General features: G+C 38.2%; 1 protein-coding gene across 2 annotated transcripts; it reads right to left on the bottom strand.

The window, feature by feature from the left end:
- Positions 1–89,172: 89,172 nt before the first annotated feature.
- On the bottom strand, positions 89,173–212,439 carry RERG (RAS like estrogen regulated growth inhibitor). Of its 2 annotated transcripts, XM_059185970.1 has the most exons (6): positions 212,304–212,439; positions 208,729–208,892; positions 109,873–109,929; positions 99,884–99,957; positions 97,972–98,160; positions 89,173–89,356 (listed from the first exon to the last, which is right to left on the bottom strand). In XM_059185970.1, exons 2-6 carry the CDS (start codon positions 208,787–208,789, stop codon positions 89,243–89,245), a joined length of 495 nt encoding a protein of 164 aa, XP_059041953.1. In that variant the 5' UTR covers positions 208,790–208,892; positions 212,304–212,439; the 3' UTR covers positions 89,173–89,242. The 2 variants fall into 2 exon arrangements, with proteins under 2 accessions (XP_059041953.1, XP_059041952.1); XM_059185969.1 differs by lacking the exon at positions 89,173–89,356 and having other exon boundaries at positions 96,423–98,160.
- Between the last annotated feature and the right edge of the window lie 1,093 nt (positions 212,440–213,532).

Here is a 213,532-nt window from a genome sequence, read left to right as displayed (position 1 = left end):
AATACTATGCTGACCTAGATATCTGTAGGATCAATGTTGTAAATTCAGCTGAAACTTCTACATACACTGTCTCTCTTCCTAAAAATCAAGAAACTTTTTGAGAAATTTCAATTAAAGGCATATCTACCAGCACCTTGCTTGCATATCCTTCACTGGCTTAGCAGAATTCTGTTGATCTATGCTTTTAAACACCTCCTTAGAGTAAATGAACATATTGTTTTCTATTAAAGACCATAATGTTTTGGAGCACATTAGCTTTTGGTTTTGGCTCTATTATTAGCTCTATTTTTAACTCTATTTAATATTCCATCTGTGGTAGAGGGAAGGGTATTGGGTATAATTAATTGTGGAGTTAACTCACCAAATTTCTGGTTTTGGCCTTTATGTATCTATTGCTCAACATTTTTACTAATATTCTCAAACATTCTTAAGAAAACATTGTGGTGGCCAATTTTGTCTCCCATTTAAGTGTCTGATATGGCCAATTGCCTTGATGCTCAATTATTCTCATTATCTGCCCTTTGAAGTGGGATGTCTCATCTTACATATGATGTCCAGAGACAGTGAATAACGTCCACTAGAATCACAGAAAATCTAAGAGTGGGTTTTGAGTGAAGACCTGGTTGCTGATAACTCCTGGTTTGATGTTAGTTCCTGTTATGGATTTTCCCATGTTCTTCATAGCAAACATGGACAGAGAAAATGTATATATTTATATACACACTATATAAGCACATGTACATATACTGTACCTATAATACCCGTGTGTGTGTGTGTTCAGATGAAGCAATAGAAAATTGTCATACACGTGAAAGAAGAAATGGATATTTATATAATACTTCCTATGTATCTGATGATTTAGATTACCTCCTTTTAGTCCTGAGAATAACAACACAATACATGTGTTGTTAGTAGCATATGACACTATAAGAGAGTAAATCTAGCATGCTTAAAATAGCAGAACTGTGATTGAGATGCTGGAGTTAACAAATTGAAAAGCTCTTTTCTTTACACCTACTATTAGCACAGGATGAAAAGGGACTTAAACTACATTGAACATTCAAGTATAAATGACCAGTTCCCTGGTAGTTTGGAGGTATTCTTGGAATAAGATATATATGGCCTCAGTTAGAACATACTCAGTTATGTGGGGAACCTGGGTGGCTCAGGTGGCTGAGCCTGAACTGCTGATTTCAGTTCAGGTATTGATCTCGGAGTTGCAGGATCGAGGCCCACATTGGGCTCTGGGCTCAGTGACTGGCATGAAGTCGGGGGAGTTGGCTTGAGGTTATCTCCCTCTGCCTCTCCTCCGCTTGTGCTCTTGCTCTCTCCAAAATAAATAAATAAATCTTAAAAAAAAAGAGAGAACATATTCAATGATGTGATGACATTTCTGCTTGAAATCTGGAGACATTTACATAAGTTTAATGAACATTTTCATTATCAACTATTTTTTAAAACTGTGTTTTATGGGTTGAATTTTACTCCCCCCAAAAGATAGGTGAGAGTCCTAATTCTCAGTACCTCTGAATGTGACCTTACTTGAAAATAGGGTCTTTGTAGATGTAATCGATATAAGATGAGATAATATTGAAGTAAGGTGGGTCCATAGCCCAACATGACCACTGTCCTTATAAGAGAAGGGAATTTTGGTCACAGACACTGACACACAGGGAGGATGGCCATGTATAGACGAATATGGAGATTGAAGGTAGGCTGCCATAAACCAAGAGACACCTGGTACTATCAGAAGCTGGATTAGACAAGGAAAGATCCTTCCCTGGAGGCTTTGCAGGGAGAATGGCCTAGCCAGCACCTTCATTTCAGATATGAGACTTCAGAATTGTGAAAGAAAAGATTCCCAATAAGTTATCCTGTTTGTGATACTTTGCTATGGCCGCCCTAATTGCCTTGTTATAGTTTTGTAGTAGGAAATTAATACACTCTGTTAGGTCTTAAAAAGGGATACAAAAGCTAATGATTTATTCATTAACCATTATTTTAAAGATTTATTTATTTATTTTAGAGAGAGACTGCATACCTGAGCGAGGGGAGGGGCAGAGAGAGGGAGAGAGAGAGAGGGAATCTCAAGCAGACTCCACATTGATCACAGAGCCCGATGCATGGCTTGGTCCCAAGACCCCGTGATCCTGACTTAAGCCAAAATCAAGAGTCAAACACCTAACCAACTGTGCCATGCAGGCACTCCATCATTTCTCAAATATTTTGAGCACTGATTTGTGCCAAGTACTCTTGCACAGGCATAATCTGTGCTGCAGACATAATAAAGAGCAAAACCAGACATGATCCTTGCCTTTGTGACACTTACACTCTAGTTGGGGAGAAATATAATAAACCAGATGACATACAGAAAAACACAATTTCAACTGTGGCTAGGTTTATGATCATCTGTGCTGCATAAAACTGTAAGTGTATTTAATGGAGAAATAGCCAGGTAAGGCAGCCAGAGTAGACATTCTCGATGAAATGACAACTGAAGTGAGTGAGATGTGAAGGAAAAAATCTCATCATCTAGATGATGGGGTATAAAGATGTGGGGAAAGATACCAGGCAGAGGGTAGAGCACATTTCAAGGCCCAGGGAGGAGTGAGCCTGGAAGTTCAAGGAATTGAGCAAAGACTGTGAAAAGAGGAGTATAGGGAGGATGCAGGAGAAACACATTACAGGACAAGACCGGAGAGACAGCGGGAGTCAGACCACGTGCCTTGTACGCCATTACAAGAATTAGACCTTTATTCACCCATCCTAAGAGAACGTTAGAGAAAGCCAAGGGGTTCAAGGTTACTCCAAAGAAAAGAGCTAGTGGCTGATGGTGTGCTTGTACCAGATTATGTCCTGGGTTCTTCCCCCCAGATTACCCAGTGTCCTGGAACCCAGGCAAGAGAGGCTATAGTCAGGGACTGTGTCCCTGAAATCTGGGAGAAGCACTGAGAACACAATGGAGCAGGAGGATATTCAAAGCCTTAGTAACTGTCTCTTCAGCGGTTCAGAGTGTTCTAGAAACACTATGCAAGAGCAACACCAGCAGCATCTGCATCTTTGGCAGCCAGCATTGCCCCCAAAAAGCCTGAGCAAGAAAAAGAGAAAATAGCGAAGAAATCATGATGGCCGATTTTACGTATCAACTGAGCAAGGCTATCGTGCCTACTTATTCAATCAAACATGAGCTAATAGGCTAGGCAGATAACTCTGTAATTGTGATTAAGGTCTACATTTGATCGATTAAAATAAAGGAGATTATCCACCAGGACCTGGGTGAGCCTGATGTAGTCAGTTGTAGGCCTTGAGAGCAGAACTGATGTTTCTCTGTAGGAGAGTTCGGCCTGTGGACGACAGAACCCATTTCTGCTTCAGAGTTCCCAGCCCGCCTTAAGATTTCAGGCTTGCCTAGCCAGCCCCCACAGCCACATACAACAATTTCTTTCTTTTTTTTTTTTTTTTTAAGATTTTTTATTTTATTCATTTGACAGACAGAAATCACAAGTAGGCAGAGAGGGGCAGGGGGAAGCACGCTCCCCGCTGAGCAGAGTGCCCGATGCGGGGCTTGATGCGGGGCTCTATCCCAGGACCCTGGGATCATGACCTGAGCCAAAGGCAGAGGCTTTAACCCCTGAGCCACCCAGGCGCCCCTACAACAATTTCTTAATTAGAATGTCTTGTGTTTCTAACCTACTCATTCTGTTTCTCTGGCAGAAAAGGCTGACCGGTGCAGAAGGGAAGGTGCTAAGAGGTTTGGCTGATGAAACTCCTGCCAGAGATCTCAGAAGTAACTGGAGAGGTCAGGGTAGTGAGCAGCAGATTGAATTTCCCGCAGTGGGAGTGGAAGTCCAAACCAGAGGTACACAGTTTGGGGATTGTTATTTCGAAAACTATGTTAACGTTCAGACCGTCAAAGACCTGCCCTAATGTAGCTCCTCAGTATGGGAGAGGTTTAGTGATGCTGGAAGTGATGCGGGGAGGGTGCCCGTCTCTGAATGGTATTTATGGCGTGATTGAGCCTTTCCTCAAAATCTTGCTCTTAGTTCTTTGTGCTTTGTAATTTTTACCAGCAAGAGAATTAAAAAAGAAAGCACACTCTTTGTAGAACTGGACTTATACTGCCATCTAGTGGATATTTAGCTTCATAGTCTAGTGTCCGCAAATGCATAAATGGGCACAAATATTCTTAGGAAATGTTAAACAGGCAACAGACTTTACATTATTCACTGCATTACCTCATCTTACAAAAGGACAACATGAGGCACAGAGCATGAAATGACGGGTCACCCTTATTTTTTGGTGAGCCATTTTGATACATAAGCGGCGTGCTCAGCCCAAGCTCAGGAGGAGGTAAGAGGCACAGGTTAAAGGCACAGGTTGGACAGAGATGAGATCTGGGGTGTAAATAAAGATAGGATGAGGTTCAGAAATGGCCGAGGCTGAGAGATGGTTCTTTGCACATTATCTTATTACAAAATTACTGTTATAAAATCAGTGTAAAAATACATACTCAATAAAATTAAAAACTTGTTATCAATAGCAAGATACCCATCATACCCTTTCTGTTCTCCCTGTCTTTTTAAAGAGAATTTATCCATTTATTTGACATTTGAGAGAGAGAGAGATCACAGAGGCAGAGAGGCAGGCAGAGGGCGAGGGGCAAGCAGGCTCCCTGCTGAGCAGAGAGCCCATGTGGATGTGGGGCTCAATCCCAGGACCCTGAGATCATGACCTGAGCTGAAGGCACTGAGCCACCCACACGCCCTGTTCTCCACTTTCTATGGGTAATTCTTCATCTGCTTCTCTTATTTTTATCTTCTCATGGTTAACAGTAAAACTTTAAGTTATAAGTTTATATCTTTATTTAAACAATATTTGCAGAGTCCTTGCTATAAAAGATGAGACACTAACTTATATCATTGGTTACTTCCCTATGCAGTCTCATTCCCTCAGTTCAGTACTTACATTTTTAGATCTTCAATTCATTATCACTATACTTTCATCGATACAGTTTGAGTGACATTTCTTCTATCAGCTTTCATCATTATCTTGAATCTTTACTTATTTAAGATGAGGCGATGAGTGCCTTCACCCCTTTCTCCAACTTTCTTTCCTCCTTTCCACATTCTGTCGGCCACAACTTTTCTTTTACATTCTCAGGACTTTCAGTATGAACATTCCGTTCACTAGCCTTACGAAACCTTCTATATTTTCCTGTTAATTGACCCTAAAAACAAGACTAATCCACAGCAGTCGCATTATTATGACTATATAGTTTTTTCTCCCCCAAAGTAAGGCCAAGTAGTATGCTTAATAAACATTTCTTCTCTATTCGTTCAGTATCTACGTTTCTGGACTGCTCAGTGGAACATCTTTCCAACAACAAAAAAGAAGTCTTGGGGCACCTGGGTGGCTTGGCTGGGTAGGTGTCTCTTTTTTTGTTTATTTGTGGTTTTTTTAAGATTTTATTTATTTATTTGACAGACAGAGATTACAAGTAGGCGGAGAGGCAGGCAGAGAGAGGAGGAAGCAGGTTCCCCGCTGAGCAGAGAGCCCGATTCGGGGCTCCATGAGGGGCTCCATGTGGGGCTCAATCCTAGGACCCTGGGATCATGACCCCAGCCGAAGGCAGAGGCTTAGGCCACTGAGCCACACAGGTGCCCCTGGTAGGTGTCTCTTGATCTCAGAGTTCTGAGTTCAAGCCCCACGCTGGGCTCAGCCCTCTGCGGGGAGCCCACAGGAAAAAAAAAAAAAAAAAAGGAAGAAAAAGAAAGGAAAAAAGAAAAAGGAAAAGAAAGAGGACTCTCTCCCTAAATGTCATGCATTACTCAAAGTCTGGTAAAGTCTTTGTTTATTTCTTTCTTGTTTTTCCAATTATCTTTTTTATTTGCTTGTTCTTTTTTTGACAAAAAACTGTATGTCTTTGTCATACTCTTACAGCTTAACTAGCTTAATGATTATTTTGTATAATGGACCAAGTCCTCTGACTACTTCCTCACCGGATGTCTGACCTACTGGGACTCATCTGGACTGGCCGTTTTCCAAGCTTGTAGCATAGCTGTGTTGTCCCAAACAACAGATTAAATTCCAGATCAGACTTGTGTTTTCCTTCCTGGAAACATTTGTGGTTTTTTTTTTTTTTTTTTTTTAAATCATTGGTGCTCTTAAATTTATAAGGATTTTTCATTTAGTCTACTCAACAATCAGGAACGGACTCTTTCTCTGTTGAAAACGTTTTTTTCTCAATTTGGGGGATTTTCTGCCCCCTGCTGTTTCTTTGATCATCTTCTTCCCCCCATTTTCTCAGCTCTCTTTCTCTCTGAGATTCAAAGTCCTCTTCTGTTTTCTCTCATGTTATATTTCTGCTTACATTTTTGCTTACATTTTTTGATATTTTTGTCCTTTATTTTTCCTATCATTTTATTGTGTTTTGTTGTTGTTGTTTTGCTTTTTGTTAGTTTGTTTTTCTCTCCTATTTTTAATCTCTTTACCGGTCTCTGCTGCTTCTTCCCATCCCGTTCACGGATGTCAAATCTTTTTGTACACCAGGGCTCTGTTTTATCCCCTTCGTGATTTTGTTGTTGTTGATCTTTTTTTTTTCTTTATGCTGCTGGGCTTTTTTCCCCCTCACATATCGGGTCACTTAAGATTTGTTTCTTCATATATAAGAACGAAGAATGGGAATTGGTAAAAGCATCTATTGCTATTTTGGTTTCCAATACTGGCTCTCAGACAGTGGCTCCACTGAGTGGAAATTCTGAGAGGGAGTTCTGTTTACAAAGGCGGACGCTGGGTTTTCCAGAAGCTGTGCAGGGGGCTCTCAGGTGCACTTTCTCCAAAAGTGAGAGCAAGGAGACTTTACTGTGGGTGCTGACTTCACACTAGAAGTCTTAGCTTCCCAGACAGCTTGCAGACGTCAGCAGGGAGGGAGATGGAGAGAAAAGAATTTAACCGGCAAACCTCTTCTATGTTCATATTTTCAGTAAACCTGTCTGTTTCCAGGTTCCTGACCAATCCCTCAACCTGAGCCCCACTGAGATTCTGGTTGGCAGAGGGTGGCAGAGGGTATCCCCCACCCCAGGTTCATTCCAGGGTATGACTTCTTTTTGCTCTAGTCCCTCAGCAAACTCCCACCCATGTTCTGTTTTCTAGGGATTTCTTGAACGCTCTCATCTATTGGTCATTCTTGCTTCTATCCCTGCTGCTTTCTTGACTTCGTGTGTCTGTGTGTGTGTATGTGTGTGTGTGTGTGTTTCTGAAATATTTCAGTCTGTTCTGGAGATATGGGAGATAAAGGCATGTGTTGTTGAACAGTTTGATTCCCTTTGATTTTTATTATCTATCTATCTATGAGAGAGAAAGAGAATACCCAGGGGGAGCACAGGCAGAGGGAGAAGCAGGCTCCCCATTGAGCAAAGAGCCTGATGCAGGACTCGATCCCAGGACCCTGAAATCAGGACCTGAGCTAGAGGCAGATGTTTAATTGCCTGAACCACCCAGGTGTCCCTGATTCCCTCTGGTGTTAAAATGTTCTATTTCACTAGTGCTAGTGTGTGCTTTTCTGATTTTTAATAAAATAAAAAAAAAATAAAATGCTCTTCCCTGCATTTGTTTATGATATTGGTTTCAGGACAGAGGAATTATTTCACCACTATTTTGTTGAGTAAGGATTTCCAAAGAAACTTGGGAAATAGTCTCTGTTCTTTCCAATTAATAAACCAAGGACAGGCTGAGGGCCTCTGTGTGTTCTGAAACACGAAATGCACTTTGGTACATAAAAATATAGCAGATTGTTGCTGCCTTCTAGGAATATAAATGGTAATGGCAGGGACAAAGCTTTCCAGGAAAACAAGAATCAAAAAAAAAAAAAAAAGAGATTATATAATTAAATCCCAAATTGTATGAAATAAGCCGATTGTCTTTTAAGCTCTTTCAGCCCGAGTGAGAGCTGTGAAGACTGGAGACAGTATGGACGTCTCCCTAGAGGAGCAGGGAGATGAGCCGGCATGAGTGGGACCACAGTCGGAGGAAAGGTGGGCGGATGGGAATGGTCAAGGCACAGTCGGGAGGACCCAGTGAAGGTAACTCTGTTCTGGTCTAATGAATGAGGCAAAACCCAATCGAATGTGTGGAATCACTTCTTTAGTCAATAAACATTAATTAAGCATCTCCTGTGCAAGCGAGGTATTGTGTTGGGCACTGGATGGGTCTAGCAGGGAAAGCAATCCTTTCCCCTTTCTGTTTATATAAATAGGTGCAGTTGATAGAAGCGTGAACACAGACATAAAGACAGCTCCCATTAGGTCGTTCAGTCTCCTCATTTGTAAAACAAAGATGTTAGACTCTCTATGCTTCCTTTCAAGGATTATAACTTGTTATTCAAGAATCATAGTGAGAAGTGCTTAGAGTGGTTGACTTATTCTATTTCAGATCTAGGAGCTCTCAGATTGCTGCGGCTGCATGGCAAGAATAGATTATTAATATTCATTAGTTTTTGAAAGACAGATATTAGTGGATAGGAATATAATGATTGAAGTTTTCACCACTGTAATTGGTTTTGTAACATTGTAACAAGGTATTAAAGCACTTCCTACTAAGACAGTCTTACCGTGAAAATACAGAGGGACTGTGGATTTTGGACAGGGTGAAACTTACTGTTTGCTGATCAAACAGATGCAAAGGTCCCTGGGAAACAGGAAAGGGAGGGAAATCCCCCCCCCCCCCAGTTTAATGACCATTCTCTACAGTGGGAAGGAGCTTAATAAGGGACTTCAGCATCTATTCCAGAAAAACAAAGAAGTACATGTCTAAATCTTTTTTTTTTTTTTTAAATTTTCCAGCAGGATAGGTTAATTCTTAGTGTGTGCCCAGGAGGGAAATCGTCTGAAGACTGTAGAGAACCCTGAAAAAATATACGTTGGTTTCTAACACTTCACTCTTTAAGATCCAAGTTACTCTGAATACATTTACAGTGCTCATCCTCACAACATGCTTATCAGAGAAACTATATTCTGGAATCGGGTAACTTTAACAACTGAGATTTATTGATTAGCTGCAAGTAAACAGGAAATCTGTTGGCTTAAACCTTTTTTTAAAAACCTTCGCTTTTTTTTTTTAATCATGAGAAAGGAGATCAAAAGTGTGTAGGTGCTAGAGACAATTCAATTGCTCAAAGATGTCAGGGTTGCTAAAACATGTCATAGGAGGTACCTCTGGGTTTCCAGGTCCTTTTTTTTTTTTTTTATTAACTACAAGATGTTTTAGCACCAGTCATCACATCCTTGTTCAAGAGAAGATGAAGGAGATAGGAGAAGAGGCTAAAATAGCCAGAGAGTACAACACCTATTCTGGCCTGCACTCCAGCACACCCCTGCTTTGAGATCAGAACTGTATGACATGGTTACCTCTAAGCAAAGGAGGCCAGAAAGAGTCCCAGGTTTGTACAAAGAAACCATAAGGATGAAGGGGGTGGGGAATGGCTTTTGGGGAGTCAGTCATCAAGATCTGCCCAATTATGTCATAAAATCAGCATCATACTCTGAACAAATAAATGCTTCCTATTACAGATTTTCCCCACAGCTGTTTGCCAAGATCACCTATTGATTGATATTCGTCTGTTTCTCTATTCAACAAATGTATTACTCTGAGTCAGGCGCTAGGCACAGTGTTCAGTAAATAACACACACAGTGTGTGTGTGTATGTGTGTGTGTGTGTGTGTGTGTGTGTGTCTTCCCTCGGGGATCTTCCAGATGAGACAGATAAACTAGAACTGAAGGGAGAACACTTAAATCAGCTTGAAGTTGGAAGGCACTGGGAGGAGGGGTTGTGTGCCAGCCACTGTCTTAAGTCTGGGAAACACAAACACACACACACAAAACCCTCTCAGTCCACTGGAAAGAAACAGATAAGTGGGAAAAGGGATCAGATAGAGGCTCCTGTCACCTTAGTTCTTCCATTATTTAGGCCTATGGGACAAAGGAATCATTGGCTTTCTTATCCATTTTATTTTGTTTTGTTTATTTTATTTTATTCCATTAATTTTACTTGTTCGAGAGAGTGAGAGAGAAAACGAGTTGGGTGGGGGAGCGGCAGGGGGCAGGGACAGAGAGAATCTCAAGCAGGCTGCATGCCCAGCATGGAGGGTGACACACGGCTCCATCCCACGACCCTGAGATCATGACCTGTGCAAAATCAAGAGTTGACGCTTAAATGACCGAGCTATCCAGACGCTTCTTCTTATCCATTTTAAAATAGGATCTCAGACGTTCTGTAGATCTAACATCTTGTACACCCGATGCTTAGGCCCTTAGAAACAATATTCTGTCTAAGCTCTACAGGCCTGCCGTAGGTTTTCTGGTAAACATACACCTACATGCACACATACACTTTTCTCTACCTTTCTCCCCATTCTATGACCTGAACAACTCTTAACCTCTTTCTTCACTCCATGTCTTCTTTCCCTTTTGTATCTTCCTTCTCTCAATAGTTGCCTTAAACTCATGAAGGAGTTTCATGAACCTTCAGCTAAAGAATGCACACCTCAATCTGATATTCAGTCAATATGACTGGATGGCTTCTCCAGATATTGATATTTCCATAACACAGGTACGTAACTCCTGTCCTGATCTCCTCACATGATCCCTCCACCCCTGCTCCTTAGCCTTTTCGCTACACAGTCAGAAAGCAATGGGTTAATACCTAACACTGCGTGAGGCCTTTAGGACCTCATTCTACTACCCATACCTTTTTGGTTCTGAAAGATGTTTAATATCTCTTCTGAGGTATTCAGTAGAGTATAGAGTCTGTAAAACTCAATGTCTTCAGAGGCCAGTAGGTGATGGAAGTGGGTGCAGCAGGTTGAGCGGGACTAGAGGTCATGAGGTTGTGCCCCAGGACAGCATGCTCACATTGGAGGTCATCTTCAAGGACGGCCACAGGAAATCGAGTGCTAGTGTTACCAGATTCTCAGAAGAGGAGTCAGAATATGGGTGTTAGTGTCAGCTGTGAGAAGGAATAGGGTGAGAAGAGTTTTTTAATCCCTCTGGAAATAAAATTTATGTTTATAGCATTTTAAATAGTTAGTATATGGGGCATCTGGGTGGCTCAATCAGTTAGATGTCTGCCTTCAGCTCAGGTCATGATCCCAGGTCCCTGGGATTGAGCCATGCATTGGGCTCCCTGCTCCATGGGGAGCCTGCTTCTCCCTCTCCCTCTTGTTTGTGCTCTCGCAAAAATAAACTTAAAAATTCTTAAAAATAAACAGTTAGAATATATAACCAGCAGATGTTTTATAGAGTTTAAATTAATTAAGGACCAGTAACTGTATACTGGAATCTTAGTTACTTTTCCTCACATAAGCTACCATAACACACACACACACACACACACACACACACGTACGTACACACAGATTTGATTAATATTCTCCGTATTTTCATAGTCATGGTGCCTAGAGGAAGCAAAACAAAACATCTGTAATATTTATTTTTCCCAGAGTAAAAATATAACTGAGCTAGAATAACCATCTTACATTACTTTTAGGGAGGCAACTCACTGTACACTAAGCTACCAACAGGTGATTTGCCACCGAAGCTTTAAAGAAAGTTCTTGAAACATCTCTGGGTGTTAATTTTCCTGCATAAGCTGTGCCCAGAGCTCTTCACTAAATCTCTTGGAGAGGATCATGTCAGGCACTGGGGGGTATTTGTGGGGCACTAAAACATCCTCCAACAGAGTGTCCCTGCGTCCACCCACCACACTGTGCGGGCTTGAGCTGGTGTGTGCGTCTTTGGCTTTTTCCAGGAGGCAGCAAAGCTTAGGTCTTGTTGTTTTATCAGAGATGTGTTGTCTGCCAGAATGCTTCATACGAGCTACCCAGAGCAGGAATGATCGCTTAGGAGTGAGAGAAAGTTAATGTAACATGCCAGTCCAGGGGCACTGGAGCGATGAGTTATTTTTATAAAATATTTCATGTGTTCATCACATAACAAAAAGGGAGTGGATTGAAGACCCCTTTCCCCCATGGTCCTAGCACTATGGCCATTGGTTATGTGTTTGCTGTCCGTCTACCCCATTAGAACTTGAGCTCCCCCGGGACAGGGAATCTGTCTGTCTTACTCACTGTTACAACCATCCCAGAACCTTGAAAAGTGCCCAGAAATGGACATCTAATAAATACTTCTTGTTGAATAAATACATGAAGAAGTGAATGGGATGATTATTTGTGTGCATGGATGGCCGGGAAGATCAACACGGCGTGAGCAACGGCTTCCCTACTCTAGACACAGCAATGTTTTTTGTTTTTTGGGGTTTTGTTTGTTTGTTTGTTTTTTACAGATTTGATTTATTTATTTGTTAGAGAGGGAGAGAGAGCACAAGCATGGGGAGCAGCAGCCAAAGGGTCCCCACTGAGCAAGGAGCCTGATGCGGTACCTGATCCCAGGATCATGACCTGAGCTGAAGGCAGATTCTTAACCACGTGAGACACCAGGCATCCCTCAATGCTGTTCTTTGTTTGCAAACTTCAGGCGCCCATGGAAGCCATTGGTGTGATTTGCGACTGCCTCAATTTACGTGAAAAGGTTGCTAAGAAGATACTGTGTTGATTCATGAAGCTAGGCTCTATCCCAGACCCAGCTTTCTATCCTCAGCTTTGTGATGCCGGCTTGAGAGGCTGGGAAACACAGTTTAGGCTGCCTGGAGAAGGAGGCCCTGGGGCAGATAGAAGGAGATAGAAAGAGAAAAGTTCCTGTTCCTGTGAACAGCACACCCAGCAGCCCCTGCTCTCTCGGCAGCAGTCACTGCGGCATTCCCTTCTCCAGCTCGCTCTACTCTCCCCCTACCTCTGCAAAGCTGTGAGGACCAGCCAAGCAGTGCCTTCTCTGCAGAGGCCTGGTGAGCTCCAAGGGCCCTTTCTCTATCCCTGTGTTCTTCCCTCTACTGCACTTTCCCTACGGTGGTTCTAACTTCTGGAAGTTTTCTCTGTATCCCCTACCTCAATATATCCTTTCTGCACTTTCCACCCTCTAACATTTATTTAGGAAATTCCTTAATTGATTATAATTAATTTATACTATTTCTGTCTGTCAAATAATTAGTATGTTTTCCGGTTTCCTACCCTTTAATGGACAAAGATTGATTATGTTATATATCCTAAAGCTACGTGTGTTTCTACAAACTCTATATTTTATTTATTTTTTAAAAGACTTTCTTTATTTGAGAGAGAGAGAGAGAGAGAGCACTCACATGGGGACAGTGGGCAGGGAGGGTGGTTGAGGCACAGAGAGGGGAGGAGAGTGACAAGCAGACTCTTCACTGAGTGCAGAGCCTGACACAACTGGTCCCAGAACCCTGAGATCGTAACCCAAGCCCAAATCAAGAGTCGACCACCAACCAAGCCACCCAGGTCCCCTGACGAACTCTGTATTTTAAAGCTCTAACAATTAACCACAAACTAGCTGAACTTTTAAAAATTCAATTTAATTATAATTGCAGGATTTGTTTTAATTAAAAAATATTTTTCTGATGATGGTTATTTAACTACATAAAATACATGGAAGCATGTACACAATATAAATGCCATCATTCTATTTATCCATTTTAACATATTTCAGTTGGATCAACATATATTTTACTCTTAAGAACAACTTTTTTTAAAAGTACACCATTAAAAAAATTATGAATGGTCCATAAATTCTGACATCATCATCATATCTTTCCACGATATAGGAGGGGAGAAGAACTTCCTATGGGTTCATAATCCTAACCCCAGACCGGAAGTTTTTCTTTTTTTCTTTTTTTTTTTCAGATTGAATAATTGGAGTGATTTTCAGAAGGGTCTAATCACCACAGACCTCTTGCTTGCTCCTGCTAGAGCCAGTTCATGGCTAGAAGGATGCAGGTACATAGAATTTGAGAAGCCAGTTCTAGGAAACCATTCTTTCCTGCCGGGTCAGAGTCACAGCAGCTCCCAAACAGCTCAATAGGACCCCTGGAAGGGGGCCAGCATAGGGACAGAAAATGCCTTCTACAGTGGCTGAAATTCTGTGTCATCTCACAGTTACACCCACAGTAGGCTTTGTGCCTTAGAATTGTCACCTAAGGTCCAGCAGCCCCTGGGCTTGGCTAATAACAGCATTTCCTTATATTCTGCAATGTTTACCTTTTTTTGCAGTGGGAAGGTTCCAGCCATCAGTAGAGAGAATGGCTTGACCTGTGGAGAGGGCATAAAGCATTCCTCTCTCTCTCTCTCCAATTTCTATGGCTTCCTTCTGCCGACCGAGTGCCTCTTAGATACAAAGCATAACTGTAGGCACTTTTCATACATTTTCTCTCTTGGTTCTCCACAAACCTGTGTTGTAAATGTTATGATGGCAGAATTTATCATAATTCTTGAGCCCAGAATTTAATTCCCAACAAGTAGAAAGTGGTGGAGCTAGTCCTCGGTCAAATCTAGGTCTGAAATCTGCCATTGTGCCTTTTTATTTTCCCTCCTTTCACCAGCACAGATAGTGTGCCTTTGCATGTCATCTAGTGGGGGCCTTTCCCCTAGGTTTTATTAATGAAGACCACAGAGGACTTACGTCTCTCATGACTTCTTTTTTTAGTTGCATTATTTTTCCATTTCAAAAGCAGATATTATGCCATTTCTTACATTTTTCAATAAATTATATGGCATCTGTATTGGTCTAAGGATGTCCCTCTGAGTTTCAGATATGAAGCTATTGATCACTCAAAAATTCCTTCTTTAATTTTAATATCACGTTGGTCCTTAGAACTTGAGGTTTCACATTTGCTCTGTGAATGGTTTTCCAGCAGAAGATGGCAGCCTCCTTTACTGTTCTTCTAAAATTATGTAATTTGGGGGTATTTTCTTTAGCAAACATTGAACGAATATTTAGTATATGTTTGATGCTACAGTGCGATTCTTACCGCAAAATGACCTAAAATGGGCAATGCTGAATAGCCCAATTTATAAATAAGAGACACCGAAGCTTAGAAGATAATTGTTCAGTGTCACCAACTAGACTACTAGATGGTGGGGCAGTTCCTCAAATGCAAATCTACCCAAAGCCCAAAGCCTGTTCCCTGAAGCACTAAAATCTATGAGCCTCCGTGTCCGCGGCATCATACCACTGCCCAAAACTTGAGTCAGAGCCGAGGCTGACAGAGTGCATGCGTGATGCCAGGTGGCCCTGCTAGTTCACTCCGGAGCCGAGGGTACCGTGGGATGCCCATAGAACAATGATCCAGCTCTGTTGTGCCTGATTATTTCTGTCACCCCAACTTGAGGCCTGAAGACGTCTTTTTCACTGTTTTCATTCCAGCATTTGGCATAGCAAGGAGCATGGAACTGGGGTTTAACAAATATTTATTAAATAAATGGATGGATGATGCTAGGCTTGCCAAACATACGCTCGACTTCACCTTCCCCGCCTGTATCCACCTGGGAGAATTTCCATCTGCTTCAGCCACCATCGCATCTTCATAAATAAACACGGAGTCTTTGTCAAGTTGCTAATGGATATTTGTTGGTGACAAAGCTGGGGAGGGATGGGGAGAAATTACTTCTCTGATTATCTACAGGAACAATGAGACATGTTTTCCAGTGGACATTTCTATGACAATGCATTTTACTGAGAGTATATTGGCTGTGTCTTTTTTTGTGGCAAGTGGCATAAACCCAAGTGACACTAGCTTAGCAAAGAGCAATATTCATAAATTTTAATGTATTGCTGGGAAATGGAGTGTCGAAGTTGGCTTCAGACTCCGATGGACCACAGAGCTATACAGTCTTGTTTAGATTTCTCCCTAATCGCCCTTCCTTTCTATTTATTTATTTATTTATAACCATGTTTTATTTATTTAATAAATTTTTATATATAATATTATTTAATAAGTTTATATATAATAATTTTTTAATAATCAGGGCATGTCTCTGATTCTGACTTCATTCTACAAAAAAAACACTCCACATTTGGCTGAAGAGGAAAACCAGGAGAGAAGGACCGAAGGACTGTAATTCAAAAGTTCTTAGGGGCACTTGGGTGGCTCAGTGGGTTGAGGTCTCTGCCCTCAGCTTGGGTCGTGATCTCAGGGTCCTGGGATCGAGCCCTGCATCAGGCTCTCTGCCCAGCGGGGAGCCTGCTTCCCCCTCTCTTTGCCTGCCTCTCTGCCTACTTGTGATCTCTGTCTGTCAAATTAAAAAAAAAAAAAAGTTCTTAGAGTTCTTCCAGAAGAATCAGTGTCATCTGGAAGCTGGTTGGAAATGCAACTTCTCGGGTCCTATCCCAAGTCCCATTGACTATGAAACTCTGAGAACAGGGATCAGTACTCTGGGCTTTAACAAGCCCTCCAAGCCATTGTGATACACACTAAAATTTGAGAACCACTGGAGTAAAAGATGGAAACAGACTCATGAAATAAATAAGCTCCACCCAGTGACTTTCCATGTACAGAAGTGGAGGAACATGGAGATAGCCCCAGAGGAGAAATGTATGCCTGGGGGTCATCTGCAGTATAAGTCACTCACTTGAGAAGAGCTTAGTTAATCCAACTTATTTACCTCTTTGTTCCTATTTGGAAGAGTTTTCAAGAAGAGAAGGATTTGGTGAAAGCTTATTAATGGATAATATTTCGGTAAATTCCAAAGACTTAGGAAAGACTTAGGAAAGAACTGGAGGACAGTGGGGTCTGTGCTCCACCCAAGAAAGGCATTCAGAGTCAAAATCCCCGACATCCCCCAAATCCCGACATCCCACAACTTTGGGAACTCTGTAGCTTCTGATTTTATCTTTTGTTAAAAAATTTTTTTAGCACCGTTCTTTAACTGTACGGTAATTAGTAATAAAATCATTGGATAAAAAAGCATTGTTTGTTAATTTGGGGAGGAAGCACAAAGAGGAAAAGGTCAGTGAGAATAATGATTCCCTCTGAAACCAGTCTTGAGGAAAAAGCATCCAACTAGATGAAAACAGAAGCCCCAGCTCAGAGGAGGAGAGGAAAACGACCTAAATTTATTCTGCTTCCAACAATAGAGGGCCCCCAAGGACTACAGAGGGTTCCCACGGGTTCCCTTCGAAGTAGTAAGAGGCCACTTTGAAATGCTGTGTTCTGTGCTCTTGGCCCCCCTTATCTGCAGGGAATTCATGCCAAGACCCCCACTGGGTGCCTAAAACTATGGAGAGTACGGAACCTTAGATACACGAGGTTTTTTCCTAGACATACACAACTGTGACAGAGCTTCATGTATAATTGAGGCACAGTAAGAGAGTAACAACAATAACAAATAAATAGGACAAGTATAACAATATACTGATAAAAATTATGTGAATGTGGATGCTGCCTCTTTCGAAATGTCTTCCTGTACTCACCATTCTTGTGATGCCGTGAGCTGACGCCAGGGCTGCTGTGATGAGATGGAGTGAGGTGAGTGACAGAGGCGGTGGGAGCAGCCTTGGGCTACTCTTGACCTTCAGAAGGAGGCTCATCTGCTTCCCGCACCATGACTGACCGCAGTTAACTGAAATTCTGGAAAGCAAAATCATGGATAAGGAGCAACGACTGTATGATCTTTCTGTTTGGACTATAATTGTTTTTACTCTCCTTTGCTCCTTTTATTTATTTATTTATTATTTTTAAGAGATTTTCCCTCTGACAGGGCTACTTAGAATCATCCTCTCTGGGGCTGTCGTAGAAAGAAGGTTGTCAGAATGCCTCTTCAGGTCAGTAAAATCGGTGGCGGCCGCTTGGCAGTTCCTGAGCTAAAATTAAGATAGCAAGAGCGAAGAGAGAGCTAAATAATAATTCTAAATAATGTAATAATTCAAAATTGAATCATCCTAATCATTAGTGTAAATAAAATAGTTCTAAATAGTAACAATAGTAATATGTGATGGCAAACACTTTTTGGTCTTTTGCAGCCTGCCAGGTCCTTGAGTTGTATTAACTCAGTTAATATTCCCAGCGACGATCCATTTTACAAATGGAAAACAAAAAACAAAAACCTGATACAGCTTGACCAACTTGGTTTTTTTTTTTTTTTTTAAGAATTTATTTATTTATTTGAGAGAGACGGAGAGAGAGAGCGCGGGTGCATGGGTGCCTGAGTAGGGGCAGGGACAGAGGGACAAGCCGACTCCTTGGTGTGCGTGGAGGCCTATGGGGGTGGAGGGTGGTGCTCTTGGGGTCCCGGGCTCACAAGGACTCTATCTCAGGACACTGAGATTATGACCTGAGCCCAAGGCAGATATTCAACTGACTGAGACACCCAGGGTCCCCTAGCTCAGTTTTTTATATAAACCCATCAAGTTCTGTTCTCAGATCTTATGCAAATTTATCATTACATAATGCTACCTCTCCAGAGAAAGTGAATTTTATCAAAGTATGCAGATGTCTGCTAACATTTAATAGTTCTTAGTGTCGAGAAGACCACTGCACAGTTTTCCTTAGGAGCCCCACTGTGTGAGGACGGGATCCTGCCACCATCCTGTCCTCACCATGACACTGTCCTGACAGCCAAGCACCAGAGTGGACATTAACCTCTTCTCCAGAAGGATTTCCATCTACTGACCCTATATAGAAGTCAGTAGTACTCCCTGTAATTGATATTCTTTTTGAACTCTTTGCTGTGAAGGTTAAAGGCTGTTTCCCACGCTGCATAACTTACTTGTAACCTGACTTCTTTACAAAGGAACTGACAATCACTTGTTTGGTTTTATTGTAATTTGTTAACAGTTCTCAGACTGCTGAGAACGTTCAGTTGCACTTTAATTTCACTGCTGGCTTAGCTGACGAATTCAGTTGTTCTTATCTGAGCTGTAGGGGAGTCCAGCAAGCTCTTACATCATTCTGAAGGAATCAATTTATAAGCTTTGTTTACTTCAAGATTCTGGTTGACACATAAATTTAACAGCTACAAAATTACAGATAGCATTACAAAAAAGCTATTAGCTCTTCTCTTAGAGATGATATTTACACATGAAATATAATTGCTGCCTGAATACACACAATTTCCAGAGCTAAAAGCAACAAGCCAAAGCAATAAAGAATTTACTATTAGTTCTCCTGGGAGTAGGAGGCCACCAGCAGAATGGGACAGAGGCTAGGTTGAGGCATGGGCTGGGAAGGGGAAAGTAGAAAGAAGAGAAGGGGATCTAGAGAAAAACTAGGCTCTTCCAGACAGTGAGTATGTTCCAGGCTGTTCTAAGAGAGCAGAGACTGGTGTCTAGAAGAGCTAAAGTCTTCTGCCATCACCAGGAGATTTGTTCAAGTATTTTTCCAACCTGATAGAAATTTTCTCACGGGAATGCTTTGCTCGCAGATGTTTTCCCAAAAGATGCTCTCTTTTCTTTTCCCAGACAACTGGGTTAAAAAAAGAATTAATGAATTCAACCCCAACAAGCTAGATAATATATAGTCTTTGTCCTTGAAGTTTAAGTAGCAAATATTTATTGAGCAGCTACTGTGTGCGAGATATATTCCTAGGTATTTGAGAGGTACCAAGATGAATAAGATAGGATTCCCAGTCTCAAGAAGCTTAGGGCTTAGAAGGGCGAGAAGCTGTGTAATACTGTGGTTGCTAATATTAGGTACTCAGTGCCAGGCATTGTTCTTAGTGCTTTACACATATGAACTCATTTTATCTTCACCGTAACTCCACCAGAATATGTCAGCCTTATTTAATAGATGAGAAAACCGAGGTGGAGCATTGTTAAAACTTATCCAATGTTACACAGCAAAAAAGTTAAGTTGGAACTTGGGATGTCAGGAGATGACATATTTGCCTTCAAGTCATACAGTAAATGAATGTCAGAGCCTGGGCTGCAGTTCAAATGAAGTTTCCTGACTCTCGGCACAAGGCTCCTTTTATTAAACTATGAAGTCTTTTTGTTTTTTCCTTAGTAATGAATGGGACTAGAAGGGATTTCCACACTCCATCCAAGACTTATTCTGAGAAAGCAATCAACTTTAACTCCAACTTTGTTTTTCTAAAGAGCCTCGAAAAGTATTCACTAAGGGTTTTATGAAACTTAAGCAAAGAACTGTTTGTACAAATACTGTTTTGAAAGAGTTTTCTGGCTAGAACTAATATAAACGTACATTGACTGTTGACTTAAAGAAGGCCTTCATGCGAATATCAGTTTTTTGAAGTTTATTTATTTTGAAAAATCACTCATTTATCTAAAAATGTATGTTTTGGCTGAGCATATCACAATCAAAGTTCATTCAATGTTTTTGTTGGGAAACTTGGCTTTATTTCCATAAAATAAGCAAGCTAATTTTCCTATATGATCTTTAGGACATGGGCAGAGCTGACTGTCATCAACCTGAACTCAGGCGAAAGTGAACAGCAGGTGGTCCCACTGCCATATCAGACTTCTGACCCGTCATCTCCATCTTGTCTGCTGTCTTTTCAGCTCCTAGATCGCCAAATTGGTCCTTGAGCCACTTGGATGTCTCACTCCTGTGCTTTTGACAGCCACTGAAATGTCCTTATCTTCTATTTCATTCTTTCAGATTTTATGCTTTTTTTCAAGTGTTCAAGGAGATAACTGCCTGATTAAACCAATTTGTGACCATGGGTGGATTTTTTTTCCTAAGGCTGTCATAGCAAAGTGCCACAAAATGGGAAATTTATTCTCTCTCATCCTGGAAACCAGAAGTCCAAAGTCAAGGTGTTGGCAGGGTTGCACTCCCTCTGTAGGATGTGAGGCAGCTGCCTCTCTCCAGTCTCTGTTCCTCATGTCTCCTCTACATCTCCGTGTCTGAATCTCCCTCTCCTTCTCCCTTCTTGCTCTCTCCCTCTCTCTCTCTCTCTCTCTCTCTCTCTTTTAGGGAGAGAGAGAGAGACGGAGAGCATGCATGCACAAGCATGTGTGAGCTGGTGGGGAAGGGCAGAGGGAGAGGGACAGAGAGAATCTTAAGCAGGCTTCACACTCAGAGTGGAGCCAGTGCAGGGCTCCAAGGGGCTCAAGCTCACAACCCTGAGACCTTGACCTGCTGGAATCAAGAGTGGGATGGATGCTTAACCAACTGAGCCACCTGGGTGCCTGTCCTTCTCCTTCTCTTACAGAGACGCCAGTCACTGGATCTAAGGGTCATTCTAATCCAGGATGACCTCCTCTTAACTAATTATGCCTCTTTATTGCCCTATTTCCAAATAAGGGCACATTCTGAGGCCCCTGATGGACGTGAATTGTGGGGAACACTATTCAATCCAGTACAATGGGTTCAATAAAAGAAGGAAGGAGGAATGGTCTACTTGTCCATATAAATATTGGTTTATTTTCAGAGGAGTTGTAAGGTTTTTATCTGCCCATAATTACTGCTTCTACTATTTTGTCATAGTTTCAGTTTCCCTTTATGGCCGGTTGGAAATGTCGAACGACCTCGTTGGGTCCATATGTCATCTCCAAAGCCATTGTAACAAGTGCCCACGTTACTCAGGAGAAGAGGAGGGTTAGTTTTGGTCAGATTAATTCATCCACTTTACTAATTATCTTCCAAAGAGCAACAGAATTAAGTATGTCTCAGAAGGAAATGATTGTTAGAAAGTAAGCAAGCAAGCAACTAGAGCATAGTGTCTTTAGTGTCAGACAAAACATTTAATTCTCAGTACTGCCATGTACCAGTTTCCTAATCATGGGCAACTCTCTTAGCAACAGTCTCTTGGACAGTTAAGTGTGCATCCAGGGTTAGTTATTATTCAGATCAAAAAAAGACACAGTAGGGGCGCCTGGCTGGCTCAGTTCGAAGAGCAAGAGACTCTTGATGATGGAGTCATGAGTTTGAGCCACATGTTGGGTGTTAGAGATTACTAAAAAAATAAATAAACTTTTAAAAAAGGCATAGTAGGTACTCAGAAATAATAGCTCATATGTTTTGAATAATAATAACAACAATAATGTCAAAGGGAATGGTGCTGATATATTAGAAGGTGCCTTCTAAAATGTACTTGACCTTTGTATATTCTTAAAGAAGTTAATCCTATATTTTACACTCAAGAAAGGGACTGTAGGCTACCATAGAATGCTGAAACAAAAGATTTCGTATTTATTGGGGTGGTCAAACCTCCATAGTCCTCATCCTTTGTAAGCTATGGTTCAGTTTACCCACACTCATGTTTGGCAGAATGCCAGTGTTGTCTGCTAACCGCCAGGACCCAAATCCAACCCTTCCCTCAACATGGCACAAATTCCTTCTTTACTGCAATAATTCTTTTGTGTAGGTGGGGTAAGTCTGAAGACTAGAAGTAGGTGAGAAGATTCCACTCACAAGGAGATGGTAAAGTGGGGCGGTTGGAGTATTTGAGTACCCAGGTAGCTCTTTCAGACAGGATTCTGACTGCGTATGTGAATCTCAGGGGAGTTGTAACTTCTTGCACTTTGCCTCTCAGTTTCTCCCATCAGTCCCTGGTTTGCACAAGAGAGTACCTACGTCATCACTGGACTCTCTCTAGCTGAGGCCTGGGCCTGGCTTAGTCTGCAAAATGTCAGTGCAGAGATGCCTCTGATGAGTAGTTATTGAACACCCAGTTTTGCTCCTTGGATTTCATGTTTCTGATCTTCTGTCTCAGGCCCCTTGGTGGATTTCTGTTGTCTCCTGATCTCTGCTGCACATGGTCACCACTTTGGCCACTGCCACCCCCTTGATCTGGCCCCTGACAGGGGTCTCCCTGCTTGTGCCCATGATAGGGTTCAGGCGGAGGTGTCTTTTTAACAAATGCTCACTAGGGGGCAGCACATCGAAAGGTTTAAAGCCACATGTACCCTTTCATGGAGTGGATTCATTTAACTTTCTGAACATTTATTATGAAGGGAAAAATACGTATTCTGACATGAAATTCTTATCAAAGTATTTAAAAAAATATTTTACTTATTTATTTGACAGAGATCACAAGTACACAGAGAGGCAGGCAGAGAGAGAGGGGGAAGCAGGCTCCCTACTGAGCAGAGAGCCTGATGTGGGGCTCCATCCCAGCACCCTGGGATCATGACCTGAGCCAAAGGCAGAGGCTTTACCCCACTGAGCCACCCAGGCGCCCCCAGAGTATTTTTATTAGACTTCTAGGACAAAAACAGCTAGATAATAATACTTTCCTGACACTCACTGGTTATAGAAATTTAACAAGGCTCTGTGGGAAGACAAAATAATATGGTGTTTACTTCAAAGAGGTAAAAACACATATTTTTCTCATCCTAAATGATCCCCCCATTCTTCTACTTGGAGGGGGAAAATGTTCTATCACATAGTTCTTTCCATTTCCTTCATGTCTTCCTTCTTTGAAATACCTACCACTACTGACAGCAAAGGATTTTCTAAGCAAAACAACAATTTGTCCTTGCCAGAGGAAAAATAAGGGTCAACCATTGGCAGAGACTCCTATAGAGAGCTGAAACTGATGCAGTCCTAAATCCCGCTTTTCTTAGCATGCTCCTGGTACTTTGAATCTTGAATGGAAGAATCAGGGGAAATCGTGTTATGTTCTATGCACTACACTAGCCAATGTCACAGACAGAATCTTATTTATTTTTATTTTTATTTTATTAATTTTGAAGATGGGGGGACAGGGGGAGAAAGAATCTCAAGCAGACTTTGCACTGAGTGTGGAACTGGATGTGGGGACTGATCTCAGGACCCTGAGGTCATGACATGAGCCGAAATTAAGAGTTGGACACTTACCCAGGTACCAGGTACCCCACAGACAGAATCTTATTTAAGAAAAAGAACTTCTATCACCTTTAAACGTCTAAAAATAATTTTCTACTTTCTCTTATAGTGACACACATACAAGCACACACCCTGCATGTAGTTTTTCTCAAAACTGATTGTGGAAAGTAGGAACGTTAATAGAGCTCAAGCCCATTTATCTCAGCAGACGAATTAGCCTGTAACTAGCGGGTTACCATTAATTAGGAGGAAAGGTTCAAAATAAATGCAGTTATCCACATGTAGTGGCAACTAGAACTTCCTTTATCATCTAGCTCCAATCCTATAGCACACATGGAAGGAAAAGAAATGAGGTATCTGTAATGTTACATACAGAAAGAAACAATAAGAAACAGAAGCAATTAGATACAAATCAAGGACATCAGCAGCTGAGGCTGCAAAGCGGTCAAGCAGAGAGCATAGAAAAGTGTCAAATTTCAGACTGGGGTCCTGAAAGTAGATAACAAACAGGGGCTCCATGGGAAGGGAGAAATTCTTGAGATAGAGAGAGTCGGACTTGGAAAGTAAAACGTTTCAATAAAATGTTCTTTCAAAACATGTGGTAGAGGGGGCGCCTGGGTGGCTCAGTGGGTTAAAGCCTCTGCCTTCGGCTCAAGTCATGATCCCAGGCTCCTGGGATAGAGCCCCGCATCAGGCTCTCTGCTCAGCAGGGAACCTGCTTCCCTTCCTCTCTCTCTGCCTGCCTCTCTGCCTACTTGTGATCTCTGTCAAATAAATAAATAAAAATCTTAAAAAAAATCATAAAAAAAGGGTGATAAATGATGATCACCCACTCAAATATTGTAAATGTATGTCATGAACATGAAAGTAGAGGGACAGTGGGGTCAAAGGACATCTCTGTCCTTTAAGCTAGTTCCACGTGAGGCCAGAGAGGAGGAACCAAGAATAAAGCTGACGTCGGAGAAGGACAAAAGGAAGCTGTAGCTGAGAGCAAATTGTTCTTTGTCCTTGAGATGAAATGGAATTTTGCACTGTTGGTTAGAAACATGCATGGCACCGGTCCCAGAATGAATGTATTTTTTTAATGTCTTATTCTACAGATGGAATGGAATTAGATGACCAATGGCTCTGATAGATCCAGTAAGGGCAGAATGTGGATCTCACACTCAAACTCTGTAATTGGTCTGTCATATGCTCCTCACCACATTAAAGATATTTTGTGTCTTTTAATCCTCAAGGCTCAAGGCATTGCCCATCACATACTTATCTCACATGGTTCCTAGGGACTCATTTGCCAAGAGCCCACCTTCAGAAGCAGGAGGCCCAGGGTGTGGCATACCCATAACAAACCTTCATTGTCTCGGAGACTGAGACCTCCGGGGTCATTGGCTTTTCTTCTTTCCCTTCACAGCAAGTTTCTGTTATGTTATCACAGAGCAAATCTGCAAACCTAATGTGGCCTTATGGTGTCAAGAGTTATCAGTAAACACAGTCCAAGTAGGTTATTGGTTCTGTGGCCTTACTGAAAACACCACCATCCCCTTCCACCACCCCCACCTCCTCTGCTGAAGCCTGTTATCTTCTCCCACCACCACGGTGATAAAAAGACTTGACATTGGCTAGTTCTTCTGGGTAAATGCTTGTAATAGACATGGTGGGATGGGAGGTGTTATCGCTCTAAGCGAAGGCGCTGCAACCTTGGTGTTTGGGGCACTAGTAACATTTGGCTAGGTAATTCCTTGTCTTGGGGGCTGGCCTGTGTATTGCAGGGTGTTGAGCAGCACTTGGTCTCTACCAGTTAGAAACCAGTGACACAAGAATATCTCCAGACACTGCTAAAGCCCCCCTGTGGGGCAACATCACCCTGATTGAGAACCACTGCACTGGACTCTCATCTCTTACTCATTCCATGGGACTTGACTCCAAGAGCCTAGCAGAGAACTGAGAGAATGAGATGTTCTGGAGCTCAGGAAACCAGCAGCTCAGGCAGCTGTAGGAAGTGGCTATACAGAGTAAAAGTGAACTGGCTATTATGAGGCAGAGGAAACTTCCAGAGAACCACAGCAGACTGGAGGAGGAGAAGACAAGGATGAGGGGCAGAAAGAAAGACAACTGAAAGGAAGACAGAATGTTGAGAGCAATGTGCCTTTTCCTGTGGGGCTTAAGCAGATAACCAGAAGGCAAAAACCACAATGGACAGTCAGAAAACCTAGAATCTGGTCTCCATTCTGCTCACCTGTTAGTCTTTAGATCACGGCTTTACGCTTAGTTTCCTCATCTTTGAAACGTGTCTCTGTTTCTGGATCTGATTATCTCACAGTGTTGTGTTAAGGTAATACATGAGAATATATCTTGTAACTGTGCTTCCTACGAAAGTGTCAAGAATTATTATTTTTGCATAGCTGTGCTTCACCTATAAGTTGAGAGGCTGAGAGCATGTAGCTCAAAACTGTGGAGGACCTGGGAGTAGAGGGAGTCAAATCCATCCGATGGGAGAATCATGTAGGTTCGTAAAAACCAAGGTCATGCTTCATAACCTAGCCCTAGACTCCTGGCTTGGGAGCAGTTTACGGAGGGCATCCAACAGTCAACAGTTAAATCTGAGTAGATTGGAGAGTAAAATTCAACTGTTAGCATCTACCATATAAAGGAATTTCTGTTAATCTCGATGTACATGTATAGGTCTTCCCAAAAAGGAAATCTTAAATCTTGTAATAAGATCATGCTACATCCATACTCTTTGTATTCCATGGTGGAAGGAATACTTGCTGGCAAAAAGTTAGATAGATATTTTCAGTAACTCTGTACACAGAACAAGCATGGATTTTTTTCCCTCACTTATATTTCATTTATACAGGGAGCAGATAAAATCTTTTTAAAAAAAATTTATATATACATACATACATATGTATTCATATATAATGTATGTATATATATATAGTATATATGTGTATATGTGTGTGTGTGTGTGTGTGTGTGTGTATATAATTTTTTTTTTTTTTTTTTTAAGACCAGGATTGGCTAGTAGACAGGAGAACAAGTGAAAACACCAGGTCAAAAAACAACACCTCTTGGAACTTCCTAAAAGGTTCTATTGAGGATCAGCTCAAGTTTTAAGCAAGACTTAGTGTTTATTTGCTCAACTCTAGTAAAAATAACTAAACATGTTTGCCCTTGGCAGTCTAGACTTTTGTACCAGGCCAAAAGGAAAAACAACATCAGCTGAGATTAACTCAGTTCTTATTGGAATATATCATGTGTGCCTAACTGAGAAGTATAGATACAAGCACAGTGATGGGATTATCCCCACCTTCTCTTTATGTAGAAAGTTAGACACCATTTCAAATTTTCAAACTTTCTGTCAACCAAGCTATAAATAAAAATATGTGGAAATGTGTTTTAGGCTTTCTATATCTGAAATGCCGCTGGAAACTACAGTCATACTGAGTTGGAAGCTGAGAGCTTAATTATAGTAAAATCTAGTAGTGTAGGAGGTAGCAGCTGAGATGCCAGACTGCTTTTCCTTTGTTTTTGGTCTGTGGGGATGGATTCTAACCCTCCCCTTTTATACTTCTCCCTCTTTTCAGTTTCCCAAACCAGGAAGCATAACCTATGTGAGCATTGTTACTGTAGCTATCTCCTGGAGGGTGGTTAATAAGAAACCATGGTTTAATGATACAAGGAATAGAATGGCTAGTTCCCAGAAAGGCAAAGGTGACTTGGAGAATGTTACGAGGTTTTAAGGGGGGGGAAAAAAAAAGAAAAGTGCTCTAAACTGGCATTAGATATTTCCTAGATGTCTGTCAAATTCTAGGATTTTAATAAATGTATCCCCAGATTAGTACCGAGAGGAGAGTATTGTAGCTTTTGATGGAGAGGTGTATAGAAAAGTGCTGTGGACACCCTCCGAATTAGTGGGTTTCCTATCACTGAATGATTCCTGATAAAAATAATGCTTTCTTCTGTGTTAAGGATATCCACAAAATGGATGGACAAACTTCCGTGATTCCTACTTCACTGGAAATTTTATGACTTACGTGTGTTGTTAGATTCTTAGGACTTTCTCGGGGTCTTTTGGGTTCTCTCCTGGTCCTCTTCTCAAGCACCTTCTCTTATTTATAGTATATTTGTTTCTATCCTTTAGCAAACTTGCTCTTTAATTTGAGATTCTATCATCCTTGCTTTCACTTCTGTGCCATTGCTTACTATTTCCTTTGGCTGGAATAAGCCCTTAAAAATTTTTTAATAAGAGAATGTACTTTTTAAAAAGAATAATAATCTTATAATAATACTATATATATATAATATATAATAATAATAATCTTTTTTCCTTTTTTCTTTTAAAGACTTTACTTATTTATTTGAGAGAGGGAGAGAGAGAACATGAGAGGGGAGAAGGTCAGAGAGAGAAGCAGACTCCCCGTGGAGCTGGGAGCCTGATGTGGGACTCCATCCAGAAACTCTGGGATCATGACCCGAGCCGAAGGCAGCTGCTTAACCAACTGAGCCACCCAGGTGCCCAAGAATGTACTTTTCTTAGCCATATGGAGTCTTAGTTGTAGGTAGCTCATAACTATTGTTTTATTATTTCATTGATTTTAATGGTACACAAGTATGTGGGAACTCTCTACTTTCTGCTCAATTTTTCCATTAACCTGAAACTACCTCTAATGAAAGAAATAAAGTCAGTTATAGATTTAAGAAGTAGTTGCTTGAAAACAGACAAGTAATGATCTTATTTACCATCTACATCTGCTTTTTCACACACCTGATGGTACTGAGCACAAAAACCTTAAGAAACTAAACTAAACATTGTATTAGTGCAACCCAGGCAGACAGGCAGACACCTTCCCTGATCATTCACTGTTCGTGCCAAGCATTACAGGGGAAGAACTGGTGATTCTCAGGATACCAGTGAAAATTTTTTCTTTCTATGGAGTGGGATAGAGTCTCAAGCAAGCCAGTACTTCTATGTCATTGGAAGCAAATGGGTAATCTGCCATTTAAAGAAAGAAAAAATATTAGTCACCAGCTACACATCTTCTGAGAAAAAAATCCTAAATGATCAAAGAACTACTATTGAAAAAATAGTATTAATATTACCGATGATGCTGATAATGATAACAGCAGTGACCATTTGCCGGAAGCCCACTATGATCTAGGAACTAAATATTTGGCCAAAGAGGTAGGCACATCATTACTGGCCCCATTTTTCAGAGGAAGGCTCGCAAGGTTAAATCTCTTGTTGAAGGCTTGCAGCTATAAAAGAAGAGTGTAATGTAAAAGCCTCTTTGGTATTATAGGTACTACTGATTCTAAGAGAATGTAGAAACAGAGGATTTGGAATTGGGAAAAAGCTCTGAAGGCCTCACTTCTTAGATCCGGACCCACCAAACGTATCTCATTTCTTGACCCTTAAGCTTTCCTTCATTTCAGGAGCTCTGCAGCACATTAGCCAAGGAGTGTGAGAGACTTCTGTCGCAGTTATTTAAAACCCAGATTATATGAGAGCTTTAGCTTCTTATGTCTACATTAAAGCCACAGCAGGAGGAAAGCTACATGGGTATCTGGTAAGTATTCTCTGCCTTGGGCAACCCCATCTCTCTGCATTTAAAAAAAGAGGGAAAATAACATATCCCTGTTATGACTGTGGGGAGGGGAAAAAAGCATAAAACTCAGATGGCTTTGTTAGAGATTCACACAAAACAACGAACTGAACAGACAAGTGCTTTTTACAGAACCGAAGCTCCTTTGCTGGCTCAGGCAGAGCCTGAAAGGACATTGGACCAGGATTTGTGCAAACGGAATTCGATATCTTGATGTTCCTAACAAGATAGAACTCAACCAGACTGACAATGCTAACAAAAGCCATTTGGTGTTGGTGGCAGGCAGAGAAAGCCTTGAAGGAGAAGGTTAAATGGATGACTCAGCGCCTCTCTCCTTCCGTAGCAGTCACACCAGGGCAGTGGGATTTCAAAGAGTAGTCTCCCTGTGAAAAGAAAGGTGCAAATGTTCTGACTTCGCATTTCATTATGCTCTATTCTTTCCCAGCTACTTTCACATTTTATCCTCATGACGAATTTGTGACAGCATTAAGGCAAATACTGTTATCCCTATTTATCCAAGAAAAAAAGAAAAACAAGACCCAGCGAAGTTCTTTGTCTTGGCTAAATTCAGGGAGCTAATAATCCAGGAGTGAGAACGGTACTGGAACCGGGAATGCTCGGACAGCTACTCTACTCATGGCTCATAATCCAAAGCAAGTAGAAGAAAAGAGTGGGACCTCAGATATCACACACGTTCAGGGTCCAGGTAAGTGCAGAAGTGAGAAGTGCAGAAACCGGAGGAGAAAGAAGACCATCTCAAGCCCACCAACATTCACTCCTAGAATTGTGAACTGAAGTGCCTGGTTTTGGGGTTTTTCCGAAACAGACCCAAACAAGGATTGAAGTGCAGAAGGATTTAAGTGCAAGAAGTCTGACTGGGAGGTGGTGTGTTCCAGAAGAAAACAGAGGGTGGGAAACTCAGAAAGGGAAGGGAAGCCAGCCAGTAAAGGATGCATGATCAAAGCCAGTTACCACTGTTTGCTACCGGATCTTAATTCTAGTGGGGAACTCCCTGGGAGTTGATGAGGAAAATGTCCTTCATAGTCAGCTCCTCCAAGGGGTGAGGGTTGGGGAGGCTGCAGAGATTGTGCAAAGGGGAAACTGATTCCTCAGCACTTCAGGCCAGATTCATGCAGGTTCTAGCCCGTAGAGAAAACCCACAGCCAGTTGGAAATTAGTTGGTTTTCACTCCAGTGATACAATCATACGGGGCGTGGGTGAGTGCTGACAGTCTGCCTCACAGTATCTCCAGCAAAGGTCAAGAGTGGGAGAGAAGTACTCAAAGAGTAGGCTTAGAAAATGCTTATTCTTGGATGGAGAAGCCTAGTGTGGTAATCGGTTGCGTTTTCTCAGCATCAGAGGTCATATCAGAAGACCTCTTTTTAAAAATTTAATTAACCTTTGTTGAAAGGTTTGTTGAAATTAACCTCCCTCCTCCCTCTTTCTTAACTCCTGGCAACTACTGATCTGTTTTCTATCTCTACAGTTTGGCCATTTTAAGAATGTTATACAAATGTAATCACATAGTATGAACCTTTTGGAATTGGATCTTTTTTAATCAGCATAATTCTCTGGAAATTTATTCAAATTGCATGTATCTATGGTTCATTCCTTTTCATTTCTAAGTAGTTTGGTATGAATGTAATGCAGTTTGTTTAACCATTCAGCTGTTGGAAGACACTAGAATTTTGCTTGTTTCTCCTATCATGCATAAAGCTGCTATGACCAATTTGTGCATAGGTTTATATGTGACATAAGTTTTAACTTCTCTGAAATAAATGCCCTGGAGACAACTGTTGAGCTTTTTGGCAGTTTCATGTTCAACTTTTCCCCCCTCAATTGCCAGATGGCTTTCTAGAGTGGCTTTATCACTGCCTAGCCACATCAGTAAAATTTAAGAGATCCAGTTTCTTCGCATCTTCACCAGCATTTGGTGTTGTCACCATTTTTCACTGTAGCCATTCCAATAGGTGTCTGGTGATAGTTCATTGTGGTTTTAATGTTTATTTCACTGCTTGCTAGTGATGTAGAGCATATTTTCATATGCTTCTGAATATAGGGCCTCTGTCAAATATGGGATTTAACAAATATATTTCCAGTCTCTAATTTTTTTTTTTTTTTTGTCTTCTAATTTCTAACAGGATATTTTGCAGGTCAAATTTCTTTCTTTTGATTAGATCCAATTTAACAATTTTTTTCCTCTTATGAATTGTGTTTTGGTGTCCAGTCTAAGAACACTTTGAGTAGTCCTAAGTCCCAAATGTATTATCCTATGTTCTTTTCTAAAAATTTGAAGCGGTGGGGGTTGGGAGGTTGGGGGAACCAGGTGGTGGGTATTAGAGAGGGCACAAATTGCATGGAGCACTGGATGTGGTGCAAAAATAATGAGTACAGTTAAGCTGAAAAAAAATTTATAATTTTACATTAAGTCCATAACCCATCCATGTATAAGTTAAATTTTATATAAGTTAATTTTTGTATAATATGTGAGATAGAGATCAAGGGTTTTTTTTGTTTGTTTGTTTACCAATGAATATTCAATTGTTCCAGCACTGTTTATTGAAAAAGCAATCTTTCCTGCATTGAATTGTTTTTGTTCATTTATCAAAATTTAATTGGACATATTTGTGTAGGTCAGTTTCTGGGCTCTTTACTCTATTCTAGTGATCTTTGTATCCTTCTGTTAGTACTGTACTCTCTTAATTATTTCAGCTATGTAGAAAGCCTGAACATTAGGAAAAATGATTCCTCTACTTTATTTCTAATTTTCAAAATTATTTTGAAAAACAAAGGCCTAGAACTTTTTCCTTTCCCATATAAATTTTAGAATAAAGTTGTCTATGTCTACATGAAATTAAAAGTTTTAGTAGCATGTTGATAAACAGATAAATTTGTGGAGAACTGATATACTTGCTATGTGGCATATTCCAACCCATGATCATGGTAGAGTCTCTCCAAGTTTTTTTTTTTTTTAAGATTTTATTTATTTATTTGTTAGAAAGAGAGAGAGAGAATGCATACAAGCAGGCAGAGAGGCAGGCAGAAGCCGAGAGAGAGGCAGGCTTCCTGCTGAGCAAGGAGCCCGATGCGGGACTTGATCCCAGGACCCTAGGATCATGACCTGATCCGAAGGCAGTGTCTCAACCCACTGAGCCACCCAGGTGTCCCTCTCCAAGTGTTTAAGCCTGATTTTTTTTAAATAGCGTTTTATAATTTTTACAGATTGACTATATTTTGTTACATTTTTATCTATTTCACTTTCTTTTGAGCAATTACAAATGGTACTACATGCTTTATTCCAGTTTCTACTTGTTCATTGTCCATATACAGAAAAAACAGTTGGGACTCCTGGGTGGCTCAGTTGGTTAAGCAGCTGCCTTCAGCTCAGGGACCAAGGGCCACATCCAGCTCCTTGCTCAGCAGGGAGCCTGCTTCTCCCTCTCCCTCTCCATCTGCCACTCTCCCTGCTTGTGCTCCCTAGACTATCTTAGGAAGTTTGTTTTGTAGATTCTTTGGAATTTTCATTTGCAAATAGACATCATTTTATTTCCTTCCTATTTGTACGTCTTCTGTTTCTTTTTCATGCCTAATTATGAGAGTGGCTAAAATTTCCAGGTCTGTGTTAAGTAAAAGTTGTGAGGAAGGATATCCCTGGCTTTTTTTCTGATCATATGGGGACACATTCTTTCACTATTAAATATGATGTTAGCTGTAAGTTATTTGTAGATGATCTTTATGAGATTAGAAAATTCTTCCTCTATTCCTGGTATACTGGGAATTTTTTTTATTACAAATGAAAGTTGAATTATGTTGAATATTTTTTCTGTGTTAATTGATATCTTACTATATTCTCTTCTTTAGCGGTTGTTGTGTGAACTAGGTTGGTTAAATTTTGAATATTGAACCAGCATATGTATGTGGAATAAATGTTATTTGGTGGTGATGTACTATTTCTTTTATATAATGTTTGAATTGATTGCTAAGATTTTGTTGAGTTCCCAGAATTCTGCTTCTCACTAGGATCAGAGAGTTTCAGATATTTGGAATCTATGACAAACAGATTTTATGATTTTCTCTCAGGCCCAGCCAGTCTTACTTCTTCTGTGAGGAAATGTGAGTTTTGGAATACTGGAAAGAGTCTTACCATACATTTTCTCTTGCTTGGTGATAATTAAAATATTTTATGAGGAAACAAATTATTTAATTCTACAATTAGAATAAACAGCTTAAGGGGCACCTGGGTGGCTCAGTGGTTAAGCCTCTGCCTTTGGCTCAGGTCATGATCTTAGGGTCCTGGGATTGGGCCTCACATCAGGCTCTCTGTTCAGCGGGGATCCTGCTTCCCTCTCTCTCTGCCTGCCTCTATGCCTACTTGTGATCTCTCTCTCTAATAAATAAAAATCTTAAAAAAAAAAGAAATAAAAGAAATAAACAGTTTAAAATGCAAAACACCCATGGGAAAAAATACATCTGCAGGTTTTAAATTGGGAAAAGTAGTGATATAGACAACCTCTAATTTTGGTTACTGTGAATGGCAACACATAGAAATATCTGGTATTTGACACTTCTCTTAGCCACCCATTATCCTGTATTTCTTCTTCTTCTTCTTCTTCTTTTTTTTTAAGATTTTATTTATTTATTTGACACAGAGATCACAAGTAGGCAGGCAGAGATGGGGGAGAAGCAGGCTCCCTGCTGAGCAGAGAGCCCAGTGCAGGACCTTGAGATCATGACTTGAGCCAAAGGCAGAGGCTTAATTCATTGAGCCACCCAGACTCCCGTATCCCTATATTTCTTATCTCTTACTCTTTACTAACACACACTACTTCAAACCCTCATTGTCAAACCAATTCTCCAAATGTTTAAAAATCACAGAAACCTGTTTATTAAATTTTAACATGGATGTGTAACACAAGTAAAACATATAGATCTGAATTGTTCTGGAAAAAGTGGGATGGCTGAATGGGGGAGACTCAAGACCAACACATTTTTCTCTGCCAACAGTTTAAAAACCACTTTCTGAACACATTTTCTCCTGAAAAATATTAGGTTGGTTGTTGAAGGGGTGAGGAAATATTCAAGTAAGACAAATTCTTGTTAAAATTACAGTTTTCAAAATCTGGACATGGAAGACGAATCAAAATCAATGCTAATATCACCTCTTTTGAATGACCTTTAAAACCAAAGTAAAACAGAATATTGGGCAGGACTGAAGAAGGAGAATGTCTATGCAGACATTATGTTGACGTCACTGTGATGAAAGACACGCCCCGCATCTGAGTTTTGCCTGAAGACTGGAAGTTCTCTCTGTGAGCTCCAGACTCCCTTTCCTCACCTTTGCTGCTATCCTCCTGCACCAGTGTGAATCCAGTGATTTTGGGGTCACCACAGTCTGCTTTGGAGTGGGGGAGATTTTGAGGCATTCTTGGAGCTCAAACTTTAGTACTTATCACTAAGTAAATACATATAATGTAATATGTATATTACATTACATATGTATGTATATAATATAATGTATTATATGTGTGTGTATATATATATATATATATACACAACACACATTATATGTCATATATAATGTATATAATACAAAACCTAGAAGGGACAATCTAACAATAGAAGTTGTGGTAGGGTGGTGACATTGACATTATTGGATTTTATTTCTCCATGAATTTTGAAAATAGTATTCAAATTTAGAGTGTGGAGCTTAGTAAATTGTATACTTTATAGCTTTAGTAGGAAACAGAGAAGACTCATTGTGGGGTCTTCTGCCCACCTCCTCACACTCCTGCCCCGCTGGAGGGCAGTCACAATTAGGGCTCCGCTAAATGTAAAAGAAAACATTTAATCTAGGCTCCATGATTGTAAAATATGTAGGGAAGAAGAGTTCTTGTATAGTGGAAAGATTCCTCTATTTTGAGGCAGGATGTTTATGTTTAATCCCTGGTCTGAGAATAACTAACAATGTGATTTTGAATAAATCACTTCATATCTCTAGCTACAAGTTTTCTGTCGAACAAAATATTTACCTCCAAAGGATACATTGTTAGGTGCCTCAGAGTTTCACTGGCATCTCTCATGTTAGAGGACAGCAATTTCCTGTGTGCAACCAAACAGCTATGTACACTTGGCGGAATTAATCTTTGAGCACTACTGATGAAAACATTTTCAACAGTGGTTCCTGAATTTGACCAAGCTTTGGAAGTTTTAAAAACAGATTTAGACCCACCCCAAACTAAGTGAATCAGAATTTCCACGGGCAAGATCCAAGACTAACTGTTTTCAAAGTGTTCTACTGTGACTTTGATGATTGCCCAGATTTGGGGAAACCAGGACTTTTCAAACTTTAAAGTGCATGTGATTCACTCAGGCTTTAGCTAAAATGGATATTCTAATTCAACAGACCTAGGGTGGGAACTGAGGTGCTGTATTTCCCAGGAGATACTCTTTAGATAACAAGGGTTGAACGTTCTTTGGTTCTACCTCTCTTTGAGAGGGCAAGTCACACATGGTCAAGGGGATTCTCTCTAGGAAAAGGGAAAGATGATTTCAAACTCAGCAACTCCTTAGTTTGTGAGTATTTCAAATGACAAAGAACCACATAAATTATTCTTGGCAGGACTAAAAAATAAATGGTCAAATGTGTAATTAAAATGTCAACTCTGAGAAGGTATTAAAAGGAAGAAGGCACTTGATTTTTAAATACCATGCCTTGTTTTTATGAGATATTTTGGAAGGTAAGGGTGGGAGCCATGTTTTGTTTTATATATCCATTCCTAGGGCAACTTCGTTATTATCTTATAACAATTTAGAATTACTTCAGACAATGATCCAGGTAATATAATTCTTTTTTTGGTTGTTGTTGTTGTTAATTTGAAGATTCCCTTAACAATGAAAACTTATTGGAAAATTCCATTTTCAATTATTCAAATTCAGATTCCTCATAAATATTGAAATGGGACTAGGAAACATTCTTAAAAATCCAAACAAACATCTTAATTTTTGAAATAAGGGAAGATAAAAGGAATCTCATCTTGATGAATTTATCATGATCTAGGTTCTCATCCTGAACTTTGTGTCTTTAGACATTATATTATAAAAAATTAACTAAAATCAACATTCTTCTTTTTTTAAAAGATTTTATTTATTTATTTGACAGAGAGAGACACAGGGAGAGAGGGAACACAAGCAGGGGGAGAGGGAGAGGGAGAAGCAGGGTCCCCACCCCCACCCCATGCCCGCCCAGCAGGGAGCCCGACATAAGGCTTGATCCCAGGACCCTGGGACCATGACCTGAGCCAAAGGCAGATGCTTAACGACTGAGCCACCCAGGTACCCTTAATACCAACATTCTTACATTATACTCAAGACCAAGGCAGTCTTGCCAAAATGGTGTATTCCTGCTGAGTACCAGTCTAGTCTGCATTTGAGTGGGACATTTGAGTCAGTCTTTCAGGATGTTCTCATCCCTGGAAAGTGAATAATAAAGTCAGTGTTTCTTACTTTTTGCTGTTATTGCTGACCACCACAGACTCTCTTCCTAAAAACCCACTGAATAGTATTTTTCTCTTCCTTTAGGAGAATAGAACTGATCACACTCCTCAGTTTCAGGATAATTATGGTCAGCATTCCAAGACTTCATGTTTATTTTGTGATGTTTATTATTTTTTCATTTGCCAGTCCCCAGGCTCAATTCCATTTCCTTATCCCCTCAGTAGGCACCCACTTTAACATTTGTTCTTCCAATCCACATTCCGTACATGTTTTAATCTTTGAAAAATAAGAGGTGTGATTTTTGTCAGTTTAATATACATATAAATTTAATGCTGTAAAATAAGAGTTATGGTTGCATTCTTTTTCTTATGTTTTTCATACAACATTATGTTCTTGATGACCAACAAGTTAGGAAGTCCAGTTATGGCTTCTGACTTCTACAATAACAGTTCCATCTGTGTATATATCAGATGTGACTTGGCCATTCCACTAGTGATGATCATGTTAGATTATTTCCAACTCTGCTACCACAAGCAGTCCTATGTGAACATTCTGGTGTCCTCAATCTTTTGATTGAGCTTTCTAGCTCATTAAAAATATATTTATTAAGTTTTATTTTGGGATTTTTGTATTTTTTCTTGGTCATTTTAGGAGTTTCTTATAGATTCTCAGTATTAACGCTTGTCAGTTTTAAAAATTACAAATACTTTCCCCCGTTTGTCTTCTAACCGTTTGATTTGTCTAAGATGTACTTAATTGAAGAGATATTTCAGTTTTGCTGTAGTCAAATGTATATATTTATTTCTTAACATCCTAAAAGTACAAACCATAGAGGAAAAATAAGTATGTATATCTGACTACACAATTATCAGTTATCTCTCAGATACATATAAAAGTTACATGTATACAAAAATCCATTTATGAATTCTCCACTTGTTTTACTGGTCTATTTCTCTATTCTTGTTCTAGCACCCCACAATTTTGAATATTTGTCTTTGTAATGTTGCTTAAGCACAAACACCTTTGCTCTTCTTTTTTTCAAAATGTATTAGCTATGCAGGGATCTTTTATTAACTAATATTAACTTTTGAATTAATTTATGAAGGTCCCTCCTTTCAGAAGTTTCTGAGATTTTGATTAGAATTTCATGGAGTGTATAATTTATCAATAATTTTAGAGGTGAACTGCTGTTAACCATACACATACAGACATCCATACTCTTTTATATCCTCAAACAGAATATTAAAAATTTTCTCTATAAACATCTTATGCTTTCTTTGTTAATTACTAGGAATGTTTGCAAATTTTGTAAAATATTTTATATATTTGCTTATTACTGGACTAGAGGATTAGTATTAATTCTTCTATATGGTTCTTCTATTAAGTAAGTTCTGTGAATAAGTTCTACTTAGGAAGTTCACACTCTGAACTTCTATTCAGAGTAATTTATAGTAATTCAGAGTAAATTATATAGTAATTTTCTTGGGATTCACTGTAAATGAAATCATTAATAAATAATATCTTCTTGTTATTAAGTTTTTCTTTTTTGTCTTTTTTCACTAGGAAGACCTATATTACTTTTTTGAGGAATCACTTGTAAAGGCAAAGACTCTTGTCCAGCTCCTAAATTTATATAAAGTTTGTCAAAAATTTTTATATATATTTAAATACATACTTAAATAAAAAATATATAAATATATTTAAAATATATATTTAGAAATGATTGGGAGAAAATAATAAGATTAAGGAAGTCCTCTTCTACCATAATTTTTATTATTAATAGATCTCGAACATTACAGCAGGCTTTATTTTAGAAAATCTTTTGATATTTTTCTCTTTTAAGTCTGTAATGTGGTGAATTACTTTGAGAGATTTTTTTTGATGTTTACCTCCTCATATTTCTGAGTTATAACCCTACATTACCATCATGTATTAAAAAGATAAAAAAACATTGAGGTAGAAGGAGACTGATCCTAGTATTACTTCTATTTTTCTAGAAGTTTGAAAATGTTCACAATAAAAATTTAATATTTAAACTTTAAAAATTTAAATAATAAACATGTTCAATTATAGGAACTTACTATTTTATTTAAGACTTTTATATCTATGTGATTTTTCTTAAATATGTTACTATCATTAGTTATTTCTTTTTCATGGCAGGGTGCTTCATTCTCAGAAAGATAAGTTTGTTTATTTACTTTCTAATATATTGTAAATTTACTTTATTTTTTAAGGGTCAGAGGGCAATCTTATTTCCCTGAAAGCAAGCCATTATCCTTTCACATGTGCTCTCAAAATCCTATGAAAATCACACTACATTAAGAATACCTACTTCTTTTTGCTTCTGCTTAACTCAGAGTCCGTGAGATTTAGGGAGGTATGATAAAGAAAACAGAATAGTTTTGTTTTGATTTTTAGTCTTCCCAATCTCTTTTCCATAAACTAGGCAGATATTCTAGCTTTTGGCATTGGCACAATAGTTTGGTCAAATGAACTCTTCTAAGATGACATTTATAAAATCTGTATATTAAATAAAATACAACTATTTGAAGGACCTGGAAAGTGACCAAATGTAGGTTGAAGGGAATCAACTCTTCAAAGATAGAAAAATACAACAGGTAAGATTTGCAAATTTACAGAAATTTCCTGAGCACATTTCTTGCAAGACTTGGGGTGGAAGACAGCCATAGCTCATTAAAAATATGTGAACCAGACCACTAACTCATAAGCTTAGAGGAAGAACATCAACATTAACTTTGCACAAGCAGAAGGATATGGTTGATAAAAACAACAAAAAAATGAGTTAAAAAACAAAAATGACAGAATAAAGAAAATATCATATTTATGAAATTATCAACAAAATGGAAAGTATTTTTTTAGTCCAGTTAAAAAAATAGGCACAGATACACAAAAACAATAATAAGTTGACAAAAGGGAACAAATAGCAAAGTTAAATAATTTTAAGTTATCATATAACTGACTCTGTGTACTTTTACAAATAAATGTTAATGAAATGAATAAGTCTCTAGGAAAATAGACTTTATTAAAAATGCAGTTGATATAGCAGATCCAAGCAGACAAATTTCTATTGAAATAATACAGAAAGTTGTGTAATAGCTTCCCCTACATAAAATCACTGACCCAGATGATTTCATAGGGAAAATCTACTCAACCTATGAAAATCTAGATAGCCCCAGTGTTTTTTAAGCTATTCTAGTACATGGGAAAAAAATTCCAAGTTCTTTTGTAATGTAAATATAACACTAAGACCAATATCAGATGAAAACTTCACCAAAGAATAATTAATTTTGCTTATAAATGTTGATGCAAAGTAATCACTTATAAAATTACAAAGCACACAGAATTAAATATACACTATCTTTGGATTCAGAGAGATTTATTTCAGCAATGCAAGGATGGTTTAATATTATGGGTTCCACTAATCTAAACTGTAGATTGATATTTCTAGGAGAAGAATTATATGGTAATCTCCATAGATTCTGAAAATGCATTTGACAAACATCAATGCCGATTCCTGATTAAAATAAAATCAATGATGAAAAAATAAAACAATATAACATTCACACTCTGATGCCAGCATTTTATTTGACAGGAAAGCTTTAAATACCCAACATGTTCCTCCTAAAGTCAGAAACAAAACAGAATTTCCTATATTCTTGCTACTATTTAAAATTGCACCAGAAGTATTACTAAAAGAATTCGACTGTTAAAAATTATTGAAGACATAAGATTTGTAAAAGGAAAGGTAAAACTGACTGTATCTATAGATGATATATATCTGAAAATCCCACATCAATACGAAAACTACTACAAAACTACTACTACTTACTAAAGTAGAATATAAAAACAACACATATCTACCTGTCCTTTGTATATACAGACAATAACCAGTTAGACAATATAATCCAGGAGAAGAATCCATCTATACTCATAATAAAGAAAGTAAACCATTTCTTCATGAAGAAAGTTTTAAAATATTACTGAAAAACATAAAAGTTGACTTAAAAAAATATATCAAGCTCCTGCTTAAAATTTAATATCACTTAGCTGTCAGCTCTAACTTATGTATTTAATGTAGTTCTAATAATATGCCAATGAGTTTTTGTTTTCTCAAATTTTTCAGAATACCTAAAAAATACTTTGAGGGAGACTAGTTCTGTTATATGCTAAAACATAATATAAAGCCTCTATAATTAAGGGGGTGTGATATTATTGAATACATAGAAAACTAATGCAATAGGATAAAGAAATTTTTAAAAAATAGACCACGAATATAGTAATTCTGTATATGATAAATATGGAAACTCAAATTCATGGATGGAAAGATAGACTTTTTAAAAAAGATCTTATTTATTTATTTGAGAGTAAGGGAGAAAATGAGCTCTGGCAAGGAACAGTGGGGAGGGGCAAAGGGAAAAGGAGAGGGAAAAGCAGACTCTTTGCTCAGCAGGGAGCCCAATGCAGGGCTCAATCCCAGGACCCTGAGATCATGACCTGAACCCAAGGCAGATGCTTAACCAACTGAGCCACCCAGGTGCCCCAGAAAGACAGGCTTTTTAATAAAATGTTTTGCAATAACTGGCTAGCCATTTGGAAAAAGACAAAATTCTATCCAGATTATAGATTACAAACTAAGAAAAATTCCAAAAAGAGTAGCACCATACAAATGGAACTGTACAATGTCTAGAAGAAATCACATGTGCATTCCTTTTTTTGACAAGGTACAGGGAAAAAATTCCTAATTATGACTTAAAATTTGGAAGCAATAAGTGTTGATACATTCGGTCATATTAAAACAAAAACAAAAACAAACTTCTTTGTAGCAAAACAAGCAAACAAAAAAAGACAAATGACACACTGGGGAGAAACTGTTGACTAAAAATGCTAATATGTAACAACATCCTAAGTTTCAATAAGAAAAAACAACTTGATTTTAAAGATGGACAAAAATGCAGACAATTTTCAGAAAAGAATGGCAATGACCCTGATGAATGATGAATATGAAAAAGTTGCTTCATCTTTCTCATCATAAGAGAAATGCAAATTAAAACCATAGTGACATACTGTTTCTCACCATCGGTTTCACAGAATATTCTGTTGGTGTGGATCCAGGAAGACAGACACTCTCACACTTTGTTAGTGAAAATGCAAAATGGGGCAGCTCTTATAGAGGAGAATTTGACCATAGTTAGTGGAATTCCCACTAAAGTTTCTCCTTTGACATAGGATTCTCACTTTTAGAAATTTATCACAAATGTAAATTTCAAAAATAAAAAGTGACGTATATACAAAATTATTCATTGTGGCATTATTTGTAATAATGAGAGACCAAAACAACTTGCATGGTTATTAATAGTCAACCGGTTGAATAACCATCACACAATCACACCATGGACGACTATGTAGTGGTAAAAAGGAATAAAGGTATTAGAGGGATCGCTATACATTATATTCATCTCCAAAATACATCGTTAAGTGAAAAAAACACGAAAGTACAGAAAAATACGTATAGAATGTTAGCTTTTTGTATAAGAAAGAGAAACAGAGGGAAAAGATATATATAATTTGTAAAATATACATGTTTGCAAAAGGAACAATGAAAGGAAATGTAGAGTTAAGGCAAGAATTCTTCGAGATCCCTTACTGAGTTCTGAAGTCAGAACTATGTAAATAGCTTACATAGTAATATAGTTAAATAATGAAAAAAAATAATCCTTTGGTATTGTTGAGAATTGAAAACAACAGGAACAAATGAGTATAACCATATATTAATTTGGTGGAAAAACCTTACAGAGAAGAGATTTTTTTTCTGCTTGATCTTAGAACCTAGAACTGTGATTATAAATCGTCAGCTATGTATAACTTAAGGACTAAAAACTGAAACAAATCTTTAACTTTATTGAACATTTTATTGTTAATTTCAAAAAACTACATTATTCTTTGGAGAATATTATATGTTTATTGTAGAATAAAGCACAGAATTGTATTAATATCCTTAGGAGATATTCAGATAACTAGCATTTTATATATGCAGGGAGAGCTTGAAGGAGACCAGCTGCCAAGAGGCAGCAGAACACGGGGGAATGCCAATGTTCCAGACAGAAGTTATCACCGGAAATGAGGCCAAACCTGGTCTCAACAGACCAGATAATTGGAGACAGAAAGACAATGTTGGCAAGCTTACCATGATGCTTGGTCCTTGTTTGTTTCAAGATAAAATGAAATCAACAAACAGTTATGTATTCAATCTACGATCGAAGCAAGTTACAGTTGTTTCTAGTATTCATTCAATGAAACAAAAACATTTTTGATGGCTATCCCCTTCTTTTTTTATTTTATTTTTTTAAAAGATTTCTAATTATTTGACAGAGCAAGAGGGAACACAGGCAAGGGAATGGGAGAGGAAGAAGCAGGCTTCCCGCTGAGCAGAGAGCCCAATGCAGGGCTTGATCCCAGGACCTGAGCCAAAGGCAGACACTTAATGACTGAGCCGCCCAGGTGCTTCATGCTATCACCTTCTAATAATTTCTTAAATGCTGAAATACATGACGAATTTACTTTTCAACCCTGCACTCAAATTCAAAAATTAGGATTCTGTTAGACTTTTCTTCTGTTTAATTTTTCCAGTCCTTTCTTTTTCTTCTTTTCAAGTCTCCTGATCTAAATTTCAATTCCAGGGCACAGCAAAATACCATATAAATATCAGTAAAGCTTCAAGGATAGATACAAGAATTCAATAAAGGGTAAGAATTGTGCACATTAAATGGAAGTCAGAGGTGTAATATGGACGGATGGGGTGTGGAATCAGCCTGCAGCTAAAGGCAGTAGCTTAGGGAACATGGGCATTTTCAACAAAGCAAAGTTGTGTGCGAAACAGGTGCAACGTTATGTCCTGTATCCAGAGGTGGAAATGGTCTTTTATTCCCCTCCCTTGTTTAATGTGGAACACAGAAGTTTGAAGAAGACATTTTTTGCTTTGAAAATCAGGCTCAGCATGATTTATCAGTTGGGTTGGCATATGGCATTTTGGCTCTTCTGAAGGTGGAGCCTCTGTCTCTACTCCAAACATGGCATGCTAGTTTTCCATTTGCTCAAATCCAGAAACATCTTCCACCATGGAGCATTCAACCACCCATCTTCATCTCTTTTTCTTGCCCCCTGCCCCAACACTTTCCAACTTCAAGGTACTATGAAGCCCAAGTGAGTAAAGTTTCCTCAAAGTGTATAGGGTTTTCAGGATAGCTTTTATTTCTTTGCTCCATGGAAGTGGAAAAGTGTATGTAGCTTCTTGTGCTTAAGAATTAGAAGAATTACACACAACAGAGAAGAAAAAATGAGGGAGAGATGGAAGCCAAGTAATCAATCTGTCCTTATTTTGTTTAGAATTAAGATGTACAGTGTATACATATTTGGGGGTGTGGTCTTAACTATCAAACCCTCCCCGCTCCACATCTTGTGTATTGAGGTGATGATGTGATATGGCTTGACAAAAACAAAAAGTCAGGTGTGCCTGGGTGGCTCAGTCAGTTAAGTGTCTGCCTTTGGCTCAGGTCATGATCCTGGGGCATGGGATCCTGGAATCCTGGAATCGAGCCCCACGTAGGGAGTCTGCTTCTCCCTCTCCCTCTAACCTTCCCCTCTACTCATTCTCTCTCTCTCTCTCAAATAAATAAATGAATAAAATCTTTTAAAAAATTAGAAAAACAGGGCCCCTCAATTTGGTATGTATAATATTGTACCCTAACTTTCAATTTTCATTTTAGTCCCTGTAGGTGGTTTAGAAATTCAAGTAGATCCAAGGGCTCAAATCATACACATACATACATACATATAGGCACAGAGCAGTCCCCTGATCCACCCTCTTGTCCGGAGCCCTACTTCCCAGGGAAAACTGTTTTTCAGCATTCTTAGCTACTGCTCCTAGTATTTACTTTCATATTTCTGAGTAGTACGCTTATTGGCTATTTCTTGATTTATTTCAAGTTAGGATATTTTGTGATGGCTTCCTGCTTGGGGAGGTGATTTTCTCCTCTGTGTTATATCTTGCTCTCATGACCTCTGCTTTGCCATCATTCCAATGTATTTATTGGACACATTTTGGTTAAATCAGTGTTAGGTTTAGATTATTAGAACTATGCACGTATCGTTCACTGAGGCACTTGGTGCGTTATGATTACATTTTTTTGTATAACTCTTAATTTCTCCTGGAGTTAACAATTGGCTCTTTTTTTCATTTGTTTAGTTTTTTAATGTATCTAGAAACTTCAGAAAGGGAGGGAGAGCACTGAACCTCAGTGCACCTCTGAGGTCATGGGCTTTGGAAGCATCACCAGCAACTTCATTTCTAGAATTGGCTGAGAGTATTTCTCCAGCTAGCATGCATGTGGGGTCCATGGGGAAACTGCTCCTAGAATACTGGATTCATAGGCAACATACAGCAGAGGGCTGGGATGCCTTGGGATCTTACAGGGAGGCAGAAATAGATTAAAAGCCTGCAAAGAAAGAAGGGCAGTCAGTGTTTGAGAAGCTGCAGGCTAAAGATGAGAGGAGATTTACTTATAAGAAGCACCAGTGGTTGCATGAGAAATAATTTATACAAATTCCATGCCTAGAGTGCTAAGTACATAGAGCTCAAAGGGAAAATGGAAATTAAGACTTTTTAAATATGTAGGATCAAAAGGCAAAAAGAAGGCTCGTGGAGACTGGAATGTCTAAATGCTCTGAGTGATAAAGCAGTGCATATGATAAATATATATATTTTTTTCCTTCAGATAGGGGAAGTGTATTTTGACGATTTACCTCTCACTGGGAGATTTCTTGGAAATGAGTTTCATCTCACAGATTGCAAGCTTCAGACTACTGTTCAGAGAATGAATGGCATCCTGATTCACTGAAGGCAAGATATATTTTTCCTTTTTTCTCTTATACTTCCTGTCTCCCCTTCTTTCCAAGATAGGATCAAGCTTTTGCCTTGGTACACTTTCATAGGTATGGGTAGTCTTGAGTTCTGGAATAATTTTGTTCCTAGAAATTTGGCCATGGGGGCCAAAATTGTGTGTTATAAATTTAATGGAGATGAGGGCAGTGATATAATAGCCTATGTCATTTTCAGTATGACTGGAAAGAGAGGTACACAACAATTTTCGAGTAGAAATAACAATTTGGGAGGCATCAGGAGGGGCCAGCACAGGACGCAACAGCTGATGAAGAAACCCAGATTAAATGAGTGTCCTCTGTGTTGAGCTAAAGAGAAAACAGAATTTGAACTTTGACTTTTTAGTGCATAAGAAAGATATTCTATCTAAAAATTTAATTCTCTCTGGCAACTTCATACGTGGAAGATCTATATGTTATTAATTTTCATCGCATTGTATCATTTAGAGATAATATTTATGCTGTGATTGGGTATCACCTATAATCTTGCATGAGTTATAATAGATTAAAATACTGAACATAATTTTGGAAATGAGACATAGAAAAAAGTTGACTTTTTGTATAGACAGCATAACTTCGAATTAGTTAATGTTTTGTTCTGACCCATATCAGATCATTCTTGGGGGAACGTCTGAGTGACCATTTCATGAATTTCAGGAGAATGTATCAGGACCTTGAACATGGTATGGCATGGCCCTGTGAAGGATAGCCAAGAGGGCCATTCACACTCTTGGTTGACAAGATGCTTGGCTATACAGTCTGCTGGCTATGACAAAACAAAAATTTGTGGAATCTTAATGACACTGCATGATACTACATTGCTATTTTGGCCCAGAAGGGAGGATATTTCAATTTTTCATCACACTTGGGTAATAGGAGAGCGTTAACCTCTACCTCACATCCTTGTTCTCCTGTTCAGATGGAGGATGAGTAACGAGATTCTGTGCATTTATTGGGTCATGGCTTTTTACTAGTTTATAGAGCACTTTGCTTTACAACTAGGAAAATGACACTGCTGGGTCAAAAAGGCAGTTGACTTATCTTGTTCTTCTAGGGCCCTTGAGAAAAAAAAAAAAAAAAAGATAAAGGCTTTACCTGGAAGAGCCAACGAAGTCTCTGCTTTCTCTATTCCAGTTTCTTAGCCTGGATCAGTAAGTCAAGCCAGCCCTGTGTATTTTTGATATCTTCAGTTTAAGATTAGGGGAAAAATGGCCTTTCATGTTGTTAAAGTCAGTCTTACCAAAGGACACTGCACTTTAGGAGAGAAATGATCACCTGACTAACCATAAATAAAGCTGACATGTTGAGTTCCACTAGCTATAATATCATTGTTCCTATTCTTTCTTATGGGGACGGTGAGTCTTACTACTCCTTTCTTGTCAAAGCTAGAAAAGTAACTTGAGCCACTGCACCTGTGGCTGCCATGCACATCTGCAGGAACGTCCCTGGGCATACCTGAAGGATCTGTGGTAAAGTGAGGCTTGATCCTCAATTACAGTCTCCTGGGGCATTTTTAAAAATTCCGATGCTCAGCCCTGCTCTCCAGAGATTTGAGTTAATTGGACTGACTTGGGGGTTCTAGCATCAGTGTTTCTACAAAGTTCTTGGAATTTGTAAAATGCAACAGGGTTCAGACCTAAATAAAATTAGAACCTGAACAACAAGTGCTCTTACTTCACCTGAAGCAGGCAAGGAACATGGCTTCTCAGTAATAAGAATGCTATTTTAATTAAGGCTTCTTTTTTCTTCTCCCATTCCCTCACCCTAGTGTCCTCATGGGAGAACTGGCACTACTAATTTATAGACTCTACATGTTCCAGGAGCTGTAAAGGGCATGGACTCAGGTGTTAAATTCTTACCATAATAGCTGTATTTTCATCTTATTGAAGAATCAAAAGCTAAAGGTAGAATCATTTCCTAAAAGCCCACACTGGTAAGACTGATAAGAAAAATAGGATTAGAACACTGGTCAGTTTGAATTATAGCATTATTTTATTTTCAGACTTACTTGCTACATAGTTTTTAAAGTTTATATGTCAGTGTTGTATCTTTATTGAAATTATTGTTATTTGCAGCTGTTCTAAGAAAGGGGAATGTCTAAAGCTGGCTTTACTACTATCTTTAGTTATAAGTCAAGGACGAAATTTTATCGTGATTATTACCTGCAGCCCTCCAAGTGCCAGAGGAGGGATAGGCTGGTAATTAAAAAAGCAAACATTTTGGAGTCAGATTGCACTGCTTCAAGCCTTAGCCCAGATATATGTGTAACCTTGAGAAGTTTACTTAATGCATTTATGCCTCAATTTCTCCATCCTGAGAGTGGGGATACTTTCTGCTTTGTTCTGAAAATTAAACATATTCATATAAATTAAAGGTTGAGAACACAGTCCTAATTGACAAAATGTCAGCTATTATCTTGGTGTTGATGAATATTTGATGAGTAATATCTGAACTGGTAACACCTGAAAGTTCCATGTTGATACATTGATGACCTTCATCAGAGTAGAAGACCCAATAAGATAGGTCAGTTCTAACCCCTATTAAAAGGATTTGCTCACTGAAAGACTTAAAAGGGGTTTTAACATTTTTTGAGCATTTGGTTGAATCCTGGCACTAATATTATTATTTCCATAACTCTAGATGTATTATTTCCCAACTGCAAAGTGAAGGAAATATTTTTCCACACAATATAATGCTTAAAATATTTAGAGAAAAGTCATTTATGATCTTTAAGTGTTTTTCACATGATGTTTAAGTATTAATGCTATTAAGTGTCACTGGGTTATTGGTTTTAGGTACTGATTTTAGATGTTGTGTACTAAGGTTTTCCACTGATCTACCTATGCTCCTGTCTTTGGCCTTACCCCCATTTCTCATTTTTAATACCTTCAGGCCATTGCTGTTGAAGTCTAGTAGCCTAAATAATGTTTTCTTGGCTAAAGGTATTGAAAGCTACCCAAATATTTTTACTTTATAGTAGAACACAAACCAAAACTAATTTGACTACAGGTGTGAAATCTCATGGGCCTTGGCAGGATTAACAAATTCTTGCTGCTTGTGGAATGAGCTGAATATTTGTGACTCTGCCCCTGAGGGAGGATTGTGGCTTAAGAAACTCAAAACTTGTAATGGCCACATGCCAGTGCTTTGAGGTAGAGTCTTTGAAAGTCTCCACAGAGCCTCTGTTGGCCAGCTTCATGACTCCAATCGCTGCCTGCAAAATCAGCGAGAAGTGGCTGATAGGTTGTATTAATTGCAAGTACTATAGCTTCCTTGTGCTGGTTTAAAAAGTAAATGTGAGGTCAAGAACTGTAATACGGAGTGATGTGAATTCCCCTTGAGAATATTTTAAATGTATTTTGGCAAGAGTACCAATGTGTCCCTGTGATTTGTAAAATTATTTAAATCTACTTTGTGGCACCAAAGGTCATTACCTGGGGCTCTAGCTATTAACTTATAATCAATCTTTCTAACTTTGGTCACCTTTTAAAATATTTCATAGTAATTATATAGATATAAATCACAGATGTGAGTATCTCTTTTTCATAAGCTTATAATATCAGTTTGAGTCAGTAAGAATATCGGGCCATTATAAATATATTCTTTAGGTAGCAAGGTAACACATAAACAGACAATATACATAGCAGTATAAATATTCGATGTCACAATTTTCAAAGATAAGACATATAGTCTGATAAGTCTTCAGGAGAAAGGAATGGCTTGAAGGAAAAGCCTTGAAGAAGATGTTTTGGCAAGATTATTGTCATATGGTAATGACAGGAGGAAAGGTATTAACACAGGAATGTTAGATATCATCACAAATAATAAGTTGATATGTCAATTGGAGGAAAGATTTGTGTTCAATTTCAGATCCCTTTTAAGAAAAATCCACTGATAAATGTACTTTGTAATCGTATTAAATGTACGATGTAATCTTATTCATTGACACAAGTCATTTTGAAGATGCTTCTTTAGTATACTTTAAGAGCATATCTTCTCTAATTTTTGTTGCTAAATGTTTATAGTATGAATTAATACTGTTTTCTGGAATTGTCCTTTTCTGGTAATGGTAGAAGGCTGAGGACCATATTTTCACTAGTCACTGTTTGCTTCCGTCAACCTACTTTTGTGTGTTTTTCTAATGATGCTGGAGAGCTCATTCTGTATTTCATATGGGGCTGCCTACTTCCCTTTGCTGATAAAATATAGTTCTTTTGTAATATATTACATGTGGCATCTTGTTCTTTAGATCTTTTAACTGCATGGAGGTAGACGGATAAAAGGATATAGAAAGAATTTAAAATAATCCTTAGATTTCTAAGGATGAAACTTGTTTCCTGCTCTCTCAAAGAAATAGTAGCAGGATTGATCAGTTCAGCCCTCTTCAGCCCAAAACATCAATATGATATGGCTAAGACTATGAATTCTAGAGCCACGTTGCCTTAGTTTGAATCCTAGCTCCACAATTTTCTGCAATACTGACTTGGTCAAAATATTTAGTTTCTCAGTGCGTCTGTATCTTTTCCTCTGAAATGGAGGTGATAATAAATAGCCACTTTCTTGTTATTCTGAGAGATTTAAATAATTAATACATGCCTTCTTAAAAAGTGTGAAGCACAAGTTGGAACACAAACTATTATGTAATTATAGTACAGGTGACATTTTTGGTTTTCTAATATTTTTTCTACTACCGAAAACTTGCTCCTACACAGGCTAAATATAACTGTAATACTTTAAATGAACCTGACACACTTTTAAATATTTGTTTATATATTTTTAAAATCCACCCCATTCTATTCTCCCATTCATGGAACTTGGGCAGTTTTACATTCTTCTGGATAAACTGTGCTCTTACCTTAAGCTATCATGGAAAACACATATTCTACTGGTCACAAAGACCTGTTTTACTGCAAGACTTTCAGTGTTCTGCCTTATTTTCCCATTTGCTGAGGAAGGAGGAAAAACAAAGAAGAATTGTCTCCCCTCCTAAATTTCCTTCATTTCTCCTGCCCCACCTCCACCCTGCCACACATAGGAACATGCTGCACTGATTTATCTTCAGGAAAATATAATAAGAAAACATCAATAAGGACTTTTAATCTTCCACATTTGAACTTTTGGACACAACTTTAAACAAATTTGGCATATGTTAGCCATATGTTTAAATGTCAGCCAAGTAGTTAGATGTCTAATATTCAAACATAAGCTGCAAAGTTTAGGATTATGGTAGAAATTTTCCTTTTTGTTCAGGACTGAGCTCACACTGTTATGTTTTTATGTTGTGTGATTTGAAGGGCACCAGCAACCTTTTCCCTCTGTCCAAAAAGTATCCCCCTTTGGCCTCCTGTTCTAAATGCCTCTTCCTTTACTAATTATTTTTGGGGAAAATGACAACTTGCAAACAAAAGCAAATTAGATTGCTTCCTGTGCAGGCAGGATTAAGAAACACGTAAATAGCCAGTATATTTGAACCTTTCAGTTGAGTAAGAGGAAAGATAGGAAAAGAAGGGACAGAGCCCTGAATTAATTTTTGCCCATATGATTCTTTTGCTTAAAGATTTTCTGTTTTCACTTATTTCTAAAATTCTTTGAAAGAGTATAGACCTCCCTATGTTATCGGACAAGTAATAGTTGGTCATCTTTTAGAAAATGGAACCACAAAGATTGCTGAGGATGAGTCAATATTAGCTGGAACCAAAAACTATTTTAATATAAGCAAGGACAGGACATGTCCCTCTGAGAAATAATCTAACTCTTAATGTCCATGATGTTGAAATGAAAAAAAAAAAAAAATCCACTTAATGGAAAACAAGGGTGGAGTAACTAACTACTCATTGTTTAAGTTTAAACTATCTCTTTGTTTCTTTAAAAGTGATGTGTTTGTTTCCATGTCTTGTTGTTGCCAAATAAAAGCCATATAGAAGGAAATTAGCAAAGTATCAGCAAACCCCTTGGAGCCCTATCTCATGTCTGGTTACCGGAGACTGACCCAACTAAGTACATTATTCAAAATATTTAATTTTCATTTATTCTCATTTGTACCAATTACTAAGAATGGCCACAGACTAAAATTTTTCTTATTTCAACTTAACATTTGGAAAGCATCTGTGTTTTGGTATACCTGATAGTCTACAATGTATTCACTAGTCTTATCTCAATAGTAACCAGCTTTTTTGGATTTCAGGACTCTTTTTCAACCTTAAGTTGAGGCTGCCTTGATTAGAAAGATAAGACAATATACATTTTGAATCATTATGTTGAAATGCAGGTAGAAGAGCATTTCAGTCACCTGCTACATGTGATCCATCAGTCACTTGGAAAAATACTGCCATGCATCGATGACCAAATCCATTAGAGCTGGTTAAGGTGTCATGGGGTACCTTTACTTTGTGATAATGAGTTGTTTATGAGGTGGAAAAGGGTAGACTATAAACATGATAGGTGAAAAAATTGAATTCAGTTCTGGATATGGTAAAAAACACAACAAACCATGAGTCTTGAAGTTTGGCTGACTTAGGTTCAAATCTTCCCTATGCCCTTAGTAGTTATCTCATTCTAGGAAAGTAACTTAAAGTTTGGATGCCTATTTCTTTTCTTTAAATGGAGATATAAAAATATTCCTTGAGAACTAGTGTAAGGAGGGAAGAAAATAAAGCATGTGAAATGTAGGCATGTTGTAGATCATCAGTAAAAAAATAGATATTACTATTAAGGGTATAGAGTTCTAACTTTTCTTTAATCTACTTACTATCACCATCATGATGATTCTATATACCCCCTACTTTTATCCATGCACCCAATGAAATAGATTTCAAAAATTCATAACAAAAGTAATAATGGTTGATTCCCTACGAATGGTTCTTAATTAGCCCCAAAGGTAAGGCAATACCTCTTATGAATTTCCATGGGTGTTATGAACCTCTTCTTGCCATTAGGATGGTTGCAGCTTTGTTTTGTTTTGTCTTGGAGGAAGAACATATGCCCGTATTTCCTTATTGACAGAACACATAGCTATGCCTTATCATCATTCTGAAAATGTATAAAAAGACTCAAACTATTTATGTCAGCCATTTTGCTTGTAAGCTGTGTTATATTGTCAATATAAGGATATTTAATATTCAAATGGAATTCTCCAGAACCCCTTTCTCTGTAAGACACTCATTGGAGGTATTGTTCCATTGACTTTGGGTACCTTCTAATAGTTTATCTTATTTTAACTTAATAAGTGGGCTGACATTTCTGTTGGATCTTTATTCAATGGTTCTTGGTTTCCTAAATTCATAGGATATATCATGCCTGGCATTGCCACCCTTTTGGAAAACAAGATTTAAACATCAGTTAAATGTATAGAAATACAAATAATGTACCTTCTTGTTGGGTTTATCACCTGCATTTACATTAGAAATATTTACTATAAGAAGAAAGCAAACAAAGTCCAGGGAGGGGAGCTACTACCTCCATAATTCCACTCTCCATTTTGAAATAAATTCTGTCTTCACCACTGCCTTATGTCTAATTGAAATTAGACATTCAAAATATTTGTCAGGATTGGAATGAAAAAGGAAAGGAGTCTTCATTAAAATAAAGTTCATTAAATTAACTTGAGAGAGGAAACTATTTTACAAACTTAGTTTAGGTCCCACAGAGCCAAATTTGGGAGAATTTGTTAAGACATTTTTGCACCGTCTGGGGCTTGTTTCTTGCATTTTACATACTTATTTGATATTCCAATTAAAGTTCAGAGCTGAACGGAAGTAGCTACTTACACTTCAAAGTAATGGACTATTTATCTTCTATGACCTGTAGGTCTAAATCATTCATTTTCTAACTTTAAACAATTTTTTAAAAATCTATGATTATTCCTGTTTAAAGAATTTCATATTTTAATTTGCTGTACATTTGGAATAAAGTTAAAATGAGAATAAAACTGATCTATTGTAATCCTAGGTTTACCTCTATTTTTTGTTTAGAACTTTTCCTTCTGGTTCATTTTGGGTCAACTGTTCTACTTCAGGGATTTAAATTCTTGATCTTTAAGCTTTTGATTACTATTACTATTACTATTTCCCTTGGGAACTGGCTTTAATTGCACAAATGAGTCCTTTCTGTGATCATAAACCAAAAAGGCTGTGTGTAGTTTGCTTTTTAAAATATTCTCTCTCATCTAAGATCTCTCGTGTTCTTTCATGTTAAAAATGCAGAAATTAGTGTCTGCTATATACAAGATGTGTCTCTAACTTGAAACCCTAAATACATATTTTTATTTCTTTCCTATGAGGTGGTTTCTCTGACTTAACCCAGTAACAAATCATAACATTTGTATACTGTCTTACCATTTGTAAATCACTTTCATATTCTCGTTTGAACTTTATAATAAGGCTATGAAAGAGTAGAATCACTTATTAAGCCCCTGGCATGCAGTAGGTTCTTAAAGATTGACTGAATAAAGTGTAGATATTGATGTCTTATTTTTAAAAATAGGTACTTGAAGCACTAAGAAGTTAAAATGATTTTCTAATGTCACTAGGTAGAATTTGGACTCACTCTCAGCTTTTCTAGATCACAGGGCAAGGTTCTTTCAACATATGATACCACATAGATTATACCTATGACTTTAGTTGCTGTTAAGGTAAATTTTATAGTAAGTGAAATGTTCAGATATTAAGTGTACAACTTGAATTTTGAAAAATGCATTCACCTGTATGACCAACACACCAAAGAAGATATTGAGTCTTTTCATTTCCCCAACATTCCCTGAATTTCCCATGTAACCAACAACTTAGGCAATCACTGTTGTGATTTTTTTTTTCTTTCCATAAGTTTCTTTCCACAGTTTTTGCCTAGACTTTCTTGTTTTTTTAATTACCTTTTTAAGTTATTAATATATAATATATTATTTGTTTCAAGGATACAGGTTTGTGATTCATCCTTCTTACACAGTACATATTGCCCTGTCTAACACATACTAACTATAAATATAACTCATACTTTCTTGTGTGCTAATTCTAACACAGAGCACACTGTCTGAAATTTATCCACTTTGTTGCATACATAAGTATTTTATTACTTTTAATCGCTGAGTACTATTCCATTGCTTGAGTACAGCACAATTTGTTCATCTGTTCTCTTATTGATGAGTATCTGGGTTATTTCTGAAATTTAGCTATTATAAGTTAAACTGATACAAGCACTTGTGTATAAATTTGTGGATAGCCATTTTCTTTCTTTCTTTTTCTTTTCCTTTTCCTTTTTCTTTCTTGTGAGAATTGGTAGGTAACAAGACAGATGATGGGGAATGAAAGAAACTGCCAAGGTTTTCCTCAATGCGTATCATTTTGTACTATTTTGTATTTCCAACAACACTTATGATTATTCTGTTTGTTTCATATCCTTACTATTGTCTGTCAGTCTTCTAAATTTTGGCCACTGTAGTGAGCATGTAGTGAATCTCATTGAGGTTTATTTTCCATTCCCTTGGTTAATGTGTGCAGCTTGCTTTCTTGTATTTATATGCCATTCTTGACTCTATCTTAGTGAAGTATCCCAGTTCCCTTCCCCCCCATTGAAAGTAGTATTGTCTTCTCATTGAGTTATAGGCATTCTTTATAAATTCTAGATATACACCTTTGTCAGATATATGTCTTGTGAATATGCTGAGTTGGCAACTTGCCAATTTATTTTTCTAAAGTTGTCTTAATGAACAGAAATGTAACACTTTTTCTTTTGTGGTTATTGCTTTCTGTATTGTCTAAGAAGTGTTTGCCTTATCCTGCATTGCAAATATATATTTTCTCCTAATTTTTTTTATACATTAAGATTTTATATTTTATTATGTAAGTTTAGCATTTTCATATGTCCATTTTGTGTTAATTTTTCAGATAAATATTGAGATGAATTATTTTCCATACAGATAGCCAGTTGTTTCAGAATCTTTCCTTGAAAAGGTGTTTATTGGGCTTACTGAATAGTTTTATCAATCTTTCAAGTCAGTTATGTAAGAATGTTTATTTTTGGGCCCATGTCTTCTGTTTGATCAATTTATTTGCCAATACATATGCCAGCACCACACATCTTATTTACTGTAGGTTAATAGGAAATTTTGAAATATGGTAGTGTCTTGTAATGATTTTGTCAAAATCATTTTGATGAATGTAGGCTCTTTGCATTTCCATTTAAATTTTAGAAATAGCGGGGGTGCCTGTGTGGCTCAGTGGGTTAAGCCTCTGCCTTCAGTTCAGATTATGATGTCAGGGTCCTGGGATCCAGCCCCACATGGAGCTCTTTGCTCAACAGGGAGCCTGCTTCCCCCTCTCACTCTGCCTCCCTCTCTGCCTACTTGTGATCTCTCTCTCTATCTGTCAAATAAATAAATAAAATCTTTTAAAATTTTTAAAAAATAAATTTTAGAAATAGTTTATTAATTTTAGTTAATCCTGCTACAATTATAATTAGATTGTTTTCTAATATACATGTTAATTTGGTGAGCATTAACAGTTTGCCAATATTGAGTGTTTAATCTATGAATTTAATATATCCTTCATTTACCAAGATCTTTAATTTCTCTGTGCAGTGCTTTGTAGTTTTCAGTATACAGGTCTTTAGCTATTTTGCTAAATTTATAGGTAAGCATTTTGTGTTGATGTTATTGTGAAGAGAATTTTAAATTTAAATTAAAATTTTTTTTTAATTGTATGGTACAAGTATACAGATAGAAATTGATTTTGCATATTGACTTTGTATGGAGAATTTAATAATTTCTCTTAGTTTCGTGAATGACCTCAAATATTCTTACATAAACAGTCATGTTATCTGCAAATAAAGACTTTGCTTTCCTAATTTTTAGGTAGTTTATATTTTTCTTGCTCTGTGGCACTGTGTAAGATCTTCTTTATATTGTTAAATAGAAATTGAAAACTGATATCCTTGCCTTTTTCCTGATGTTAAGGAAAAAGTGTTCAGTATTACATCATTAAGTAAACTCTAAGTTTTTCTTTTTCTTTTGTAATAAATAGCCTTATCAGAGTAAGGAAATGCCATTCTATTCCTATTTGTTGTGAACTTTTATCATGACTGGCACATAATTTTGTCAAATGTTTTCTTATCAGATGAGATAATCCTATGGCTTTTCCTTTAACCTGCCATTGGGCAGATTTACAGTGATTTTCAAATCTTAAGCCAACTTGCCTTCTTAGGATAAACACCATTTGGCCATTATGCTTTATTCTTTCTACATATTGCCCAATTCCATATGCTAAATTTGTTAAGGATTTCTGCCTGTATGTTCATGATGCACATTGGTCTGCAGTTTTCTCCTCTTTGTTATATCTTTGTCTGGCTTTTTGTATCAGAATTATGCTGGCCTCAACAATCTGGGCAGTATTCTACCCTCTTTCCTTCTGCTGAAGGGCATTTTATTTCTTTCCTAAATATTTAATGTAATTCGCTAGGGAAATCATCTGGGTGTGGTGTTTTCTTCATAGAATTTGTTTGTTCGTTATTATGGTTACCTTAGTAGGAATAAGTCTCTTCAGATTTTTTATTTCATAGTTTCTCAATTTTGATTAAGTTTTGTCTTTCAAGAAATCTCACCATTTCGTCTCAGTTGTTCAATTTATCAGCATAAACTTACCCATGGTGTGCCCTTATTCTCCTTTTAATATCTGTGGCATCTGCAGCTATTATGTCTTTCATTAATGGTTTTGGTAAATGGTGGTCTCTCCATCCGCCCCGTCTTCTGTTCTGCCCCTGCTGTTTCTCTTCTTCCTCCTCTTTCCTCTCTTTCTCTCTCTCTCTCGACCCCCCTTCCTCTTCCCTCCCATTCCTGTCTTCTCCCTCTCCCCTTCCCGTCATTCTTCTCCCCCATTCCTCCTCTCATCTTTCCTTCCCCTCCTGCTTTTCCTTTCCTTCTTCCCACCCCCTTCCTTACTCTCCTCCTCCCCCTTATTCCGCTCTCCCTCCCTTGATAATCCCTTGGTAGGGGCTTTCCAATCTTATTGTTTTTCCAAAGAAACAATTTGGCTTTCATTTTTGTATTGTATGTCTAGTTTTTATTTTACTGATTTCAGCTTTTTATTTCTTTTCTTCTACCTCCCAGGTGAGTAAATTAAGCCCCAAGGATATTGAGAGATCTTATCTTTTTTGAAACTAATTTAATTCTGTTGTGCTTAAAGAATGTATTCCATGAGATATCAGTCTTTAAATTTGATGGAAGGTTGTTCTATGGTACAACATAGGGTTCATCTTGGTCAATATTTCATATGAACTTAGAGAATATATACATATAGTGGTGGCTGGGTGGCTCAGTCAGTTAAGCCCTTAACTCTTGGTTTCCATCAGGTCGTGATCTTAGGGTTGCAGGACTGAGTCCTGCGTTAGGCTCCATGCTCAACATGGAGTCTGCTTTTCTCTCTCCCTCTGCCCCTCCCCCCTCACATGATCGCTCACTCGCTCTGTCTCCATCTCTTTTTCTTGCTCTAAAATAGATAAATAAATAAAATCTTAAAAAGAGAGTATATGCATGTATAAAATTCAGTTGTAATAGTGATAAGTATGAATTAGTTCAAGTTGGTTATGGTGTTTAAATCATTTTTCTTGTTACCACTTAGTTTTATATAATTACTTGTTCTATCAATTGCTGAGGGTGAGGTGTTGGTATCAAACTATTTTTGTAGATTTCTCTTTCTTTAATTCTATCAATGTATTGTCTCATGTATTTTGAAGCTGTTATACTGGGCACACATACATTTATAATTTATGATTTATTATGACTTCTATTGAATTGACCTTTTATTAATACTAAATAAATTTCTCTCTCTTGAAGCCAATCTGTTTCATCTGTTATTAATATAGCTTCTTCAGAAATAGTATGCTGACTCTTTTCAGTGTGCATTGTTCCATCATTTGTTTTCAATCTGTCAGTGTCTTTATATGTTAAGTGTGTTTCTTAGAGATAGCACTTAGTTGAGTCCTGCTTTTCGATTCAGTCTGACAATCTCTCCTTTTTTAGTTGGAGAGTTTAGACCACTACATATGACATAAATATTAATGTGGTGGGATTTTTTTAAAAAGATTTTATTTATTTATTTGACAGAGAGAGCAGCAAGAGAGGGAACACAAGCGGGGGAGTGGGAGAGGGAGAAGCAGCCTTCCCACTGAGCATGGAGCCCAATGCAGGGCTCGATCCCAGGACCCTAGGATCATTACCTGAGCCTAAGGCAGTTGTTTAACCGACTGAGCCACTCAGGTGCTCCCAGTGTGGTGGGATTTAATACCATTTTGCATTTTAAAAATTTTTGTCATTTGTTTTTGTGTTCTTTTCCCCTCAGTTCTTCCTTTCTTGTCTGGTTTAGATTAATCATTTTTTATCCCATCTTAACTCCTCCATTGGCTATTTAGCTATATCTCTTTGTTTATATCTACGTATTTTTATATTTGTATCATTATATTTTAGTGTTTGATTTAAGGTCTTCAGAATGCATCCCTTTGAAATGGTATTAAACCCTTTACATAAGATGTAAGAATTTTTTAACAATGAAATTCTATTTACCACCCCTACTTCACTATTGTATTTTTATAGACACACATTTTAAGCCCCACAATGGAAATTTATCTTTGCCTTAAATAGTTGTTTGTCTTTACAAAAAAATTAAAAGAAGTAAAATACAGTCTTTTATATTTATACTCCTATTTATCAATTTTGGTACTTAACATTTTTCTTCTAGATTCAAGTTTGCATTTAATGTTAATTCCATGCATTGAGAAGAATTTCCTTCAGAATTTATTGTTCTACTGTCAGCAAATTCTCTTAATTCTTTCTCCATTATTACTACCTTATTTAGAAGATGAAATGTTTTTTTGTTTTGTTCTTTTTTTAAAGATTTTATTTATTTATTTATTTGACAGACAGAGATCATAAGTAGACAGAGAGGCATACAGAGAGAGAGGAGGAAGCAGGCTCCCTGCTGAGCAGAGAGCCCGATGCGGGACTCGATCCCAGGACCCTGGGATCGTGACCTGAGCTGAAGGCAGAGGCTTTAACCCACTGAGCCACCCAGGTGCCCAGAAGATGAAATGTTTTCACTGGATTTACAATACAGGCTTGCCTCCTCCTACCATTTTTCTCATCTTTTAGCACTTTAAAAAATGTCACTCCATTGTCTTTTGGTTTCTGTTTTTTTTTGAAAAGAAATCTTCTGTAATTCATATAATTGTTTTTCTGTATGTATATTTTTCCCTGGTTGTTTTCAATATCTTCCATTTATTCTTTACTCTCAAAAGTTGTCAATATGTGCCTAACTGGGGTTTCCTTTGTTTTTATTCTGTTCAGAGTTTATTGAGTTTCTTGAATCCCCATGTTACTGTTCTTATCAAATTGGGAAATTGCAGACTTTGTGTTTTCAAATATATTTTCCTCCTCCATACCCTCCTTTTTTTCTAGGATTTGATTTCCATGTATATTAGACTATTTGCTGTTTACCCCCCAGGTCACTGAGACTCTATTATTTGATCCTTTCTGCATCGATTTTTTTGATTTCTATTGTTTTTTCCTCAGATTCAATAATCTGATTTTCTCTGGATTAACATTTTTTTTTTTAACTTTAAGTTCTAGACCATTTTTACAATAGATTTTTGAAAGTCACTTTCTGCTGTTTGCTCTATACTATCTCATTTGTTACATATGCCTTTATTACTCCTGATGTTTGGTCACATCGTTTTGCTCACTTACATGTCTAGTAATTTTTTATTGTATATTGTACATTCTGGATGCTCTGTAGTTGTATCTGGGTTTATCACCCTTCATATTATTTTGGTCAGCAATTAATTTGCTGGGAGATAAGCTTAATCTTTCTGAGGTTTGCTTTTAAGCTGCTTAAGGATGCTTCTTGAGTAGCCATCACTTTAGCCCTATATGTATTTGGTGAGGTTTCTCCATTCTGGTGGTCGGAATTACTATCTCTCACTGTATAGCTCTAGGATTTCCATTCATCTCTAAATTCCTAATATCTCTTTCCTGGAAGATCTCACTTATCATTGTTGTATGTATGTGCATATTACTATTTGGCTAAAATCTTAAGAGGAGTCATATGAAGATCGATCTTTCTTTCTTTCTTTCTTTCTTTCTTTCTTTCTTTCTTTCAGTTCTGCTCTCTTTGGTAGCCTGCCTTACAAATTTCAGGCAATGTGGCAACATCAAAGTCTGATTTCTGCCTTACCAGCTTATTGAGACCATTGGAGCCTTCTTGAAGTCTTCCTAGCATGTACCTCAGTCAGGAAAGTACCCCCAGTCAAAAAGTCATGGTCATTGCTGGGCTTTTCTCATTGATTTTATTCTCTGAGGAATCACATTTTTATGCATCCTGTGGTCCATCATCTGAAAATAGATTCCTCATATATTTGATCCTATCTTACAATTGCTTACCTTGGAAACATTAGTTAGGTACCAGTTACTTCCTTATGAGCAGAAGTGGATATCTTTAATGGGCAGAAGAGAAGTTTTAATCATTGATTGTTTTTGGAGGAGCTTTGTTCCTATTAACTATTAGTAGATTAAAATAAATGTTTAATCATACTTTGTAATTATCTTTCCCACATCACATAACTTAAATAAACTTAAACTTCTTATCATCCTTCTCCTATTCCTCCTCTTCCTTTAACTTCCTCCTCCTTCTTCTTATTTATTTATTTATGTATTTATTTATTTATCAGAGAGAGAGAGAGCGCGAGCACAGGCAGACAGAGGCAGAGGGAGAAGCAGGCTCCCTGCGGAGCAAGGAGCCTGATGCGGGACTCGATCCCAGGACGCTGGGATCATGACCTGAGCCGAAGGCAGCTGCTTAACCAACTGAGCCACCCAGGCATCCCCTCCTCCTTCTTCTTTAATAAATAAGCTTAAACATCTAGGAGAATTTTCTTGCTTCCCTAGAACAATGGTGCTCAAAGTGTAGGTTTTAGGCAAGTAGCATCAGGATCTTTGGTACAATTATTAGAAATAAAATTTAGTAACCTCATCCAAGACCTATTAGACCAAAAACTATGGGTTTGGGGCAACTGGGTGGCTCAGTGGGTTAAGCCTCTGCCTTTGGCTCAGGTCATGATCTCCGGGTCCTGGGATCGAGTACCACATCAGGCTCTCTGCTCAGCAGGGAGCCTGCTTCCCTTCCACTCTCTCTCTCTGCCTGCCTCTCTGCCTACTTGTGATCTCTGTCTGTCAAATGGATAAATAAAATCTTTAAAACAAACAAACAAACAAACAAAAAACTACGGGTTTGGGGACCATCTGTCTGTGTTTTTCTTTAACAAGCCCCTGATTATTCTGATGTGCTGTGAAGTTTAGCCACTACCCTGTCAGGTATCCTCCTATATATCTCCAGAGTAACATCCTTTGTTCTCGTTACTCTAGTTACTTGACAGATTGTTGACTTTTCCTTAAGTTCCATGAAATGTGCCTCATATTTACTCAATTCACAAACTAATGTTGATAAAAAAAAATTTGAGTACATGTGTTATAGTTGGATCCCATGTTTGTCTCCATTTTCTTAGCACAATTCTTTTTCCTTATATTCTGAAGGACCTACATATCTTCCCTCAAGGTGTCTTTGAATATGGAAAACGTGTTTTTAAAGGATTCTAATTTATTTCATTTCATAGAATTATATCACTTTTTCTTTCAAGTAGAAAAAAAATTGACTAAAAAATTCTGATAGTTTCCTTTTGGAGTAAACCCGTTTAAAGAAGCATTATCTCTGTAGTTTTACATTTTATTACTCCTGTTAGGTTGAAGTAAGCAGAGGGGAGAGTTCTATTTCAATGAGACTCCTGCTTTTAGTTGAGTTTTGTAATTAGACCAAGCCCTTTTGTAGAAAAGAATGCTTCTGGATATAGTTGTTTTCCTGCCCCAGAAGTATGGTCATAGGGACTGAGAAGGTAAGAAACTTTTGCTCAATATTATTGAAAGCATATTCAAACAAGGATTGTATGGTGGGCATTTCTGGAACTAAGTTAAATTACTGTGGGGAACTTATGAAACCTTTTAAACCTCAGTTTTATTATCTGAGAAATAAGCATGATGTTTTGGGTCCTTCATATGTGAAAACTGTTTATTCTCAATTTTCTTGCATCTTCACTCCCACTTCTGCATTCTAAATTTCTTCTTGCCTGGAATATTCCTGTGATCTTCCAGATTCTTCAATATCTTCAATTTTTTCTTCTTTTTTAACTTCATATTTTCCCACTACTCCAAGAAGTAGATTATTTTTCGGTCAAAAAATATATTTTTTTTTTACCAAGCATTCCATTAAAACTTACTTAAAAGAGGAAAGGATGCAAGCCTTTGAATCCATAGCATGACCCTTGTCATGAATCTCCATTATGAACCCTCATTGTAAATTTTTTCCAAGTTATATGTTTAGTGTCCTTCTACTAACTTTATAGCCTCAGAATTTCATTCTTTGCTATCTTTTATCTGTTCCTACCTTTATTACTGGCAAATATACATATGTGTACACACACATCTATATGAGTGTGTATTTATGTAAATATTTGCTCATATAAATTTATTTATATAATTTTATATATCATAAAAATTAACTTATAATTAAATTATATTTATAAAATTTTATATAATTATATATAAATTATGTTTATACTTTATATATTTAATTTGGGAAGATATATTTTTAACTATTATATACCTTAATATATAATAAAATACTTAAAAAATATATGTTTAGATGTCATTAAAACTTGGGAAGATTTCTGCTCTTTTTATGTGGCCTGTCTTCCTATCCAAATCTACCTTTCATCTTTTTTCTTTTCTAAATCTAATAAGAAGGCTTTGTTTATAGATAGACACATTATCATACAAATTTGCTTCTCCTATCAGCAGATTCAGAAACATAGTTTGGGATCTTTCTTTAAAAATGTTATACTTTGCAATTGAATATATGCATATTTTCCACTTTGATGAAAATAACCAGAGTATATCATATATAACCAAATGTTTGCTATTGCTAGACATCCTAGGTATCATTTTCTTGACAGTGAATATTGAAAATATTAACAGCAAAACTTGTTTATGCCTCAGTATTTTCTGGTATGGGAACCAGACTGTATGAATAAAATGAGAGCTTTTCCTTTCTTAGATGAATGTGTTTTCAGTACAGTCACAGAGAAATCAGTTACCATGACTGCAAGATTAGTTACCCATTCATTCACTTATTAAATTACTGTCTAACAATAGTCATTCCTACTTGCTGGCCCAGGGACACGGTTTGACCTTTCATTTTGAATTGCTAAGTAAAATTATAAATTCATGTATTCATTTTCCTATTTGAAAAGACTGGTTTTTATGTTTCCTTGGTTATCAAAGTTAATTTTTTTTTTTTGATTGATTAAACTCAATTTTGTTAAATGAACTCTCAGGAGTGGAATCATACGTTTTATGGGTATCACAAGGATTCATAAAATATAATTGACTGCTATAATGGAAACTGAAGTTTCTTTTCTATGAAAATTATAACATGCTGATGAGTGTCTGATACTGACATTACTACCACTCACATACAGGATTTTGTATATTTCTTTAAATGAATTCTATCAAATCAGCTAGCAACAGCCAGATACATTGTACTTATTGCTAAAAGAACTCCCCTCCCAAATTAAGTTTAAGATAGGATTATAGTAGCTATTCATTTTTGCTCTGATAGTAAAAAGTATTTATATGAAAAAATAATTTAAAAAAGAGATAAATGTAATATTTTCCACATTATTTTGATTTCTTAATACCTTTACTCTTCTGTATGGAGTCCTGTGAGATACTTAAAGAAAGCTATTGGAATTTTTCAGCCTCTGGGGAAAGATGTAAAATTAATTCAGTAAAACAAAACATACTACAATGCAATATAACTCTTTTAAACACTGAAAGAATGGTTGGAATAGAATTGATTTAGATGATATTGGTTATAAAAGAAGTGAGAAACATTTGGTATAATGGCCTTTATGTAATTTAAATTTATTTTTTGTGTCTGTTAATTTCCTCCTTTATAAAATGCCTGCGTATGTCATTGAATCTTTCAGAAGAATTAAAAAGTAAATGATGAAAGTGTAAACTCAGTGCTAAATATTATTTCTAATAACCACTATTAGTAAATTAGTGCTAGTCTAACTAGCTCAAAGATTAGATTATGGAATCATCTAGCATTAGACATCTTTAGGAATGTCACATAGCCTTTCTGGTCTTGGTGTTCTCACTTATAAACTAAGGATGTTGATTAAATACTTTCTGATATTTAATCTTATATTTTGATTTTTACTGATATGCTATTATGCTTCTGGTACAGCTGTGATCATTTGAATGTACCTACCTCTTCATGAAAACTAACTTCAGAAATTATAAGAGCATTTGAATAAAAATGCTAAATATGTTAGACTTCAAATATATCCTCTTCCGTTCTTAATTTTGTTTAAAACAACAACAATCTTCAAACCAGAAGGAATTTCCTTCTTGGTAATTAGGGCTCTTGATTTCTTTCTCTGGTAATTTTCAGAATTACCAATTCTGAAAATGTAACTGTCATTTCTCTGTTAGATATACTTAATTATGGATATAAAATGTAGCTAAGAGCTGGTTCCATTTGGAGCTTGTGATTATGGTAGAGGAACTTACAGAGAAAGGAAATAAACTATCTTAAACCCTAGCAGGGGTGACTAGTATTAAATAGTGCTAGATTTTTTAAAAATTTAATTTAATTTAATTATTTGAGAGTGAGAATGAGTGGGAGGAAGAGCAGAGAGAGAGAGAGAGAGAGAGAATCCTCAAGCTGACTCCCTGCTAAAGGGCCTCAACCCCAGAGCCTGAGACCCTGAGGTCATGATCTGAGTTGAAATTAAAAGTTGGATTTTTTAAAAAAGGATTTTATTTATTTATTTGAGAAAGAGCCAGAGAGAGAGTACAAGCGTGGGGGGAGGGGAGTAGTGCAGAGGGAGAAGGAGAAGCAGACCCCCCACTGAGCAGGGAGCCTGATGTGGGACTGATTGTAGGAACCCAGAATCATGACCTGAGTGGAAGGCAGATACTTAACTGACTGGCCGCCCAGATGCCTCACTGATCATCTTAGGTTATAAAATGTCTCTCCCTCCTGATCTTATCCAATGCCCTTCTATTACTAATTTATTCCAGCACATTTTTTTTAACCTGATTAATGAGTAAATAGAGATTGAAATAAGAATGGAAGGGACATTATGAGTAAAAATGGCTGATAGTTGGGGCTCCTGGGTGGCTCAGTTTGTTGAATGTCCAACCATTGGTCTTAGCTCAGGACTTGATCTCAGGATCCTGAGTTCAAGATCCATGTTGACCTCTATGCTGGGTGTAGAGCCTACTTAAAAAAAAAAAAAAAAAAAATTAAATGGCTAATAGAGGTTGTACTATTTCTTTCCATTGCAAGAAAGTGGTGTTTATCTTCTCCCACACTGTTTGGTAATAAAACAGCTTTCTGTCAAATTCAAATATGCATATGTGACCCTAGAACAAAGTGGTTTGGGACACAGGGAGAGTCTGTGGAAGTTGTATAGTCTTCTGTTGTTAGCCAGACCCAAATGGAGCTATATCTTATCACTCAGGAAAACTACAGAGGAAACTGATACAGAGATACTATCCTAATGACTGTAGAGAAATAGTAATACCAAATACTTCCTTCTATACATTTATGATCATTAATATCTGTATCACAATATACTATAATGAACAGGGTACTTGCAGTCCTCTTCCTTTGGGAAGGGGTATAGTTACAAGGTGTTACTAGATAAAAGGAATATTTATCATAATTCGAGGACAAAAACTCTGTCACAGGTTTTTTAAATAAGATAGATGAGAAAAAACTTGCAATGAATCTGAAAGTTTTATTAATTAAAAGTTACTGTGCTATAATCATATTTTACTAGACTACACTTTGGTTGGCCAGTGTAGACTTAGGGATATGTATCATTTCAGGAATAACTATTTATACTTAACAATGATAAAATTCTATGCCAAACCAGCTTTACCTGCATGTCTCATAATTTGCTCCCAACACATACAATGTGATGGATGGTCTGCATTCTTATTCTGCACATTTTTGGGGTATGATCTTTCTTGAACTAGTTGCTCTCTTCTCATCCTCCAAACACCCACACTGATCTGACTTTTGCTTGGCTTTCAAGATGCACTCCCAGTGTGCATTCTCTGCCACAAAGCTCTGAGTCACTCTCACACCCATCCTGCCATGTGGATTCGGTCCTTTATGTATAAATTGCTTCTATCAGAGCATGACATTACATCAATACCAAGAAAATGTTATAATTTATCTTTCCTTTCAAGTAAGCTCTGACCGCTGAGGGCAGAAATTTGTCTCATTTATCTTTGTACCACATATGGCATTGTGGTCAACATAACACATGGTAAGAGATTTATAAACAAAATAAAATATCAGAAATAACACTTTTGTCCAGAGGGAACATCAAAATGATGAAATTGTGAGAAAGTTAAACTTTCACACCACTCATTTTCTTATGTATATACCTGTGGTACTTAAGGTACACAGAGGTATGTTAAGTGTCTTCACAGGAGACAAACAGAAATATCTGGATTAAAATAAATTGAGATTAACAGAAAAGCAATCTCACAAAAGCTAACAATGAGTTATTGTAACATAAGTTTTCAACTTAAAAAAAAAAAAAACAACACTGATTATAGAGTTTGTTGGGGGAGGAATGCCGACTTAGCTTTAAATAAGAGGGAATCTGGGACTGATTCTAAAAGACTACATTTGGGGCACCTGGGTGGTTTGGTAGGTTAACTGGCCAACTGTTGATTTTGGCTCAGGTCATGATCTCAGGGTCCTGGGATTGAGCCCCATGTGGGGCTTCGTGCTCAGCGGGGAGACTGCTTGAGGCTTCTCTCTTTCTCCCTCGGCCCTTCCGCTTGTTTGCATGTCCTCTTTCTCTCTAAAATTTAAAAAACAAATCTTTAAAGTAAATAAAAGAAAGAGGACGCTATAGCTTTACCTTCAGAAATTTAGACCAGTGTATTCTCTGTAGTAGTTCCAAATTCAGTGCCTATAATGGGGATTACTCTGAGACCCTCTGATTGCTAGTGACAATATGGCTACTAAATACTACTAGCATGAGATGGTGAAATATCTTCTTTTCTCTGATATTCATGTCATTTGTGTTCAACTCTATTCTTTTAAGATTAAGCTTCCAAATTATGTTTTCTAGCGATGTTTTCTCAAACCCTATTGCTTGAGGGCAAGATTAAAGACCATTATAATACCATGAGTAGAACTTCAATTTAAAATTATTTTTCCATTCTACCTCTCTCCCCTCCCCATTTTTCATTTTAACTTTAAAGACTGCGCCTTGCCAAGTGGTTTGGCTTAAGATGAAAAGACATTTTAAAGCAATTTCGAGTGTATGAAAGATATCTAGGAAACAATTTGTCTCACTTGAAATTTGATTGTCTAAAGGGATAAATTATAAAAACCTGATTTTTAAGAAACTGATTTTTGTAGTATGTGCAAGTACCAAAAATAAAGTAGTAATTTCCATATTAGATACACTCTTATTAGGACTCTTGATTTCTTTATCAAATAAGTCTTCCTGAATGGATTTATAATATTTATTTTATTTATTTATTTATTTATTTATTTTAAAGATTTATTTATTTGACAGAGAGAAATCACAAGTAGACAGAGAGAGAGGGAAGCAGGCTCCCTGCTGAGCAGAGAGCCCGATGCGGGACTCGATCCCAGAACCCTGAGATCATGACCTGAGCCGAAGGCAGCGGCTTAATCCACTGAGCCACCCAGGCGCCCTGGATTTATAATATTTATAAATATTGCTTGATAGTGTTTATATAATGTTTAAGTAATTTTTTTTTTTAAGATTTTTATTTATTTGACACAGAGAGAAAGAGAGATCACAAGCAGGCAGAGAGGCAGGCAGAGAGAGAGAAGGGAGAAAGCAGGTTCCCTGCAGAGCAGAGAGCCAGATGCAGGGCTCGGTCCCAGAACCCTGGGATCATGACCTGAGCTGAAGGCAGAGGCTTTAACCCACTGAGCCACCCAGGTGCCCCTTAAGTAATGTTTTTAACATTAAATAAAATTTAATAATAAAATTTAATAAAATAAAATTTAATTCCTGGTTTATAATATAGTTTTCGTTCATATTTTTTGGTCCATGGTCTATAAATTTAAATATTTTTTAAAAGATTTTCCAGAGATTTTATTGACTTATTTGACAGAGAGAGAGAGGGAGTGAGAGCACAAGCAAAGGGAATGGCAGAGGGAGAGAGAGAAGCAGGGAGGCCTGACACGGGGCTCCATCACAGGACCCTGGGATTAGGACCAGAGCCGAAGGCAGACGCTTAACTGACTGAGCCACGTGGGCATTCCTAGATTTCAATATTTTATCATTGGTTCTTTATCCAAAGTTTGAGTGAATTACTCCCCTGTGGCACACACTGTCCCAGGTCCTAGGTAAATTTCTATGAGCACAGTAGATATGATATTTGCTTTTGTGGAACCTGCAGTAATCTGTACTGAAACTTTTTGGGTCAGAAATACTCATTTTCTGTCCATCTGTCTTTGACAACATCTTTCAAATTGGGAGCCTAGCAGGACAAATAAAATCAGAGAACTATTTGCTTATGAAAGAATGGTAAGTGTTGGTCTGTCTAGAACATGAAGAGGCAGGAAGGAAATAGAAGTTGGGGAAAGTCAGTCTTCTTCCAGGGCCTCTAAGAGTGCTGTGCCTCTATTTCTGCTTTTAAGGTTTTCTTTTTGTATTTGATTTTTAGTAATTGATTATAGAGGGTGTAGGTGTAATTTTGTTTGTATTTGTTCCATATAAGAGTTCAGTGAGTTAGAGTTCATTAGATTTGAGAAATTCTCTGCCAATATTTCTCAAATATCCCTCTGTCTCTTTCTCTTGTATCTCCTTTTGGAACTCTAATTAAAAGTATTAAACTTGTAGAGAAGGTCTGCATGTTCTATTGTTTTTATCCTTTTTCTGTACTTCAGTGTGGATATATCTTATTGAATGGCTTTTGCATTCACTAATCTTGTTTTCTGAGCTGCTCTACTGTTAAACCTATCCAAGTTCTTCACGTCAGTTACATTTCAGGTATTAAAAGTTACAGTTCTAGAATGCCCAGTAAGGTTTTTTTTTTTTTTTTTTTTTTTTTAATTGTAATTCTGCATTTAAACATTTCATCTTTTAAATGTAATTTGTCCATTTCCTCTATTTTCTTTACACCTTAATTATGTTACATACTAACTTCTGCATGTGAATCGTCTCTGGGTTTCATTAAGTTTTAAATCTCTTTTATTAGCTTTTTCCTGCTTAATCACATTTGAATGATACATTGTCAGGCTCTACACTATGATGTTTTCTGTAAAGAGTCATGAGTTTTGTTCTGACAGTTAAATTATTGGCAGTTAACTCTGATCATAGGGAAACTTGATTTTAAACTTTGTTACAGCAGGTCTGTTTTGTTTTGCACCTACTTCTAGGGTGTGACATTTTCTGGGTTTGGAACCCAAAGACTAGATGGTTTGCCAACGTTTCTGCACACTGGTTTAGCCCAAACTCCAACTTCTGTCTCTTCAGAGCCATGCAGTGTTCTCTGCTGTGCTTCTTAGAATTTTGCTCTAATTTTGTGGATACATGCTTTAGGGGTCAGCCAATGACCAGAAGGGAATTTCAAACACAGATTTTTAGAGTTTTTACTTTATTGTTCTCATCTCCAGGACCTTACCCTCAAATCTTACCTGCCTTGGCAACCCCAAACAATGACGTGTATCTTCTTGCTAGCAAGAACCACTTCTCTTTGCTTGGACTCTATTTCTCTGCACTGAGCTTTGGAGATACCCTCAATGAGAGCCAGGGAGAACACAGGGTTCACCTTGTGTTCTCTCCTTCTCTCAAGGTTGGAGCTCTGCTCTTGCTGCTGTTCAGTGCTTGCAGAGTTGTTTTTATGTTCTAACTCTTAACTATTCATAGCAAGATGATAAGCCCAATGCCAGCTAATCCCTCCTGCCTTTTGATAATATGAATTCTTTCAAAGTGTTTTTATCAAAAAAGTCCTTTTCATGTGAAGTTAATTGTCTTTGTGTTTTATGTAATTAGATTATCACCTTCTCTCCCAAGAATGTTGAAATCGAGAATGGGCAAAATAGTATAAACTTGATCTTTGAGTTTTTGACCCTACCAATCTGATTTTCAGCCTCTTCACTCTACAGTATCTTCTGTACAAGTTCAATGACTCAGTTCATTTGAGACAATAGCTTTATCTCAACTTTCAAAACCTCCTTAACCTCTGCAGCATTTGTTATTAGTAACAACCACACTATTCTTAATATTTTCCTCCTTGTATTAGTTTGTATTTATTTTTCTGATAATATTTATTAACTACTTTATTTCATGTACCTTGTAGATATTTACAGTTTCTGTTCTCAGAACATATTCTTTCTCTATTCTCCCTAGTTGTTCTAATCAAATCCTGTGGCTTCAACTACTAAGCAAATGATCTTTCTGGTCTAGAGTTGCAACTCTAAACTTTCAGGGTCGTGCCTTAAATGTTGATTTCTTTGGAGTTGTGGAATTACTGAAATAGTATTGGGATGAACATTTCTGATGTCATTTCTTAGGAAATTGAGAGCAATTTACTCAACATTCGGAAATCCCTCTTTCTCCCACATCCTTTTCCCTCAAGAACTTACTAGTTCACAAGCTCTATAAAGACAAAGACGGGTCCACTCAGCTACATAGATTTTACAGTGTTCTGGACACAGTTTAAAAATTTTCTTGAGTAAGTGCTTATCACTCATGTGCTACTGAGAGTCCTATTACTATCTCAAGTACAAATTGTTCTGTTAGTCACCAATGAGATTTTGAGTTATTTCTATGGTTATTAGGGGTGACTATTTTGTTACAAATATATAGCACAAATATATCTCTTAGAGTTTTATTTGTTTACAGAAAAAAGAAAATATTGCATAGGGTCGGGAAATGGAACTCCTGGGTATGGTGGCAAGCAGGAAGATAAGCAACAGAGACCTTTTCTTTTGGAAAAAAGAAAGGGGGTATGAGAGTGAGGTAAGGAATCAGGAGATTGGAAGGCTGGGTGTGAGGGACAAAGTCAGAGGGAAACCATAAGAGCTTTATAGGGACACAAAAAAATCCTGTCTCTGACTAGAATTTGTTTGCCTTCCTTCAGTATAGAACCATTATTCATCACCCTTAGAATTCCAGTTGAACCTGGCTGTGTTCCTTAGTAATTTGGGTGACTGCTTTGTATTTTGTTTTACTTTGAACTTTGGAATTTGAAGAAGACTCTGTTTCACATTGAGAACAAAAGAGTGAGGATGAGAAAGATCAAGTAACAGAAGATGGATGTGCCCACAAGAACAATTTATGTTAATCTTGGGGAAAAGGCTGTAGACTTCCAAAGGCTGTAGGAATTTTGAGATATTTTACCTGGATCTGATGGCAGGAAGGGTCTCAGTTAATTACTAGTCAATAGAAATGTTTGCGAAGTGCCACTTTCTAAGTAATGCTGAATGCAGTTTCTTATTTTCTCGGTATATTTGAGCTCCTGAAGGATAGAATCATACCTTACACATTCTTTGTTTCTTCTTCTCTCATCTCTGAAATAGACAAGTGATTTTATAGGATGAAGTTTACATTTGGTCAGTTTGAATGAATGAAATGAATAAATTAATCAATTTAAGCTATTTTCTCACCTGTTTGGGGCCATAAATGATCAGATATACTTTGATTTTGTAGTATTTTTTTTTTAAATTAGGGACAGAGAGGAAATATTCTAAATGTGTTGCCAAACATAAAGACTCTGGAAAACAAGCAGCCAGTAGTTAGTTCTCAGATTTGAGCATGCTTCAGAATGAGCTGAAGGATTTGTTAAAACATTTTGGGAGCTCCACATAGTTTCTCATTCGGTTGATGTGCAGTGGGGCCCAAGACATTTGCAATTCTAACAAGTTCTCAGGAGATGTTGATGATGATCTCGAGATCATACTTTGAACCACTGATCGAGGTGATTTAAACATAAGGAGTGCTCTTCACACCTAACATTGCAAGAACACTTTGTTCTTAAAATGCCTAAAATATCCTTCACTGCCCTGTAGGATAACAAAGCAGCAGTTCCCACACTGTACCTCCTTAGCTCTGCCACCCACTCGGGGTGATAAACCATGTCTATTTGTACTTTTATGAAGGGTGCATGATAACTTTTATATTTTGCAAGCTCTTTCCAGTTATACTAGAATGAAAACTCGCTAGAGAATTGAAAGTGTATAAGCCTTATATGAAGAGCACTAAGTCCCAGTGATTCAGTTACTTTTTCACCCCAGAAGCTTTTGTTACAAAATTCTATCACAGTCAGACTCTGTAGAAGTGACACACTAAAAATAAGAATAGTGAAAACCAGAACTTGACCTTGATCAATCTTTTATACCTTGTATAGTACAAAGATATTGAATGCGTTGGATTTTGACTAGGATCTAGTCTCTCCCCTTCCATATCACATGGGGACAGGCTACACAGGAGAATGGTTCAGTGGTCTTCTTTGTCTATACCCAAAGAACACCTTAGCTCTCGGTGCCTATACACCTTGATTTGGTTAGAACAGTCATCCACAATGAATGAAATAACTACCTCCCTTTCCAAGTTCTCAAAGCAAAAGCATTTCAAATTAAGTATCTTTTCTTCTGCTATAAAACAAGGTTCATGTTTGAAAATCAACCATGTGGGATAAAAATATTTTTATTCATTCCCTTTCCAAAAAGATTCAAATTCTCTAGACTCAGAATGCCTTTCTGCAGCTCTTCATATGCAGAAATTGGTTTGAAGATGTATAATAGTCACATAACTTGAAGGTGTAAACAAGGCCTAAACCATTAATTTTGAGCTTCTCCATATGATGATACGTATGTAATTTAGTCAGTTTGAACACTTCAAGTTTATTTTCTTGCCATTAATCTCCAAGTCTGTTCATTTTCCAATGGTTGACATTGATTGATACTGTCTAGACAAAATTGATTATATTTCTCACTCTATTGTTTGTATAGGATAGACTGAGCTTTGAAAGGAATTGAATTGCAAGTTTGGCACTGTTTAGCTGTGAACTACCACATGCCTTGCAGAAGGGACTCGTGTAGCATCTAGGAATCACATCTGATGTTAGCTCTAATTTTGAGTTTTCTGCTTTGCATCCTTGTAAGTTCTATATATTGAAGTGAAGTTTGGATTCCAGCAGGCAGAAGAAAATGATGCAGACAGCAACAGACTGCAAAATTTTTGTGAAAATCATGGTACTCTTAGAGCCATAATGTACTTTCAGATACAAAGTACATTTCCTTGATATTATGGCAAAAGTGTATTTGTGAGTAGGATGATCATAGAGGACACTTTGCCTCGGACAGTCTTGGTTTATGTCTATTTCCTTGGCAAACTTATTATTAATGCTCCTTTTTTTCTTTTTTTAAAGATTTTTATTTAATTATTTGACAGAGATCACAAGTAGGCAGATAGGCAGGCAGAGAGAGAGAGAGGGAAACAGGCTCCCCGCTGAGCAGAGAACACGATGTGGGGCTTGATCCCAGGACCCCGGGATCACGACCTGAGCCGAAGGCAGAGGCTTCAACCCACTGAGCCACCCAGGTGCCCCTAATGCTCCTTTTTTTTTTTATCCCAAGTGCTTCAGTTTGGATGCTAAACATCTTACCATCTAATTTACTAGAAAGTATAAATCCTACTCACAAAAACTACGTTCTTGTATGTTTATTAAAGAAGTAAGTTGTAAACATTTTCTGATTCCTTGTGTGCTTATAATTTCTATAACATTGGGACAACAATTGGCATTGACTTCAGCAAATAATTAGCCTCTGATTCGTAGAGAGTCCTTAGTAGACACACTGAAGGCATAATGGACATGAAACGCAAGATGGGACAACTTGGTGACACCCAGCATTTTGTCAGTGATGATTGGAAATTATATTGTTTATATACCTAGAAAAAATGACTTAATATCCATACTAAATATATTTCAAATCATTATTATTGCTGTGTATAGCTCAAATAAATTCTAGCAAATATTTTTAAATTATTCAGGAAAAAGAAGAATTGTAATGGGTGATATTTACAGCTAAGAGGGTCCATTATGTATGGAAGAGCAGAAAGTTTCCCCATAAAAGCGTCCTTCTCTCTGATGTTCATTATCTATTTATATTTATTATTATCTACTTATGCTCATTGTCTATTCAAGTCACAGATACTACCTCCCAGTATCAATAGATATCATAAATTTGTCATAAAATTATATTCTGACAAGCACATTTCTGCTTTCAAGTAAATGAAATATTCAGCACCAACTTTGTTCTTAGTATGGCCTTAGGCCCTAGAGTATGTAACAAAAATAATTTAAAGTTCATTAAAGAAATGCAAGGCAATTATATAAATGTAGGTTTATAATAAACGGGATATATGGTTATGCTGCGGAACGTAAGACTTCTAAAATTTTAGAGGCATTTAAGAGGTAGAAACCAGGATTTGCCTGCTCTTTGGGCCCTCAAATGGTGTGCAAAATGCCCGTGCTCTGTGCTTCTGTGCCAAATGCCAACCCTTTAGCAGCACTTATGCCAATTGCTAGAAAAAAAGGCTGCCTGGTTGGCAGGGCAATTAAACAAATGGCAGGCACAGTCCAGAATCTCCTTTTTATTTACCAGTCTGTTATCCAGACTTAGGGGCCGTTTCACTCCACATGAAATGAAGTTGTTCTCTAGAAATTCTGGCCAAGGGGACGAAGGGAGGAAGAAGTCGAAGTAACTAATGCTCTGAGAACATGAGATGGAATTGTGATTGATAGGACTGGCTTTAAGTAAGGCCATTCTGAAAACTCCAAATAGCTATCGGTTTTAGAATTGTCTTCCTTCAGGTCACCTATCCCATTGAAGAGTAAGTAAACACATGCTGGGAAGTCTTAAAAACCCCTTTCCCCTCAGGAAGATTTGAAAACAGAGAGAGGCATGGAACCGATGGAATTTTTCTCTCCATGTTCCTGGCAGGCTGAAGATAGCTAGTTAGCCTTGACCATGCAAGTAACTTGGCATCAGCAGAGGGGCGGCTTCTAGTTTCTTATCTCCTCTTCCTTTTTTTCTTTTAAGATATTTTTTATTTTTTAAATTAAATTAAAAATTTTCAGTGTTCCAAAATTCATTGTTTATGCACTGTACCCAGTGCTCCATGCAATACATGCCCTCCATAATACCCACCACCAGGCTCACCCCACCCCTACCCCCCTCCCCTCCAAAATCTTCAGTTTGTTTTTCAGAGTCCATAGCCTCTCATGGTTTGTCTCGCCCTCGAATTTCCCCCAAGTCCTTTCTCCTCCCCATCTCCCTATGTCCTCCATGTTATTCCTTATGCTCCACAAATAAGTAAAACCATATGATGACTGACTCTTTCTGCTTGGCTTATTTCATTCAGCATAATCTCTTCCAGTCCCATCCATGTTGATACAAAAGTTGGGTATTCATCCTTTCTGATGGAGGCATAATATTCCATTGCATATATGGACCATATCTTCTTTATCCATTCATCAGTTGAAAGGCATCTTGGCTCTTTCTACAGTTTGGTGACTGTGGCCATTGCCACTATGAACATTGGGGTATAGGTGGCCCTTCTTTTCACTACATCTTTATCTTTGTGGTAAATACACAGTAGTGCAATTGCAGGGTCATAGGGTATCTCCTTAAGGAATCTCTACACTGTTTTTCAAAGTGGCTGCACCAACTTGCATTCCCACCAACAGTGTGGAAGGGTTCCCCTTTCTCCACATCCCCTCCAACACATGTTGTTTCCTGTCTTGTTACTTTTGGCCATTCTAACTGGTGTAAAGATATCTTAATGTGGTTTTGATTTGAATCTCCCTGATGGCTAGTGATGATGAATATTTTTTCATGTGTCTGTTAGCCATTTGTATATCTTCTTTGGAGAAGTGTCTGTTCATGTCTTCTGCCCATTTTTTCACATGATTATCTGTTTTGTGTATGTTGAGTTTGAGGAGTTCTTTATAGATCTTGGATATCAGACCTTTGTCTGTAGTGTCCTTTGTGAATATCTTCTCCCATTCCATGGGTTGCCTCTTTGTTTTGTTGACTATTTCCTTTGCTGTGCAGAAGCTTTTGTTCTTGATGAAGCCCCAATGAAGTCCAGAAAGTTCATTTTTGCTTTTGTTACCTTTGCCTTTGGATACGTATCTTGAAAGAAGTTGCTGTGACCGATGTTGAAGAGGTTACTGCCTATATTCTCCTCTAGGATTTATTGCCTATATTCTCCTCTACCTCACATTGAGGTCTTTTATTCATTTCGATTTTATCTTTGTGTATGGTGTAAGAGAATGGTTGCATTTCATTCTTCTACACATAGCTGTCTAATGTTCCCAGCACCATTTATTGAAGATACTATCTTTTTTCCACTGGATATTTTTTCTTGCTCTGTCAAAGATTATTTGACCATAGAGTTATGGGTCCATATCTGGTCTCTCTACTCTGTTCCACTAGTCTATGTGCCTGTTTTTGTGCCAGTACCATGCTGTCTTGGTGATCACAGCTTTGTAGTAAAGCTTGAAATCAGAAAGAGTGATGCCCCCAGTTCTGTTTTTCTTTTTCAACATTTCCTTAGCAATTTGGGGTCTCTTCAAATTTTAAGTGTGTTTATTCCAGCTCTTTAAAAAATGCTGGTGGAATTTGATCAGGATAGCATTGAAAGTATAGATTGCTCTAGGCAATATAGACATTTTAACAATGTTTATTCTTCTGATCCATGAGCACAGAATGCTCTTCCATCTTTTTGTGTCTTCTTCAATTTCTTTCACGAGCATTCTGTAGTTCCTTGAGTACAGATTCTTTACCTCTTTGGCTAGGTTTACTCCCAGGTATCCTATGGTTCTTGGTGCTGTAGTAAATGGAATCAATTTTCTAATTTCCCTTTCTATATTTTCATTGTTAGTGTATAACAAAGCAACTTATTTCTGTGCATTGATTTTGTATCCTGCCACATTACTGCATTGCTGTATGAGTTCTAGTAGTTTGGGGGTGGAGTGTTTTGGGTTTTCCATATAGAGTATCATGTCATTTGTAAAGAGAGAATTTGACTTCTTCTTTGCCAATTTGAATGCCTTTTATTTCTCTTTGTTGTCTGATTGCTGTCGCTAGAACTTCTAGTCCTATGTTGAACAACAGTGGCGAGAGTGAGGGAGCTTGCAAGTGCAAGCAGGGGGAGGGGCAGGGATACAGAATCTCTGCTTGAGATGTTCAGTGCAGAGCCCAACTTGAGGCTCAATCCCACGCCCCTGCGATCATGACATGAGCCAAAACCAAAAGTTCAATGCTTAACTGACTGAGCCACCCAGGCATCCACAAAGAGTAATTTTTCTATTTCCATTTACTTACGTATTACTTTTCATGCATGCAACTGTCATTAAAAGTTACTTTTCTTAAACCATTCAAGAGATTCTCACTGTGAAAGGGATTCCTATGTGTAGAATTTTAGGCAAGAAATAGAAATACCAAGTTTTCTTATTGAAGTAAACAAAATGTGTCTTGCGAAATTCCAGGTAGTAAATTTTGAGGTTATGTTCAATGACTTTAGGTCAGTCATAGAAATCTGTCACTGAAATCCTTTTTGTCTGAACTTTTAAGAAAAGGTAAAGGGTATAATATTGAAGGAAATAGGGAGCCAGAAAAATAAGGCAGACTGAAAGCTTACCCAGATAGGATCAGTCAGAACTCAAACTATTCCCTCCACATCTAAGCTAACAAAACTTTATGTAAATACCTTCCATAGTTCAGATATAATAAAAATTCTCAGTAGAAACATTTGCATGGAAACTAGGTAAATCAAGTTTTCCACTATTAAAAAAGCTAGTGTTGCCCTATATATGGTCAAATGAACATTTTGTGAATATATCTGAATGATTGGAGATTATTCTCCATCTGTTAAAATCTTTTTCATCTATCAAGGACTAGGTCTATATTCTGCACAGACAGAAATCATCTACACTAAAACAAATAAGCAAATAAAAACCTGGTGCCTAAGCTCCACCCAGACCAACTCAATCTGTCTCTGTGGGATGGGGGTGAAGCCTTGTTCTGAGGAGGGCCTGTGTATTAGTTTGTTAGGGCTGCCGTAACAAAATACCACAGACTGGAAGACAAACAACAAAAATTTATTCTCTTACAGCTCTGGAGGTTTGAAGTCACAATCAAAATTGTTCAGGTTCAATTTCTTCTGAGGCCTCTCTCCCAGGCTGGCAGATGCTCCTTCTTGCTCTGTCCTCACATGGTCATCCTTCTGTGTCATTGTCTGTTTCTGAATCTCCTCTTCTCCTAACAACACTACTCGGATTTGATCAAGGCACGCTCTAATAACTTCATTTTACCTTAATTACCTCTTTAAAAGTCTCCACTTCTAAATACAGTCACATACTGAGGTACTGAGGTTAAGATTTCAACACACGAATTTTGGAAGGGACACAATTCAGCTCATAGCAGCATATGTGGGTTATAAGTCCTACTTCTGAGGATCTCTGGGCTGCTTAAGGGCACTGCACACCCAGGAATGTTTGGAATACACTTCATATACTTCATAGTTTTGCTAATAACAGGCCGAGTCTCGAAGTCAGCTTGTGTTACAGGTCAAGAGCTCTGAGCTGCAAAGGTAAGATGGGAACATACAGGGTTTGTCAATGGCAAAGGTAGCTCTGTTGACTAGTAGTTATACAGGTGACTAAGGTAACCATCCTAAGTCTTACCTTTCTGATCTGAAAAATACGAATGATATCTGAGATGTTATTTTACAGAATAGCTATAATAATATGTAAAGTGATAATATAGTGACTGATAGATAGCAGTGCTCAAATATTAGCAAAAGTGGGATTCGAGTCCTCCCTCTGCCACTTATTAACTATATACTTCTATTCATTTTCTATTGCTATTATAACAAATTACTGTAAACTTAGTGGTTTAAAAGAACACTAATTTATTATCTTACAGTTTTAGAGGTCACAAATCTGATGTGGGTGTCACTGGGCTAAAATCAAGAAGCCAGCAGGTTGTGTTCCTTTCCTGGAGGCTCAAGGGGAGAATACATTTTCTTGTCCATTCTAGCTTCTAGTGGCTACCTGATTTTCTTAGCTCATGGTTCCCTTCCTCCATCCTCAAAGCCAACGATGGTGGGTTGACTCAACATGTCTCTGACCCTGCTTCTAACATTGTCGCATCTCTTGCTCTGATACTGGCCAGGAAAGAGTTTCTGCTTTTAAGGAGCCATGGATTAGATTGGGCCTACCTGAACAATCCATGATCATTTCCCCATCTCTAGGTCCTCTACTTAATCACATCTGCCACGTGTCCTTTGACACATAAGGTGCCATACTCACTGGTTCACAATAATGGAGGGCATTATTCTGCTGGCCACAGTACCCTTGCACACATTTTCCCTGAGCCAATTCTTGGATGGATAAATTACTGTCACTGCCCTTAAGAGGTTGGTTGTAAAAATTTAATACATGGTTTCCTATTTGAGAGTAACAATGCTACAATCAATAAGATTTCTTATTTTTATTCTATAGCCATATGAGAAACAATGACGATCATCAAAATTCTCCTTATATTGTGGTAAAATTCTTATATTTTCTTTTCTTTTCCCTCAGTGATTCCCTTTTATTTATATAATTTTTAATATAGTTTTATATTTACATTTATATAGTTTTATTTATAATGTTCTTTCTTAACTTCCAGATTCAAGTTCTATACTTACTACATAGGTATACTTACTAAGTATACTTACTATATGTACCACAATGACTACCACATTTTTTAACTGAACAAGACATAACTTTCTCTGACTGTTATAGCCAAAAATGGGGAAAAAATTGAAACCTAGACATGTCCTTATCTATTATATACTAAACTTGATACTGAGATTATTAATAGCATATTCTAAGATTCTTGAAGACAGAACATATTGGTATAAAATAAACTGATAATATAATTTGGGAGTACACATGATGATTTTTTTTTGTTGTTACTCTTCATCGGTAGGCATGTAGAAGCCAGACCTGCTTGACGCATGGGAAATAAAGAGATAACTAATACATATTATCCTTTGATCTGGTGTAGTCATACAGTAGGAAACAGTAGTTCAGTATTGGGCCTTCTGGTCAAAGATATCAGGGTTTAACCCTTGGTCTGCTATTATTTACTAGTTGAGTGACATTGGGAAAGTTTTACCTTATATAAACCTTCTCTTCCTCCCTTGTTAAGTGGTGATGATATCCAACTTATAGGTCTGATTTCAATATTTAATAATGTGAATACATTTATCACAATGTCTAGCATAAATGAAACACTCAATATTTAACTTTTGTTACTATATTTTGTCTTCAGCCTTCCAAATGGCTGTTGTGAAGAAAATGGGAAAGAAGAATAATTTCTATTGATAACAATTAATAAAAGTTAGTTTTTTCTTTCCTATGTGAAGACCTATAGACATTTATGGGAACTAAACATGATGAGCAAATTTAAAAATGGAAGCATTTTCCAGGTATCTCCTCTTTTCCTGCCTACCAAAGATGGTCAGCTTTCCTCTATCAGTTTTTTCCTCTTGATTTCCCACAAAAAGAAAGGTCTTTCACTTTTAGGTTTTCCTTTGAGTTTTTATAGTGCAGAATCTGGAGAAATGGCAGATGGGATGAGGAAGCATGGGGATACTTTTTTTTTTTTCTTTTGAGGATTTGATTAGAAATGTGCCAGAGGGGTTATTGTAGGAGTAAAAAGAAGTAAGGGGATTTAAATACATATTATTGTTTCACTTTTGAATGATTGCGGACTGTGTATTTACTTTAAGATGTTAAGAAATACACTAAGAAATTATTATTTTGAGATTGGGATTTTGTGATAAGCCTTTTAGTTTGCTATACAGCAAATTTTTATAAGCTAGGATCACAAAACAGCAGACATTGAGAGAGGAAGAGAGAGACTGAAAGGTGTGGCTGTGAGTGGGGAAAAAGAAGACAAGACAAACTGCTCATTTAGAATTCTGCCTGGGGTCAGACCCTGCAATATGAGTTTGTTGTATCCATATTCAGCTACTTGGAGTTCACATGTAGGGTCATATTTTAGGCAAGGCAAGACCACAGATCAATTTGGTAACCTCGGATTCTAAAACGTCTTAACAACTGGTTTATTTTGGGTCTCATGGAAAGCAGTAACTGGCTCTACCAAGGGACATTTTTAGGCTGATGGTTTTGGCTCCATCATCACAGCCAGAATCAGGGACCAAAACCAAGCCCTGACTGAGACTGAGTGGATGCAGACACATCAAATAAAAAGCGACATTTTCTTCTTGGACAAAGATCACAGATTATATGCTCCTGAGTTTTAAATTTTGGCTTAGTCTTTGGGCTATAATTTTAATTCTTGTACATTGTCCTTTATTTCGCCCAACTCTTTTCCTGGAAACAATGCCAGTTTTCATCCAGATACTGATCTTGGGTCTGGGTAGCTGGTAGCTAATGTCTCTTATTTATGGACCAGATGCTGGTTTAATTAATTAATTTATTTTTTTTAGGTCCCTAGAAGGACCTAAAAAGGTCCTTAGGATCCTTAGAAGTTCATTAATATAGGAGGTAGAAACTATAGTAGAGTGAGGAAAACTAATTGTAGTTCGTATGCTTTTGGTTTAATATAATATACTTCAAATGAGCACCATGGTTTTAAAAGATCTTGTTCTCAGAGCTATGGAAGCCAAAATCAAAACAAGGCATGATTCTATAATTAAATGAGTGATGATCTGGTTCATGAAACTGACAAAAACATATATCACCACAATGCAAGTTTAAAAATGATCATTATAAGCCAAGTAATCTGTGATTACAAAGAAGGAAAAAGAGAAAGGTCAGTGAAAGGGTCATTGAGACGATGATGTTTTAGCTGATGATATTTAAGATTAATATTTGAGATTGGGTAATAACTATTTTTAATACAGTTTGTAGCTTCTTTTTCCTATCCTAAAGTTATACATAGGCAGGCTATTTGACAAACACCAAAACATCATAATCCAGTAATAGACAAGCACTTTGGCATTTTATTTCAGTCTTAGAGAGAGAGAGAGAAGGAGAGAAAGGGAGTGAGAGTAGAAGGGAAGGGCAGAGGGAGAGGGAGAGAATTTCAAGCAGGCTTCATTCCCAGCATAGAGCCCAATGTGGGGCTCTATCTCACAGCCCTGAGATCATGACCTGAGCCAAAATCAAGAGTCGATGCTTAACCTGCTAAGCCACCCAGGTGCCCCTCAGTCTTTCTTTTTATGCATAGTTTTTATATATATCATTTTCTGGAAATTGTCTCTTTAGTATTAACACTTGAAAGTATACAGGGATGGATATAGAAATACTGTTTCAGGTACAGCATAATCACAACAGGCTATTTCTCCAGTTGTGAAAATAACTGTAAAAAATACACTTCATCTAGAAGGATGACTGTAGATGTAGAGCTGAATTTTCACATAGGTCCTATATTAATCTGTGAACATGGAGTCCTCTATATATGAAAACAAATATAAAGCAGAAGTCTGTGAGCATGTTTTAAATTCTGAACATTTTAGAGAGGTCAGATGTTTCTGAATGGGAGAAAGAGGAAATTTATAGTTCATCTGGGTGGGCAGAATGTTGTGAATTATAAGCCAAAAGTGATTTTAAGATAGAATAGGGGGAAGCTGCTAATTATATGACTTTGTTAATACAGATAATCGAGATAGCTAAACACAGAGTACCAGAGGCTCTGATTCAAAAATTACATAAAGGAAGAGCTAATGATGAGGCACCAGACAAAATTCACACAGAGAATCTAAAAAAGATCTTTTTCTAGGGGTGAAATAGTGGGAAAAGAAGAAGAGATATGAGCTGGAACAATCCAGGAGTGGGTCCTTGAGGCAGTTTCTTTTCATTAGAGGAATCACAGGAAGAACCTTAAGAATATTTTCTGTAGTGCTTTGATAGGGAGATGACCTTGGCTGTTTTGTGGCAGGAAACCACCTCAGATCTAATATCTGAGTATCTCTGGGGTATCTCTTCCCAGGTCGGGAAATATCAGTGTGCCCCAACCCATCTACAAACAATGGAAAGTTGACAGTTCTTACCTACCACCTGGTAACAGCCACAATGAAAGGAAAACACCAAGACAGTCTATGTTTTTTAGATAGAAATGATCCCCGTTTTACTTCTGGGTGAGAGCAGCAAAGAGAAATATGTCCACTGACACATTAGCAGTTTCACGTGAAGCTCCGTTTTGTTTGCCTTAATGTTTTAGATACAAAAAGAACAAAAACAAACAAAAAATACCCTGTTGTAGATCCCCATTCTCCTAGAACTAGAATCTCACTGCATGTTATCAGGCTCCACTGCATGGAGCTGGTCTTTTCTCCCGCAAGAGGAGTCAGAAACAAACATGGCCTTGAGCAATTAGAGTACCCAACTGACTGACCACAGTGAATGGTTTAAGGATAGGTTTAATATCCACATCAGGACAATCAAGGTCTGTAGGGTTTTTTCCAGCCCTCTTTTCCCTGGGGTGATCATAGCTGGTTTTATTTTTCTTGACAGAGAATGAAGAGAGACCATATCCTAATTTTGTTTTAATTCCCTGGATCCATCCATGCCTGAAGCCCTTATCCTTGACCTTCCCACTCATCCTTAAGCCAGATTGCATAGTTTCTGTCAGCTATGACGAAAAATGTACTGACTAATACAGATCATGTATTTCTTATGTGCCACAGAAATGAGTTTGTTAAAAAAAAAAAAGGCAATATTTATATGGAAAACTCTGAAGAGAAGGAAGAAAATAAAATATATTGCACTGTATTGCACTGCTTCTTGGGCTTAGGCTCAAGTTACCAAAAATCCCCATGACAATAGAACTTGCCCTGGAAAAGTTCATGGACCTTGTTTAACAAAAACAAGGCTAAAGGGTCAAATACACTTATAAGTATTTATTAAGTTCACAGAAATCAAGCAATTTAACATTGAATACATATAATGTTATTGATATTAAAGTAAACTTTAATATAGATATCAATTTCTATATACTATCTTTGATAGCTATAAATTTCTTTTGAAATTTTTCCAGAAAGTGCTCCTTCTCATTCCCAGCAAAGTGGTTTTAAATTTCCTTTGCTTTCTTGCATACTTAGTATGCTTTCTTGCATACTAAGAAGGATTAAGTCTAAACCTCCCTTCAAATGGTCAACGCTTTCTAGATTTTTTGACTTCGAGTCATTTGTGCCTAAATCTCCAATCTTTCCAATGATGCAGAACAATCTGAATGCTTGAAATGGGAAAAGCTTCATGTAACTTTTGTAATAACTTCTGTATGTTTTTCTCAATACCTGGGCTAAATAATTTTCACTCTTCCTTTGATAAGTTTAGGCTGTAGCACAAATCACAGTCTTGTCCAGGCAGGATTCAGTCTCAACACCTCCTCACAAGCTCTGGAGTGCTTCCTTTCCCTACCTACAGGATATATTACAGAAGTCTTTGTCCTGGTTCTGACATTACTAAGGTTGTTTAGCAGTTTAATCATTCATGGGCTACTGAGAGGAACTGACCTCTTGGGATGCTGCCTTACAGGCATCAGAAATTAATATATTTATCTTTTTATCCCCATTTTTTTGATATATTTATGCTCAATTTAAGTGAGGACTGCCCATTAAAGAAAACTGATAAATTGATGCCAAGGCTATTTTAAGACACTATCTGTTCTGGATATAAAAACAAGATTATTATATGGACTTTGGTATTCAGATTCGTGATGTTAGCCTGAGTTCTCTTTACTATTTCAGTTAAACAAATATTATTATAAAGTTGGAGGTGAGAAGCTTTATTAGAAACTCAACTTCATTCCATCTCTAAGAACTATGTAAATTAACCAGGTGCTTTTTTCAAAGGTGTTATAACTCTAAGAACATTGGACAACCCTGGCTCCTGAAAAGTAGTAAGAGTTGACATATCCCTTTATAGGGTAGGAAAAAACAATAACAATTTAGATACTTCCCTGCCCCCATAAAAGTCATAGATTCTTCAGAAAATAGATATATTTGATATTGGTTTCCTGTGCTCTTTGGCCCAACAGAAGAGGTTGTTTTAATGTATACAATCACCACTTAGGAAGCTTGCTAAAGTACAGAGTTCTGGGCAATATTCCCATATATTCCAGTTCAGTAGGCCTAGGTTGGGTCTAGGATATAAATTTTAAACAAGCTTCCTAGATCACTCTATTGAAAGTGTTCCATGGGCTATATTTTGAGAAACATTGCCCCAAGGGATAGAGTGGTCAGCTGTTTCATGATACCCCAGGGATTCCTATAGTCCCTCCAAGCTTCGTAGAAAGGGAATAAGGTGCTTTGTTATTAGTGCTCCAATAGGTTTTGACTAAGATGGAGAAAAATGGAGGAGAAAGGGCTATTTACTTATGGGTTCAGGTCCCCACTGCCCCCACCAATGGTTTTACCCCTGACTCTAACAAGGATATGATTTGCAACATGGAAGTAACATCTGGCGGCTTGGCAGTCCAGAGTGTAGCTCAGTGTTTGGCCAAGCAGAATTCAGTACTATTTGTGGGCTGGTGCCCAGGAATTACAGTTGGTGAGAAGAGTTAAAATCTGCTTTAGTTGTTCATGATGCTTTATGATCATGGTCAGGTCATTTATCAGATTCCTACATTCATCCAGCATAATTTCTGTTCCCCACTCTGGCTGTGATTTTAACAGATTGTTTCCATCAAGGTGGTAGCTGGAGATAGGATGCTGATTCACTGTTAATTAATTTTAGCTGGGAAGAGAACCACAGCTGTCTATGTCTTGTTTTATGTCATTGTTCCGAAGATACTTGGATAGACAGTGCTTTGCTTGCTTCGTTCTCACCTGTCCTTTGATCATATTCCTTTTCTTCTGTAAAATGTTTCCCTTAGTATTCTAGTTGACTTGAGCGCATAATATTTACTATTAACTAGAATTAGAGTAGTAAAGCAAAGCTTGCAAACTGGAACCCATTTTTTGTGAAAAGTCAATGTGGATGTGCAATGTCTCAAATTTTCCATAGAAAAATAGTTTGATAAATGTTGTGTAGATAAGTAAGTCTCCCTTTGCCAATTTTTTCATATTTCTGTTTTTTCCCTAGGTCCAATAGGAAAAATTGGGAGAAAAATTAGCAAAATGAATTTCAAGATTCAAGTTGTATGTGATATAACTAGGCTTAGAGACAAAAGCTGAGCAGAAAAATGAGAGCTGGATACCCCTTCTCAACAGAAAAATAGAGGACTAGCATATTACTAATTTTGTTATGGTAGCTGACTTTCTTATATGTGCTTCATACAATGAAAATGTACCAACAGACAAGAAGAGTTGCTCTGTAATATACAAAATATGCTCTGTTTTAGCTTGATACAAAAAATAAGCAGGTGGCATCACTCCATGCAGTAGTCGAAGTCTGGAAAACATGTTTGCAAATAGAATTTTTATTTAAAAAATTACATATTAAATTTTCTGGAGGTGGAAAATTTTTAAAGGGAATCCTCTAGTGATTGTTTTTTAAAGGAAAGCTAGCAATTCTTTTCATAAGTTCAGTCCTAATGTTTCTATTTGAAAACAGTATCGTATATGAAGGGCCAGGAGAATGTCACCAGGCCATCCAGAGACCTGTATTCTAATCTCATCACTATTTCATGACTTTGCTATAGAATTGAGAAGATTGTATTAGATTATTTCTAAGAACACACTCACATCTAAAATTTCAGGACTCTAATATCAAGTTTTCAGTGACTGGCCTTGTTCAAAATAAAGGAGGATTAAGACTTAACAGATGTTAAAGTATTCTAAAGCTCTACCATCCATTCCCATAGCCACTAACCACATGTGGTTAACCATTGAGCTCTTGAAATATGGTTGGTCCAAATTGATGCGTGCTGTAAGTGTAAAGTACACATTGGACTTCAAAGACTTACTGCAGAATCTTGTAAAATCTCTCATGAATTAATAACTTTTATGTTGATTATATGTTGCAAAGATATCTTGGGAATATTGCATTGAATAAATCATATTCAAATAAATTCCAAGTATTTCTTTTTTAATTTTTAATTTGAACCTAAAAATTTAAATAATTTAAATTTAGGCAATTAATAATGATCTAATACATTTAAAATAGAAAAGTTTATGGCTCACATAATGTTTTTATTGGACACACAGCTCTAAAGGGATAGCATATCCTACAAAAGAACCCTCCCGAGATCGTAGAACTCTCCCTGTTACTCATGGACAGCCTTAATGATATAGAAGAGGTTGTTTGAAGATTAAAACATTATTTTCTAAAAGTATAATTCATTAGTCCTGTGAGGCATATCACCATAGCCAAGTGAGTTTAAGCAATGCTGTACCCCACTTACTGATTTGTTAGCCTAATAAAAGCTCAACTTTAAGTCACCGGGTTAATGAAAGCTACTTCTCTCATGTGAATCCACAAATTCATCTGAAACAATCTTCTTATTTTTAAATGATAACTGGTAATATTCTATAGACTCAAGGAAGTTACTTTGGGACATGCTATTGGATTAGATAATCCCCAAAACCCTTTTGTCTGTTGTGGGTTTACAAGCAGTTTATAGAAGCTCATCCCTTACAAATTGTACTTACTTCTTTGTATGCATGCTTCTTTTCTAAAAAAGCCTTCCCCTCTTCTACATAAACTATTTTCTTTTACTTTTCTAGGTGATTTGAAATATTACCAGTTAGCTGTGCTTTTGTTATCAATCACCCTTTTTAAAGAATTCCTAATTTGCCCCACTCTCCTAAGAAGGTATATAGTCAAAGATTCAAGATGGTGGGGAGGGGTGGAGAGAAGGACCATAATGTATGGGAAGGCAGCGGGAGAAATGAGGGATTCTGAAAGGTATTTTTCCTTTTTGAAATGTTACATTTAATGTATTTCTCACCAAAAAAAGTGCTGTTATGGGTTAAGCAGACTGCTATGGACTAGCTAGGGAACCTAAATATGATTTATAACTTGGCTTTCCAGGGAAATTGCATCCAGCATTCCAAAAAGCCAATTTACAAGCAAACATTAGGAACAAAAATTTTAAGTTGGACACTACCAGGGTATAGATTGACTCAGAAGCTCAGGGAAAAAAAAAAAAAAAAGCAATCAATATCCTTTATTTACTTCAATACCTTGATTCTCACCATAAGTCCCTTGCTTTTCCAAACAGTGAGGAGGAGAAGGGAAGAATGACAGAACACATGTATTTTATGACAATGTTTATTGGATCTCATAAATCATAAAAGGGTGTCAAGAAGTATTGTCAAACACATCCCTAGGTTACTAAATAGTTAGGTTTTTATTCTTAAAACTACCCCTTCATAAAATAGCTAAATAATTTTCTTCTCTCATAAAAAATGTCAGGAAAAGACAAACATATGCACATATGCACTCTCTCAGACTCAGGAAGCCCAAACACTCCTTCACAGGCTCCTAGGGAAAAAATGAAATGATGTTTTGATTCACTAGAATAGAATGGAACATTCACATGCAATGGGCCTCTGTTGACTGAAGTTATTCAGCCAAGGAGGCTGAAATGGTATAGGAGTATATAGAACTTAAATGAAACCGTTATTTTAAAAGTAAAATATTGACCATTTCTTAGGAGTGGAAAAGATGTAAATTAAAAACGTATTCTGAGATGTTGAATATTTGTTTTAAATAGACTTCAGGAAGGTGTTCTTTGACTTGATCCACTTGCTGAATTCCCAAATGAAAGATAGGTTTCTTTTTCTAAATTTTTGAGATATAATTTGTATATAATAAATTAACCAATTCCACATTTACAAATTGATGAGTTTTAGAAAGTGTATAAAGTCCTATAACTACTACTACATTTATAATAGAACATACTTCCATCACCCCAGAAAGTTCCCTTGAGTCCCTCAGTGCTCTCTTCCTGTTACCTTCAGACTCTGGTGACCACAGATCTGCTTTTACTATTGTTTTCCTTTTCTAGAATTTTGTATAGATGGACTATTACCATATGCAGTATCCTGTGTCTGGCTTCTTTTACTTAGCATAATGCTTTGAGAGTCATGCAGTAGTTTGCTGTGGTCAGTGTTGAATGGCATTTCATAGTGTAGATACACCACAGAGTGCGTATTCATTCACTCGCAGATAGAAAGTGGACTTGTTGCCCAGCTTGTGGTTTTTTTTTTTTTTTTTTTTTTGAGGGGGCAATTATGAATAATGCTGCTGTAAATGTTAGCAGACAGGTCTTTATGTAGACATGGATTTTTATTTATCTTGGGACATAGGAAAGGATTGTTGATTAAGTACATGTTGAAATTTATCATAACTGTCAGCCTGTTCTCCAGATTGGCTAGACCATCTTCATCCCCACTGATGATGTATGAGAGTCCCAGGATGTAGACATTCCCCCCAATATGTGTATCATCAGTCTTTTTTTTTTTTTTTTTTTTTAAATTCTAGCCTTTCTAGTGGGTGTGTACAGGTAATGGAGTGTCTTTAACTTGTATTTCCCTAATGTCTGGTGATGTTGAACGTTTTTTCATATAATTGTTTGCCATTTGTATATCTTCTTTGCTGAATTAGCTATTCAAAACCTTTAACCAAAATTTTAACCAGAATGTCTGTCTTATTATTGAGTTCTGAGAGTTCTTCATATATTCTGGATATATATCTTGGTGAGATATGTATTTCCCATATTTTTCTTCTTACCTGACTTGCTGTTGCATTTCCTTAAAGTTTCTCAAAATAATAACTTTTTAATTTTGTTTTTATTTGTGCTTTTGTGCTCTAAGAGATCCTTGCCTAAATCAGGGCCACAAAAATTTTCTTCTATGTTTTCTTTCTTTTTAAAATTATTATTATTTATTTACTTGACACAGAGAGAGCTCACAAGGAGGCAGAGAGGCAGGTGGGGCGGGGGGGAGGAAGCAGGCTCCCTGTTGAGTAGAGAGCTCGATGTGGGGCTTGATCCCAGGACCCCAAGATCATGACCTGAGCCGAAGGCAGAAGTTTAATCCACTGAGCCACCCAGGTGGCTGGAAGTTTTATAGTGTTAGTTCTTTTATTTAAGTTAAAGATCCATTTAGAATTTAAATTTTGTATATAATACAAATTATTGGTTAATGTTTATTTATGTATTTTGCAGACAGATATGCCATTATTCTAGCATCATTTGTTGAAAACAATATTCTTTTTCAATTGAATTATCTTTGTACTTTTGCCAAAAATCAAATCAGTCTTACGGGATGGTTTACTTCTGCTCATTTTGTTCTGTTCCATAGATCTATATATCTATCCTTATAATAATAATATATTATCTTGGTTGGTATAGCTTTATAATAAGCATTTAAAATCAGGTAGTATAAGTTCTTTAATATTATCCATCTTTTCAAAAATTATTTTGATTATTCTAGGTCTTTAGATATTGGTTCAGTATCAGTTTTAGAATCAGCTTGTCTACCTTACAAAATAGCCTGCTAAAATGTGTGACTGGCAAGGTGCCTGGGGAGCTTAGTCAGTTAAGCATCTGCCTTAAGTTTAGGTCATGATTCCAGGGTCCTGGGGTCAAGCCCTGCATCGGGCTTCCTGCTCAGGGGTGAGTCTACTTCTCCCTCTCCCTCTCCCCCTTCTCTCCCTCTCCCTCTCCCTCTGCGCCTTCTCCAGCTCACACTCTCTTTCTCATTCACTCTTCCTCAAATAAGTAAATAAAATCTTAAAAAAAATAAAATTGTGATTGACATTTTGTTCAATCTGTAAATCAAATTAGAGAAAATGAACATCTTAACAATATTGAGTCTTCCAACCCATGGACATGGCATATCTCTGCATTTATTTGTAGATACCTTAGGATTTTCTATGCAAATGGTCATGTTATCTGCAAATGAAAACTATTTACTTCTCCATTCCCTTACCTAATTGCACTATCTAGAACCTATAGAATAATGCTAAGCATATACATACTTGCCTTGTCCCCTCTCTTGGGGAAAAACTTTCATTCTTTCAACATTAAGTATGATGTCAGCTTCAACAAGTTTGAAGAGTGAAGAAGTATTTTTTTTTTTTTTTTCAGAGTGAAGAAGTTCTCCCCTAGTCCTAGTTTGCTGGGAAATGCTTGGCCTCCTCAAACTGATTTTTGTCTCCTCAACTCAGTAAGACTGCCAGGCTCTGTTTGGGTATATACTACTTCCTGAAACTTGCCATTTGGCAGTACGCTGGCATGATTTCAGTTTACCTCATTTTCTTCCCTTCTCTCTGGGATCACTGTAATGCTTGTTGTTCAAAATCTGAAAACCATTGTTTTATATATTTTGTCTGATTGTTTTGACTTGTTTAATATGTAAGGGTAAATTTGGTATCTGTTACTCCATCATGGTAAAATGAATGCTGCAAATTTAACACTGAAAATAAAATTCTATTCCTACTGAGGTAAAGTAAATCTTGTTTCATTCAGTCATGAAAATGAAGCTCAGCTTCAAATAACTAGTAGTCTTAACTTGTTTAGGAGTGGCATCAGCAAGATGGCTGAATAAGACCTCCCTCATAGGTATCCTTCCTGCAATAATCTGGCATTTATCCATGGACAAAAGTGCCTTTGTGGGAACTTTGAAAACCAGGTAGGAGATTCTGAAACCGTAGCTCAGTCTAAGACTGAGGACGGCCATTTTGAGAAGACAGGCTCACAACCGGGTGGCTGATCTGCCAACTACAGTTACAGACACAGAAACAGGCTCCACACCTGTGAGAACTCAGCTACTGCCCCCTTTGATTTTAAAGTCTATCATCCGCACCATAGGCTAAGGGACCCAGGAGGAGTCACAGAAACCTGTGTGTTGGGTAAAGACATACAGACCTCAGTGCCTACTGTGGACCCTGACATGCCCCGTGAACAGGCTCCAGGCCCTCTCAGCTGTGGTCTAGGAACCCCTGGAGGTAAAGCCCACCAAATCTGGTCAGACTAAAAACTCTGAAGTGGCCTTATCACTGGGGTCCAGCCCATCCCAGCCAGTCCATGGGCCCCTGCTGGAGACACTCCCACCTGCATACCTGGAGGTCCTGAAAGGGCCCAATACTAAGCATAAGCTCCCTCTTACCTGTGTCACAGGGAGCTGACAAGGAAAGGCAGGATAAATTCCAATCTGGGCCCCTAAAGATCATAAAAGGGCCCTAATTACAGTAAATTTTAAAATAAATAATATTGGGGAAACTAGATATCCACACACAAAAGAATGAAATTGAACTCTTATTTTATACCACTCATAAAAATAACTTGAAGTGGATTAAAAACTTAAATGTAAGGCCTGAAACCATTAACCTTCTAGAGGAAAACATAGAGAAAACTCTTTGACATTGCTCTTGGCAATGAATTTTTGGATATCACATCAAAAGCTCAAGCAACAAAAACAAAAGCAAACAAGTAGAACTACATGAAGCTAAAAAGCTTCTATACTGCCAAAGAAACAACAGAAAGAAAAAGCAATCTATGGAATGGGAAAAAAATATTTGCAAGCTGTACATTAGATAAAGTGTCACAGAACTCAATAGCAAAAATAAAATGAAAAATAATAATCCTAATAAAAATGTGTAAAGAGTCTGAATAGAAAAATTTCCAAAAAACATACAGGTGGGCAACAGGTACATGAAAAGATGCTCAACATTACTAATCATCAGGAAACGCAAATAAAAGCCACAATGAGATATCACCTCATACCTATTGGAATGGTATTGTCCAAAAGACAAAAGACAACAAGTATTGGTGAAGAAGTGGAGAAAGAACCCTAGCGCAGTGTTGGTGGGAATGTAAGTTGATACAACCAATATGCAAAACAGTAGGGAATTTCCTCAATACAAACAGACCTATGATATGATCCAGTAATCCTATTTCTGGGTATGTATCAGAAGGAAATGAATTCACTATCTCAAGGAGATAGCTGGACCCCCATGTTCATTGCAGCATTATTTACAATAGCCAAGATATGGAAACAAGTGTTCATCAATCCATAAATAGATTATTTTAAAAAGTGAGATAGATATGTACATACACATATTTGAATATTATTTAGCTAGAAAAAAAGGAAGAAATCTTGTCCTTTGTGACAACGTGGGTAGACTTTGAGGGCATTAGGCTAAATGAGTCATATAGAGAAGTTATGTATAGAGAAGACATGTTATATGATCTCACTTATATGTGAAAACTAAAAAAAAAGTCATAGAAACAGATTATAGAATAATGTTCATCATAGGTAGGGGCTAGGGAGATGGGGAGATGCTGGTGAAAATCTCCAAACTTCCAATTATAAGATGAGTAGGTTCTGGGGATCTAACATTCAGCATGATGACTATCTTAACAATGCTGTATTATATACTTGAAAGTTGTTGAGAGAGTAAATCTTGAATACTTTCACCACACAAAAAAGGTAATTATGTGAGGTGATGAATATGTTAATGAACATTATTGTGGTAATCATTTCACAATACATACACGTATCACATCATCATGTTGTATACCTTAAACTTACACAATGTTATATGTCAATTGCATTTCAATAAAGCTGAAAAAAAAATGGGCACTGGTTTCCAAGCATAACCAATAAATTTTCCTTCAAATTCCATTTTGGAACAAACAGTTGTAAGGTATCAAGGCATAGTAATACCCAAACCTAAAAACTTATTCTTAATGTTGATCACCTAATAGGAGCTATTTTAACATATTATCAGGCTCAATTTTTAAATATCATGCCTCTGGAGCTTGAATAGACAAATAGACCAATGAAATGGACAGTTCAAAAGCAGACATATATGTATGCTAACCATAGCATTTCAGATCTATGGAGAAGATATATTTATGTCATTTTTTTCCCCCTCAGAATCCTCCAGTAACTTTTTAGCTCAGGACAACTCAATTCAACATTACTCTGATTAAATCTGGCCCAATGAACTGTCCACTCCCTTATAATCCTCAAAGTAGACATAAACTGATTTAAGAAGAAATCTTATTTGGCACTATCCTTTGAATATCAATTGTTTTGTTTATCCATGTACAGGTAAGTATTACACATGTTATTTGAAAGAAAGATCCCGAATTATGGGTTCCTCCCCAGCGCTGTGAGACATGCAAACCCAGTATTTAGAAATAAAGTTTTTTGAATATTAGAAGAAAAACAACCACAAACAGCAAATGTTGGTAGTGGTAGTGTGGTGATAACAACCCATTATTATTCAAGAACACACAGGTTTCCATCATTAAAATATTCTATTAAAAAGCCCAACTTATTTATAACCTTCATTTGTGGGGAAGCCTGGGGCATGAGAGGAATAACTAATTTATATTTGTGCAATCTCATGTTCTTCTGTAATTATCCGTTGGCAGGTATGCCCGTGGTTCTTTGAATTTTTAACATGTCTGGATTTGTACATATACGTCTAGGGAAGTTGCTGGTGTTGTTGACTGTGAATTTCCCTTCCTTAGTGTTTGACCCAACATGGCACCCAGGTTTTTCACTATGCTTCCTTAGGAGCTTGCTCTTTATAAGAATTGGCTGAAGTTGTCTGCAAGTAGAGGTATGAGACAGTGAAAGAGACTGTGATTCTGGAGGATGGCAACATTCAGAAAATAATTTTACTCTGCTTTCCCCTTCTAAACCCTGTCTAGAAATTACTGAAAATGAATCACAGCCAGGTGACCTACTTGGTCCTCTAATATGTAGTTACCTAAATTTACAGTTTTATGAATTTTTGACATTTTTTTCTTTCTTTCAGGTTCCTTATTTTTTCCTTTCTTTTAATACCTTCCCTCTGCTCTGTCTTCCAGTTTTTTGTTTTGTTTTTGTCCTGAAGAATGATATAAATGGCTCTCCCAAATGTTTTTAGTTACTGCATTCACAATCACTTTTCATGTCTCCATATTTTGGTTCCGTGCTATTCCTTTTGGCTAGAATATTTTCACCATCTTTCTTTCCTGGGTTACTTGTATGTATTCTTCAGTGTTCAGCTAAGACACTATCAAATGTACTAAATTGTTTTAAGTTATATGCCCAACTCATATATAAATATCTCCAAATGAATGAATGAAAGCATAAATGAAGCAAATATTCCCTATTTTCTCCTTCCTGTATCTTCATCCCCACAGTTCCAGAACAAGAGCTATATGTCAGTCTACTAATATATACTAATCATATGAGCTCTACATCTCACTGCCTCTCTGGGTTCAAATCCTGGCTCTACCCACTAAATAGCTATGCAGTCATTTTTCCTTGTAGCTCAATATCTTCATCCTTGCAATTGTGAGCATAGCAATATCATCTGTGTAGGGTATTTGAGGATTCAATGAGATAATACATGAAGTGCCTAAAATAGCACCTAAGCATGCTACAGAAATAGCTGTTATTAGGAATAAGAGCTCATTTTTTTTTTTTTATCACATTCACTGCTTTGTCAACTCTACAATTTGATTGTCTACTCAAGTTTTTCCTAAAAGTACAAACTTTTCATGCTATCACAAGAAAGACTGCTCAAATGTGACAGAATGTGAAAATTATGCTTTTTATTTTATCACATAAAATAGTTACACCAAGTTGTCCAAATACATTGGTGAATTAAAGCTTCCAGCTCTTACAAATTTTTATACATATATCTATGCATTTATAAATACACACATATGTAAAAGATATATATTTTCTTCTAAAATAAAGTGCCCAAATCTTGATATATGGGGGTATAATAGGGAAAAAAAAATCATGAAGTTTAATAGTTGCAGACTATACTTCCACAATCTAGGAATCTGTTTTATACACCTTTATTCAGGGATACTGAACTTCAAACACTCATTCTTTTCTGAATTCTAAGTGAATTAATTTATCCAAAATAATAGAAGAAGTCATGTAGACAATTTAATGAATCAGAGACTAATTTTTTTACTGTGCCCGGCATTAGAGCATTGGCTCCCCAATGGAAGGGAAATTTAGCTTCATTCTTAATTTCCTGTTTTTTGGGCGTTGTCTTTCTGCTAAGATGATAAACAGAGAGACAGAGAAATGAATCAGACATCTCCAATTCTAAATCCTCTGTTAGCATTCAGTGAAGTCAGAGTTTGGTGAAAAGTCTCTTAATGTCTTTACATTACCCTGGGCTTGGTGAGAAATGACCTAGCAGGATTTGAATTGAAGGATCCTTCTGCCTCTTACAATGAAATCTTGTTGAAGCCACAGAAGAAGAATCAGAGTACAGTGATCAAGAGCTCATTGAGAACCCATTCAAATTGAAATGGAACTCTACTACAGTGGAAAACGTTGTGAAAATGTGCTCAAATTTAAGAACAAAATAAGAGTTAAAGAAAAACTAAACAATTTGAGATAATTAAGAAAATCCTCATTTCAAAGAGGAACTAGGGCTCTACGCCCTGCTCCAGTATCTCAGTGGCTCTTCCAGATTTTTACTGTATTTTCTATTACTTTCCACTTTTAAGACGATCATTTGAAGTCTTTGACAAGGAATGGAATGTCAAAATGCCTTAGAAAAGCCTTCAACCTATTCAAGCAAGGTGAGGATGCCTAAAAATAGCTTAATATGAACCCAGCCATTTCAGAATCTCTGGTGATTACAGGTTCAAACTACAATAGAGTGTATCTTATTCAAGCAGGAAAAGGGGAAATTGTCTGCACTAAAATTGCATAAACACTCAATAACTTCTCAACATATGGGAGACCTGGGAACAATGGGAAGCCCAGACATTTCCCAGAGTCAGTACAAGGAATGGAGTATTTTCTTTTACTTTGGGCAGAGGAAGGGGGAAAAAGAGCAAGAAAGTGTTTCCAATTACCTGGCCTACTTCCATGGGGCCTTTGCAAGAACAGAGCCACTTAACTACTGATTTTGGTGAGCATCTTATTAATGGCTTGCTTGACATGCGTGGTGGAACTGCGTCGCCTCGTCTTGCCCTGGACCATTCTCCTGCGACGCACCTCTCGACACAGCTCATAGAATATCTCAGTGATGTTCCCTTCTCCAGTGCAGGCAGAACACTCATAAAAAGCACAAGCCAATTCTGTGGCCAGCTTCTCCCCTTCTTCAGTACTAACCTGTCTGGAGTGGTCCAAGTCAGCTTTATTTCCAACCAAGATAAGAGTCACATTCTTGGGCTTTTTTATCTCATCCAGGATATTCTTAAGGGGCAGCACTTCCTCAAAACTTCCTCGATCAGTAATGTCATAGACCAGCACAAAGCCTTCCCCCCATCGCATGTGTCCCTCTCTCTGAATGGTATCTTCCTGTTGACAAGGAAACAATGGCAATTGGGGAGTTGGAAGTCATCACAATGTGTAGATGCTTTTCATGCCAATAATGAGTCCTTAATTATTATTCTTTATATTTGGTGTCATTAAAATTTCTTGATTGCCTATAGAAGCTTCCTTTCTCAATCAGTTTGGAATAGGAGTATTAGTTACTCATAGCAGGATATGTCATGGAACTAGAAATGTTCTAACTGCAGAGACCTTTAATTTTCTGCTTCTGAGTTTCCTCTTGCCATATCATTAAATCCATAATTACAAGAAGTATAAAGAAACCATCTTAGTTGGGCACACTGCCTCCAAGGATTTTCATCACAAAGAATTGGCGAGTAGGTAACAGACAAGTAGACCTCACAAAACCCTTTAGAGATCAGATTAAGAGGCACAGCTTAGTGAATGGTTTTGATTTAATTTTTGATTTAATATCTTTTGCATTCAGATTCTAGACAGTTGGGTACCAGGGACAGAAAAACAGGGGGACACTGTAGAGAGAGTCAATCTCAAAGCCAGGGACTTTTTTTTTTTTTTCTAAACACCTCCCAAATATTATAAAGTCCCAATAATGGTAGAAACTCATCTGAAGTGATTTTCAAAGGAGGTGATCATTCTTTCCTAGGAAAGTTGCACACGAGATTTCAAAATGCACAGCTTTCATGGGCTCAAATAACCTTTGCAGGCATGCAAGTCCCTGCCACCTCTCTCTAGAATCAGGGTTGGGTGCCAGAGAAAGCACATATAAGAAGGAGGTGGTGATGAGAAATAAAAGTGTCTTTCTTGGGTTAAATACTTAAAGTCTTCAGATCATAGGTCACTGATAGAGCACTATGAAACCCTTCAGCTCCCTAACTTTCATTCTTAGTGATCATTTTATTCTTGAGAACTAAGTCTCTCTACAAACCTATCTGTAATCTCAGAACTGACTGCCATCAGGGCAAACTTATATTAGCTTCCTTTGTAATGGATTGTTTGTTGAACAATTATGTGGTTCAAATTAGGATGTGTTGAGATGTAGAAAGAATATTACAGGAAAGATTCCTAAAATACAGCATTCTAAAAAGTGATTCTGGGGTTATATAAGTTTAGAATATTATATATACTGAAATTCTTAAAGATTCATCTTATGGGGCACCTGGGTGGCTCAGTGGGTTAAAGCCTCTGCCTTTGGCTTGGGTCATGATCCCAGGGTCCTGGGATCGAGCCCCACATTGGGCTCTCTGCTCAGCAGGGAGCCTGCTTCCTCCTCTCTCTCTGCCTGCCTCTCTGCCTACTGTCAAATAAATAAATAAAATCTTAAAAAAAAAAAAAAAAAGATTCATCTTATACATGGGCATGTAAGCCTCTGAGAACTTCCCCAGTAAATGATGCTCTTCATCAGAGCATTTCAGAATACTTAACCATGAACTTCTTAATATTTTGCTATCTCCCCAAAATATATGTGGGTAATTCTAAATGATGTCATGTCAATGTTACAGTATTATCAATCCCCCCTCACCCCACTGAAGTACCCAGTAATTTATATAAGGATGCACACATAAGCTCTTTCAAATATGTTAGTATATGAATAACTAGATAATTAAAGAGAAAAGTCTTTAGGCATCATTAGTTAATTGGAGGAAAGTGTCTTAATTTTGTTCATAGTATGCATGTACACATCTCATTTTTATTTGATCCAGAAAACATTTTAACTGAACCCTTTATTCACCTGACCAGCAGTATCTAATATCTCCATGGTGACAACTTCATCATCAATGGTTGCTTGGTGTCGGTAGGTTGATTCTGAGGGAATGAGCAAAGAAGGAAAGTAAAAAAGTAAATTAGTGCATGATTTAATTTGACCTTTAAATGACAAAGTAGTCACAGAAGTATGTCTGCTTGTATCACATAAAGGAATGTGCATCCCAGGCAGGAGAGGATGGACGGGCAAGAATGTGCCATCTCTGTACTCTCTGAGCTCCTCGAAGTCTGGGTTCTCATGTGGGAGCCACAGACTTTCAGGACATAACATGGGAGAATTTCTATGTCTCTGCTCATTTTATTCTTCTAGGAGGCCAGCTTTCTGGTGTATAAAATAGGGTCTCTACATCCTAGACTGAGAAAGTGCTTCCTACAAAATGCATGGTACCTTGATACTCCTAGAACTCAGTTTCAGGAAATCACTACTAATGATTGTCCCTGACAAGATCACATATAAACAGGAGCCATTCATTTCCTTCAAGACCTCAACCCTGGAGATGTATTAGACATTAGAGGAGGTAAATAGCCATCCATGTAAAAAATGACCAAGTAAAGCCATGAGATCCCTGTGGTGGTAGAAGGCCATTGGGTCTCATGTTTGGGGGTTGAATGGGAAGTAGAGGAGGGCTGGAGCACATGGTGGGAGAGGAAACAAAGCAGAGTTCTCCTGCTCATGTTCCCTCTTCAGGGTAGAAAAATGACAACTGCTCAGTACCAGCTGTAGGCTGGTGGGTTAATATCAGGGTGGTCCCCAAGCTCTATGGGGGTGAGAAGTCAGTAGATGCAAGACTTTGGGTGGTCTTAGTGTGCCTTTTACCTCATGAAATGGAAACCAGATGTTAAAATAAATATGAACTGGTGCTGCTCTGTATGAAAACTAGAACAGCTGAAATGCCAAGCTCTGTGAATGATTGACAGAGCTGATGAAGGTCGGGTTGAGGAGCTCTTCCAGAAGGCATCAGTACATGATAAGAAAATTGTAAAAAGTAAAATGTAAGAGAGATGGATAACAGAAATGGATATGTTATTATCTCTTATACAATGAGCTTCAAAGACAACAAAGTACATAAGGTCTGAAAATACTTGAGGATGAAAAAACTGAGAATTTCCCAGGATGAAAGGTCTTGGAACAGTTCAGACCAAAAGGACATGGGTGCCTGGGTGGCTCAGTCAGTTAAGTGTTTGCCTTTGGCTCAGGTCATGATCCCAGGATCCCAGGATCAAGCCCCACACTGGGCTCCCTGCTCAGCAGGGAGCTTGCTTCTCCCCTGTCTGCCACTCCCTCTGCTTGTTCTTGCTCTCTTTCTCTGTGTCAAATAAATAAATAAAATCTTAAAAAAGATGCACCATTGTTAAAAAAAAATAAGGACTTAAAAGACACACAAAGAAAATCCCATATATAAAACAATCACAGCAAAATTTAGGGATATCAATAATAAAGAAAAATTTTAATGAATATACAAAAAAAAGCACATCACCTATAGAAGGACATGATTCAGACTGACATTAGACTGCTAACCAGCAAAACTGGATTGGAGATCCCAGTGGTGTAAAACAAAGCAATCAAACCACATCAAAAGCAACTGAGAATTACAATTCTAGATGATACCAATACATTGGGGTAGGCAAGGTGGGGAGAGAAAAGAGGCAGATTTGAGTTAATGCAGTTGTCCTACTCCCGAAGATGACGTCATAAGAAAGCAAAAGGAGAAGTGACTTAAGTATTCAGCTTGACAAATCAGAAAAGGAACATAGAATAAATCCAAAAAGATATGAGGAAAGAAGTAAAAGAGAAAACCACAAAGAAAGAATGACACAAGGTTAACAGAACCAAAGCATGGGGTTTGAAGGGATTTAAAAATAAAAAAGGTAGGAGTAGAGATAAAAAATCTGGTAATACTGACTCATAAATTAAAAGAGAAGGAGCAATCAAGCACAATTTAGCATAAAAGAAGAAATAACTACATATTCTGATGAAGTGAAAATAAAATAATATTATGAGTCATATGCCAACAAATTTCAAACCCTGATAAATTCTCATATTGAAACATATATGGACAGGCGCAGTGAGAACTGGAACACTTAACCCGGTCAGTAACTGGTAAGTAACTTAGATATTAATTGTTGATCCCTTCTGATCATAAAAAGCAACTGCATCTGATTGGTTTTAAAGGAGATTTCTATAAACATTAAACAAGTTGTTCTAGAAAATAGAAAAAGGATAATCATCCAATTCCTTTTGTGGGGCATTACCTGACTCTAATAGGAAGTAGTATAAGAGTAGTAAGAGGAAAAGGACAAGAAAATTATAGGCTCACTTTATTCTTGAACGTAGATTCACAAATCCTAAATAAAATATTATCCAATTGAGTTCAATTAGTGTAAAAAGAAAAGTACATCATGATCAGTTAAAGTTTTTTCAGAAATACAAAGAGTGTTTAAAGTCTATCAATGCATTTTTTAAAGTTTTTATTTAAATTCCAGTTAGTTTTGCACCTGGTGCTCACCACAAGTGCCCTGCTTAATACCCATGACCCCCGCACCTCCTCTCTGGTAACCATCAGTTTGTTCTCTGCAGTTAAGAGTCTGTTCCTTGTTTTCCCTCTCTTTTTTTTAACCGCTTATGATCATTTGTTTTGTTTCTTAAATTGCACCTATGAGTGAAATCATATGGTATTTGTCTTTCTCTGACTGACTGATTTTGTTTAGCATAATACTTTCTAGCTCCACCCACATCATTGCAAATGGTAATATTTCATTCTTATTTATGGCTGAGTAATATTCCATTACATATACATACACACCATCTCTTTATCCATTCGTTGGACACTTGGGCTCTTTCAATAATTTGGATATTGTTTCTATCAATGAAGTTTAACACAGTAAAGCACTGAATGAGAAAAAAGTGCTAAAGAAAAAAAAATCACATGATTACCTTTACAGGAAGATCTATAGCATAATGAAATTTATATAAGTTTAAGGTTTATGGATACACAGAAAAACACCCTTTTCAAAAAATATGTCATACCTAGTATATACTGCTTACTATTTGAACAAGAATGTTCTAAATGCTTTACTCATATTAATTCATTTAACCTTCACAAATATCTCTGCAGTAGATATTAGTATTATCTCCCTGTTACACAAAGATATGGAGGCACAACAACATTTAATAACTTGCTGAAACTCAGACAGAGTAAGTGGTAAGTGGTAGAGTTGACATTGGATCTAAGGAAGATTGGCTTTGGAATGAGGCTTATACCACTATCCTAAAAATCAAACATATTAGATTATATACCTGTGGGAAAGAGGAGGCCAATGGTGTTACAATGGGGCATGCAGGAAAAATGAAGTGAAATCATATAAATAATATAGATAATAGTAATAGAAATATATAATATATAAAAGAAATATATAATATAAATAAATATATATATAAAAGAAATAAGTATAAGTATAAAAAAATAAGAAATAATAGAAATGTAATAAAAATGATATAAAGGAATCCTAAGCACATGAATGGTACCGTGGATAGATTAACATGATTCACTTAATTCTTTACACCTAAACTACCCAAATCCCCAACCAACCAACCAACCATCCAAATAAACCTGCAAGTTTGTCTCAATAGGGTGATCAGTAAGTCAATCCTTTTATTTATTTGTTCATTATTCTTTCATTTCTTCATCTCATCAACTATTTTACAGTTCTTTTTTTACCACAGTTTTTTATTACTCTCCTACAAATATAATCTTCTACCTAAAATACAAACTACAGAAAGGAGGCTTAACTAACTAGCATAACCTAGCCTTCTACCTGCTATAAGCTGTGTCACGATCATTGCCACAGGCATGGCGCACGGCTGAAGTCTTTTCTGAACAGTAAAATTTAAAAAGGAAGTTATGTTCAATATATTTTAGTAAACATATTTTCGCAGTACTGCCCTTCTGTTAGAATAGGTAATCCGTATGTGGTATGTACAATGATTCTCAATTCTAGAAAATTCTATCCCCCTACTCTTCATGTTAAAAGGGAGATGATTATTTTGTATAATTTTACTCTAAAGTATGATGTATAGCAACTTCTTATCTCTAAATATCTATGAATGTTCTCTCAATTATTTCTTTTTGCATCTTCAGTCCTCCAGCCTGAGGAGGAAAGAGACCCAGAAGCAGCAGGCCAGCTAGGATCTATGCCGTTTCTGTTTTTTCCACTCCCGTTCTGTGGTGACCTTTGCACTACCTTCCTTTTTAAAGGGGCTGGCATCAGCCCTGAGGCCTGGAAAACAGAGTTCTGGGCTCTCTTCCATCTCTTTACACCAAAAGTTGTTTGACAGACAGGGACATTTTTCTCTGTTGCTTCCATGATAAATAGGATATGTATTTCAACCACAGAAGGACACAGTAGGGGGGAAATAAAATATAATGAAAATTGTATGAAGTTGTGTGATTCTCTGGTTGTTTGTTAACTGAAACAAAAATGAAGGAATGCAGGAAATGAGGGAATGTCTGCCGCAGACATAGCAGCGGGGGGCAGCAGTGATTTCATCGAAGCCGAGGACGGGTTTCATGCCATTTTGAGCCTTTTCTCTTTAAGCCTCTTCTCTCTCATTAGAAACCCGTATCTTGGAGCACCTGGGTGGCTTAGTGGGTTAAAACCTCTGCCTTCAGCCTAGGTCATGATCCCAGGGTCCTGGAATCAAGCCCCACCTCGGGCTCCTTGCTCAGCAGGGAGCCTGCTATCCCCACCCCTCTCTGCCTGCCTCTCTGCCTACTTGTGATCTCTGTCTGTCAAATAAATAAATAAATAAATATTTAAAAAAAAAAAAAGAAACCCATATCTTCACGTCAACAGTGGAAGTATATAGCCCACACAGGCAAAATGTGCCTCTGTGTGCTAACTTTAACGAAGCTAATTTGAAAAAATGTACTAAGCACTTTTTGGAATTAAACTCTACTATTCATTCCAAAACATAAGAGAAAATGTGTATGTGTGTGGAGAGTAGACACACATTTTAGTTTGTTCCTACTAACCTGAAATGAAGATTAGGAGTCTTTTCTTTTTCTTTTTCTTTTTCTTTTTAAAGGGAAGAGGGGTGATTGTTTAAGGCATATATCTAAATGAAACAAAATAATATACACTATAAGACCAATATAAGTTTCAAGATGGAATTTGGTACATTTTAAAATTCGAACTGGGGAGCCCAGGTGGCTTAGTCATTAAAGTGTGTCCCTTCGGCTCAGGTCATGATCCCAGGGTCCTGGAATGGACCCCGCATCAAGCTCCCTGCTCCGCCTTCTTCTCTCCTTCTCCCACTCTTCTTGCTTGTGTTCCTGCTCTCACTATCACTCTGTCAAATAGATCAATAAAATCTTAAAAAAAAAAATGTGCCGAATTTTACTGTGTAGGAGCAATGTGTGATTTAAAACTTGTATTCAGTAATATTTTTATAAGTAGTAGTAGATTTTGTACATGCTAAGAGAAGTTGATACTCAACGAATGTTGTAGATGGTTAATCCTTTTACTGATTTAGCTTTTTTGCAAATTTCAACATATTAAAATGGACATTTAGCCGGTACAGTAACAACAACGGTTAGTAATGCTGATTTATGCTACAGTGAAAATTGTACCGACTTGAGTTCTATTACTGGTCTAAACACAAACCAGCCCCATAATCTTGAATAAATTTACTTTGCTGGACTTATTTCCTTATTTGTCAAAGGACGATCTCAATGTTCCTCGCTGTGCCGATATTGATTGGTTCCATGAGCTGGCTAAGCACTTCTGCTTTAGTCTCGAGTTCAGAGAATTTATTCTGGGTGTGTCTCTCTCTTGTATAAGACTTTCTTTCCAAACAGAGGGTACTGTCATGCAGGAAGGAAGAGCAAATAAAAAACCCCATGTGCCAGTGGATCTGTCTCCCAGTTCCTAATCCTGGTTCCTATCTGAGTCTTTATTCATGAGACAGAGACTCCATTATCCATTCAAACACAGAGTATGGTGCTTCCAATATAGTGGTAGTGGTGGTAAGTGCTGACATGTGGTCTCTCTCTTCTTCCCCAAACATCCATCTCTTTCTCTCTCACATACACCCCCCCCACACACACACACATGCACACGCGCGCACGCCCACACACATGGACGCACAACTAGCACCATCTAAGCCTTCGTTCCTATTCTCTGCCATGATCAACGCTCTCTAAGGGGAATAGGACTCTCAGAAGTAGGGATTCAGTTCTTGGGGATCTATCTAATCAGAACATGGACCCTGTTGTTCTACAATGAGAATGTTACCCTCACCACCATCGGGGGGTTCTTGTTCAGATGGTGTGAGCCCTAAACCTCACAGGCTTCACTTCTGGTATTCAAATGCTACTCAGACACCACCTCTGGTCTCTGACTAACATTTCACTGGTCCATAGTGAAATGAGAAAAATCGAAGGAAAACTAAAATTGCCCAGTGTAAAGAATTGAATGTTTTTTTTCTTAGCTTATATCCTTCAAACCATTTGGATGTGCAAAATATTTGCTTTTTTTATGAAACACAAGTGCAAACAAACCGTGGGTTTTGTTCCCTCTCACCCTCTCGCCCGTGCTTGCATTCCTAATGGCAGTTCTTCTCCATGGAAAAAAAAAAAAAAAAAAAAGAGCAAACCCCACCAAAACAAAGAGTCTGGGAATCATTTACTATCATGGTAGCAAATTTCCTTCACAGATTTACCTCAGAGCAGTAGATACTCCAATTTTGAAACATTAAATGGTGTTCATAGTCTTCAGTTTCTTTTTTTTTTTTTTTAAAGATTTTATTTATTTATTTGATAGACAGAGATTACAAGTAGGCAGAGAGGCAGGCAGGGAGACAGGAGGAAGCAGGCTCCCCGCTGAGCAGAGAGCCCGATGCAGGGCTCTATCCCAGGACCCTGGGATCATGACCTGAGCCAAAGGCAGAGGCTTTACCCCACTGAGCCACCCAGGCGCCCCATAGTCTTCAGCTTCTAAAGGAGCAATAATTCTGTCACAAGTTGATAGCACTGAAATATTAAGAAAATTTTTTCCCTTCCTTTCTTTTATTGAAGTATAATTAACATACAGTGTTCTAGTATGTTTTTGAGGAAGGCTCTGAATTCCGAACTCAAGACTGGCTTTTGCAAATATGCCACTTAACCTTTTAATGGGAGCTTTCCCTTTCAGTGGTGGTTTTGAAACTTTGTGATAGTATGAAGTCAAGCCCTGGAAATCTTGATTCATCTTGAGTCAAATAGATGGGGAACACCTGTAGGCTAGAATATTGGTAACTTTCAGCACCGCGCGCACACATGCACACACACACACACACCCCAGTTTCCAGGGTGAGTTAAAGAAACCCTCACCTGGAAGTGAGTCATACACCTGATCAACGCTCTTGTTGCTTAGCAGCAGTAATCCTTTTTAAGCAGTACGGTACAAGGTCACTCAATAAACTTTCATTGTTCTTAGTGAAGGAAGCCTGTATTATAAATAACTGATGCGGGCAGATTTCTATTAACAGCAGTTGTTTTTCAGAAGGAATAAAACAAAAGGGACAATGACAATGGTTCACCTAAAACTGATTTAAAATAGTAACACTGGTTACTGGAACACATTCAGAAAGGTAAAAAAAAAATCATTTTTTTATAAGCTTCTTCTTTTGTTGAGATATACTGGGTTTGCTAAGTAAAAATCAGGATTTTTCCACTGAACTCCCATAAAGCATTAAGATTCTCAGGAACTTTGTAAAGCTTAGATAAGTAATGAAATAAAAGAGGAGAGTATTTATTTATGTGAAGCAAACAATAGATAGCAAATGATTTTTTAAAACCAGGTACATTTTTGATCCAAATATGTCATTTTAAGATTAGATTGTGGCTATGTTAAAAATGCTAAAAACTGTTAATGTTGAGAAACTATTTAAAAGCAAAAACAGGGGTGCCTAGGTGGCTCAGTCGGTTGAGCGTCTGCCTTCAGTTAGATCATGATCCCAGGGTCCTGGGATCAAGCCTCACATTGAGCTCCCTGCTCAGCAGGGAGCCTGCTTCTCCCTCTCCCTCTGCCCTCCCCCTGCTTGTAATCTCTTTCTTTCTGTCAAATAGATAAATAAAGTCTTTGAAAAAATGAAAGCAAAAACAGAGAAGTAAAGATTAATAAGTGTAGAGGCATGTTATTAGATTTGAAAAAAAAACTGAATAGTGTAAAGATGTTAGTCTTCTCAAAGTAATTTATAGTTTTAATGCAATTCCAATCAAAATCATGTCATGTTGTGATAAAGTTTTAAAAATTGGCCTGGAAGGATAAACTAAAAATCCTAGCCAAGATAATTGTGCAGAAAGTTAGAGAAAAAGGACGTTCTCTATTCTGTGTCAAAATGTTCCGCAGAGCTCAATTATCAGAAGAATGTGGAACTCGGGGGTGGATATAAAAGGCAAATATAGAGCCATATCCAAGGGTAAATGAGTCAATGTATTACAAACAAACAAGCAAACAAGCAAACAAAAAACAGCTTTGGCAGTAGCCTGGGCAAAGTGGGGACTATTTAGTAAATAATAGCAGGACGATTTGGCAACTATTTGGAAACACTGTTGGATCTCCGGTCTGTACTTTCACAAAAACAAGTCCCAGATTAAAAAGTTATAAATTAAATAAACTCTAAGGTCACTCTGCATTCACGTCTGTTGTAGTACTTATCACTACCTGACCTATCTTTGTTTATGGACTCTTCTGTCTTTACTAAACTGTTAGCTCAAAAAAGCCAGAGGCTTTTTCTTTCTGTCTGTTGGTTTATCCTCAGCACTGGCAATGATCTGACACATAGGAGGCATTTAAGAATATTTGTTGACTGGATGAATAAAAGCAATGAAAGGAGGCAAAAAGGGGAAGAAATCTCCCTTTTAGCCTGAAGTATGTAAGTTTGGAGTCATAACTAAACCAAACAGTATGAAATTTAAAAAAAAAAAGTAATAATCTTTGCCCTTTTAACTCTTCTGAGTAAGGCCAGCTCAGCCTGGACTCTGGGCCTGATAATGAAACGAAGGACGCATGTTTCTCCAGCTTCCTCTGGATACAAAGTTGTTTCCCTGTACAGACCCAGCCCGGGTCCCTAAAGCATAAAGAACAAAAACTCAAAGGATTAATTTGGAATAAAATCTGAAGCTTAAATTAGAACCTTTGGATTATCAACACCGTTTTGAGGATGAGGACTAAGCTGCTATCTAATAAGCACTCGTTTTGACTACTTAAAAAACCTGATGATTGCTTTATACAATATTATGCTGCTTTCAAGCTCTACAGACACCAATTTTTGTTGCCTATTTTTTTCTTTAAAAAAAATTTTTTTTTAAAGATTTTACTTATTTATTTGACAGAGATCACAAGAAGGCAGAGAGGCAGGCAGAGAGAGAAGGGGAGGCAGGCCCCTTGCCCCTTGCCCAGGACCCTGGGATCATGACTTGAGCTGAAGGCAGAGGCTTAACCCACTGAGCCACCCAGGCACCTCTCTTTTTTTCTTTTTTAAATGGACTTTAATCAAATTCTTTGGACAGAAATAGAGTTTATTTTTATATTTCCCCCGAATCAGTGTTCGGAAGGTTTATTTTCTTGTGATATGCCCCTCAGCGTGCCAGTTTTTTTCAAACCAGGTTAGCCTTGGCCACTGTGTCCTCCTTCTCCCACTAGAATGATGCTAGCTTTCCTGATGTGAGGGCATCGTGTTGTGCCCACTTCCTTCCTGGCTCTGGTTTTCCTCTATGTATGAAAATCCTGTGCAGTTACAAGTACAGACAGTCTGAGATACATGTCCAGCTTCTTGAAGGGCTTCTTTGCCTGATTTGATGAGATACTTCCCAAACAGCTGGTAGGTGCTTCAAAATGTTACAACAGAAAAAGTCATTGCCTCTTTTGGCTCATAAACTCTCACTGGAAAGGAGGAAACAAAACTTGACCTACCGAGAGTGGGATCATATTCCCAGATGAACCGTTTGGTCAGGAATCTCACTACAAGAGCTGTGGAAAAAGAAAAGAGCAACATTTCAAACAAATTTGTTAATTTCTTGTGGTTCTTATCCTTGCACAGAAAGAGAAGTAGCCCAGACAACTAGAGTGTCTTATATTTCTTGGCATAAAAACACCCAATGCATTTATTCATGTTTGTTCAAGAGTTTTTTCAGTTTCATATGGTGGTCTAAAAATTGGCGCAAAGTCTTAATGGTGCATTAATGAATGGGTTCGATTTGTTCCTTTAGTTACAGGGTTAAAACAAGCAAGCAAAGAAAGACATCATAACGTGAAAATGCTCACTCATAACATTTTTAGCAAAACAATGAATTTAGATATAAAGTATCACAATACAGGTGTCTAGAGATTGAATACTGATAACGACTAACAACAGTGAATTGAAAACTCAATGATTTTTAACTGCAAGGGAAAGATCACTAGCTGGTAATTTGTATTATCAGAGAAACAGATATTTAAGGGACACCTCGGTGGCTCAGTCAGTTAAGCGTCTGACTCTTGATTTCTATTCAGGTCATGATCTCAGGGTTGAAAATCCTGTGCAGTTACAAGCACAGACAGTCTGAGATACATGTCCAGAGATATGAGCCCCATATGGGGTTCCATGTTCAGTGGAGAGTCTGCTTGAGATTCTCTCCCTCTGTCTCTCCCCTACTCGTGTGCATGCACACACGCTCTCTGTCTCTCTCTAAATAAAGAAATAAAATCTTTTAAAAAACAACAGATATTTAAACTTACAGATTTCAATAATGACTCATTAAAGCTCATCAGAAGTGACACTGATGGAATAGTACAGTCAGAGGTAGGGTCTGGAACCATGTGAAACCTTTACTCGCACGATCCTCTCAACCTTATTTCATCCCTATGAGGCAGATACTATGCTTATTCCCATTTTTCAGGTAAGGAAACTGAGGCTCTGACCACTCAACAAATTTCACTGAGTCACTTAGCTAGTTGGTGACCAAGTTAGGATTTGAGCTCAAGCAGTCTGTTTCCAAGGCCTGTGATTTATCCACTGTTCTCAACTTAATTTAAGGCCAGGCCCTCCAGATAATACTTGACTGGAAGCTGGTGACAGGAGGAGAACTGGCCTAACACATGGGCTCCACTGTCCTTAAAAACCAGTGGGACACATGCTCAACATCTTCCTATAGAAGTATTGAAAACAGTGGTTCTTAACCTCCTTAAAAAATTTTTTTTGAAAAAGGGTGTCACAGACACTTTGAAAATGGAACAAAAGCTTGGACTCTTTTACCTGGTAAAATGTATATACATACATTTTGGCAGATAATTTCAACACGCTAATGAGGACTCTGAAGACCTTCGGTGGTCTTCCTGGGATCCCACCGACCCTCACTAGAAAATCAATGTATATCATATTTTGTAGTTTTAAAATATCTATTATTAGAATATTTTTATTTTTATCAAAATGTCCTATATGTAGTAGGCTATTTCTTCCTTGACGAAATAGAACTAGTTAGTTGGAAGTTGCTATTAGTCTGTCCTTTGTTGCCACTGTAGGATCAACAGAGAAATATATCACCCCTACCATAGTGTCTTATGGGAGAGATCACAGGAAAATTGCAATGAGAACCTCATAAAACAGACCACAAACATATGTGGCTTGGCTGGATACTGAAGTAGCAATGTTCTTTCTAATTACAGAGTGTGAGTCTGAATTGAAGCCAAAATATTTGCAGTGCCTAAAGTAGCAAGGCCACTGACCCTATAATACTTCCCACAGTGAGTGTACTTGTGGTTTTATCTGCAATTTTCAGAGTCTGTCACTGTTCACCCTCTCAAGAATGCATTTTTTTTTTTTTTGCGTGTAAGAAGCAGTAAGCAGTAGATAGATATTTCCCTGTTTTTAAATTAGCATGTTAGTAAACATACTTGCTGACCGTATTCATAGTTCACCTTTTGTTAGAAGTATGTAGCTTTAACTCTAAAAGTCTCACCCTGAAAAATACACTTACCAGACATCTTTAAGCAATGAGGTAGTAAAATTCCTGAAGTTTCACATAATTGAAGTTTGAACTTCCCCAATTCTAAGACCATTTAAAGTTCAGTTATTTCTCAAAGAAATCTTTCTAAAATGTATTTGACACTTGATGGCCCTTCCAAACTGAGTATATGGAATAACACTGAATCATTTAAATGATGTAAATGATGTAGATCAATCTTATTGAACTACATGGATTAGCGTCCTGTGCAGTTACGCAGTAATACTGTGAGAAGCCATAGAATGGTCGAGGCAACACAATTCTGGAATGCTAGGGCTTTAAATAGTTCAGCTTTTGAATACACACATTCATACACACACATACATTTTTCTTCCCTCAAATACGATGGTTTTCTCTTCTTTGTTTTTTAAAGATTTTTTTAAAAAGTTATTTATTTGAGAGAGAGAGAGAATGCATGAGAAGGGGGAAGGGGCAGAAAGAGAGGGAGAAGCAGACTCCTTGTTAGGAGGGAGTGTGACTCGGGGCTCAATCCCAGGACCCCAGGACCATGAGTTGAGCCGAAGGCAGACACTTAACTGACTGAGCCACCCAGGAACCCCCAGGTTTCTCTTTTCACCACAGTCACTGGGACCCGAGACCACCTCCAATAACCAACCCATTGGAATCTCCTTTGTTACTTTGTTTTTCTAAAGACCAATAAGTCATATTAATAAGCTTGTTAGAATTTTTTCTATTAAAGTAGCTCTGGGGTTGGATTCTAAGGAAGCTGTTCTATGAATATAAACAGGATTCTGGTGACTTTTGAGATGTCATGTTTGTTGTTGAGAAGTTGTTCCTGCTCACTGATGGGTTATTGGCTCAGGTTCAGGGAGCTACCTTCTAATGGGGCAATGTTGCTAGGCTTTATCAATGAAATCAATCTAAACATTTTTAATATTTTTTAAGAGTTTCACATTATTTTATGATGGTTATTTTAACAATAGGATCATATATTTTTTTTAAATTCAATCTATTTTTTTAAAAGATTTATTTATTTATTTGAGACAGAGAGCACAAACAGAGGGAGAGGGAGACAAGAAGTCTCCCCACTGAGTGGGGAGTTTGATGTGAGGCTCAATCCCAGGACCCTGAGACCATGACCTGAACTGAAGTCAAGAGTCAGATACTTAACTGACTGAGCCACCCAGGCGCCTGAAATTCAGTCTGTTTCAAATGCAATAAAAAAACATCAAAACCACATTGAAAAATTGACATAATAAAATTATGTTTATTTTTTTAAGATGTTATTTATTTATTTGACAGAGATCACAAGTAGGCAGAGAGGCAGGCAGAGAGAGAGGAGGAAGCAGGCTCCCTGCTGAGCAGAGAGCCCGATCCAGGGCTCGATCCCAGGACCCTGAGATCATGACCTGAGCCAAAGGCAAAGGCTTAACCCACTGAGCCACCCAGGTGCCCCCCTTATGTTTATTCTTAAAAGACATGCTTTTATCTCCTCACACAGATTATTCATGGAAAAGACAAATGCATTGTCTATATTTTTATTTTCAAAAATATTTTAATTTAAAATTATTATTCTAAAGAATGAAAATAACCTTATATCTGTGGAAATGTTATCTGTTAAAGTCTCTATTATTTCCACTGGGTCTGAGGTGCTTGCTGACATTTCACCATTTACTGATGGAACCATAAAACCTCAGTATTACTTACCCACACACTTGATTATAATTTTATTAGGAGCTATAACTTTCATAGGGGATATATCTTGCCATGTCTCCCCTCCTCTGCCACTACCACTCACATCACATGATTTCACCTGTCAATGATAATACAGTTGCTTCCTCAGTGGGGTCCCTCCTTCAGCTGCACCCTCAAAACTCCCCCAAACTACTCTTCACACAGATAATGTCTCTGCTAAAACTTAAACCATCTCATGCCACATCCTTTCCTCAAATTCTCCCTGACCTCATCTCATTGAATAACTATTTATTGAGTGCCTACTTGGTATCAGGTTCCGTTTTAGGGGTTTTCAATAATCCAGTAAACAATTCAAAGATCTCTGACCTTACAGAGCTTATATTCTCCTAGGAGGAGACAGATAAAAAATAAAAATAAGAAATAAGAACTATAATACATTAGAGGCAGTAAGTGCTATAAGATAAAAGAACAAGGTAAGGGGATTTGGCATTGGGGATGATGGTGTAAGAGTTATTATTTAAGACAGGATAATCCTTATTTGAAAGGTAGTATAAGAAACAGATGAGAAGGGGCGCGTGGGTAGCTCAGTGGGTTAAGGCCTCTGCCCTCAGCTCAGGTCATGATCCCAGGGTCCTCTGATGGAGCCCCGCATCGGGTTCTCTGCTCCGCATGGAGCCTGCTTCCTCCTCTCTCTGCCTACCTGTCTGCCTACTTGTGATCTCTGTCTGTCAAATAAATAAATAAAATCTTAAAAAAAAAAAAAAGAAAAGAAAAAAGAAACAGATGAGAAGATCCCAGGGGAGACAGTGCTTGAAGGAGAGGGGATAGCCAATGTAAGCAAACAGGTTAAAGCAGGACTGTGTGCTTGATATGGTCAGGGAACAAAAAGCAGGCCAGAGTGCCTAAGGCAAAATGAACAATAATGAGTGTAGCTGAGGATGAGGTCATTTCCTGCCTCTCCCCTAGCCACGCATTCCACTACTTCTACTACTGTTAATCAACACCACCACCACCACCACTAATAATAATAATAACAACTGAAATTTTATTTATTATTATGATGATGATGATTTTACTTGATTCTTTCTTTAGAATTTATGCTTGTGAGGACATTACATTTGTTTAATTTATCACTGTCTTCCAGTTTCTAGAACAGTGTCTGACACAGAGTAGACTGCAAAATACTTGTTGAATGGATGGAAAAGATCCACCATTCCATGTCACAGTTCACTCTCTTGGCAGTGAAATAATAACCAGGCACTGAAAGAAGAAGCAACACAAACGAGGCAAGAGAATTCACAACAGAACCATGTCACGTTTCCATAGCTTTTTCTTGAAAGGTTATATAAATATACACTCTGAAATGCCTTCTAATGGGTATTTCAAAAGCCTTCTACAAATTATACTTCTGTAGTTTATTTAATGAGTTAATGAAAAATTGATTTAATTTTCTCTTGAACACCTGTCTTCTCCATCCCAACTATCCTGAGCAAAGGTTTTTCTTTTGAGATAAGTTGGTGGTATTGGTAACCTTCACATTTGCTAGCACTCTGATGTATGATCTTGTTTTCCCTGAAGTTTTGAGGTCTGACATATTTGATTGGTTGCAAGCAAGTTCTGCTTTCTGAAATATCTTGTTTTTTTCCCCGTACCTTGAAACTAAATAAGCCAAACATGTCTAAAAGTTAATCTAGAGAAGAACATTTTGCTCAATACATTACCTACTTGAATAATTATTCATTATTTATTTTTTTTATTACTGGAACTGAATTTCATGATTATCTATGAAAGCTGGTTTCTAACAAAATGGAAAATTCACTAAGTAGAGTTTGAGCCAAGGAAATATTATTTAAAGTTACATCAGTCTAATAATTCAATAGGATAATAGTTCATTTATAAGCAAATGCTAAAAGGCAACATTTCTATGTTAAAATAGTTATGCCATTTTAAAAAATTAACGAGTCTGGGGCTAGTTATTCAAAATAAGTTCTGATGTCATTATCAAGATGAGGAAAACATCAAAAGTACCAACTTTAATGATCAGAATAATATTTTATGAAAATTGATTGGATATGAGCTGTATAGCAAGTCAACTTTTAGAAAGAAATGAATTTTTCAAGGTAAATGAAAACTAACACACATGCTAGCCTTAAAAATTTTTAAATATACTCAGGAGAGTATAGTTCTGAGAGAACTTTCAGAACTTTTTGAAAGTTAAGTGCATATATAATATAATATATATAATAATTAGCAGACTATATATGGTAATATACATAGTTATAATATAGTACTATATATAATATAATAATATATATTATATATAATTATATATAATATAATTATATATAATATATGGCTATATAATATAAAATGATTCCCTTTCTTGCCCTGATCCTCATATACCTTTGCAACCTGAATTTAAATCACTTCCTGATGCTTACAACGGCCCTCCAGTTTGCTTGTACTACTTAATTTCATGCACGCTCATCTCTTCATGCATCTAATCGTGTTGTCCCTGCCGCCTTGAAAGTCCTTATCCAACTAATAAAATCCTAGTCGCCCTTCAAAATCTAGTTCAAATATAATCTCCTTTGTGAAACCCTTCCTTTCTTTCTGTATCAGTTAGCTATTGCTGTTGATTAAATATATCCCCAAACTCAGCAGCATGTAACAGTGAGCATTTATCATGGGAAAATTATAATTTGCTTATGGAACTGTGGTCAACTGATTGTTCTGGAAAAAGTCAGCTAATATGTTTTCAAACGTGTTTCAAATGGCCAGTTCAGATTTTTTTAGGACAGGAAAAGAATATCTGTGTCAATTAAGAGTACCTCAAAAAATAGTTTCGTTGTTTGTTTTTTTTTTTTAAGATTTTATTTATTTATTTGAGAGAGAGAGACAGAGAGCACAAGCAGGGGGGAAGAAAAGAGGGGGAGAGAGAAGTAGACTCCCTGCTGAGCAGGAAGCCCAATGTGGAGCTGAATCCCAGGATCATGACATGAGCTGAGGGCAGACAACTTAAAGGACTGAGCCACCAGGCACTCCAAAGAACATTGTTCTTCACCTGACTTCCTCTTGAATTCTGCCTATAATCCTGTTTAACACACTCTTGGTTTTATATATGCTCAAAGATGGTGCTTGTTATCTCCCACATTCATCTCATAAGGAAAAGTTATTATAAATATGTATTAAGTGATGTGTATGGTTTTCATTCTGTAACCAGCAGGACCTTCATAAAAAATGGTTACTTTTAAGTTGTAAGACCAGGTAGCTTTGAGATATTTCATGTCTTTAATGACCGTCCACTGAGAGTCTGCTAAGTTCAGAACAATTACGTCCCAGAGTTTGAATTATTCTGTGAAAAACAAACAGCTTTTTTTGTTATAGAAAAAGAAGGCAAACGTGGCTAAAATGGCCACAGTCGTAGTCCACAGTGGGTTATGAGTATATTCACAGCTTGTTATCCAAATAATTGTTCTCTTCTTTTACAGCATTTTCAGTGTTTAAATAGAATTCTTAATGCTTTAAAATTACATGAAGATATTATAATAAGCATACACAGTGCCTTAAGTGTGAAAGTTCTCAAAATCAGGCCACAGCTAGGAGATCGAGTGGCTCTCTTCCCCTCTCGCCCCCTTACCATTACAGACTTACAGTGGGATTACTTGGCCAGCTGAGAACAGGAGGCAGAGGTATGTCATCCCAAGTCTACATTGGTGGCCAAATCAACATTAAATTGCTTTCAGTTTGAATTTTATGAACTCTAGGTAAAAGTCACAGTAAAGTGTTTGAAAAATAATTAAAAAAAAAAAAAGAAGGATGAGAGAGTTTCATACCACTTGAGAACTGTTTTCTCAGTTCACGAAACACATCAATTTAAGCAATATCATGAAAATTACAGTGGGAAAGCATTTAAAAATAAATGCAGTATTGTTAGTATTGCTACCCACCTTCCTTCAGTGAGTGTGCACGGTTAGGTCAGGTGTTAGTTGATCCTTGAACAACACAGGTTTGAACTGTGTGGGTCCATTTATATGCACACCTTTCCTGTTCTTTTCTTTTATTTTCTCTTTTCTTTTCTTCTCCTCTCTTTTCTTTCTTTTTTTAAGATTGTATTTATTTGACAGGGAGAGAAAGAGCACAAGCAAGGGGAGCAGCAGGCAGAGGGAGAAGCTGGCTCCCCACTGAGCAGAGAGCCCAGTGTGGGGTTTGATCCCAGGACCCCAAGATCATGACCTGAACTGAAGGAAGACACTTAACTGATTTAGCCACCCAGGCACATCAATCAATGCACATTTTTTTCAATAAATACAGTATAGTACCAGAAATGTATTTTCTTTTCCTCACAATTTCTCTAACAACATTTTCTCTAGCTTACTTTATTGTAAGAATATAGTATCTACTACATAACATACAGAATATGTATTAATGGACTGTTAAGGGTATTGGTAAGGCTTCTGGTCAACAGTAAGCTATTGCTTACGTTTTTGGGGAGTCAAAAGTTATACATGGATTTTCAACTGCGCGGGAAGTTGGTGTCCTTCACCCCCGCTTCGATAAGAGCCAACTGCATGCCTTTACCCTTCACTGCCCTACAGCACAAAGTTGATATAAATGTGTATCCATATGCTTATGCACATGTATCTGTGCACACCGATGAAGACACTGAAGCTCAGACTATTTACAATTCTTCCTGAAATGCATGGCCCCCTTTCAGTGCCCATCAACCCTGACTCAATCAGCAGAAACCCCTCTTTCTACAGATGAGGAAATTGTCATCAGGCAGCTGACGAGTCATGCCGATATGCTCCCCTGAGGCTACTAAACTCTTCATTGGAAAAATCTGGGGGTGAAAATTGTATGTACGCTACAAATAGTGTGCATTTTGAAGAATATACACTGTGTAGTCACAAACACTGCTTTCAATACAAAAGAAAAGAATTGAAACCCTGAAATGTTTCTAGGAAAATGTGACTCTGCAGACATAAGCTTCTGAACATTCATGAGTTTCTTTTCTTTTCTCCATGTGGAGCACTAACACTGTTCTTCTCATTCCATAATCCAGGGTAGATAAAGACATCAACACAAGACACTGTAGTTCTCCTCAAGGTACAATTTTGCTTCCTCGTTTTAATGTTGTTCACTGTTTCTTTAAGGTGTCTTTTACAGTTTATTATTACAATTATTTTGAAAAGAGTGCAGAGATCATAACTTCTTTGGGGGGCTCCATAAATACTTTTGGGCTCATTTCTTTTTTTAAAACTTTGCATCCTTGCAAGTTCAAATAAGCTAAAAACTAATCAGCGTGTTAAGTAGTAATATAGGACTAAATCAAAGAAAGAGGAAAAGAAAGATGTATTTAGAATGGAACAGGCTCATAGATGGCGTTACTATTCACCACAGAGCATTTCTATCTGTGGTTAAGTAGGGAAGCACCTCCTCCCTTTTAAAGCCTTCCCTGGCCTTCCCAAGCCCTGAATCTCTCCTTCTCGGCCATGACATTGTCATTTGTTTCTTCTCTATTATAGAACAGGAACAACCGTCTTGTAAATATGAATTTACATTCCTGTATGTCTTACAGATTCTGGAGTTATAGATTAAGCCGTGTTCTCTTCATCTCCAGGGGCTGGCACATTGCCCAATACATTGCATGTGCTCAGTAAATATTTGAGAGATGAAAACAATGAAAAACTGGATAAATAATTTGGCTTCCATATTACCAGTGTATTCAGGTCTGCACTCTAGGGTGTCTTTATTATTTAAGAAACATGTGTTCTTTAAAGTAATGTCCATTGAATATATACCATCCCTTCCAATGCCTCGTTCGCATGTCCACTGCAAACATGACGGACTGAGAAGGGCTGGACACGCCGTTCCTCTTCTCCTCCGCCAGAGAAGAACCACGATCCCTGATCTTATACTATTAGCAGTGTTAGGTTTAACTCCAACCCTGCAGTGATAAAAAGCTTCACAGAAGTAAAAATAATCATACTTACAAAAATAGAGGGAATCGTACTCTATATATTTGTAGAGACAGTTTATTGAAGAATAAAATACATTTGCGGAGACTCCATTTATTAATGATATTAGCTGCTGGATTTAAAGTGTATATACTCTTCAAAAATCTCATTAGGGAGGTTTTAGTCATGTTTTAACTAAAAACATGAATGGGAATTTTGGAATGCTAATATCAAAAGGGGAGTTTGTATTGAATCTTGACTACAAGCTTATTTATTTCTCAAAACACTACCTTTAAAGGTAGGAATTAATGCTTCTATTTTATGTGTAAGAAACCTGAACTGAAAAGTAAATAAACTTGTGTATTTTACAAAGCAGAGAAGTGACATAATAGAGATTAAACCCAGTTTTGTTTACTTTAAACCTTGAATATTGGGAAAAACCTGTCCAATATTAAATACACACTACTATATTTTAATATTTCTATGGACATAATATAATTCTGAATGGTTGACATTGTTTTCCAGATAAGCATACTTCTATGGAGAGGCATGCTTTGAAAAAGCACATTTTTTTGTTCATCACTAAATTTCTTCATCCTTAGTGGAGGAATATCCATGACCAGAAACCATGGCAACACAGAAAAAGAATATGAATTTCAAAAAAGAACCTCTTATATAAATAAAATTTTTGTTTTTCTCTTGAGCAGATCTTAAGGATGCAACAAAGGAGGAAAGAAGTGTATAATGATATAGACATAAAGTAGAATGTGATAAGTAACTATTTCCTTACTGGTTTCCTCAGACACTAGCGAGTTCATTCAACAACAACAACAACAAAAAAAAACCCAGAATGTCAGGAACCATTTTAGGCAATGAAGGAAACAGCTAAGAAAGTAAGTTTCTATTCTTGAGGAGATGAGAGTCTGTGGCTTTGCATGTTTCAGGAAAAATAGAAAGATTCACAGGTAGAATAATTATCTAATTTAAGTCCTTTTATGATGTGTTGGTAAAAGAAGGAAAACCAGACACAGATGAGTCCACCTGACTTTAGTGCCTCAGAGAAAAAGAAAAAAGGAAAAAAAAAAAACAACTTGTGTATTCTGGAAGAAAAATGTAACAGACAAAATCCTCATAGTATGTATAAAGCATCAAGCCTATAACTGCTTCTGTTCCATCTTCAGACAACAAACCAGAGATTTACCTAAAATATAAGAGGAAGTCAGTTTCACCTTCTTTCCTTTATCACCTAGACCTCTTATCATCCTCCTGTTAAATCAGGACTCAAAAAAAAAAAAAAAAAAAAAAAAAAAGAATCGAATCTCCCTATTCTTCCACCTCCCGGATCCGATACTTACTTCTGGTACTTCATATCTTGTTCCTGGGTCTTTCCTCAACCACCAACCCTCAAGTTCATGTCTTCTTTTTAGCAGTCCCCTCTTTTCCTGATTACTCTAGCCTCTTCTAAGAAACACGGGCCATTGTGCCTAAAATCAAAGTCAACTATGGAGATCTCAGCCCTGAGCCTTGTCTAGTAGGGTCATGTTATGTGGGGGCCAGGACAGCTCTTTGAAGTTTTGGCTTAACAACTGTCAGTGACAGCTGAGACCAAGTCTGTGCAGTTTGGAATCTCAGGAACCATAGTGGTAAAGGGCTAAAAGCCCTTTCTGAACTGTGGAGATGGACTAGAAAGAAATATCAAAAAACTCCAGCAAACTGTATTTAAAATGTCAGATCTTAAGGAGAGGGGCTCAGAGTAAAGACAGGTACACAGAATTCAGATTTCAGAAATATGGATATCTAGACTTAATAATTTTCAAATGCATATCCATTTGACGTTTCTTTTGCTTCTCTCTACTCCCCTATAAGTTCTATGCAGATCCATTTACTCAATAAATATTTATTGAGCACTGTGTTAGGCACCAAAGAAAGCGAGACCAAGGGGATTCCCTAAGTAAGATATTAGAAATGACTTCATATTAGAGCGAAATCTTGGGTGAGTTGAAGTTCACGAATTTAGGAGGAGCATCCGAAGAGGAATGTTCAAAAGCCTAGACATGGAAGAGCCTGGTTTATTTTGGAAATACATGTGGTTCAGGATAGGTTGAGGGATGTGAGGATGGAGCTATGGGGAGGGTAGCTTGCGAGGTTCTTTGGAAACCAGACTAGGAAGGTGCTCATATGTCACTTTGAAGAGCTTGGATTTTACTCTGAAGTCTATGAGTAGACAGTCATCTGAGTAGGGGGATGGCTTGATATGAAATGGTTATCTATAGAAACTGTTCACTAATTAGCTGTAGAGACTGAAACTGTTCACTAATTAGCTGTAGAGACTGAGGCAGAGAAATCTTTGAGGTAGAATTTAATGGTGAAATGATATAAGAACAAGTAAGGAAAAAAAAAAGAGTAAGGGAGGATAGGCTTGAACATGTTGAATGTGAGACATTAATGAGAACATCCAGATAGAGAAGTTCCACCTGTCCATCCATCTGTCCATCCATCCATCCATCTATCCATCCATGCGTCTATCCTCTATTCTTCCATTCATCTATTCATCTATCACACATTCAACATAAATTCGTTAAATATTTGTTAAATATCTATCATGTCCCAGACACTGTTTGACACCATCATGAGGGGGACGTCATACTTCTGAAGCTAGAGGAAGTGATCTCTGCCACAGTGACACTTCGTAGTAACTTCTAAATGCAATGGGCATGGATAAGATGTCCTACATAGGTTAGTTTAAAGCAAGAAAAGAGAATTTAGCACAATACCCTATGTTCAGCCTCATCTCATGGTGATCTTTTTTGCTTCCTATGATTTCTTCTACCTCAGCTCTTCAAAATTTCTAGATAAACTACAAAAGTTGACAGATCAAGGCAAGGGACAGAAATTTGTTCATATAGATGTAGTTTCTGAAGCAGTCCATCTCCCACTCTTCCCTCCCCTCCCCTCCCCGCCTTGCTCTACTCCCTATGAAGGTCAAAATAATTTGACACCAAAAAACCCTTAAGCCAAATGAAAACATAGAAATGGAATAATTTAATGGAAATTTAAAATTAGTGCAATATAAAAATGAGTGCTTTTATAATACCACAAGTTAAAATGAGATGTAAATTAGTTCCAGATAGGTGTCTAGGGGTTGCTTTTAAGTTATTAGGTTTAAGCTTGAAAATTTTGACTTGTCCTGCTTTCTGACAAAAATATAATTCTGAGAGAGAGTTACAGAATAAATGTCAGTTCTTTTCACAAGGAATTTCTTAAATATAAATGGTATACTCTCCAAGAATTATGAGGCAAACATTTGTCTCTGAAAACCTAGCCTGGAAGTCTAGCTTCAGTGCATTCCAAGTCTTAAGAATTAGTAAGGTAAGGGTTAATTTGATATGATAACTGGGTTTTAGGATGACAAATGAGAATGGGAAAAATAGCAGAACTGTGACTTATAATTCCTAACATGTTTGATAGGGAGCAGAGGTTAGGGGATACTTATAAAGAATGTAAAATCAAAAAGTTTTATTTTAAATTAAAAATTAACTTGTATGACTAAATAACAATAAATTCTTCCTGAATTTAACCTGAAAGTAGAAACAAGAGGAATTAAACTCGGGATATGGTAGTCAACTGATTTGGCTTTATCTTTCTGTTCATATAAAGATTAATAAATCTAGAGCTATGGATTATGTGCCCAAGAATTCACACCAGTTTTATATAAGTTGAAAATTCTTATTCATTTTAATTACAAGTGATGCTTAAGAATTAAATTACTAGGGGCACCTAGATGGCTTGGTGGATTAAGTATCCAACTCTTGATTTCAGCTCAGGTCATGATCTCAGGGTCAGGCAATCGAGCCCCATTGGGTTCTGCGATGGGGGTGGAGCCTATTTAAGATTCTCTCTCTCTCTATCTCTGCCCCTCCCCACCTCTCCCCAACCTTAATCACATGACATCTCTCTAAGAAAGAAAGAAAGGAAAAAAGAAATAAAGTTTGGAAAAATGAATTTTCCAAACCAGAGTTTTTAACTCAATAATTTGTAATTTTGTTTTTTTATTAAAAATAATATTTTAGAGGTGCCTGAGTGGCTCAGTCGGTTAAGCATCTGCCTTCAGCTCAGGTCATGATCTCAGGGTCCTAGGATCAAGACCCACATCTGCAGTGGGGAGTCTGCTTCTCCCTGTCACTCTCTCTTTGTGCTCTCTTATGCAAATAAATAAAATCTTAAAATAAATAAATAAATAAATAATATTTTTACCAAGGCATCATATTTAAACAGAATTATCTGTACTGTGTTGTGTATTTTTCTAAATTTTCAAGGAATTTAGATATAAAATTTGTATTTTTTAACTTTTTTTTCTGAAAAAGGAAGTATATATGGTGTTAATGTCTGAATTTTTTCTATGCCCATTTTGTTAGCGCATGTGAGAAACAGGCAACTGAAAACATTCAGACATTTTGGGGACATAAAAGTGATTCAGAGTCACTAAGGATCCCAGGAAAGCAGAGGAATATCTCATTTAGCCCCCTTCTTTTATAAAGAACCAGGGAGCTAACCATTTATTCTGCTCCTACATGCCCTCTGCCCCAGACTCCGTTTGCTTCCTGCCTATGTGGGCGCATACAGGCTTAATAGGCTGTGCCTATGACTCTCGCGCAAAGGGGTTACCTCTAGCAATAGGCCAACTCCATTTGCAGCCCTTACACCAATCCTCTCTTTACAGCCTCATTAAACAGAATAAGAAAAATGGAAACTTAAAAAGTCACAGTGTGTATGGAGAACTAGAGAGTTATTTGAGAGATTGGGCTGGAAAAGTACCCACGTTCTGAAAAGCTGATAAGCCAAACTAAGAAATTTCAAATTATGCTTATGACGATAGAAAGCCATTAAGTGATTATAAACACAAAGATGCCCTGATCATCTTTTTGTTTTATCAAGGGCACTGCTGTTTCAGTGCCAAGATGAACAAGGGGGATGCAGGCAAGGCTGGAGACAGGAAGACCAAGAGGGGAGAAATTCTAGTACTAAGAGAGAAGAAAAAGTGAAACCACATAGCTCCTCCTTCACTCCTATTTACTAGTCAATGTATTGAGTCATAATTGGGATTATACAGTATGTGGCCTTTTCAGTCTGATTTCTTTCACTTAGTGATATATATTTAAGGTTTTCCTATGTTTGTGTCCTGGCCCAAGAACTCATTTCTGTTTACTGCTGAGTAATCCATTGTAAACCACAGTTGGTTTATCAGGTAAGCAATCAAAGAACATCTTAGATGCTTCCATATTTGGCAACTACCTTGATTACATTTTGGCTATAACCATTCATAAGAGGGCATTTGTATCAAGTAGTTGGGTAAATAAGTAGGAATACAATTGCTGGATTATGATAAGATTATATTTAACTTTATAAGAAACTACAAAACTGTTTTCCAAAGTGGCTGTATCATTCTGCATTTCCACTAATAACGAATGAGAGTTTCTGTTGCTCCCTATTTTTGAAAGCATTTAATATTGTCCATTTTGTTTTGATTTTTTAAAAAAATTTATCTTTCAAATAGGTGTGCATTATTATTTCATTGTTGTTGGTTTGTATGTTTGTTGCAATTCTCTAATGATACATGATATTGATAATCTTTTCATTTGATTTTTTTGCCATCTGTATATCTTCTTTAGTAAGGTGTCTGTTCAGATATTTTGTCCATTTAAAAAAAATAGATTATTTTTTAGATCAGTTTTAGATGTTCTGCTTATTTATCCCTTCCTCCCTCAAAAATCCTGGCAATCGCTAATTTTTTTCCTGTCTCTTTACTTTTGTCTTTTTCCAGAATGGTATGTAGTTGAAATCATATAATACGCAGCCTTCTCAGATGGTGTTTTTCACTTAGTAACATGTATTTACGGTTTCATCATGTCTTTTCATGGCTTCATATAGCACTTCTTTTTCGTACTCAATACTATTCCATTGTCTGAATGTAGCATGGTTTATTTATCCATTCAGTTATTTAAAGACAGATTATTTGGTCCAAATTTTTGCAGTTGTGAGTAAAGTGGCTATAAACATTCAAGTGTGGCTTTTTGTATGGACGTAAGTTTTTAACTCACCTGGGGAAATATTAAGGAGTGCGACTCCTGGATTATATCGGAAGAGTATGTTTAATTTTGAAAGAAACCATCAAGCCGTCTTCTAGAGTGGCTGTGCAATTTTGCATTCCCATCAAAAGTAAATGAGAGCTTCTATTGCTCCATATCCATATCAGCATTTGGTGTTGTCAGTGTTTTGATTTTGTCTATTTTAATAGATGTGTAATGGTAACTCATTGTTTGTATTTTCAATTCTGTAATGATACATGATGTGCAACATCTTTTTATATACTCACTTGGCATTTGTATCTCTTCTTTGGCAAGGTATCTATTCAGATCTTTCATTCATTTTAGTAAACTGAGTTTTTTTTTTTTTAATTTTTGAGTTTTAAAACTTCTTTGTATATTCTGGATAATTGTTCTTTATCAAATTGTCCTTTACAAATATTTTCTCCCAGTCTGTGGCTTGTCTTTTCATTCTCTTGACAGTGTGTTGCTTAGAGCATAAGTTTTTAATTTTGAAGAAGTTTGGTTTATCAGCTATATCTTGTATGGATCATGCCTTTGGTGGTATATAAAAAAAGTCACTGTGTTATCCTATGTCACCTAATTTTTCTCTTGTATTATCTTCTATGACTTTTATAGTCTCGTATTTTGTATTTAGGTCTATGATCCATTTTGACTTAATTTTTGTGAAGAGTATAGGGTCTGTGTCAAGATTCACTTTTTGCATGTGGATGTCTGGTTGTTCCAGCGCCATTTGTTGAAAAGACTATCTTTGTCTCATTGCATTGACTTTTCTCCTCTGTCAAAGATCCTTGATATTATTTATGTGGGTCTATTTCTGGTGTCTCTATTCTGTTACATAGATCTATTTGTCTCTTCCTTTGCCAATACCACATGGTCTTGATTACTGCAGCTTATAGAACATTTTGGGAAGTCAGGTACTCTTGGTCTTGCAACTTTGTTCCTCTCTTTCAATATTATGTTGGCTTTTCCAGGGCTTTCACCTCTCTACGTAAACTTCAGGATCAGTTTTTCTATACCTGCAGGTTGAAAACAAGTGGCGAATCAGGGGTCATCTGATCCTTTTTCCTGATTTTAGTGGAGAAATTTCTAGTTTCTCACTATGAATTATAACCTTACCTGTAGGTTTTTCAGCTGTTCTTGAGAAAGTTCAAATTGAGAAAGTTCCTCTGTATTCCTCGTTTCTAAGAGTCTTCATCATAAATGGCTGTTAGATTTTTGTCAAGTGCCTTTTTTTTTTTTTTTGCATCCATTATTATGGTCATGTCACTTTTGTTCTCTTGCCTGTTCATGCGATAGGATGAATACATGAAATTGATTTTTGAATATTGAACTGCCTTGCATACTTGGGCTAAACTCCACTTGGTTGTGGTATATACATTTTTTTGTAGACAACACCTCATTGTTTTGGTTTTCTTAACCACTCTGACAATCTCTTTCAATTACTGTATGGAGACCATTCACATTTAGAGTGACTATTTAAATAGTTGGATTAATATCTACCATCTTTCTAATCATTCTCTACCTGTTGCAATTATTGCTTCTTTTTTCTTCTTTCCTCTTTCTCTTGTGTCTCTGGGTTTCACTGAGCACTTCATGCAATTCCATTTTTGCTCCTCTGTTAGCCTATCAATAATTTCTTTTTGGTGGTTGTTTTATTGTTTGCAATATAAATTATGAGCAAGTCCTCTTTAAATGATACTATACTGTTTCATAGTAATGTAAGTTACTTTGTATCAGGATGTTCCCAATATCTCTCTTTTATTTCTTATAACATCACTGTCACTTGTTTCCCTTATCCATATGTTATAATTACCAATACATTGTTACTATTATTACTTTGAACAATAGTTATCTATTAGGTCAATTAAGAATAAGAAATATCAAATTTTTATTTTGCCTTCATTTATTCTTCCTGCAATGCTTTTCTTTTTTATGTAAAGCTGAGTTTCTGATCTATATAATTTTTCTTCTTCAGGAAGAACTTTTTTGAACATTTCTCAGGTAGGGAAGCTTTGCTAATAATGAATTCTGTCAGTTTTTGTTTGAGAAAATCTTCACCTCTTCACTTGTGAAGGATAATTTCTATTTCTATATCCTTTGTAATATAAAATTCCAATTTGGTGGGTTTTTTTTTTCTTTCAATATTTTAAATATTTCATTACAATCTCTTCTTGCTTGATTTCTGATGAGAAGTCAATTGTATACTTCTTACACTTACTCCTCTACAGGTAAGATGACCCCTACCCCATTCCAGTTTTTTTCCAGATATTCTCTTTGTCTTTTTTTTTTTTTTTAAGATTGAGTATGAAATGCCTATATATACAGTTTTTGGTATTCACCCTACTTGGCGTTCTCTGGGATTTTTGGAACTATAGTTTTGGTGTCTGCTCCTAGTTTTGGAATAGTCTTAGACATTATCTCAAATATTTCTTCTGCTCCATTCTCTTTCTACTCCATATGGTATTCCAACTTTATGTATTTTATATCTTTTAGCATTATTCTACAGTTTTTAGATATTATGTGTTTTTCTCTTCCCCTTTCAATTTTGGAAGTTTTCTTTGACATATGTTAAAGTTTACTGATTCTTTCCTCAGCTATGCCCAGTCTACTGATGAATCTATCAAAGGCATTCATATCTTTTACATAGTTTCCCATTTCCAGCATATTCTTCTGATTCTTTCATAAGGTTTCCATCTCTGTTTACATTTTTAAATCTATTCTTGTGTACTGTCTACAGTTCACAGAGAACAGGTCATGGTTCCATTAGTTTTTATCCAGGTAAACTAAATTTAGCTTTGATTTTCAATATTTGCTTCTCTCCAGATTTTAGGATTGGATTGCCCAGCAGCTTCATTTTTCTGGTCCAAAAAAGTAACTGATTTCATTTGTTTAGCTCTTTTCTTGTTTTAAGGATAGGAGTGATGATTTAGAACCTCTTTATATTTCAGGGCTGAAATTAGAAGTTGTCCAGCTTTTTTACATAAGCAGGTCCAGAGCTCCCTCACCCTATTGTTATTTCTGCCTTTTTACTATTCTCTCACTCTTCCAACTCAGCCATGCATTATCTTTATTCTAGCATTTTAAAATAATGCATTATTCACATATTTTTAAATGTGCAATGTAAAGACAGATTTCAGCGACGTACATCAACACCACAGGCCTGGAAACAGAACTCAATTGACAAGTATTTAATATTCCATCATTAGTATTATTTAGTTAATTACTAACTTTTTCAAATTATTCATATTTACCTAACTTTACATATTATACAAGAGCATTTAGTTGACGGATATTGTTATATATATAATCACGAACTCTTGGTTATTCTCCATTAATAAATAAGAGTGTGTTCAAATTTTTTCATAGACTCATAACTTTACACGTGTTATGTCTTAGCCTTAATAGTCCCAGAGCCATTGATGTATTCAAATTGAAAGTTACATTTCAGATTCGGTTTGCTGATATTATTTTCTTTTCAACACAAATGACACAAGCATAGTTTCTTGTTAGCAATTTCTCTAAGAGTAAATTGTTAGACAAAACTAAAATCTGACAGCTAAAAATTTATAGACATAGAGTAAAGTTTCCATGTCCCTAACTGGAGTATTTTCTAAAAGATTTCACTTTATCTGTTTTGTTCCTTTGTTCTGAAAATTAATATAAGAGCTCACCAAATCATTGTCATGTTCATTTATTTATTACAGACATTATCTTAAGATGAATATATAGTTGATAAGGCTCATGTGGTGTGATCTGAGTCTCAATTGGGGATTACTAGGTGGTGATTTATTAGTTAGTCTTTTTCATTCTTACTTTTCTAGCATTTTTCTGAATAATAATAATATTTTGGGCTCTAGGAGAAGAGAAGATGAGTGGGAGGGAAAAAATGAAAAATGCAATACTAGTTCTTGTAATTAGATAAGTTAAACCACTTAAAAAATTCACTGGCATATGTTTTACACACTTTCTAAAACTATATTGTCATCTGTTACCATTCATTTTGAAATAATTGGCACAAATTCGATGCATATATTGGCAGAAGCACACAACTAAACCAACTCTCTTCTAGCTATTCCAAGCCCATTTTTCTTTGTGGGATAAAAAAGCAATCTGCCCCATAGCAGGGAATACATTTGGATGCAGAACAGAGTGACCTCACAGAACCCTAATTTCAAATCCAAGGGATCTGGCACAATGATCTTCTTTAGCACATGCTTTCTAAAGCTCTGTTGGGCGCTGGCACTCGAGATGGTGTATTAAAGTCATGCTGGTAGCTATTACCAAAGGCACTTACCCTGTATATGCACCAGGTTTGTACATAAGCCCAGTAAAGGATAGCTCAGTAGTAATTAATGTTCCTTCCACAGAAAATCTCAGAACAAAGACAAAAACTATAGAAAAGATGAAATTAAGGATCTAAGTTCAAGGCAAATTCTCATAGGTTTAACCCATTTCATGTATCCATTTACTGATAACTATTATGTGTATGTCATTGAGCTTGCTGCTGAGTAATAGTACTGGCCTGAGTTTGCTTGTTCATTAATTCGCTCAATATTTAGGGAGCAACCACAATGTGCCACATTCCTTTAGGGTCTAGAGACTTAAACAAACAGAGCAAAGTCTCATCCCACAAGCTTTGTGGTCCTCAGATTCCAGTACAGAAAGTCAGATATTAAATAAAATACAAGTAAATAAATAGTGTGTTATATGGAGATAAGTACAATGGAGAAAAGTAAAGCAGGGGGGAATGGAGGGCCTGGATTGGTGTACTATTTTAAAAAGAGTGATCTAGCCGGTGGCACGCGCCTGTAGTCCCAGATACTCGGGAGGCTGAGGCAAGAGGATCGCTTGAGCCCAGGAGTTCTGGGCTGTAGTGCGCTATGCCGATCCGGTGTCCGCACTAAGTTCGGCATCAATATGGTGACCTCCCGGGAGCGGGGGACCACCAGGTTGCCTAAGGAGGGGTGAACCGGCCCAGGTCGGAAAAAGAGTGATCTAGGAAGACTTTATTGGTGAGATATCATCCTGGCAGAGACCCAAAGTGGGTAATGGAGTGAGCCAACTACCTATCTGGAGAAAGAATGTTTCAGACAGAAGGAAGAGCACCTGCAAAGGCCCTGAGGAAGAAAGGCACTTGTTAAGTAACAGGAGGCAGCCACCGTGACTGGGGCAGAGAGAACGACAGGGAGAGTGGAAGGAGAGGGGGAAAGTTAAGTAAAGGGTGTTGGGATCATGGAGAGTCATGGAAGTGAGTGTACAGAGGTCGGTTGGAGGCAGGGCAACATCAGACCATTATGAGGAAAGAAGTAATGTGATTTGATCACTATGAGGGCTAGGGCAAGGGAAAGAGAGGGAGAGCAACTAGGAGGTGGTGGTGATCACCGACATCATGGCATTTGGACCAGGTAAGAGCGGATGTGGTAAGAAAAATCAGATTTGCTATTGAACTGGCGATGGAGTGTGAGAGAGAAAGGCAGTGAAGGATGACTCCAAGGTTTATGGTCTAAGAAACTGGAGGCATGAACTGCCATTTGCTCAGAAAAGGAAAGACTACAGGTAGCAAAGACTGTAGAGGAAAGATCAGGAGTCAATGCCAAACCCATGAAGTGTGTGATAGCTTTTAGGCATGCAATGGGGGGACATTAGGAGCCAATGGGATGTAAGAATCTGGAGCTGAGGGCAGAGATTCAAGCTAGAGATGTAAATCTATGTCAGAACAACAAAGGTATTTAGAGACACGAGACTGGATGAAGTCACCTGAAGACAATATGGATACAGGAGCTCCCTGAATGATGGGGCATCTCTGACCTTTTTAGCAGTTGGGTTGCTGAGGTAAAAACCAGTGAAGATGACTAGAAAGGTAAGTAAAGGAGAACAGGAGAGTTCAGAATCCTGGAAGCTATGCAAAGAAAGTGTTTTGTGAAGAAAAGAATTGATCAACAGTTTCAAAAATTGAAAATAAGTGAGAGGAGGACGAATTAGACTTCGCTGTGGGAAATCGTTGGTGGTGGAATGGTATGAATGACGCTTGATTGGAGTGGGCTCAAGAGCATACTGGGGGGAGGAAATGGAGAAATCTGGGCTGTTAAGCTCTTATCAAATGGCTCTGAATCACGTAACCATTCACAGCGATGTGCCCATTTTAAACATTTATCAGCCACCGTTTTGTTTGAAAATAACATTGTGAATCACACAAATTTAATGATATATTCAGCTACTACTTAGCAGTATACCAAATATAGTTTAAATGTGTAATGCTATAGCAACAAGACTAGAACAAAATGACAAGTTATAAGATAAGAGAGGAAGTATTTATGTAAGTGTGTGTGTGTCGGGGGATTTGTTTTAGCAGAAAAATTTTCCCCCCTTCTTTCTTCCCAGATACTTATTCCTGGATTTGAGCACCCAGAAGCTAAGATCTTGGCATTAGTAATTAGATTGCTGCCAGAACCCGTCTACCCACAACTCCCAAACACCTCATTCTCAGATGCCTGAGATAAACACTGTTTCCACAACATGAAGAGAAAAAAAGCAGAGAGAAAAGCAAATGAAAATTTTGATATTGACTTATATCCCCTCCCCCTTAGGCTGAGGCAGAGATTGGGATTGGAGAAAAGGACAGAGGAATCTCCAGTTAGTTTTAGTGGATTTAGAACAAGGGGAACCTCTCCTCCACAGCCCGTCCTGGCCCACAGAGCCCTGTGGTTCAGGAAGTAGGGGCACCTCATGGCTGACCAAGCAGATGGATTTCAAACAGAATCTCAGAACCACTGTCCTTTTTTTTTTTTAGATTATTTATTTATTTATTTATTTGACAGAGAGAAATCACAAGTAGACGGAGAGGCAGGTAGAGAGAGAGGAAGGGAAGCAGGCTCCCTGCTGAGCAGAGAGCCCGATGCGGGGCTCGATGCGGGGCTCGATCCCAGGAGGCTTTAACCCACTGAGCCACCCAGGTGCCCCTGACAAAGCAATTTCAACAGCAACTGTGCTCAAGTTCATCGGTGGTGCGGCTACACAGAGGACTGGCCACTCCTGGATACTGAAGCCAGTACACATGCCAGTAGACATCTGCCGGCCCAGGTGGGAAAGAGCTTCTTCCAGGCTTCGTATAAGCCTGCGTATCTCCTATTGAAACCCTGGGAGTGAAGAGGGGGCAGCAAAACCCTACCGGGGACCAAAAATCCACTAAGGAAAGCCTCAACTTTCAGATGAAACTCACATAAAACTGGCCATTTTAGGTTCATGTCGGAACACAGAATAAGACTTACGATTGAAATTAGGTCATTTTAGAGAAATGTATACCAGCGACCTGAGCCCACAGTCACACAGGAAACGTGTTTACAAGCTCTTTGGGAGAAGCTGTGATAGAGACAAGAACGACACTCCGCACTTGGACTGGGTAAGAACTGGGCGTGAATCCCAGCTCTGTTCTTTCCCCGGAATTTCAAGAAAGGTAATGATGCTTTCTGAGCTCTAGTGCCCTTATTTGTAAAACGAGGACAAGTAAATATACTTTACAAGACTGTTGTGATTATAAAATGCCATGCTAGGGGCGCCTGGGTGGCTCAGTGGGTTAAGCCTCTACCTTCGGCTCAGGTCATGGTCCCAGAGTCCTGGAATGGAGTCCCACATCCAGCTCTCTTTTTCAGTGGGGAGCAGTCCCCCTCACAGCCTGCCTTTCTGCCTACTTGTGATCTTTGTCTGTCAAATAAACAAATTTTAAAAAAATAACAAAAAATAAATAAAATGCTACACTATATGTAAAAGTGTTCAATAAACTTTATATGTTCCAAAATAAAGGGTAAAGAGAGACCCATACCAGGTGCTGTAATGTACCAGGCTCCTTGTATTACAGTGAATGTTATGTGTATTTTATATTATATTTTTATATTTAATATACAGTATGTCATAATATATATATGCTAGTTATGTTGCTTTACCAGAAATCAAACCTAGGTCCACCAACTTGTCTTTCTCTGATTGAGGATACTACTCTTGATTTGCATTAGAATTACGTGTGTGTAAATTGAAGCAGTTTCTAGGAGACACAGAGGGTGGGACCCTCTTTGGACTGACAGCTGCAGGTCCAGGGCCGAATAAAGGCTAATCCTTGAATCCCTGAGCAGGCAGCTTCCCAAATCCTATTTACCTTTAGCAATTTGGCCTTTGCATTGGATTGGCAAACAGTACAAAAGCAAGCAGATGAGCTTTAAGCAAATCAACTTAGAAATACTATACTAACAACCCCTCTTCAGTTTTCTTTTCTTTTTATTTGGGTTTTAGTCAAATATTCTTAAAAGAAAAATCTACATCTCTCTCAAAGCTGACTTTTCCTTGATATTCTAAAGCTTATAATTGTGTCCAGTTTGTAAATCTAATTTAATGAAACCTAACAAAAAAGAGAAAGATAGGAAGAAAAAAGAAAAGAAAGAAAGAAGGAAAGAAAAAGCTATGTTTGCTTCAGTTAAGCCTGGATAAGGTTCCTGCCAGATCTCATTTTAACAAAATGAATTCACTATTCCCTGGTAAACACTGGATGAAAGTTATAATTATGCTGGTGACCAGAAAGACTCTCTGGGTTTAGTTTACAGAATAATGTGAACTTAAGTTAATGTTATAAATCAAAAAGATTAAAATCTGGATCTGAAACTGAAGGTTACTTCTACTGTAAAATTTGCTTTAAGCAGAAAAAGCATTTTGTAACATTCTTTAACTAAAACTGTGTCTTTGTAACCCAAATACATGGATATTTGGGGGAATGATCTTTGGTTAATTAGGCTGAAAGAATCCAGTTTAAAAATGGAGGAAAAGTGAATCATTTTATAACTGTAATCATGAAGATCTATTTATTTTTCAAAATCATGAGGGCATAAATGAACATCTTATATTGATAAAAGATGGGGGCAAACTCAAACTTTTTAAAAAGTGCACATACATACACAGCCTGTAATTGTGTCCACTGACTCAGATACATCTGTCAACATGTGATGAACTATTTAGGAACATTAAACACCAAACAAAATATTAGCCCAGAATAATTCACTGATGATAAAATCTCAATGCAGTAGAAAGCAGATTATGAGAAATTCATTTATTAAGGTGATGAACAAGAAAAGAGAGACTGGTGAATTGTTTTCCACTTGGGAAAATGTAGGCTTATAAAATTGGGGTTGATCCTTCCACAATTTCTATAGACTAAGAAATGCCATCTCAGGGATCAGATAGCACCGCTGTGAATCTTGATGGATAACAGTAATCTGTGCATATGAAATGTCAAACACATACGTGAAGTATATCACATTTCCTCAGAATGACAGGGAGGAGTGTCTGGATCTGGGATCTCCACTCACAGAGAGTGTGGTTACGTAAATCCAAGAAAACACTGCAAAAGTCGAAGACAGACTTACAGCCTAGGGAGTGATTGTAATACATTCTGAGATAATGGTAACTGGGATGGGGGAGAAACAAGCACAAAAACAAAAACAAAAAAACATACAGAGAAATTCTCCAGAAGGCAAGACCATCAGAGCCTTCAAAATAAATTATAAGGGAGTTGTAGGTAATAAAGTCAAAGAACATGCAGAAGGCTAAACAGGCTGACCATTGTGGGGACTGTTGGGATTCCCAAAAGATCACTGGAAATGCCAACTGGAATAAAACAAGAAAGGGTGAATAAAGAATGCAGAACTTTAAAAAAATAAAAACAAACAGACAAACAACAAACAGCAAATATTGAAGAATGCCAGTAATAGTCTGCTTTAAGTGAGCCTCCTGTTTTCTGGAAGAATGTGGGTTGAGTGCTTGTAAGAATCAAACTTAAGGACCCTGGAAAAATATTTCTATCCATGTTAGCACAAGACACTTTGTAAGAAATAATCTAAGTGTATTAATTATTTTTTAAAGATTTTATTTATTCTGAGAGAGCGAGAGAGAGCACACTCACATGCGTGCGTGGGGGGAGGGGCAGAGGGAGAGAGAGAATCTCAAGCAGACTCCATGCTGAGTGCAGAGTTTGATGCAGGGCTCAATCCTATAACCTTGAGATCATGACCTGAGACAAAATCAAGAAGTCAGCCGCTCAACCAACTGAGTCACTCAGACACCCCCAAGAATATTAATTACTAATGAATAAGTTTTATGTGAGATGAATGGATAAATCAGCTGTTGATGCCCAGGGCAAAGGCAGTAAGGAAACATGAAGTGAATTTGAGAGGGTCACTTTTTAATTAAAACTACCTGTTCCATAGGCATTTAGAGATTTTTCTAATACTCCAATATTCCAGCTCCACTATTAGTGTGCCCATTTAGCGCTAAATTTTGGTCTGTGCTCTAACATTAATCATTTGGGCAATAGATCCATTAGATTCATAAGCAGTCCTCTAACTGTTAATGTTGTCCCTAATAGCGACTGAGAAAAACAGCTGCGTGTATCGGTTCTTTCTTAAAATCAAGAGAATTTTCTCTTATTTTTTATTACTTCATCTCAGGCTTCCCTTTTATAAGCTGAATTCTGGTACTTAATTCTTAGCTTTTAAAAAAATGAGAAAATTTAATATATTAAAATATTAAAAATATAGGGTGCCTGGGTGGCTCAGTATATTATATATATACACACATATCCATATGTATATGAATATATATGGATACATGTGGATATATATGTATGTATACATGTGTATGTATCCTTATATTTACATATGCTTATGTATATGAGTATATATATACACATGTGTATATATATATGTGTATATATATACATATATATGTATTTATATACATACATGCACACACTCTTATATTTAAAGTAAAATGTTTGTATCCACACCTACTATGGAAAAAAGCAACATAGTGTCAGGCACTATCAGTCACCATCATCAGATAATCAGGATTGGAATGAAACCCAGGAGCATAAGACAGAACTGAAACTCCAGGACTCTGCGTTTCTGATGGGAAACAGTTGTTAAGTAATAACAACATCCACACACTGGAGGGGCAGAGTGCTATTCTATAAAAGAATAGGGAGGGCTCCTGAGTGGCTCAGTGGGTTAAGCCGCTGCCTTTGGCTCAGGTCATGATCTCAGGGTCCTGGGATCGAGTCCCACATCGGGCTCTCTGCTCAGCAGGGGGCCTGCTTCCCTTCCTCTCTCTCTGTGATCTCTTCCCTTCCTCTCTCCTACTGTGATCTCTCTGTCAAATAAAAAAAAAAAAAAAAAAAAAAAAAAAAAAAAAAAAGAATAGGGAGATTGAACTCCAGTGGTAGGAATTCCACTTTTAGTAACTTATCTCAAAAGATATATTGGCCAAATGCAAGCAGATATATGTACCAAAACGATTCCTAGGGCAGGGTTTTGCCTACGTGTACTAAACAATTAGCCAGATGCGTGATGTGCCAACATGACAATCGCATTTATACTAGATTTGGAGTTCATAGAAAATGACCTATGTCAAAGAAAGGGTATATATAGATGGTATCTGGGACTGGCCTACAGACCCTCCCAGTGTCTGTGGCAGACATTACTAAGTGATCATGGTGTAGTCTGTGTTTTCACCATATTCTTAGAATCCTTTCTTCTTGACGTACTATTTTGGGGAGTTGCCACCAGCTAAAATGCACTCCTCTTCTGCCACCAGCAGAAGAGGAGTGCATTTTATTATCCAGGATGTAGGCTCTCATGCTCCCTGGGTTCGGGAAGGCTCTTGGGGGCTGCTAGGAGCAGTGAGTAGAAGGCAGAAAATGTGGAGATTGGAGGTTTCTCACAGCAGCTCCTCTGCCAGACATTTTGCTCTTCAGATTTCTTTGGAGCAATGGATTTGCTGCTAAAGATTTGAAAACACTTAAGACTCATAATCTCCCTAATAGAGAAGGACAAGATCCTTGATATTGAACAACTTGTTGGTTGCACAGTTTCTGATGACTACAGAACAATGACTCAGTAAAAAAACTTGCAAGAACCCAAGCAAACAGACTATTCTGTTCATGAACTACTTTGCCAGAAATAACCACCTCCTTGCTTACTCTTAATTTTATCCTTTTAAATTTAGATTTCTTGATAACTCATTCATATTATAGAGAATTTAACTATGTTACAGATGAGTCATTTCTATTGTGTAAGTAAATTTAAACTCAAGTGCTTCTTGGGAGCTAATAATTATTAATGGATATCATTTTAAAAAAAAGATTTTATTTATTCATTTGACACGGAGAGAGAGAAAGAGCACAAGGAGGGGGAGCAGCAGGCAGAGGCAGAGGGAGAAGCAGGTTTTCTGCCCAGCAGGGCACCTGAACCCTGGGATCGTGACCTGAGCCGAAGGCAGACACTTAACCAACTGAGCCCATCCAGGCATCCTGGATTTCATTTTTTAAAAAGATTTTATTTCTTTATTTGTCAGAGGGAGAGAGTGAGAGTGAGAGCAAGCACAAGCAGGGTGAGTGGCAGGCAGAGGGAGAGGGAGAAGCAGGCTCCCTGCGAGCAGGGAACCCAATGCGGAACTCAATTCCAGGACCCTGGAATCATGACCTGAGCTGAAGGCCGATGCTTAACTGACTGAGCCACCCAGGTGTCTCCACATTTCATTTTTTAAATCCAAAAGTGATTTAGATCAAACTATGTCTTTTGTTCTAATGTGTTTTAAAAATTTTAAAATGGCCTCTCATTCCCTCATATTGGCTAAAACTCAATTCTATGGAGTATAAATTGGTACAGCTATTTTGGAAAATTATATGTAACATATTAACAGTAACATATTAAAGCTAACAATATGCTAATCCCTCGACCTAGCAGTTGGGCTCCTCGGTGTTCACCCAGTGGAAAGGCATACGTATGTCCAACAAAGGTCATGTTGAAGCTTTATCACTGCCACAATATTCATAATTGACCCAAGTTGGAAATCTCCCAATTTTCCCAGAGTGAAACAGATATGTTGTGATGTGACACTCAAGAGAACACTAATGGAACACTGTATAGGAATTAAAATGAATGAATCTGGATAAATCTTGCAAATATAAAGCTAAGTGAAAGAAGTCAGACGCAAAAAGGATCATACTGTCTGCTTCTGTGTATCTAGGGTTCAGAGACAGGCAATCCATCGATGCGTTAGAAATGGGCTCACTGGTGACAGATGGAAGTGTTGTGACTGCACGTGGGGACAGGGGGACTTCTGAGGGTCTGGGAAAGTGGCCCCGCTGATTTCTCAGGTGCTTCTCACTTATGAAAATGTGTGCAGCTTTAAAATGATGATTTGCACCTTTTTCTTTTCTGCATGCATTTTTCTTGATATATCTTATCCACCAATAAAAAATCAAAGAAGCGAACTAATAATTAACCCATCGCATCCAAAAATAGATGGAGAGCTCAGGCATTATGGACCATCAGATCTGGCCAGATTTTGGCCCTTCAGGGTAACTCGCCATGTGACTTGGACAGGTCTCTGAGGTTCATTTTCCTTCTATGAAGTCTCACAGGTTCATTTTCCTTCTATGAGACAAGAATGAGACTATCTAACTCATAGGACTGTTATGAGGGCCAGATGGCATGAAAAATAGAAAGGATCTGGTATAATGTCTAATATGTCATATAAAATATTAATAAATATTAAATAAATATCAATATTAATAAAATATTAATAATAACAGCTAACATTTATAGGGTACTTCCCATGTACCCAGTTCTGTTACAGGGACTTAATTTTCTCCTAAAAATCCTGTGGGGCAGGGCTTTTATTTGACAAAGCCCCAGACTTTAATCACTCATCCAAGATCACACACAGCTATTAGGGGGAAAAGGCAGAATTAAAATGCAATCAGGCTACATACTTACCCAGTATATTATCTTGTGTAATAAGGACCTACTAAATGGCAGTTATTAGTATTACGAGAACAAATCCTGGCAGAGATGTGGGAGGTTAGAGGGAAGAATTGAGTGTGAGCTAAATTGTTGTTTTCCAGGAGACAAATGGCAACTGGAGGGTGGGGTTTGGAAAATCTGTGCTAAATAAATGGCTGCTATTATTATTATGCAATTGCCATACCTAATTGGAGGCAGAAAATGAAAGTACATAAATGCAATGTTAACATTGCACTTCATAAAAAAGCTGCACGGAAAGATAATGGCATCCTGGCCCTCCGTGCCTTAGAGCCTGCTCCCTTAGGAGACACTCCAGGGAAGCAGTCTACCTTGCTAGGCTCTACCCAAAATCAGTGTTGGCTTTGGTGGGGATTGTGGGTGATTTTTTTTTTTCCCTCTATAATGAACACACTTTCTTTCACAGTGGAAAACTCACTTTAAAAATAAAATGAAGTGAAAACAAAAACCAATTTCTGTAAGGCAATAAGAACCACATGTCTTTTAAATGGAAAACATGCCTATTTCTCCTTTGTTTCTTGGAAGCAGCTCGCCAGACACACAATCCATGGCTTTGAACCGTTTACCCAAACACACCCAAGCCAAGGGTTTGCACGCAACAGTTAAATTGCACCCACATTGGCAACTCAATGACTGAAGGGTGGTGGTAAAAATGGACACTCGCTTCAGTTGAATTCACCTTAAATATTTCTCACAAACCACACAGCAGTGACATCTGTGGTAGATGGTAGCATCCCAAGTCACTGTGAAAGAAAACCCTACTGATGCAAGATTGGGGGGACAAAGTAAGAAGTGGTAGCAAAATGTATAAATCCTTCTGGTCAAACGGAATGTCCAGGAACTGAATGGTGCGAGAATTGCTACCGTCCACTAGAGGGCACTACCGGTATGTACGTACAAAACTTTCTCAGGACAAGTTGAACAGCCCACTCCCCTCCCCAGTTCTGAGCAGAGAAAACTGATATGATTAGGTCAACAGAATTCCACTTCTATTCTGCTTGCTTTTCCTGCATAAATCAGGTTAGGTTTTTCTTCCTCATGAAGGATCAATGGACTATGGGTTAACCTTTCCATTATGACTCTCTTACATGGCTGAAACCATTTGATTGTAAAAAATGCAATTTTACAATAAATGTTGAGTATCTTTCAGGAGCTAAATGCTGAGCTTGTCACCATGACGGTACCAATCAGCTACCAGACTGCCTCCTTTCCTGCAGGTCAGAGATAAATAAAGGGCATCTGGAAAACTATGGGGGCACCTGAGACAACCCATGAACGATCACATAGAGAAGATCTACGGTATTTGGCATTACCCTGCTAAACGTGATTGCTCAGTGATGAGCATATTGGCCATGGTCATTTTGGAAAGCAGAGGAAGGGCACAGAAAGACGTGCAACTAGACTAAGCAGAGAGGAAAACAGAAACCAGCACCAGCAAAGTCACAGAAGTAGAAATTTCATTATTTATGAAAAATGAATGCCTCTAATTAATATCACTGGCTGTCTGAACATGGATTTGGAAAACCTTTTTAAGATTTATTTATTTAATTGGGGAGGTGGTGAGTGGGAGGAGGGGCAGAGGGAGAGAATCCTCCAGCTGACTTCCGCTGAGGGTGGAGCCTAGAGGAGCCACCGGGATCACCGCACCACCTGGAGATCATGGCCTGAGATGAAATCAAGAGTCAGCACTTAACAGACTGAGCCCCTTAGGTGCCGGGGAAAACTTTTAAATGTACCAGTTCACCTGCTTTAGAGACTGGGTGATATTTCTGAGCCCCCTACCATCGTAGGTGGGCTTTTCATATTTTCTGAAACTGTTATCCATCACGGATTCTGTTTTGTTTCCATAACAGAGTAGACTCTGAGGCAAGCCACCTCTTGGAAACTCAGACCCTCACTTTGTCCTGCTTGATCCTGGGTGGAGTAGGGGTTTGCTCTAAAAAGAGGGAACACAGTGCACTCTCCCACTTGTACCCCTGAAAATTCAGGTCATGTGGCAGTGCCCTAGGAGCAAAGTTTGACACGGATTCCTTGAATTGAGGCAACCAATCCAGCTGAAACACCTCCATGTGGTATCCCATGTACTAGGAATTGAAAATCGCTACAAACAATTAATATGTTTTAAAAGTTAATTTTCACATAGAATTTTAAATTTAATTGAATTTTTTTTTATTGGAACAAGACCTAGTGCACATGTTTTTAGGTATTAAAGCCTAATACAGGGGCACCTAGATGGCTCAGTTGCTTAAGTGCCTGCCTTTGGCTCAGGTCATGATCCCAGGGTCATGAGCTCAAGTCCTGTGTGGGGCTTCTTGCTCAGCAGGGAGCCTGCTTTTTTCCCTTTGCCTGCCACTCCTCCTGCTTGTAATTTCTCTCTCTCTGACAAATTTACAAACAAAGTCTTTAAAAAAGCAAAACCTGATACAGTTACATTATTATTAATTGAAAAAAGGATTCTTTTGTCATAATAACTTTTCTTCAAAATTTATCATCACTTTTTACTTATATTGAATTCTCTGCTGTTTGTCATGTCATGGTACTTAGGAAAATGCTACTTTCTTGTTAAATTAATATGTGCAGATAAGCATTTACTCACTACACATCAACATGACCTCCTTATAAGTCATCACTCCTCATATTTATGGCCTAAGAATGAGGTAGTTCGAGTGAGTCACATATTTACACTTAGCCCAGAGATTAAGAAAAAAAAAATTAACACCACAATTCAGTAATGGAAAAGATTGTTACACATTAATTTTCTGGGTCAGTATTTTTCCATCCGTTCTGGAGAGCCCAAGTGTCACCCAAGGCTTCTTCAGTTTCTCTTGAAAGGAAGAACAGGGGAAGTTATGATGGATGCTTAATTGTAGATTTGATTATAATTGTCTGCCACTTGAAAAGAACACAGCCAACCACTGTGAAGGTTACTCTTCTAAGCAGAGGAAAATATAAACCAGGGGTATAGGCTTTTACTATTTGAAACAAATGAAAGTGAATTAAATTTCCCAAATAACAGGGCACCAGGCATGCTACCGATCAAAAAAGAGCAAAGTCTAGTGTTTATAAATGAAGGGAAAGCCATGAAATTCAAGAAGAAGCCAATAGAACCTAGAAGGAAATAATGAAGAATCACTCCATGGAAAATGTAGGAGTAACTGGATAGCATTTATAATTTATAGAAAAAGAACATTCATGGTACGTTACTTTTGGCATTCTATCATTTAAATGAGCCATCTGGAATAAATAAAGATGCTGAAGGCAAATTATAGGATTCACATTTTATTAATATATAATGATCTTCTCTGGTGATTTTTAAAGATAGATACTGTAATGGGTTGAATTGATATTGAATTAATACTGATATTAAAGTCCCAACCCCCATGGATATTGAATGTGACCATATTTGGAGATAGGGTCTCTACAGATGATCAAATTAAGATGAGGTCATTAAGGTGGGCCCTTATCCAACATGACCACATCCTTGTAAAAAGAGGAGATTTGAATGCAGAGATAGATATGTGCAGAGGGAGGTTGCTGTGAAGACACTAGAAAACACCATCTACAAGCCAGGGAATGCCTGAGAGCAGCAGCAGCAGCAGCAGGAGACAGGCCTGGAACAGAGGCTGCCTCACAGCTTCAGAGAGAGCCCTGTCTACTTCGGACACCTGCTTTTAGACTTCCATGCTCCAGGATGGTTAGATCATATACTTTTGCTATCTGAGCCACCCAGTTCGTGGTTCTTTGTCATGACAGCTCCAGAAAACAAACACAGGCATGGATCCTTGATCTCTGTCTCTGGGCCTCCCACTGAGCAGCCCAGCCTTCTTGGCAATCAACAGAGCACAGACGTTGTGTCCAGATTGCCCTTAGATTCGGGCACCTGATCTGGTCCTAAACCACGTCATACTGCCACCCAGATAAAGCCAGCTCCTTTTAAAATGTGCCAGACCGGGCGCCTGGGTGGCTCAGTGGGTTAAGCCGCTGCCTTCGGCTCAGGTCATGGTCCCAGGGTCCTGGGATCGAGTCCCATATCTGGCTCTCTGCTCAGCAGGGAGCCTGCTTCCCTCTCTCTCTCTCTGCCTGCCTCTCTGTCTACTTGTGATCTCTGTCTGTCAAATAAATAAATAAAATCTTTAAAAAAAAAAAAAAATAAAAAATAAAATGTGCCAGACCGACACAATTAGAAGGGCAAACCTGTTGTGAAAAGTCACCTACTGCCTGGGGACACTAAATGAATTCTATGTTGATTATCACTCCCCATAAAGGAAGCAGTGGCCTCAACAATCAGAAGAGAATCAAAGTTTGATTGTATTTCGTTTTCTTCCAGGAAAATTTTGCCAAAAGGCTGGAGTAGTTTGATTAATAAGAATGTAGTAAAATTTTAAAACAAAAACAAAACACTGGGATTAGCCAGAAGCCACCATGATATCCACCAATGACCAAAGAGCACACCGCAAGGCTTCCGTTTGGTCTCCTACCCAATGGGGTAATCACTGTAGGTGAAAATTTGCCTCAGTCACACCCAGTGATCATGCTTATAAATGTCACCTCTGTGTGTTAGGGAAGATGATGTCATAAGAACCATTAGGCAAACAGAATTTTTACTATTACAAGCTTTAAAATATATTAAGCTTCAAGAATGCCTCTGTCCTGATATTTGATGAAAAAGCTTTAGAGGAGCTAATTTAAATGGGATTATAGGATCATTACATTTTCATTTTTTGAAATGTAAGTTATATGTGCTAGTGCCACACTCTCTTGATCTTTGCTCCACAAAGAGACTGGGGAAAGGTACGGAATAATAGATGTCTAAAATGATAAGTTGTGATAAGAAACTCAGCTAAGAGATGATCCAGTGGGGGAGGAAGACCAAACAAGGAAGTCTAAAGGGGGCAGGGGAGAAAGCAGGCATAATAATAGAACATCTAAAGTAATCTAACACCATTAAGTTTTTTCATCTTTCATTTTTCCAGTAAGGGTCTATGATGCATTGTAACTATCAGAAAAATATGCATGCACCTGGTGCCACCTGGGGAGGTGTGACCAGGATCTGCCTGTTGGAAAATAAAGGATTTTAAAAAAATGAAATTCGAGAAAATGACACATAAAAGGACAACTTCAGTTTCCAGCAGTGCAAATATATAGCTAAAATCATCCACCCTCCAGCATAGTCCTTCTGGGCTGTGTTTTCACAGGCAAATGAGGGTGGAGAGAATCACAAAAGCCTTGGCTCCAATCCACCCCGGTGGCCTGCTAACACAGGCCCAACTCCCCAGAGCACTGGGGTCCATGAAGCTGCTGTCAGAAGATCTGCTTTCATTAAAGTAGAGCAGGAAGGAGAACAAGCAAGGGGGCTGCGCAGAGGAACTGCCCAGGCTTCTGGTCCTGGACGGGCTTGGGGCAAGGGAGGGGAGAGGGCTGCTGCTTCTTTTTACGGGGAAGCACTGGGTGGGACCATCCATAATAGTACCTAACAATTATCTTGTCCAGCATTTAGAGCCTCTCTCTATTCCTGTCTGGGTCACTGCAATGCCCCAGGGGACTCTGAAAGCAGCCATTTGTTAGTCTCACTAAAGGAATGAAGGGGTTTCTGCTCAGAGCAGAATTGTTAACCATTCTTGTGCCAGGTACCATTCTGGCATTGGCTATAAGCAAATTCTCAAATAATAATATAAAGGAAGTAACATTGGGATGCCTGTGTGGCTCAGTTAGTTAAGCATCTACCTTCTGCTCAGGTCATGACCCCAGAGTCCTGGGATCCAGTCTCCACCCCCGCCTCACTCCCACGGCCAGTAAATAGGGCTCCCTGCTCAGCGGGGAGTCTGCTTCCTCCTCTGCCTTTGCCTGCCACTCCCCTGGCTGGTGTGTTCACTCTCTCTCTCTCCCTCTGTGTGTCTCTGATACACAAATAAATAAATAAATAAATAAATAAAATCTTAAAAGAAATAAAAGATATATAATTACAATAAAATGAACTAGGTTGGGATACCACTATTAAAATATTCAAAAATATTGACATACCATTATAAAAATGTTTTTTAAACCAATTTGTGATCTAGCAATTACATGTTCTCTTTTTAACATTTTAAATAAAAGCTAGTCACGAGTTTAATAATTACCTAAAAATTATCATACTCTCAAGGTTTTTTTTTATTCTCTCTTTTTTAATTTATTAAATTATTTTATTTTTTTATAAACATATAATGTATTTTTATCTGCAGGGGTACAGGTCTGTGAATCACCAGGTTTACATACTTCACAGCACTCACTGTAGCACATACCCTCCCCAATGTCCGTAACCCCACCCCTCTCTCCCGACTCCCCTTCCCCCAGCAACCCTCAGTATGTTTTGTGAGATTAAGAGTCACTTATGGTTTGTCTCCCTCCTGATCCCATCTTGTTTCATTTATTCTTTCCCTACCCCCAAACCCCCCATGTTGCATCTCCACTTCCTCATATCAGGGAGATCATATGATAGTTGTCTTTCTCCGCTTGACTTATTTCACTAAGCATGATACCCTCTAGTTTCATCCACGTCATTGCAAATGGCAAGATTTCATTTCTTTTGATGGCTGCATAGTATTCCATTGTGTATATATACCACATCTTCTTGATCCATTCATCTGTTGATGACATCTAGGTTCTTTCCATAGTTTGGCTATTGTGGACATTGCTGCTATAAACATTTGGGTGCACAGGCCCCTTCGGATCACTACGTTTGTATTTTTAAGGTAAATACCCAGTAGTGCAATTGCTGGGTCATAGGGTAGCTCTATTTTCAACTTTTTGAGGAACCTCCATGCTGTTTTCCAGAGTGGTTGCACCAGCTTGCATTCCCACCAACAGTGTAGGAGGGTTTCCCTTTCTCCGCATCTTCGCCAGCATCTGTCATTTCCTGATTTGTTAATTTTAGCCATTCTGACTGGTGTGAGGTGGTATCTCATTGTGGTTTTGATTTGTATTTCCCTGATGCCGAGTGATGTGGAGCATTTTTGTCTTTTTTTTTTTTTTAAAGAATTATTTATTTATTTGACACACAGAGATCACAAATAGGCAGAGAGGCAGGCAGAGAGAGAGGAGGAAGTGATTTCTGTCTGTCAAAAAAATAAATAAAATCTTAAAAAAAAAAAAAGCTGTGGAGGTCTACTCACCCTGATGAGGAAGTTTACTACGAATAATGACACCACCACATCAGTTTTCAAGCAGTTGTCTTATTTATTTATTTATTTATTTATTTAATTTTATTTTTTTTAAAGATTTTATTTATTTATCAGAGAGAGAGGGGGAGAGAGCAAGCACAGGCAGACAGAATGGCAGGCAGAGGCAGAGGGAGAAGCAGGCTCCCTGCTGAGCAAGGAGCCTGATGTGGGACTCGATCCCAGGACGCTGGGATCATGACCTGAGCCGAAGGCAACTGCTTAACCAACTGAGCCACCCAGGCGTCCCAAGCAGTTGTCTTATGATTATCCACTTTGAACAAGTGTTCGTTTAATCTCTAGCTCTCTGATGATTCAGAAAGCATTTCAAAATCTTACTGCAAGCCCAAGTAGCACTGTGGGTCCCAAATGCTGCTGGCCTCGAGATGGGAGGAATGCTTGTGAATGAAATTGTTGGGGTCAGAAAACCTATCATAGTTGTTGGTGCTTTCTCTCTAAACCACAATAGGCAAAAATTACGCAAGAGTGGATGAGGCTATCATTGTGCTATGAGTCTGCAGGAGAAAAAGTAGAGTTCATAAAACAGAATAGTTCAAGCTTAGTGAGATTCCAAAGTTATGCTGAAGTTCTTTCTAGCCTCAACCCTGCCACTCACATTAGACTCACATTAGACAATTTTATTATTTCATTTTACTTTTCTAAATTTTAGTTATCTGAGGGGCTAAAGGGAAATAGAAGTAGTGCCTACCTCAAAAATATTAAGGGGTTAAATGAGATAAAATCATAGAGTATCCCTCACCTGTTTTGAAATGAGAAGAGGAGGCCTGGCCACAGATCTGTCAAACACCTCAGCCTGACTTCTCTGTTAGCTTCTTTTCTTGGACCTGCTCTAAATTCTCCCCTTTGGTGGGTGTGCTCTGGTTTTCATTCTGGACTCTGAAGTCTCCTCGGTTTAAAAAGGCAGGAAGAAATGGAAGCGGCCCCTTAGATTGCATAAGAGACACTCGGGGCATCGCAGAATAGCTTAAAATTATGTGTAGTCAGCAGATAAGAGTTTAGGTCTGGTATCAGCTCTAAAATATTTTGTGATTTTTGGGAAATATTTTACAATCCAGCCACCCCCAGTTTTGCTTTGCCAAAATGTCATGAGGGACGTGCAAGGAGCTTGAGAACTAGCAAGTAATTTTTCATACAAATTCCCATCAGTTGGGGCTGACTTGAAGAATGTAATTTATCGCCATTCTTGGGAAACAACTGTATTCCTGTTTCATGACGATATGGCACTAAAGCTGATCAGCTATATCCTGTTCCTAAAATGATAGGGCTGAACCTACCAGGAGTGTCCCATTTTAACCCCCTTTGGTTCCCACCTTATAATGAAAGACGCAAAGATTAAAAACAAAGCAAAACAGAACTCTCACTCCAAAACACACAGACACAAAGATAACCGATGATTAGGAAATGAGAGTTTTGACTGCCTATTTCAGGAAGCTAGGCTTTTCTTTCTTATCCTGGCGAGATGCAGATAATCGCGTCTGCTGATAGGGGAATTTTGGTTTCCCATATTTTTTTTGGTCATTTTTTTTTTTTAGAATGTACATTCAAACCTAGAAAAAAGCTATGAAAATAGAATAAGTAACTCTCATATACTCTTTATTGAGATCCACTCATTTTTTCACTTTGCCCCATTTATTTTATCCTTCACTCACTCCTCTCAATACCTAGATGGATGATAGATAGAGAAGGAGATATGCATACAAATCTCTCTATATAGCTACACACAGAGGGAATCTATATATATTCACATTTTTCTGTGCCATTAGAGAGTAAGTTGGGGATTCTATGCATTCTTACTTCGAAATATTTTAGTATGTATACTTAATAATAAAAATACTTTATAATATGTTAATACAATTACCAATATCAGAAAATTTAGCATTGATACAGTATTATCTAATCCACAGTTCATACTCAAATTTCCTCAATTGTCCCAATAATGTTACAATTCTTTTTTTTTTTTTTCCCTGTGGTTCAGAGTCTGATCCAGGAGCAAACATTCCATTTAGTTGTCATATTTCTTTAGTGTCTTTTAAACTGTAATTTTTCCTCAATCTTCTTTTTTTTAAAGATTTATTTATTTATTTGAGAGAGAGAGAGCATGAGCAAGGTGAGGGGCATAGGTAGCTGGAAAATCCTCAAGAAGACTTCCTGCCCAGTACAGAGCCCAACTTGGGGCTTGATCTCACAACCCTAAGATCACAACTTGAAACTTGAGCTGAAATCAAGAGTGGGGGATTGAGTGCCCCCAGCTCCCATTGAACCCCTGTCAGGCAGAGCTTAGAGGTCCCTGTTCAGCAGGAAACCTGCTTCTCCCTCTTCCACTCCCCCTGTTGGTGTTCCCTCTCTCGCTGTCTCTCTCTCTCTCTCTCTGTCAAAAAATAAATAAAATCTTTAAAAATAAAAAAGTCTATGCTCAACTGATTGTGCATCTAGCTGCCCCTATTTTTCCTCTCTTAAACTGTAATATTTCCTCAGTCTTCTTTAAAAAAAAAAAAATTTCAAGCCACTGATAATTTTTAAAAAGATTTTATTTATGTGACAGAGAGAGAGAGAGAGAGCGAGTGCACAAGCAGGCAGAGTGGCAGGCAGAGGCAGAGAAAGAAGGAGGCTCCCGGCCAAGCAGGGAGCCCAATGCAGGGCTTGATCCCAAGACCCTGGGATTATAACCTGAGCCAATGGCAGCGGCTTAACTGACTAAGCCACCCAGGCATCCCAAGCCTTTGACTTTTTTTTTTTTTAAGATTTTTATTTATTTATTTGACAGAGATCACAATCAGGCAGACAGGCAGGCAGAGAGAGAAGGAGGGGAAGCAGGCTCCCTGAGAGCCTGATGCAGGGCTCGATCCCAGGACCCCGGGATCATGACCCGAGCTGGAGGCAGAGCCTGTAACCCACTGAGCCACCCAGGCGCCCGCCTTTGACATTTTTGAAGAGCACAAAGCATCTTGAAGAGTATACAGTTTTGGAAGAGGGACAGACTAAAATCTCCCTCAGTTGGGTTTGTCCAGTATTTCCTCAGGATTAGATTCAGCCTGTGCTTTTGGGGCAAAAATGCCAGAGAAGTGACATTGTGTCCTTCCCAGTAAATCATATCAGGAGACACAGGCTGTTGGTTTGTCTCATCACTGGTGATGCTAACTTTATTCCCCAGATGAAGGTGGCAATTTTCAGGTTTCTCCCCTATAAATTCATTATTTTTCCATTTGCAATTAATAAATAATTTGGGCAAGATACTCTGAAACTATGTAAATACCATGATCCTCATCAAACTGTCACCCATCAGTTTCACAACCACCAACGACGTGCCTGAATCAATTAGGACTGTAACACTGCCCAAATGGTAGTTCTCTTAATCTGCTGTTCCTTCTGCTCTTCCTAGTTGATATTCTGTTGTAATATTGTTTATATTGTCATGGACTCCTGTGTTCTTATTTTATTCAAGGGACTGTAATCCACTACTGTCAGTATTGATTTTGTCTCAGTATGGGCCCCGAGAGGCCTCTTGAGCTGGTTCCTGTCCCGTGCCCTTTTGACAGGTCCCATCATCTGGTGAGCATAATCATGACAGTATTTCACCCCTTTGCATAATTTGCTGCCCTGCTAGTACAAAAATATCTTTAGTTCTTACATAAAGATGATTCATTTTACTTTTACAGGAAGGATAATAATGATTAATGATTGGTTTAACTATATATATATATATACACATATATATATATATTCCTTTTAAATTTATATTTAGCTTTTCAGGATTTTTGGTTTTCTTTATTTTAGTTAGCCAAATAGGTTTCAGCTATTTCCTTATATTTATTGATAAAAGGATAGGTCAGACTCAAAACAAAAGAAACAACAAAGAATTCTAGCCAAGTCTATCTTCTTGAGTCTGAAGAAAGAAAGACATTTTGGATCTTGGCCCTACACAAGGGAGGAAAATTGTAACATGTCACTGCTTATATAAGACTGAAGAGAACATCAGACCACCTTAAGTTTTGGAAATGGACATAATTAATCAGTAATATCAATAACAATCTAATAATAACAAGAAACCATATGGCTGAGTACTTACTAATTATGGGTACTGTTTGAAGTGTTTCAATACTAATTATGGGTACTGTTTGAAGTGTTTCAATAAAAAATCCTGCCCCAAAACATGGATGTATATACTGTTGTTATCCCATTTCACAATTTTTAAAAATAAGTCTTGGGAAGTGCAAGAAACTTTTACATTATAACTACCTGGCAGAGGCAGAAGCTAAACCCAGTTTTGGCTTCAGTCTCTGTACTCTTGGTAAAGAAAGTAGAGAGGGTTGTAGAAACATATGCTAACCCATCCTAGGGGTAGAAATGAAAAACTTTCCTAACGAAGTGTTGTCTAAACTACGACTTGAAAGATGAGATACTGTTTCATCAAAATGAGTCTCTGATGACGCTTTCAAGGTCCTTATACAGGACAATGGTAGGGCAACGGGAAGAGAAATGTGTGAGGTCAGAACTCAAATCTCATTGTGGAAATGAGTGCCTACTCTGGTTAGGCACCAAGTGGACCCAGGCATGCACACAGCCCAGAAAGGGCACTGCCACCTGGAGAAAGCATGGAGTGGGCCAATCAGAATAAGGGAAAAAATCAGGAGATCTAGTCTCCCAACATACCAAATTCATTCTCCAGCAAAAGGGTGGGGGAGCTTGGGCACACAAATGTTAACTACACAAACTGAAAACACAGACTCCAAAATCTTTTCTCCCACTCTTAGAGCCATCTACCAAAGCACTGCTTTTTAGGCAAAGGGATAATTCGGCATGCTTCACTGATCAAAGTGCTGGGGGGTAATATGGATAGGGGTATCAGAGTGGGGGAAAGAAAAGAAAGATTTTGTTCTCTTTACTCAAAAAGATCTCTTTTGTTCCTAAGGAGGGAAAATAAAGTATGAAGAATAGAAAATAGCACAAGTAAATCTACCCTGCAGTTATACATTTATATTTCTAGGCTCTTAGAGATCATCTAGTCAAACTCCCTTACTTTGCAAATGTGAAAATGGACCATAAGGAAAAGTCTTGTTTCTGGCTACGTAACTACTGACTAGCACAGGTCTCCATACAATGTAGTTCCAGACCTTGAAATCCTATAATATATATTTGTATTGTGAACAATTTAGATTCTTACCATTATCAGTAGCTATATAGAGAGATATTCAGGTAAGCCTAAATTTTTGCTAAGAATTTCAACAAACTGCCCTGAAGCAACACAAGCATTATGTGTTCTGGGACCTTTAGTTGTGTTAATGAGGATCCATCAGCTTCATGGTGACATGGCCTTTCTGCCCTCTGTTGAAATACAACAGATGTGGGTGGAGATCACCAACATTTTCCTTTTGGTGGGAGCCAGCAATGCCAGAAGCACTACACAAACCTGAGCAGAGACTACCCCTGCCAGGTGGCCTGATACTCACAAATCAGAAAGGAATAGCATAATAGGAAAAGCTGATGACTCGGGCTGGAGGGAAGAAGATGGGATGGGGGCTGATGTTTAAAATTTCACCGTTTTTTCCTAGATTATAGCCTTTGAACTGGTGTTCAAAGGACATGTTAATTTTTTTAATGACTACACTGATTTGTTAAGAGGACAGGTTACCCAAAAGAACTAAAATTCAGGGGTGCCTGGGTGGCTCAGTGGGTTAAGCCTCTGCTTTCGGCCCCCGTCCTGGTCTCAGGGTCCTGGGATTGAGCCCCACATCGGGCTCTCTACTTGGCAGAAGCCTGCTAACCACCCACCCCCGCCTGCCTCTCTGCCTACTTGTGATCTCTCTCTCTGTCAAATAAATAAATAAAAATCCTTAAAAAAAAAAAAAAAAAAAAAACTGAAATTCAACATGGACATGAAGAACAAAGCTAGAAAGAAGAACTGTTTTCGACAGGGACTAGGACATGCATCTCGAATGGGAAAAGGAAGTAATTTAATAGTCAGATGGTTTCTAATGCCATTTCAGATCTGTACAGTGGGAGTGTGTCATAGGGTCTAGCCAGGAAAATGTCATACCACTCTAGGTCTTTCACACAGAGGGCATTTAATAGAGGGAAACTATGATTCAAGAGGATGGAAGAACTGGAAGTCCAGTTAGGAGATGGGGACACAACAGCAGAAAGCTATAGAGCTAACTAGAGCTGAAAGGACAATGGGAGGAGACGGCTAACCAGGGCCTAGTTGTCCGGAACCTTCCAGAGGGAGCTGGATTCAGTGGAGACTGCTTGCCAGAGATGGGATCATGGAGGGAGGGGCTTTTTTTTTTTTTTTTTTTTCCCTTGAGGTAATTAGAACTCTAGAGGAAAAGAAGCTACCACAGGAGACACAAAAAGAAGCAGAGAGAGAAAGAGGGACAAATACTGTGGTTTTCCTCCTTCCTACCCTTCAATCTTCTGCCACTGCCTTGCATTGGCCAAATATACTGGTAAAGCAAAGGGCAATGGAGCCTAGAAAATGCAATTCCCTCTGAAACAGAGAAGACCCAGAAAAGAGTAGAAAAAAAATCCGAAATGACCCAGGTAGTTGATCAGAATCCAGCACATTCGGGGTGCCTGGGTGACTCAGTGGGTTAAGCCTCTGCTTTCGGCTCCAGTCATGATCTCAGGGTCCTGGGATCGAGCCCCACATCAGGCTCTCTGCTCTGCAGAGAGCCTGCTTCCTCCTCTCTCCTCCTGCTTCCTCCTCTCTCTCTGCTTGCCTCTCTGCCTACATGTGATCTCTCTCTCTCTGTCAAATAAATAAATAAAATATTAAAAAAAAAAAACAAACAAACAATCCATCACATTCAATGTAGTCTGACCCCAGCAGTTTGCTGCTGCACTGATCTCTGAGCCAATCCTGACTGAGGCCAGTTTGCCATTAGGACCTCAGTGACTGCGGGGTCTGGATGTGTCCAACCTCTCTCTGGTGCTTCTGAAGTAAGCTCCAAACTCACCGTCTAGTTGGCAAGCTTTCAAGTGTTCGGACCATCAGGAAGTTAAGACTCCAGCTCTCCACAGGAGTCTGTTCCGAACCTGCTGTGTCTTCCTGAGACCCTGACAGCCTAAGCAGCTCTTATTAATTCCCTCTTCCAAGGGAATCACGCAAACTTGAACTCTCAAATCTGGACCAGGATACTGATCCAAAATGGACTGAGTGCAGCCCTCAGTGGGACGTCCTTCAACGGTACCAGTGAGTGTCTGCAGACTCCGTGTCCCCACCCACCGGACTGGACTTCCTTGATTGGGTGAACAGCACCTGCCAGCCTTGGGGGCCACAGGACTGTCAAACAGTGAAACTGAGCTTTCCTTCTTTAACTTTCCTTCAGTAATTTGCCGCCCGTGTAAGATGTTAATTAGCACAAAATAGTCAAAGGTGTGTGAGAATACGATAGAAATAAACCAAAATTTGCTTTAGAAACTTGACCTTTGCCCCCCTGGAGAGAATCTAAAAGAGTGTTAGTGAAGTTTACTGGTGAAGTGGTCTCTTCACTGCTCAAAAAACTTAAATGGAAGACCAAATAGTAGATAATCCTCTCGGCACTAAGGACTGTGCTTGTTCTTGAAGGCTTCAGAGGCTTCTCTAGAACCACCTCCGAGCTAAATGAACAGGGGAATGAAGTGTACTGAAACCCTAGTGGAGTCTGAGGACTCCATCAGCTGTTTGAATTTCCCCCTCTCCCTGCGGCATTTCAAAGCTGAAGGTGAAAGGAGGTGTCCTTGCTTCCCTGCAGAGTCCTGGTGACATTAGTCATAACTGGGCGGCAGCCCCTCAAAGACGGCAAATCACTGACTTCTGGCTCTGCGTGTAAACCATTACAGTACAACTGAGGAGGCTCGATTGGAACCCCGTATACCAACCGCTTCTTCTAGCCAACAATCTTTTAACTTCTGCCAAAGATTTTTTTTTCCACTAAAATAAAGTTGCTCAGACTCCAAAAATAACATCTGTTGCTCAGAGTAACATATTCAAACAACATAATAAACTGTACTTCTAGAAAACACACTCTGGGCTTCCCTAAGGGATCTTGTAGAATGAACGCCGTGGGGTCCTGGGGTCTCTTACTTCATGCACCGCCCACTCTTGGACCAATGATTTTGTTGTTGTGGAGGGTGGTAAGAGTTACCGTGCCCCAGTTGCCTCCTTTTGCAACAGGAAGTGACTGGAGAGGCTTTCAATGACAGTCCTACCCAGATGTGCTGGGAAGGCTTTCAGGAGTGGGGTGTTTTTCTTAAACTGAGACCGTGGTGCCCGCGGGTTGGTTCAAAGGATATCTGAGAAGTTTAAAAAAATAAAAATGACAATGGTATCACTCTCCTCATAGTACACTGTTAGATTCTCTGAAAGTTGGTTCTGCTTTCAAGCCTCACCTAACCCCCTCCCTCCAACCCCCCAGACATAAGCCAGAATTTGCTGGTCTTAGAGCTTTAGCCTCTCTCTCCTTCCTTCCCTCCCCCCCCCAGTCTTTTAGAGATAGGAGGACGAAAGCAAGGAGGTGCCTGGATCACAGTCTGCTCCAGGACTATAATGACCTCCCCTGATCATCTCCTCAGTGTCAGTTACGAGGTCCAGGAGAGCTGGGATAGGCAGGATATGTCCGTGGTGTATGATCATTACCACTACTATAGAGAATTCAAGATGTCCATTTCTGTATGCTTCGGCTAAAGGACTGAGCTTCATGAGCACACTATTTCAGACTTGAGCAAGAATCCCAAAGATGATTTCTATTGTTATTGACCCCTCAAAAGCCTGAGGAATTGCCCAGCTGCCTGCCTGGGCAATGGTGTATAGTAGAGGCAATGAAGGGAAGTGGCTGCCAAGGGCAGAGGAGCAAGGAGGTGGAGCTAGTGATCTCAGGGTTTCTTACAGTCCAAAAAGTATTGAAAAGGAATATCCACTCTGGTGGTGTTGCAAAGAGAATTTTTACAAATAAAACATCACGTTTGTATAATTCATCCAATTTAATCTAATTCCTTGATTCTAGGGAAGTATGATGTAAAAGGGATGGGAGAGTGTGATTTTTTTCAGTCTGAATTCTCCCATGTGATTATGGGACTCAGGTTCTTTGAGTTTCAATTTCCTGATGATGATGGTGGTGATACTCACATTCCCAAATATACAGATTATTTGATTTGGAAATTACAGTAAATTTCCATGTATGAAATTATAAAAGATATAGGTCTTTGCTGTTATTATCATCATCATTATTATTATTTAGGATGTTGTAAATAATCACAATACTGCCTGACAAAGGGCTGGACCCTGACGTTTAGGAACCCTCCTGACCCCAAGATTCTATTAACCCATATCCCTAAGCTATCTATTATCCCTTACTATCTAGGTTCAAAACACCAGTGAAAATATACTGTCTTGTAAGGCAGATCTTACTAAGGAAATAGTGTATAAGCAAGATTTGCCTAACCCCGCTACCAGATGCAGAAGATAAATTTTCTTACCTAGTTTAGGATGTATAAAGATTGCTATGGGTGAGCCTGAGTTGGCTTTCCCAACTAGGGCTGCTAGGAGGACCAAGCACACCAGGATTTCTCCGAGACTAGACCTAGCCTGGATTTCCTGTTTGTTCCACAGTGAAATCAGAAGGGATTAAGGATTTGCATTGAGAGAACCCCACCGCCAAGTCAACCCCTGATTCTTCTGGAACAGACATTTTCAAAATTTAAAATCATCAGAATCACTTGGAGATCTTGTAACATAGATTTCCTGGACCCCACGTGCAGTTTCCAGTGTGGTAGGTCTGGGATGGAGCCTGAGAATTTTCATTCCCAAGGTAATGCTGATGGTCGTGGTCTGAGGACCACACACTGAGCAATCACTATTCTGGAGGAGCCAATACATGGCCCTGGTATCTAAAACAACCCTTTCAATGTGCCTCCGAAGCCGGCCATCTTGTGAGTTGTTTCTGATAGAATAAGGTGCTTTTAAAAATGGGTATGAATTTTAAAAATAGGTAATCTTGTTGGATCAATTACATCTAAATAGATATTTTTTTTCATGTAGACTTCTCTTTTTAACGTTTTTATAGAAACACAAAATCATCTTTTTTTGTTTCTTTTGTTAGTTTCTTTAACCCTTCCCCCTAACTAGAAAAGTGAATTAAGTTTTAATGGGTTCTCTGCCCAAATCAAGGTAAAAGGCTTTCGGATTGGCAACATGGATTTAAAATTCATCCTTTGAAAGTTGAATAATAAGTAGAAATTATGGCTTGAGAGAAGGTAGGGTCAATTTCAGATCTCAGTTTTTTCCTTCATTACACCTACAAGTTTGGCTTATGCTTGCTTCTCACCTAATTAACCAATTAACCTTTGTTGTTACACTTCCTGAGATGTACGTGCCATTTTCAGGTTCTACACGAATGGCGGGAATGCATCTGGGTATGAGTCTGAAAACTCAGAGCCCCCATCCAGCTTTAATGCTCACTGTTTCCAGAACCTGGAGGAAGCCCTTGACTCCCCACACATTTTCAATTGCAAAACGGGGCCAGTATGCCCCAGGACTATTTCAAAGCGTTGTTTTGAGGATCAAGTAAAAAAAAAAAAAAATAGATAACATGAGTGAGAGTGCTTTGGAAAATCAGCAAAATTTCCTTCTTCTTGGTGTCAGGTAAGAGGCACAGTGTATTCTCAGTGACAGACAGTGAGTTTGCCCTGGTGCAGGTTCCCCAGCCTGAGTCCCAGCTTCCGCTGCTGGATCCTACTTGTGGACAGAGGAGACGGGGGAGGAGTTGCACGCCTCTCACCCTCACCGTAATGCTAACATTTCTTCACTGTGGAATAAATAATAAAGTCACTTCTAAAGACATGATCTCTCTTAACTTTTCAAACCCTGTATAGTTACCATTAATTCCCCAATTTACAGACTGGAAGCAAAGAGGCAGATTATCCATTTTCCCAAGGACAGAGGAAGAACCTAGCCCTCTCAGAAAGTCCAAGGTCTTCCCATCTCTAAGATGGTTCTCTTCTGGCAAGCAAAATTTAAATAAATAAAAAGATAGGTATGTAGGTATTATGGAGAAGATAGAGAATACTTAGATGGACGAAGAATGGACAGCCAAATAAAGAGTGTGCTTTTCAATACTCTAAAGCTTTCTTCTTTGTATGATAATATTGTTTTCATGACTTGGGGGCAGTTGATTCAATTTACAACAAAGGTATCCCAAGGAAGGAAAATGAATTAAGAGAATAGGAGTTCTTCCGGCTTGCCAATGAAATGAGCCATAAACCCAAACTTAAACCTGTAAGCTTTATTTTTTTTTAAAGCTTTATTTATTTGACACAAACACACACACACACACACACACACACACACACACACACACACACAGAGAGAGAGAGAGAGAGAGAGAGAGCGCGAGTGCACAAGTAGGCAGAGCAGCAGGCAGAGGGAGAGGAAGAAGCAGGCCCCCTGCTGAACAGGGAACCTGATATGGGGCTTGATCCCACGACCCATGGCCCATGACCTGAGCTAAAGGCAAACACTTAACTAACTGAACCACCCAGAGGCCCCAAACCTGTAAAATTTAAAATGGTGTGGTTTAAATGGTTTCAGCTCACTATGGGTTCTCTGAGAGATAACCCATAAGGACACCTGTAGCATTCCTTCTAGATAGAAAGGGCTCCCTCCCCGTTGTGTACAGAATCTTATTTTTATGTATTCCAGCCAGTCATTCATGGGACACCAATTCCTGGAGTATAGTAAACTTCCCCTTCTAATAATTTACCAACACTTCTTACGGAGAGCAGGTGTGTGTGTGTGTGTACGTGCGTGTTTGTGTAGTACGTATCAGGGATCTACAGTGAAGGAATTCTGGGGGAAACAGATATTAAGACCCAGCTGGCAAAGTGTTTGTATTGTTAATTATTGTAAAACCCACCAAATTTAAAGTAAGTGGGATAGGCATACACAGAATTGGCACTCACAACTGAATTCAACTCTTCTAATAATAGTAAGACTTAGGACCACTTTCACCTAAAAAAAATCAGTGCTCTGATTTTTAAAATTAAAAAAAAAAATCAGTGCTCTAAATTATTTTAAAATAAATATTGAAAGAGGGAGCCCCAATGCAAATGATGGACTTGGATGACAATGATTCGTTACTGTGGGTTTATTCATTGTAACAAAGGTACCACTCTGGTGTGGGATATTGATAGGGGTGAATTTGTATTGGAACTCTGTGTTCGACTCAACTTAGTTGTGAACTTAAAACTACTCTAAAAAAGAAGGTGTACTTTAAAAAAGAAACATTCATAATTTTTTTAAACGGACACTTTCTGGAGTCGTAGTCTTCAGAATCCTTGCTAATAAATGCTTCTTACAAACATGCAGGGGCCAGGAGCTTCTAATCTGAGTACAATATCCTGGTAGGGAGGCTAGATTCTAGCTGAACTTTCAGTCATAGACCTCTGCTCTGAATGAACATATTTTGCAGAACATACAATGGACAACCACATTATAAGGAAACCTGTAGAATTCCCCAGTGTTAAGGCACTCTGAATCTAAATGACATTCCCAGCTCTCTCTGAGGTCACCTGTTTTTCCCATCCATTGGGCCTCCTGACAACTTTAGCCCCTTAAAGAGAAAATGACCCTAAATAACCACTTTTAAAAAATCTAAATCACTTCCATAACAACCAGGGGAAGTAGATACTACTTTTCTCTTTTATTTTCTGTGCATATAAACCTCTACAATGTGATGTCCCTGGCTTGCTTTGAGACGTGAGTACCCACCTAGTTAGGGGGTTATCATCAGAACTGGTGACTGGAGCTGGTGTTTGACCTAGCCCTGTAAGTCTGTGTTGACTAACCGACTAATTTCTGCTGTACTTTGTGGCCTTCTGATTTCTTCCTACATGCAAAGACCTTAAAATTTACAGTACTTATGATACATAGTCGGCATTGGACAAATATTTTAAAGATCGGTGAAATGAATGAATGAATGAATGAATGAATGCACGCATGCTTGCCAGGTGAGTTCAGACACCAAGTAATTTGATTGATTTATAGAGTTTATGTAGGAGCAGCCCATGAGGCTGGCCTGTGGATTGCAATTAAACTGGGAGATCTTGAGTGGCTGGCAGAGAAGCTTGGAAGAGAAAAGACACTGAAGGTTTCTGAATGGGGCAGGAATACAATGAAGCTCACTTTAGTAAGAATGTGATCAGCCCTTTTTCCAAAAGGGCTACATCAAAAACAAAGTAAATAACGGAATACCTACAAGGCAACTATTCTTTCTTTTTATTTTATATCACTACCGAGTTATTTTGAAATGTGTTTTAGTTTAACCAGAAAAGGCCTTGAAATTTCAATAAAATTGAATTATTCAGTTTCTTTGAGGTCACACAAAAGAGTGTTTTGTAAGTGATGAATTTCCATGGAAGAAAAAATTAACACACTCTAAGAGTGCAACCTATCTAAAACAATAGAGGTTATCAGTTACACATCCTAGTAATAAAAATTATCTAACAATTAATAGAATTATGATATGCAGTCCTCTCATTTTCATGAAATAAGGTATTTTAAGATGTATTAGACCTATTACTTTTTGTTTATTCTTTTTAAGCTATGTTATAGCTTTTTAAAAAGTGGATCTATTAAAAAGATATGACTGATAAAAAATAACATTCATCAATTTAACAGATACAATTTGATGTTTTTAGGGTGTGTTCAGAGTTTACTACCATCAACATAATCTAATTTCAGAGCATTTTCATCACCCAGAAGAAACCCCAGACCCACTGGCAGTTGCTTTCTATCCCAGCCCTCAGCAACCATTCATTAATCTTTCTGTATCTGTATATTCACTTATTGTGGAAATTTCACATCAATGATATCATATAATATGTGATCTCTTGTGATTGGCTTTTTTCAATTAAAAGGATGTTTTCAAAATTTATCTATTTTGTAGCATGTGTGACTACTCATTCCTTTTTATTACTGAAAATATTCCATCATATGAATATACCGTTTTGTTTATCCATTCATTGGTTTATGAACATTTGGGTTGTTTTCATTTTCGGGGCTATTGTAAGTAATGCTGCTATAAACATTCATGTACCAGATTTAGTGTAGACCTATCTTTTCTTTCTATTGGGTATATATCTACAAAGGGAATTGCTTGGTCACAGAGTAACTTTATATTTAACATTTTGAAGAGCTGCCAACTTTTTTCCAAAAGGGCTACATCAATTTACATTCCTACCAACTTGTTTGAGGGTCCCAATTTGCTCACATCCTTGCCAAAACTAATCACTGTTTGTGTTTCTAATTATAGCCATCCCAAGTAGGTGAAAAATACTATCTCGTGATTTTCATTAGCATTTTCCTAATGGTTAATGATGTTGATCATCTCTCCCTGTGTTTATTGTTCATTATATATCTTCTGTGGAGCTTATGTCTATTCAAATATTTTGTCCACCTTAAAAACGGATTTGTAGGGGCACCTAGGTGGCTCAGAGGGTTAAGCCTCTGCCTTCAGCTCAGGTCATGATCCCAGGGTTCTGAGATCGAGCCCTGCATCGGGCTTTCTGCTCAACGGGGAGCCTATTCCCCCTCTCTCTCTGCCTGCCTCCCTGCCTACGTGTGATCTCTCTCTCTCTCTCTCTGTCAAATAAATAAAAATAAATAAATAAACAAAATGGATTTGTAATTGACATACAATATTATATTATTTTCAGGTGTACAAGATTGTGATTAGATATTTTTATGTTATGAAATGATTACCTTGATAGGCCTAGTTATCATCTGTCACTACACAAAGTTATTACAAATTATTGGCTCTATTCCCTATGCTGAATATTACATCTCTGGGACTTAGTTATTTCATAACTGCAAGTTTCTAACTCTGAATCTGTTTTACCTATTTTACCTATACCCTCATGTCCCTCTCTTTTGGCAACCATCAGTTTGTTCTATCTGTGAGTCTATTTCTGTTTTGTTGTGTTTGTTTGTTCAGTATTTTAGATTTCACATATAAATGAAATCAGATGATATCTGTCTTCCTCTGTCTGACTGACTTCACTTACCATAATACTCTCCAGGTCCATCCACGTTGTTACAAGTGATAAGACTTCATTATTTTTTTATGGCTGAGTAATATTCCATCATATGTCTACATATGTGGTATATATCTATACCTCACATTGTCTGTATCCATTCATCAATCCATGGACACTTAAGCTGCTTCTATATCTTGGCTACTCTAAGTAACGCTGCAATGAACACAGGGGTGTGTATATCTTTTTGAATTAGTGTTTTCATTTTCTTTAGATAAATATCCAAAAGTAGAATTGCTCATAGTTCTATTTTTAATTTTTCAAGGAATTTCCATTTTGTTTTCTATATAACTACACCAATTTATGTTGCTACCAACAGTTCACAAGGGTTTCCTTTTCTCTACTTTTTAAATTGGATTATTCATATACTTGTCATTTAACATAAAGTTTCTTTTTAAATTCTGGATACAAGTCCCTTATCAGATATTTGATTTGAATGGACTTTCTCCCATTTTATGAGTTATTCTTCACTTTCTTGATAATGTCCTTCAAGGCACAGAAACTTTTTAATTTTGATGAAGTCCAATTTATCTATTTTTTTCTTTTGTCATAAGTTTTCATTCATATCTAAGAAACTATTGCTTAATCCAAATTCACAAATATCTTCTCCTAGTTCTTCTCTTAAAAGTTTATAGTTTTGGCTTTTATATTCAGATCTATAATGTATTTAAGTTAGATTTTATATATGATGTGAGGTACAAGTTCCACTTCATCCTTTCACATGTGGATATTCAGTTGACCCAGAACCATTTATTAGAAAAGCTGTTTATTGATTCTTCACTGAATTGTCTTGGTACTTCTGTAAAAATCATTTAGCTATACATATAGATTTATTGTTGGGCTGTTAATTGTATTCTATTGATTATACTATATACTATATACAAAAAGAATATTTAATTCTTTTGGAATACTATTATATTGATTATTCTATTACACTATACCAGTAGCACATTATTTTGATTATTGTAGCTTTGTAGTAAGTTTTGAAATATATCTTCCTACTATGGTTTCCAACTCCGGTCTTCTGTAAGATTCTTTGGCTATTCTGGACTACATTTCCATATAAGCTAAGGATCAGCTTATAAATGTCAGCAAAAATGCCAGATGAAATTTTAATGGGGATTGCACCAAATCTATAGCACAATTTGTGGAGTATAGCCATCTTTCCATCTAAGCAATAGAAATTCTTCCAATACATGGGCATGAGCTGTCTTTTCTTTCTTTCTTTTTTTTTTTTTTTTTTTTAAAGATTTTATTTATTTATTTGACAGAGATCACAAGTAGCAGAGAGGCAGGCAGAGAGAGAGGAGGAAGCAGGTTCCATGCTGAGCAGAGAACCCGACGCGGGGCTTGATCCCAGGACCCTGAGATCATGACCTGAACCGAAGGCAGCGGCTTAACCCACTGAGCCACCCAGGCGCCCCATGAGCTGTCTTTTCACTAACTTCAGCGTTAATGTCTTTTTTTTTTTTAAGATTTTATTTATTTATTTATTTGACAGAGATTACAAGTAGGCAGAGAGGCAGGCAGAGAGAGGGAAGAGAAAGCAGGTTCCCCGCTGAGAAGAGAGCCTGATGCAGGGCTTCATCCCAGGTACTGAGGATCATAACCTGAGCCAAAGGCAGAGGCTTAACCCACTGAGCCACCTAGGTGCCCCATGTTCTTTAATTTCTATCAGCAATGCTTTGTAGTTTTCAGTGTACAAGTATGGCACTTATTTTGTGAAATTTATACCTAAGAGTTTTATTCTTTTTATGTTATTATAAATGTAATTGTTTTGTTTGTTTAATTTTAGAATTGTTAATGTATAAAAACATAGTAGATTTTTGTAAACTGACTTTTTATCTTCAAGTCTTGATGAACTTATTTTTTAAAAGATTTTATTTATTCATTTGACAGAGAGAGAGGGAACACAAGCAAGGGGAGTGTGAAAGGAAGAAGCAGGCTTCCCATTGAGCAGGGAGCCTGATGTTGGGCTCGATCCCAGGACCCTGGGGTCATGACCTGAGCCAAAGGCAGAAGCCTAATGACTGAGCCACCCAGAAGCCCCAATCTTGATGAACTTCTAATAGGTTTTTTAAAATTAAATTTTAGGAATTTCTGGTCATTATCTCTTCAAATAATTTTCCTGACTTTTTCTTCTATTCTGAGATACCCATGATACAAACATTGATATTCTTAATTGTTCTCAGAGGTCTATGAAGCTGTTTCTTTTTCTTCTTTCTGTTTCCTCTCTGTTCTTCATACTGTATAATCTTAATTGCCCTATATTCAAGTTCACGAATTATTATTATTTTTTTTTTTGGCCAGATAAAATCTGCAATTGGGCCCTTCTAGTGACTTTTTAATTTTAGTTCTTGTAACTTCCAAACCAGAATTTTAATTTTGTTCTTTACTTATAATTTGTATCTCTTTATTGACATTCTCTATTTGGTGACTTTCATTATCATACTTTCCTTTAATTCTTTTGGGCTATTATCCTTTAGTTCTTTGAACGTATTTTTAAAAACTAACTTAAAGTCTTGGTCTAGTAAGTCGGATCCCTCAGGGATAGTTTCTATTAGCTGCTTCTTTTCCAGTGTATGAATCATACTCTATCATTCTTTTGTATGTCTCAAAATTTTTTCTTAAAAATTGGACATTCTAAGTAATAGAATGTGGAAACTTTGGCAATTAGACATCCCCTCCCAACCAAGTCATTATTGTTTTTATTATTATTCTCTTCTTATTGTTGTTGTGGTACTGTGTGTTTTGTAACTTTCTAGACCAATCCTATAAAGTTGATTTTCTTTGTAGTGTGTAACTTCTAAAGTCTCTGTTTGGTTACCTTATTAATCAGCCAATGCTTGGTCAGAGATTTCTTTAAATGTCTTGAAAAACAAAGTCTTTGCAGTCAGGCTGTGTATATGTTTTAGGGCATGATTTCAATGCTCTGGTAGTCAGTTTATAACTCTGTCTTAGACTTTATTTTCTGCTTCCACAGAAATTCAAGGTCAGCCAGAGGTGAGAGATTGGAAACTTCTCAGGTCTTTCCTGAGCATGCATACAGCTTTGTGCATGAGTGCAGCCTTCTGGGTCCCCAGGAATATGCTAGAGCTTTTCAAAACCCCCTATGGACATCATATTTCCCTTAACTTCCTTTTAAGTTTCTGGCCAGGCTCTTATTTATCTGTGATGTTAAATAATCACCACTGATGTTTTTTGACACATGCCCTAAAGATAGGTTTTTTCTCCAGCAGGTGTTCTGAGTCAGATCAAATAACACCATCACCTTGAATGGGCTTTTGCAGAGGCTGTGAGATAAGTCAAATAGTGACAATGTTCTGCAGATGGAACTTTTTGTGGAGCTGCAAATCTAATCTGCCTGCCCCTCCAGTGACTGCAAGGCTGCCATTTTTCACAGCTATCATGGTTGTGAGGCTGCTGGTTTCCCCTACTACAGAGGGGAAAGAGTGATAATAGTAAATCAAGTTAAAATGCCACAAACAATATAGGCCTTGGTGAGGTATATCAGTTTTCCCTGAATAAGTTCTTTTTAGGTTGTTACAGGATGGTTAATTGCCAATGATCTAAAAAGTTGATTTTGGTGATTGTGTCACTGTTTTCATTGTTTTTATGGAAAGGGAAATTTACAGAGGTCCTCATTGTACCATTCCAGAAGTCTCCTACCATTATTTATTCTTTTTTTTTTAAAGATTTTTATTATTATTTATTTGACAGACAGAGATCATAAGTAGGCAGAGAGACAGACAGGGAGAGAGGAAGGGAAGCAGGCTCCCCGCTGAACAGAGAGCCCAAAGTGGGGCTCGATCCCAGGACCCTGAGATCCGGACCTGAGCCGAAGGTAGAGGCTTAACCCACTGAGCCACCCAGGCACCCCCCCACTGTTTTTCTAGTCCAAAGGAAAATGGACTAGAATTTTTCATACATTATACATGATTCTTCAGCTCTATTTTCATCAATTTTATTTAGGTGGCTACATATTTAGCTCAAAATTCATGAATTTATGACATGTGGAAGAAACATAAATTTTTCTATTTCTTTTCAGCTCCTTCTTCATATACATATTTCCTCACATTATCAAATATTCAATCTCCTAAGTGACCCTCCTATCTATTACTGCTATTTTAGTTATGCTTTTCTTACCATTAGTACCCAGAACAAAACACCATATTCCTTCACCAATCAGACCTTTGCAGAACATAGGACTTTTTCATTTCCCCAGTTATAGATATTATGTTTATATTGCTGTTGCTTATCAGTGTATGCACCTGCCTCAGTACGTGAATCTACACAGATTCATATAAGTAAGACTTGGTAATGAAAATTGTGAAATAGATGCAGATAGGTTAGTTTTTCTGTATTGGAACTCAGAAACTCGGGTACATTGGAATTTGAAAATGGCTAGAAGGCTAGTCTGCTGAAACATAGTTTTCCAACTGCCTGCTGTGATGCCTATAAATTCTTTAAGAATCAATGGAGAGAAAAAGTTCCATCCATCTTTAATAACTACAAGCATAATCATGAATTCAAAAACACCAGAGCACAGAAATTTTTACTTGGTATTTTATATATATATATACATATATATATATATATATATATAAAATATATATACATATACATAAATATATATATTAAAATAAATGTGTATATATACATATATTTTAATACTAGAATAGTGTAGGGTATCTTCTACTGGGAAATACATTACTTTATAATACCTTTCTAATGTTGACCTTTCAATAAAAGAGCTCGTTACCACTAGCTAACCACACACACACTTAAAAAACAAGAATATAAAAATGGTAAACAAATTTATTTGGCCAATAAACCTTTATGACATCTTATTAAAATGTTATCATATGTATGAATATCATTGATTTTACTGAAAGTGCCCTTCCTGAATTTTTCTATATCTAAATTATACACAGCTATGCATAATCCTTTGTTTATTTCCAAATAAGTTTAAGAATATATTTTTGGCATAATTACTTCTAATTTCTCAAAAACTTTAAAACTCACCCAGAAAAGTTCTTCCTCTATAATTTAGCAGACTTATTTATGAGTTTCTTCTGAAATTCATACAATTGTTTAATGGGACACCTCAAAGTATATTTCTTTCTAATAAGTTTAATGGCCTCAAGTCTGAACATAAAAAGCAGCAACACACACACAAACACATACACACACATATACACACAAACACAGTATGTTTTAGAATTGAAGACACCTAAGCAGTCAGCTTATAGGAACATTTGTCCTCCACCTTCTATCTCATAAAGATCTAGATTTTGCCTAAAAGTTTAGGGAAAGACAAAAAAAAAAAAAAAAAAAAAGGTTTTGAAAGATAGAGCCTATGAAGGACATGAGGAATGAAGAAGAAGCAAGAGACAAAATGAGAGACTAAAATTGGGATCTCTCTGATTTCACCTCTTTCATTTCAACATGTATCATCTATTAAATTATTTGTGTTGCTTATAACCATGAAATTACACTTTACTACTTGTGCCATTAACCAGAAGCATAGAGCACATGAAACCAATGGAGTTGGAAGCATAAACTTCCATTTCAATGCTATAGTCCCCAAACCTCCCTCTAGTCTTTTCCCCAAATAGGTTGAACCCTTCCCTAAATGAATGAAGGAACAGATTTCATATTTTTATTGCTGAAGTGGAGCAGGAAAGGGGAAAAAGAAGTGCTATAATGGAGGAATATTCTGCTAGTCTCTTATTTTGGCTATGTGTTAAGAAGAACATGACTCTATAATGAAATAACTTCAAGCATATCTCGAAGCTGTCTAGAAACATCTATTTTCTTATTATTAATTTCAGTCATTCTTCTGACTGAAGCATGCTACCCTCACGCCACTTGAAATGACATCATTGGGACTTCTGCAATATTTACTATTATATGTTTCTCTGGGTCCCTAGCAAAAATACAAATTCTGGGGCATTGGCCCTAATGAATGGATTTCATCGAAATTCTGCAAAATTAAAGTTGCAAGAGTAATCAATATACTATCAAGGAAGACACACAGACGATATCCATCAGGTTTTTTTTCCATTAATTTTATAGAACACTCTTTTATCTGGGGAGAGAATATACTTTGGATTCATGGAGGCCTACATTTTAGTTCCAGATTCATCTCTTACTAACTGTGTGGACTTATGCAAGTTATTTATTATATTTGAGCCCCAATTTCCTCATCTGTAAAAGACAGGTAATAAAACCTGTTGTGAGAATCAAACCAAATCATAAACATAAGTTAAATGACTGAATTGAAAGTAAAGTCGGACTCCTATAAACCTCAAAGACATTCATCCAGGACAAGTTTCTCAATTTACATGGAGAATCCATAAAAGGATCATCCATTAGACGTGTGAAAAAAAACAAAACAAAACAAACAAAAAAACCCCATGCTTCCTTGAAGAGATCTCCCCTATCAGGATATAACTGTTTTCTGGAGTTACAGCTGTGTTAAAGCTCAGCTATAACTCTTATCACAGTTTCAAGAAGTGAGTACCTACAGTAAAAGTTTCCAAATTAATTACCAAGAGTTTGTGTTGAAATTATAATTTATTACTTTATCTAGATGATATGTTGCCTAAATCACAACTGTTTCCCCATATCCCAGTTAAATGAAAATTTTGGGCATCAGAAATGCAGAAGTAAAAGAAAGAAGGGAAAGGAAGGGGAAGAGCCACAGAGAATGGGTCCTTAGGTGGGGTGGTGGGTAAGGAAGAGTGGGTGGTAGGAATGTGTGTGGGGAGGGTGGGTGAGGGGAGCTACTTCTTAACAATCCTGGAACCGAGTTAAACCCCTCTGTTGTCCTTTAATTAATACAAAAGCTTCTAAAGACAGAAGCGATTTTCTCCTTACGTGATCAGCCATAACTTTTGCAATCTCAAAGGCAGTTTAGATAAAAGGGTCTCAAAAACCAGTGCAGTTTGGAGAAAGGCTAAAAGCTAGGACTCTAAACTGCTTTTATCTATCTAAATGACACTATAGAACTGCATTAAGGTCTCTGCCATCAATCACTACTCAAGACGAGGATGAGAGTTCTGTTCCTGCTTAAAAGCAACCTCCCGTCCCATACTGCTGCAATTAAAAATACAGAGTTTCTGAATTTCCACCAAACTTTCCTGAAGTATCTGGCTTATTCCCCCAAATGCATTATCATCCATATTTGGATTGCATATTTGTCCAAAAAAAAAAAAAAAAAGAAAGAAAGAAAGAAAGAAAAAGAAAAAATTGTTAGGAAACATTTGCTCGCTGCCATGTAACATCCAAAAATATCAAGGCATTAAGAGACGCGTGAGAAAATGTGTATGGGTTTTTTATTCCAATTGCCGTTCCCGAAAGCCACAACATGGTGATTCACTACTTCTCATGGAGAAAATTACCAATTAAGAGAAAGCAAAATGAAACACTGAGGGATAGTGTGGGCAGCTCCCATTATAGTCATGCTTTACGGCGGCTTCCCGGTCGCAAGGCGGGAGCTTCAAGTGATGGTGCCTGGACTTTGCATGAAGCACGTGGCACGGCACTTCACAAGCTTGGACACAGAGATCAGGGTCCGTGGCCAGGCCAAAGCAGTGATGAAAAGCAGGTGGGCTGAGTTTAGCAGTTTTGAGAAGGAGGAAGAGACATGCCATGCATACGTACAGGATCCTATTTCAGGAGGTTTCCAGTGGAAGAAAAAGAAAGCAAGCTAGGATAACAGTATTCCTTACCTAGGAGTTGAACTTTTTCTGGCTGGTAAGTCAAGAAATAGAATGTAATACAGTCCTTTCAAACAGAGAAGTTTATTATTATATAAGCAATAGAGACCTTAAAATTTTACTACAAAGGGTTGACACTGGAAATTAATAAAGTTCTTTTTAAAGATTTTATGTATTTATTTAGTTGGCAGAGAGAGAAAGCACGAGCAAAGGGAGTGGCAGGCAGAGGGAGAGGGAAAAGCAGACTCCCCTGTTGAATCGGGAGCCTGATGCAGGACTCGATCCCAGGGCTCAGGGATCATGACCTGAGCTGAAGATAGACACTTAACTGACTGAGCTACCCAGGCATCCCCAAATTTTGAAATTATAAAATCAAAAATAAAGATGTAGCCCTATTTCCAGTGTGAAATGAAGTCATAAGGCCCATTCCCAGGTCCTGGGGGCCCGTGCCCCGGGGCCATTCATCCACCAGGACCCTTCTTCAAACCACTCCTTCTTTTCCTAGCCTCAGAGGTAGGAGAACTGGGGCCCTGGGTGGAAAGGCCTAAGCTACTGGCTATGGCTCTGACATGAGGAGGAGCCTGGCCTTTGCACAGCCCCAAAAGCCAAGCTTCCCGCAAGCAGTAGCTCTGAAAACCGTGGCCAAGAATGTTCTAACATAAAATCCCACACCCTTGAGGCAAAAAATCCAATAAATCATCCATAGCACCCTCTAACTCGAGGCCCGAGCTTTGAGACCAGGGTCACACAGGCTGAAGTCAGTAGGAATGAAGGGGAGCTCATCTCTCTGCTAGAAACAAGGTACTTAGAAACTATCATCCACTCCTTACACTACTGATAAAGAACTCTCTGAGGGGATCTATCAGCCTCACTTAGAGGATAGAGGCCTCACTCCTGACTCCATGAGGATGAAGCTTCCCCTTCTGACATGGTAAGGAATGGAAGGAGGGGCTCCAAACTTTGTGAGTGGAAAGCAGAATTTTCTAGTATTCTTTATCTCAACAGGGGAAGAAGACCACACAGCCAGGTTGCTTCCCATTGTTAAGCACACCATGAGTTATGAAGATACTTTAAATGTTCTCAGTCTCGATTCTTCTAATACATATACAAATGATTAATAATGACAATTCGATTGCATCCAGACCATTCAGTTTTTCCACTTATTTTTTTGTTTCCTTGGCAAACGTCTCTAAGCCGGGAAGAAACCGAACACAGACATCAATAGCTTTAGAAATCTGGTTTTGGTTCACCTTCTGCATCTGAGACTGGTTTCACTTAGAACCAGCATGTCCAGAGCAGTCTAAATAAAGCCTCACCCCTCCCAGAACAGTGGAGGCCCTGAGCGAGTCCCAACAGTCAGGAAGCTAGTCTTCTTCGTCCTGAAAAATCCTAATAATCCGAACAATATGTGAAGTATTAAGCTAGAATACTTTTATGAAATTCCATATCCCAATTCAAAAGCTGGATGGGGTTTGTCTCCTGGTTTGTGTTCACAGATACTCCATTCGTCAAGACAGCTAATAGTTGGGCTTTGCAGACTTAAAGAGTAAGCAATTTCAGCTATTGTCAGAACACAGTGTAGGCTGTTGGTAGCCAGGCCAACTAGCTTTCGAATCCTGGCTGTGCCACTGACTTAGCCTCTTCTCTCCAATTTCCCCATCTGCAAGCAGAGGTAAAGTTACCTCTTTCATAAGGTTGTTAAGAAAGTAATACAAAAAGAAATTAATTAATATATGTAAAATGTCCAGAACAATTCCTGAAACACTGGGAGAGCTTGATAAATGTTAAATTCCATTATTATGGCTGGTGAACCTGCTCTCCATCCCACAGCGGAAGAAAGGAAATGACTATGAAGTCAACTAGGGCAGCCCTCTAAGTTTCTATCATTGAGAAGAGAGTGGAGAACAGAGAGAAGAAGGTGAGAAGCTAGGGTACACACGCAGCCAGGTGGAAAGCACCCTGCAAGGTCATTGCAAAAAGTGTGGCTGAATGGCTTTATATTTTGGAGTAAGTTCTGGAAGAATGTCATTATGATGATTGGCAGGAATCATCTGGAAAGTCAGTCATTTTCTCTTTTTTACTTTGAAGAATTAAATTACAGTTGATGAGACAATTTTATCTCAGAAGAATAAAATAACTGGCAGACTATACTTGAGGAGGGTTTTCTGGTCCCTTGCAAAAAGAATTATCCAGGAGTGTCTGGGTGGCTCAGTGGGCTAAGCCGCTGCCTTCAACTCAGGTCATGATCTCGGGGTCCCGGGATCGAGTCCCGCATTGGGCTCTCTGCTCAGCGGGGAGCCTGCTTCCTCCTCTCTCTCTCCCTCCCTCTGCCTGCCTCTCTGCCTACTTGTGATCTCTGTCTGTCAAATCAATAAATAAAATCTTAAAAAAAAAAAAAGAACTATCCATGGACACCAAGTAATTCCTCTCCTGTCTTAAACAGAATGGGACCACAATGGCTAGTAAGAGTTTTGGAGGTTAACAGTAATCAAATATTGACTCGAAGATATAAGAGCACATAAAAATACATGTCTTACTTCTTTTTATCTATAGCCATTAAAGATACATAAGTTCTAGGAAAGATGAGCCAATTGCTACATTGCAAAACATGTGCTTTTTTCCCTACGTGTTGGTTCCAGGATGACACCAACATCAAGTGATATAGACTGTTCATCTCTATACTCTGACTTAATAATAATGATCTTTCACTTCCTGATGATCTCAAAATATTTTATAGACATTATCTCATTAAGAAAGTATTAATGGGAGATGCTTGCCCAAGCATCATGAAAAAGTGATGGGAGGTAAGGGATGGAGGATCTGAAGTTCAATGAATGTAATGATAATAATCTGAATATATAATATTATGTAATCATACACAGTGGAATAATAACTTATTATCATATCATCTTTAAAGGTTTAGAAACTGCCTTTTCATCAGGATATCAGTTAAGTTTTAACATATAACCTTCAGACTGGCAAGAGAGCATAATAATCTGTGATGAAGTAGACTTAATCAACTCAGTTGAGAATTTTAAAAAGTAAATGCCAAATAAAAATAATTTTGTTTACAAATTTAAATGTGTAATGGTATATACATTCCACACCATTTTTGCAACTCAAAAATTTGCATCACATTCCTGAAATATATACCAATAAATAAAAGTCTTTCTTTCTGGCAGCCAAAAAATGCAGGCATCTATCTTAATTTTTAGTGAAAGAAAGCCAATGAAGGCATAAAATACCATATTCGATCCAAACTTCCAGTTCAGATGTACAGTTTCTGACCCAGAAAGAATACTTTCCTTGATGTTATGTAAACTTTTATACACAGCATATTTATTTTATAATCTGTCATTCTGGGATGTCCAAAACTTAGAAAGCTATTAAGATATATTCTTCTCTTCAAATAACTGGTTTTTACATATTATTTTAGAGAAATCATTTTATTATAGTTTATCTTGAATCCACAAGCCCTTGAATAGTGTGGAGAGCAAAGGCTCATCCGGATTAACCCTCAACTCACACATTTCAGCCCGCCACAAACCCAGCTGGGAATAATGCCCAGTTTCATCAGAACTATGTATTTTTCCAGCTTCTCTAAGAGGGTAATGGGGAGCCTGTCAGCTAACACTTAATATCTCTGTCTTCCTATCAAGTCTTTGCAGGAAGCCAAGTAACTTTTCTAAAAGTAACATGTGTGATGTGAATTTATGGAAACCCACTTTATCCTGATATCACCCTCCAGATCCTGCAAGCAAGACACACATGTCAAATCCGATGACACTCAGGAGTCAGAACATGAAGGTTAACACCTTTTAGTTCATCTTTCATCCATACTAGTAGTCTCCAAAGGGAGGCAAGAAGCACATATTCCAATCTCTGTTTCTATTCATTTTATTTTATTTTATTTTATTTTTCTTAAAGATTTTATTTATTTATTCAACACAGGCAGAGATCACAAGTAGGCAGAGAGGCAGGCAGAGAGAAAGAGAGAGGGAAGCAGGATCCCCGTTGAGCAGAGAGCCCAATGCGGGGCTCGATCCCAGGACCCTGAGATCATGACTTGAGCCAAAGGCAGAGGCTTAACCCACTGAGCCACCCAGGTGCTCCTCTATTCATTTTAATCTCAGCTTTTAAAAATGTCTACATTTTATGGTTTATATCATGTGAATAATACCTGAGCATGGTAGTGATACAGAGTTAATCCAAATGGGCCTAGTCCAAAAAAAAGGGAAAGACATTCCTTTGTATATAAGAGGAGTTTTGTACGAAGCAGGTCTTATTTATTCTCAAATATGTGTCATTTGCTCTTCCTAAACTTGTGGCTTGATTCTTTTTAAAAAAGGAACATAAGGACGCCTGGGTGGCTCAGTCTGTTGAGCTTCTTTCTGCCTTTGGCTCAACTCAGGTCATGATCTCAGGGTCCTGGGATGGAGCCCAGCTTTGAGCTCCCTGCTCAGTGGGGAGTCTGCTCCTCCCACTGCCCCTCCCCACTGCTCAAGCGCTCTCTCTCTCTCTCTCTCTCAAATAAATAAATTAGTAAAATCTTTTTAAAAAAGTAATATAAACTTATTTTTTAAGTTTAGTGGAGATACAGTAAACCAGAATGCTTGACATTTTTTTAATCTAGAAAACCTTCTCCATACCAGTTATGTGACCATTCAGGCCTAATTTATCAGGAATTCACAGAGACCCAGATCATTATTACAAGCTGTAAACGTGGGAACAGAGTGTGTTTGAACTGATGAATTTAAGAGCATCCAATGACAGCAAATCATAATGACAGACGGTGTGTCATAAAAGCAGTCTGAGAAGAATTGCAGAAAATGCGTATCACTGAGTCTGTGTTGGGGCGACTGTATGATTTTCCTGTAATTCTTACTTCTTAAAGGGCCAACCCTTAGAAATTCTTTTGGAATATGAACTGAGGTGCTTAGAAAGTCTCTCTTAGATGCCATGACTTGAAAGACCACAAGAAGGAGTGGGGGTAGACTTAAGGAAGGACATTCTGTTTTCCATGTAATTTTGTTTCCCTTTCACCTTATAGAACATGCTGATGGAAAGTGACAGCAAAGAAGCTCTGGTAATTTGTCAAACACAGATTAAACACTACACAGATAACCTCCATGTGATTCTCCAGCATTTACTTCATTCGTAAGAAGACAATCTCTCAGCGAAGCATTAGGCCTACAATTTTTTTTTTTTCCTGATGGTTGTTTACATATTAATTCCTCCCAAAATGTTTAGATCTTATGTTGATTGCCACAACCGCCAGAATACACATAAACTGAACTTAAATTCTGTGATGTTTCAACAGCTAGAATATAGAATACATTATAGTTTCTTTGTTTCTGAGATACGGGTCTATATTCCTAAAACTGTCCTTTAATAACCCAAATCTCAAACACATTCCCTAAAAAGGAACAGAATGGGCTGGAATGAGATTCTAGAAACTTCCTTATCTCTCCAAAAAACAAAACAAAACAAAAACGTGGCTCTTTCTTCTCTTTCAGAGGAAGGGGGGAAAAGTCTAAAGTTATTATTAGGATATTCTTATTTGTCTGATCATTTTTCCTTCTATATAATCTAGTCCTTGAGGATTCAGCTGGAGCCTGACCTTGCCAAAGCAGTTCAAACCGGCTAGAGAAAATAAGTTATAAAGTACTAATTCCAGATTCGTTGCTAAAATTCAAGAAGTTGAGTTAGATTAAGAGATCTTGAATCTCAATGACCTGATCCTGGGTTTAAAGGACATAGACATACTAAAATAATTTCTGTTGATCACTGCTTTCAACAGAAATTAAGATTTACTGAACAGCTTACCTGAACTTTCAAACACATATGTAACTTTATATTTACAACTCACAGGGTAGATGTTAGTGGTTCCCATTTTACAGGATACAACTGAGTCTCAAAATTGAAGCAAGTAGTCTAAAGCCATGTAGCTACACAGTGCAGAGCACATAATCCCAGGGCTTTTTCTTTTACTCTATACTACGCCATCTTTACCAAATTGATTCTAGTACATTAACAACTTCAGTAAAATGCCTGCTTAGAATATGGTGGTGAACACATCCAGTGGGGTCATAGCAATGAGTCACAATTTTCTGTAAACCCCTCCCCTCACATCTCTTCTTGAGTGTGGAAACCGTGACTTATTTCTAACCGATAGAAGAAGGCGAAGGTGATGGGAGGTCACTCCCATGATTCTGTTCTGTTACCAAGACTAGAATGAGAGAGACTGACTTGCTAGTTTTGAAGAGGTAAGTGGTCATGTTGTGAGGAGGTCATGTGACAAAGAACTGTGGTCACTTGTAGAACTGAGGGAGGTCGCTGTCTGACCGTCAACACGAAAATGAATTCTGTCAAATATCCAATGAGTTTGGAAGCAGATTTTTCTTTGGCCAAGCCTTCAGATGAGGATGTACCTGGCTGATACCATAACTGAGACGTTAGCAGAGAACCCACCTATAATCAGTCTGGCCTCCGGGCCCATGAAAACTGTGAGATAATAGATGAGAGCTGGGATAAGTCATTAAATTTGTAGTAATTTGTTATGCAGCAGTAGAAAACTAATAAACATGCATCTATCTTTATAATTTATGCGTTTTTAAAAAAACATTTAACTTTAGAGAGATAGAGAGAGCTCAAGAGGGAGAGGCAGAAGAGAAAGGAGAGAGAATCCCAAACAGCCTTTATGCCCAGCATGGAGCCTGATGCGGGGCTCGATCCCACGACCCTGAAATCATGACCTGAGCTGAAACCCAACAGTGGGACTCTCGACTGACTGTGCCACACAGGCGCCCCTACAATACATGGGTTTTAAGCACACAAGGTAAAAGCTACTACATTAAACATTTGTGCAGATTAAAGAGCAAAACTGCCTTTCCTATGGTAATGTGCTTCTGAACACAGCGAAGGCAATCTGCTTAATGATATTCATCTGTGCCAATCTATAAGGAACAGCCTTTCCACCCCCTCAAGGAATGCTGATGAAAGATGAGCTTTTAACAGTTTCTCTCCATGGCATGCAAGTGTTCCAAAAGCAACCGGCAACATATTGGCATTACACGTTTCAACACGAAACCGGAGGCTCTGAAGTTTGGTGGGAAGTCAGTATTTCTTGACTTCCAAGATGGTAAGGCAAGTCAGAGTTTAAAACAGTCCTCCTCCTCCTCCTCTCCTCTTGCCCTTCCCCTTCAAATGTGTAATAAACACATTTGGGGGGGGGGGCTTAGGGTTGAAAGAAATCTTGATCTTCACAAATTCTTCCCTTTACCATAGGATGCTGTGCGATTCTACACTTACACCAACAATGACGTTCAGAGCAATAGCTTGGGGGAACGTCTAGCTGCCGTTACATGCTGAACAGCCACTGTGTATGTGGAGAATTTCCTTTTCACTTTGGGAAGGGTGAGAGGACACCAGAATGGTCAGCTGGCAGAAACAGAGGTGCTATTACTCTATTTTTCTCCATCTGTCACAATAGCTTTAGAGTTGTCTTACCGCTCTAAGAATGTAATATATTAGTTTGACAGTAAAGATGAACATACAACAACAACAAAAAAATAGTAATAACAATGGCTCATTTCCTGAAGCTACGAATTAGTCGCTTCTGTCTGTTTTGGAGACTTGAAGGGCTGATGAATTTAGTATTTGGAAAACACTGAAATTCACTTTCCTTCTCAGCTATGATGAGGGAGTTGGCTCATGAGTGACAACTCAGTTATAACAACCAGAGAACAGATTCTGAGATGTCATTGTGAACAAAGAGCTGACCTAAGTTTTATGTGATGGCAATGGCTCTCAACTTTGGCTTTTCAGTGAAAACTCTAGGGAAACTACAAAATGCTAGTGCCTGGGGCTAGGATGTGGCATAAGGTTTCTTACTAAGATTTTAAAAGCTCCAGGTAATTCCAATATGCACCTACAGGTGGAGAGCCATATAAGAGAAGCTCCATGTAGGAAAGCTCCCCAGGAAGCCTACCGTTCAATTCAGTTTAATGAATTTAATTTTGAACTCTCAATATACAATCCAAACACTTTTCCGTGAGAAGTTAATGGTATTCGAAGATCCCCTTTTCATCTTTCATGCTTCTTTGCTCTGCCTACCAGGTCACCTCCTTCTTTGCAAGACGAGTTCTCCTCACTCTCCTCTTCTCCTTTCTGACTCCTGACAGGGCTCTGGGCAATTCCAACCTTCTGTGTGTGTGTGTGAAAAAGACATTAAAAGGATACATTTGTTTATTCATTCAAACAGTATTTATAAACACCCACTCTGTTCCATGTATTATTCTAGACACTGGGATACGAAACCAAAGATTTCATTTGTGTGCTTAAAAATGAAGGATCGAATGGGAAGAGAGATGGGGCTTCAAACCATTAACATACCTTTCCCCTTGTCAAGGTGGGTACAAAGTGCAGGAGGACAGTCTGAGCAGGTAAAGTGAAGAATGCTTCACAGGTAGAAACTGAGCTAATCCTTGAAGGATAAGTATTACTTTGCTGAGCGAACACAGGGGGATAGCTTCTTGTGGTGAGAATGAAAAGCCTGTATAAAAATAGGGGTGTGTGGAAGAGAATTGTGAGTACTGCCCCAGACATGGTGAGTTTGTGGGAGTAGAGGAAGCAGAAAAACAAAAGTGAGGTGTGGAAAAGGGTCGTCATGCTACACAATACCTGAATGGTTGATTTGGTTCTTAGCAAGAGTCGCGCATTGTCTACGCGCCTTATAAGTATTTTCTTATTTAAACTTCATGGCACACATATGCATGAGACACAATTATTCTCATGTGTAAACAAGACAGTTGAGGCCTAGAGAGGCCAAGAGTGTTGTTTCAAGTTTTAGTAGCAGTGGTCAGTTCTTACTTAGTCAGACTCCAAAAAGCTAAGCATCATCTGCTCCTGGACCATTATCCCTTAAAAAAAAAAAAAAAAGATTTTCTTTATTTGACAGAAAAAGAGCACGAGTGGGGGAGGGGCAGAGGGAGAAGGAGGAGCAAACTCCTTGTTGAGCAGGGCTCTATCCCCGGACCCAGAGATCATGACCTAAGAGGATTAACCCACTGAGCCACCCAGGTGTCCCTCTACTGTCCCTTTTGAGGAAAAAGGTGAGACAGCTAAGCAGATGCCAAATACATAACTGTAATAATGGCCTCAAATGGGAACTTTTTGCTATATTTCATCATCTATTTCTTCTTTAGATTATTAAATTAATTATCTCCCCCCATAATAATTCCCTCTCACGTTGGGCTTGGATGTGACCTATACACCAAGATTTTTAAAAGTTCCCCCACATAATTTTTTTAAATTTATTTTTATTTGTTTTTGGGGTGGTGGGGCAGAGGGAGAGGGAGAGGGAGTCTTAAGCAGAGTCTGTGCTGAGCACAGAGCCTGACGCAAGGCTGGATCCCATGACCCAGCAATCACAACCTGAGTCAAAACTAAGAGTCATATGCTCAACTACACTACCCAGGTGCCCCTGCCCACATAATTCTAATATGCATTGAAGGCTGAAAATGAATGGACAAGAGATGCAAAGCATAGGTAAGGAAGCTCCTTAGGGAGCCTGCAATTCAGTTCTGTGACCACCTGCTCTTAGAACCCCTAATTCTGCTCGAGATCTTCTTAGATGACACTACTTTCTGCTAGGGTAAGACATCTTGTTTAGGGCCAAGAACCTCGCAATCTATGTGAAAGCAATGGCATCCGTTTTCAGTATTAATAGGGAGGGCATCAAGGGAAAATTCTGAGGTTGGAATCTCTGGAGAAATCTAATGATTTTTCAACACGTTCCTGTATTGTCAGATGTGGTCCTTATGATCACACTTAAGAAATTACTACCATGATGGCAATGCCAAACAGTTAAATTCTTTATTTTATTTTCCTATTCAGCTTTTATAGCAATCCATATCATCTGGGTATTTGCTGGACCGTGTGCTCAAGCCAAGGATTTAACCTTTGTGGGAAAAAAAACATTTAAAAGCACTGCATATTGGGGAACCTGGGGGCTTAGTCTGTTAAGCATCTGACTTTGGCTCAGGTCATGATCCCAGAGTCCCAAGATCAAGCCCCACATCGGGCTCTCCACTCCGTAGGCATTCTGTTCCTCCTTCCCCCTCTGTTGCTCCCCTTGCTTGTGCTCTCTCTGTCAAATGAATAAATAAATTCTTAAAAAAAAATGAAAAGCAATGCATATTGAATTCTAATATTTAATATCTTCTTCTGAGTTAGAAGACATCAGAAGGAAAATTTAAAAAAATAGTTGATATCCATCTGATATATGGGAGAATCTGGCTTTGAGTCAGAGAGATGAAAGAGGAGAGAGGAGGGAAAAAGAAGAGAAGGAGAAAGAGGAGGGAGCTGCCTGATTCAGAAAAAAGGAGGAAAGGAACATGTGGGTGGCTCCACTCAGGTCATGATCTCAGGGTCATGAGATCGAGCCCACCCATTCCCGATCCCCCCCATAGGGCTCTGTACTGAGCGTGGAGCCGACTTGAGATTCTCTCTCTCCCTCTCCCTCTGCCCTTTCTCTCCCACCCTCACACACTCACTCTTTCTCTAAAATAAAATTAAAAAAAAAAGAGAGAGAGAGAAGAAATTAAAAAAGAAAACCCACTTTGAGACTACTTCTTCACAGACATATGAGACAAGTGACAAAGAACAGGCCCTCCTATTAATGAAAATAAGCTGCCAAAGTCCAGGACCATGCAGAAAATAACAAAGCATTTAATTATACAGTGACAGTTGCAGCGCTGGGGATTTCCCGGAGATTAATGGAGCAGCTGGGAAGAGTCGAGGGCCCTGGGGACAGCCGAAATGATCCCAGTGAATGAATAATACCCAGGAAAAGCCTCTTGTTAACTCCGCTATTAAGCAGAAAATGGAGGAGGACCTGGGTGCTCAGTTTGTTTTCTCCTTTTTCTTCCTATTAAAGAAAAATTAACACAGGGGATAGTTTGGTTTCAATTAAGATTCCTACAGAGATAATTAGACTATCTAGTTTCTCTCTCACTATTCAAGTCTCTTAACTGTGGATAAAAATTTCTCCATTACCCCAGGCTAAACTACGAGTTAGGATCAAGATAATTTTTGAAAAGGGGAGAAGGGCAGAAGAATAGATGTTACAAACATTGAGCTTTTAAGAGGTGGTAGAACAGGCGTTCAGGTCAAGTAGTATTAAGGCCATGATGAACCCTAAGTAAAATACAGAATTCTTTCTGGAGAACAAGGTTTACAGTGTACGGAGAGTAAAAACAATATTCAGAACAACCAAATGCTAAATATTAATATAGTAATACAAAATTTAAACTTGATTTGACTGGCAGCCAGGAAGTTCCTTAGGTCTAGGGTTCCACTGCTAGTTGGCTCATACGTCAGTGACAACTATTATCACCTTTAGCTCTTAAGTGTGACAATGTCAGGTACAAATGTAAATTAAAGCCAAATAAATTTACTGCTTCTTCTTGGTCATTTGGCTATTTTAAATAGCAAAACTAAATACTCTGAGACCTTCTGTTTTTAATTGTCTTAGGACTACAATGAAGTAAGCCTTTATTATTCTTTTATAGGATTACATCATGCTTTGTTTTGAATTATCAGGAAATAAACAGATCCGGAAGACACCAGGACCTAGAAAATTTCTTCCCACCAGTGTAAATTGGAGGATGGCAAGTTGGGTCATAGAGTTCCAGAGCTAGAATGGGTTCTTAGGCAAGCAGTAGTCTTATTTTAAGGATGCAGACTAGATATCCAGAAAGATGGATTACTTGCTTGTCCAAGGTCACAAGGCTAATCAGTGGCAAAGTCAAGACCATAACTTGTGCCTCCCACCCCCACCCAATCCAAAATTCATGTACTTCCACCAACCAGTATTTTCTTTTTCTCACATGGTCAGCTTTAATGTCTTCTTGGTGAGGAGATGTTTATCTTTCTTTCTCTAATAGAATAGGTTTTTGTCAAAGGACAAGAAAGCACACTCTGCGCAAAGATCCAAGCTTGGGTAAGCACTGTCAGTTAGAAAAGGTCACAGTGTTTCTACAGATATAATAAGGAAGTTACACAAACACATGTACAAAGATTTCTAATCTATTATTGTTGTTCTTTGATCATCATGCATGAAGAAATGCCCAGAAATGAGGCAGTGTATCAATGAAAAGGGAATGTTCTTTGGGACCCGTTCTTACCACAACATTAATTCCTACACTAATTTATCTTCTCTAAACTTTGGCTTTACCAAGTACTGGAGATATATTTTACATGCGTAATGTGAAGATAAAAATTAGATAATTTTAGGGCCCCGTACGTGGCTCAGTTGGTTAAGCAGCTGCCTTAGGCTCAGGTCATGATCCCAGGATCCTGGGATCGAATAGGGCTTACTGTTCAGCAGGGAGTCTGCTTTCTCCCTCTCCTCTGCCTGCTGCTACCTCTGCTTGTGTTCTCTCTCTCTCTCTCTCTGTCAAATAAATAAATGAATTTTTTTAAAAAATGAGATAATTGTATATAACACATAAAGGATACACAAAATGTGTGTTTTTACCAGTATCATATTAAAATTGTATATAGCATGTAATGTATAATCAATAGGAAGATTTTACTTGTTCTTCCTTAACAGAGCTTTTCCAGCCAAAATGATAATCATTAGAGAGGAATAAAAGTTATAGTATTACCCCTTCCACAGTTTTCTACTTACCACTGGCAGGAGTTAAGAGAACACCCCAGACCACCATGTCTTCTCAGGGTGAAGACAGAGAAAGAGAGCCTTTGGTTCCTTGACATTAGTTTCTCACATGGTCCCTCTTCCTGGTAAGTCAAATAGAACTTTTTGTGATGATGGAAATGTTCTCTGTCTGCACTGTCCAACCCGAATTATTGAAACAGCCACCTAACTCTTTCCCTGTCTCACCCTTGTTTCAAATCTCTCTGCCCTAAATGCAAACACACCCTATTGTATTCTTCACATAGAAATTAGAGTAGTACTGTTAAAATATAAACCACATCATATCACTGCTCTTCTTAAAATATTCTAATGGCTTTCCATCTCATTGCAGTAAGAGTCAAAGTCGTTACATCGGCCTATAAGAACCTATATGGTTTCACTACCTTCAAGAATCTCTCTGACCTCTTTCCTTTCCTCTACTCCACTCCTCTCCTCTCCAACTAAATTGACCTCCCTCCTCAGTGTCCTTGCATCATAGTCCTTTGCACTTTTTGTTCCTTTTGCCTGGAATGCTCTTTATTCAGATAATCAACCACAAGGCTCACTCCCTTACTTTCTACAGATCTTTGCTTAAATGACATCTCACGGACAACTTCTCTGATCACTCTTTAAGATTCTAATGCTCAAAACTCTATTTCTAGTCCCATCTTTATTTTTTTTCACTACAGCCATCATCATTTGACATATTTCCATTGTAAATATTTGTTTTCTTATTAATCTCTTCCTCTTTAGGATGCAAATTCCATTGTTGTTAACTATATTACTCATTGCTCTATTTACAGAGTTTGGACTGTGGCTGGCATCCAGTAGGTAGTAAATAAACATGGTTAAATAAATGGTTCTAAAGCTAAAATTTCAGGAAGAAGGAGCTTCTGGTGGAATTTGCAAGACCTGCACCAAAAATGAGAGCAAAGAAGTGGAGAGCTTGGTGAATTCCTTTGTCAGAAGTTCATGGGAAAGGCAGAAAGCTACACTTTGTAGTTATCACGAATTTCAGTAAGGATACGACATCAAGAAATTTTTATAATTTCTTAAGCAGTGTGCATCCTCAAATATGTTATTTTCATAAGAATTGACCCATTTCTTAGTATTAACTTAAAATGTTAATTTTCTTAGCAACAGTAAGACAGAGAGGAGTTGAAGATACACTACATAGAGTCCAGATTAGGGATGAGATTAGGGGGTTCAAGGAACTATAAGAGTTAAAGCTAATGATAATATCTTTAATAAAACTCAAACACCCCTTTGGTCCATAGTGCCTTTAGTAAGGGACATAGGAGAACAGGGAACCAGCGGGGTCTATGATGGGTCCTCAGGGTTTAAACAGAGAGAAGACCTTTGGGATGTTCAAATACATGAAAACCAATGCCACTGATAATGGGGTATGTACACGTCATTATTCTAGAGAGATCCAAAGGTGGTAAGGTGTTGCTTAGCTTGTAAATTAACCCACTTACAATACTAGAAACAAAGAAAGTTTTTGATATTTGGAGCATTTGGCTTAAATACCTGAAAGCCTAAGGACAGAATAAAAACAAGAAGAGTGACCCTTGATTCAAGATGCTAATAATGGACAGATTTAAAGATAGAAAATACAAAAGAGGACAAAGGCATCAGAGCAAATAGATTCCATTTCTGTGACTGCATAACAAATTGCTACAAATTTAGAGGCTCTTAACACCCTTAATTATCTCATAGTTTCTTGGGTCACAAGTCTCACAAAGACTAAGCATCTGTTGGGATTGTGGTCTCATCAGAGGCTTGACTTGGACAAGGTCCACTTCCATGCCTCTTCAGGTTGCTGGCAGAATTCAGTTCATGGTACTTGTAGGATGGATGCTCTTTTTTGTTGTTGTTGTTGGCTATCAGCCAGTGGCCACCATCAGCTCCTAGAGTTTACCCACCATTCTTTGCCATGCAGCCCTCTCACAACATGGTGTCTTACTCCTTCAGAGCCAACCCAGGGGTCTCTCACTTCAGTAGGCTGAGACAGAGTCGCACGTAATGTAACTTCATCACAGAAGTGATATCCCACTTTTGCCATTTTCTATTGGTTAGCAACAAGTTATGGTTTCTGCCCAAACTCCCGGAAAAGGGACATGACTCATTGGAGGTGCTCTCCAGGTGTGTCTGTCACACCCACACGAGCATCATCATAAATCTCCTGACGATTATGTTTGAATCGCAGGTTGCCACTACCATACATGATAGCATGGATCTATGTGTAGACTAAGACATGACTGACAGATTCTAGATGGGGAACTGAACACTAAACTGTAGGCACTCCCCTTTCCCTCACCACCATCATACAAAGAAACATTCACTTCTGTTCATCAGATCTCCCTGAAATCTCTCAAATCTGTCCACTTTTCCATAAAGCTCACCATGTGTCAAAGTCATTGCCATGCCTTGCTGGGACTGATAGAATGGCTTCCCAGTTGGTCTTCCTGCACCTTTGCCTCTGCCCCATCCCTCTATCATCTATTCTTCACACGAAGCCAGAGTGATTTTTTTCTAAAATATAAATATGATAACATCACTCCCCAACTCAAGCCCTTTATTGGCTGGCCCTCACATTTTTGTTAAAAACTTCTTAACAGGGGCACCTGAGTGGTTCAGTGGGTTAAAACCTCTGCCTTTGGCTCAGGTCATGATCCCAGGGTCCTAGGATAGAGCCCCAAGGCAGGCTTTCTGCTCAGCAGGGAGCCTGCTTCCTCCTCTCTGGTCTCTGCCTGCCTCTCTGCCTAGTTGTCTGTCAGATAAGTAAATAAAATCTTTAAAAACAAAACAAAACAAAACAAAACAAAACTTCTTAACATACTCTGGTTTCTCCTTAATCTTTTTAGGCCTCCTGGAACTCCATGATCCACTGAAGTTATCTAAGTTTGTTGCTTTTTCAAAAGTGTCCTCTTTTTTCTTGCCTCCATTCTTGCTCTGCTATTTCCTCTGCCTGAAATATATCCGATGCCCCTCCTGCCTCCTCTCTCCCCAGACAATCCAGACTTGCTAATTGGTATTCATCTTTAGTTCTATGATCTCGGATCACCCAAGCCTATGTTAAGTACTACTTCTGTTTCCCCAGAGAACCATGTACTTCACTTTCCCTTTCACAGCACTTGTTGCTATTTCAGAATGCACCTGGTTTCTTACCTGCTAAATCCCTAAGACGAACAGTGATTCGACCTAGTTCCTGCTGAGTCGTTGTTGAATGAACAAATGACGCATTTTATGATGAGCAGTTATCTTGCCAGTGTCTCAAATGCCTTACTTTTATTTTCTAGCATTGAAAAGTATAGAGATATAACTAGACATCATGTATGCAAGGACTTTTTAACGTTGAGATAATTTTAGACTTAGAAGAGTTGTAAGAATAGTACAGAGAGTTCCCTATTCCCTTCACCCACATTCATGTAATGTTAATATCTTATGTAACCGTAGCACAATGATGAAAACTAAGAAATAAACATTGGTACAATACCATTAACTAAACTATAGGTTTTATTTGGGTTGTACTAGTTTTTTTTTCAATAATGTCCCATTATTGTCCCCTTCCAGGATATAATTCAAGATCCCCTGCTATGGATGGGATTGTCATGTCTCCTTAGTCTCTTTGAATCTGTGACAGTTCCTCAGTCTTTCTTTGTCTTCCTTGACCTTGACACTTTTAAAGATTACTGGCCAGCTCTTTTGTAGAATGTCCTTCAATGTGGGCTTGTCTGATGTGGATCCACGATCAGATATGAGGTTACTAGAGCTACTAGAAAGAATGTCCCTGAGATGAAGTGCCCTTCTGAGGGCATCAGATCACGATGGCATTATGCCTTTTTCCCAGTGATGCTAATCTTTAGGACCTGGTGAAGGTGGTATCTGCAAGGTTTCTTCACTATATAGTTACTATTGTTTCCTTTACAAACTTTTAAAATATTTATTTATTTGAGAGAGAGAGAGAGTATGTAGTGCAAATATGAGCAGGGGGAAGAGCAGAGGGAGAGAAACTCAACTGACTCCATGCTGAGTGCAGGTCCCGCTGTCGGGCTCGATCCCACGACCCCTATACCATGACCTGAGCCAAAACCAAGAGCCGGATGTTCAACCAACTCAGCCACCCAGGCGCCACTGCTCTCTTTATAATTAATAAATGTTTATTTTAGGGGTGAAACACTCAGATTATGTAAATATCTTGTTTGTGCTTGAACTTTTACCCACTACACCTATCCATGGTTGACTGTAACAATTCCTACCATGGTCTTCAAGGGTTCTATTTCCTTTGTTCATTCTTCACTAATTGGGATTGCTTTATTAGGAAGGCTTGTCATTTCTTCCTCTTTTATTTCTTTAGGCACTTGTTTGTTTCTGTCTGTATAAACTCAAGGATATCCATGTTTCCCCCTTGGGTTATAATCAATACTATTATTGGATTTATGTTCATATTTATTTTGCTCAAATGGTTTCATCTCTCATCATTGGGAGCCCTTTCAGGTTGGTAGACATGCCTCCAAGTTCTTCTATTTGTCAGTACTTCCTTACTTTCTGATACCACAAGACATCCCAGGCCCATCTTTCCTTTGCCTGTCCAAGACCTGGAACTGACTACTTCTCTAAGGAATCCTGGTTCCTTTGATTAGAGAATTATACCTGCCTGTCTGAACGCTACACCCATTCCCATACTCCCTGCACTGGAGTGCTCTCTTCTGTTTCCCCTTACTATGATCCTTTTAGATACCTGTAAGGGCCCATGACATAATAATGGACATAGGGCAATACAATAGAGTAGAAAGTGTGCCGAATTTAGAGCTGGAAGACATTTCTGATAATCTGGCCTGTTAACTCTGAGTCTGGTTTGGACAGAAAAGATATTGTAAGCAAGAGAAATTATAAATATCACTGCAAACGAGAGAAGGCTGCCTTAGAACACTTGGCTATTATTTTCCCCACATGCATTCTCATGTTCCTAAATTTCAATGAGAGGCAAAGAATTCAGGTTATTATTATACTACAAAAAGGAGTGAATCTGTGAAAAGCGCCCGGCTTCTTTTTAGTCTCTACTTTCCCACCCCTCCCCCCAAAAGGATTTGAATTTGAGATTTCACTTGGCCAGCAGGAAAAAAAAAAAAGAAAAGTAATTACCTTTACAAGAATAATCAAAACAATGACTCACAAACTCTGTGCAAGGATTTAAGATTACTTCCCTGTTTTGAGAACTTTGCGGGGGGGATTATGCTAAATAATATGCTTTAGGGTGAAAAAGAGAGTGCAGCTGTGGAACATCTCTGCTTGCATGACACATATTCACAGGACCCAGGCTGGACTCTGAACAACAAACAGTGACTTCCTTCAACAGCACATTCCAGGCCTGCTATTAAGGGAGCTAAGGCAAGAGCCATCTAAAAGTACGATCGTAAAGGATCATTTAGAAGTCACTGGAAACTTATCTTTGGAAGCACTCTTTCTCTACTCTCTTGTGTATGGGCTGCTCCTCAGGTCTCAGAATACATACATTCTCCCCTCAGAACCTATGCTTTTGAAAATAGCTTTTATTAGGCTGAATGTTTTTAATTAAGGAAAAAAAAAAAGAAGAAGCCTGAGTTCTTTTTTTTTTTTTTTTTTTTTTTTCTTTAAAGATTTTATTTATTTATTTGACAGAGAGAAATCACAAGTAGTCGGAGAGGCAGGCAGAGAGAGAGAGACGGAAGCAGGCTCCCTGCTGAGCAGAGAGCCCGATGCGGGACTCGATCCCAGGACCCTGAGACCATGACCCGAGCCGAAGGCAGCGGCCTAACCCACTGAGCCACCCAGGCGCCCAGAAGCCTGAGTTCTTGAAAAAGGTTGGTATTCAGTAAAATCTGTACTAGGAATGCTTCGCTCTTTTACTAGCATTCCATTATCTCAGATTCATGCACTATATATACAGTCTTGGTGTTGTTTAAAAGCCTGGAGCTCATCTCTTCCAGGAAAGCTTAACATGATGTCCAGTTTACGGCTGCCAAGAAAGGAGCTCTATTTTGCTTTATTGGTTAAAAGCAATCTGGTTGACCACAGCAGGACCTCTCACTGTGTCCATGCTTCACCCTCTGGTTGCTGCACATTACTGGGTTGATGGTCTGACCACTGAGAACTTGATGAAGTTCATAAATAAAATCTTACTGGTAGTGTCAGGTTCTCCAGGTACAATTTCCACATCCATCTCAATATCTCCCATCTCGGCAAGACCAACGTCCGGGTTGTCAGATGGCATGGGGTAACTTACGTCAAGGGTGCAGCCCTTCGACATGCGTCAGAAATTGAGAGTGATTTTGTTTTCTTTCTTAAGTATTTTCATTTTTACCTTGTAATATTCAAAGGTTGAATGTACTCCCCAGAAAGTCAGAGAATATGAAATTAATGTTTGCAAAGTGACTTGGGTAAAGCCCTCCTGAACATCATTATAGTCGTGGCTAATGAACCAGTAACTGCTGATGAATCGATTCTAACTGACCACCCAGAGATGGTGGGAGGATGGCATGGATTCCCACACTGCCTTCAAGAGGACTGGCTCTAGGTAAGGGCCAGTATGGCTGAGGATTAGCCTAATGCAGTAGAGATGGATCGAGGTACAAACGCTATGAGAACACCTCACCTCTCCTTTCCACCTTACACACAAGGGGCACTGCCCCAAATGCCAGGGGTGCCTAATTAAGAAATGAAGAGTTGGATCACCAGACACAGGTCATTATTAATCTCTCAGTCTTTTCTGCCCACTCATTTTCTTCCTGCTAAGTAGGTGGCCTTTGCTCGGCTCTGGGGATGATTGTGTCTCCTGGTTCTGAAACCACTCATGGAAAATCTCTACTTACTTTCTTAACGCACAACAAGTTTGGCTGGTTTTTTGTTTTGTTTTGTTTTGTTTTTTTAACCTGTTGGTTCAGCTAGTTACCCAAATCTATCAGCATTTATTTGTCTCAAATTGAACGGGGGTCAAAAGAAAATCAGTTCAGGAAGCTGGGAGGAAATCAGCGTTGGCTGCCATATGGCACCAAACGGAGGCAAGCAGATACCTAGAAGTTGCATCACAGATGATAAATACGCTATTAACACGCCATTCTCCTCCCCAGAAGGTTTGCAGCTTCGCTTATCATCCTGGGTTCCTGTCGCCAACTCATACTTCAATTGGACGTATGAACAACCTACAGTGGAGAGCTACTCAGTCAGATGGTTTGGTGTTTTATGTATCTTGAGATACTTTGAATAAGCTGGAGGGACAAGCATGTGGAAGGGACGCAGCTGTCTACCCAGCAGGCTCCGTGGGTTGCCTACATACTTCAGCCAAAGCAACACCCTCCAAGCTGTGTGACCTTTGACTACCTGAGGGATATGAGCCAAAGACTTCTCTCCTCCCTTCAAGGCATTTAAAATCTGGGAAGCTGCCTATTCCTCCACAGTTTACATCAGTGAGTCCTCTGCAGTCAACAGTTGTGGGACAGGATCCATCTTAGTCAAGTTAGAGAGCAGCATAGGCATCGAGATGGATGGGCACAACATCCATCCCAGGACAGGGTGTGGATGCCAAGTTTTTCTTTATTAATGGAAAAAAGAAAAGTGTTTTGTTCTACCCAGGCACAGCTCTTCTGCCTCAAGAGGGGACCCTGGTTTCTTGGATGAAGAAAATTGACATGGTCAGCTTGCTACAAAGGCTGGCAGAGACGTACTAGAAAATGACACCTTGTCTTAATCGTTCTTTTTCCCTGAGGAAGTATTTCTCAAGCAGACGCAAACTGAAGCTGGGGCTTCATAGCAGGGACTGCACTTGGGTTTTAAACCCTGGTGTAAAGGTCAATCAGATCTCCTCTCCTTACGAGACTATGGACCCTGCACCCAAAACATGCTGACTCAACTCGAAACACATGAGTGAAGAAGCTGTTTTTGGTGATTGGTGACTATTTTGTTTACACTGAAAACAACCCGTGCCGCCCCTCCAGGCTGAGACATCATTTTCAAAGCCCTGCAGAAGAGATGATTCCCCAGCTGCTGTCAGTACTTCATTCAAAGAATGGGACTTTCCACATCATTGAACTGGAGAGGAAAGTGTCATCTTTGGCTTTCATTGTATGCTTTATATTTTATAAATACTGCATTATCTTTCTTAATCACTGCCACTCAAACAGACTAGTCCAAAGTGAGAACAAGAAGAGAAGCGAAAGCAAGGCCAGGAGCAAGGGGAAAAGCTCTAATCTTAAAACAAGATCCAAGGCTTCAATCTGACACAGAACAAGAACTGCTAACATTGCTGAGCATTACCAAGTCTCCAGGCACCGTTCTAAGTGTGCTCATTGATTAGTCTTCGCAATACTTACAGTGACAAGGCATTTTTTGTTCTGCAAGTATGTATGGAGCACTACAGTGTGGCAAAGACTAGTCTGGCCGCTGGGGCCACTGCCCTGCTTGTAACACACAAAAGTGCCTGCTTTCCACAGTCAGGAAGTGGTGCAGCCAGGATTTGGGTCCAAGAAGTCTGGCTACAAGCTGTAGAATTATTATAGTTATTAGCAAGGTATCATAAAACGTAGTCTCTTTTGGAGGCCAATGAGAATCTCATAAATCACCAAGAGTTAAATGTAAAACCATTGGGAGATAGTTGCGTTCTCTGACTGGTACGGCTGGATTGCTGACAGTGACCTATTCTAGAACAGTCCAAGCAGGGCCTAGACCTGAAGAGGGGTAGCACTTGCAGTCAGCGCTCCCAGGACCCCAGTCCCGGCTCTGTCATTCCCTCCATCTCTGCTTTGGGGCAGGTTGTTAAACCTCATCAGTAAGGTAAAGATGATAACAAGACTGAAATCGCTGTGTAATGATGAGCCGTTAAATGAGAGGCTGTAAGTATTCTGTCAAACGCCTGGTGTTCTAGAAGTAAGCTATTTTCATTACTTACTGTTTATGGGACCTCAGAGCTAGACAACAGAATGTTCTCCTGAAGCTTGTTTAAGTCATCTTAGAAATGTGAGCCCCGCCCCGTGTAAATGCTGACCATTCGGACCCAGGACCCAGGCACACTGTTCTCAGCAGGTGTGAGCAGCAGGGAGGGCAGTGCAGAGAGAAAGGACAGGCTGCTTCACACTCGGCCCCATTTAGCCTGACCCAGAGGCTGAGCAACCGTTAGCAGGGCAACCGATTTCTATCCTCTGCCACCAACTTTGCTTCAGTGCCTGCCCTCAGAAAGCCCAGGTTATCTAGGGCCCATAGATAACCGAGATGCCTGAAAATTGTAAACTGCTTTGTCTATGAGGATTTTGTTTGGCCTGGGGCCCCTTGGCGATGCTTTCATTCTCTTCAGCCCACAACCTCTGACTCTATTTTCTCTGCTCTCCCTTTTCTTCCTTAACTGTCTTCTCCCTTGGTGATGATGCGTCCCTTGAGATACGCACGTGATTTGAACTACTGTAGGTAGAGCCTCCTCTCCTACATGTACTGTTCTCAAAGGCAGCCCCTTCTTTACCAAGAGGGATGGAAGACTCCAGTCCACCCAGGCAATGCCTCATTCAAATGATTGCTCTCTGTGATGCCCTGAACTTGGAAATGAACTAGTTGTGATTCTTCAGGATTTTCCTCATCTCCACCAAGTCTTACTTGGACTCCATTCCTGAGGTTTCACGAACTATTTTGAATTTCAGGGTAAGGGGGCAAATCTAGACAAAGACTCAGAGAACTCATGCTGGATAAAACATACTGATTCTCAGCAGTCTCTCACCGTATGTAGCCAAAGCTTCTACGAACTTCAATTTTCATGCGTAAGAACCCCAATTATTACACATTTACTGGTCAACAACATAAATTTACCACCTTGTACTTTTGTAGGTGAGAGGTCTAACAGTCATCAGGGCCTCTCTGAAGGCTGTGGGAGAGAATCCATTTCTCTGACTCTTCTAGCTCCCAGAGTTCACCCGCATTTTATTTAGCCCATGGTCCCCTAACACAATCACATGTCTGTGACCATTCCTTCTTAGTCATATCTCCCTCCAGCCTCAGCCTTTGACCCCAGCCTGGGAAGGTTCCTCAATTTTTAGGACTTATGGGATTAAGTTAGGTTCACCTGGACAATCAAGAATAACCTCCTGATGTCAGGGTTCATAACGTCAATCTTATTTGCAAAATCCTGTTTGCTGTGTAAGATCATATACTGACAGGTTCTTGAGATTAGCTTATATGGACCATTATATTTATTCATGGTCCCAGAGCTCACATTAATCTCACCAGCACCAAAGTCTCAAATCTCATTAACTACCTCATATAAACCAGCTTTGGGGGAGGCTCTGGGAGGCAATACATGGTTGTCTTTTCCCACTGCAAATGTTTTAAAATAACACCACTGATAGTCTTTCTAGAGTTAACACATTTTGTCAAATGTTTCCATTTGGTGATGGCATTCAAAAAGACCATGAGTGGGTTTTTCATTTTGTTTTGTTTCTGTGTATGTTTATCCTCATAAATCTACAGCATACCACTTCAGCCTCTCCATTCTGTCCGCAGCCCTCTATCCCAGAGTAGAGGCAGTCACATTTTTTTCTTCTATTCCCATATTCTAGACTAGAGGAAAAAACTATACATGAGACTAAACAGAGACTAGATATTAAGCCCATTCATATCTCAGAATTTTCCTGATGTTTCAAACCTAGGAAATACTACTCTTCATAGTGGGTTTTGGTTTGGAGTTTTTGGAGTAAAACCCTTAGTCAACACACACACACACATACATAGCACATGCGTCAAATAAGAGTGGAAATTCGAAAATGATCTAATTTAACTGAATGGCTAGCAGCCCCGTATCTTTAGAATTCAGTTTTGTTTCCACCTTTATTGATACATCTCTATAGAAAAATAATCCAAGATTAAAATAAACTTAATATTTCCTGAAAACTGCTTTCTTTATTTTTGCATTTGCTCTTCAATAAAACAAATCCCTTTCACGATCATAAAATTACAGTAAATCTGGGGTCATTCAAACCACGGTGTGTCAGAAATGAACCCATTGACAGTGTGTACTATAGACCTGATGGAGCAGCCAGACAAAGGAGTTTGGGAGACTCTAGTGAATATTCTAAAGGGAGTCAAATAAGATAGAAGTGTTTACTTATTAACTAGGACAATGCAACATTGCATAAATAAGAGATAGTTTTGAAAAGTCTTATTTCATGATACCTTAAATAAAATACATTTACTAAACCTGTTTTCTCATGGTGGTTGTTTTGGGGATTTCTTGGTTTGTACCGAACAAAACCTCCTTTTTACTGAATCTGAAACAATGACCTGAAAAAAACTATATGTAAAGTTTCCACTTTGACATCACAGCTGTTCATGCCAATTATTCATCCAAAATAGCACCACCACAATGTAATTCTGAATAATCAATTACGGGATCAAAAATAATTGGCAACAATAAATGATAGTGGTCCTCTGCATTTACAAGAAGCATCATAGACTTCAACAATATTTATTGACCTGGAAGTCTCCAGCAATAATTAATCATGAATTATTCATAGCAGATAAAGGATCTTGAGTTATCTGATGGGATCCAATCCTACCCAGTCTGCCCTCACAAAATGTTTGAAGCCTTTTGGCATTTTGCCCTGTGTAGGAGCCTGATTCTTTCAGCTATTTGGTTCGTAAGAACATCTTGTATTTCAATGAAGAAAAACAACCCTCTCCTATTGTGATAAATAATGGAAGAAATCTCTGCAATCCAATATTTTTAACACATAACATCATTTAAAAATTTTGACTTGACTATATATTTTCCTTAATGTTGACATGCTAGGACTTTCACGTCTTTAAAAAGCTTCTGAGTTTTGCTTTTGGGGCTCCTCCAGGTCAATTTATTAATGTATCCTCCCTTTCCACTGAGGATATTTAACACACTTCACATTTTTTACATATTCAATGTTAGGCTCTTCTGTCTTTCTTTATAATTTCCCTCTTCCTCCCCGAGCACCTCCTTCACATACTACTGGGCTTCAAAAGCCAAATAAGGGGCTTCAGCATGAAATCATAGGCAGAATTTGGAATAGAAATATTATTTTTAAAAATGGAGCAGAATAAAAATGTACTATAAGGCCATAAGATCTCTTAGTAACAGAATCACCGTCTTCTCTGTTCCAGTTGCTCCTTTTCTTCTAGTAATGGATCAAGTGAAGTAAAGCACTTTTCACAGATACTGATTGATCCAAATGAGTGTTTCCAAGTCACGAGGAAAAGACAAAGGGCTAGAGGGGAAGAAAACACTCATTGGGTATTTCTAGTATTGTGCTTGGCATTTTGTTAAAAACTTCCAGTTTGGTGGATAAAAGGACAGACAGTGAAGGAAAACTGCCTAGGTTTGAATTAAGCTCTGCCAGAATCCAGTCACTACCTGTATAGCCCTGAGCGAATTACTTACTCTTTGGGACCTCAAGCTCCCTGTCTGCAAAAGACGGATAGTAATAGGGTTAAATTTATGAGAAACTGGGATGATGATTTGGGTTCATGTGTGTCGTGTCCTGTAACAGTAGTTGGCTTATCATCTATGCTATAAGCATGAAGTAGTTATTATGATTGCTGATTATTATGAGAGCTCCTTTGGTTTGGATGCACAACAGCCCCCCTATAAGATGATGATTATCAAATGTTGTATTTTACTGAAGAGGAAACTGGGGCTTCCCAAAAGTAAGAAAGATGACCCCACACACGCACAATGAGTAAATGATCTCTTGATCTCTGGGACTCCAAGCCTGTGCTCTTACACTGAGGGAATGATGACTGCTGAGCTAGCTCTGGGCACCTTTAAAAGGACCGTTCCTCGGACTGGATCAGCAAAATTACAAAAGCCCTTCTCCCTTCCTGTTATTTAGTTCCTCTTTCTTTTTTTACTTTTTTGTCCTTTCCCCCCTTCTAATTCCCAACATCAATGACATATGTGGATTGGTATGAGGAAAACATAATTTTGAAAGATAAGAACTGAGAGGGAAGTTATTTTGTTCCTCACCATAAAAATCCCATCAAACTTACAGGATTCTAGTGTCGTTGCCTCTTTCAAGGTCTCCCCGAAGTATTTTTCACTGATTTCTCCTTCCTCTCCTCAATTCCTCTAGCATGTATGGCCTGAACTAAACTGTTAGAACATTTTATGTATGATTTAAATTACTAAATTGCATACATCTTAATGTATACATTTTTTTATAATAAGTATTTTATCAGATTCACCTGTTGAGAACACATGAAGAGCTCCATCCTTTCTCAGAGGATCTCCTTCTGCATCCCTCCCCAATTGTCTTTCAAAAAAAAAATAATAATGATAATAATAATTCTAAGATCTGTGGCTTAGCTGTATCCATGCCCTGCAATTGGCATTGTGTCCATGTTAATTTCCTGGTTTTGATAAGTCATTGTGGTTTTGTGAAATGTTATCACTGGGAAGAGCTAGGTGATGGGTACACAAGAACTCTCTGTACCATTTTGTAACACTGACAATTTTTTAAAAAAATATTTCAAGATTAAAAAAAAAAAAAAAAGTAAAAGTCAATCGTCCTGCTGGAACACAGACTATTTCTTACCGATTTCTAAGTGTAAGTCATACATATCCAACAAAACACCAAAGTCCCTGAATATGAAGGCAATGATGTGGTTCTCTGGACCTCCCCCACAAATATTGACATTATTGATGGGAGGATGGCAAGAGTGGAAAAGTTGGGAACATAGGGGGAATTTCATAAACATTTGTAAATTGATGAGTGGGAGACATAAGAAAGCACACGTTAATTTTTGAGACTCAAGGATTCAAACGCATGGTTGCTATGCTCCCGTTTTCACCTCTTTTGGAACATGGTAGAGAAATTAATTCAAGATAAAAAAATATCTGAATGGAAAAATGTCCCAGACATTGGAACAGATAACCATTACTCATACTATCATGCGTGGTTGAGTCTTCCTTTAAAACCTCTAATTCAACATATGTTGCCAAATGACTAGGGAGCTGGCTCAGTTGTTAGATTCAGTTGTAATTTATGGGGTTCATAATACACACAAAAAAATCAAACTGTTTTAAATAAATAAATATTCACAATTTTTTAATCTTTTTTTTTTTTTTTTATTTTGGCTTCACCTCTTAAATTTACTGCCCAATGGCATAAAATAAAAAAGAACTTTTAGAAATACTTTTAAAAACCAGGAAATGCATCACTGAGAAAAAGATGTTATCTGTTATCTTTCTACCCCAAACAGTGGAAACTTATGAACTTTTGTCAATACTACAGTTCTACACACCATTGCATAAGTTTTATAAATGGCACTGTCAAAGAGCAATTTGAAATCATTTTTCCAAATCATTGTTCCAAAAAAACTACCTTACTTTAATATGGTTCTGTATTTGCCTTAACTTGACAGGGAGTAGAGCTTGGTGTCAATGAAAAGTTCACAGTTATGGGTTCAAACTCCTACGTGGTCTGTTTACTTTCTCTCAGTAGAAAGCCCAGAACCATGGTTTTAGGCTGTCTGTTTAATTCCCAGACACTTAATACTACAGTGTAACTAAACCAACCCCTACTATTGTCCAACATCTCATCTCAAAACCAAATCTCAGCATATCACAGATGAGGCATATGTTTTTTTTTTTTTTTTAAACAAAACTTACCATGCTATGGGAGTGAAAAATTCTAATTGTAAGGAACTTCAGAAAAACCTCACATTTGCTTTTCCCTATAGAGTATTTCTGGCTCAATTAATCCATTCCCACTTGGATGTTAGCCTCATGAGGGCAGAAAGACCATCTGCTTTATTTACCACTGTATCACCAGTACTCAGGGCACTGGTTGGCACTCACAGTTTCTGACAGGTAACTGGAGAGTTCTGTATGGACGCAAAGCTGAAAACACCTATTTCAAATGGAAATTGAGTACTTAGCAAACTTAACACAGTGGTTCCCCAAATGTGGTCCCCACAATAGCAGCATCAGCATCATCTGGGACCTTGTGAAAAATACAAATTCTCTGACTCTACTACAGACTTCCTGAACCAGAGCCTCTGGGAATGGTGTCCTGAAACCTGTATTTGAACAAACCCTCCAGGTGATTCTGAGGTAGGCTAAAGTGTGCTAGCTACTGGTATAACCCAAGGAAGAAAAATCTCTTACCAAACTCAGCTGGGATTTGAAGCAACAGTTTCAAATTACATAAATTCAGCCATTTTAATACAGAATTGTACATACAAATCCTGGAAGAGTGTCTGAAAAGCAGCCTTCTTTTTTTTAAAGATTTATTTTTATTTATTTATTTGAAAGAGGGAAAGTGTGTGCTCACCCTCGAGTTTGGCAAAGGGAAAGGGTGATGGAGAGAATCTCAAGCAGACTCCCTACTAAGCATGGAGCCCTTGTGGGGTTTGATCTCAAGACCCCTGAGTTCATGATCTGAGCTGAAATCAAGAGTTGGATGCTTAAAAAAAAAAAAAAAAAAAAAATCATATAAATAAATAAATAAATAACAGAGTTGGATGCTTAAATGACTGAGTCACCCAGACACCCCTGGAAAACAACTTTTTCAGAATAGATACTTGGACCAATAAAAGCTGATCACGGTTCTGTACTTTATATAGCAATGTACCTTGAATCCTAAAGTAAGAGTGTGAGACAGAAACAAGAAATGTTAAATAAAATATTAAACAAGGGATTATAACTGTAAAATGTCCTCCCAGCTCACTCTTTCTAAGGCAAATCTAAATAGAGTTGATTTAATGAACATAGAAGTAATGTGATATGCTATTAATGTCCCCACACTTGGAGCCAAAGACCTTTGTTTTTCTTTACTGGCTATAAATTACCCAAAAAACTCACTGGGATTTTTAATCATTCCAACGAGCTTTATAATACCAAAGTGGAAAATTCTATGATTGAGTAAGAGTGTCAAGGGCCCATAATGTTCCAAAACCAACAGACTTCTAGATGACAGAAAATAGAGAAGGATGATACATATAGTAGATCCAAACGTCTCAGGACAGAGCAGAAGAATAGATGAATCTAACAGAACAGTATTTAAAAGAATGAAAATAAACTTCTACACCTGGATTAAGCATTTACAAACTATAGGTTTGGGGAGATTTGACATAGCAACAGCATATATTAAAAAACAAAACAAAACAATGAAAAAAACCTTTACTCGCAGTCTCTCCATGAATCCACATTGCATCCATTGTCCCCTGGAAAGCAACAATGATCTCAGAATGTCTTAGCAAAAGCAGGGCATGTTCACAGATTTACAGCTGTGTTCTGATCTGCTCTGAAATGTCTGCTTTCACTTCCAGGGCCCCCAATGCATAGAACACACAGATCAAATAAGACAGCCAAGATGGTGCCATGACAAGAAATCACACTCCCTGTAGGGAAAATGAAGTAACTATGAGTAACTAGATGGTGGAAGAGAAAATTCAGCATGGATCCAGGCATGCTCCCTATCTTAAATGTGTTAAGGGCTACCATAGGAAGAGGCACTTAAAATGTCCTGTATAACTCTGAGAGTAAGCTTAAAAGCAACGAGCAGAAGCTAATGAACCACCTCTGGTTCCAAAGGTAGAGTAACACACAGGAAGAGCTGTTGTGATAGTTTTATGTGCCAATTTGGCTGGCTAATGCAGTGCCCAGTTATTTAATCAAACATTACCGTAGGAGTAACTGTGAAGGTAATCTGTAGATGTGGACAACATGCGCAGTCAGTTGACCTTACTTAAGTAAAGGAGATTAGCTTTAATAATGTGGGTGGGCCTCATCCAATTACTGGAAGGCCTTTGGTGCAAAAGCTGAGGTTTCCAGAGTGAAAGAAATTCTCCCATAAGATTACAACATTAAAATTTTGCCTGAGTTTCAGGCCTACCAGCTTGCTCTACAGATTTTAGTCTTGTTAGCATAAATAAACAAACAGGTAAATAAAGAAACTCTGTGTGTGTGTGTGTGTGTGTGTGTGTGTGTGTCCTCATCCTGTTGGTTCTGCTTCTCTGGAACAATGACTGACAGCCCAAAGACAGAATGGTCTATGTAGTCATGCTGAATTCCTATCACTAGAGATATACAATTGTAAGCAAGGAAACTACATTGGTTATAATGAGGAGACATTAGAATATATGCCTTTTAATAAAATTAAAAAGCATGTGTAGAACACACTGAGTTTAACTCAATGTAATAGTTTTATTGAGGATCCTGGCTGTGTGAAATACTGTGTGAGGGTCTGGGGACATAATGATGAGTAGAAATATCTGCTATTCTCCCTTATTGGAATGTACTTGAGTCCTGTAACATAGGCACCTACTCTAGAACACAAACATGACGGTCAACAGATACTTGTTGAATGAAAACATATTTTAAGATCATAGGGAAATACATAGACACATATATTAAATAATGTTTGAGAAACCTTTCTATCAAAAATATTTTCATGTCTTACACTTGAATTTTTTAATAAGGATAAGACTTGATCATCAAAAAAAAATTCTCCATGTTATGCTTCCTTCTCCAATAACACATAAGAGTGAATTATTTTCCTAAACTCTTTTCCTGTCCAGACAGCTCACACACTAATCTTAAAAAAGCCCAACTCGATATTTATTCATTTCACCTATTTGAAAGGGCCAACTCCTAAGGCTAAGAAACCTGCCATCTCTGAATAGTCTGTAATGTTATGTTCTCAGTGGAGGAAGACTAACAGCCAACTGGTGGATTGAACCTGTTCATCTGGCCTTCCACAATGGATAGCTAGCACATTCACCATATTGCTTGTCCAAACAGAAATGTTAAAGAACATAGAGGAAGAACTACATGGACTTTGATAACAAGAGAATCATAGTAGAAAGACTAAATTCATACCACACTTGTAATTGTTCAAAGTACCTTCAAAGCCCATCTACCTGTACTGCTAAATAAATAAATAAATAAATAAATAAATAATAAGCAAGCTAGAAATGAATGGGATGAAACTAAAGTTTTAACTCCAATCCTTCCAGTTAGTAGAGTTGAATGCTTTAGAAAAATTATAATAATTAGATCATATTGATAGGATAGAGGGTAAAATGTTCTTTTGGTAGCAAGGAGAAATTTGGGATGCCTGGATGGGGCAGTGGGTTAGCATCTAACTCTTGGTTTCAGCTTAGGTTATGATCTTAGTGTTGTGAGATCATGATCTCAGGGTCGTGAGATCAAGCCCCACGTCTGGCTCTGTGCTCAGTGAAGAGTCTGTGGAGATTCTCTCCCTCTCCCCTTCCCACTCCTGTGCTCTCTCCCTCTCCCTCTCTCTCCTTCTCTCAAATAAATAAATAAATAAATATTTTAAAAACAAACAAAACAATGAGAAATTTATTCTACAGAGGAGATGATTCATCAGTTCTCTTACACTTGATCCAATGCTCTTAAGAAATGAAATATGACAGGGGTGTCTGGGTGGCTCAGTGGGTTAAAGCCTCTGCCTTCGGCTCAGGTCATGATCTCAGGGTCCTGGGATCGAGCCCCACATTGGACTTCCTGCTCGGTGGGGAGCCTGCTTCCCCCTCTCTCTCTGCCTGCCTCTCTGCCTACTTGTGATCTCTGCCTGTCAAATAAATAAATAAAATCTTAAATAAATTAAAAAAAAGAGCTGAAATACGACAATACAGGGGAACTTACATATACAGGTTGCTGAGAATTTCATACGTAGCCATATTGACTGGCAACACACCCAGGAGTCCCAGGGGGCTTGATTATGTATTCACTGTTTTTTGATTACTGGAAATTTCTCATAAAAATAAAACTCATCATGTTTTACAGGGTTCATATCCTAAAATCCTAATGAGCACCTCATTTCCTAAGAAAAGGTGATCAAAATAATGTGGAAAAGAATGGGGTGATAAAAAATGAAAAATATGTAATAGCAAACTTGTATGAGTCATAAACTAGGATCCTAGACTTGGCTGTGCGCTGAGAAGCTTGGTGATCTCTGTAATGACCTCTCTCTCACATAGGTACGTAGAGGAACTTTATGTATTTGCTTACTCCATGCTGAAATTACCTTTTCAGACTGCTTTGCCTTTATAACATAACTGCTTTCATTTTTAATGGGATGGAAGAAATTATGGTTGTTTTTCTGAAACCACATCAATTTTCAAAGGCAGCTGTAGCAACAGAGATGCGTTTGCACTGGAATTTTGGCTTCAAGGACAGTACCACTTTGAAAATTTGGCTGATTTCCCCAAACCCATAAGTTGGAGAAATACCAGGAATAAAAAGGGGAATTACATGGATGATTTACAATTTTCTTCACTCCCTTTCCTTAAAGTTAGGCCTTCTCAGTTGCCAAGAAAACAAGTTGAGATCAAAATGGAACCAAGTGATGACTGACAATTAACTACAGGAAACTATTTCAATGAATAAATTGGCCATAAATTAAAAATAAGAGACACTCCAATTTTAATAATATATTTCAGTAGAAAGAAGCAGGGACAGAGATTTGTTTGACTTTGAAAAACAACTTTTGGTTTTGTTTTGTTGTGTTTTCTAGTATTGTTTCCTCCCTAACTATATTTTCCTTAAGAAAAGTCTAAGAATTGGTCATTGCCAACCTACAGAATGTTTAACTACCCACCAATGAACTGACTTTGATTTTAATTTTTCCTTTCCTTTTCCTTTTTTTCTTTTTCTTTCCTTTTTCTGAGACCTCACCATTCCTCATCTTTGCTTTTCTTCCTGGGCATACAATAAAAGTCAGCGTGACTTATAGCTTGCACTGAGGTACGGCTTTTCCACATATCCATAAGCATACACCTCCAATTTGAAAATACCCTTTTGTTCCTCATGGAAGAAATAAATGAAAATTGACTCGGTTAGGCTGTTTCTCTCTTTTGGCTTTTCTATCTTTGCAGGTAAAAGAAAGTATATATGAAAGCCACAGGTAACCATATCATTACATTTTATGACAGGAAAAGAGCTAGTTTTCCAGCCGCATCCAAACTTGTCTCAATGCCAACTTCCTCCCATTTGCCTTAAAAAAAAAATCAGTTATTCCTCTAACCACCAAGCATACAGAGAACCAATGGGCCTCATTTCTGGTAATCCTTCAAATTCAACAACCACTTAGGAAATGTGTGCACATGCACACACACACACACACACACACACACACTTACACTTGGGAGGGGTGAAAGTTCTGAACCACCTGAAACACCATCTGTTCCTCTTCTTATGCAAACAAATTGTGAAAGAAAATTTACCATTCAGGTTACATAATTTTAAAACAAGAATGACCAAGAACTTGAAGAGCTGATTGAGAATGTAAGTAGGTAAAAAGTGTGGTACAGGACTGTTGTCAGTGTGTACTCACATTCATGTGACATGCCCAGCTGAGGCCATTTCCTATACTTGTGGTTTTCAAACTGGACCTGGAGCCTACAGGTTACTGAAGTCACAGATCAATTTGCTACATCTTCCCAATGAGTCCATTTTAGTCACTAGCTGGCTGGGGGTATCATTTTTATAATAAGACATAGATATAAGACAGAGCAATATCAAATTTTGTATATATTTTATGAAATTGATAAGCATGCAAAATAATTACATGACCATAATGAGATGCTTAATACTCCAAATCACCTAGATCTCTGTCATCTTCTTTTAGAAGTCCTTTGAGGGGCACCTGGGTGGCTCAGTGGGTTAAATCCTCTGCTTTTGGCTCAGGTCATGATCCCAGGGTTCTGGGATTCAGCCCCACATCGGGCTCTCTGGTCAGTGAGGATCCTGCTTCCCCACCCCCCGCCCCCGCCCGCCTCTGCCCACTTGTGATCTCTGTCAAATAAATAAATAAAATCTTAAAAAAAAAAAAAAAAAAGAAGTCCTTTGAAAACGATCTTCAAGAAAGCATCATACTACACCATTAAGTCTCTATGAAGGGAATGAACTGGCATACAGCTACATATAGAGAAAAAGTTTTAAGATACGAAGGCTGAGGGGTGCCTGCGTGGCTCAGTTGGTTTAATGACCACCTCTTGGTCTCAGCTCGGGTCATGGTCTCAAGGTCATGGGATCAAGCTCCACATTGGGCTCCACAGTCAATGGGGATTCTGCTTGAGAATCTCTCCCTCTCTTTTTTTCCCTCCCTCATGTGCGGGTGCTCTCTCTTTCTCTCTCAAATAAATAAATCTTTAAAATACAATAAAATACAAAGTTTGGTTCTGTAGCATAAGGAAACTGACCTACCCAAGGAACTGTTGATATTGCTGTTTTCATTCCACGTATGTGAAATCTCATGAACATACCCCAGCCATAAAGCACGCATTTATGTTAAAGCAGTATTAGGTACTTACTGGAAAAGTCATATCTAAAATCAGAATTGTCCCTGTCCCACTAAAATATAAAATGAAAAAAGCTTTTCATACTTTTTTATAATTGAGAGAGAGAGAAAGAGAAAAGCAAACAAGAACAAAGAAACAAGGAAAAGAAGGGGAAATTGAATCACTTCTCTTTGTGTCTAGGAAAAATATATCACAAGTTTGTTTGTGTTTAGCCCCCAGTTTGTAGCCCAGCAATCTGAATCTATGAGCTTAAGACTTCATGGATGAGTGCATGAACCAGCTTCTGATTTAGAGGATAGCATTAACTCAATTAACTTTGAGACTACCCTTTCAAGAAATATATTTAGCTATGGCACACAATATTTCAATTCCAAAATGAGAATGTCAACTGAGAAACTAAATTTAAAATTTCAGTGGTTTCTCTCTCAGCTCCTCCCACACTTACTACAGATTTGAATAATATGAAGCCAGGAAGCATTTAAATAAATCGGGTGTGCATTCTAGGTTTTATTGCAGGTGGTGGTGCTTTAATCACTTGAAGTTTGTCAAATTATAGGCTGACACACACAAGGAAGGTAATCTATGTCCCGTATGCCATGTTATTAGTGCTCTACCCTCAGCCAGGAAGGGAAATGTTTACCCTGTTGGGCAAGAGAAGATGGGATATGATGGGATACAGGCTCTGCGGTCTGCAGCATCCCCCAAAGTGCTCACCACGCTGAGCCAGCAACCAAGGTCCCTTGAAGACAGAGCTTCAAGATAACATTAGGCAGAAAGGGAAAGAATCTTCCTAACACAAAGGACCATGTATATACTGATACGTATATACATGCGTGCGCACACACACACACACACACATCACATGTTCTTCCGGGGTTCCTTTATAAATAACACATTATTCAATTCTGCCTGGGCTGACACTTCTATGGTCAACCTGTCAACCAAAGAGTTCTGGTTAATGTTAAATTCTGTTTTAAACATAGAGGGCTTGTCTATTACCTGGGCTTAAGAAGCTGTCCACCACATACCAGAAGCACTTTGAAATTTAAGGGTGATAATTTATTGATCACACCACATATTTCTGGCTGTTTTTCGAAGATATGAGCCACAAGAAGTATTGTTGTGATCACCAGTAGTCAGACTGTAATTGACATTACCCAGACTTTAGTTTCAAAAGAAAGAGAGGGGGAGGGGAGTGTGTGTATATGTGTGTGTGTGTGTGCGCGCGTGCACACGTACCTGTATACATTTAGGATATGCAGAGTTGCAATATAGAATTTTTATCTTATAAACTTTCTGGTTGTAATGAAAACCCAAATGTCCACTTGAATGTAAATGTATCTTTTATTGTATGTTTTCATTAGAAAATTTACTAGTTAAAATGAGCATACCTCAGAAATCTATACTATTATAAGCTAACACTGGAGCACTTACTTTGTGCCAGGTGCGGTTCTAAAGGATTTCCATCTGATAGCTCGTTTGATGCTAATAACATCTCTTAGAGATAGGCACTATTATAGCCTTAAAAAAAGGACTTTATTTATTTATTTATTTATTTATTTATTTGAGAGAGAGAGAGAGAGCGAGCATGCAAGTAGGGGATGAAGCAGAGGGAGAGGGAAAAGCAGATTCTGGGCTGACCATGGAGCCCACTGAGGGCTCAATCCCACAATCCTGAGATCATGACCTCAGCTGAAATTGAGAGTTGGAGGCTTAACTGACTGAACCACACAGGTGCCCCTATATGCTCTTTTATAGTTGAGGGACTTGAGAACTTTGGTAACTTGCCAAAATTGCCATGTTCCTGCAGCTAGTCAACTGTAGAATTGGACGTCAAACTGAACAGTGACACTCCCAAATCTCCTGCTCTCAACTCCAGACTACGCTGCTCTCTGTTAGCAAGGGGACAACAAGGTCTTGCTTATCCCCAGTTCCACTTTCATAGTGACTGTGGGGAAAAGTAGATCATACAGGTAAGCCTAGAGGCCTCTGAAACAGTGCAATCAGAGACCCTCTGTTTCTACCTTTCCCAGATCTCAAGCTGCCTCCCCCAGGAATGACCTTCTGTGGAGAGGCATTTGAGAAAATGAGGAGCTGCTGTGACATCCTAGCAGGTAGAACTTTCTACAGACTTAAAAACAAACAAAAAAATTACTTAAAAGATTAATACAGACTACATGACAGAAAAGTAAGCATGTGGTTTAATAACTAGGCAGAGATATCATATTTTCATATTAATAAGGAATTAGAATAAACATGAGTTCAACATTGCTATATGAAAACATAGCCGGGTTTCAAAGTTGATGGATATGAAGGACTCTGTAGTTGTTTTCACAGAACTATGAGAAAAGGTCTCAGAATTGTCTCCCATGCAACAGTCAAACAGGTACAACCTTTAACGTGAGGTGTGGTTACCAGTTCTCAGGGAGACAGTCTAATGTTGAAATAGGAAAACACTGTATCGATGACAGACAAACAAGCAATTGTTTAAGACATGCTGTCTATCGTTGTCATTTTCACCTACATGAAAATAAATGCAAATGGTAGAATGTGTATGAAGTGGATAAAGAAACCAGCCCAAAGAACATGCATTAAGAATCACAGGACGTGGGGCGCCTGGGTAGCTCAGTGGATTAAAGCCTCTGCCTTCAGCTCAGGTCATGATCCCAGGGTCGTGGGATCGAGCCCCACATCGGGCTCTCTGCTCAGTGAGGAGCCTGCTTCCTCCTTTCTCCTCTCTCTCCGCCTGCCTCTCTGCCTACTTGTGATCTCTGTCTGTCAAATAAATAAATAAAATATTTAAAAAAAAAAAGTGATGCATCCTAGCATAGCCAAAATAATTTAAAAAAAAAAAAAGAATCACAGGACTCTACAGTTAGAAAGGACCTTAGTGAACAAGTCCAACTTCTGCATTTTACATAAAATAAAACCAGGGTTAGCGGAATTTGGATTGTATGTATAAGTATATCTTCAGTTCTGGGCATGAGGAATCGCCCCTAGAGAGAATGTATGGAGTGAGAAGACATGAGATGGGTATGTAGGACCCTGAAAGCCCTGGGTTTTGAGAGGTGGGTCAATGAAGAGCCCCCATAAAGGCAGCTGGTGAGGGGCAATGGAGAGGTAGAAAGAAAGCCAAGAAGATCATGAGGTCATGAGAGCATGGGAGGGAAGGAATTTTAGGAAAGACTGAGTGGTTGTGTTCAATGGTAAAAGGAGTCCTAAGAAGATCGGAACTAGGAAATATGCATTAGATTTGTTCGTTATTGATCAGTGGTGACCTGAGCAAAAGCAGTTTCAGGCTCATGATTATAGTGGAAGAGAATGAGAGGTAAAATAGTAAGATAGAACTTAAGACAGTAAGATAGTAAGTAAGCCCACATTCCACAAGCCTGGAAAAAAGAAAAAGATGGTACAGGGGTCAAAGAAATCCTTATGGGAAAACAGTTGGTAGAGCATGAGAGGAATAATTGAAGCAGTCATCAAAACAACATAAGGGAAGATGAAAGAAATGGGTAGAGGTCAGACTGAGAGATGAACCTTGAAAACAGGGTGTACAGAGCTTGCTCTGAGACAGCAGAGATGGGAAACGGATGGCTATAACACAACTAGGTAGTTTTTCAACCAAATTTTAATTTCTATGATTAACTTTTCCAACCATGTGGAGTTTATTTTGGTGAATAATCAAAGTTCTAAAAATTCTCTTCTTTGACTGCCTATGTTAAGGTTTGAATGAATGAGTAATCAACAGGGAGCCCCAGGCCTAGACCCTCCACTCACAAAGGACTCAGACAAGCTATTGTTAGCAGCACAGTCTCCCACACATGCCCTTCCCTTCATCCTCCACTCACTGGAACAAGTTTCCTCATTCTCCAGATCCTTCCACCAGCTATGGAAATTAGGTTCTCACGCCATTGGGAAACACTGAGGAGATTGATGGGGAGGAGTTCAACTATCTTCAATCTTGTGAAGCCTGGCAAGTTTAAAACCTTGCCAACTATCTATTTTCTTTGCTTGGTTTTTGCCACAGGCAAGAATGAGCAATAAGAAGGAAGAGTGATGGCAGAAAAGAGCACTCTTAGAAAATGAAAAGAAAAAGAGAGAGAGAGAGAGAGAAAGGCTTAGAATAGGGAAGATTTACTGCTGAACTTAAACCAGAGAGCTAGTTAGGAAAGAGTGGTTGGTCACAGAATTAAAACCTACTCATGTGTGTTTATTTAAGATTATGTGGATTACCTATGACATTGGATGACCCAAATGGGTTTCCCTCCACAAAGGTGCTCCTACTAGATATCTGTGTGAGTCCTTTCCTGAGAACCATGAACCCTGTGTGCAAAATCAATTATGGTTCTTTCCTCCAAGAAGAGAGTGAGATAATATGGTCTGAAAAGCCGTGTTGCCCTTAAATTTTAGCAACGTTGGCTTCAGCACTATTCTTTAGTTATAAAGTCTGAGATACATTTTTCAAAACTGGATCAGATACATTTTCATATCCATCCTTTCCCCCTTAATCTTAAAGGTATGTAAGACTTTTCTTAGGTGAGGAATGAAAAAGATAGTCTTTGAATTAGTATATACCATAATATGATCATTTAAATTCACTCCAGAGGTGCTGGCAAGAGCTGTCTTGCTTAAGCTCATGCAGTCTACCTTTGCCCCAACCCCTCCCCCCAATTTTAGAAGTGTTGGGTAGTAATGCAATTCTGTTTCTTGAAAGGATATATTCATTCAACAGGCATTTTTTTTTTTTAAGTACCCAACACATGCATGACATTGGTCTGGGTGCTGCAAATATCAAGATGAATGAGATATAAAATTGGCCTCTTGGCATCTAGTAAAGAGGAACAAGAGAAAATGTAAATACTTTTTTTGTTTCCACAATCTGATTTATTTGGAGGTTTGTTTTATACCCTTCCTCAGAATACCAAAACCTATGATATATCCATTGCCTTGTGTATTATCAGCAGACCTGTCATCATCAATAAGCAGAAATGTAAATAAAACTGGTTATGCAAAAGGAAAGTTCTAGATAAAGAGAGAGACTTCATCCAAAAGAGCAACACTTGACACTATGAGAAATGCCAACCACCCTTCTGTCTAATTCTCGGAGGCAGTGTCAAAGACACATACACACACACACACACACACACACACTCTACAACAACTACAACAAAAACACTTACCTGATTTGCCCACACCTGCTCTCCCAAATATTGCCAGCTTGACCTCTGCACTTTTAGCCATGCTGGGTGTTGGTGGATAATTCACTGTTGTGCACACTGAAGAGCTGAGAAAATCTTTTTGGCTCCAGCCTTTGGATTCACCATATCATTGTAAATCTGCAGTCCTGCAACCAAAGAGATTTGGGAAGTCCTAAGTGACTGGAGAAAGGAATTCGTATTTATGAAGCACCTTCTCCCTTATGGCCACCCCTCACTTTATCATCATCTTCCTCCACGGCAATCCCGTGCAAGGGTTATAGTCATTTACTGCAAACTAGTCAACTAATAAGTGATAGATCCATGACGTGAACTTAGATCTCTTTGGTTCTAAAACATATGCATTTTCATACCCAACAACATTGCCTAAGGTATTTTTTTATGAAGGTATTGTCTTTGGATCACTAATGGATAACAAATATTTGAAGTGTGTGAATACGTGTATTTACCATGTGTCTATACATACCCAATACACAACACACGGGATGGGGAGAGTCACATTTAGAAGTCTTTCTTTTCCTGAGGGCTGAATAATATACATTCGTCTTTATCCATCCTACTGTAATGATTGGATTTGCACTTCAAGGTTAAATTTTAGCTCAGTTCACACTAGATCCCATGATTGAGACATCTGACAGACATCCATGTTCCAGGAATTTATATACAATATCTACTTTATATCCTTATATTTTTCTGGGCACAACACCCCTGGTACACAAAAGATAAATGCCATGACTCAACTTCAGATTCCTTTTCTACGACAACCTGAATGCTTAACACTGCTCTAACACTTAGAAAATGACATTGCATACAATGTAAGCACATGTGATATAGAAGCAGTGCTTCAGGAATGACACCTAGGTTCTTAGTACCATGAATATGTAAAGCTGGGAACAGCCTTGGGGTTAACCAAAGGAATCCGCCAGCCATGGCAAGAATCCTTCCTTGAGATCAGACAACACCTTGCGTCTAATTGGCCACTTTCAGATACCTGAGGTCAGTGCTGGTGAGCTGACATTACTTCAACTTTTTGTTTACTTTCAGTCAGAAGCCTTCAAGTAGCCTATCAGTTATTAGGACCCTTGGCCCCATCCTAGGCTACTATTTCCTAGGAATATGAGACCTGGCATCTTCCCTTGTTCTTCATGAGCTGTCCGGTTTTGTTTTGCCTTGGTTTGTTCTTGACTCTCGCCTTCTCTCTTCATCACATGGAGTCCTCTTTGCTGGCACTTGCCTCTTGATCACTAAAAAACATGGCGTCCACTGCATTCACTCCTTGAGATAGGGCCTGACAAACTGACCTACCATGGTTCACCGAGATTCTCCCTATTCTTTGTTTAGCTGGCCTTGTGGCTGTACAAGTACTCACAGCAAGACTCACAACTCTCACAGGAACTGCAGACTCCCTCGTTCTGAACTTCTGCAGTCAGTGTTTGAAACCTATATATAAGACTTGACTCTCATCCTTGTTAAACTTAATCACATCAGTGATTCATTCATTTCATCCTTTTTTTTTTCATTCTGCAAAGATATTTTTACAACACGAATCTGTTATCTAAACGTGTAAACGGCTCCTGCCAATGTTTTGTCATCTACAACTTTTCAAAGGAGCTTCACAACAGAAAGAAAAAAGTAAAAATCCTGCTGAAAAAGGATTTCTACAAAGACGTGAACATGTAATTGTTTTCTTCATTAGGCATCTTAGCCATCAACTTGTACCCAACGAATTTTGTACTTGCTGATTTCCAAAGGCTCAGAACTTCCTCCAAAGGATAAAAAGCTCAGCATTGACATTAGCTATTGTTTACCTCACCCCCAACAACAACACAACAAAATTTCTCTGTAATCATTAATAGTTGGAAAACCAGAAGCTTTAACATCTGCAATTTGTCCAGACCCATATTATTGGCTCAAGATAAAAGAATTTCCTTATTTGTCATCTTATATGTATTCATTATGGAAAGGCCCTATGTTTAAAGTTCCGTGCTTCATTTCAGAACATCACAAAAGCATAATATATGGAGATACATAACTACATAAATTCTAAATAAGAATGACAAGCATTTCTTTGAAACACAGACCATGCAAGGGTCTGGAGCTTGTATAAACAACAATTTGTTATTTCATGCAAAATTGTTCATTCCCATGCACATAAAGCCTAAGTAATTATCTATCTTATTTATAGTTCCTGAAAGTAGTCATCAGATGTGATTTTTAAAAAACATTTGTTAAGTCAAATATTTCATTAACTCCCAAATGGCCTCAGAGGTATAGGAATTTCACATAAGAAAGAGAAATTGTGTAGGGCAATTTTTTCCCTTATGAAGGTACAGCTGCTTATTGTCAACCTTATGCTTAGAAAAATCACTTAAAGGAAGACACAAACTGACATATGTCTTTCAGCAGTTTGTTATTCACATAAAAATGTGATGTTACATTTGACAAAGATATAAAACAAAGAAATGTGTAAATTGTAGTAAGTGACCTTTTGCCAATTTCTGATGTTCAAAATAATTTATAATCCAAGACCTTCCATAAAATGAATCTAAAAACATTTGTTTTAATATTATTGTACAGAAATATTCTGGCTGGGTCTAGAAGTTGCCATTTACTTATTATGTGGACACTGCTTTACTAAGACAAAAACTTCTGAGCTTCTATCACCCCTAAAGCTAAAATCACACATAGATATTTAAGAGATTTAAGGCACAGTGATTTTCTCCCCCCCTAAACATAAAGGAACTAAAAGAAAGCTTAGAAAGAAGAAAAAAAGGAGCTGGCCTCCATACTATGTTATTACTAATATATTCATTGATCATTCCACAATTGTGCTAAGCACAGACAAAAGTGGCTACCTTCCAGGAGCTTATGATCTGTTAGACCTGTGACATTTAAGTCACCAATAACCTGATGTTTTTTACATTTATTGAAAAAAAGATTTCATTCATAATTCCCAGTACTATACTTATCAAAATTCCTGCTTTCCACTTCCTCTTTGGGGGGTAAAAAAAGCAAGCATCTTTATAAGGTAACAGTTTTTCTAACTTCTGTATTTATCATCAAAATAAAGCGCAGCTGTTTAGGCAAGCAAAGCATCTAGTCTGGCCGTGGGAATGAGAGCCTCTTGTCTAGCTCCAAAATCAAGTTCTCCTCTTCTGGCTACGGGGAATGCTCCCTCATCTTGCAACGCAGCACCCACAGCGACAAGGTTAATCGTGCAAGATGCCTGGTGATAGCTTAGCTCCAAAAGCAACAGGTATCCTAGAATGATCAACAGGCCCATCATGGACTGCAGGTCACTTGCTCTCAACCTGGAGAGAAACGCAGCCTAAGTCAAAAGGGCATTCTCAGTCTCAGCTCCGAGGGCGCTGTCAAGCCCTGCGCGCCGCGCTCACATCCCCTCCCAGCGAACCCCGAAGCCGCCCTGAGAAGACGCGGGGACCAGGAGAACCGACCCAGAGGCCAAGCGTTCAGGGGGTCTCAAGGGTTTGCAGGAACTCGTTCCGAAAGAGCCACCTGGGCACGTGCGTGACACTCACCTGTTCACACTCTCCAGGCCCCGGAGAGCCGCGGTCCCCTGCAAGTTCGGGATCGGTCCCCCGAGACCGCGGAGCCCTGCCACGCCGCGCCGCGCCGCCCAGTCTGCGGCTTGCGTTTCCGAGACGCGGGCCCGCGATCGCGCGTGGGAGCCGCCGCGGCAGCTGCGAAGACCGACCGACGGGTGCGGGGGGTCTCCGCGCTCGCGCTCGCGCTCGCCAGGACGCGCGGCGGAGGGACTGCGGCAGGACGCGAGCTCAGCCCGGCCGGGGCCGCCGCTCCGCCGCTCCGCCGCCAGGATGCTGCAGTGCGGCGCGTCGGCGCCCCCTACTGGGGCCAGAGGCCGGTTCCTCCCGCGACGCCGCCTCCCCGCCCGGGGAGAGGAGACGCATCTGTTCCGCGCGCTCCTGCGGCCCGGGGCTGCCTTCCCTTTCCCCCGCTCGGTCCTTGGCCCCTAGGCTCTCGCTGAGGGACTCTCTCCGTTAAAACTTTGCGTGTGGAAGCATCGCTCCGTGGGGTTTCCCATTCCTTCCTTCCGATGATGCTCACAACATCCCCTTGAGGTACCTTTGATTCTCCCCATGTTACCCAACAGGAAATTGAAAGAGAAGATAAATAACTTGTCCAAGGCTAGTAAATGGTTGGAATGAAATCCAGGCCGGATTGGAAGCTGAGAGATGCTAGGAGCGATATAAATACTGAATTCGACTGAAATGTATAGCTCTCTCTTTGACAAAGTTCCAAAGCCTTCGTCTTCTCCTTATATGCTCAGTCTTTGTAGTGTTCGAATGGAAGTTACACTCCATCGTCCTCCAGACCTGAGGAACATGATTGATATCAATGCCGTGCTCGACCTGCTTTCATCTCTCCTCGCATTTGGTATTTACGCCTCCCTTGGGGTAAGCACTAGTATAATTATTAGCCTTTCACAGATGAGAAAGTACCCGCTGCAGGGGTACTTGGTGGGAGAGATGGAACCATGGAGGCAGTTTCCAAGGCCAGTGCTGACCTCACAACCCACACCTGGATAAGATGAGCCAATTTGGGGTCTTATAGCCTGTTACCTGTCATCATGTTTGCATTGTACTCATTTTTCTTTCATCTTCTCCTTTAAACCTGAACTTCCTGAATGTTGAGATCTATTGTATGTCTCCCTGGATTTCCAGCCTCTACCATCATGCCTGGAGCCTTGTGAATATTCAAGAGACAAGGTGTTGAGTGAATGAAAAGA

The sequence above is a fragment of the Mustela lutreola genome, chromosome 8 (genome assembly GCF_030435805.1).
Source record: "Mustela lutreola isolate mMusLut2 chromosome 8, mMusLut2.pri, whole genome shotgun sequence".
Classification (NCBI taxonomy): domain Eukaryota; kingdom Metazoa; phylum Chordata; class Mammalia; order Carnivora; family Mustelidae; genus Mustela; species Mustela lutreola.
Note: the sequence above shows the minus strand (reverse complement) of the source record. Positions and strands in the feature narration are given on the sequence as shown.

Bases quoted from the DNA above. Each gene is read 5' to 3' on its own strand.
- RERG (XM_059185969.1), bottom strand. From the start codon at position 208,789: ATGGCTAAAAGTGCAGAGGTCAAGCTGGCAATATTTGGGAGAGCAGGT. The intron at 99,958-109,872 runs GTAGGTCAAGTT...TCATTCCCTCAG, and splicing joins GGAATATGATCCCACTCTCG to AATCAACCTACCGACACCAA. The intron at 98,161-99,883 runs GTGAATAAAGGG...CCTTGTCAACAG, and splicing joins TATTAGATACTGCTGGTCAG to GAAGATACCATTCAGAGAGA.